A 247708-nucleotide genomic window follows, 5' to 3' on the forward strand; every position below is an offset into this window, starting at 1 on the left:
AGTCTTCGCCAACAATTTACGAGTAGTTCCACAAAGTTATGTGAATATTTTTTCTTCTTCAAGCTAAAAAGGAATCAATAGCACCACGTATTTCACGTGATCCCTCTGTGGTAATTCAATTGATAAATTCGTCCGAAAAACCTGAGACATCACCTCTTCAGACTGCGGCTGTGCTTCGGCTTTTAGTTTCACTATTGCATCAGACAAAAACGGAGAAATTAATTTTGTCAAAAATAACTGAATCGTATTTTGATAAAATATTGGCTCCATTGCTGGCGATAAAACCGGAAATGCCAGACAATTCCCTGAGTAAGGAGGAAATTGAAAAGTCCATTTTCTGTCTGCTGCTGTTGATAAATTTCACCGATATTGCCAAGAAGGCCTATTTTGAGAAGTGTTGCACTTTATTGCAATTGCCACAAATACAGCATGCCTTGGCCAGAGCCATGATTAGTGGCGGCGAAAGAGTTTGTTCTGCAGTTTTTCAAATATCTCAATTTGAGCATTTTCCCCAGACAGAAGTGGCCAAGGTGAGATGTATAGAAACAATTGAAAATGGTAATAGATTGTTATAATCTTGATATTCCGGTTTTTAGCATATTTCAAAACTGAATTCTTCCATCAATCAAATGTCCACTTGCTCAGCTCCATCTGGAGACCAATGGCGTAATTTAAATGCTATTCTTAAAAGCCATAAAACTTTCGTTAGCAAAGAGTTGGAAGAACGATTGCATGCCTTAATCGATGTCATATCTAATGCTGAACGTAACAATCAACTCAACAATGTTGCAACCTCACAGATTATGGAGTTATTCAATTATAAAATTAAAAATTTAAATGCTGCAGAGAAAAGCATGCAGAAGCGGCTGGAGGATGCCAGTAATGAGGTAAATTGAACTTGCTACTTTGGTTTGCTTTCATTGTGTATATGTTTTCCTTTTTCCCCTTTTTCAGATTACTCAATTGACTCAACGCATCAATTTTCAAAATGCCGAGCTGGAAAAGTACCATACTATGAATTTTGAGCTACACATTAATCAGGAATCTCTTCAAACGCAATGCAAGGATTTGAAACATCAGAAAGATAACTTGAAACGAAACATGACGGAGCTTATGAAAAAACTATCAGAACAATCGGAGACACTACAAATCAGTGAAAAGCGTTTGGCTGTCAAGGTTTCAGAAATGATTGGTTAGTTTGTCTTATGGCCGTTATTTATGTTGTTATGTATGAAAATGTGTCTTCTTTTTTAGTGCTGCAAAAAAGCTACAACGATCTCAAGGATCAACTTCAACAAAAAACAGAGGAATTGGAGAAATTGCACACAGCTAGCAAAGAGAGTGTAAGTTTTATTTTAGTTCTCTGTCACTAGGGTGTCCTATTTTAAAATCATGTATGAGCTGTTTACACAAGAATTGTGTTATATGTAACACCAGTTAGACCGGTAGGATTTGCTATGCCCAAAAATGTCCCTTTGGAAAAAGATTGTTCTTAAAGCATTTTTAAGCCGATAATCCAGACGATCTGAGCTAAGCGTCATTCTCAGATTCACATAAATATGTTCAGTGTATTTGTAATCTGCTTTCAAAACCATGCTTTTATATCACATAGCTGACCCGGGCCCGCTCCGATGCGCCTTCTTTTACTTTATATGGAACAAAAGTTTCCTTGGAATATTTATTTTCGACAATTAAAGAGCTTTTAGTGAAATACCATGCTACGATATAGTATATCGCTTGAATAACAGTTTAACAATATAAGTGCCTTTACCTGAATCCCATATGATCTTTATTGGTCTACGAATTTAAGTTTGTCTGATTTAGGGGTGTTTTCGGGGGTGAGGTGGTCCCCCAGACACTTGGTCCTGAAAAATGCCAGCATCGTGCTCCTCTCTTAAATACTATTTATTTAAACCCCATATTGCCATTTGCTTAAGAGGAGTTAACAGGATGAGGTGTCTCCCAAACACATGGCCCCAAAATAATTTATCAAATTCGTTTTCTAATCTCAAATACCTTTCATTTGAGCCACATATAGGCATGGTCAAAATATTTTTTCCCTTTGGGGGTGTTTTGGGAAAGGGGTGATGCCCTAAATACATGGTCCTACATTTGGATATCAAATTCGTATTCTACTCCCAAATACCTTTATTTGAGCCCCATATTGCGATGGTAACTAAAAAATTGCTGTTTGTGGGGTATTTTGGGAAAGGGTTAGACGCCCAGAATATTGGTCCCGAAAATGGGTATCAATACTTGCTCTATCCCCCAATACCTTTCATTTAAGCTCCACATTGACATGGTCGATAAATATGACCGATTAAGGGGTGTTTTGGGGATTGAGGTGGTCCCCCAAACACTAAGCCCGGAAAATATATCAGCAACGTGCTCTATTCTCATTTATTTGAAAAACATATTGCCTTTGGCCTCAAAATTGAATATCAAATTCGTTTTCTAATCTCATTTAAACTCCTTATTGCAAAAGTCAGCAAATATGTACGGTTTGGGGTATTGGCCCTAAAAACTTTGAATATTAGGTTCCACTCCCCTAATGTTGATATCAGATACATGGGCACTCCCACATACCTTTAATTTGAGCCCCATATTTCCATAGTCGGCAAACATGACCGGCTTGGGGGGTGTTTTGGGGATGGGCGTCTACTCAGTGAGTTAGCCTTGAAAATATATATCGGATTCGTGTTCTACTTTAAAAACCCTCTTATTTGAGCCTGATATTGGAATAGTCGGAAAATACCTACTATTTGAGTGGTGTTGTGGGGGTGGGGTGGCCCCATAGACACCTTTTCCGAATATTGATATCAAATTCGTGCTTTACTTCCAAAGACCTTTTTATTTGAGCCCCATATTGCTATGGTCGTAAATTTGTGCCCTTTGGGGGATGTTTTTGGTGAAAAGCGGCACCCCAAACACTTGGTTCCATATTTGGATATCAGATTCGTATTCTACATTCAAATACCTTTTATTTAAGCCCCATATTCCTATGGTCAGTAAATATGTCCAGTTTGGGGGTGTTTTGGGAAAGGGGTGGACCCCCAGAAACGTGGTCCCACATTTGGATATCAGATTCGTATTCTACTCGCAAAAACCTTTCATTTGAGTCCCATATTGTCATGGTCGGTAAATATGTCCGATTTAGGGGTGTTTTGGTGCTTGGGGTGGTCCCCCTAACACTTGGTCCGACATTTGGATATCAGATTTCTTATCCTAAATACCTTTTATTTGAGTCCTATATTGTCTTCATTGGTGTAAATATATGTTTGGTAGATTTTAGGGTGTGGCGGCCCCCTAGGTACCTATCCGAAATTTGGATATAAAATTACTATATGATACTATATGAGAGCACACAAAAATTCGCTTAAATCGCAGCACCCATCTCCGAGATCTGGCGTTTCTGAAAATTAGGGTAAGGGGGAGGGTACTGCGCTACGGTGGCCTGCACATTTATACTCACCTTCCAAATCCCTTTCATTTCATATCCATATTACCTCAAAAGGCAAAATGTCCTAAATGTTTTTTTTTGGGTTGGGGCGATGTCCCAGACAATTTTGACTCCACTTGTATATTATATTCTCACTCTTATGTTTAGGTTGAATGGGTAGAGAGGAAAGGGAGAAGTGTAAAATATGTGAAAGAATAATAAGAAGAAATCTAATCAAAGGGTATAAACAAAAATGGATTTAGCAGTAAATGGGGATAAACAATGTGGATGATATCAGCTTACACAAAAGCCTTGTAAACCCTAGCAGATAAAGAAATTGCAGAAAGTTGGGAACTACAACTTTGAGATAGTCAGCAGCTTTATCTACCTCGACACCGCCGTAACCGAAATAAATGACACCAGTTTTGAAATAAGACGAAGGATAATATTGGCTAACTGATGTTACTTTCATTGAGCAAACTGCTACACTCGATAGACGACAATTACACTATATTATTCAATCCCATGGCAGCCGGTTATACGCACCGGATTGACCCGCACCGAATCCTTCATCGGCAAGGGCTGTCGGTTCAGTGTACGTGTTCTACCATTTTTCGTCAGGGGAGAGGCACATCCCGCGGTTGGAAAGAACCCTGGACCCTGGTTCTGTTCAGTTTGCCAGAACCGCCTCATCATCGGTCGGTGTCGGTGAGGTGTAACCGGTGCATGGAGTGGGTACATTTTCGATCTTGCTCTGGCCTCACATCGCTACGGGAGCATAGTCATACTGAATATGTTGCAAGGTGCTGTGTGAACAAAGCCTGCAGTGGGTCACAAGCGTTGTCGTCGTCTCCTTCTGCGTCCTCGTCGTCGGACAATGTAACCCCCCAACCTCTCCCGTGCGGCAATATACGCAACAGCAGCATTCCAGGTCAGGCAATGGTCTGAGAGGCAAGATCGAAGAGATAGTGGATTTTATGAATCGTAAGAACATATTAGTTGCAGCGACACAAAGCTGACCAACATCTACAGCCTGCACAGTTGTCACGGATGCAATGTGCTACCTAAGGATCGCTTAAGGAATGGATGTGGTGGGTTGGCCTTCCTATCTATATTGACCTATCTCGCCTGCGCCTGGCGCTAGTGACCCCAACATGGAGAATAAAAGTACCTTTTATGGTCTTTAGGTTAGCTCGGTCTGAGCCATTTTAGGAACAGATGTTGGGAGTCTTTATACAACTTACTGTTCCAAATTTCAGCGAAGTCGGGTAATAAATGCGGCTGTTATAGGCCTAAGACCCAAAATCGACATATCGGTCTATATTGTAGCTATATTCAAATGTGTTCCGATCTGACCCTTTTTGGTTCTGATATCGACGGGCCTAATAAAACTCACTGTTCTAAATTTCAGCGAACTCCGGTAATAAATGCGCCTGTTACAGGCTTAAGACCCTAAATCGGCATATCGGTCAATATGGCAGCTATATATAAATATAGTCCGATCTGAACCATATTTGAGACGAATGTCAGGAGAACTAAGACTACCCACTGTTTCAGTGAAATCGGGTAATAAATAGAGCTTTTAGGGGATTCAGACCCTTTGTCGCCAGATCGGTCTATGTGGTAGCTATATCTAAATATAGTCCGACCTAAACCACATTTGGGTCCTATGTTAGGAGGCGTAAAATTACTCAATGTTTCAAATTTCAGCTAAATTGGTTAAAAAATAAAGCTTTTATGGGCTTTAGACCCTTTATCTGGAGATCGGTCTATATGGCAACTATACCTAAATATAGTCCGATTTGATCCAAATTTAGGTCAAATATCAGGAGGCTTAAGATAACCCTCTGTTTCAAATTTCAGCGAACTCGGTTAAAAAATAAAGCTTTTTTGGGCTTCAGACCCTTTAACGGCAGATCGGTCTATATGACGGCTTGGATCCTATGTTAAGAGGCGTAAAACTACTTACTGTTTCAAATTTCAGCGAAATCGGTTAAAAAATAAAGCTTTTATGGGCTTCAGACACTTAATCGGGAGATCGGTCTTTATGGCAGCTATATGTAGATATAGTCCGATCTGGACCATGTTTGGGTCCTATGTTAACTTTCAGCAAAGTTAAAAAATAAAGGTTTTATGGGCTTTAGATCCTTTATCTGGAGATCGGTCTATATGGCAGCTATACCTAAATATAGTCCGATTTGATCCATATTTAGGTCAGATATCAGGAGGCTTAAGATAACCCTCTGTTTCAAATTTCAGCGAACTCGGTTAAAAAATAAAGGTTTTATGGGCTTCAGACCCTTTATCGGCAGATCGGTATAAATGGCAGCCTTATATAAATATAGTCAGATATGGACCATATTTGGGTCAGATGTCGGGAAGCCTTAAGCTACTCACTGTTTTGCAAGCTTCAGCGAAATCGAATGAAAAATAAAGCATTTATAGGCATTAGACCCTTTATCGGAAAATCGGTCTATATAGCAGCTATATTCAAATATGGTTCGATTTGGCCCGTTCAAGAACTTAACTAGCGTGCATCAAAAAGACGTACATGTGCCAAATTTCAGCTCAATATCTCAATTTTTTAAGGCTCTAGAGAGATTACAACAGACGGACGGATAGACAGACAAACACACGGACATCGTTAAATCGACTTAGAATTTTACGACCATCCGAAATCTATATACTTTGTAGGTTCGGAAATTGATATTTCGATGTGTTTCAAACGGAGTGAGTAAATCCTTCGTTGGTGGGTATAAGAATTAAAATTTCGGTTACATTTTATACACAGTTTTTTTTTTTAGATTCAATAAAAAAAATTATTGAATCAATTTACTTTTTAATTAAAAATTTTAAAAAATTTCAGTCACGATTGTAATTGAAATAAAGTTCAGATTCATTTAAAAAATGATTGAATCAATTAATTTTTTAATTGAAAATGACAAAACTATCAATCAGAAAAAGTTCAGATTCAATTAAAAAAATGATTGAATCTCGAACACCTCGACATATGCGTCTAAGACCCCATAAGGTATATATATTCGTGATCGTTATGACATTTTTAGTCGATCAAGCTATGTCCGTCCATCCGTCGTAAAGTAAGCCGCTTGAAATTTTGCACAAACACTTTTTATTAGTGTAGGTCGGTTGGGATTGTAAACGGGCCAAATCGATCCATGTTTTGATATAGCTCTGCCATATAAACCGATCTTGGGTTTTGACTTCTTGAGCCTCTAGAGGGCGCAAATCTCGTCCGATTTGACTGACATTTTGCACATGGTGTTTTGATATCACTTCAAACAACTATGCTAAGTATCGGTTTATAACCTGATATAGCTGCCGTATAAACCGATCTTGGGTCTTGACTTCTAGAGCTTTTAGAGGGCGTAATTATTATCCGATTTGCCTGAATTTTGCACGTGGTGTCTTCCAACAACTGTGCTTTATATGGTTCAAATCGGTTCTTAACCTGATATAGCTGTCATATAAAGCGATCTTTTGTTTTGACTTCATGAGCCTCTAGAGGGCGCAATTATCGTCCGATTTGGCTGAGATTTTGCACGTGGTGTTTTGGTATTTCTTCCAACAACTGTTCTAAGTATTGTTTAAATCGGATGGTTAAAATCGATTCATTACCTGATATAGCTGCCATATAAACCGATCTGAGATCTTGACTTCTTGAGCCTCTAAAGGACGCAATTCTTATCCTATTAGGCTGAAATGTTGTATAAAGTATTTTGTTATGACTTGCAACAACCATGCGAAGTATGATCAAAATGGGTTCATAACCTGGTATAGCTGTCATATAAACTGATCTTGAATCTCGACTTCTTGAGCGGTTAGAGGGCGCAATTCTCATCCGATTTGGTTGAAATATAAAGCGATCTTTTGTTTTGACTTCTTGAGCCTCTAGAGGGCGCAATTATCGTCCGATTTGTCTGAAAATTTGCACGTACTGTTTTGGTATCACTTTCAATAAGTATGGTTTAAATCGGTTCATTACCTGATATAGCTTCCATATAAACCGGTCTGGGATCTTGACTTCTTAAGCCTCTAGAGGGCGCAATTCTTATCCTATTAGGCAGAAATTTTGCAAAAAGTATTTTGTTGTGACTTGCAACAACCATGCGATGTATGGTCCAAATTGGGTCATAACCTGGTATAGCTGGCATATAAACTGATCTTGGATCTCGATTTCTTGAGCCGCTAGAGGGCGCAATTCTTATCCGATTTGGCTGAAATTTTGCATGAGACTTGTTATGACTTCCAATAACTGTGCTAAGTATGGCGCAAATCGGTACATAACCTGATATAGCTGCCATATAAACCGATCTGGGATCTTGACTTCTTGAGCCTCTAGAGAGCGCACTTCTCATCCGATTTGGCAGAAATTTTGAACTACGATACGATTTTGATCCCGATATTGCTTCTTGAGCCGCTTTGGCAGAAATTTTGAACAACGCCTTCTCCGATGACCTTTAACATACGAGTCCAATATGGTCTAAATCGATTTATAGCTCAATACAGCTACTATATAAACCGATCTCCCGATATTTCTTGAGCCGCAAGGCGCAATTCTTATCCGAATGAACTGAAATGTTACACAATGACTTATACAATGTTTAGCATTAAGTTCATTTATGGTCCGTATCGGACTATAACTCGATATAGCTCCAATAGCATAACAGTTTTTATTCATAATTCTATGTTTACCTGAAAAGAGATACCGCATAAAGAACTCGACAAATGCGATCCATCTTAGTCTTACTTTTCAAATACGAACTGAGTGAATAAGGGTAAATTTTTATCAGAATCCAAGGTGGTGGGCACCCAAATTTCGGCCCGGCCGCACTAAGCACGCTTTTACTTCTTACTTGTAATACGTAACTCTTGAACGTCTTGAACGAATAATAATACTAAGATTTCAACTTTTGGGAAGATATATTTAATATATTAAAGCCTTTATTGGTAATTTAAATAAAAAAATGGCAAATTAAAAATTTCCACTTAACATATGCTCATCTTGAATATTTGCATACTTAATTCCCGACGCCGGTTTACGATACTCCAACGCCATTGAGGAGGATAAATTTTTGGCTGTAACCGAGGTCTGTTGCATACGACGACGATGTAAAAAGAAGAAGGCGGCCAAAATTAAAAGAACCAGAATAAATATCAAGGGTATGATGTACGACAGCGGTGATGCTCGTTGAACCTTGTCCATGGGTGCTGTAGGTTTTGTGTGCATGTTACTGCTACTGCGTGGTGTAGGTTTTGGCTGCATAGTTGCCTCAGGATGTGAAATCATTGTATTAGGAGCTACAAATGATGTGGGATTAACTGCCATCGTTGGCAAAGCAACAATAGTTGCAGGAATAGTATTGGTAAAAGCAAATGGTGTGCTCTCCATTGTGGAGGAAGGTAAACTTACCACCGTGCTAGTGGTTAATGATATGAATGTGGGTAAGCCTGTCGACATAAATGTTGATGTTGTGGCAGTTATAAATGCCGAGTCGCTATTAACCATGGCCCTTGGGGTAGTGGTTGGCATAGCAATGAGTGAAGCCTTTAGAAAACCCGTTTGGGAGCAAGAGCAACGCAAAAACTTTCCTAATTCTGCTGATTTACAAGCTTCCGAAGACCATTGCGAGTTATAGGAGGACTTCATGAAACACTTATTTACTCTCTGCTCCGAGGGGTATATGTCCAATTGCACATTGCCTGGATTGTTGTTCATGTCCTGTAGTTTCAGTTCCTGCAAATGATTGTCATCTATGATTTCATAGATATTATATTGTATGAGGGAAGACTCCTCCTCTTGTATGTTCTCATGGAAGTTGAATGATTTTATAACCAAACAATATCTGGCTTCACTTTGAAGTATTTTGGAATCCAGAGCCTTGAACTGGACTATGAGTTTGTCGAAAAGGTCTTCGGTGATTTGAGTGGTTGAGGGCTGTTGCAAATTCTCTCCCTTGATCTGTTTCAAAGTCAACGATACTGTGGAGGTCTTCAAAGATTCTTTCTTTAGACTTTTCTTTAGGCACATTTTTTGAGCCAACTTGGAGATTTTCTCTATAAAATGGTCTACGGCCTCGGGGGAGTATTCCTCGGTTTTCAGTAGATCCTCTAGCAGAATCATTTGTGTTCTTTGATATAAGTCCTGGTTTTGATTGACAATTCTCTTAAAACGTCGTGGCATGGCGTCTTGTCGGCGAAAACGTTTCTCCTCTACTTTGGGTGCTTCAATGAGGTTTTCCAAAATTTCCAAAAGCTTCTCAATGGTGGTCTTATCCATTTGTTTGGTATAATCCAAAACTTGCTTTGACCTTTCCACAAACTCGTGTATGTTATCAGGGCTTATGTAGACACTGTGGCCAGGCTGCTCTAAAAGCTTTTCAATTTGTTTGGTAATCAAAACTTTGGCATAACTTTCAAACCTTTCGCGGTATTGCGATTTGCCATTTCGAAATGTTATCAAAGCCATAGTGACCTGATTGAAGGCATCCTGAAAATCGGTCAACATAAAGAGGGAATTTACCTTTTGCAAATATTCCTCATATTCGGTGTCACTTAGCTCCTCAAAGTGCAGGCTAATCTCTGTGTCATTGACAATCTTACTGCAGGCCTGTCTGATGTCACACATTTCTACCGCAAACTGCAAAGGCTTCTCAGCAAAAGGCAGCGTTGTCTCCCAGGTTTTGTATGCGAAATATTTGCCAAACGACAAATCAAAAGAGTCCATGCGTACTTTCAGCTCATAGCGCACTGGAGAATCTAAGAGCAAATCCTTGGCCTCTTGGGAATTTATAACGAAGGTGGTTTTCAGGGCTATTCCCCCCAAGGGTTGAACAAACACTTTTAAAGCCTGGGGCGGGGAATTTGTGTGTAGGTCTATGGTGAAATAGCCGGTTATAACCTTTTTCCAAGGCTCTTCTTCAAAGGCCTCACCATTGCTCGTCTGGCCCATGGCTTGCAGTTGTTCGCTTTGTACAAAGGGTTTGGGACAGGTAACATCCAAGCGAAACTTGTACATTGCATCTCCCTCAAATCCAGGCCAGGTCAGTTCGCTTTTCAACTCCTTCTTGGGAATATGCAGTGTTATCTCTCTGTTAACGGTGGAATTAGAAAAGTCTGCTATTTCCTCTAGGAAATATTTTTCAAGATTCGATACCTTGGTGTAGCCATAGTACTCCTTGTCCAGTACATCACGTGCTATAAACTGGAAACCATCTTCCTGGGCACTTAGCCAACTTGCCTCGCAATTGGCCACTAGATTCATGACAATGACCGAAAATTTAAATTCTTCATTAGTCGAAGGATTCAAATTGGGCACATCCTGAAAATCATAGCTGATAAAAAGTGAGGACACCACCTCGACCTCTGATTTGACTCTGGAAGAAATATCGTTTATGGTCACATTGGCCAAGACATGATACAAACCTGGCCTTTCAAACCTCACTTTGAATTCATTTTCATTGTCTTCCCGATTGAAAACCACAGCTTTGGTGTTGGCATCCCTGAGTTGCCATTTTATGCTGGTTTCCAGCACCTGGTCAAAGTTTCGAAGAAAAATGCGAAATGTCAAATTCGAGCCTTGTCCAATTCGAGCCGCAGTCGGTATGATCATGGCCTGAAAGCCCTTATTCAAGACCTCAACCATAAGAACTTCGCGTGCTAGAAGGCGATTAGTCTTCCACTCCCTGACTTGGGCTTCCACAGAGGTCTTTCTGTTGGGCATCAACATATTGGCCGGTATTGCCAAAACACTGGATATGGTGTTTTCCAACTCCTTGTCTTTATTATCGATTTCCTCCAGTCGCCATTGCATGAAATAATCATATTTGGGCTTGCAGAAGGCAACCCTGGCCACCACATTATACTCCATATTGGCCACAATCTCTTCGGAGCCTATCAACAGGAAATTGATGCCCTCCGGTACATTGCTATTTTGCAAAATACCCTCAGCATAATCCAGAGTAAACACCTGTTCCCTTGTCGTCTCCCCAGCATCGGTTATACCAATAACATGGAAAATGTAACTAACTCCAGGCACCACTTGCGGCTTGTTTATTACAGCCATATTGTCTTTGGAAATTTGAAGGCGCTCCTTGGTATTAAGCTGCTGCTCCAAAGCCCTCACTGCTTTCCATACCAGCAATGTCTCGCGTTGGGTTAGAGGTTCTGGTCCCAGTATTTTAAAGAATATTTTAAATTTATACGATAGTTTAATGCCATCTTTGGGCTGAAATGCTATTGTAACTCCATCCGATTGTTTCGATGCTGTTTCATTTTGTTCCTGCTTACAGAGGGTCTGTGGAGCCACTATGCGAAATGAAGGCACCTCCTGACATAGTGTGTTTGGAATTTGGAAAATTATTAACAAAGCACAATTGATTTCAAAAAAATACTTCATTTTGTTTGGGCGTGGTGAACTGCATCGCCTAACCGTATCAAAAATATGCGAATTGTAAAAATTTTTGACGGAAATGTTGTCATGGCAATCTTCCTTTAGCTGACCAAATGACCAATGACATTTGACATGCGAGGGGGACCTGTAATGGTGACCATGGTAACATGAATGTCCGTCAAATGGAACATGTGTTTGACCGCAGCAGTGTCAGCGAGTGTTTGTTACAAAAGTCAATTCCATGAGGATATCAAAGAGTACAGATGTACAGGTCTACCACCATGTGCCATATAAGCCCTCTGTTCATTCCTTGGTCAAAAACACCACCACTAAGGTGTTTAAGCCTGGCAGGAGGTATGGGTGGTATTTATAACCAAGACCGGCAAGGCAAGTTATGCGACACCAAAGGCCTATAGACCTATAAGCCTTAAATACTCAAACGCATGGAACGCATCGTGGATACCATGATAGACAAAGGACATCCAGCGAACTGATGAAATATAAACATCATGTCTGTGTCAGGGAAAGTCGGTGGAGATTGCCCTGCATAAGGTTGTGCATAAAATAGAAGAATCCTTCTATGCCACAATGTACACACTGGCAGTGTGCATTGACATCGAGGGGCTTTTAATACTGTGCGGACCGACACACCGATCCAATCCTTAGACCATTCCTGTGGGGAACGGATGGATACACCATATGGGTCCCATGACATATATATGTATACTAGCCAAACCGGGCCCGCTCCGCTGCGCCTTCTTTAACTCTCTAATATCTTTTTAGGGTGGGGAACCCTCACCCTGAATGCGGATATCAAATTCGTGCCATTGTAGCCTATAATGCTGAACGCTTTCGAATCCTGGCGAGAACATCGAACAAAACGGTGTTTATCCCCTCTTAATGTTGGCGACATTTGCGAGGAACAATGCCATACATGGTCATTAAAAGAATTTTCCGCAAAAAGGTGTCGCATTGCTGGACGCCATTCGGACTCGGCTGTAAAAAGAGGTCCTTTATCATTGAGTTTAAACTTGAATCGGAAAGCGGATTGATGTGTGAGAATTTGCTCCTTCTTGGTTCCTGGTGGTAATGTTCTTCCTTTGGGTAATGTTCTCATTAGGGGAGGGATGGCACCTCAGACATTTCGACTCAAATATTGATATCAAATTCGTGCTGCACTTCCAAATCCCTTTTATTTGAGCCTCATATTGCCATCGCCGGTAAATATGAACCGTTTGGAGGGTGTTTTGGGTTTGGGGCGGCCACCTTTGCACTGGAATTAGATATCAAATTCGTTCTTTATTCCAAACGGAAATGAAGTTCAGTTTAGGGGGTGCTTTAGGGCGTACTCCAAAACACCTAATACCTTTTATTCGAGTCCCATATAGCCATGGTCGGCTAATATGCCCATTTGGGGGTATTTGGTGGCGGACGACCTCCCATTACTTGGACCTAATGTACCATATTTGTAATCTACTGCCTAATACTTTTCTTTTGAGTCCCATATTGACATGAACTTCGAATATATCTGTTTAGAGGAGTTTTGGGGTTGGGTAGGGGCCCGCTGGGTACTTGGACCCAAATTTTAATACCATATTCGTTTTCTGGTCTTCAGTACCTTTCATTTGATATCCTTATTATGCCCATCGGACCACTTTCGGATATGGGTGGCGTTTTTGGGGTAAGGGGGAGGATCAGCCTCCACCTGATATCTAAAAATTATATAGCCTATGTTTCCTTCCAGGCAAACGTACACAATCTATGAAAATTCTAAGAAAATCGGTTCAGCCAAGTATCATAGTCATAATGGGGCTAATGGCGTTTTTGAGGGGTGGCAAGACCCCCTATACTTCGATCTGATTTTGTATGCCAGAACGTCCAATATGTCTGTTTTGGGGTTGGAGAGGTCCGATGGGTACTTGGACCCAAATTTTAATACCATATTCGTATTATACTCTCCAATAACTTTCATTTAATAGCTAAACTGTCCCGATCGGTCCACTTTTAATTTTGGGTTGTGTTTTTTTGGTATAAGGCGAGGGTCCGTCCACCTTCCGATGCCGAAATATAATATAATTCCAGACCAACTTCCACAATATGCGAAAAATTCGAGAAAATGGGTTCTGCCGTTTTTCAGTCTATACGGAACAAACAAACCGAGTCCCATATATCCGTTATATCCCATATATCCTTATTGTGCCCATCGGACCACTTTCGGATATGGGTGGCGTTTTTGGGGTAAGGGGGAGGGTCAGTCTCCGCCTGATATCTAAAAATTATATAGCCTATGTTTCCTTCCAGACAAACGTACACAATCTATGAAAATTTTAAGAAAATCGGCTCAGCCAAGTATCATATATTCACAATGGGGCTAATGGCGTTTTTGAGGGGTGGCAAGACCCCCTTTACTTCCATCTGATTTTGTATGCCACATTCAAAATCTACTCCCGAATGCCTTTCATTTGAGGCCCATATTGAAATGAACGTCCAATATGTCTGTTTTGGGGGAGTTTTGGGGTTGGAGCGGCCCGATGGGTAGATTAGGCATTTTATCGCCACTCCTATTACCAATACTGACTGAGGAGAGATTCAAAGGGGTAAGGATCCGATCAGCTATGCAGAAGGGCCAAAAGGGTCTAAGAAAGTCTCAGTGAGAGGCCGGGCTATAGCAGCTCTTGCATAAATACTGGCTGACTATAGTGCTCGATATGATAAGGCGAGTTATTGGCGCCTTTACAGGAGCTTGACCAGGAGGACCAATACAAACACATACAAATGTGGCTAAAACCACAACAACAACGAAGAATTAAATCTACCTATTCACGAGGAGGACGAAGGTGGGCCAATTTGACGCCACACATTTCCTCAATAGAACGATTTCGATGTCTGACAAGGTCAATGTCACACATTCAGGAGCATACCGAGAAGACTCACAGGCGTTGGGCACTACATAGACGGGCTCGAAATGGAGTTGAATCGGAGGATAGTCCACTGGCTCTACTAGGGTGTGATTAGACCAATATTGACTTATGTGCAAATGATGAGGACCACGCCCACCAGGGGACTGGAGAATACAAAAAAATAGATGAGAATCCAGGACCTGAGATCTGTTTTCGAGTGCCTGACCATAATACGGTCCTGCAGGAGGAGATTCGGGCGATTTTTTTTTTAATTTTTATTTTATATCATATCTTTCAAAATGGGGCCGAATCGGCCAATATTTCCTTACGCCTCAGTAGTTTGGTACTCTGCGATGGACAAAAAGTGTAAAAGGCGGAGTGATGAGGACCACGTCCACTAGGGTACTGGGGACTACTCTAAATATCTGACCCACAGATGAGAACCCAGGGGAGGATCAGAACAACTCACTGTTTCAAATTTCAACGAAATCGGGTAATAAATAAAGCTTTTATTGGCTTCAGACCCCTTGTCGGCAGATCGGTTTATATGACAGCTATATCTAAATATAGTACGATCAGAACCATATTTGGGTCCTATGTCGGGAGGCCTAAATCTACTCACTGTTTCAAATTTCAGCGAAATCGGACGAAAAATAAAGCTTTTAAGGGCTTAAAAAACTCACTGTTTCAAATTTCATCGAAATCGGTTAAAAAATTAAGCTTTTATGGGCTTCAGACCCTTTATCGGCAGAAAGGTCGATATGATAGCTATATCTAAATATGGTCCGATGTGAACCATATTTAGGTCTTATGTTGGGAGGCGTAATACTACTCACTTTTTCAAATTTCAGACAAATCGGGTAATAAATAAAGATTTTATGGGCTTCAGACCCTTTATCGGCAGATTGGTACATATGGCAGCTATATATAAATATAGTCCCTTCCGAACCATATTTAATTCGGATGTCGGGAGGCTTAAAATAACCTACTGTTTCAAATTTCAGAGAAATAGGTTAAAAAATAAAGCTTTTATGGTCTTCAGACCCTTTATCGGGAGATCCGTCTATATGGCAGCTATATCCAAATATGGTCCGATTTGGCCCGTTCAAGAACTTAACCAGCGTGCATCAAAAAGACGGATCTGTGCCAAATTGCTGCTTAATATCTCAATTGTTGAAGGCTGTAGAGTAATTACAACAGACAGGCGGACAGACGCACGGACATCGTTAAATCGTCTTAGAATTGTACGACGATCCGAAATATATATACTTGGTCGGGTCGGACATTGATATTTCGATGTGTTGCAAACGGAATGACTAAATGAATATACCACCTATCCACAATGGTGGGTATAAAAATAATTTTGAAATTAGAAGGAAGGCTTAAAACAACTCACTGTTTCAAATCTGGTTATAAACGCTGTTTTTTTGGGCTCAAGACCTTTAATCGGCAAATCGCTCTATATGGCAGCTATATCTGAATATAGACCGATCTGAACCATATATGAGTCGAATATAGGGAGGCTTTAATCAACTCACTATTTGAAATTTCAGCGAAATCGGATAATAATTGCGGTTGTTATGGGCTTCAGATCCTAAATCGCAGATCGGTTTATAGGGCAGCTATATCTAAATGTTGTCCGATCTGGACCATATTTGGGAGTGATGACGAAAGACTCACTGTTTCAAGTTTCAGCGAAATTGGGTTATAAATGCAGCCTTTATAGGCTCAAGACCCTTAATCGAAAGATCGTTCTATATGGCAGCTATATCTGAATATAGATCGATCTGAACCATATTTGAGTCGGATATCGGGAGGCTTTAATCAACTTTCTATTTAAAATTTCAGCGAAATCAGATATTTGCGGCTTTTATGGGCCCAAGACCCTAAATAGGCGTATCGGTCTATATGGCAGCTATACCTAAATATTGTCCGATATGAACCTTATTAGGGTGTAATGACGGTAGGCTCAAAACAACGCACTGTTTCAAGTTTCAGCGGAATCGGGTTATAAATGGAGCTTTTATGGGCTCAAGACCCTTAATCGGCAGATCGCTCTATATGGCAGCTATATCTAAAGGGTGATTTTTTAAGAGCTATAGAAAAAAACATAAAATTCAGAAAATGCATGAAATTTTTATTTGAATCGATAGTACGGTCCATATAATTTAATGTTTGAAGATTATTTCATGTAAATATTGACAGTGACTGCGCCTCAAATGATCCATCCGCTTAGTCCAATTTTGACATACTCTTTTCAACATTTCGGCTGGTATCTCACGAATAAATGCTTCAGTATAGTCTTCCAATGCGTCAATTTAAGCGGGTTTGTTTGTATAGACATGAGAGTTTACAGAGCCCCACAAAAACTGGTCTAAAAGTCTTAAATCGCACGATCTAGTCGGATAATTGAACGCTCCCGAACGTGAAATAACGTCAAACTCTTGCATTTTGGGCAAAAAAAAGTTGAATATCATCTCATGATAGTTCTTACCATTCACAGTTACGTTACGATTCCCATCATCTTTGAAGAAGTACGGTCCAATGATACCACCAGCCCATAAACAGCACCAAAGTGTGACTTTTTCTGGATGAATTGGTAGCTCTTGCAATGCTTCTGGCTGATCTTCACTCCAAAATCGACAATTCCGCTTAGTTACGTACTCATTGAGCCAAAAATGAGCTTCGTCCTAAAATGGAAGAAGCGCGCGATGAACTTTCTTAACAGAGCACGCATTTTGATAATAAAATTCAATACTTTGCAAGCGTTGTTCGTTTGAAAGACGATTCATGGTTAAATTATAGACCAAACTGAAGATGTTTGACTGTGTAAAAGAACACGAATCATGCGTGAGCTGTTTAAACCACGTGTTGCCCAAAATGAAATGTCGGGAAGCTTAAAACAACTTACTATTTGAAATGTTAGCGAAATCGGATAATAATTGCGGTTTTTATGGGCTTAAGATCCTCAATCGGCAGATCGGCCTGTGTGATGGGTAAATACCCAACGCTTGGGTATTTATTGGGTAAATACGCAATAAATACCTTTTTGGGTTTTTATAATTTTGCAGATATCTTGGGTATAAAAACATTTTCCAATTTATTTTTGATGATTTCGTATTCTTTGTATATAAACCTGACCTTCTTATCTCATAAAATCGGAATTTAGTTATATAAAGCCGCTATATAGACCGATCTCCAAACTTGAAGAGGCAATAAATTGGTAATTTTTCATGATTTCGTCGATTTCGATAAAATTTGGCACTGTGAATTCTGGTAGACCCCTAACCATTTCTGTGAAGTGTGGTACAGATAGGACTATATTTGGATATAGCTGCCCTATAGACCGACAGCCCAATCTCCCGATATATTGTAGGGTATTGAGGCCATAAAAGATCCATTCATTACCCGAATTCGATGTAATTTGGCACAGTGAGTTCTGGTAGACCCCTACCCATTCCTGTCAAATGTGGTTCAGATCGAACCATATTGGGATATAGCTGCCATATAGGCCTATCTCCCGATATAGTGTATTGAGCCTATAAAAGGAGCAATTTTCATCCGATTTCGATCAAATTTGGCAGAGCGCGTTCTGCCTATTTGTTGAATACGGTCCAGATCGGACCATATTTGGATATAGCTGTCATAATTAGAATTAAAAGACATCTGGTGCAAAAAGATGAGGGTGAAAAGAAACAATGGAAAAGTAGTACTGGTAATGGCAGAAAACGTACGTTTAGTAACGCAATCGGTACTATTTGGTTCTTTCATTACAGATGGAGCTACAGGTCTGAAATTTGGAACATAGGTACAACTAAGAAATAAATGATGTACGGAAATTTCGTACATTTCGGTACCAAAATTGGTACCATTTGGTGCTTTTTGTGCAGATGGAGCTTGAGGTCTGAAATTTGGAATGAAGGTACAACTAAGAAATATATGATGGGTGGTTAAATGATGATACGACATGTGGAAAAAAACGTACTAATGTGGTGCAATTGGTACCTTAAAATAATATAATATATTGTGTGCGATAAAAATATTAGAATCGGACTGCGTCGACCCGAAAGGCTTCGGGTTAACCAAGTTTATCAACGGCATTCCTCTGGCCTTCACTGCCAAATCGTCGGCCCTTTCGTTCCCCCTTACTGCTTTAGGGCAGGGACCCAAACTATGCGGATTGTGCCATCCTCAAAGAAGGCTTTAATTCTTACACCCTTATTTTCTTGCAATCCTTTGTGACTGTAAAAATGCAAAAAAATTTCGAACGAATCGCATTACAAATCTCCGAGATCTAGTGTTTTTAAAAATTAGGGTATTAAGAAGTGCTTTTTAGGGGAGCGATGGCAGCTCAGACATTTCGACTCAAATATGGATATCAAATTCGTGCAATACTCCCAATTTGAGCCCCATATTGCCTTTAATTTGAGTCCCATATTGCCATGATCGGTATATATGCACCGTTTGGAGGGAGTTTTGGGGTTGGGGGCGGCCACCAGTACTTTGCCCTGAAAATAGTTATCAAATACTTTCTCTACCCCCAAATACCGTTAATTCGAGCTTTAATTTGCCATAGTCGGACATGAAGTTCAGTTTAGGGGGTGACGCCCAAAAGCACCCCCTAAACTGAACTTCATATCCCCCCAAACACTTGGCTCCAAAATTGGATATCAAATTCGTTTTCTACTCTTAAATACCTTTCATTTGAGTCCCATATTTTCATAATGAGTCAATAAACCTATTTGACGTATTTTTAGGAGGAAAAGCGCCACCTGGACATGAACGCGAATTTTAATGTCATATTCGTAATCTACTCCCAAAACCTTTCGTTTGAGTCTCATATAGCCATGGTTGGCTAATATGCCCATTTGGGGGTATTTGGGGAAGGGGCGACCTCCCATTACTTGGACCTAATCTTTTATGCCGTATTTGTAATCTAATGTCGAATATTTTCATTTGAGTCCCATATTGATAGGAACGTCGAATATATCTGTTTAGAGGAGTTTTGGGGTTGGGTAGGGGCCCGCTGGGTACTTGGACCAATATTTTAAGACGATATTATAAGAGATCATGCACCGTAGAATGGTAGAAAAGATATGCTGATATTGATTCTTAACGACACATTTTTTCCCTTCTCACTTCCAGTCCCTACGCATTGATAAACTCAAGAAGACAATTACCGCATATGAGGTTGATATGAAAGAGAAAACACGCCACATTGAGGAAAAAGAACGAGAGTTGGCTAAAACCCAAAAATCCCTCGAAGAGCAACGAGATGCCAAAAAGAAATGCGATGGTGTTATCACCGTTCTCGAATCACAGCTTCAAGAAAAGAATGAGCAAATACGTAACTATGAGTTGGAGTTGAGCGAGACAGAAGAACTGCGTAAGACAATTATGAGTTTGATGGAAAGTAAAAAGCCTAAACGTAAATAATAAAAAAAAAAAAACACAATCATTAATAACACTATGCTCCGATTTTTAAGCAGCATATGCGTTATTAATTATTCTAAGAGTGGAAAAACCTATGAAAATATTTTATGCATGTGGTTGGAACAAGCCGAGGAACCGAAATCTTGAATTTTTATGCATTTTAATAATTAAGTTGCCACATATGGCATAAATGTATATTAACGGCCGCATTCACAAAACTTAATGAAGGCTTAAAATAGGTTTTTTTGACTGTTCTATAATGGAAATCTGTCAAATCCAGAGCAATTTCAAATCTACATTGAGTTTTGTGAATGGCGGTAAAAATATATGTGTACACTTATGTAAGTATATGAAGGAAGAGGTCCCATTTCGTCATCGTTTGTATTAGTTTTCTGTCAGTAATTGTAAAATATGTTAAAAAAAGAGTATTTTATATTTATTTATTAAATTCATCATAATCATTATCATAAATGCATGATTAGGGACTCAACTCAAGTTGTTGTTATAAATTCATATTTTTTTTACAAAAATTATATATATTTTATAAAACAAATAATATTTACATATATCAAATCAATTCCATTAAGGTAAAACAATTTTATAATAAATCTGATATGATATATTTACAAAGAGTAAAAATTTAATTTTACATCAACTACAGCAATGTCAACTTGGATAAAGTTTCAATAATTCATATTTACAAAGGTAAGAAAATTAATATTTGGTCGTCTTCGAGTTTAAGCGGTCAAAGTATCTGACGGATCTTAAAGACTAGACGATTGCCGTTCTCAAAGACTATCCGCCTTTGAAAGAACTATAAGAAGTAAATATCCGGCAAATGCAATTATTTGCTTTGAAGATGACCCTGGGTGAGTTGCCTGCTTGAAATAAGCGCTTACACGTCTAATTTCTCCAGTCAATCCTATTCGACGTGTATTTCTAAATGTCGTGGAACTCTAAAATGACTATCGATTTCTCCAATCGCCTCGGTCGTTTCTTTCAAGGACCAAAAGGGTCTTGCAGATGGCACACTACTGGGCTAGACCGCCTGTTCACGCGGAAGACGAAGGTGGGCCAATTTGACGCACCACGTTTTCTCAATGGCACAATTTTAATATCTGACAGGGTCACCACACCACATTAGATATGCAGACTAAGTCATCGAATTTAAAATTTGCTTAAATTTGATAATGCAGAATTTCGATCAAAGTCTGTGCATATAGTAGAAGCCATAGAGTACATCGTTGTGCAAATTTTTAGAAGATCAATTGATAAATAGGTTGGCAAAGTGTAAATCGGGAGATGCATATATATGGGAGTGTCGAGATGCTACAGAAGCCAAGAATGCGGCATATAGAGCAACCCTGCAATCAGGGCGCTAAATGGAGGAAAGGTATCGGGAGAAAAGGAGAGAAGAGAAACATCTATTCCGCAGAAAGAACAAGTAAAAAGGCGTTAAGTTCGGCCGGGCCGAACTTTGGATACCCACCACCTCGGGTATATATGTAAACCGCCTTTCATCAAAATTCGGTGAAAAATTCATAACTTATGTCAAAATATGTTCCGATTTGGGCCAAATGCTAATAAGTACAGTAGATATATCTAAAAATAAACCGATCTGAACCATATACGACACGGATGTCGAAAAGCCTAACATAGGACTTTGTCAAATTTCAATGATATCGGATTATAAATGCGAATTTTATGGGGCCAAGACTTTAAATCGAGATATGGGTCTACATGGCAGCTATATCCAAATCTGTACCGATTTGGTACATTGCATAAAAATGTCGAAGAGCCTAACTTAATGCACTATCCCAAATTTCGGCGAAATCGGTCAATAAATGTCTGTTTTATGGGCCCAAAACTTTAAATCGAGAGATCGGGCTATATGGCAGCTATATTCAAATCTAGACCGATCTGGGTAAAATTGAAGAAGGACGTCGAAGAGCCTAACTAAACTCACAGTCTCAAATTTCAGCGACATCATACAATAAATGCGTCTTTTATGGCCCCAAAACCTAAAACCTAGATATTGGTCTATATGGCAGCTATATCCAAATCTGGACCGATCTGTGCGATATTGCAAAAGTATGTCTAGGGGCTTAATTTAACTCACTGTCCCGAAATTCGGCGACATCGGACAATAAATGAGCATTTTATGGGCCCAAAACCTTAAATCAGGAAATCGGTCTATATGGCAGCTATATCCAAATCTGAACCGATCTGGGCCAAATTGAAGACAGATGTCGAAGGGCCTAAGACAATTCACTGTCCCAAACTTCAGCAAAATCGAATAATATATGTGGCTTTTATGGGCTTAAGACCCTAAATCGGAGGATCGGTCTATATGGCAGCTATATCCAAATCTGGACCGATCTGGGCCAAATTGACGAAAGATGTCGATGGGCCTAACACAATTCACTGTCTTGAATTTCATCAAAATCGGATAATAAATATGGCTTTTGTGGGCCTAAGACCCGAAATCGGAGGATCGGTCTATATGGCAGCTATATCCAAATCTGAACCGATCTAGGCAAAATTAACGAAGGAAGTCGAAGGGCCTAACACAACTCCCTGTCCCAAATTTCAGCAAAATCGGATAAAAAATGTGGCTTTTATGGGCTTAAGACCTTAAATCGGAGGATCGGTCTATATGGCAGCTATATCCAAATCTGAACTGATCTAAGCAAAATTAACGAAGGAAGTCAAAGGGCCTAACGCAACTCCCTGTCCCAAATTTCAGCAAAATCGGATAATATATGTGGCTTTTATGGTCTTAAGACCCTAAATCGGCGGATCGGTTTATATGGGGGCTATATCAAGATATAGTCCGATATAGCCCATCTTCGAACTTAACCTGCTTGTGGACAAAAAAAGAATCTGTGCAAAATTTCAGCTTAATATCTCTATTTTTAAAGACTGTAGCGTTATTTCAACAGACAGACGGACATGTCTATATCGTCTTAGATTTTTACGCTGATCAAGAATATATATATATCGGAAATAGATATTTCGATGTGTTGCAAACGGAATGACAAAATGAATATACCCCCATCCTTCGGTGGTGGGTATAAAAAGGAAATGGAAAGACGTGAGTGTGAACGAATTGAAATGTACAGGAGTCGGAATGAAGTCCAAACCAAAGAATTAAACATCAAACCGATGGCTTTGGTGCAGGCACATCCTCCTGTAGAGACATAGAAGGAAATCTGGTAACTGACACAGATAACATGCTGAGGATATGGAAAGAACATTTTAACCAACTGCTAGTGCCCGACGTTGGCGGCGAAGAGGATACCGCAGAATCAATCAATGATGATGGCATATAATGTTTAACTCCTACTCAGAATGAGGTCCAGTGACAAGAAAAACAAGGCAGCAGGAGCCGAAGTGTTACCCGCTGAGCTATTTAAGACCGGAGGCGGCACGCTGATAAGGCGAATGCGTCAGCTTATCTGCGCAATCTGGCTAGAAGAACCCATACCCGATGATTGGAAACTCAGCATGCTATGTCCCGTACACAAGAGACAAGACGCAATGTGCCAACTACAGAGGAATAACTCTCCTCCCCATCGCATACAAGATACTCTCAAGCGTACTGTGTCAAAGACTAAAACCTAAAGTCATTGAGATAATTGGGCCCTATCAATGCGGCTTTAGACCTGGTTAATCCACCCTGGACCAGATATTAACATTGCGCCAAATCCTGGAAAAGACCCGGGAAGGAGAAATCACCACCTACCAGCTCTCATGACATAATTACCAGGTAGTGTACAGTAAACAGCTGAGTACCATTTTTTCTCGCGAAGTACACTATCTGTCAACGAGTTTTTGTTGTGTGTGTATTATAGTTAAGAACCATAACACACACAGATAACGAAATATCTGTCAAAAAATACCCACTGATGTTGACAGATAGTGCACTCAATATTTTTTTGTTGGGCAACTGGCCCTACCTGTAAATGAAAATATCTTGCCATCTCTTTGTTGACTACTAAGCCGCTTTCGATACTCCTTTACGTTCAAAGGTATTTCAAGTCATGTCTGAGTTTGGTATCCTTGCAAAGGATGACACTGCAGGATGACACTTGCTAATACGCGTTCCTCAGTAAGAATAGGAAATAATCTCTCCGAACCATTTAATACCAAACGAGGTTTCAGACAAGGAGACAGCCTATCGTGTGATCACTACAATATCCTGCTGGAGAAGATTATACGAGATGCAAATGTGAATAGATGTGGCACACTAATCACAAGAGAACACATGCTACTCACCTATGCCGACGGCATCGATATCATAGGTCGGTCACCGGAAGTAGTAACTGCTGCCTGCTGAGCTATGCAGAAGGCCCGAAAGGGTCTTGCGTATGACATATGACTGGGCTAGACCCAGAGGTCTTAACCCAGAGAAGACTGAAATATGTCTGTTCACAAGGAAGACGAAAGTCGGCCAATTTAACGCACCACGTTTCCTCAATAAGACGATATCTGACAAGGTCAAACACTTAGGTGTGATCTTGGACAGGAAACTGTATTGGAAGTGACATATTAAGGAGCGTACTGTGAAGGCTCACAGATGTTGGGCGCTATGTAGACGGGCCATAGGCTCGAAATGGGAACTGAATCCGAGGATAGTCCACTGGATCTAAAGGAGCGTGATTAGACCAATACTTACTTACGCCTCAGTAGTTTGGTGGACTGCTATGGAGAAAAAGTGCAACATAAGGACCATACACAGGTTCAGATAACATGTTGTCTTGGCATAGGCGGAGCGATGAGGACCGCGGCCACTAGGGCACTGGAGACTATTCTAGATATACGACCCATGGACCTACAGATAAAGTGTGAGGCAGCCAATGCGGCTATGAGACTTAAGGTGATGGGAAAATGGATTGAGGATGGGAGCAGCTCATACCATCGCGGTATAATCGAGGCGACGATAGGAAACCTGGAATGAAGGGGGGAGGTATCCGATCGGATACCTGAGATGAACCTTGAAATCGAGTGCGAGGCATTGCTGTCATCGCGACATTCTTGGATTGATTGAACCTTAGTACTGACATCAGGAAGATCATGTTATACGGATGGATCAAAGCTAGAGGGCAGAGTGCGCCTGATGGTCTACATTGAGAACCCAGGGATTGAGATCTGAGACTGCCTGAACATAATACGGTCCTGCAGGCGGAGATCCGGGCGATCACGGACTTATAGCTTATAGGTCTGTATGCCTTTGGTGTTGCATAACTTGCCCTGCCGGAATTGGGTATAAATACCAAATACCAGTGGGCCTCCTTCTGTGGTAACGCCGAAAATATCTCATCAGGTTCGAGTAACTTAAATGGTTGGAAGCTCTTCAAGAGTTCCTTTACTATAAATTCCGTAATGATAAGCCTTCGATCAACCGCATTATACTAAAATTCGAGTGTCTCCGTGAGTCCTGTCTTATCCTGTGGAAAATTCGTTTTCATCAAAAGCCTCAACATGTTCTCCGTTGTCTCTGCTCTCGCTCCCATGTTGTCTAATAACGTTTCAGTTTGGACATGGGTTTTTCACAGAAAAGTTTTCATCTTGGCGTAGTCATTAACACCATCGGAACAGCTTCCAGGAGAAGGCATGTTTTGACGCTCCGATAAAGTTTTTGTTTTCTTGCGCCGTGTGTAATACACATTCCAATATACCGCCGCTTTTTCCACGGCGTGGTCTATTTTAAAGTCTGCGGACCTCTTTCCCTGATTTCCTTTCTCGACGAGGACAACTATCTTCGAAAAACCCCACTATTGCATAGTCTTCAATGTCTTTTGTGCTTGGGCAATCTTAATTATCTTGCCCAAGTCTTCTTCTGATTAGTCTTTCGAATTTTGTCCAGTTGGTTTACAGCTTCTTGCGGAAGCTTATCGGATTCGGCGCTGGCCGTGGTTTTTCTAAACCTTATGTAGCAATGGTCAGAGAAAGAGTGCTCCATGGAGACCTAGCAATCCTGAACTTCATCGATCAGTTTTTCCGAACATATCGTCACATCTGGACCACCGTAGCGTAGAGGTTAGCATGTCTGCCTATGACGCTGAACGCCTGGGTTTGAATCCTGGCAGGAGCATCAGAAAATTTTTCAGCGGTGGTTATCCCCTCTTAATGCTGGTGACATTTGTGAGGTATTTTGCCATGTAAAAACTTCTCCCCAAAGAGGTGTCGCTCTGCGGCACGCCGTCCGGACTCGGCTATAAGAAGGAGGCCCCTTATCATTGAGCTTAATATTGAATCGGACAGCACTCATAGATTTGTAAGAAGTTTGACCCAGTTCCTTAATGGAATGTTCATGGGCAATTTTTCATATGCATCGTCACATCTATAACCTCCTCCCTAATCCTATTAACAAAGGTAGCGGTGTTACAAGTATTAAGTGTTATTAGGTCGGGATTGGACTTATCTAAGATAGTATTATCCCATGAAATGTGGTCAAAGTTCGCATCGCACCCAATTAGTGCCCCATTTTATGGCTGTTTTGGGTTCCCCACCAGCCGTTGCAGCTCCGACGTGGGTGCTGGTGTCGGAGAGCCAATCAAAAGCCAGATAAAGTGGTATCAGGTATGCTCCACGGTCACCCTCTCTCATCACTGTTGCATCCGACGTTGACAACTCTGGGGAAAAATATAATTTATATTTTTATGGCAAATAACGCTGTTCCTCGCCCGAGTACCAGTGTTAGCATAGAATGATTGGTAGTTGATATGGTTCAGTCCAGAAACGTTGTTCCGGATCATCCATGGCACCAGAATTAAGGCAATATGAATCTTGCCCTTGGTGATTTTCTTCATCAGAGCGTGTGTAGCCGTCTCGCTCCGGTGGAGGTTAATCCGAATGACCTCAAGCATTGGTCTTTCAGTAAATGGGCTTCTTGGAAGTGGGTGATGGTCACATCATCAGGCGGCTTTGAGTTTCACTCTTTCTTCTTTCTTTCGTGCCGAACCTATTGCAATTTTTACAATTTTTGGATAGGGAAACGCAGTGTTTTTAGGAGGTTATTTGATTTTTATTTAAAAAAATCATATATATTAATTTAAATTAAACTTAATGCTTAATTTTAGTTGTAATTATTATAATTTAATATTTTTAAATTAGTCTTTACAATTTTAAGTTATTTTTCGTTTTCTCAAATTATAAATTCACAATAATTCGCATTTACATTTTTTTGTGGATTTTATAATTTAGCATACAGATTTGTCAATTATTTATTATAAAATTAAACATTTTGTAATAATACATTAATTATATTAAATATTTTGTATAAAAATGTTAAAGCTTTTTCTTCTTCATTCATTATTTATGAGTGAGAGGGTGAGTGTGTGAGTGCATACATTTAGATATCTACAAATGAACAAAAACTGGGTTGAGTCTAGAACAAAAGTTGCCTTAAACTCAGATAGGTAATGGCCATAATTGCTATAATGCCACAATATGTAGGCGCAGAATCGGCAGCTGCACTATTGATGCGGGCCTCTAGGAGATCATTGCTGTCTAGTCTACGAGATTCACGTTTCTCGGCCTTCTCACATAGTGCACCACAATTGGCATATTCACAAACATCACATATCTGTGATTTGGGTGCTCTGTAGAACTGGCGGGCTCTTCTCACTGAAATTTGATGTAAAAGGTGAAGAAACAAAAAATTCACTTACGAAATTTTTTTCCCGATTCTAACTTACCATTATCATAGTAGTCATACATGATTACAGGCACTGGCTTATGGTTGGTCACTTTAACAACTTTGTAGGCATGTAAGGTGGGACAAACTTCCCTTCGATCCAAATAATCGAAATAGATTATGACAACAGAATTACGTTTTTGCGTCTCAACTCTCTGAAATAAAATAAACAAGTTAACATTTAAGATTAGTTAAAGTGGTTGTAGAAATCATTATCTTAGACGACTTAAAAAAAAAAAACATGTAAAAGCGTGCTAAGTTCGGCCGGGCCGAATCTTATATACCCTCCACCATGGATTGCATTTGTCGAGCTCTTGCCACGATATCTGTTTTTAGGCAAACAAAGTATAAAAGAAAAGAATTGCTATGTTATTGGAACAATATCAAGTTATGGATCAGTTCAGACCACAATTGAACTGAATATTGGAGACCATAGTAGAAGTCATTGTGTAAAATTTCAGCCAAATCTAGTAAGAATTGCGCACTTCAGGGGCTAAAGAAGTGAAATAGGGAGATCGATTTATAGGGGAGTTGTATTAGGCCATATTCGAAACGTATGTTAAAGGTCATGGGAGAAGCCGTCGTACAAAAGTTCAGCCAAATCGGATAATACTTGCGCCTTTTAGAGGCTCAAGAAGTCAAGATCCATTCTTAATTCAGTTGTTGGAAGTCGTAACAAAACACCTCATGGAAAACTTTAGCTAAATCGGATAATACTTGCGCCCTCTATGGGCTCAAGAAGTCAAGACCCCAGATCGATTTATATGGCAGCTATATCAGGTTATGGACCGATTTGAACCATTCTTAATACAGTTGTTCGAAGTCGTAACCAAAACACGTCGTGCAATATTTCAGCCAAATCGGATAGGAATTTCTCCCTGTAGAGGCCCAAGTCCCCAGATCGGTTTATATGGCAGCTATATCAGGTTATGGGCCGATTTGAACAATTCTTAGCACGGTTGTTTGAAGTCATAACAAAAAATGAAATGAAAATGAAAAATTTCAGCTAAATCAGATAGGAATTGCGCACTCTAGTGGCTCAAGAAGTCAAGACCCCAGATCTGTTTTTATAGCAGCTATATCAGGTTATGAACCGATTTGAACTATTCTTAGCACAGTTGTTGGAAGTCATAACAAAACACGTAGTGCCTAATTTCGGCAAAATCGGATAGGAATTGCGCACTCTAGCGGCTCAAGAAGTCAAAACCCAAGATAGGTTTATATGACAGCTATATCAGGTTATGGACCAATTTCAGCCGTACTCAGCACAGTTATTGAAAGTCATAGCGAAACACGTCGTGCAAAATTTCATTCCAATCGGATAAGAATTGAGCCCTCTATCGGCTGAAGAAGTCAAGACCCAAGATCGGTTTATATGGCAGCTATATCAAAACATGGACCTATATGGCCCATTTACAATCCCAACCGACCTACACTGATAAGAAGTATTTGTGCAAAATTTGAAGCGGCTAGCTTTACTCCTTTGAAAGTTAGAGTGCTTTCGACAGACAGACGGACAGACGGACGGGCATGGCTAGTTCGACTTAAAATGTCATGACGATCAAGAATATATATACTTTATGGGGTCTTAGACGAATATTTCGTCAATTTTCATCCGATTTGGCTGAAATATGGAATAAAGACTTGAGATACGAATTACAACATTCATGTTCAGTATGATCCGAATCGGTCTATAAACAGATATAGCCCCCATATTAACCGATCACCGGATTTCACTTCTTGAGCCCTTAGAAGCCTCAATTTTCATCCGATTCGGCTGCAATTTAAATCAAAGACTTGGGTTATAATTTCCAACATCCGTGCCGAGTATGATCCGAATCCGTTTGTAAACAGATATAACCTCTTCAGCCCTTGGAAGCCTAAATTTTCATCCGATTTGGCTGGAATTTGGATGAAAGTCTTGAGTTATGATTTCCAACATTCATGCCAAGTATGGTCTGAATCGTTCTGTTAGCGAATATGGTCCCCATATAAACCAATCCGCGAAATTGACTTCTTCAGCCCTTGGAAGCCTAAGTTTTCACCTGTTTTGGCTTAAATTTGACCCAAAGTCATATCATTTGACTTACATCATCAGTGTCAAGTTTTATCCGAATCGGCCAATATGGTGATATTGTATGGCGCAAATAGGTACATAACCTGATATAGCTGCCATATAAACCGATCTGAGATCTTAACTTCTTGAGCCGCTAGAGGGCGCAATTCTCATTCGATTTGGCAGAAATCGGCTTCTCTTATGACCTTTAACATACGTGTTTAATATGGTCTTAATCGATCTATAGCCTAATACAGCTCCCACATAAACCGATCTCCCGATTATGCTTCTTGAGCCGCTACAAGACGAAATTCTTATCCGAATGGACTGAAATATTACCCAATGACTTCTACTATGGTCTTCAACATGCAATCATTTTTGGTCCGAATCAGTCTATAGCTTGATATGTCTCCAATAGCATAACAAATCTTATCCATTATTCTTTGTTTGCCTAAAAAGACATACCGCGCAAAGAACTCTACAAATGCAATCCATAGTGGAGGGTATATAAGATTCGGGCCGGCCAAACTTAGCACGCTCTTAATTGTTTCCTCCCATTTTCTTTTAAAATATAGGTGATGGGAAATTTACGATAGTATCGATACTATCGATATTTCTTATTTCAAATATCAAATGTTGCAATTATCGATAGTTTGCCAGATCTAATGCCGAATCTCTAGACCGGCCTGGATGTCAGATAACCCTATGCTTTTCATGTCTAAAACTTGATTTTGGGCAAAAGTTTTCTTTTCCTTCTGTGTTCAATGTCACATCTTACCTTTATTCTATCGCTAGATTCTAGTGTTGGCAATGTATCAGTGTCAACAACAAAACCACTTGGCAAGTAAATTTCCATAACAGCCAAATTTGAACGATTTGTATCGCCTTCAGCCGGTATAAAGCTATGGAACGAAAAATTGATTATTTCTCTTCAATTGAATTTGATAAATTTTAGATAACCTCTTACCTGGCACATGCAGATAAATGCAGATAATCCGAATGGGAATTTCTGTTCACTGTGGGATCCAAAACAAAGCGTGGCCAGGCACTGGTCACATTTGTATTGTAACGATAAGTGACTTGGGCCAAAGCCAGGCCATTACCGGTGGCCGATACCGTGATGTTCTTCAGATTGTTTGGTAGCTGCAATAAATGCCGCAAGATATATAAAAACCATTATTGATGTTGTAGCTCGAAGCCAACCTACCTCAATGGATTGCAGAGCCAGCGAATTCTGCGCATTGACATTTATAATAGTTTCAGCATTTGAACCATAACTGAAAGCCAATTGCAAATTGTTGGCTTGACTTGAGAAACGCTCGGCAAAGGCTATCAAAGCCTGCAGGCCCACAACAGAATCCTGGGAACTAACGAAACCTCCCAGATCATTTCGTTGATTCATCAGCCAGCGCAATACGGGTAAGGCATCGCCAATTAAATTATTTTCCAATAATGAGAGAACAGCATAGGAGGATATTTCCACATTGACACTGCGGGTGTGATTGTACCAGGGCGACATAGCTTCGGTGGGTGGAGCAGTTTTGTTCCACCATTTCAGACCATCTGAAAAGGCAGTTGGCGTTAAGTAAAACAATTTTGGATATATTAATTAAGTGATTACCTTCATTCACCGCCATGGCATCTAATCTTTGCAAGAAAGCTACCTTGGCATTATGATTTGCCTTGGAAAGAACATAGGTTCCTATGGCCATGGCATGTAAATTACTGGAACCATCCAGGCCACGTGTAATGTAATCTAAAGCCTTGTTCAAGTTGTTGTTGTACTCCGGATAAGTATTCTAAAGTCAAACCAAGGATAAGGACTTTTGCTCTTTATTAACAAAACTTCTAAATGCTTACCATATTCTCCATTAAAGCCAATGTGGCAAAAGCACTTAAACTTAGACCCTCATCTTCAAATTGTTCAAAGACATCACCACGTTCCGCAAATCCTCCATCACCGTTTTGTTGCGACACCACATATTCCAAGGCCGTCTTTATGACATTTTCATCAATTTGTATAAATTCAGAGGCTAGGCGGAAAGCCTTTGCCACATAAGCAGTCAGCCATGTGGAACTCTTCTCTTCGGATAGACCAAAAGCACTAAAGCCTCCGTTTTTATGTCGATAATAAAGTAAAGTTTGGTAGCCAAGTTGCAGGTTTTTCTTGGCTTGCGTTTCCACGGAGGTGGTCAATTGTCGGGTGCGCTGGAAAAAAAGAACATATGGGAAATTATTAGAAAAACATGCCTACATTAAATTTTTATGACAAACTCAAGTAGAAAAGGGCTTTAAATGTGGAATGGAATAAACCTTTGAATACCCACCACAGCCGATTATCATTTAAGCTGGCTTAAGCTGGAGTTGCAAATCCAATCTTCTTATATATAACAAGTAAGAGCGTGCTAAGTTCGGCCGGGCCGAATCTTATATACCCTCCACCATGGATCACATTTGTCGAGTTCTATGCGCGGTATCCCTTTTTTGGCAAACAAAGAATATTGAATAAGAACTGTTATGCTAGTGGAGCTTTATCAAGTTATAGTCCGATTCGGACCATAAATGAATGCTGAACATTGTAGAAGTCATTGTGTAATATTTCAGTTCATTCGGATAGGAATTGCGCCTTGTAGGGACTCAAGAAGCAAAATTGGGAGATCGGTATATATGGGAGCTGTATCAAGCTATTGATCGATTCAGACCATATTAGACACGTATGTTGAAGGTCATCAGAGAAGCCGTTGTACAAAATTTCTTCCGAATCGGATGAGAATTGCGCGCTCTAGAGGCTCACGAAATCAAGATCCCAGATCGGTTTATATGGCAGCTATATCAGGTTATGTACCGATGCGCCATACCTAGCACAGTTATTGGAAGTCACAACAAAACACCTCATGCAAAATTTCATCCAAATCGGATGAGAATTGCGCCCTCCAGCGGTTCACGAAGTCAAGATCCAAGATCGGTTTATATGACAGCTATACCAGAATATGAACAGATTTGAATCATACTTAACACAGTTGTTGGAAGTGATAAAAAATACTACGTGTAAAATTTCAGTCAACTCGGACGAGAATTTCACCCTTTAGCGGCTCAAGAAGTCAAGACCCAAGATCGGTTTATATGGCAGCTATATCAAAACATGGACCAATTTGGCCCATTTACAATCCCAACCGACCTACACTAATAAAAAAGTATTTGTGCAAAATTTCAAGCGGCTAGCTTTACTCCTTCGAAAGTTAGCGTGCTTTCGACAGACAGTCGGACGGGCGGACGTGGCTAGATCGACTTAGAATGACATGACGATCAAGAATATATATACTTTATGGGGTCTCAGATGCTTAATTCGAGGTGTTAAAAACAGAATGACGAAATTAGTATACCCCCATCCAATGGTGGAGGGTATAAAAATCAATTTGTGTTTGTTTCTGGGTTTGTTTGTTTGTTTGTGTGTTCCTTATAGACTCAAAAACTGATCCCATGGTGGGGGGCCACCCCCTTCAGATATTAGAAGAGGGCCGCCCCCCTCCCCCTTACGTCATTTTTAATAAACACCACGTCTAGGAGATTTTTGGTGCGAAATTTTGTGTGCTTTCTTATAGTAACCTACAAACAAAAATTTGGTATTCAAATTTCGGATGGGGTACCTAGGGGGGTGCCCCACCCCAAAACCTACCATACCTATATACACCAATCACGACAATATGGGACTCAAATTAAAGGTATTTGCGATTAGAAAACGTATCGGATATCCAATTGTCGGACCAAGTGTTTGGATGACCACCCCAACCCCCAAAACACCCTTAAATCGGACATATTGGGTTGCCCAAAAAGTAATTGCGGATTTTTTAAAAGAAAGTAAATGAATTTTTAATAAAACTTAGAATGAACTTTAATCAAATATACTTTTTTTACACTTTTTTTCTAAAGCAAGCTAAAAGTAACAGCTGATAATTGACCGAAGAAAGAATGCAATTACAGAGTCACAAGCCGTTGAAAAAATTTGTCAACGCCGACTATATGAAAAATCCGCAATTACTTTTTGGGCAACCCAATATTTAGCGATCATGGCAATATGGGACTCAAATGAAAGTTATTTGCGAGCTAAATACGAATCTGATATCTAAATGTGGGCTCAAGTTTCTGGGGGTCCACCCCTTCCCCAAAACATCCCCCAAACAGGACTTATTTCCTGATCAGGGAATATGGGGCTTAAATAAAAGGTGTTTGAGTGTAGAATACGAATTTGATATCCAGATGTGTGGCCAGTGTTTGGGGGGCCGCCCATCCCCGAGAACATACCCCACAGAAGACAAATTTACGACCATAGCAATATGGGACTCAAATGAAATAAAGCACGCATCTGATATCAATGTTCGGGAAAAGTGTCTATGGGCCACCCCACCCCCATAACATCACCCAAATAGGAAGTATTTGCTGACCATTGCAATATGAGGCTCAAATAAGAGGTGTTTTAGAGTAGAACAGGAATCTGATATATATTTTCAAAGCCAAATCACTTAGTGGCTGCCCCATTCCCCAAACCGGTCATGTTCGCCGACTAAGTAAAAATGGAGCTCAAATGAAGGGTATTTGGGAGTAGACCATGAGTCTGACATCAACATTCGGGACCAACTGTCTTGAAGACCCACCACCATAACACCCCCCCAAGTAGGACGTATTTGCTCACTAAGACAATTTGGGTCTTCAAGACAGCGAAGCTCGATATTCATAGTTTTTAGGGCCCATACCCCAAACCGGACATATTTGCTGGCTTTTTCAATGAGGGGTTTATTTGGTATTTGAGATTAGAAAACAAGTTTGTTGTCCAATTATGAGGCCAATGGCAATATGGGGTTCAAATATATGAGAATAGAGCATGTTGCTGATATATTTTCAGGGCTTAGTGTTTGGGGGACCACCCTACTCCCCAAAATTCACTAAAAGCTTTTTAATTGTCGAAAATAAATATTCCAAGGAAAATTTTGTTCCATATAAAGTAAAAGAAGGCGCAGCGGAGCGGGCCCGTTCCAGCTAGTAACAAAATAAAATTTGATTAAAACTATAGCCGGACTACGCTGCTATGAAAGTAGTATCCCCTGTTCTTTAATGGAATGTTCCATTCAATTTAACTAAATTTTCACCAATATCGGATAAAAATTTACGTTCTGCACGAACATTCCATTAGGGACCAGGGGCAAACTTCTCACATATCACAGAGTGCTTTCCGATTCAAGTTTAAGCTTAATGATAAGGGCCTCCCTTTTACAGCCGAGTTCGAACGGTATGCCGCAGAGCGACACCTCTTTGGGGAGAAATTTTTTACATGGCAAAGTACCTCACAAATGTCGCCGACATTAAGAGGGGATAACCACCGCTGAAAACATTTTTTTTATGTTCTCACCAGAACTCGAACCCACGCGTTCAACGTCATAGGCAGACATGCTAACCTTAGTGCTACGGCGGCCTTTACACGTAGACAGGTCAAAAATTTTATTGGTCGATACTGGTCTTTCATAAGATGGTGCTATTCTTAGTCTGGTGTTCTAGTGATTTTGGTCTGTCCGTCTTTCAAAAAGAACATATCTTCCCATAAAGCCACTCCAAATCTCTTGCAAAAAGAGAATGTGTGAGAGCTGCCAAATGTGATGCCAAGTATTTTGGGACACTTGATGCTCGGAATCATTTCTCCATCGACCATCACAGTCAGCTCGGTATTCATATTATGCGTATTTGTGGTGAACAAAGAGGCTGAAGATTTGTTGGCAGATATCTTCAGATTTCTTGCAGCGAAATATGAGGCATGTTCGTTGAGATAGACGCTCGACGAATGGAAATTATGACTAAGGTCCTGTCATCCCGTTTACCGCGGTTCGAGAGTGACTTAACAGTAGACCATAGCTTGCCTAAACCGTGTTCCTTTGCTTCAAGTGTTCCTGCCACAAATTCCGCTTATGCTCGTTGACTACCCTGTTTATTTCCAGATTCAGCTCGTTGATTCTGGGTTTAGTGAGGTCCGTACAACGAATCCCATCACGTACGTTTGCGAGAACCACTGCTTACACCTAGAAATTGAGCCGCACTTGGGGTATTCGACCGGTTGGTATAAAGCGAGTAACTATACTCCCGTATATAAGGCCAGAGCAAGATCGGATATGTACCCAATCCATGCACCGGTTACACCTCACCGACACCGACCGATTCTGGCAAACCGAACAGAACCAGGGTCCGGGGTTCTTTTGAATCCCGGCTCGGAACAGAAGCGTGCGGAGAAGGCACTCCGGGGTTGTGCCTCTCCCATGACGAAAAAGGGACGAACACGTACACTGAGGCGGCAGCACTTGCCGATGAAGGTGCGATCCGGTGCGTACAACCGGCTGCCATGGTATTGAATTACTGTTAGTCTATGTCGGTCTAATTGGATTAAATAATTTCGTTATTGAAAACGATTTTTATTTTTTTCTGTGTAGCATCTCAAATCTATTTTTCGAGCTGTCCTATACTGTGCTGGCAATAAAAAAAGTTTAAGGGCCACCCGGTACTTATTCTACTTTTAGTTGCTGTACCTGTAAATATTTCAGCACCATTAAATTTGGCATAAATTGTATCATAGTCTGTTCACCACAACCCGATGGCACTCTAAGTAGATTTTCCACATTTCCCATAATGCTGCCAACCACATCACCAACTGCTGAAACTTCAATTTTGGCCGAATCAGGTATGGCATTGCGAGGTATGCGTATGCTGACATTGGCTTTGCGCTGAGTGCTGGAACCCATCTCGAACAGGAAACCCTTGTTGACAATTTCTGTAGCACCAGGATGCTCAACCAAGAGACTTGATTCAATGGAATCACCAGCAAACTGATTGGAGGCCACCGCCTTAACCACAAGAGATCCTACACGTTTTGGCGTGACTATAAATGCCACCGATTTGGAAGATTTGGCCAAAACTCTTACAGTGCGACGGCTATAAAGCTCCACTTCTGTAAAATTAAGAAATTGAAATGAAACAGCGCGATAACAATCTAAAGTAGCTTACTGGGCTTGGGTTGGGATTTGGCATCGACTTGAGGAAAATCAAATTCTTGATTGGTATTGTAGAGAGTAACGTCAACATCCAGATCTGAATCTTTGTTATTGAAGACCACAAATGGCAATGCAATGGTCTCGCCTACAATAAAAGTAGAGTTGATTAGGAAATTTGTTTTTGATTAGGAAATTTCTTATTGGTATTCCAGCGCTATGGAGCTCCTAGACTTTAAACTTTTCTGGAATTACTTACGTGTGTAACTGTTACTATATCTTACCTAATTTTATGGAATACGGCAATTCATTGGTTATATAGAATTCCTTATATGTTTGCATTTTCTTCGATGGATTGGTTAAGCCAATACCTTGCACCGGATCTAAGGCAAACGCTGATACTACCCAAGATGTCATGGAGGCCGGCAATCGACGGTTAACTTTAGTTCGTCCCTCACTGCTTGCTGTAACGTTCATAAAAAGCCAAGTATCCGCCGGTGCATGCATGACATGTATACGCGGATTATGCCAGAATGGCTTTGGAGTGTACGAGAAGGCATATCTGCCTTTGCCGGGAGCCAAAGTGTTAACTTCGATGGCATGCGCTGGTCCTATATCGGTTTTACGTATAGTTGTTAGCTTGTGTTCTTCTTCGTTATATGCTGCACGTCCCAGGGCTGGTGTAGTCTCTGGCTCTTTCTCAATAATATAGTCCGTATTGGACATAGTCACCACTCCCGATTCTTTTCCAGGTGATGCTATAGGTGTGTTAATGTCATTCAATTCATATTCATTGAGAGCCCTCATTAGACTGGATGTTGAGAGGTCGCTGCCTAAAATGGGAGAAATGAAATAGAGGAGCTTAATAGATATGGTGTTTTATGTTATTTAAAATTTTTGATAATAATAAACCAGTAAGAGCTTAGCACGAAGTTCGGCCAGACCGAATCTTATATACCCTCCACCATGGATCGCATTTGTCGAGTTCTTTGCGCGGTATCTCAGTTTATAGGCAAACAAAGAATAATGAATAAGAACTGTTATGCTATGAGAGCTATATCAAGTTATAGTCTGGTTCGGACCATAAATGAATGAAGGCTGAACATTGTAGAAGTCATTGTGTAATATTTCAGTTCATTCGGATAAGAATTGCGCCTTGTAGGGGCTTAAGAACCAAAATCGCGAGATCGGTTTATATGGGAGCTGTATCAAGCTATAGATCGATTCAGACCATATTGGACACGTATGTTGAAGGTCATGGGAGAAGCCGTTGAACAAAATTTCTGTCAAATCGGATAAGAATTATGAAGTTAATACTCTTGCACCTCTTGGTAACTCCAATCATGCATTGTTTCAGCATCTTTTTCGTATTCTGCTCTTCGTACTGCTTCCTCCCCAGTCCCGAAGCGGTCAATATTTTTATACGAAAAAGCACTTTGGGCTGAGCTCAAGGATTCTTTCACAATATTAATTGGAAACTATGTTTTCTAGAAGACGATATAAATGCTACTGCTGAAATGATGGAGAAGATAATTTTAAATGGAATGAGGAGATTTATTCCTGTTAAGACTATAACGGCTAAATCAGACGACAAAAGTTGGTTAAACCAGACACGCAGAGATGCTGTCAGATCGAAAGAGGTGGCATTTAGGAACTGGCGCTTGGATAAAAATCCCAATACTGAACTGCTGCACAAGCAGCAAATGTGCTTAGGCGCGAGGAATTTCTTAACGAACAGTGTCTGCGTACAAAGGTTCTTGCTTCTACACCAGCAAGTAAGAGCTTTTGGTCGTTCGTGAAATGAGTAAAGGATAGTTCTTCATCTATTCCAACTCTTGTTGAGGATGATCAAACGTTCACTGACCCGGTTGATAAGGCTAACCTGTTGGCTGATATATTTGCAGGGAACTCTTCCCTGCCGGATAGCAATCAATCACTTCCCTCAATCGAAAATATATCTGGCGTCATGCCCCAAATATTTTTTCGAACTCGTGGAGTTAAAAGGGTTCTTAAGAATCTAGACGTAAATAAATCCCCGGGCCTGGATGGCATATCATCAGTTGTCTTACGCAAGTGTTCTTCGACGCTCGCTCGTCCATTACGCAACCTTTCAACCTTGCCTACCGAGCGGGAGTCTTCCCGGCGCGTTGGAAGATTGCGAACGTTCAGCCAATACCCAAGAAGGGTGATTATGATATGTTCCGCTTTCTCCAAGATCATTGAGAGCATGGTTAATCGCCATATTGTGAGGTATTTAAAGTCTAATGACCTTCTTAGCGACCAACAGTATGGGTTCCGCAGAAAACGCGCTACGGGCGACATCATTGCACTTCTGTCGGAACGTTGGAGTCGCTCAATCCACCAGGTTGGTGAGAGTAAGGTTGTGGCTTTGGATATTTCCAAGGCATTTGATAAGGTCTGGCACGGTGCGCTACCATCAGAGCTTGTCGCATTTGGTGTCGGTAATGGCGTTCGTTCGATTTATTTCGAGCTTTCTCAGAGATCGCACTATTCGAGTCGTTATAGATGGGTTCTCATCCAATGAGCATAAATTGACCGCAGGTCTACCCCATGGCTCTGTTCTTTCTCCTTCTCTTTTTCTTATTTTCATCAACGATCTGTTGGGTCAGACATCGAATCCGATCTACTCATTTGCGGATGACAGTAATCTCTGTCATTCGTACTCATTTGACCATAGGCCGAGTCTTCGAAACATTGAGGACAAGAGACGGGTTATGGACGATACACTCTGCCAAGAATTGCTTGCCATTTCTGAGTGGGGTCGAATGAATCGAGTAGATTTTAATGCATGGAAGACTCAGTGCTGCTTGTTGTCACACTAACGATTCGCTGACCAATTACGACCCATCTTTGTCTATCAATGGTGTAGATGTTGAACAATCAGAAGCTCTTGATGTTCTGGGCATGAAAATACAAAGTGATGTCCTTTGGGCTAAACATGTATTTGAAGTGTTGAAAGAAGCATTCAAGTGTTTAGACTTCCTTAAACGGTGAAAGAATTACTTCACTCCGTCTGATCTTTTTAACATCTGCACCACTTTCATAAGACCGAAAATGGAGTTCAACTCACATGTATGGGCTGGAGCTTCAAAATCATCCCTGGAGCTACTGGACCGTGTACAGAGGTGAGCGATGGCGTTGATTAAGGACAGTGGGGCATTCAACTCTATTGCCCCCCTTCATCATCGTCGCAATGGGGGTTGTTTGGCGCTGTTCTATCGGTACTTTCATGGTTTGTATTCGTCTGATATTCGTCTTTTTATTCCTGATGTAAGGATATATGTCAGGGATACTAGACATTCCAGGAACTCACACCCGATTGTAATTGATTGCTCTGTGGACCGCACAATGCCATATAGAAAGAATTCTTATTTCGCCCGAACCGTTCGTATGTGGAATCGACTTCCGGCTAATGTTTTCCCACCCACTTTGACATCCAAAGATTTAAGACAAATGTCAATAAGCACTTAACCCTTTTCACCCACTCCAATTCCTAATTTCCTCTCGCCAAAGCAATGCACTGCATTCATAGGGGACATACCCTGCGTGTTGGCTGACAGAAAAACAAAAAAAAAAAAATTGCGCCGTATAGAGGCTTAAGAAGTCAAGATCCCGGATCGGTTTATATTGCAGCTATATCAGGTTATGTACCGATTTGCGCCATACTTATTTATTTTTTTTTTTTTTTTTTTTATTTATTTATTTTTTGTTTATTAGTCAATGGAACAAATATCCTTACAGACTAAGATGACTTCCGTAACAAATGTTTAAATAGTAATGTATGATAATAAAGAGGTGCATACTACAAAAATATATAATATAAAATGGATCTAAAAATTTCTTTTGATGTGCTAAAATCAATACATGGTTTTGACTCCCTTTGAAGCCTGTTGTTGACAAAATTTAAATTCAAAAAAGTTCGTGTTAAAGGCCCATTTCTCGCATAGTTGGTGCGGTGGAACGGTATGTCAAACAAATTTACAACTCGTAAGCTTCTTGGAGGAACAAATGTTGGAACTAAAGACAACAAATCCGGTGAATCAATATTATTATTAAGCAAGTCAAATATGAAGCAAGCCGATTGATATTTTCTACGAGATTCTAAGGATTGCAAGCCAAGTAACAAAAATCTAGATCTATATGGAGGCATCTGAGCAGGAAATAAGTTTTTAAGGGCAAACTTTGTAAAGTTTTTTTGAATTCTCTCAATGCGAACAATGTGAGCACTACATTGAGGATCCCAAACAATTGAAGCGTATTCTAGTTTAGACCTAACAAATGCCGTATAAATTAATTTTGCGGTATTAGGATCAGAAAATTCCGCACAATTTCTTTTGATAAATGCAAAAACCTTGTAGGCCTCAGGAATAATGTGGTCTATATGTGGAATAAATGATAGTGATGTATCAAATATAATGCCTAGATCACGAATGGAAGTTAGCTTAGTAAGATTGTGGCTGCCAATTTTGAAGGTTGGTTGAATGGGATTAAGTGATCTAAAATAAGAAACGTGAAAACATTTTGAAAGGTTCAAAAAAAGCTTATTGATGTTGCACCACATGACTAAGTTATCTAAATCAACTTGCAAATTATTTATATCTTGTAGAGACTCAATTTTAGTAAAAAATTTCAAGTCATCAGCATACAAAAGAAAATTGGAATGCGAAAAACATGAAGAGATGTCATTGATAAATAAGTTAAAAAGAAGTGGGCCAAGGATGCTACCCTTAGCACAGTTATTGGAAATCATAACAAAACACCTCATGCAAAATTTCAGCAAAATCAGATGAAAAGTCAAGTCAAGATCCAAGATCGGTTTATATGGCAGCTATACCTGGTTATAAACCGATTTGAATCATACTTAGCACAGTTGTTGGAAGTGATACCAAAACACCACGTTCAAAATTTCTGTCAAATCGGACGAGAATTGCTCTTGAGGCTGAAGAAGTCAAGACCCAAGATCGGTTTATATGGCAGCTATATCAAGACATGGAACGATTTGGCCCATTAAAATCCCAACTGATCTACGCTAATAAAAAGTATTTGTGCAAAATTTTAAGCGGCTAGCTTTACTCCTTCGAAAGTTAGCGTGCTTTCGTAGACAGACGGACGGATATGGCTAAATCGGCTTAAAATGACGTGACGATCAAAAATATTTATACTTTATGGGGTCTTAGACGCATATTTTGAGGTTTTATGACAAAATGAATATATCCCCATCCTTCGGTGGTGGGTATAAAAAAGCATCCTTCTTGCAACACCAAAAATTCAAATACTATATGCAAAATACAATGCTTAAAACCCCACTCTTTTGTTTCAGATGACCGCCTGTGTTTCTCACTTACCTTTGCGTATATTTATGGCATTCTGGTCCACAATCATGAGTCCAATGTAATTATAAGGCTTTGAGGTGATTGTTATATCAATATCCTGACCAGGAGGAACTTTCAGTGGAGCCTCTATTTGTACCTAAAGAAGAGCGAATATTAAACACGAAATATTGACGTTTGAAGACTTAACTTACATTGTTCAAAAGGTTCTCCTCGAATTCTATAACCTGTTCGTCGTAAACAAATTCTCCATTGATAACCAAATAAACTAATAGTTTGGCACGAGGCATCATGGCAAATGTGGACAAAAACTTGAAGGTATGGAAGTTATTATCGCTAACCTACAAAAAAAAAATCCAAAGAATATGAAGGAAAAGTTAGGGATTTTGTACATTGTGTTACTCACATCCACGGAACGAGATAAAAGTATATCACCCCGACCCACAATTTGATAGACAAAATATCTCATGGGCTCACTGCAACGTACGTTTATTGACACTTCTTGGTTAACCATGGGCCTGAAATCAAAGTAAAATTTCGGCAATTTTATATTGGCATTCAAATAATGATTTAATACTTAATAGGGTCTTAGGTTAGTTTAAAAAGAGGGTGCGGATATTAATCCGCACCATTCCATTATGGACATACAGCTAAGCCAGTAATCGGCTTGTTGTACGCTCTAAAAACTATAAAGTAACCTCTAAAAAGAAAATTTTTAGTTAGGAATTCCGTGTTACTCACAAAATCCTTTATTGTTTTCAATATCACTCCCCTAAGTTGGTTTATGTCTGGTATTGTGTCAACACCTAGGTGCCGGTATCTGTTAGAAGCGAAAGCCGGGCAATTGCAAAGGAAATGCTCCAACGTCTCATCATCTTCCCTGCATGCCCTACATATGCCATCACTTGCCGCACCGATTTTACATAAGTGAGCTCGTAGTCCTCGGTGTCCCGTTATGATACCAATAGCTATACTGACCTCCATTTTACTTCCTTTCAGTAATTGCCTCCACCTCTCATGATCCGGGTTACCCCATAGGATTTTCGCAGTCCTACCGACTGTTTCGCTGTTCACCAGTGTACATGCAACATTGTGGAACAGCGAAACAGTAGGTAGGACGGCGAAGATCCTATGAAGGGATCCAGATCGTGAGAAGACAATGCTATTACTGAAAGGAAGTAAGAAGGAGGTCATTATAGCTATTGGTATCATAACGGGACACATAGAACTACGGGCTCACTTATGCAAAATCGGTGCGGCAAGTGATTGCATGTGTAGGGAGATGATGAGACCCACTCCCTTAACTCGGTCTGCGTCGACTCGAAAGGCTTCGGGTTAACCAAGTCTATTGACGGCAGTCCTCTGGCCTTCACCGCCAAATCGTCTGCCCTTTCATTTCCCCTAACTCCGTTATGGCCCGGTACCCAAATGATGCGGATTTTACCATCCTTAGAGAAGACGTTAATCTCCCTCTTACACTGCAAGACAGTTCGTGACCTTACCGTCCTGCTTGTTATTGTCCTTATGGCAATTTTACTGTCGGTAAAGATGTTCACACTCGACGTTCTCGCGTTAGCACCACACTACTTCACGCATTTCGTGATCGCCCGGATCTCCGCCTGCAGGACCGTATTATGGTCAGGCAGTCTAAAACAGATCTGAGTCCCTGGGTTCTCAATGTATACACCCAGGCCCACTCTGTCCTCTAGCTTTGATCCATCTGTGTAACATGATCTTCCTGATGCCAATACTACGGTTCCATCAATCCAAGACTGTGCCGATGGCAGCAGTGCCTTGCACTCGACTTCAATGTTCATCTCAGATATCCGATCGGAAACCTCTTCCCTTCCTTCCAGGTTTCCTATCTTCGCCTAGATTATATCGCAAAGGTACGAGCTGCTCCCATCCTCAATCCATTCTCCCATCGCCTTTAGTCTCATAGCCGCACACTTAATCTGTATGTCAATGGGTAGGATATCTAGAATGCCCTAGTGGGCGTGGTCTTCATCGCTCCGCCTATACCAAGCCAACATGTTCTCTGAACCCGTTGTGTGGTCCTTATGTTGCACTTTTTCTCCATAACAGTCCCCCAAATTACTGAGGCGTTAGTAAGTGGTCTAATCACGCTCCTGTAGAGCCAGTGGATTATCCCGGATTCAGGCCTCATTTCGAACCTAAGGCCCATCTACTTTGTGCCCAACATCTGTGAGCCTTCTCAGTAAGCTCCTGAATGTGACACTTCCAATTAAGTTTCCTATCCAAGATCACTTCTAAGTATTTGACCTTTTCAGATATCGAAATCGTCTTATTAAGGAAACGTGGTGCGTTAAATTGGCCCACCTTCGTCTTCCTCGTGAACAGGCATATTTCAATGTTCTCTGGGTTAACATTGAGACCCCTGAGTCCAGACCAGTCATGCCATATGCAAGATCCTTTCGGCCCTTCTGTATAGGTGGTTCGGATCCTTACCCTTATGAAGTATTATAACATCGCCTGCATAACAGGCGGGTTCAAATTCCTCCTTAATCAGCATCCGTAATAGGTTATTTATGGTGGTCACCCTTAGGAGTGGCGATAAAATGCCCCCTTGTGGCGTGCCCACTTTCTCCCTTATATTTATGCCATGGGACCCGCAATTTATCCACCTGTTCCATAGCATATGGTTTATCCAGTCTCTAAGGACTCGATCTACCCGGTATTGGTCTAAGGATTGGATCAATATGTCGGTCCGCACATTGTTAATCGCCCCCTCGATGTCAATGCAAACCGCCAATGTGTACGTCTTGGCATCGAAGGATTATTCTATTTTACGCACAACCTCGTGCAGGGCAGTCTCCACCTACCTTCCCTTGATATAGGCATGCAGTTTGTATTTGAGCATTTCGCAGGATGTCTTACTCTTTATCATGGTATCCACAATAGGTTCCATGGTTTTGAGTAGAAACGTCGTAAGGCTAATAGGCCTTTGGCGTCGCATAACTGGCCTTGCCGGGCTTAGGTATAAATACCACCCTTGCCTCCTGCCAGGCTTTCGGATTATATGCAAGTCTCAGGCACGCAGGGAAAATAGTGGTCAGATGTGGCTCCAGATAGTCGTCCTCCTTTTGTAGTAACGCCGGAAATATTAATAATAATAGGGTCTTACGAAACTTACTTTTCATTCAAAACCTTGGCCGTTATAAAATTCTTGCTGTGTAAATGTTTGCGTGGTACTTTGCCAATGTCTGTAATAATTCCTTGATAATCAACCTGAAAATTAAATCATGTATTTTATTTGGAACATTAAAACATTTTTTAAGCTTACTTACTATAACTGAATGATATTCATCTTTGTCTCCCACAGGCACGGTGAATTTCATTTTCACTTCACCTCGACCATCCAAGGTATAAGTGGTTCGGTTATACATCTCACTGCTGCCATATACATTGGTTAAGAAGGCTGTCAAATCGGGCTTAAAGTCTTTCATCATAGCACCATCATTGCGTTGCACTTTGGCCTAAAATGAGTATTAAAGGTAGAAAGGCCATAAAGTAATCTTTGATATCCAGTTGGTAAAAACGTTCGGCCGTGCTGTATCTTTTACAAGAGATTGGTTTATACAGCTGATAGACCGATTCGGGTCAAATTTGGCATGACTGTATGATGTCTTAACAGTAGTTTTTTTTGCCAAACTTCAGCCAAATCTGATAAAAAATTACACCCTAAATAGGCTCAAATGGTGAACTCGGAAGATCGGTTTATAAATATTTTTTCGCAACCTACTTTTACTTTACTTTAAATGGCTATGACAGAATATTTGTTCCGCTGGCCGAACGTAGAATAGCGTTCCAAGCGCCTCGATCTTCTGCGCTCATTCTAAAATTTCTGACACCAAGTTTCGAGGTGTCTCCCACAACTTGATCTTTCCATCGGGCTTTTGGTCTTCCCGGTTTGCGTGTACCACCGTGTTTGCCTTGAAAAGACTTCTTTGCTGGAGCTTTTTCATCCATTCTGACAACATGACCTAGCCAACGCAGCCGTTGTATATTGATGCGTGTAACTATGCTATCGTCGTCATACAGCCCATACAGCTCGTGGTTCATTCGTCGCCTATATTCTCCGTTAACGCATACTGGTCCATATATTTTACGAAGAATCTTTCTCTCAAATACTCCAAGCACTGCCTCATCTGCTTTCACAAGTACCCATGCTTCAGAACCATATAACAGCACGGGTAGTATCAGTGTCTTGTATAGTTTAATCTTCGTCTGTCGAGAGGTGGCCTTGTTTCTAAACTGCTTACTTAGTCCAAAGTAGCATCTGTTTGCCAGTATTATTCTTCGCTTTATCTCAAAACTGGTGTCATTCGTTTCGGTCACGGCGGTGCCGAGATAGAAAAGTTACTGACTGTCTCAAAGTTGTGGTTCCCAACTTTCTCCATTTTCTTTATCTGCTCGGTCGTGCAAGGCTTTTTGGGAGTTGAAACCATTCATTTCGTCTTATCTCCATTTACTGCCAGACATTTTCACTGACTCTCTTTCGATTCTTTCAAAGGCTGCAGTTACTACCTCCGATGACCGACCTATGATATCGATATCGTCGGCATAGGCGAGTATCATGTGCTCTCTTGTGATTAGTGTGCCATATCTATTCACTTCTGCATCTCGTATAATCTTCTCCAGCAGGATGTTAAAGACATCACACGAGAGGCTGTCTCCTTGTCTGAAACCTCGTTTGGTATTAAATGGTTCGGAGAGATTATTTCCTATTCTTACTGAGGAACGCGTATCACGAAGTGTCATCCTGCAGAGTCTAATTAATTTTGCAGGGATACTAAACTCAGACATAGCTTGAAATACCTTTGAACATAAAGGAGTATCGAAAGCGGCTTTGTAGTCAACAAAGAGATGGTAGGTGTTAATTTGTCCTTTTCGGGTCTTTTCTTGGTTTTGGCGCAGTGTGAATATCTGGTCTAGGGTGGATTATCCAGGTCTAAAGCCGCATTGATAGGGCCCAATTATCTCATTGACTTTAGGTTTTAATCTTTCACAAAGTACGCTCGAGAGTATCAGCGTGTCGCGTCCGGTCTTAAATAGTTCAGCGGGTAACCCGTCGGCTTCTGCTGCCTCGTTCTTCTTTAGTCGGGTCACTGCTACTTGGACCTCATTCTGACTAGGAAGTAAACATTCAATACCATCATCAGGGATTGGCTCTGTGGTATCCTCTTCGCCGCCAGTTGGGTAAAGTGTTCTTTCCATATCCTCAGCATGTTATCTGTGTCAGTTACCTGATTTCCTTCTTTGTCTCTGCAGGAGAATGTGCCTGCACCAAAGCCATGATGTTTAATTCTTTGGTAGAATTTCCGGACTTCATTCTGATTCCTGTACATCTCAATTCGCTCACACTCACGTCTTTCCATTTCATTTTTCTTTCTGCGGTATAGACGTTTCTCCTTTCTTCTTTTCTCCCGATACCTCTCCTTCATCTGGCGCGTTGCTACTGATTGCAGGGTTGCTCTATATGCCGCATTCTTGGCTTCAATAACATCTCGACACTCTTGGTAGTACCATAGGTTTCTTGGAGGTGGCTTCCGGTACGAGAGTCCGGATTTCGCGGCATTTTCCATGGAGTGGGCAATAGATTGCCACTGAGCTATTGTATCATCGGAACAAGGAGTGCTTTCATCAAGCAGTTGGGTCAGTCGAGTGGAGTATGCCACTGCCATTTGTTGTGTTTGCAAGCCGCAAGCTCAATGTCCAGCTTCCGTGCAGTGTCAGATCGTACTTTCCTCGCCATGTTCAAACGGGTGCGAACCTTTGCTGCAAGAAGGTAATGATCCGAATCTATATTCGCTCCACGGATCGATCGTACATCTAACACGCTGGATGAATGCCTTCCATCTATCACAACGCCATGGAAGTATCGATAAAACAGCAACAGTGATCAATTTGGTTTCTCGTGTTTTGATCGGGTAACAGCCATGTGGCGGCTCGCCACTTGCTCCAAGATCCGACGCTCGCCGCCAGCCGCCCCTAACCTGGGAACAGACTCTGATGTTGGTCATTGGTTATTTGACGGCGCCAATAACTCGCCTTGTCATCTCGAGTATCATTGGCACTCAGTATTTAATTAAGAGCCAGTGCCACCTGACTCCTCACTGAGACTCTCCTCGCGAGAATTCGCAATCTACACGCAGGGGATTTCCCCTATGTATGCAATGCATTACGTTGACGAATCGAAAGTCGGAGGGGGAAAGAAGTAGTGATACAGCTTCAATTGCAAAGCAGTTCTTATCCATTATCCTTTGTTTGCCTATTTACCAGCGATGACCAGCCCTTTACGGTAGCGTTGATGGCAAGTCACACGTATTCTTATTCCCTTGGTTCAGTCGTTGATGAGATAGCAACGAATAAACATGCACAGGGGTATACTCATCGTTTTTTTTTTGTTTTTATACCCACCACCGAACGAGGGGTATATTCATTTTATCGAAATATCCATTTCCGACCCTATAAAGTATATATATCCTTGATCAGCGTAAAAATCTTAGAAGATCTAGTCATGTCCGTCCGTCTGTCTGTTAAAATCACGGTACAATCTTTAAAAATAGTGATATTGAGCTGAAACTTTGCACAGATTCTTTTTTTTCCATATGCAGGTTAAGTTCGAAGATGGGCTATATGTTGATATAGCCCCGCCGATTTAGGGTCTTAGGACCACAAAAGCCACATTTATTATTGGATTTTGCTGAAGTTTGGAATAGTGAGTCACGTCAGGCCCTTCGACATACTTTTTTAATTTAGCCCAGATCGGTCAAGATTTGGAAATATCTGTCATATAGACCGATCCTCCTATTTAGGATCTTAAACCAATAAAAGCCATATTTATTATCGGAGTTTGCTGAAATTTGGGACAATGAGTTGTGTTAGGCTCTTCGACACACTTCTGCAATATGGCACAGTCCGGTCCAGATTTGGATATAGCTGCCATATAGACCGATCTCTCGAATTAAGGTTTTGAGCCTATAAAAGGCGCATTTATTGTCCGATGCCACCGAAATTTGGGACAGAGAGTTGTGTTAGACCAGTCAACATCATTCTTTAATTTTGCTCAGATCGGGTTAGATTTGGATATAGCTGCCACCGATCTCTCGATATTAGTTTTTGGGCCCATAAAAGACACATTTGTTGTCCGATGTTGAAATTTGGAACAGTGAGTAGCGTTCTTCGACAACATTTTGCAATTTGGCCTAGATCGATCCTGATTTGGATATATTGTAGCTGCTATATACACCGATCTCTCGATTAAAGGTTTTGGCCCCATAAAAGGCACACTTATTTTCCGATTTCGCCGACATTTGGGACAGTGAGTTGTGTTAGGCCCTTAGTCAGCCCTCTTCAATTTGGCCCAGATCGGTTCAGATTTTGATATAGCTGTCATATAAACCGATCTCTCGATTTAAAGTCTTGGCCCGATAAAAGGCACATTTATAATCCGATTTCGCCGAAATTTGACAAAGTGACTTAAGTTAGGCTTTTCGACATCCGTGTCGAAAAGCCCTTTTCGATCGGTCTATATTTGGGTATGGCTACCAAAAGACCAATATTGGGTTCTACAAAATTGAACAATGCCTTGTACTTAATAGATATGGATATTGATCCATGCCAATCTTGGTCCAAATCGGACCATATGTCGATAAAGCAGCTATGGGGGTATAAATTATGCATTTTTCACCGGATTATGATGAAAGGTGGTTTACATATATACGTTCGATATTTATATGTTCGATACAAATTTTTTCAAACTCACCGAAACTTCAAACGGTACTCCTGGAATATAATTGCTTGGCAATCTGGTGGCTTCTACACGATAGGGATCGAGGTGAACAGTTATCACAGTTGAGAAATTTTGTACAGAACTTGTTGAGGTCTCTTCGACTAAGGCGTCCAGTAGATATTCACGTTCATAGTCTTCCTTCAGTTTCAATTCGTCTCTAATGTCAAATTCAAAATATGCACTGCCATCTATGGGCACTACTTTGCGTGTAATCAAGTCATTGACGAATGGTTGCAGTGATCCAAAGAATGTGGGATATATGGAAAGAGTAGCCTCGCCCACAATAGGTTTTCCAAAGTCATAGCTGAAAATCAAGACAAATGAATCTCTGCCTCGTAGTGCTCATTGTAAAAACTTACTAAGCCCTTATGGTGGCCCTTATTTTGCCATCCTTGTAGATGACATGCTTGTCCGTGTCTATATCTACCACAAACTTGGGTAAAATATATTCCACAACTTCGAAAGTACGCTTGTATGTCTCTTCCATGACCTCCACTTCAACCGACCATTCTCCTAATTTAGGATAATCGGAGAGTTCCAAATCATTGGCATAAACACCACTAGTCAGTTTGACATCGCGATAACTTCTTATGACATTGTCACCACTATCCCGTAAGGTGATGTGGACACGGCCATAATTGATGACCGGTTTCAAATTGGCATCCATCAAGAGGACACGATAATGGACAATGTCTTTAGGTTTGTAGATGGCCTTGTCAGTTTGCACCATGACCGTGAATTGATGGGCATCGAAATTCAGCCGTGTCTCATTGGTGAAACGAATCCCCGAGAGACCTTCAGCAGTTAGATTATAGCGATCACTTTTAAGGGCAGGTATCTAGAAAATACAGATATGAATAATGAATGCATAAAGAAAAGGTTTGACAAGTTCATGAAACTTACATCAAAATGCACCATCTCTGTGGAGTATGGTCGAACCTCGGCTGTCTTGAAGTCACTGTAGGTACTGCCAATGATGCCTACCTTTACTCGCACTGGCTCTGGTGATTTGTGTATACTTACGGCTACATGGTATTGTGAATTGGGCCTTAATGTATTCGGTGCAATGATGGAATATAATCTGAAGGAACATAAATAAATAAACATGATAATTGATTTTATAACATAATATATAAACATAAATTATTTATTAAATAAAAATTGTAGTGCATTTGTTTGTCTGGAGGGGGCGGACTCTCCCCTTTAAACCAAAAAATACCACCCAAACTAAAAAGTGAACCGATTGGCACAAGATAGGACTCAAATGAAAGGAGTTTGTAAATTGAATTCGAAACTTATATCAATATTTGTGGCAAAGTCTCATGGAAACCAACCCAAACCACGAAAAGTAAACCGATAGGAAATCATTAGACCAGTGCCTGGTGGACTAGGCTCCCAGAGACTATATAGGGTATATACATCATAATAGATGGATAAGATGTGGATCATAATCTGCAGAGGACCTCGCCTGATCCAAGTGGACGATGTTATTATACTACTGTGGGGAAGTGATCTAAATGTTCTACGTAGATAGGCCGAGAGAGCCTTGGGAATGACATAAAACTGAGCCAACGTCAACTCCTTGCAAAAACTATTTGGAAGGAATATCGAATACAGTAAAATGACTGAATCGTGGAAAGGAAGCTGAACTGAAGGAACCGCTTTCAGAAACGTGGCTTATATATGTCTATGAAGAGGAAGCATGACATCATTACACCAGGTCAAACGGATATATTGTCTTTGCATAAGTTGGCATATGAGCTCATGTCGACTTGGATTCATGGTAGTGGGTATATAAGATTCGGCCCGGATGAACTTAGACGCTTTTACTTGTTGTGTATGATTTGGATTCGTGACAAAATATACAAAGTGCCAAAAGCCACATTTATTATCCGATTTTACTGAAATTTTGAACAGTGAGTTGTGTTAGGCCAGTCGTTATCCAGATTTGGATATAGCTGTCATATAGACCGATCTTCCGATTTAAGGTCTTGGGTCCATAAAAGGCGCATTTATTGTCTGATTTAGCCAAAATTTGGGACATTGAGTTGTGTTAGTCTCATCGACAATTTTTTTTAATTTGGCCAAGATCGGTCCAGATATGGATATAGTTGCCATATAGACCGATCCCTCGATTTAAGGTCTTGGGCCCATAAAAGGCGCATTTATTGTCTGATTTAGCCAAAATTTGGGACATTGAGTTGTGTTAGGCCCATCGTCTTTCTTCTTTAATTTGGCCTACATCGGTCCAGATTTGGATATAGCTGTCATATAGACCGATCTGTCGAATTAGGGTCTTCGGCCCATAAAAGGGGCATTTATTGTCCCATGTCGCCAAAATTTGGGACAGTGAGTTGTGTTAGGCCACTCGACATCTTTTTGCAATTTACCCGATATCGGTCCAGATATGGATATAGCTGCCATTTAGACCGATCTGTCGATTTAAGGTCTTGGGCCCATAAAAGGCGCATTTATTGTCCGATTTAGCCAAAATTTGGGACAGTGAGTTGTGTTAGGCCCATCGGCATTCTTCTTTAATTTGGCCTACATCGGTCCAGATTTGGATATATCTGTAATATAAACCGATCTCTCGATTTAAGGTCTTGGGCCCATAAAAGGCGCTTTTATTGTCCGATGTAGCCAAAATTTGGGACAGTGAGTTGTATTAGGCTCATCGGCATTCTTCTTTAATTTGGCCTACATCGGTCCAGATTTGGATATAGCTGTCATATAGACCGATCTCCCGAATGAGGATCTTGGGCCCGTAAAAGTAGAATTTTTTTGTCCGATTTTGCCAAAATTTGATGCAGTAAGTTGTGTCGAGTGGCCGACATCTTTTTGCAATTTGGCCGAGATCGGTCCAGATATGGATATAGCTGCCATATAGACCGTTCTCTCGATTGAAAGTCTTGGCCCATAAAAAGCGCATTTATATTCAGATTGCGATGAAATTTAACACAGTTACTTATGTTAGGCTTTTCGACATCCGTGTCATATATGGTTCAGATAGGTCTAGATTTAGATATAGCTAACAAAAAGACCAATATTTTGTTCCACAAAATTAAACAATGCATACATTTTGCATTTTTTACCGGACTATGACGAAAGGTGGTTTACATATATACCCGAGGTGGTGGGTATCCACAGTTCGGCCCGGCCGAACTTAACACCTTTTTACTTGTTTTGCTTGTAAAGAGGACATATTGTAGTTGGTTTAAAAGTGAATTTTGAACAAGAAATGTCAACTTAAACGGGTGCTCTATGTTCTTCCAAATAGGCGAGCGAAACCGCCCCCCTCGAGTTCTCAAATTCCAAAGCCCATATCCCTCATTTTGTCTTATGTTTTTTTTTTGCTTCTTTTATCCCCTGAAACCATGCAAACTTTTTTTTGTAGCCTCCCACAGCAAAGTTACTAAAAAATGCTGATTTTGAAAACATCTTTGCCGAAAGGGGTCCCTGGGATTTTTGTAAAAAAATTCGGGCAGAATTTACTTTTTGTTTGTTTAAGTATACTATTTGTCTGCAAAACTCAGAAAAATTATCGAGATATGTGTATTTGAGTTTTCGTTTTAAGAAAAATGCAATTTTCCCCTATTTTTGGAATGAATGTCAGAGGCACGAATGTAGAAAATAAATTATGTGTAAAATAGATTGATATCAATATGAGTTAAATCAGTATTTCAAACTTTTCTCAATACCTCCGCTTTATGAAAATTGAATGAAATGATATCGCTTTGATGGCCACAGTTTACGAAAATTTAAAGAAAATAGTGGTATCTTTTTGGAAAATTTTGACAAGAACATATTTTTCGTATTTAAATCGATGACCTTTTTTATACGCTGAAGATATTGACATGATTTCTTAACACCTTAACTTTGACAACCTATATTAAAGATATACCCTAACAACGCCATTTTCCTGAAGACCTATGTCCTCCTATACAAATTTCTAGAATATTTTTTACCGCTTAGGTCAACAAGATTGATTTCCACTTTTTTCGCCGTTTGGCCCACTGTTCTTTGGTGCACATAGACTCACTTCTAAATATAACATCCCAGTATGAAATTGAGAGCGCAAAGGTCTTATTTTCCTTTCTGGTATTTTCTATAAATTGACATGTTCCACTTCTTTTCAGAGTAAACTTCAAATCTCCATCGAACATCGAGTCCATATTTGCCTGCACTGAAACCCGCCTTTTTCATCAGTACTTGGGAATTATTGACACCAAACAAAGGTAATCTTTCAAAGCTTGCCATGTGAAGTGTAAAATATATGCCAAGAGCCGAAGATTAAAATATTTGTTTCTATGAACATAGGAATTTGATGGTGTTCACAAAAAATTTACTTTCTAATATTCGCCTTCAATGAGATATAACCATCGACATCTCATCTTCAAAACTTCACAGTGATGCTTGTCGGCAGTATAGCGCAGATGGTTACAGCATCACATCCGCCGTCGTCACTGCCATAGCTATAATCATCATTACGTTAATGGCCATTGTATTTCAGCATATATGAATGGAGAAGTACAATAACCCCTCAAACAATAAGCATTCGTACAATACGGAAAATACAACTGAGCACTATGATATGAATAGACTGCAACTATCAGACGCTCGTGAGAAATTGAAGGCTTCGCAATTCACATACCTTATACCCTATTATGGGCAATAAAGAAAATTTTGTCCTTAGTGAAATTTTGTCTCTAGAGAAAATTTAATTAAAATTTAGTTTTTTAGCTGAACAGGCCCCGCTCTGCCATGCCTTCTTTTACTTTATACGGAACAAAATTATTCTTGAAATAATTATTTTCGACAATTAAAGAGCTTTTAGTGAAATACCATGCTAAGAAAAAAGTATATATATCGCTTGACTAACTCTCTCTCTGGTTTTAGGATCATCTAAGTTTGAACGTTAGATATTTGAGCCTGATAATCTCATGGGGATTTTGGCAGTAGGAGCCCCATATTGCCATGATAAATACGTCTGTCCTATTTCGGGGTGTTTTTGGGGGTGAAGTGGTCCCCCAGACACTTGGCCCTGAGAAAAACATTAGCATCGTGCTCTTATGTCAAATACCATTCATTTAAACCCCATATTGCCATTGATTTCAGGGCCAAATATTTGGCCCCAAAATTGGTTCTCAAATTCGTTTTCTAATCTCAAATACCTTTTATTTGAGCCACATTGGCATGGTCGGTAAATTTTTAAACACGTTATCCTGCACTGGATATCAGATACGTATCCTACTCCCAAATTCCTTTATTTGAGTCCGATATTGCGATGGTCTGTAAATAATACCTGTTTATGGGGTGTTTTGGAAAAGGGGTAGAGCTCTACTCCCCAATACCTTCCATTTGAGCCCCACATTGACATCGTTGGTAAATATGCCCGATTTAGTGGTGTTTTGCGGAGTTTGGTGGTCCCCCAAACACCCTAAAAATATATCAGCATCATGCTATATTCTCATATATCTATATGTCATTTATTTCAACATCTTATTGGCCATTGGCCTCGAAATTGGATATCAAATTCATTTTCTAATCTCAAATACCTTTCATCTAAATCCCTTAGTGCAAAATTCAGCAAATATGCACGGTTTTGGGGTATGGCCCCTAAAAACCATCAATATCGAGCTCCACTGTCTTGAAGACCCAAATTGTCTTGGTGAGCAAGTGCGTCCTATTTGGGGGCTGTTATGGTGGTGGGACGTCCCCTAGACAGTTGGTCGCGAATGTTTATATCAGATTCGTGGTCAACTCCCAAATACCTTTCATTTGAGCTCCATATTTCCATAGTCGGCAAACATGACCGGTGGGGGGGGGGGTTGTTTTAGGGGATGGGGCGGCCACTCAGTAACTTGGCCTTGAGAATATATATCAGATTCGTGTTCAACTCTAAAACACCTCTCATTTAAGCCCGCTATTGCAATGGTCAGCAAATATTTCCTATTTGGATGGTGTTATGGGGGTGGGGTGGCCCTATAGACTCCTTTGCCCCGATTATTAATAACAGATTCGTGCTTTACTCCCAAAGACCTTTTATTTGAGCCTCATATTGTTATGGCCATAAATTTTTCCTCTTTAGGGGACGTTTTGGTCCCACATTTGGATATAAGATTCGTATTCTACACTTAAATACCTTTTATTTAAGCCCTATATTACCATGGTCAGTAAATAAGTCCTGTTTGGGGGTGTTTTTGGGGAAGGGGTGGATCCCCAGAAACTTAGTCCCACATTTGGATATCAGATTTGTATTCTACTCGCAAATACCTTCCATTTGAGTTCCATATTGCCATGATCGGTAAATACATCCGATTTAGGGGTGGTTTGGGGTGATCTCCCAAACACTTGGACCCACATTCGGGTATAAGATTCTACTCGCAAATACCTTTATTTTAGGTCCCATATTGTCGTGATTGGTATATAAATATATTTGGTGGTTTTTGCGGGTGGGGCGGCCCCCCCTGGTTCCCCAACCGAAATTTGGATACGAAATTTTTGTCTTAGGTAACTAAAAGAGAGCACACAAAAGTTCGCTTAAATCGCACCACCCATCTCCGAGATATGGCGTTTCTGAAAATTGTGATAAGGAAGAGGGCCCCCACCTTCAAATATCAAAATATGTAGTACCCTATTTTCACCATGGGATCGTTATGCACCATCTGTGAAAGTTTCAAGAAAATCGGTTCAGCAGTTTTTGAGTCTATATGGAACACACAAACAAACAAATAAATATAAAATTTCAATCTTAAAGTAAATATAAGACCGATCTGAACCTTATTGAACACGAAAGTCGAGGAGCCTTATACAACCCACTGTGTCAAATCGAGTAATAAACGGGCTATTATTGTTCTAAGAACTTAAATTGGGAGGTCGGCATATACAGCAGCTATATCCAAATATAGCCCGATCTTGACCATATTTGGTATGAATATCGAAGTGCCTAACAAAACTCATTGACAAAAACTTTAAATTGGGAGATCGGTGTATATGGCAGCTACATCTAAATCTGGACCGATCTGGGCCGTATTGAACTGGGAACTCGAAAAACATAACGCTATACCAAATTTAAACGAAATCGGACAATAAATGCGCCTGTTATGGACCCGAACCTAAATTGAGAGATCGGTATATATGGCAGTTATATCGAAAAAAGACATTTAAACGAATGTCGAGGAGCCTAGCGAAAATCATTCTGCCTAGTTTCAGTGAAATCTATGAATAAATTCACCTTTTATGGGCCTAAAACCTTCAATCGGGAGATCGGTCTATATGGCCGCTATTTGCAAAACCGAACCAATCCGGGCCGTATTGAACAGGAATGTCGAGGAGCCTAACACAACTCGCTGTTCAAAATTTCTGAGAAATCGGGCAATAAATGTGCCAATTATGCGTCCAAGATCTTAATTCAAGAGATTGGTCTATATGGAAGCTTTATCCAAATTTGGACCGATCCAGGCCAAATTAAACAAGGATGTAGAGGGCCTATCATAACTGACTGTTCCAAAATTTCAGCGAGATCGGACTATAAATTTGCCTTTTATGGGCCCAAGACCTTAAATCGAGAGATTGGTCTATATGGCAGCAATATATAAATCTGGATCGATCTAGGTAAAATAAAACAGGAATGTCGAGTAGCCTAACACAGCCCATTTAACCAAATTTCAGATAAAACGGCCATAAATTCGCCTTTTATGGGCCCAAGACCTTAAATCGCGAGATCAGTCTATATGGCAGCTATATGTAAATCTGGACCGATCTAGGTAAAAAAACAAGGGATGTCGAAGGGCCTTACACAACTTACTTAACCAAATTTCACCGAAATCAGACCCAAAATTCGCCTTTTATGGGCCCAAGACCTTAAATCGAGAGATTGGTCTATATGGCAGCTATATGTAAATATGGATCGATCTAGATAAACTATAACAGGGATGTCGAGGGGCCTTACACAACTTACTTAACCAAATTTCGGCAAAATCAGACTATAAATGCGCCTTTCATGGGCTCAAGACCTTAAATAAAGAGATCGGTCTATATAGTGGCTATATCTAAATCTTGACCGATCCGGGCCATGCTAAACAAGGATGTTGAGAGGTCTAACACAACTCTCTGTCCCAAATTTCAACGAAATGGGATAAAACAAGTAAGAGCGTGCTAAGTTCGGCCGGACCGAATCTTATATACCCTCCACCATTGATCGCATTTGTCGAGTTCTATGCGCGGTATCTCTTTTTAGACAAACATAGAATATTGAATAAGAACTGTTATCCTATTGGAGCTATATCAAGTTATAGTCCGATGCGGACCATTTCAGTTCATTCGGATAAGAATTGCGCCTTGTAAGGGCTCAAGAAGCAAAATCGGGAGATAGGTTTATATGGGAGCTGTATCAAGCTATTGATCGATTCGGACCATACTAGACACGTATGTTGAAGGTCATGAGAGAAGGCCTTGTACAAAATTTCAGCTAAATCGGATGAGAATTGCGCCCTCTAGAGGTTCGAAAAGTCAAGATCCCAGATATGGCAGCTATATCAGGTTCTATATCGATTTACGCCATACTAAGCACAGTTATTGGAAATCATAACAAAACACCTCATGCAAAATTTCAGCCAAATCGGATGAGAATTGCGCCATCACTTGGCTCAAGAAGTCAAGATCCAAGATCGGTTTATATGACAGCTATACCAGATTATGAACCGATTTGAATCATACTTAGCACAGTTGTTGAAAGTAATACCAAAACACTACGTGCAAAATTTTAGTTAAATCGGACGACAATTGCGCCCTCTAGAGGCTCAAGAATTCAAGACCCAAGATCGGTTTATATGGCAGCTATATCAGGTTATGGACCGATTTAAACAATACTTGGCGCAATTGTTGGATATCATACCAAAACACATCGGCCAAAATTTCATTCAAATCGGATAAGAATTGCGCCCTCTAGAGGCTCAAGAAGTCAAGACCCAAGATCGGTTTATATGGCAGCTATATCAGGTTATGAACCGATTTGAACCATACTTTCAACCATACCATCCACCATCCTATGGTGGAGGGTATAAAATGTGGTTTTAATGCGCCTAAGACCTTAACTCGCAGATCGGCAGATCGGTGTATATGAAGGCTATATCAAGATATAGTCCGATATAGTCTATCTTCGGACTTAACCTCCCTGTGGACAAAAAAAAAGAATCTGAGCAAGGTTCCAACTCAATACCTCTATTTTTATACCCAGCACCATTGGATATTCTAATCTAGTCATTCCGTTTGTAACGCCTCGAAATATTGATCTAGGACCCCATAAAGTATATATATTTTTGATCGTCTCGAAATTCTGATTAAATTATAAAATTGACTTCTTGAGCCCATGGAAGCCAATAGTCCAATTTTTTTTTTTTTTTAGTCCACCTGATATTCTGTTATAACTTTAACCAACTGTGCCAAGTTTGGTCCGAATCGGTCCATAACCTAATATAGCTCCCATATAAACCGATCTTCCGATTTGATTCCTTGAGCCCCTGGAAGCCACAATTTTTGTTCGATTTGGCTGAAATTTTGCACATATTATTCTGTTATGACTCCCAATAATAGAGCCAATGTAAATCGGTCTATAACATAATATAGCTCCCATATAAACCGATCTGCCGATTTGACTTCCTGAGCCCCTGGAAACCGCAATTTTTGATGTTATGTTATGACTTCCAACAAGTGTGCCAAGTACGGTTCAAGTCTGCGTATAACCTGATATAAATCCCATATAAACCGATCTGCCGATTTAACTTATTGAGCCTCTGGAAGTTTCGATTTGGTTGAAATTTTGCACATAGTGTTTCGTTATGATTTCCAACAACTAAGTAAGTACAGTCCGAATCGGTCTATAACCTAACATAGCTCCCATATAAACCGATCTCCCGATTTGACTTCTTGAGTCTCTGGAAGCCGCAATTTTCATCCGATTTGGCTGAAATATTGCACATGGTATTCTGTTATGACTACCAACAACTGTGCTAAGTACGGTTCAATCGGTCAAGAACATGATATAGTTCCCATATAAACCGATCTCCCGATTTGACTTCTTGAGCCCATACAAGTCGCGATTTTTACCCAATTTGGCTGAAATTTTCCATATAGTGTTTTGTTATGACTCTCAACAAGTACGGTCCAATTCAGTCTATAACTATATATAGCTCCCATATTTTAGTTGAATCCATGGTGGTGGGTTCCCAAGATTCGGCTCGGCCGAAGTAAGCACGCTTTCACTTGCTAAAGATTGTAGCGTGATTTCAACAGACAGACGGACGGACGCGGCTAGATCGTCTTAGATTTTTATACCCACCACCATATGATGGGGTTGTACTGATCTTGTCATTCCGTTTGTAACACCTCGAAATATTCCTCTAAGGCTCCATAAATTTTTGATCGTCTCCACGTTCTGAGTCGATCTAGCCACGTCCGTCCGTCCATCTGCCGAAATCACGATAGCGGTCGCACGCGTAAAGCTAGCTGCTTGGAATTTTGCACAGATACCTAATATTGATGTAGGTCGGAGAGATTGGAGATTCCAAATGGATCATATCGGTTCAGATTTAGATATAGCTCCCATATAAACCGATCTCCCGAATTGACTTTTGAGTCCTTACAAACCGCAATTTTTATCCAATTTGGTTGAAATTTTGCATGTGGTGTTCCGTTATGACTTCCAACAACTGTGCCAAATACGATCCAAAGCAAGCTATAACCTGATATAGCTCCCATGTAAACCGATATCTCGATCATCCTTGTTCGGTCCCTAGAATATCTATACTTTATAGGGTTACAAATGAATATTTTGATGAATTGCAAATTTTCCCAGCTTTAACTCGTTTAGGTATTGCCGCATATTTGCTGCAAAAGTTAAGTTAGCCCACATAAATTCGAGCAGGGTATCCAAAATAAACACATCTGATATCAACAACCTTTTATTCACCTACGCATTTTATTATTGTTTTTTCGTTTCATCTCTTGAACTATTGTCAGTCTTTTCTTCATAGGTTTTAAGTGATCTCCACAGATAAGAGAAGATGGAGAAGACGCAAAGACACAACATCAAATTCCAAAGATACACATTCCAATGATAGCGCACCGAATGTTTACATTCATCCAAGATAAATGGCATTGTTCCGGCTTAATGTGATTTTGGCCAAATTGTCCAATAATGGCTTTGTGTTGAAATCGACTGTTGTAGTTTTTGGCTTCTTGATTTTATGGTGGTGGTTGGTACACAATGATGACTTCAATGTTGGACTTAGTTTAATAACAGCATAGCTGATTTGGCATGTTTAAATTTTTTGTTCGGTTTTTAGTGGGCGCGAGATTTAACGGTACCCGAAATCCCAGATGTGATTACGTGACCCATATAGGTGTTTCTATTCATAAGGGAAGGGAAGCCTTGTGAATGGCACACACTTTAAAAATTAGTCAAACTAAATGTGATGATGGCAATTTTTCCAACTTTTGAAAGAAAAATTTCCTTTATAAATTGATAATACATTTTTTTTCCTACAGTTGCACAGGTATGTCTACATATCTTTCCATAAAAAGCTGTTACGTAAGCTGACAGTAAATTTTTTTAAATTCAATTAAAAAAGTTATTGAGTCAAAAATTTTAATCGCGATCGTAATCGAAAAAAACTTTAAATTCATTTAAAAAAATGTTTGAATCAATTAATATTTTAATTGAAAATGTCAAAAATTTCAATCACGATCGTAATTGAAACAAAAAAAAAGCCGTTAAATTCGGCCGTGCCGAACTTTGGATATCCACCACCTTGGCTATATATGTAAACCATCTTTCATCATAATCCGGTGAAAAATGTATAATTTATGCCCCCATAGCGGCTATACTGAAAAATGGTCCGATTTGGACCAATTTTGACACGGACATTGAGTGGTTTAATAAATAGAAGCCATTGTTCAATTTTGTAGAACAAAATATTGGTCAAATATAGAACGATCTGAACCACATACGACACAGATGTGTCAAATTTCATCGAAATCGGATTAAAAATGTGCCTTTTTTGGGCCAAAACGTTAAATTGAAAGATCGGTCTATATGGTAGATTTATCCAAATCTGGACCAATCTGGGCCAAATTGCAGAAAGTTTTTGAATAGCTTAACACAACTCACTGTCCCAAAATGTCAGTGAAATCGGATTATAAATGCGCCTTTTATGGCCTCAAAACCTTAAATCGAGAGATAGGTCTATATGGCAGCTATATCCAAATCTGTACCGATCTGGGCCAAATTGACGAAGGATGTCGATGGGCCTAACACAATTCACTGTCCCGAATTTCATCAAAATCGGATAATAAATTTGGCTTTTGTGGGCCTAAGACCCTAAATCGGAGGATCGGTCTATATGGCAGCTATATCCAAATCGGAACCGATCTACGCCAAATTAACGAAGGAAGTCGAAGGGCCTAACACAACTCACTGCCCCAAATTTCAGCAAAATCGGATAATTAATGTGGCTTTTATGGGCCTCAGACCCTAAATCGGAGGATCGGTCTATATGGCAGCTATATCCAAATCTGGACCAATCTGGACCAAATGGACGGAGGATGTCGAAGGGCCTAACACAACTCACTGTCCCAAATTTCAGCGAAATCGGATAATAAATGTGGCTTTTATGGGCCAAAGACCCTTAATCGGCGGATCGGTCTATATGGGGGCTATATCAAGATATAGTCCGATATAGCCCATCTTCGAACTTAACCTGCTTATGGACAAAAAAGAATCTGTGCAAAATTTCAGCTCAATATCTCTATTTTTAAAGACTGTAGCGTGATTTCAACAGACAGACGGACGGACATGGCTAGATCGTCTTAGATTTTTACGCTGATCAAGAATATATATACTTTATAGGGTCGGAAATGGATATTTCGATGTGTTGCAAACGGAATGACAAAATGAATATACCCCCATCCTTCGGTGGTGGGTATAACAAGTGAAAGCCTGCTAAGTTCGGAAGGGCCGAATCTTATATACCCTCCACCATGGATCGCATTTGTCGAGTTCTTTTCCCGGCATCTCTTCTTAGGCACAAAAAGGATAAAAGAAAAGATTCGCTCTGCTATTGGAGCGACGTCAAGATATGGTCCGGTTTGGACCACAATTAAATTATATGTTGGAGACCTGTGTAAAATGTCAGTCAATTCGAATAAGAATTGCACCCTTTGGGGGTTCAATAAGTAAAATAGAGAGATCGATTTTTATGGGAGGTGTATCGGGCTGTAGACCGATTCAGACAATAATAAACACGTATGTTGATGGTCATGAGAAAATCCGTCGTACAAAATTTCAGGCAAATCGGATAATACAATAATTGCGACCTCTAGAGACTCAGGAAGTCAAGATTCCAGATCGGTTTATACGGCAGCTATATCAGGTTATAAACCGATTTGAATCTTATTTGACACAGTTGTTGAAAGTAAGAATAAAATACGTCATGCAAAAATTTCAGCCAAATCGGATAGGAATTGCGCCCTCTGGAAGCCCAAGAAGTCAAGTCCCCAGATCGGTTTATATGACAGCTATATCAGCTTATGAACCGATTTGAATCATACTTTGTACAGTTGTTGCCCGGTTTATACGGGCAATATTTCAAAAGGCTAGCTTTACACGTTCGACCGATATCGTAATTTCGACAGACGGACGGACGGAAGGAGGGACCGATGGAAAGACGGACAGAAGGACGAACGGATAGACGGACATGGCTTGATCGAATCAGAATGACGAGGCGATCCAGAATATATATATTGGGTTGCCCAAAAAGTAATTGCGGATTTTTTAAAAGAAAGTAAATGCATTTTTAATAAAACTAAGAATGAACTTTAATCAAATATACTTTTTTAAACTTTTTTTCTAAAGCAAGCTAAAAGTAACAGCTGATAATTGACAGAAGAAAGAATGCAATTACAGAGTCACAAGCTGTGAAAAAATTTGTCAACGCCGACTATATGAAAAATCCGCAATTACTTTTTGGGCAACCCAATACTTTATGGGGTCCCACATCAATATCGAGGTGTTAGTATTTGTCTCAGTGGATGTTTATAATCACCACTGAATGTATACTTTCCGTAGCCTTTTTTCTTTAAATTTAGATACAAAAGGCCATGCCAGTCATGTGCACACTATTAGAGCATTAAGAAAAAATGCGTGCAAGCTCAGCCACATTTCGAAATGTAATGTATGGATCAGGTAGCTTCTTTACAGTGACATTCCACAAATAAAAATCATAACTTCTAAAAAAAGGTCTAAAAAAATCTAAAAAATACCTAAAGTAACCAAAACAATTAAAAGGCAACCATAAAACGTAGCATACAAATTTTTTTTCAGCAGACTTGTGTACTCAATACGGCATATTTTGTTAGTTGAAATAGCAGTAAGAAATGTTTGCCAATACAGCAGCCTTATGTTTACTCAAACAGCAGTAATATCTGCTTTCCCATTATCAGTAGACAAAAATTGCTGTTTTAGCAAACATTTTTGCTGTTTTGAATAAAAAATGTGGTTGAGTGTGGTCCTTGATGGAGCTACATATCCAAACATTGAGTTAAGTTCATCGATGCACTGTTGTTGACGTCGAAAGTTGTAAAAAATAATCGCACGAAAATGTTCACGATTTAACTCCATTTTTTGGGCAAGACGAATCATTTAAGATACCGTAAACAACACAAATAGCGCCTGTATGTCATAACGTTCTGAGTACGTATAACCTCAAAAAAGTAGAGCTTTACGATAGAGCTGTCAGTTGGCAGATTGCAATACAAGGGTTGTCCATTACCGAAATATAGAAGGCAACCCTCGTACAGTCCATACCGCTTGAACTTTGCCTATCCTTACTTGTTATAGCTGAAACTGAGATATACAGGCCCGTCCCGGTTTTCGAAAATGCAAAACGAAAGATTTTCTCTGACTACATTTTTGCAAACCTTGCTACATAAAAGTTTGAACGCATACTTTAATCAAATTTCTATGCAGTGAGAGGAACTTCGAGTGATTACAATGATGAAGCTCGATTCCATTTCACGTTTGTTCTTTCTCATTGCATTTAACTAAGTTTAGCTTATCTAAAATATATCTGGTAAGCACCTAAAATTATTTCCTGCTATTGCGAATACATTTATACCCATACCCTAAATGAAATTTTAAACAATGTTTATAATTAAATTCCATTTAAAGTATTTTATTTTTATTATTATCTCTATATTTCTTCCCTTGTTATGTAATTAAAATAATTCCGTGAGATCAATTATAAGAAAAAATTTTTAAATAATAGCAAAATTACTCTTTCGAAAGATGCCTGAGCACACAACGACACTGCAGCGGCATGAAATGCTGCAAGGCAAAATTCAAATTCCAAGACGAATAAAAATAACACTAATTAAGTATGGTGATTTATGATGGTCACATTAAAATTGTAGTTAAACCTAGTTTTATTTTCTGGCTTAGCCACACACTAATGAAAGTAGTCTTGAATCACCACCACCACCGCTGAGAACGGCCCTGCAACCCAGTAACACCAAAACATAAAACAACTTTCATTTAGGCATCCATCAGCGAATTGCTGTCGTCGCCTTTGTAATTGTTTTCCATCTTCCACCCATTTCTTGGGGCTATTGTCAACCATATTTGTAACGTAAAAAAAAGACAATCGCTTGTTCACATTACATAGCACTAAACAAGAAAATTTCCCACAGAAATTAAAAGTGTTTTATTCGAACCGTATGTGCTATATAACGAATAGGCAAAACTCGCACAAATAGCTTTTTTTGGCATTTAAAACTAAATCTTTTTATACCCTCCATCATAGGATGGGGGGTATACTAATTTCGTCATTCTGTTTGTAACATCTCGAAACATTCCTCTGAGACCCCATAAAGTATATATATTCTTGATCGTCGCGACATTTTATGTCGATCTAGCCATGTCCGCCCGTCTGTCTGTCGAAAGCACGCTAACTTTCGAAGGAGTAAAGCTAGCCGCTTGAAATTTTGCACAAATACTTCTTATTAGTGTGGGTCGGATGGTATTGTAAATGCGCCATATCGGTCCATGTTTTGATATAGCTGCCATATAAACCGATCTTGGGTCTTGACTTCTTGAGCCTCTGGAGTGCGCAATTCTTATGCGATTGGGATGAAATTTTGCACCACGTGTTTTGTTATGATATCCAACAACAGTGCCAAGTATGGTTCAAATCGGTCCATAACCTGATATAGCTGTCATATAAACCGATCTTGGGTCTTGACTTCTTGAACCTCTAGGGACCGCAATTCTTATCCGATTGGAATGATTGACGATTGCACGACGTGTTTTGTTATGATATCCAATAATTGTGCCAAGTATAGTTCAAATCGGTCCATAACAAAATATAGCTGTCATATAAACAGATCTGGGGACTTGACTTCTTGAGCCTTCTTCTTCTAAAGGGCGCAATTCCTATCCGATTTGGCTGAAATTTTGCAAGACGTATTTTATTCTTACTTTCAACAACTGTGTCAAATAAGATTCAAATCGGTTCATAACCTGATATAGCTGCCATATAAACCGATCTGGGATCTTGACTTCTTGAGCCTCTAGAGGTCGCAATTATTGTATTATCCGATTTGCCTGAAATTTTGTACGACGGATTATCTCATGACCATCAACATACGTGTTTATTATGGTCTGAATCGGTCTATAGCCCGATACAACTCCCATATAAATCGATCTCTCCATTTTACTTATTGAGCCCCCAAAGGGCGCAATTCTTATTCGAATTGGCTGACATTTTACACAGGTCTCCAACATATAATTTAATTGTGGTCCAAACCGGACCATATCTTGATGTCGCTCTAATAGCAGAGCAAATCTTTTCTTATATCCTTTTTTTGCCTAAGAATAGATGCCGGGAAATGAACTCGACAAATGCGATCCATGGTGAAGGGTATATAAGATTCGGCCCGGCCGAACATAGCACGCTTTTACTTGTTATACCCTACACCACCACCACATTGATAAGTATACCGATCGACTCAGAATAACTTTCTGATTCAATTTAGCTATGTCCGTCTGTGAGTCCATGTATTCTTGTAATCAAAGAATACATTTGATTACAAGAATACATGGACACACATATTAGGATATACATTATTTGATATCCTAATATATATATATATATATATATATATATATATATATATATATATATATATATATATATATATATATATATATATATATAATGAATTTTTTAGTACATCATATGACCATCCAAAACTAACAATGACAAATTTCGTGCATACGCCATATGGCTTTTGACATAGTATCTTGACATAATGGTTTATCGTTTGTATAGACTTATTATAGACTATTTTTATACCCACCACCATAGGATGGGGGTATACTAATCTAGTCACTCCGTTTGAAACATCTCGAAATATTCGTCTAAGACCCCATAAAGTATGTACATTTTCTTGATCGTCCCGACTTTCTGAGTCGATCTAGCCATGTCCGTCCGTCCGTTTGTCGAAATCACGATAGCGATCGAACGCGGAAAGCTGACCGCTTGAAATTTTGCACAGATACCTAATACTGATGTAGGTCGTTGGGGGTTGAAAATGGGTTATATCGGTTCAGATTTAGATATAGCTTCCATATAAACCGAACTTCCGTTTTGACTTCTTGAGCCCCTGGAAGCCGCAATTTATATCTGATTTGGCTGAAATTGTGTACGTGGTGTTCTGTTATTACTTCAAACAACTGTGCCAAGTACGTCCAAAATCGGTGTACAACCTGATATAGCTCCCATATAAACCGATCTGCCGATTTGACTTCTTAACCCCTTACAAGCCGCAATTTTTGTCCAATTTGGTTAAAATTTTGCATGTGTTGTTATGTTACTACTTTTAACAACTGTGCTAAGAACGTCCTTAATCGGTCTATAACCTGATATAGCTCCTATATAAACCGATCTCCTGATTTGACTTCTTAACCCCTTACAAGCAGCAATTTTTGTCCGATTTGGCTGAAATTTTGCATGTGGTGTTCTGTTATTACTTCAAACAACTGTGCTAATTACGCCCTAAATCGGTCTATAACCTGATATAGCTCCCATATAATCCGATCTCCCGATTTGATTTCTGGAGGCCTTACAAGCCCCAATTTTTGTCCGATTTGGCTGAAAATATACATGTGGTGTTCTGTTATGACTTCTAACAACTGTGCCAAGCACGGTCTGGATCGGTCTGTAACCTGATATAGCTACCATATAACCCGATCTCCCGATTTGATTTCTGGAGGCCTTACAAGTCCCAATTTTTGTCCAATTTTGCATGTAGTGTTCTGTTAAGACTTCCAACAACTGCACCAAGTACGGTCCGAATCGGTCTATAACTTGATATAGCTCCCATATAAACCGATCTCCAGATTCCACTTCTTGAGTCGTTACAAGCCACAATTTTTCTCCGATTTGGTTGAAATGTACGATTTTTGTATGACCTTTAACATACGGGTTAAATATGGCCTGTATCGGTCACTAACCTGATATAGATCCCATATGAACAGATCTCCCAATTTTATTTCTTGAGCTACTATAGGGCTCAATTCTTTTCCGATTTGGCTGAAGTTTTGCAAAAGGAGTTCCACTTTGGTCTCCAACAGTCAAAACAAGTATGGCCCCAATTGGTTCATAACTTGGTATAGCTGAAATAGCATAGCAATTCTTATCCATTATCCTTGGTTTGTCTATAAAGATATATAAGCTAAAGAACTTGACAAATGCGATCCATGGTGGAGGGTATATAAGATTCAGTCCGGCCGAATTTAGCACGCTTGTATTTGTTTTATGATAGATAAGCATCGCTTTATCAGATAAGTAGTCTAGTAAGAATTGTAAAAGTAGAATAATGAATATAGGGAAGAGGAGATACTTCTCTCATATCAATGAGTGCAGTCCGATTCAAGTTTAAGCTCAATGATATGAGGCCTTCTATTTTACGCCGAGTCCGAAAGGAGTGCCGCTTACCAACACAACTTGTTAAAGAAGTTTTAACATGGCGTAATACCTCACAAATGTCACCAGCATTAGTATCTATATCTTTCGCCTGCTTGGTTCTGTTGAATATCCAGATCCAGGAACTCTGCGACTAGTGTGAGGTGCTTTCTTTCGTGTTCTATCTTTCGTCTGCTTGATTCTGTTAAATATCCAGATCTAGGAACACTGCGACTGAGGTAGGGTGCCTCCAAAAGGATCTGGGTCTGAGTCGACTGGGCCTGGCCGGGCAGTTAGATTTTTGACATGTGTCGTGCGGTCCCAGGTCACAATCGAGGCACACATCCTGCACGTTGGCATCATTGAGCCAGAACTAATCTGGTTTGCCGGGGGAGATAAATTTCTTCAGATGCAACTGGAGGCGTTACTCCACCAAGAACTACATTCACCCGGTAGCTTTTTATCGCATCTGCTGTCGTGTTTTCAAAAATGTTGTCTAGGCCCACTTCATTTAGAGGTTCTCTCTTGTAGCGCAGAACATCTCACTCGAGATCATATAGATCTACCTAAAGAATTCTGCGCGGTGGATACCTATCCACAAGATGATGATTTCGATGGTGCCTTTGAGAACATCCCAGAAGGTATTGCTTGAACAGCATATAGTCGCTGTTCGCAGAGCTGCGTGTCACATAGCTGACGAGACCCTCCATAACTTACCACACTGGCCAATTGCTTTGTACTTGGTTTCTTTTTCAGTATCTCAAGTCCTGCCGTCAAATAGCTTGTGCCTTGTTTCTTCTTTTTACCTTATCGCAAATTACTGTGGCATGTGGGGAGAATGTGTAAGAGCTGTCACATGTGACACCAAGTATTTTGGGAGATTTGATGGTCGGAATCGTTTCTCCATCGGCTTTCACATTCAGCTAGTTATTCACCTCAAGCGTATTCGTAGTGAACAATTGGGCTGAAGATATATCAAATATTTGGCAAATATTTTCAAATCTCTTGCAGCGAAATAAGCGGCGAGTTTAACCTATTGCAGATATCGACAACGGGTGGGCTGCCTCATGCCATGATAGATCTATATTCCATCTGGAGGGGTGGGAATGGCGGATAGGCGGTTAAACAGTGCCGGAGATAAGGAAATCCCTGTTTCATCGACGTATTGGCGATTTCCTCAAATAGTTTGACATGGCTGACCGTGTGGAATGCTTTCAATAGGTCCAGTGCCACGAGGACCGTCCAGTGCCACGAGGAATTGTAGTGCTATGCAGTCTTCGAAATCCATGATGATGCTCGGCGAATGGAAGTTCTCCATCGAGGCTCGGGAGGAATCGTCCCTCAAGCGTCTTGGCTACTGGTGAGAGAAGGGAGATCGGTCTGTGCGGCTCCCCTTTACTCAGGTCCTTTCTAGGCTAGCGGAATCACTCTGCCCATTTTCCAGACATCGGGTACTATAAGTGTGTACAAAGACAGATTTAGGATAGTTTTAAGGAACTCAACTCCAGGTAGATTCAGATTCTTCAGTATTAGTTTACAGATTCCATCGCCTCGGATGACATTCGTACCTTCGTCCACGGTAAATTGTGATGACAGCCCATCTGCTCGGAGACTACGAATACGACGAATGGCTATCCTCCTAGCCTTGTCACTCTCAGGATGCTCAATAAACTAACGTTTGAACAACCTGACGCATCTCTTTGGGTCAGTCACAGTTACGTTGCCAAATGTAACCGAGGCGTACGGCGTCATAAGCGAACGTGCTAAGCGCTGGGCCATCACTTGAGTTATTCTTATAAAGCCCTTGGTGCAACAAGTTTGCACGAATTTGCCCAAAATTTGTAACGATTGTTTAACCCATCTGAACAAAGGCCATAAAAATCGATTCACCCTTAGATTTATTGAACGCATAATGATAACTAACGAACACTTAAAAATTAGATATAGGGTATAACATAGTCGACATTTTCCGATTTTTTACTTTTCCTTAGTTAAAGGGTGTTTTTTGAAAACTCCAAAATATATTAATTCAATTTGCCATGATTGGCATCTCCGATAGTGATAGTTTTTTTCTCTTTAGTTAATATTGCTTTTTATTGCCAATCTAGAGTTGCGTATGCAGATTGAAACAAAAAGGCTGATATATTAGCTCTGTTCCCGTACTTTTCATGTAAAAATTTTCAGAAGATTAAGAACAGCCTTTAGTCTATATTGCTACTTATTTGAATTAAACAGCTGGTTTTCATCGAACAGCTGTTCGATGCTGCAAATTTCTGCTGGGAAAAAACCTTTAGTAGAAAAATTTTGCTTACGCTCACGCACTCTCCCGCTCTCTTCTCCTGGCAAACAAAGTTCGCAAACGACTCAGGGATGGAAAAGTCAGTACTTTGGTACTTTTTTCAGCACTTTTTCCATCCGTGGAGTACCGTTGTGCACCCGCGACCAATTTAGTACCTTTTGAAGCAAAACTAATTTTTCTAACAAACCGACTGTTGTCGAGCCTTTTTATACCCTCCACGATAGGGTGGGGGGTATACTAATTTCGTCATTCTGTTTGTAACTACTCGAAATATGCGTCTGAGACCCCATAAAGTATATATATTTTTGATCGTCATGTCATTTTAAGTCGATCTAGCCATGTCCGTCCGTCTGTCTGTCGAAAGCACGCTAACTTTCGAAGGAGTAAAGCTAGCCGCTTGAAATTTTGCACAAATACTTTTTATAAGTGTAGGTCGGTTGGAATTGTAAATGGGCCCAACCGGTCCATGCTTTGATATAGCTGCCATATAAACCGATCATGGGTCTTGACTTCTTGAGCCTCTAGAGGGCGCAATTCTCGTACGCTAAGTATGGTTCAAATCGGTCCATGTTTTGTTATAGCTGCTATATAAACCGATCTTGGGTCTTGACTTCTAGGGCCTCTAGAGGGCGCAATTCTCATCCGATTTGACTGCAATTTTGCATGTAGTGTTTTGGTGGTATCACTTCCAACAACTGTGTTAAGAACGATTCAAATCGGTTCATAATCTGGTATAGCTGTCATATAAACCGATTGTGGATCTTGACTTCTTGAGCCAATAGAGCGCGCAATTCTCATCCGATATGGCTGAAATTTTGCATGAGGTGGTTTGTTATGACTTTAAATTCATGTGCCAAGTATGGCGCAAATCGTTACATAACCTGAAATAGCTGCCATATAAACCTATCTGGGATCTCGACTTCTTGAGCCTCTAGAGGGCGCAATTCTCATCCGATTTGGAAGAAATTTTGTACAACGGCTTTTCTCATGACCTTCAACATACGTGTCTAATATGGTTCGAATCGATCAATAGCTTGATACAGCTCCCATATAAACCGATCTCCCGATTTTGCTTCTTGAGCCTCTACAAGGCGCAATTCTTATCCGAATGAACTGAAATATTACACAATGACTTCTACAATGTTCAGCATTCATTTATGTTCCGAATCGGACTATAACTTGATATAGCTCCAATAACATAACAGTTCTTATTCAATATTTTTTGTTTGCATTAAAAGAGATGCCGCGCAAAGAACTCGACAAATGCGATCCATGGTGGAGGGTATATAAGATTTGACCCAGCCGAACTTAGCTTGCTCTTGCTTGCTTATCCTAAAAGACAAGAAGTTCTCACTTTATAAAACAAGCCACGATAAAATAGGAATATTTACTTGTTAGTCGCTCGAATCATATCTGTCCAACTGTTGGATTTTCGTTGCGGATCGTTTGGGGACTGTAAGGGGCAATATGGGTTTATATTTAGTTGCCTTTTGTGACTAATTACGCCTCTAGAAAGCTTCGAGAGAGTAGCGGGGACCCTAACACTTGTCTCCCAATTTCTATATGAGATTCAAAATAGAGGTACAATAATACCGATCGGTCTAAATGTTTGTTTGGAGGTTTTGGGGTGGGGCGTTCCCCCTATGTTACTATCAATGCAATGCAAATTTGCCAATGAAAATTCCTTTTGGGAAAAGCGGGGATATTTCTCTCATATCAATATGTGCTGCCCGATTCAAGTTTAAGCTCAATAATAAAGCACCTCCTTTTTAAGTCGAGCTACACCTCTTTGGGGAGAAATTCTTACTATCAAAGTACAATAAAAAATTTGATCGCTGAATTAAACTCGGATCGTAACGGTTAGGGTTATAAAGAGCCCAAAAAGGATTGTCCTGAGAACTGTTTTGAGAGTTTGCTTCTCCATTTTCATCAACATAACTGGGAATATCCCACACCTTTGATCGGCTGTTGTACTAAGTAATCTGCAAGGCAGAAGTTTTCCAGACATTTTTGATTTCTGTAATGGCTTTCATTTTCCATTCCATTGAGTAATCAGTAAGGCAGAAGTTTTCCAGAGATTTTTGATTTCTGTAATGGCTTTAATTTTTCATTCCATTGAAATTTTCGATCATTAAGCTTGTCGCGGAAGAGAAATGAACACACCATGAAAAAATTATTCGCGCCATATCAGACAAACAAAAATTGCAATTGAAAAAGTACTCTTTTGGTGCAAAAAGTACTTTTTTAGTTCTATTTCAAAATTTCTATTTTTCCATCACTGAAACGACTTTCAGAACAAAAAATTGTTTTAGTACACGAACACACTTATTATTCGTATTTGGACGGACAAGCTGTCATTTTGTGTGTTTCTTTGTTTATGATACTTAATAAGTTCCCAATTAGGAGCTTGTTAGCATTGATGGCTTGTGGGTCGCTTGTCTTACCTAATGTTGGCGTTGTTGGTGTTCACCTCATATGGACATGTGAGTATTGCTTGAAAATCTTAAGCACTTTTTGGCACCAACATAATCTAAGATTGCAAATATATTAATTTGCGATTTTTTTCTGAAGACAACTAAATTTGCAGAATCCTGGTTTAATTTAATTCACAACAAAAAATAAAACTAAACACCACAAAAAGTCTTATTATGCGGCGATGAGGAAATGTCCCTTTTAAATGCAATATAAAAATTTTGACATAAAAAGGGGGATTTTTTAAGAGCTATTGGAAAGTTTTTCAAAGAAAAACACATACACATTCAGAAAATGCATGAAATCTTTATTTGAAACGATAGTACGGTCCAAATAATTTAATGTTTGAAGATTATTTCATGCAAATGTTGACCGTGACTGCACCTCAAATGGTCCATCTGCTTAGTCCAATTTTGGCATACTCTTTCCAACATTTCGGCCGATATCTTACGAATAAATGCTTCAATGTTGTCTTCCAATGCGTTAATTCAATCGGGCTTGTCTGTATAGTCTAAGGCGTTACATCGCACGATCTAGGCGGGCAATGTGTCAATTGAAGCGGGATTGTCTCTCAACGAGATGGCTGAACAGTTCAAAATTTACCTCTTCTGAGATATCACGGGGAATTGTAGAGTGGACGAGCTTGGGAGACTAGGAACTACTTTACACATTCCAGGTGAACTAAAATCTGTGGGTATGCTTCTAGCGACATGTAAGTTAAGTTTTCAGTATCAACCCGAAGGTGAACGGATGATAAATGGTCACAAAGGGGGTTAAGGGGCATTCCAAAATTATGTGGCCTAAATTTGACTTGAAGAGGTCTACCGCTTTGCTATAACAGGCTAGAAAAGGCATCTCAGTCATAGTGTCTCAATGTCCGTCATGAGAGGTCACTGATAGGCTATCAGAATGAAGGTTTCCAGTAACACCTGCTGTGTTTGAGTCTCCACACTGATAGTCAGAAAGAGCTCCACTTTAGGTTATCATTTCTTTGAGAACTCGTCTGATTTAGTGGATGTGAACATTTATAATTTGTTGGTCTTTTTAAGCGATCTGGATGGTTCAACGGTAAGAACTAGAAGGCATGACAAAACGTTCTAAGTGAGTTTGGTGACAGACTGCCACTTAACCCTAAGCTAACCAATCTCTACCCGTCCTCCAATGCCACATTTTTATACCCTCCACCATAAGATGGGGGGTATACTAATTTCGTCATTCTGTTTGTAACTACTCGAAATATTCGTCTGAGACCCCATAAAGTATATATTTTCTTGATCGTCGTGACATTTTATGTCGATCTAGCCATGTCCGTCCGTCCGTCCGTCTGTCTGTCGAAAGCACGCTAACTTCCGAAGGAGTAAAGCTAGCCGCTTGAAATTTTGCACAAATACTTCTTATTAGTGTAGGTCGGTTGGTATTGTAAATGGGCCATATCGGTCCATGTTTTGATATAGCTGCCATATAAACCGATCTTGGGTCTTGACTTCTTGAGCCTCTAGAGGGCGCAATTCTTATCCGAATGGAATGGAATTTCGCACGACGTGTTTTGTTATGATACCCAAAAACTGTGCCAAGTATGGTTTAAATCGGCCCATAACCTGATATAGCTGCCATATAAACCGATCTTGGGTCTTGACTTCTTGAGCCTCTAGAGGGCGCAATTCTTATCCGAATGGAATGGAATTTCGCACGACGTGTTTTGTTATGATATCCAACAACTGTGCCAAGTATGGTTGAAATCGGTCCATAACCTGATATAGCTGTCATATAAACAGATCTGGGGATTTGACTTCTTGAGCTTTTAGAGGGCGCAATTCCTATCCGATTTGGCTGAAATTTTGCATGACGTATTTTATTTTTACTTTCAACAGCCGTGTCAAATAAGGTTCAAATCGGTTCATAACCTGATATAGCTGCCATATAAACCGATCTGGGATCTTGACTTCTTGACCCCTAGAGGTCCCAATTATTATCCGATATGCCTGAAATTTTGTACGACGGATCCTCTCATGACCATCAACAAACGTGTTTATTATGGGCTGAATCGGTCTATAGCCCGATACAGATCCCATATAAATCGTTCTCTCTATTTTACTTCGTGATCCCCAATGGGCGCAATTCTTATACGAATTGGCTGAAATTTTACACAGGTCTCCAACATATAATTTAATTGTGGACCATATCTTGATATCGTTTTAATAGCAGAGCAACTCTTTTCTTATATCCTTTTTTGCCTAAGAAGAGATGCCGGGAAAAGAACACGACAAATGCGATCCATGGTGGAGGGTATATAAGATTCGGCCCGGCCGAACTTAGCACGATTTTACTTGTTTAACCTTTTTTTATCCCATCCCACTGTGCTGCATGTCAAAATTAAAAGGGAACCATAATTCCATTCGATTTTATCTAGGGGGTCCAAAGGTCCAGAATTTTTCCATTTTTTATACCCTCCAACATTGGATGGAGGCCACCGTAGCGCAGAGGTTAGCATGACGCTGCACGCCTGGGTTCGAATCCTGACGAGACCATCAGAAAAATTTTTCAGCGGTGGTTTTCCTCTCCTAATGCTGGCAACATTTGTGAGGTACTATGCCATGTAAAACTTTTCTTCAAAGAGGTGTCGCGCTGCGGCACGCCGTTTGGACTCGGCCATAAAAAGGAGGCCCCTTATCATCGAACTTGAACTTGAATCGGACTGCACTCATTGATATGTGAGAAGTTTGCCCCTGTTCCTTAGTGGAATGTTCATGGGCACAATTTGCAATTTGCACCATTGGATGGGGGTATACTAACTTCGTCTGAGACCCCATAAAGTATATATACTCTTGATCGTCGCGACATTTTAAGTCGATCTAGCCATGTCCGTCCGTCCGTTCGTCTGTCTGTCGAAAGCACGCTAACTTTCGAAGGAGTAAAGCTATCCGCTTGAAATTTTGCACAAATACTTCTTTTAAGTGTAGGTCGGTTGGGATTGTAAATGGGCCATATCGGTCCATGTTTTGATATAGCTGCCATATAAACCGATCTTGGGTCTTGACTTCTTGAGTCTCTAGAGGGCGCAATTCTTATCCGATTGGAATGAAATTTTGCACGACATCTTTTGTTATGATATCCAACAACTGTGCTAAGTTGGGTTAAAATCGGTCAATAACCTGATATAGCTGCCATATAAACCGATCTTGGGTCTTGACTTCTTGAGCCTCTAGAGGGCGCAATTCTTATCCGATTTGAATGAAATTTTCCACAAAGTATTTTATTATGATGTCCAACAACTATGCCTAGTATGGTTGAAATCGGTTCATAACCTGATATAGCTGTCATATAATCCGATCTGGGGACTTGACTTCTTGAGCTTCTAGAGGACGCAATTCCTATCCGATTTGGCTGAAATTTTGCATGACGTATTTTATTATGACTTCCAACAACTGTGCCAAAAAGGGTTTAAAAACGGTTCAAAACCTGATGTAGCTGCCATTTAACCGATCTGGGATCTTGACTTCTTGTTTTTTTGTAGTCAGTACTAAACTTTGAAAACGACCTCTTTAATATGTTTGAGGTCGGACTATATTTAGATATAGCTGCAGATCTACCGATAAAAGGTCTGAAGCCCATAAAAGCTTTATTTTTATCCGATTTCGCTGAAATTTGAAACAGTGGGTAGTTTTAGGTCTCCCGACATCCATCCCAAATATGGATGAAGTCCGACTATATTTAGATGTATTGTAGCTGCCATACATACCGATCTCCTGATAAAGGGTATGAAGTCCATAAAAGCTTTATTTTTTATCCGATTTTGCTGAATTTGGGTGAATAAATTATCCATTTTTTACCGGATTGTGAGAAAAGGGGGTTTACATATATACCCGAGGTGGTGGATATCCAAAGTTCGGCCCGGCCGATCTTATTGCCTTTTTACTTGTTTTTAATTAAATCCTTGAGTCGTGAGTGTCTAGTGAGTCGCGACTTTCTCGTCTGTCGTAATCTTTTTTCGTAATTCGTGAGTTTCTCGTGAGTCGTGATTTTCTCGTGAGTCGCAATCTTTTTTCGTGATCCTTGAGTTTCTCGTGAGGCGTAAGTTTCTTGTGAGTCATGAGTTTCTCGTGAGTCGTGATAAGGACCGTCAGCAGCATTTCCCTCGCTCACGCACGTAGAATTCAATCAAGGTCACGCACGATCACGTGATTGGATTTGGATCTTATTCACGAATCACGTGACTCACGCATGACACGACAACTCGCGGCTCACGTACACACGTGGGGACTTTACATGGCACATCATGGTCCGTGGTCATTGTAATAAATGGTGATTTGTTAGATATTATCTTTTTGGCAACACTGGTTTAAACAACTCACTCACGTTTCGTGTTTTGTTTTACTATCAAACATCTTCAGGTTGGTCTATAATTAAACCATGAATCGTCTTGCAAACGAACAACACTTGCAAATTAATGAATTTTATTATCAAAATGGGTGCTCTGTTAAGAAAGTTCATCGCACGCGTCTTCCATTTTATGGTCAGTTTAACCGAACCACTGAAACGGCTATTCAGGCTATTGTGACAAAATTTAGCACCAAATTTACGTTGTTGGACATTAAACCAACAACACGTAGAGTGCGAACTGAAGAAAATAATGCAGCTATATCGGCCAGTATAAATTATGACCAGCAATTATCGATTCGTCGCCGTTCCCAGCAATTGAACCTCTGTTACTCAATAACATGGAGCTGGAAGGATTTAGGTGTGAAGCCTTTCAAAATACAAGAATTGAAGACGAAGGACCTATTACGACGCAGAATTTTTGGTGAATGAGCTCTTGGAATGAATGAATGAGTTGGCACATTTTTATCGAAAAAAATGTGTTCAGCAACGAAGATCATTTTTGGTTCAATGGGTACGTAAAAAAGCAGAAATATCGATTTTGGAGTGAAAATCAGTCAGAAGCATTGCAAGACTTGCTAGCCATGCTTCCGGAAAAAAGTCACAGTTTTGTGCGGTTTATGGGCTGGTGGCATCATTGGACCGTATTTCTACAAAGATGATGTGAATCGTAACGTAACTGTGAATGATGAGCGCTATCGTGAGATGATATCCAAATTTTTTTTTTTGCCCAAAATGCAAGAGCTTGACTTGCATGACATGTGGTTTCAACAAGACGGTGCCACATGCCACACAGCACGCGTAACAATGGACTTATTGGGAGGCGAGTTTGGTGAACATTTTATTTCACGTTCGGGACCGGTCAATTGGCCGCCTAGATTGTGCGATTTAATGCCTTTAGACTAAGTTAAAGCTTGTGTCTATACGGACAATGTTGGAAGACAACATTGTAGCATTTATTGATGAGATACCGGCCGAAATTTTGGAAAGAGCCAAAGCAAAAATTGGACTAAGCGGATGGACTATTTGAGGTGCAGTCACTATAGACATTTGCTTAAATAATCTTCAAACATTAAATAATATGAAGCGTACTATCGATTCAAATAAGGATTTCATGAATTTTTCCGGATTTTTATGTGTTTTTCTATTGAAAAACTTTCCTATAGTTCTTAAAAAATCACCCTTTACTTAGGCCATTAAACAACATTTTTATTCATAAAGTATTAGATATCTAATAAATATTCAAGTGCTTGCAATTAAGAGAATATTCAGAAATGAAACACCCAAAAACTTTTTTAGTATTATAATGATCATCAAACACATAACAAATATTTGCCCCTAATCTCTTGAGATGTGTCATGATCATCAAATGTTTTGAAATGAATTGTAATTTCCATGTAGCTCATAGTACCTCCCCCGCCAGTTTTTTTAGCTGCCAACTTACCGACAATATACAGGAGAATATGCCAGGCAATGAGTCAACAGCATTTGATACCATTTCCGTAAAAAGCTTAAAAACAAACTGAGAAAATGCCTAATGCAGTCAAAGTGAAGAATAAATATTTGAATTGTCTATATGTATGTATGTATGTGTATAAGATGTACTTGTTAAATACTGAGTACAATAGTCTAGATACGTATTCTAGAAACACACACCGGTACGAAAAGAATAATGAGTAAACATAACAACAAGGCAAGGTAGCTTTAAGGAAATAACTATGAATGATACAAAAGCGTACAGGCATATGTGTATGTATGTATGTATGATACGTTACACACTTACAACAATAAAGCACATCTCAATTTTGAATAGGTAACACATTGATGTTCCCCGGCCGATACGGGATAACTATGAGCACCACACAGGCTGGAACTTTGAGTTCCGACTTGTGTGGTGTCCATCGTTATCACGGGAAGCTTAGCTGATAACCACCGGGCGCGTCCACAGGTTGCGAATGGTGGAAAGTTCCGTTTTTATGCGGAGTAGCTGCAAATGCGGCCGCGGGCAGTCAGCGATTTTTGAGAGGAGAGTCTCAGTGAGGAGTCAGGTGGCACTGACTCTTAATTAAAAACTGAGTGCCAATGATACTCGAGATGACAAGGCGAGTTATTGGCGCCTTAAATAACCAATGACCAACATCAGCGTCTGTTCCCAGGTTAAGGGCGGCGCTGGCCGAGCGTCGGATCTTGGATACGTGTACAATCCCACAAAACCCATGCGGTTGGGGCGCCGGGCCAGTAACCCCGCGCCCGGAAAACTGAGAACTACTATGAGAAACAAAGGTATAGTAAAAGCGGACCCCCCCCCCAACGTTGACGACCCAAGCAAACGAAAAAAGGACTATGATTTGGGGATCTGCACCTGGAATATCCGCACCCTTTTTAGAGAAGGTGCAGTATACGCGCTGGCGGATGTATTGGATAAGTACAAGGCAGATATTATCGCCCTACAGGAAGTGCGAAGGACTGGGAGTGGCGTCACTACAACACCAAACAGTGACGAATTGTACTATAGTTGCCATAACCCGAGGCATGAATTTGGCTGTGGATTTGTGGTTAGTCGAAGACTAAAACACCTAGTCTCCAGCTTTACTCCGGTGAATGAGAGGCTAGCCACAATCCGCATAAAGGCCAAATTCTTCAACATCAGCCTTATTTGTGTCCATGCCCCGACGGAAGACAAAGACGAGCAGACCAAGGATATTTTCTACGAGCGCCTAGTGAGAGAATATGACCGCTGCCCCGCCCATGATATTAAAATCGTTCTGGGAGATTTTAATGCGAAAATAGGGAAGGAAGACATTTTTGCTCCAACAGTCGGAAAGTTTTACCCCCACGAGATAACGTTCAGTAATGGGTTGAGGCTGATCGTTTTCGCCGCGACAAAAAACATGGTAGTTAGTAACACCAGATTTCAACATAAAAATATTCACAAAGCCACATGGCTGTCACGCGATCAAAACACGAGAAACCAAATTGATCACGTTGTGATAGATGGAAGGCATTCATCCAGCGTGTGAGATGTACGATCGATCCGTGGAGCGAATATAGATTCGGATCATTGCCTTGTTTGAACATGGCGAGGAAAGTACGATCTGATACTGCACGGAAGCTGGACATTGAAAAGCTGCAAACACAATAAATGGCAGCGGCATACTCCATTCGACTGACCCAACTGCTTCATGAAAGCACTCCTTGTTCCGATGATATAATGGCGCAGTGGCAAACTATTGCCCACTCCATGGAAAATGCCGCGAAGTCCGTACTTGGGTACCGGAAGCCTCCTCCAAAAAACCCCTGGTACGACCGAGAGTGTCGAGATGCTACTGAAGCCAAGAATGCGGCATATAGAGCAACCCTGGAATCAGTAGCAACGCGCCAGATGAAGAAGAGGTATCGGGAGAAAAGGAGAGAGGATAAAAGTGAATTGAGATGTACAGGAATAAGAATGAAGTCCGGAAATTCTACCAAAGAATTAACATCAAACCGATGGCTTTTGTTCAGGCACATCCTCCTGCAGAGACAAAGAAGGAAATCTGGAAACTGACACAGATAACATGCTGAGGATATGGAAAGAACATTTTACCCAACTGCTAGTGTCCGACGTTGGCGGCGAAGAGGATACCGCAGAGCCAATCCCTGATGATGGTATAGAATGTTTACTTCCTAGTCAGAATGAGGTCCAAGTAGCAGTGACCCGACTAAAGAACAACAAGGCAGCAGGAGCCGACGGGTTACCCGCTGAACTATTTAAGACCGGAGGCGACACGCTGATACTCTGATACGCTGATACTCTCGAGCGTACTTTGTGAAAGACTAAAACCTAAAGTCAATGAGATAATTGGGCCCTAACAACGCGGCTTTATACCTGGTAAATCCACCCTAGACCAGCTATTCACACTGTTCCAAATCCTGGAAAGGACCCGAGAGGGACAAATCAACACCAACCATCTCTTTGTTGATCTAAGGTATTTTAAGCAATGTCTGAGTTTGACACCAGTTTTGAGATTAAGCGACGAATAATAATGGCAAACAGATGTTAATTTGGACTAAGTAAGCAGTTTAGAAACAAGGCCACCTCTCGACAGACGAAGACTACACTTTACAAGACACTGATACTACCCGTGCTGTTATATGGTTCTGAAGCATGGGTACTTGTGAAAGCAGATGAGGCAGTGCTTGGAGTATTTGAGAGAAAGATTCTTCGTAAAATATATGGACCAGTTTGCGTTAATGGAGAATATAGGCGACGTATGAACCACGAGCTGTATGACAACGATAGCATAGTTACACGCACCAAAATACAACGGTTGCGTTGGCTAGGTCATGTTGTCAGAATGGATGAAGAAGCTCCAGCAAAGAAGTCTTTTGAAGGCAAACACGGTGGTACATGCAAACCGGGAAGACCAAAAACCCGATGGAAAGATCAAGTTGTGGGAGACACCTCGAGACTTGGTGTCAGAGATTTTAAAATGAGCGCAGAAGATCGAGGCGTTTGAAACACTATTCTACGTTCGGCTAGTAGAAGAAATACTCTGTCATAGCCAATGAAAAAAAAAAATCTTGGATCTTGACTTCTTGAGCCGTTACAGGGCACAATTCTTATCCGATTCATCTGAAGTTTTGCACGTGGTGTTTTATTATGACATCCATTAACTGTGCTGAGTATGTGTCTATAACCAGATATAGCTGTCATATAAACCTATCTTGGATCTTGACATCTTGAGCCGCTTATCCGATTCAGCTGAAATTTTGCACGTGGTGTTTTATTATGACTTCCAACAACTGTGCTGACTATGGTTGAAATCGGTCTATAATCAGATAGCTGTCATATAAACCGATCTGGGGTCTTGACTTCTTGAGCGTCTAGAGTGCGTAATTCCTATCCGTTTTGGCTGAAATTTTGCACGACGTGTTTTGTTTTGACTTTCAACAGATGTGCTATGTATAGCTCAAATCGGTTCACATCTTGGTATATCTGCCATATAAACCGATCTGGGGTATTGACTTCTTAAGCCACTTGAGTGTGCAATTCCTATCCGATTTGGCTGATATTTTGCACGACGTGTTTTGTTATGACTTCCAACAACTGTGCTGAGTATGGTGAAACCCGTCTATAACCTGATATAGCTGTCATATAAACCTATCTGGTGTCTTGACTTCTTGAGCGTCTAGAGTGCGTAATTCCTATCCGATTTGGCTGAAATTTAGCACGAGGTGTTTTGTTATGATTTCCAACAACTGTGCTCAGTATGGTTCAAATCGGTTCATAACCTGATATACCTGCCATATAAACCGATCTGGGATCTTGACTTCTTGAGCCACTTGAGTGTGCAATTATTATCCGATTTGGCTGAAATATTGCATGAGGTGTTTTGTTATGACTTCCAACAACTGAGTATGGTTCAAATCGGTCTATAAGCTGATATAGCTGCCATATAAACCGATCTGGGGTCTTCAACAACTGTGCTAAGATTAGTTCAAATCGGTTCATAACTTGATATAGCTGCCATATAAACCGATATGGGATCTTGACTTCCTGAGCCTCTAAAGGGCGCAAGTATTACCCGATTTGATTGAAATTTTGTACAACGGCTTCTCTCATGACCTTTAACATACGTGTCGAATATGGTATGAATCGGTTTATAGCCTAATACAGCTCCCCTATAAACCGATCTCCCTATTTTATTTCTTCAGCCCCTAAAGTGAACAATTCTTAATAGATTTGGCTGACATTTTACACAATGACTTCTACTATGGTCTCCAATATTCAGTTCAATTATGGTCCGAACTGATCCATAACTTGATATTGTTCCAATAACATAGCAATTCTTTTCTTTTATCTTTTGTTTGCCTAAAAGAGATACCGTGGAAAGAGCTCGACAAATGCGATCCATGCTGGAGGGTATATATGATTCGGCCCGTCTGAACTTATCACGCTTTTACTTGTTTTTTTTTTTCTTTAAGTGTACTCAATTATATGTAAGTCTGCTTGGGTATTAATGTAACGATGGTTGGATGCGTAGGTTCAACATGTTACCTTTAAATCTTGATACAACTCATTTCCCCTGTCATTGATCAGAAATCCCAACAATGGCATTGGTAGAGAAAAATCGCAAACCAGAAGCTGTCAAGACAAGTATTCATTTTTCAAAAAAAAAAAAAAAAGCCAATCAAGAAACACAAAGCAAGTCAAAAACCCACCAAAACATTCAACACTCTAGAAATAATTGCTTATGGAACGAGAAACAATTCTTTACAATAGCATGCAAACGTTGAATTCTTGTTTTGTTTTTGTGTTTTGGTTTTTGTTTTTTTTTTTTTTTTTTCAAGCAACACAACATATAATCCATCTGTGTATGGTGGTGGTACAAACATCAGTTCTTGCCATCATTGCCTTCTTTCGTTTGATGCCAGAGGGCCGGCGGCCATTCATTTTGGTTTTGCCATAGCACACGCATCTAATTGTTATGGCGTTTGTGTCTTAAGTCTTTCGTTTTTTTTTTTTTTTTTGACTGTTGTCATAGGGGAAAAGGCGAATATAGAGTCGCAACTGACTGTGCATGTTATTGTTTTTTGCTGTTTGTTATTGCTTTTGCCATTGTTGTTGTTGTTGCAGTTTTGTTTTTTTCGGGCATCGTAAATTAAACAAACTGGATTTTGATTTTACTGAATCGCATATGAGATCATTTCAGACCAAAACATACACTCACTCACTCGCTCGCACACTCACTCACTCACTTACTCAGCCATATGAATATGAATGCTAAGGTAAATATAAACACGATGCAAAATATTCCAACCTCTTTTTTGGGTAAGTTGATTGTATTTTCGGTAAAAAGTCATTATTATAATTTTTCTTATATACAATGGCTAGTGCATGTGTAGAAAAAAAAAACAAAAAAATACAAACCCTTGACCAGCATTTAAATGCACCAAAAGTGACAGTATCACAAAGCACTGTTGTCGTTGTTTCACAAACATGTCGCTGCTGCTTTACTGTTGCTGAGGAGAATTAGTAGCTCTGAGTTGTAGTTGACGACGTTTTGCGTCTTTTGTGTCGTAATTCCAATTGGTTACGCTCTCGTTAGCATTTAGTTTAGATTTGGCTTTAGATTGCTATAAAGAATGCTCATATGTTTTAAGTGAATAGGCTATAAAATAATATTTTTTATTTATTTTTTTTTTTCTTAATAAATAACTGCACGAAAACACATTTAACACATAATTTTAGCACTTTTTATTTGCCATTATTATGGAAGAATTCTAAAAAGAACACTTAATCATCACTATGGATGTCAATTTTTTTTTCACTCATTTAGTTTTCTTATATCATAGACTGATGAATAATTGTAGAGTGTGGGCTGCTGGAAATGGCTGTGTCACCACCATCATACACATTTGCATGTGTGTGTGTCGAGTACCAACAAGCAACTTGGTTTCCCTAAATATTTATTTCTGCTCGATATATATGGATTAGATTTGAATTGTCGGCCTTTCTTTGTTATGGCCTTTTAATGGCTGACAGATGTACTTATTTCTACACTTTTTATAGCTTTTTCTCTTTCACGAAAGGAATCTTTGATGTTTTACGCGCTTTCAGGTCTTTATTTGCGGTTTTACCTCGATTTACTTCCGCCACACTATTCGATGGTGTGCATCGTCGCGTCTCTTAGTCTCTACTAACTCTAAATATTTACTTCGCTTTGTTTTGTTATCTTTTGTTGTTGGTCAATGTAGGTGGTAGCAATACTCTCAAGCGTTTTGAGTTTACTTTTGTTAAAGCTTTGCTTTAGGCCAAGACATGGAGAGTGAGTGTCTCGTGTTCATTCTCCAAAGTACGATAGTAAGCTTAAATCTAACTTGAAAGTGTACAATGGTTGTTGTCTTCGCTTTGTAAGCCAACATTCAAAGACATAAAATATGTAAAGATAGTGTATATCATTTTCGCCTGTTTAGATGCCAGATGGCGTTAGTAAAAACGGTCCCTTAAGGACTCGGCAAAAATTCACTTTATAGGCTCACCTTTGATTTCGCTGAAATTTGGTATGTAGATGTCGGTTGACCACGAATCTGAAATCCTTTTTTGGGGCAAAGGCCTCTGGACCACCCTAGGGGCCAAAAACCCTCCTTTGGGGGAAGTTTTCCGACCTAGACAATATGGGTATCATATGAGAAATGGGAAATATGGGCAATGGGCTATCATATAAAATGTTTTACCGAGTTGATTATGAATATGCAAAAATATCTCTAAAAATTGGACCCGGAAAGGACATACGGGGTCTTGAGAATTTTGAACGCTGTTAACATAGGCAAAATGGGTATCAAATGAAAGGTACTAACGAGTAGATTAGTTAATTAAGCTCTAAAAGATCTCTAAAGAAAAAAAAAAACGAATTTTTTTTTCGAAAAAATCGCTTGATTTTTTAAAAAAAAATTTTTTTCGTCTGCGTATAGAAGTCTATGTAACTTCTATTACCAGGGATATCGTAGTTCCAATCGGTTCTATCAGGAATAATGGTACCGTAATTTTTATTAAAAACGACTAAGGTAGAGTGTAATCCACACTGCCTGAAACATCGGACATTGTATCAATGATAACACAGTGTTCGCAGCCACCACATGATCAAAGAGAAAGCTCCCTTAGCTTCACGGCAACAATGGTAGCAGCAATTTGGCTAGCCACAATGTCCAGAGGCATTTGATGCAGCATTAAATTTTGTGCATCAGATGGTGTCGACCTCGGTGCGGCCATCCCTTGGATCCGGGTTATTATTGAGCAGTAGGTGGACTTTTGAAGCGCCGTCCACCAGACAATAACGGCATATAGCATTATAGGTCTGACAACTGCAGAATATCCCCAATGCATGACATGCAGTCTAAGCCGCCAACTTTTGCCAATGGCTCTCTTGCAGGTGTAAAGGGCAAGAGTTCAAATTCCTGTCCAGCAAAACACCCATGTATTTTGCGCATTCTGTAAATGGAACATTCTCTCCACCCAAGGAGACAGGTTCAACTGTAGGCAACTTGTATCTCCTGCTGAAAAGAACTACTTCTGTCTAGCACGGATTTATACCTAGACCATTTTCGGTAGCCCACTTTGCTGTTGCACGTAGAGCTTCCTGAAGTATATATCTTAGAGTGCTGGGAACCGTAACCACAATTGCCATTCCAAAGTAGAGGAGACAGTACACCTCCTTGAGAAGTGCTCTGCTGACCCATCTTTTTAGATCCACAGATCCCAAAACCGCCGTAATGCATCTTTTAGTAAGTATATTGTTAACAAACTTTCTTACGGTAGAGTTGATGCCTAGAAATTCCAATTCGTTCATGATTGACGTCGGTTTTACATTATTTAGGGCATCTTCAATGTCAAGATATTCTACCTTTGTATATTCCTTGACAGCGAGAGAAGCCTCTATGTAGCTGACTAGGTCAGTGGATTTGCCTTTACTATATGCATACTGTTGCCGCGACAGGCGATCTCCAGGGACCTTTGCCCTAAGATATGTTTCTATTAACCTCTCAAGAGTCTTCATCGTAACGGATGACAGACTATTAGGTCAAAAATCTTTTGCCTTCGTATGGTAAGATTTTCCTGCTTTCGGAAAGAAAATAACCTTCGTGTTCCTCCATCCCACAGGTGAATATGATATTCTGATACAAGCAAAGTATCTCCCTAAGCCAGTGAACCAGTCTATCAGACACAGCTTGTAATTCAAGCGGTGATACATCATCAGGGCCTGGCGACTCAAAGGAGTTGAAACTTCCTATCGCCCAAAGGGATTTTCGGCTCAGACACAATTTCCCTAATAACCTCCGACGAATGCATACCAGTTATTGTAGCTACTTGCCCAATTTCAGACCTCTAGCTCTCTCTGAACAGAAAGCTGAAAATGGTACCCATTCTGGTACGGAATTTGAATAGATCATTTATTTATCCATCATTTAGTTCTTAGTTGTACCTACGTATCAAATTTCAGACCTCTAGCTCCACCTTTAAAGAATTTAGCAAATTGTACCAATTTTGGTACCAAAATGTTCGAATTGTGAAAAAATCATTTAGTTGTACATCATACATTTCTAAGTTTTACCTACATGCCAAATTTCAGACCTCTACCTCAATCTGCACAGAATGTTCCCAATCGTACCAAAAATTCGTAACTAAATGTACGAATTGTAAAAAGATTACAGTCTCCCATTACATTTTTCCTAGTTGTACCTGCATGCCAAATTTCAGAGTTCTAGCTCCATTTGTAAAGAAAGTACCAAATGGTACCAAATTTGGTAGCAAAATGTATGAATTTTTAATAGACCATTTTGCCACCCATCACATGATTCCTGTTTGTACCTACATGCTAAATTTCGAATCTCTAGCTCTATCGGTAAAAAAGTACCAAATGGTACCAATTGCGGTACTAAACGTACGTTTTCCAGTACTATTTTTGCTTTTTTGTCTTTTTACCATCATCCTCTTCGCCAGATGTCTTTTAAGTCAATTTTCAAAATTTTATCTCTATTTTTTGGTACTTTTTATAGACACCACCAACGGATCCTCTTCATTCATTTTGTCACTCCGTTTGCAACACATCGAAATATCCATTTCCGATCCTATAAAGTATATATATTCTTGATCGTCGTAAAAATCTAAGACATCTAGGCATGTTCATCCGTCTGTCTTTTGAAATTACGCTACAGTCTTTAAAAATAGAGATATTGAGCTGAAACTTTGCACAGATCCTTTGTTTGTCCATAAGCAGGTAAAGTTCGAAGATTGCTATATCGGTCTATATCTTGATTTAGACCCCATATAGACAGATCTGCCGATTTAGGGTCTTAGGGCCCATAAGAGCTACATTTATTATCCGATTTGGCTGAAATTTGGGACAGTGAGTTGTGTTAGGCCCTTCGATATCCTTCTTCAATTTGGCTCAGATCAGTTCAGATTTGGGTACAGGTGTCATATAGACCGATCTCTCGATTTAAGGTTTTGGGCCCATAAAAGGCTCATTTATTGTCCGAAATTTGGGACAGTGAGTTGTGTTAGGCCCTTCGACACCCCTCTTCAATTTGACTCAGATCGGTCCAGATTTGTATATAGCTGCCATATAGACCGATCACTCGATTTAAGGTTTTGAGCCCATAAAAGGCGCATTTATTGTCCGATTTTGCCAAAATTTGGGACAGTGAGTTGTATTAGGCCTTTCGACATCCCTCTTCAATATGGCCTAGATCGGTCCAGATTTGGATATAGCTGCCATATAGACCGATCTCTCGATTTATGGTTTTGGGCCCATAAAGGAGCATTTATTGTCCAATGGCGCCGAAATTTGGGACAGTAAATTGTGTTAAGCCCCTCGACGTCTTTCTGCAAATAGGCCTAGATCGGTCCAGATTTGGATATATCTGTCATATAGACCGATCTCTCCATTTAAAGTCTTGGCCCCCTAAAAGGCGCATTTTTAATTCGATTTCGCTGAAATTTGACACAGTGATTTATGTTAGGCTTTTCGATATCCCTTTCGTTAATTATTCACATCGGTCTATATTTGGATATATTTACCACAAAGACCAATATGTTGTTCTACAAAATTGAACAATTTCTTGTACTTATTAGACCACTCAATGTCCGTGCCGAATCATGCCGGACCATATATCGATAAAGCTTCTATGTGGGCATAAATTATGTATTTTTCATCGGATTACGACGAAAGGTGGTTTACATATATACCCGAGGTGGTGGATATCCAAAGTTCGGCCCGGCCGAACTTAACGCCTTTTTAATTGTTTAGTACCAAAATGTACAAATTTCCGAACACTTTTATAGTTAACCAATTAAGGTTGCCATAGTGTACCAAAGTTCCAAAATTCAGAGCTCTAGTTCAATTTACAAATAAAGTATCAAATAGTACCAATTGCGGTACTAAACGTACTATTTCTTTCTATTTCACTTCCGGTATGATTTTCCAAAAATTAGTTTTTACCAAGCCGTATTTTTTTGGCACGCTCCTTAATTTGCACCCAAGAACATAATTCTAGCAGTTCGCGCTGGACAAATATGTACCATTTCTCACTTTTTGGTACTTTTTAGTACCTAAACGTACGAATATCACCAAATCTTGCCTTTTCCGGTGCCTATGACCCAAGACTAACTAAACAGTTTTGTGTTTTTTTGGGTTACCATAAGGGTAAAACAAAATTCCTTTGGCACGGGATAGCTGTGAGCACTACACAGCCTGGTACATTGAGATCCGATCTGTGTGGTGTTCATTGCTGTCACGAGAAGCTTAGCTGCGAGCTACTGGGCGCGTCACAGGTTGCGGATAGTGTAATGCTCTATGCAAAGTAGCTGCAACGGCAGTCGCGGACAATCAGCGGTATCGAGCGAATAGTCTCAGTGAAAGGTTGGGCGTACTGACTCTTACACAAATACTGAGTGTCTATGATACAAATACTATGGCGCCTTTAAATAACCAATGGGCACCCTGTTACCGCGGCGGTCTGTCCTTTTGACCGGAACTAGCTTGCTCACCTATAGGAGCTTGACGAGGATCGCTACCTCTACATGTAATATGGCTACAACAACAACAAAATTACGCATAAATCGGTGCAACAATTTCTGAAATATAGTGTTTTTAAAAATTCGGATAGGGGGACAGTTATATCGTGGGGCTAAATTGTAGCATGGATTTATTTATTCTTAACCTGTCGCTTTACATTAAAATCACATTTAAAATTTAACATTTTTAACATTAACATTTTTATTTAATTTGCTTTGTTTTCAATTTTATTGTGCAAAAATACTGAAAAAACTTTAAAACGTATACGTTTAACATCAACATTATTATTTAACATGCAGGGCATCAATACTTAAAAATAAAATTCACAATTTATGCCTGTCAAATAAAACCGTGACTTATAACACATCGCTGCAGAGATAATTCGCTGTGACATGTTACTGGGAGACCTCATAGTATATGGTAGCTCTCTGCTCAGCATTGTAATAATCATAAATGGTGATAGCAGCAGGTTTCAATGCATCCACCTCGTGAGACTTATCGGCCGAAACATCGAAACAAGTTGGTTCACCAGCCACCAGACTATCGAAATACACAACTACGACAGTGTCATCATTTTTCGTCTCAACTCTTTGTACGCGTTTAGCCTCACGTATCGGCTTCAAACTGTCATTATCGATGGTATAGCCAGAGGGCAAATTGATTTCCATCACAGCCATATTGGATTCCTTTACTTCATCGGATTCAGGACTATATTCCGCGCATATGTTCATAAATAATTGACCTGGGTAGGAGTCTTTAGGTGTATGCTGGACGGTAAAGCTAGGCGGGGCTTTTTGGCTAGCCACATTGTAGCGGTAAGATAATTGAATCAACGAAGAGCCTTCACCTTCGGCTTTAAGGGTTATTTGACGTGTTGCCTTGGGTAGCTGAAAGAAACAAATACTTAATAACCTAAAATGCTACTTATTTAACTGGCTACATACCACATGGCTTTGCAGTAGCAATGCGTTTTCCTTGTCCACACTGAATTCGCCTGTTGTAGTTTCGATGCCTTCTTCAGTTTGGGCTTCGAATTGAATTGTCATCTTGCCATCTCCCGAAGCAGCATATTTCTCGGCAAACGCAATTAAGGCCTTGAGACCGACCACTGTGTCTTGCGTTGAATCGAAACCACCCAAACTGTTCCTTTGTCCAACTAACCATTTAATGATGGGCAACAATTTGCCTGCTTCCTCTGTTTCAACCAGCGATTGGAAAATGTAGGCAGTAACCTCGATATCGTTATTGCAATATTTCAAAGAATTTGACCACCATTTCAAATTATTTTCATATTTGGACTTTAGCTGTACTCGTTCTAAAATTTTTTCGGCCAGAGGATGTTTTGCTTTTTGGAATACCGCCAGAATAAGAGCCAGAGAATATAAGTTGTCTTCACTGTCCACATTGTCGCTAAGGTATTGCAATGATTTTTCAATTTGCGAGCCATATTTTGAGGCATATTCCTAAAAAAAACATAACAAATGAGATATAGATTTATTTAAGGACTATATTTGTGGGAAAGAAGGTATCTGATAATTTTTTATGCTCTTAAACGAATATCGAAAGCCTAAAGGCCAAAACAGAATGAGGGCGTTGAGCTTTTATTTTGGGCGTCGCGTCGCGTTGCAAAAATGCAACTCTGCACACAAATTCCACTAATGAAACGGGGACATGTTATAAATGTTCAACTTTGACGCTTGAAATCGAGCGGCATTCGATGTTGCAACACTTGAAATAGTGTTTTTGGTAGTCAAAGATAAAAATTGTTAAACTTTTGCCAGTTGCTTTTTTAACATTTGCTTGCAGAGTTGCATTTTTCAAACCGACGCTCCTCAACCCGCTCATTCTGTTTAGACCTTAACGATGATTGCTGCATTTTGATTAGAAGCGCATCACTGTCGAAAATTTATTCCCTTTGTATGGATAAGGGTACGTGTTTAATACTCCTATGCTAACCGACTTACTAAAATCTTTACCCCAAATTCGTAATATACTCTCAAGTACCTACACTCTTGACACCCATATTATCCTAATCGTGCTAAATGTCAATAACCTTGTCCCCAAGGTTATTCGACCCCAAAGTTAGGTACCAGTCTGGTTGTTGTTCTAGGAGTGTGTCGCACTCCTGCCATGGGATTGACTTTATCGGTTAAATCCAGTACGTGCAACCGGCTGTTATGGGTTTGACCAGTCTCGTGTTTTTGGATCACTGCATGGGGAAATCTCTGGTATAACTTTACGAATGAGTAAAGCTAGCCGCTTGAGATTTTGCGCAAACTCTTCTTGTTAGTGTAGGTCGGTTGGGATTGTAAATGGGCCAAATCGGTTCATGTTTTGATATAGCTGCCATATAACCAATCTTCGATCTTGATTTCTTGAGCCTCTAGAGGGCGCAATTCTGATTCGATTTGGCTGAAATTTGGCATGTCGTGTTTAGTTATGACTTTCAACAACTGTGCTAAGTATGTTGAAAATCGGTCCAAAACCTGATATAGCTGTCATATAGACTGATCTAGGGTCTTGACTTCTTGAGCCTCTAGAGGGCGCAATTCCTATCCGATATGGCTGAAATTCTGCATGACGTGTTTTGTTATGCATTCCAACAACTGCGGCAAGTGTGATGCAAATCGGTTTGTAACCTGATATAGCTGTCATATAAACCGATCTGGGATCTTGACTTCTTGAGGGCATAATTATTATCCGATTTGGCTTTCTTCATGAACTTCAACATAAGTGTCAAATATGGTCTTAATCGGTCTGTAGCCTGAAACAGTTCCCATATAAACCGATCTCCCCATTTTACTTCTTGAGCCCCTAAAGGACCTAATGCTTATTCGAATTGGCTGGAATTTTACACAATGACTTCTACTATGGTCTTCAATTCGACCATAATTTGATATTTGCCTAAAAAGAGATATCGGGAAAAGAACTCGACAAATGCGATCCATGGTGGAGGGTATATAAGACTCAGTCAGGCCGACCTTACATACTTTTACTTGTTTCCTCTTCTAACTTTGGGCGTTCGACAAAATGGCGTTAGTATCGTTTCGGATTTGATACGTATCTGTATCGTGTCTGTCCATTGAAGGCTATCGCGACTTGACTTGTATTTCTGATATATGATGATAGAAGACGATTACAGATGCAACTCCTCGTAGAGCTTATGGTATACCTGAGATGTAAATCGAAAAGATAACCACATCATTGTTTGCCTAACCATTATAAGGCTGGGATTGTAGTCTTAGGGATCCTACACAACCCTGCTACTAAACTAAATTAGCCGCCTGGCCACTCACTGAGACTCTCCACTCGATACCGCTGATAGTCCGCGACTGCAGTTGCAGCTACTTCATATGAAGCATTTGCAACCAGTGGACTCCTCCAGCAGCTCGCAGCTAAGCTTCTCGTGGAAGCTATGGGCACCATATAGATTGGAGCTCCAAGCTCCAGCCTGTGTGGTTCTCACAGCTATTCCGTGCCGGGATTGGCTTAGATGTATATCCATAGTGGCATGGGGTGGATTAATATACTCACCCTCTTTTTAAAACTAACCTAACCTATGGTTACCCAAAAATACGAAATTGGTATAAAACCTTGAGGTAAATAACTTGGGAGAACGCACCACCCCAGAATCCAATCAAGCGGTAATGTGGGTGTCAAATGGAAGGTATTTAAGAGTAGAGGCTACAAGTGCCAAGTCCGGATTTGAGGGTTGGTAGGTCCTGTAGCACCTAACGCTAATTTTCTAGCAGATTCCTACGCCACCGTGGGGCAGTGCTTAACGTGTCCGCTTTGGTTCCAATCCTGGAGGGAACATCAGAAAACAATTTCTGCTGTGGTTATCCCCCCCATTTGTGAGTTGTTGTGCTTCAGTTTTTTCAGACTCGGCTATAAAACGGAGGTCCCTTATCATGGAGCTTAAACTTGAATCGGACAGCATTCTTTAATATGTGAGAAGTATACCGGTGTACCTTAATGGAATGTTCATGGGAAAATTTAAATATCGGCCACGGTAGCGCAGATGTTAGAATGTTTGCCTATAACGCTGAACGCCTGGGTTCGAGTCCTGGCGTGAACATGATAAATGGCATGCTAAAATGATATGGCAGCAATGTAAAAACTTAACCCCAAAGAGGTGTCGCACTGCGGCACGCCGTTCGGACTCCGCTATAAAAAGGAGGTCCTTTTATCATTGAGTTTAAATTTGAATTGGACATCATTCAATGATATGTGAGAAGTTTGCCTCTATTCCTTAATGGAATGTTTGTGGGAAATTTTCTATTCCTACTCTACGCCACATTACCTTTAAGTCACATACTGTACGGATAGGTCTATTTGCCCGTTTGGGTGATTTTTGGGGTGGGACTTTTCCCCTAGTTACAGAACCTAAATACCTCCAAATAAAGCCTGTTAAACTGGCTTTCCACCTGTTTAATTGTCCACCCAGCCCTAATCGACTCAGACCCAGATCCGTCTGGGCACAACCCACCTTAGTCTCAGAGTTCCTGGATCTGGATATTCAACAGAACCCAGCAGACGAAAGAAAGAACACAACACAATCAAGAACAACAAAAATTCTTCTCCCATATCTAATATATTTAGAATATAATGAAACTTTGGGGCACCGTCGTTTCGGCCAGGAATATATATAAAACGACCCATTTAAAGTTTGGCTTGAGAACTCCAAGCTCTTTTGGGGTTTGAGTCTACTGGCCCCCTAGACAATAACCCCGAAATTGTTCCACATTTTAGAAGGTATTAGAACCGCCACCCAAATAATGGTTACGAGGGGAGGCAACATCGAGAGTCAAGCTACGCGACTGCCCCTTTATTAAATATTCTCTAGCAAAGAAGATTTGTACTGCTGATGCCCCAAGCCGTACTGATATTCCAGTACTGATATTCGGTACAGGAATTTGTCGTAGCATCTTAAGCCCCAAGGTCCGTATTCTGTACTTAAACTGAATATAACTTTAATTTACCACAACCACTTTTTGTGACACACTTACCTTATCTTCCAATAGAGTCATTAATATAAAGGCCGACACGCCAAGCTCATTTTGATTTGAAGAGTGGAAAAGTTTACCAGTTTGAGGAAATTGTCCATTCTCCTTTTGTGTCTTTATCAAATATTCCAAGGCATCACTGATGATTTTCTCATCAATGGTAATGTATTTGCGAGCCTGCATAAATGAACGGGCCACATAGGCTGTCAGCCAACTATTCGAATCGCTGTGCCCATCACCAAAGGCACTGTAAGAACCATCACTGTGTTTATATGTCAACTCCCTTTGGTAGCCAGTCTCCATATAGTTTTTGGCCTTTTGCACTGTCGATGGCATATCCATTTTAATGGCTTCCAAATATTGCAACACCATTATGTTGGGCACAAAATTAATCATATTCTGTTCGCCACAACCAAAGGGCATTCGAACTAACTTATCGATATTCTTAATGGTGGGTCCCAAAAGGTCTCCCACAGCAGTGAATTCCAAATATTCCGAATCCAAAACAACATCGTCAGGAATTTGTGCCTTAAGGGTATGATTGATAGGTTCACCATCGGGAATGGTAATGAAAAATGCTTCGTTTTCATACTGTGTCACACCTTCCGGTTCCACCTTGAGTTTTTGATGCATTGCATCACCAGCCAAAGGTGTAATGGCTTTAATTTTTAGCATTATTTCACCAACTATTTTGGGTTTGATGGTGAACGATACAGTTTCGCCCGTGTTCGAAGGTATGGACAACTTTTTGGTCATTTCTTTGTCATCTGTCTCTCCACCATCGGAGTCTACAAAATCATATTCGCCTTCATCATTTTCCATGGTAATTTGTGCATCTAAATCCATTTCCATGTAATTGAAAACTACGATGGGTATTTTGATCACTTCGCCACGTTTAATGGAATACGGCAGGTTAGTGCTCAAGAAGAAAGGTTGGAATACACGAATTTTTGTGGCATCTTGTGTCATGCCAAAACCTTTAGTGTCGTTCAGGGAGAAACCAGTTATAACCCATGAAGTGATAGTGTCTGGAATCTTTTTGGAAAATGTTGTCAAGCCCTGCTCATCAGTGCTGTTGAAAGAGAGAGAGAAAGTTAAGTATTAGCTAAATCATGTCGACGATTCTCAAGGCAAACAAGTCTCCCGAAATTTATAACTTAGTACCTGAAATGCTTAAAGTAGTAAGGGAAACACTCATCACCGAGCCGATAATATTGGGTTGCCCAAAAAGTAATTGCGGATTTTTTAAAAGAAAGTAAATGCATTTTTAATAAAACTTAGAATGAACTTTAATAAAATATACTTTTTTTACACTTTTTTTCTAAAGCAAGGTAAAAGTAACAGCTGATAACTGACAGAACAAAGAATGCAATTACAGAGTCACAAGCCGTTGAAGAAATTTGTCAACGCCGACTATATGAAAAATCCGGAATTACTTTTTGGGCAACCCAATAGTTGTTCAGGTCATAAGGGCAGCCAAACCTTGAAAGGCCATTGATACTGATTAAAGTTCAAGCTTATAAGTAGGGTAGGAATAAAATAACTGATGGATAACCTCAATTTGGCCTCTCCACCCTTGTAAACCCTTATAGTTTGCTAATAAAATTTGTCCCCCAAGTGGCGCCGGCCAAAGAACCGAGGATCTTGGTTTTGTTTCTTGCCTTATCGCAAATTACATAAGCATTAGCTGACATCAAGAAAAAATATCGAAAATAATTCCAGAATCTTTGGGAATTTTAGTTGTTATTGTCGAGCCACATTTTCATGTGGAGGTGGCGATCCTAGTCAAGCTCCGGTAGGTGAGCAAGCTGGTTCCGGTCCACAAGACCGATCGCCGCTGGAACAGTGTGGCCGTTGGTTATTTAAAGGTTCAAGGCGAGCATCATAGGCACTCAGTATTTGTGCAAGAGCCGGTGCCGCCCGGCCTCTCACTGAGACTCTCCGCTCGATACTGCGGATTGTCCGCATTCCACTATCCGCAACCTGTGGACGCGCCCGGTAGCTCTAAGATTCTCATGACAGCAATGAACACTACAATGATCGAACCTCAATATTCCAGCCTATGTGGTAGTCATAGCTATCCAGTGCCGAGGGCATTTTAGTGTGGAATTTCTGTGTCCATCGGCCACATTTTTTAACTTACTCCTCCAGATGGTGAACAACTTGCAAATATGCTCGGGAATACTTCTCTTTTATTAATACGTGCTAGCCGATACTAGTTGTTGTTGTTGTAGCAGTTTATTGTATTCGATCTTTCGTCTGCTTGATTCTGTTGAGTGTCAAGACCCAGGAACTTTGCGACTAAGATGGGGTGCGTCCACATGGATCTGAGCCTGAGTCAAGTGGGTCTGGCTGGGCAGTTAAACATGTCACGTGTATCGTGCGGTCCCTGGTTACAATTGGGACATACATCTTACACGTTGTTATCAATCCTTGCTCTGTTGGAGTTGAGGCGGCTCCATCTGCCGGAACGTAATTGAGCCAGAACTACTCTGATTTGCCGGGGGAGGTCAATTTCTTCAGGTGCAATGGGAGGCGGTCGTTCTCCAAGGACTACATTACCGCATCTTCTACCGCGTCAGCACGAATGTTGTCTAGACCTGCTTGGTATGCCGCTTGATCTAGAGGTTCTCTCTTGTAGCGCTGAACCTCACGCTCTAGATCGTGCAGATCTACCTTAAGGCTTCTGGGCGGTGGGTATCTATCCACAAGATGATGATTTGGATGATCTCTGCGATAGCAGCCCAAAAGGTATTGCTTAGACAGCATGTAATTATGTCTTCACACTGATAGGATCTTTGTCTCCTGATGGAGGTGGTCCACTTGAGAACTGAGGAGACAGCCCGTCGCAGTTGGGAGGGCGGCATTCTGACAGATCTGAATATTATTCCACGGCGTGTCATAAAGTTGACGAGACCACACTGGCGCTGCATAACTTACACCAGACCGGCCAATTGCTTTCTACTTGGTCAACAAGGTTTCTTTTTCTGCACCCCAAGTGCTTAAGGACCTTGTTTCTACTTTGGACTTTATCGCAAATTGCTGTGGCATATGGGGAGAATGTGTAAGAGCCGATACTAGTTTAAGCTCAATGATAAGGAAACTCCTTTTTATTGTCGAGTCCGAACGGCGTGCCGCAGAGCGACACCACTTTAGTAGAGAAGATTATACGGCCAACAATATTCCACTAAGGAACAGAAGCAAACTCCTCCCATATAAATGAGTGCAGTCCGATTCAGTTTAAGCTCAATGATAAGGGTCCTACTTTTTATATGCCGTAGTGTGACACCTCTTTGGAGAGAAGTTTTTGAGAAGAGAAGAATATGGCAGAACACCTCACACCCCTCCTTAGGAGGGGAAAACCACTGGTGAATTTTTTTTCTGAAGGTTTTTCCAGGATTCGAATCCCGGCGTTCAGCGTCTTAGGCGGACATGCTAACCTCTACGCTACGGGGGCCCCAAATAGTGAACAGTGTTGTTAATAATTTCCTGGCGGACATTTTCAGTGAGGTGCTCTTAATCACTTTGCTTGACATGAGAAAAAGTTATTTTCAGGGTTGAAAAAATCCAATACTGTTACATATACAATTAAAGCCAATTTGGAGAGTACCTATTAATCTTGTATAGGTAGCATAAATATTTCTTACCTTTCGATATCCTCAAAGATCCATGTTTCAGCAAAGTCCTTTCGAATTTTCGGTTTTATGAGGGGGGTGCTATCGGCCAAAAAGTCGGTATCACAGTATGCTACCATATTTTCTGGAGCAGGAGCACCTCCAAAGGCGGCCATTGCCATTGGGGCAGATGCTTTCATCGCCATACTACGGTAACACATCATGGGTGCTGATAGAAAGAAATGTGGACACAAAATATTTCAAATATTATAAAAAATTTTGGAGAAAATTGGTATTCATTTTTTCATTTGAAGAAAACTTATCGGATGTTAGTAGAAGCTTGCGGTCAGCATGAACTCAATTCAAAAAACTTGTGAACGATAGTTTGCGCAGTTCAAAAATGAGTGATTTCGAAACACAAGACAAAGAAAGGCCTGGAGAAGAGTAATGAATAATTTGAATGGAAGATTTAACTGTTAAACGTGTACATTCAAGTATGTGTTAACCCAGTTATATCCAAATATGGGTCGATCTAGATAATATTGGGTTGCCCAAAAAGTAATTGCGGATTTTTCATATAGTCGGCGTTGACAAATTTTTTCACAGCTTGTGACTCTGTAATTGCATTCTTTCTTCTGTCAGAAAAAAAAAGTATATTTGATTAAAGTTCATTCTAAGTTTTATTAAAAATGCATTTACTTTCTTTTAAAAAATCCGCAATTACTTTTTGGGCAACCCAATATTTGGTTCGGGTGCCGAAAAGCCTAATACAAGTTGCAGATATCAAAAAATGTAGTAACCTATTATCACCATAGGGTCATTATGCACCACTTTTCACCACCGTTTCTGAGTCTATAAGGAACACACAAACATACAAACAAACAAACAAACAAACATACAAACAAACAAACAAACACAAATTCATTTTTATATATATAGATATGTCTAAATATGGTCGGCTCTGGACCTCTTAACAAGGGTTTCAATACAACTCATCGAATTCGGGTCAAAAATACTCCTCCTGCGAAATGCCTAAATTTAAGCAAAGGCAGGTAATAAATGCAGCTTTGTGGGCTTAAAACCCTAAATCGACAGATCGGTGTATATGACAGCTATATCGAAATATGATCCGATCTGTATCATATTCGACTCCGATCTCAGAAGGCTTGATTTAACTCACATTTCTAAATTTCAGCGAAATTTTGCAATAAAAAATACGGTTTTTTTAGGCTAAAGACATTATATTGGTATCTATATCTAAACTAGCCAACCGGTCCCGCTCCGCTGCGCCTTCTTTAACTCTCTAATGTTTTTTAAGGGTGGGGACACTTCGTGCCATTGTAGAATTCTGGCGAGAACATCGAAAAAACTTTTAAGCGGTGGATATGCCCACTTACTGCTGACGACATTTGCGAGGTACCATGGCTTGCATTGCCATGTACAAAATTCTCCCCAAGAGGTTTCACCCTGCGGCACGACCTTCGGACTCGGTTATAAAAAAAGTCCCTTAAACCTAAATCGGATAACACTCATTGATGTGTGAGAAGTTTTCCCCTGCTCGGTTCATGGGCAAAATTTTTCTCTACTCACAAATGCCTTTCTTTTGAGTCCTATATAAACATACTTCGCCTTTAAAATATAAGCTTCGTGCTCCACTTTCAAACACATTGTATATGAGCCCCATATTGGCATGATCGGTAAATAAGTTCTGTTTGAGGGTGGAATGGTCTTTGTCCCAAAAATGAGTATCAATTTCGTACACAACTCCCAAATAGCGTTTATAGAAGTCACATATTGCAATTGTCGGTAAATACGTCTGATTAGGAAGGTATTTTGGGGTGGGGCGACCCCCAAACGCATGGCTTTTTAATTGGATATTAAATTCGTTTTTTTTCTCTCAAGCACCTTTCCTTTGATATTGTCGTGATTGGTCCATATATCCATTTGAGAGGTTTGGGTGCCCCCCGACCACAACAATAGAATCCATATTTTGTCTTAGGTGACTGTAAGAGTACAAAGAAATTTTGAATGAATCGAATTACTAATCTCCGAGATCTGGTGTTTTTGAAAAATAGGGTAATGAGAAGTGATTTTTAGCAGAGATATGGCACCTCAGACATTTTGACTCAAATATCGATATTAAATTTGTGCTTTACTCCCGAATCCCTTTTATTTGAGCCCCATATTGCTTTGGGGCGCCCACGGGCACTTTGCCCTGAAAATAGATATCAAATTGGTTCTTTACTCCCAAATACCGTTGATTTGAGCTTCATATTGCCATAGTTAGAAATGAAGTTCAGTTTAGGGGGTGCTTTAGGGCGTATTCCTAAACACTTGGTTCATAATTGGATGTCAGATTCGTTTTATTAAGAGTATAAAACGAATCTGACATCCAATTTTGAACCAAGTGTTTAGGAATATACCTTTCATTTGAGTCCCATATTGTCTTAATGGGTCAATGAACCTATTTGACGTATTTTTAGGAGAAAAGCGCCAACTAGACTTGAACGCAAATTTTAATGTTATATTTGTAATCTACTCGCAAATAGCTTTCATTTGAGTCCCATATAGCCATGGTCGACTAATGTGCCCATTTGAGGGTATTTGGGGGTGGGGCGACCTCTCATTATTTGGGAGGTATTTGCCAAATACTTTTTATTTTAGACCCATATTGACATGAACGTCGAATATGACTGTAAAGATAAGTTTTTGGGTTGGGGCGCCCCTCTAGGTAATCGACGCCACGCAGCAACTTCAGTTCAATTTTTCTAAGTCTCATACAGCAAACATCTTTCGCTTTGTAAGTCTCACAGCGCTGACTTCGCGCATCTCTGATTCTTTGTCTTTAAGCTAAATATCTCCTTAATTTTGACATATCACACATCAATAAAGACAATCCTTGTTTAATAGAAAAACCCACAATCACCCGTGTTTTACTGGTTTTGAATCTCTATTTACACACACCAATCTCTCACCTCGACACGCTGTCACCCGAAACCCAACTATTGACGTCTTAAAAAAGTCAAACCGCCAAAGGATATTGGCTTTGACAGAATATCTGCATTGATGCCAAGAAAGAAGAACGATCGCCACTGAAGTCGGGTTTACATATTTGGTCCATCCAGGATCATTCCTGACCAGGGGCGGATTTCAAAAAATGCACACCACAACAACGAATCCCATGGCAGCCAGTTGTACGCACCGGATTGGCCCGATGTAGTCCTTCATCGGCAAGGGCAGCCGCCTCAGCGTACAACCTCCACCATAGTATGGAGGTATACTAATTTCGTCATTCTGTTGATAACTCCTCGAAATATTCCTCTGAGACCCTATAAAGTATATATATTCTTGATCGTCATGTCATTTTAGGTCGATCTAGCTATGCCCGTCCGTCTGTCTGTCGAAAGCACGCTAACTTTCATAGGAGTAAAGCTAGCCGCTTAAAATTTGGCACGAATACTTTTTATTGGTATAGGTCGGTTGGGATTGTAAATGGGCCATATCGGTCCATGTTTTGATATAGCTGTCATATAAACCGCTCTTGGATCTTGACTTCTGACTCACTAGAGGGCGCAATTCTTATCCGATTTGGCTGAAATTTAACAACTGTGTTAAGTTTGGTTCAAATCGGCCCATAACCTGATATATCTGTCATATAAATCGATCTGGGGTCTTGACTTCTTCAGCCTCTAGATGGCGCAATTCGCATCCGAATTAACTGAAATTTTGCATGAGGTGTTTTGTTATGGTCCATAGCCTGATATAGCTGCCATATAAACCGATCTTGAATCGTGACTTCTTGAGCCACTAGAGAGCGCAATTCTTATCAGATTTGTCTGAAATGTTTTTTTCTGGCTTCCAAACTGTACCAAATATGGTTTTAATTGGTCCATAACCTGATATAGCTGCCATATAAACCGATCTGGGATCTTGACTTTTTGAGCCCCTAAAGTTCACAATTATTATCCGATTTGGCTGAACGAATCGGATAATTGTACAACGACTTCTCTCATGACCTTCAATTAACGTGTCAAACATGGTCTAAATCGGTCTATAGCCTGATACAGCTCCCATGTAAACCCATCTCGCTATTTTACTTCTTGAGCCCCAAAAGGGCGCTATTGTTATAGCCACAATTGCATATGGAGTGGCGATGCTCGTCAAGCTCTCTTAGAGGTGAACAAGCAAGGGAACATGATGGTCATTGGCTATTTTAAGGCGCCAATATCTCGGCTTGTCGTATCCAGAAGTTTCTCTTAAGTAAACGTTTTGATTTAATTGAATATTTTATACTACCAGCTGCTTATTTATTTGATATGCAAAAGTGACCCTGTACCTAATGAAGGTATTCGATATCACTCTGATAACCCGTCGACTCTGATATTCCAAATTCGACGAAAAGGTGAATTGTGAACTACATGTGCTATCGAAAGCAGTGTTTAATAGGAAAGTTGTTCTAAACCCGATCCTGTTTAACCCCCCGATTCTCTTTCCCCTGCTGGTGTAGATGATTGTCAATCTTGGCGACGGCTTTACCAATGATGGACTGTGTGGACGGATAAATATTTATCTTTATTATCTTGGCTAAGATTTTCAAAGTTGTAAACTGACCCTAGACTATTCTCACCACGGTGGAGGCCACCGTAGCGCCGAGATTAGTATGTCCGCCGATGACGCTGAACGCCTGGGTTCGAATCCTGGCGAGACCATCAGAAAAATTTTTCAGCGGTGGTTTTCCTCTCCTAATGCTGGCAACATTTGTGAGGTACTATGCCATGTTAAACTTCTCTCTAAACAGGTGTCGGACTGCAGCACGCCGTTCGGACTCGGCTATAAAAAGGAGGCCCCTTATCATAGAGCTTAAAACTTAAATCGGACTGCACTCATTGATATGTGAGAAGTTTGCTCTTGTTCCTTAGAGGATGTTCATGGGCAAAATTTGCAATTTACAACAATTTGCGATCCCACGGCAGCCAGTCGCACGTACGGGATTGACTCGATGGACTTTTTCATCGGCAAGGGCTGCCGCCTCAGTGTACAACACATTGCTACAATAACAACAACAACAACAATCTGCGATAGAGAAGTAAACAAATTACAGTGGGAAAGCGTTGTTACAATACATTCTTAAGGATCACCGAAGAATGCCTCCATATGCGACATTACGGGGATAGATTAATTGGTTGAAGCAAAGTTTTGGTTGTAACTAAAACTCATGATTCCTTCCATCACTGTCTGCAATAAATGGACCTTAAAGGAGTTCAAGACCGTAAATCGGGAGAAAGGTCTATAAGCCACCATATTAAAATATGGTTCGATTCCCACCATATTCGGGAAGGATGTTTAGGGGCCTAATACGACTCACAGCAAAATCTGGCAAGAATAAGCCATTTATGGCTCAAAGACTTACTATATCTAAATATGGCCCAATCTAAACCATTCGACAAGGACGTCAAAGGACTTAACATAGCATACTGTGCTAAAATTCAGTGAAATCGGCTGATATATGCTCCTTTTATGGGCCTAAGACCTTAAATCGGGTGATCAGTATATATGGCAGCTATATCCGAATATAGTCTAATATAGACCATACACCTAATACAACTTACTGTGTGTAGCCTTTAAACGAGAGGTCTAATTAAAAAATATCCGCTATTTTAAATATTTTGAAAAAGTTTTTATTTTTTCATCAATGACTATCTTGTCCCGTTCAAAGTTATTTTTAAATCATCTCTCCGTTTGTAACTCATCGAAGTAATGATCAGAGACCCAACAAAGTATACAAGGGATTCAAAATAAGGGTTATTTTTTGATCGGACCTCATATTTTCAAAATCGGGTAATACATGTGTATGTTATTGGTCCAAGACTTTAAATCGGGAGATCGGCACATATATATCAGCTATATCTAAATATGGTCCGTTCTAAACCATACCCGGTAGGATGTCGCTAAATTTTAGCAAAATCGGGTATTAAATGAGGCTTTTATTGGACTAAGACCTTACATTAGTAGATCACCATATATTGGGGCTATGTCAAGATAAAGTCCGATATAGCCGATCATCGACCTGCCTGTAAACAAACAAGTAAAAGCGTGCTAAGTTCGGCCGGGCCGAATCTTATATACCCTCCACCATGGATCGCATTTGTCGAGTTCTTTTCCCGGCATCTCTTCTTAGGCAAAAAATTATATAAGAAAAGATTTGCTCTGCTATTAGAGCGATATCAAGATATGGCCCGTTTTGGACCACAATTAAATTATATGTTGGAGACCTGTGTAAAATGTCAGCCAATTCGAATAAGAATTGCGCTCTTTGTGAGCTCAAAAAGTAAAATAGAGAGATCGGAGCTGTATAGGGCTATGTACCGATTCAGACCATAATAAACACGTATGTTTATGGTCATGAAAGAATCCGTCGTACAAAATTTCAGGCAAATCGGATAATAATTGCGACCTCTAGAGGCTCAAGAAGTCAAGACCCAAGATCGGTTTATATGACAGCTATATAAGGTTATGGACCGATTTGAACCATACTTGGCACAGTTGTTGGATATAATAACGAAACACGTCGTGCAAAATTTCATTCCAATCGGATAAGAATTGCGCCTTCTAGAGGCTCAAGAAGTCAAGACCCAAGTTCGGTTTATATGGCAGCTATCCAAGGTTATAAACCGATTTGAACCATACTTCGCACAGTTGTTGGATATCATAAGAAAACACGTCGTGCAAAATTTCGTCCCAATCGGATAAGAAATGCGCACTCTAGAGGCTCAAGAAGTCAAGACCCAAGATCGGTTTATATGGCAGCTATATCAAAACATGGACCGATATGGCCCATTTACAATACCAACCGACCTACACTAATAAGAAGTATTTATGCAAAATTTGAAGCGGCTAGCTTTACTCCTTCGGAAGTTAGCGTGCTTTCGACAGACAGACGGACGGACGGACAGACGGACGGACATGGCTAGATCGACATAAAATTTCACGAAGATCAAGAATATATATACTTTATGGGGTCTCAGACGAATATTTCGAGTAGTTACAATCAGAATGACGAAATTAGTATACCTCCATCTTATGGTGGAGGGTATAAAAACTACAATAAAAGGTTCAAAGTTTCAGCTCAATATCTTCATTTTTAAAGACTGTTGCGTGATTTCAACAGACAAACTTACGGACATGGCTAGATGGTCCTAGACTTTTACCAAGCGTCTATTTTAGATTTTGCAAATATTGAACGGCTTCAAGAAATGAAGTCAGGAGAACCGTTTTATAAGGTAATGGACCGTCTCGGACCATACCTGACATATATACCAGAAGTTAGGGGCTCGAGAAGTCAAATCGATAGATTGGTTTGTTGGGCGCTATATCTAATCATAGACTGATTTTGACCATATTCGACATGGATATTGGTAGTCATTACAGAACTCATCAGGCAGAATCCCAGCCAAATCGAAGAAGAATTGCGCTTTCTAGAGGTTTAATAAGTTAAATCGGTAGATAGATTTATATCTAAATATGGACCGATTTAGCATACAATCCAAACTGACCTACACCTATAAGAGGTATTTTTGCGAAATTTTAAGCGGCTAGCTTCACCACTTCGAAAGACGGACAATGGTAGACCCACTTATATAACAAACTTAAAGGCAGCGCATAAGCAAATGGTGTAAATACCTGATTTTGTCGTCTTTTTCCGCCGTAAACCTACAAAACATAAAATTAAATGAGTACCCAACTTTTGGTATGTACAGGGTAGCTAACACGAAGTGTTACCAAGTTCACAACGACATATCTGTCAAACTATAAATGATGATTATATGATATTTGTTTTATTGACGGTCAAATCGGTAGATTGGTTTTTTGGGAACTATATCAAATTAAAGACTGATTTTGACCATATTCGACATGGATATTGGTAGTAATTACAGAACTCATCAGGCAGAATCTAAGCCAAATCGAATAAGAATTGCACCTTCTAGGGGTTTAAGAATTAAAATCGGTAGATCGATGTATATCTAAATAAAGGTACAATCCAAATTGACCTACACCTTTAAGAAGTATTTTTGCGAAATTTTAAGCGGCTCGCGTCACCGCTCCGAAATACGGACAATGGTAGACCCGGTTTTTATAACAAACTTAAAGGGAGCGCTTAAGTAAATGGTGTAAATACCTGATCTTGTCTTCTTTTTCCGCCGTAAACCTACAAAACATAAAATTAAATGAGTACCTAATTTTTGTTATGTACAGGGTAGCTGACACGAAGTGTTAACAAGTTTACAGCGGCATATGTGTCTAACTAGAAATGACAGCTACATATTTGTTTTATTGTCAGCTGAAAAATCGCAAACGGCAATTTTGGCGAACTCAAACACCTCAACGTAAACAAAATGTTTATGTATCGCACCATAAATCGTTATAATGGTGTTGTTGTAGCCACACTTTTCCACAAGTGGAGGGGGCGATCCTCATCAAGCTCTTATAGGCGAGCAAGTTCTTTCCTCTCCAATATCCGTGGGAACGATTATGGCCATTGGTTATGTAAAGGCGCCAATATCTCGCCTTCGAGCGTCAAAGGCATTCAGTATTTAAGTAAGAGCCAAAGCCACCTGGCCTCTCACTACGACTCTCCACTCGATACCGTTGGTTGTCCGCGACTGCAGTGACAGCTACTGGACGCATCCAGCAGCTTCTCGAGATAACGAGAATTGCTCATAGCTACCCTTTCCGGGTCGTTATAATGATACTGGAAGTGATGCCAAATGCCATGGTGTTAGTGCAAGCAAAACTGCAACAACGGCGAGTAAAGGCTCGAATTCAATGAAAACAAATGGATAAAGATTGGAAAATATCCCCTGAAAGAATGCAACAAATATTGAAAAACGAGGTCAAGGCTAAGGCTTTTACAAGTTCCAAAAGGCCACGATTTCATACCAAAACAAAAGTAGTTAAACTCGAAACAAAATGACCGTGTTAACTTAACCGATCGCATGTACGAAAATTTAAGCCAACGAACGACCACCTGAAGTGATTTTCCTTCTCAAGTGATAGTAAAGTCAACTGTGACTACCGATGGTGGTTCTCCAATCTCGTTTTCATAGCGCCTGGCATCAAAGCTTATGCGACTTTTTATCGAGAAAACATTTTGTAAGCTGCTTTGGATGGAACCATCACCGACTGTTTTAAGATTCGAAAGCTTAGGATAGGCAAAGATCCTTATATTGAAACATCAGGAAGTACAGGGACAGGAAACTCAATGCAGCCTAACAAACAGCGAGCCAACGATGAGACCATCACACACTCCCAAGAAGCCCACTTTCTCAAGGTTTGGAAGACTAGGATAGGCAAAGATCCTAATATTGGAACATCAGGCACTACAGAACGGTAGACTCAATACAGCCTAACGAACAAGGATCCCGAGGATGGAACCATTACCGACTTTATAAAGATTCGGAAGACTAGGATAGGCAAGAAACCTAAAACTGAAACATTAGGCAAAGCAGTGACAGGAAGCCCAATGCAACCTAAAGAACAGAGAGCGGACAATGGGACTATTACCCACTCCCAAGAAGCCCATTTTCTGGAGGACCAATGATTGAGGTTATGCAAAGAAACCTCCATCGGAGCGAGACAGCTACACATGCTCTGATGGAGAAAATCAGCAAGGGCAAGATTTATATTGCCTTAATTCAGGAGTCATGGACGACTCGAACAAAGATTCAGGACTGGACCATATCATCTAGCAATTATTCTTTACTTACACTGGTACTCGACCGAAAACCTGCGCTATTTGTGTGTGTGTGTGTGGGTGTGATGCGAACTCTCACCATATTTCGTGGGGTAGTTTCAAGCCCCGCTTATCAATGCTATTAACACCGCTACCTTTGTTAATAGCATTAGGGAGGAGGTTTTGGATGTGCACTCCTTCTCAGACCATCGCTACATTATGTTTAGAAAAGCACGGCCAGCACCGAATTCGATAATCTTCCGCAATAAGTTGGAAACCAACTGGATAAAATTCGGAAGACTTCGAGAAAGGAAATCATCCCAAGAAAACCCCTGAATGACCGGGGAGATTCGTAACATTGGGAAAGAGGTCCGCAAACTTTACAACGAGTATGTCGCAAAAAAAGGCGGAAGTTTACTGGGAAGTGTACTGCATACGGCTCAAGGAATACAATAAGATTACCAGAGCAGCAAAACGTACCTCCTGGAGGCTTTTCTGCGAACAGAGGAGGACGAAGGACATGTTGAGGCTTTTGATAAAAATGAATGAATGAATGACAAGTAAAAGCGTGCTATGTTCGGCCGGGCCGAATCTTATATACCCTCCACCATGGATCGCATTTGTCGAGTTCTTTTCCCGGCATCTCTTCTTAGGCAAAAAAAGGATATAAGAAAAGATTTTCTCTGCTATTAGAGCGATATCAAGATATGGTCCAGTTTGGACCACAATTAAATTATATGTTGGAGACCTGTGTAAAATGTCAGCCAATTCGAATAAGAATTGCGCCCTTTGTGGGCTCAAGAAGTAAAATAGAGAGATCGATTTATATGGGAGCTGTATCGGGCTATAGACCGATTCAGACCATAATAAACACGTATGTTAATGGTCATAAGAGAATCCGTCGTACAAAATTTCAGGCAAATCGGATAATAATTGCGACCTCCAAAGGCTCAAGAAATCAAGACCCAAGATCGGTTTATATGACAGCTATATAAGGTTATGGACCGATTTGAACCATACTTGGCACAGTTGTTGGATATCGTAACAAAACACGTCGTGCAAAATTTCATTCCAATCGGATAAGAATTGCGCACTCTAGAGGCTCAAGAAGTCAAGACCCAAGATCGGTTTATATGGCAGCTATATCAGGTTATGAACCGATTTGAACCATACTTGGCACAGTTGTTGGATATAATATCAAAATACGTCGTGCTAAATTTCATCCCAATCGGATAAGAATTGCGCACTCTAGAGGCTCAAGAAGTCAAGACCCCAGATCGGTTTATATGTCAGCTATATCAAAACATGGACCGATATGGCCCATTTACAATACCAACCGACCTACACGAATAAGAAGTATTTGTGCAAAATTTCAAAAGGCTAGCTTTACTCCTTCGGAAATTAGCGTGCTTTCGACAGTCAGACGGACGGACGGATGGACGGACGGACAGACGGACGGACATGGCTAGATCGACATAAAATTTCACGACGATCAAAAATATATGGGGTCTCAGACGAATATTTCGAGTTGTTACAATCAGAATGACGAAATTAGTATACCCCCCATCTTATGGTGGAGGGTATAAAAATGAATACTCGTATTCAGGAGAGTACCGGGAAGGCTCACAGATGTTGGACACTATGTAGATGGGCCGTAGGCTCGAAATGGGGCCTGAATCCGAGGATAGCTCACTGGCTCTACAGGAGGGTGATTAGACCAATACTTACTTACGCCTCAATAGTTGGTGGACTACGATGGAGAAAAGTTAAACGTTAGGGAAGTACAACAGGTTCAGAGACCACGCCTACTAGGGCACTGAAGACTATTCTAGATATCTGACCCATTGACATACAAAATGAGTGTAAGGCAGCCACTTCGGTTATGAGACTTAAGGCGATGGGAGAATGGATTGAGGATGGGAGGAGTTCATACCATTGCGGTATAATCGAGGCGACGATAGGAAACCTGAAAGGAAGGAAGAGATTTCCGATCGGATATCTCAGAAGACACTTGAGGTCGAGTGCGAGGCACTGCTGCCAGTGGCACAGTCTTGGATTGACGGAACCCTAGTATTGCCATCTGGAAGATCATGTTACACGGATGAATCAAAGCTAGAGGACAGAGTGGGCCTGGGGTCTACATTGAGAACCCAAGGACTAAGATCTGTTTTAGACTGTCTGACCATAATACGGTCCTACAGGCGTAGATCTGGACCATCACGGGATGCGTGAGACGGTGTGGTGCTAACGCGAGGACGTCGAGTGTGAACATCTTTACGGACAGTCAAATTGGCATAAGGGCTATAACAACCAAGACGGTATGGTCACGAACAGTCTTGTAGTTTAAGAAGGAGATGTACGCTTTCCCTGAGAATGTCACAATCCGCATCGGTTGGATGCCGGGTCATAGCGGAGTAAGGGGTAACGAAGGAGCACGGGAGAATTGTGTGCACCACACAGGCTGGAAATTTGAGATCCAATCTGTTTGATGTTCATTGCTGTCACGAGAAGCTTAGCTGCGAGCTACCGGGCGGATATGCTCCACACGGATTAGCTGCAACGGCAGTCGCGGACAATCAGCGGTATCGAGCGGAGAGTTTCAGTGGGAGGCCAGGCGGCACCGGCTCTTGCACAAATACTGAGTGCCTATGATGCACGTTGTAATAAGGCGAGTTATTGGCGCCTTTAAATAACCAATTACCACCCAGTTCCAGCGGCGATCGGTCCTTTGGACCGGAGCTTGACGAGAGTCGCCACCTTCATATGAAAATCTGGAGAACAACAACAAGGAGCAGACGATTTGGCAGTGAAGGCCAGAGCACTGTCGTCAACATAACACTGTGGAACAGTGAAACGGTTGGTAGGATGGCGAAAATTCCATGGGGAGATCTGGATCGTGAGAAGGCGAGTCAATTACTGAAAGGAATTAAGAAGGAGGTCAGTATAGCTTTCGATATCATAACGGTGATATGTTTAACGGCTAAAAGACACCTGCACATAAGTGAGCACACAATACCAGACATAAACCAACTAAAGGGCGTGGTATGGAAATCAATTAGAAATTTTGTAAGCAGCGCGGAATTCCTGACTTTGATTTTCTATTTCGAGATTACTTTTTAGTATTTAGAGCGCATAACTAGCCGATTACTACCATTGTCCATAGTCCATAGTGGAAGTCCATAGTCCATAGTGTACATAGTGGAAGGCGGACACTCTTTTCAACATAACCCTACCTAACCTATGCAAATCGGTGCGGAAAGTAATAGCATGTGTAGGGCATGTGGGAAAGATGAGATGAGACGTTGGAGGATTTCGTATGTCATTGTACTGCTTTCGCGGCTAACAGACATTGGCCCTTAGATGGGGACACAATACCAGACATCAATCAAGCAATTGGGGTAAGTAGCACAGTATTCGCGACTTCTAGTATTTAGAGCACACAACAAGCCGATTACTGGCGTAGGAATACGTTCATAGTGCCATGGGATTGGATGCTTTGGAGCCATGGAAACGAAAACATTTCGTTTGTAGACCATAGAGGTACCAACAAGACCTGGAGCCGTCAAAAATGTGGTTGTTTGAAATGGTAACACTTCGTGTCAGCGACCCTATACACTAAGTATTAAATATATAACAATATCTGTTATGCCTACATTAATGTAGACATGGTAAAGTAAGTTATCCGGGCCAAAACTTTTGTTCCGCGAATATAAGATTGATATCATGGTTATATGAAAAGGTAAACACAAGTCAAAAAGCATGCTCATTTGGGACAAATATGATGCTTTCGTGAGATAAAGACTTCAAATTGACGACATGGTGTTATAGAAGGCTACATCAAAAGGAAGTCCTGCGTGGATCATACTCGACTTTTAGATTAAACCGAAGTAGGATGTAAAATAAGCGTTTTGACCTAACAAGTAGTCAAAGTGGATAATCGATTAATTTCACAACGTCAACAAGTACACCAATATGCGACATTTTCATTATCAATTAAATTTTGAATAAAATTCGTCAATAACAAATGCAACTGCAATAATTAATGTTCAATGTGAACTTACGTGGCTGTGGAACTTTGGCATTTGTTTGCGTAACAAAGCCTGAGGAGACTCCTGGAGAACTGTAGTGTATTCTACCTCCCAAAAATGTATCAGAACTGTAAGAGTGCAGATCGCTATAAATCGTTTCTTTGTCCAAATCATTGCCAGATTGAAGCAATAGAACACTTTGATCGACACCCAAAAGACCCACATACGAATCGGGTTCAGTTTTAATGCTCAGGGTAACATCATCACTAGCCTTTGCCTCTTCGGGGGCTGTTATCTCCAACTGAAATGGGAAGAGTTAGGCAAAGAATGTCTCTTGTAAGGACTCTCCAAAAGGACTTACCTGATTTTCAAATTTATTTGGTATTTTTATAGTGGTTTCATCTGACCGCAATTCACCGTCTTCCACAAAGTAAGCAATAATGTTTGCGGTAGGTGCCATTTCAAATGTAGCCCTTAGTTTAAGAGTGTGGCACTTAGATTCGGGTTCAACTTTAACATATTCATGTTTTATGATTTTGCCGCGTGCCATTATGGTATAGATAAAATATGTCAAATTTTTACAAGATTTGATATCTACAGTAAACTCTTCGCCAATTTCAGGCCTGGAAATATGTTAATATTAATATTTAGATATTTTTAAAACATTGCTGGCTTTATATTCTTACTCTCTGGATTTGGGGAATATATTGATGGGTCCTACAACTTCCATGGGTGCACCAAATAGATTGTCTGCAGGCTTAGCCTCTGTCTCTTTGCCACTTTTTACTTTGAAGCCTTGTGCCTGATGCATTTCTTCCTCATACATAACCTTTATGCTGGAATAGTCTCCTGCCTTGGACAATTTGAAATTGAATAGAGCGATGCCATTCTGATCTACATCACTTTCAAACATCAAATCATTTGCTCCACTTGGAATGCCACAGCGAAAACCTCCACGAAATTGGCCATAAGTCCCAACCATTAGCTTGGCCGTTGATCTGGCATTGGTAACGGGCTTTCCATTGAGCCTTTTAATTATGGCTTTGATCTCAATGGGTTTGTTCACTTCATACTCATTGCACATATTCGGCAGAGTTATGGTGAAACGGGATCGCCGCACATCTATGGTAGTTGTGGTGGTTTGTTCAAGACCAGTAAAGGCCTCTGTCATAACAGCAACCACATCGATTTGTGGCATATAGCTGTCCAGCTGATGCTCCATTTTGAGATCCTCCATTAAATCGAATTCCACTTCACCTTTGCCATCGATGTCAAGGACTTTCTCAGCAGCTGGAGTATTTCCTTCAAATGATTTAAATTTAGCAGTTATGGCAGCCTTGCCTTTTACCGGCTTGCCATAGGTGTATTTGGAGCGAACTGTAATCTTAAACTTCTTATCCAGAACAGCAACTTGCTTGTCACCTTCGAGTTCCACACTAAATTTAGGCAATACATATTTGGCTACCTCAAAGCCTTTTTCTGTCTTTTCTTTGTTTTCTTCGCCAGCAGTTATGTCAATAATCCAATTGCCCAAAACTGGTTCCTCGGACAATTGAAATTTTCCCGCGTGAACACCTTTATTAAACTGTATATCCTTGATTTGCTTGATGTGATTTTGGGCGCCGTCACGAATACCCAAATTCAGGGGTTCTTTAAGTTTAGCTGGTTTCGTATCTTCATCCAGGGCTATAACGCGATACTGTACCAAATCACCTGGCTTGTACATTGCCTTATCAGTCTGTATATACACTTTGGGCTTTACACATTTGTGGTGCAACTTGGATGATTCCTTGAAAATTATTCCACTTGTACCCTCCGTTTTCAATTCATAATCTCCCTCTTGCAGTATAGCTGGCAAGCAGAAAAGAACCATTTGCGATGCAAATGGTGTTACCTCAATGGTTTTGCTTTCATTGTATGAAGGGCCAGATATGCTGACATTTATAGTGGCTGGTTCAGATATATCGAGTACAGTTACGGTTACGACATAGTCAAAATCCGCCTGTATTGTACCAGGAGCAACAATGGTATAATATCTGTAACAATAAGGACATTTAATCGATTATTTTAGTTGAAAACTATTTTATAAATAAATTTTTAAAATATACATTAGACCGTCCCAAAGGACAAACAAAAAAGCTTTCTCCGTAAAGGAGAAAGCTTTTAACGGCTGCCTGTCTGTTGTAATCACTGTACAGCCTTCAAAAATTGAGATATTGAGCTGAAATTTGATGCACGCTGGTTAAGTACTTGAACGGGCCAAATCGGACCATATTTGGATATAGCTGGTATATAGACCGATTTTCCGATAAAGGGTCTAATGCCCATAAATGCTTTATTTTACACCCGATTTCGCTGAAATTTGGTACAGTGAGTTGTTTTAGGCCTTCCGACATTTGACTCGAATATGGTCCACATCGGACTATATTTATATATAGCTGCCATATATACCGATCTGCCAATAAAGGGTCTGATGCCTATAAAAGCTTTATTTATTACCCGATTTCGCTGAAATTTTAAATGGAGGGTTATCTTATCCTGATATCCGACCTAAATATGGATCAAATCGGACAATATTTAGGTATAGCTGCCATATAGACCGATCTCCAGATAATGGGTCTAAAGCCCATAAAAGCTTTATTTTTTAACCGATTTTGTTGAAATTTGAAATATTGAGTAGTTTTACTCCTCCTAACATAGGACCCAAATATGGTTCAGATCGGACTGTATTTAGATATAGCTGCCATATAAACCGATCTCACGATTAAGGGTCTAAAGCCCATAAAAGCTTTATTTTTTAACCGATTTCGCTGGAATTTGAAACAGTGAGTAGTTTTACGACTCCTAAAATAGGACCCTAATATGTTTAAATCGGACCAAATTTAGATATAGCTGTCATATAGACCGATCTGCCGATAAAGGGTCTGAAGCCCATAAAAGCTTTATTTATTACCCGATTTCGCTGAAAGTTGAAACAGTGGGTAGCCTTATTTCTTCCGACATTCGTCCCAAATATGGTTCGGAACGGACTATATTTAGATATAGCTGCCATACAGACCGATATCCCGATAAAGGGTTTGAAGCGAATAAAAGCTTTATTTTTTATGCGATTTCGCTGAAACTTGAAACGTCCTCGCATGTGTGCTTAATTTCATTAAAGTCGATTCAGACTTAGATATATCTTTCGTCCAATATGGCCATTAAAGTATGTAGTAGCGGCCATTTAAATCCTATCTGACTAGATTTCAACATAGGTTTTATATATTGAAAGTAGTATGTATGTTGACTGTGTGGTGTGGGGCATTATATAGCGGGCTCTGCCCGACTTTTGCCTTCCCTTACTGGTTTTATAGATATGATACAAATAATTTCATATAGCTACCCTTAACCAGTAAGGAAAGGTAAAAGTCGGGCGGTGACGACTTTATAATACCCTACACCTACCCTATAAATACAAAGTGGGAGCTATATATAATTCTGAACCAATTATGATGGACCTCAGCGGATGTTTTCAGATGGGTTATTAAAATCCCCATATATAGGGGAGTTCTAAATCTAAATCTGACCCGATTTCTAACAAACTTTATAGATATTGTGGTAGTCATCGAGGAAAGCGTTGTGCACAATTTTGGCAAGATTGGTCAATAAATACGCTTGTAATGGTTCTTGGAATGAAAATCGGTCGATATACATATATGGCAACAATATCTAAATCTGAACCGACTTCTATAAAATTCACCAGTAATATTAGGAGTCAGAAGAAAATTCTTTGTGCCAAATTTTGAGACAATCGGTTAACATATGAGCACTTTATTGGAATATTTCTCAAAATTGGGCGAATATATACATGGGAGCTGTATTTAAATCTGAAACGATTTTGACCAAACTTTATGAGTGTTGTGGAAGTCGTCGAGAAAAGCATAGTACAAAATTTTTGGGAAGATTGGTCAATAAATGCACTTGCAGTGGCCTTAGGAGTGAAAATCGGGCGATATATATATATGAGAGCTATATCTAAATCTGAACTGATTTCTATGAAATTCACCAGTAATGTCGAGAGTCAAAATAAAATCCTTTCTGCCAAATTTCAAGAGAATCAGTTAACAAATGACCATTTTATTGTATTATTACTGCAAATCAGATTAACACATATATGGGAGCTATATCCAAATCTGAACCGATTTTTCCCAACTTCAATAGCCTTTGTCTCTAGGTCGAAAAACATGCACGTACCTACTTTGAAGACGATTGGATGAAAATTGCGACCTGTAGTTTGTACGCAAATTAACATGGACAGACAGACAGATAGACGGACGGACATAGCTAAATCGTATCAGAAAGTGAATCTGAGTCGATCGGTATACTTATCAATGGGTCTATCTCTCTTCCTTTTGGGTGTTACAAACAAATGCACTAAGTTATAATAACCTGTACCATAGTAGTGGTGTAGTGTATAAAAAAACGACAAATAATTTTGGGTGCAAATTTAATGTGAAAATTACATTAAATTGATTAACTTGCCTATCCTGTTCGGAGGTATGGAAAAATCCATAAAAACTAAAAGGCCTACAAATTGGTAGAATTTACAAGTTATGGTTCATTTCGGACCATTGTGTAAAATTTCAGCCAAATCTATTGGGTTGCCCAAAAATTAATAATAGTAAGAATTGCGCAATTTAGGGGCTGAAAAACTAAAATAGGGAGATCGGTTTATAGAAGAGCTGTATTAGGCTATAAACCAATTCATGTCATTTTCGGCACGTATGTTAAAGCTCATGAGAGAAGCCGTTGTACAAAATTTCAGCTGATTAGGATAATAATTGCGCCCTCTAGTGGCTCAACAAGTCAAGATCCCATATCGGTTTATATGGCAGCTATATCAGGTTTTGGACTGTTTTGAGCTATTCTTAGCACAGTTGTTGAAAGTTATAACAAAACACCTCATGCAAAATTTCAGCTAAATCGGATAATAACTGCGCCCTCTAGTGGCTCAAGAATTCAAGACCCCAGATAGGTTTATATGACAGCTATATCACTTTATTGCAATATTTCTCAAAATCAGGCGAATATATACATGGGAGCTGTATTTAAATCTGAAACGATTTTGACCAAACTTTATGAATATTGTGGAAGTCGTCGAGAAAAGCGTAGTACAAAATTTTTGGGAATATTGGTCAATAAATGAAACTTGCAGTAGCCTTAGGAGTGAAAATGGGGCGATATATATATATATAAGAGCTATATCTTAATCTAAACCGATTTCGATCGAACTTTATAGTTTTTGTGGAAGTTGCCGTTGTACAAAATTTCAGCTGATTATGATAATAATTGCGCCCTCTAGTGGCTCAAGAAGTCAAGATCACATATCGGTTTATGTGGCAGCTATATCAGGTTATGAACCGATTTGAGCTATTCTTAGCAGAGTTGTTGAAAGTCATAACAAAACACCTCATGTAAAATTTCAGCCTAATCGGATAATAACTGCGCCCTCTAGTGGCTCAAGAAGTCAAGACCCCAGATAGGTTTATATGATAGCTATATTAGTATGCCACCATCCTATGGTGGAGGGTATAAAAAGAAATTAGTTAATATGCAAACAACTTTCTCGAACGGCAACCAAACAAACAACGAAATAGATGCGCATATAGTTAATATATTGTTAATATGCGCATCTTTTTGTCCGTTGTGGGGTTGCCGTTCGGGAAAGTTGTTTGCATAGCATTCAATCGCTTTCTTACACCCTCCACTATAGGATGGGGCTATACTAATTTCGTCATTCTGTTTGTAATACCTCGAATATGCGTCTAAGACCCCATAAAGTATATATTGGGTTGCCCAAAAATTAATTGCGGATTTTTTAAAAGAAAGTAAATGCATTTTTAATAAAACTTAGAATGAACTTTAATCAAATATACTTTTTTACACTTTTTTTCTAAAGCAAGCTAAAAGTAACAGCTGATAACTGACAGAAGAAAGAATGCAATTACAGAGTCACAAGCTGTGAAAAAATTTGTCAACGCCGACTATATGAAAAATCCGCAATTACTTTTTGGGAAACCCAATATATTCTTGAACGTCATGTCATTTTAAGCCGATCTAGCCATGTCCGTCCGTCTGTCTGTCGAAAGCTCGCTAACTTTCGAAGGAGTAAAGCTAGCCGCTTGGAATTTTGCACAAATACTTTTAATTAGTGTAGGTCGGTTGGTATTGTAAATGGGCCAAATCGGTCCATGTTTTGATATAAACCGATCTTGGGTCTTGACTTCTTGAGCCTCTATAGGGCGCAATACACGTCCGATTTGACTGAAATTTTGCACGTTGTGTTTTGGTATCACTTCTAATAACAGCGCTACGTATGGTACAAATCGGTCCATATTTTGATATAGCTGCCATATAAACCGATCTTGGGTCTTCTTGAGCCTCTAGAGGGCGCAATTCTCGTCCGATTTGACTTAAATTTTGCACGTAGTATTTTGGTATCACTTCTAATAACTGTGCTGAGTATGATTCAAATCGGTTCATATCTGGTGTAGCTTTCATATAAACCGATCTTGGGCCTTGACTTCTTGAGCCAATAGAGCGCGCAATTCTCATCCGATTTGACTGAAATTTAGCATAAGGTGTTTTGTTATGACCTACAACAACTATGCTTAGGATGGTTTAAATCGGTACATAACCTGATATAGCTGCCATATAAACCGATATGGGATCTTGACTTTTTGAGCCTCTAGAGGGCGCAATTGTCATTCGATTTGGCAGAAATTTTGTACAAAGGCTTCTCTCCCGACCTTCAACATGCGTGTCTAATGTGGTCTGAATCGATCTATAGTTTGATACAGCTCCCATATAAACCTATCTCCTGATTTTGCTTCTTGAGCCCATACAAGGCGGAATTCTTATCCGAATGGACTGAATTATAACACAATGACTTCTACTATGTTCAGCATTCAGTTCATTTATGGTCCGAATCGGACTATAACTTGATACAGCTCTAATAGCATAACAGTTCTTATTCAATGTTCTTTTTTATTCAATATTTTAAAAAAAGAGATACCGCACATAGAACTCGACAAATGCGATCCATGGTGAAGGGTATATAAGATTCGGCCCGACCGAACTTAGTACGCTCGTGTTCCGTCCGGCCGAATTTAGCGCGCTCTTACTTGTTATTATACAAACTTGTAGTTCTTTTAGAGAGAAGTTTATAAAGACCTACTCATCTTCCCATACCGCACAGGCCATATAATCAATTAAATGTAATTTTTACATTGAACTTTTTTTTTAAGGTTTAGGCATATGAATTTCGGAAACTTCTCCGCCCCTATTTTTATAATGTTCCTTCTTATCACATCTTTAAACATATTTAATTGTTTTTTTGAATTTGATATTTGTTTGAACAAGCAATTTGGAATTTTTTTAACTAGACGTTATGACTTAGTACTCAAAAGCAACACATATAATCTATACTACACTTTGCATTTAGAATTCGTCTGAAGTGGACGCTTCGGGATTCGGTGCATAGTCATCGTTATACTCAGTACAGTTATAACTGTACATTGTTTTTAATTCTGTAATTTTATTACACGTGTTTTTATATACAGTTGGTGGGGACACCAACTTCGGAAGTACAACCTGGCATATAGAGTCGTACTCTGCCATTTCAATTAAAGTCCAAAAAAAAAAAAAATAATCTATACTAGTATGTCCATACATATCGATGCGAAAAAAAAGTACCAATATGATGAAATAGAATGGTGTCATCGCTCGAAACAACATTAAATTCATGGAACAAACTCTTCATTTCACAATTCAAGAAACCACACACAATTTCAAAGCAAAGCGACCGTTAAAGGAAACCAAGTTATCCAAAACCAAAGGTTTTTAGTCCTTTACTTACCCCTTTTTATCCTCTTTCACAATATTTTCCGACATTTTATTTGATTTAATTTTTATTTTGGAACAGTGCACAGCGTACGTCTGCTTGTCAAGAATAACTTTATGGAAATGACTCACTGATGCTAACTAAAAAACGAAACAAACTCGACCGGCGAATAAAATCGGCTATTTTTCATCAACAACACAACGAACAACCTACGTAAATAAAAAAAAGAAAACAACGAAAGAGAAAACGCAAAACAAAAACAAATACTTGTAGAGACCGCAATCATAACAAAAACAGCTGCTTGAAGCAATGGCTAAAGTGGATTGCCATGTATTTTTAATTCATACTAAAATGAAATCAGTGGATTTTCGTAAGGTAACGTAATTTGCTTTGTTCATGATTAAAGGCTGGTACAATGATAGTTTTTTTGCGACATGTTTTCGTGATTGCTTTTTATACCCTCCACTATAAGATGGGGTATACTATTTTCGTCATTCTGTTTGTAACTACTCGAAATATTCGTCTGAGACCCCATAAAGTATATATATTCTTGATCGTCGCGACATTTTATGTCGATCTAGCCATGTCCGTCCGTCCGTCTGTCTGTCGAAAGCACGCTAACTTCCGGAGGAGTAAAGCTAGCCGCTTGAAATTTTCCACAAATACTTCTTATTAGTGTAGGTCGGTTGGTATTGTAAATGGGCCATATCGGTCCACGTTTTGATATAGCTGTCATATAAACCGATCTTCGGTCTTGACTTCTTGAGCCTCTAGAGTGCGCAATTCTTATCCGATTTGAATAAATTTTGGCACGACGTGTTTTGTTATGATATCCAACAACTGTGCCAAGTATGGTTCAAATCGGTCCATAACCTGATATAAAGGGTGATTTTTTTTGAGGTTAGGATTTTCATGCATTAGTATTTGACAGATCACGTGGGATTTCAGACATGGTGTCAAAGAGAAAGATGCTCAGTATGCTTTGACATTTCATCATGAATAGACTTACTAACGAGCAACGCTTGCAAATCATTGAATTTTATTACCAAAATCAGTGTTCGGTTCGAAATGTGTTCATTCACCGTTCAGCGATGAGGCTCATTTCTGGTTGAATGGCTACGTAAATAAGCAAAATTGCCGCATTTGGAGTGAAGAGCAACCAGAAGCCGTTCAAGAACTGCCCATGCATCCCGAAAAATGCACTGTTTGGTATGGTTTGTACGCTGGTGGAATCATTGGACCGTATTTTTTCAAAGATGCTGTTGGACGCAACGTTACGGTGAATGAACACATTTCGAACCGAACACTGATTTTGGTAATAAAATTCAATGATTTGCAAGCGTTGCTCGTTAGTAAGTCTATTCATGATGAAATGTCAAAGCATACTGAGCATCTTTCTCTTTGACACCATGTCTGAAATCCCACGTGATCTGTCAAATACTAATGCATGAAAATCCTAACCTCAAAAAAATCACCCTTTAGCTGCCATATAAACCGAACTTGGCTCTTGACTTCTTGAGCCTCTAGAGTGTGCAATTCTTGTCCGATTGGAATGAAATTTTGCACGACGTGTTTTGTTATATAATCCAACCACTGTGCCAAGTATGGTTCAAATCGGTCCATAACCTGATATAGCAGCCATATAAACCGATCTTGGGTCTTGACTTCTTGAGCCTCTAGAGTGCTCAATTCTTTTCCGATTGGAATGAAATTTCGCACGAAGTGTTTTGTCATGATACCCAACATCTGTGCCACGAATGGTTCAAAACGGTCTATATCCTAATATAGCTGTCATATAAACCGATCTTGGGTCTTGACTTCTTGAGCCTCTAGAGGACGCAATTCTTATCCGATTTGAATAAATTTTGGCACGACGTGTTTTGTTATGATATCCAACAACTGTGCCAAGTATGGTTCAAATCGGTTCATAACCTGATATAGCTGCCATATAAGCCGATTTGGGATCTTGACTTCTTGAGCCTCTAGAGGTCGCAATTGTTATCCGATTTGCCTGAAATTTTGTACGACGGATTCTCTCATGACCATCAACATATGTGTTTATTATGGTCTGAATCGGTCTATAGCCCTGAGACTGCTCCCATATAAATCGAACTCTCTATTTTACATCTTGAGCCCCCAAAGGGCGCAATTCTTATTCGAATTGGCTGACATTTTAGACAGGTCTCCACCATATAATTTAATTGTGGTCCAAACCGGACCATATCTTGATATCACTCTAATAGCAGAGCAAATCTTTTCTTATAGCCTTTTTTGCCTAAGAAGAGATGCCGGAAAAAGAACTCGACAAATGCGATCCATGGTGGAGGGTATATAAGATACGGCCCGGCTGAACTTATCACGCTTTTACTTGTTTTTTATAACAGAATTTGAAGGAAAAAAAAACTTGCTGATATCATGCAGTAGAACTATCTCTCATTACTTACGAAAAATCTTCATAAAAGTATTATGTTTTCAAAGAGATTTTTGTAGTGTTTCGAGAATGTAACCGCGAAAATTTGTGTTTTTAACTGTGGAAAACGAATAAAGTACCAGCCTTAAGGTCGTTTCGCTTTAACTTGTTTTTTCATCTAGTGGAAATATACATGTAACGATGCCCAAAAAGAGCACAACTACTGTCACTGCGCAACCAAGGCGGATTTAAAAAGGTGGTCTCCACGAACAGCTGGCCAGGTTTGACGGTATTAAGATGCAAGATTTTTGCTTGCATTCTCTTTGTTGTTATCTTCTTTCTCGCATATTCTCTGCTCATGTACGCACACGCACACAAATTTCTTTGCGTGTGTTGGCAAAACGTCGATCAGCAGTGCAACAAAACGTTTGCTTAGGTAAAATAAACGTTGTCGCCAAACTTCTAATTGTGACTAAGTGTTTGTTAGCGTTAGTGATCTTGTTCACATGTACTTAATCGGGGTGGAAAATAATTTGTTATATGTGAATGCATAAATAAGAAAGTATTTGTATATAAATATAAATAAATATGCTTCCAAAATAAGTAAAAAATGTTTCTTTCAAAGCAAGCTATTGCAATAAATCTATACGAAGTAATAACGATTGTGAAACGATTTATTTTGAAACAAGTGGAAGATGCTGGCAAAGGCTTTTGGAAAGTTGTGGTTATTTAACATATACCAATGAAAATACTACAAAATTTAATTATATTTGGGTTTTGGTTGAAGTTACAACAACATATATGATTTTGAGAATGGTCCAAACACTCACATATTAGTGTGCAAATGCACGTAAGTAGCTGATAAATTGATTGGTGCCCTATTAATTTGTATTTGTAAATGGCAACATTTTGGCCAAAGAAATCCAAAAAACAATTTTCTTGACAATTTCTCCATAATTTGTCTGACTCTCTTAATTATCGTTTTAAACAATTAAGGTATTGGTTAAAAATTAAATTCCAAAAAAATCCTTTAAAACCTCGTTTTCACTGCTCTTTAAATCCTCATTTAATGGTTAAATCATCTGTTGTCCCTTTATGAAATCAGCTGACGAGAGCCTTAAATCCGGATTTAGTGTAAACGTGGTTTAACATTTTATAGCTCTTATAAAGTTGTGGTCTGGCCAGACCATGTTCGCTCAACAACGTAGAAAAAAAAGTTTGCCCATCCTAGGGTTAAAGGTTGTCCCATTTGTTCAACAACATAAAAACCATATGGTGAAATCGCCATCAAGCTGATCGACATTTTGGCAACACGACAAAGAAATGTGTGTACGTGTGTGCAGAGAATACGTGAGAAAGAAGATAACAACAATGAGAATGCAAACAAAAATCTGACATCTTAATACCGTTAAATCTGGCCGGCAGTTAACAGCTGTTCGCGTGAGACCAATTTATACAAAAACAAGTAAAAGCGTGCTAAATTCGGACGGGCCGAATCTTATTGGGTTGCCCAAAAAGTAATTGCGGATTTTTCATATAGTCGGCGTTGAGAATTTTTTTCACAGCTTGTGACTCTGTAATTGCATTCTTTCTTCTGTCAGTTATCACCTGTTACTCTTAGCTTACTTTAGAAAAAAAGTGTAAAAAAGTATATTTCATTAAAGTTCATTCTAAGGTTTATTAAAAATGCATTTACTTTCTTTTAAAAAATCCGCAATTACTTTTTGGGCAACCCAATATATACCCTCCACCATGGATCGCATTAGTCGAGTTCTTTTCCCGGCATGTCTTCTTAGGCAAAAAAGGATATAAGAAAAGATTTGCTCTGCTATTAGAGCGATATCAAGATATGGTCCGGTTTGGACCACAATTAAATTATATGTTGGAGACCTGTGTAAAATGTCAGCCAATTCGAAGCCCCCCCAAAGGGGGCTCAAGAAGTAACATAGAGAGATCGATTTATATGGGAGCTGTATCAGGCTATAGACCGTTTCAGACCATAATAAACACGTATGATGATGGTCATGAGAGGATTCGTCGTACAAAACTTCAGGCAAATCGAATAATAATTACGACCTCTAGAGGCTCAAAAAGTCAAGATTCCAGATCGGTTTATATGGCAGCTATATCAGGTTATTAACCGATTTGAACCTAATTTAGCACAGTTGTTGGAAGTCATAGCAAAACACGTCGTGCAAAATTTCATTCAAATCGGATAAGAATTGCGCCCTCTAGAGGCTCAAGAAGTCAAGACCTAAGATCGGTTTATATAACAGCTTTATCAGGTTTTGGCCCGATTTAAACCACACATGGCACAGTTGTTGGATATCATAACGAAACACGACGTGCAAAATTTCATTCAAATCAGATAAGAATTGTGCCCTCTAGAGGCTCAAGAAGTCAAGACCCAAGATCGGTTTATATGACAGCTATATCAGGTTATGAAACGATTTAAATCATACTAGGCACAATTGTTGGATATCATAACAAAACACGTCGTGCAAAATTTCATCCGAATCGGATAAGAATTGCGCACTCTAGAGGCTCAAGAAGTCAAGTCCCAAGATCGGTTTATATGGCAGCTATATCAAAACATGGACCGATATCGCCCATTTACAATACCAACCGACCTACACTAAAAAGAAGTATTTGTGCAAAATTTCAAGCGGCTAGCTTTTTTCCTTCGGAAGTTAGAGTGCTTTCGACAGACAGACGGACGGACATGGCTAGATCGACATAAAATGTCACGACGATCAAGAATATATATACTTTATGGGGTCTCAGACGAATATTTCGAGTAGTTACAAACAGAATGACGAAATTAGTACACCCCCCATCCTATGAAGGAGGGTATAATAACTGTGCCAAATGCGGTCCAAAAACCCATAAAGTTATGGGTTTTTGAACTTATCAACTTATTTTTTTCAAAATTTTAGTAGTATCCGTGGTGGTGGGTTCCCATGATTCGGCCCGGCCTAACGTAAGACCGTTAAGACGTAAGGTAGTTAGATCGAGTATGACATTTAGCAACTCGTTTGGTCGTTCCTCCTTGTTCCGAGTTTAGCACCGTCGTGGTGTATTGTATCGTTACGATCATCTACGCTCAAACTTGTACCTATCGATTACGTAACAGGGAGTAAAGAGCCCGGTAGCCAATTACCGCGTCTGCTACCGTGTCTGCATGAATGTTGTTCAGACCCGCTTGATATGCTGCTTGATCTAGAGGTTCTCTCTTGTAGCGCTGAATCTCACGCTCTAGATCGTGTAGATATACCTTACGGTTTCTGGGCGGTGGGTATCTATCCACAAGATGATGATTTGGATGATTTCTGCGATAACAGCCCAAAAGGTATTGCTTAGACAGCATGTAGTTATGTCTTCGCACTGGTAGGATCTTTGTCTCCTGATGGAGGTGGTCCACATGAGAACTGAGGAGACAGCCCGTCGCAGTTCGGAGGGCGGCATTCTGACAGATCTGAATATTATTCCACTGCGTGTCACAAAGTTGACGAGACCACACTGGCGCTGCATAACTTACCACAGACCGGCCAATTGCTTTGTACGTGGTCAACAAGGTTTCTTTTTCTGCACCCCAAGTGCTGCCGGCGAGTGACTTGAGGACCTTGTTTCTACTTTTGACTTTATTGCAGATTGCTGTGGCATGTGAGGAGAATGTGTAAGAGCTGTCAAATGTGACGCCAAGTATTTTGGGACACTTGATGGTCGGAATCATTTCTCCATCGACCATCACAGTCAGCTCAGTATTCACCTCACGCGTATTTGTAGTGAACAGTTTGGCTGAAGATTTGGTGGCGGATATCATCAGAATTCATGCAGCGAAATATGAGGCAAGCTCGTTGAGGTAGACGTTCAACCTATCGCAGATGTCATCAATGGGTGGGGGGCCTGATGACGATTGTACGATCAAATCGTCCGCATATGATACGATCTCTATGCCGTCTGGAGGGGGTGGAATGGAGGATAGGTAGAGGTTAAACAGTGCCGGAGATATCACCCCACCTTGGGGAACTCCCTGTTTCACTCTACGGTGTTTCGACTTCATATCCCTAAATTCCACAAATGACTGGCGACCACACAGATAATTCGCGACCCATCGTTTCAAGCCTGGCTGGAGGGACGTGTTGGCGATGTCCTCAAATAATTTGGCATGGTTGACCGTGTCGAATGCCTTCGATAGGTCCAGTGCCACGAGGACCGTCCTATCACATGGCCTGGGTTGATTTAAGCCACGGCAAATGTGTATGGTGATGTCATGCAAAGCTGTTGTTGTGGTGTGCAGTCTCCGAAATCCATGTTGATGCTCGGCGAATGGAAATTCTCTTACGAGGCTCGGGAGGAGTAATGCCTCAAGCGTCTTTGCCACTGGTGAGAGAAGGGAGATCGGTCTGTACGACTTCCCCAAACTCGGGTCTTTTCCAGGCTTCAGTAGCGGGATCACTCTGCCCATTTTCCAGACATCGGGAACTATAAGAGTGTTCAATGACAGGTTGAGGGCAGTGGTAAGGTACTCAACACCTGGTGAATCCAGATTCTTTAGCATCAATGTAGAGATTCCGTCGGGGTCCAACGCCTTGGAGGATTTGGCGCCACGGATGACATTCGTAACTTCGCCCACGGTAAATTGTGATGGCTGTTCATCGGCTCGGAGACCACGAATACGGCGAATGGCTCTCCTCCTTGCCCTGTCTCTCTCGGGATGCAAAATAAATTGACGGTTCAACAACCTGGCGCATCTCTTCGGATCAGTCACGGTTATCTCGCCAAAAGTGACTGAGGTCCTGTCGTCCCATCTACCGGGGTTCGAGAGTGACTTAACAGTGGCCCACAGTTTGCCTACACCGGTGCCTAAGTTACATTACTCTAAGTGTTCCAGCCACAAATTCCGCTTATGTTCGTTGACTACCCTGTTTATTTCCAGATTCAGCTCGCTGATTCTGGGATTAGCGGGGTCCATAGCACGAATCTCATCACGCTCGTCTACGAGTACCACTGCTTGCGACGGGAAATTGGGTCGCACTTGGGGTATTCGACCAGCTGGTATAAAGCGAGCGGCTGCTGCGTTAATGATGTCTCGGAATTTCCTCTCGGCCACAAGCACATCAGAGGGGGGTGGCAGTTCACTGAAGCGGCGATTGGTATACTCTCTGAAGCCAGTCCAATCGGCCTTCTTATAATTGATAAACGTCCGGCGTTCAGAGGTTATGAAGTCGGTCGATGGTGAGAATTACGGGGAGGTGGTCTGACACCAAAGAGATGACGGCTTGCCAGGATACGACACTCAGGAGATCAGGGGATGCAATTGAGATGTCTGGCGAGCTGCTGCACCTCCTCGTAATCCTAGTGGGGGCATCCTCATTCACCGTGCAAAACGTGGAGCTATCTATCTGTTCTGCCAAAGCTATGCCACGCTGGTCGTTACCTAGGGGAGAATGGCATGACGTGTGATGCGCATTAAAATCCCCCAGAACCAGACGATTATGGCCAGATAGCAACCCACTTATGTCGGGATGTAAGCCTGGCCATTAATCGGGACACAGCTACCAACCGGCGGTATATACTCTATCTCGGCAGTACCAGAACTGACTGTTACCCCCATACATTCCACGTCACTAGCGTCAAGCGCAGGCGAGATAGGTCTATACTGCACGGAATGGTGTATAACGAAGGCCAATCCCCCACCTCCATTCCTTGAGCGATCCTTACGTAGCACATTGTAGCCGTGACAACTGTGCAAGCTGCAGGTGTTCGTCAGCTTTGTCTCCTGGATCGCTGCGACCGATATGCTCTTCCGACTCATAAAGTCTACGATCTCATCGATCTTGCCACGCAGTCCGTTGCGGTTTAACTGTAAGAACGATACTTTCCGGCATTGGCCTGACAATAGCAGAGCTAGGGTGTTGTCGTTGCATAAATTGCCGTACGGGAGAGGTCGGGGGGGTCACATAGTCCGACGACAAGGACGCCGAAGGCGACGCTTGTGACCCACTGCTGGCTATGTTCGCACAGCACCTTGCGACATAGCCAGTATGACTATGTATACTCCCGTAGTGAAATTAGGCCAGAGCAAGAACGGAAATGTACCCACTCCATGCACCGGTTACACCTCACCGACCGATGATGAGGGCGGTTCGGGCGTCCGGGGTTCTTTTCAATCCCGGCACGGACCAGAAGCGTGCGGAGAAGGCACTCCGGGATGTGCCTCTCCCATGACGAAAAAAGACGAACACGTACACTGAGGCAGCAGTTCTTGCCGATGAGGATTCCATCGGGTCAATCCGGTGCGTACAACCGGCTGCCATGGGTTTGTCATTACATCAGTCAATGGGAGAAGCTTTCACATGTTACTACGCCATATGAACATGGATAGCTACTGATGTTGCTGATATTCTCGCCAGAAATCGAACCTTGGCTAACCTCTAAGCTGCGGTGGCTCCATTACCTTATACACAATTAATAAAATTTCATTTTTGTAATCGGTGTTTTTTTATTTTTGCATATTTCTTTACGACATGGTGGCCGTTTTTGGGGGTTACAATTTAAGTTTATGAACAGAAAAACAAACAATTGGAAGCGGATTACTAAATTTTACATTTAGGAAATTTTCTGTAGTGCGATTAACTTGCTTTCGCATTAAGAAGCTTGCATTTTTTTAATGGATATCTCTCTAGCACTCTGTAGCGATCCTGTAAGAAGTGAAACTCATGGGCCTAGAAGCTATGCTCTAATTTTCAAATACTGCATTGCCTTAGATCTCTTTCCATATCACTGGAGGATCTGATAATAAATGGTGGCACGACGTTGAGTATTGTAATAGTCGTAAATGGTAATGGCGGAAGGTTTTAACATTTCCACTTCGTGCAACTTTTCAGCAGCAACATCGAAACATATGGGTTTGCCCACCACAAGACTCTCAAAGTAGACAACTATGACTGCCGTCTTATTTTTCATTTCTACTTGCTGAACTCGCTTGGTTTCGCGAATGGATTTCAGCGTATCATCGTCTGTTGTATAGCCTGATGGCAGATTGATCTCCATGACAGCCATGTTGGACTCCTGGAACTGTTTCGCTTCGTGTTTGTATTCGACACTTATAGTCATAAGCAAATGACCCGGAAACAGTGGCTTCTGAGCGTTGTACTTAACAACGAAACTAGGCATGGCATCAGGAGTGGCCAAATTGTATTGATAGGATAATTGCAACAAAGTGGATCCTTTTCCTTCTGTTGTCAAGGCAATCTGACGTGTTGACTTGGGAAGCTTGAAAAAAGAAAATTTATAAGATTGGGAAGCAAAGGACCTAGGCATATACATATACGTACCACATGAGTTTGCAATTCCAAAGATTTGTTATTATCCAAATTAATGGTGCCTTTGGTGGTTTCAATGCCTTCCTTGTTTTGAGCCTCAAAGTGAATTGTCATTCTGCCTTCAATAGCAGTTGCATATCTTTCTGCGAAAGTAAATAGGGCTTTCAGGCCAACTACTGTATCCTGTGTTGAGGAAAAGCCGCCCATTCTATTCCGCTTTGTAATCAGCCATTTTATAATTGCCAAGACATCACTCGATACTTCAACTTCCATCATCGATTGGGCAATATAGGCAGTGATTTCAATATCATTATTGTTATTATTCGAGAAGTTGGACCACCATTTTTGATTATTTTCAAAATTTGCTTTAAGCTGCACTCTTTCCATAACAGTTTGGGCTTTAGGGTGTTTGGTCTTGCAAAATACCCTTAGGCAAATGGCCAAGGAGTATAGATTTTCTTCACTGTCCACATTGTTGCTAAGGAACTGTAGGGATTTTTCAATTTGGCTTTTATATTTCAACGCATAATCCTGAAAAAGAAACATGAAAAAAACAGATTAAAGCATTACTTATGCAGTTTGGTCCAGGCAAGTTAAAAGTGGTGGTCCGTTATAGACTCTCTTAGACATTTTTAAAAGTCCATTGTGATACTAAAGACACAGGAGAAGGAAGATAGCTGCGATCTAACTACCGTTGAACTAGTTTAATCGCTTTATAAATACTAAAATTTTTTCAATGGTAACACCCAATCGTTCCTACAAGTTTTCAAAGATATAATAACCAAAATGTAACTCCTTCTGCTTCATAGCGGAATACGTGTTCAAATTTTGTTGCAAATGCTAATTTACACATGACTTTTCCATTCAGGAACAGGGGCAAACAAATTAATTGGGCTACATATTCTGGGACGTTCACAGTCCTTAATTTGCAACCATCTACGGCCGTTGGTCGTGGATCTTACTTCGGAGAATTATATGAAAGACTGCAGTTATCCTCGAATATGTACAATAATTCCTAGTCGTCCATAGCTGTGTCTTATTTTAGTGCAGTGTAATGAAATTTTGTATGAAACTGACATCTATCCAGGACAACAAAGTTCTGGATAAATTACCAGTGCAGGCTTATGTTGAACATCTGTCGTCAAGATAGCCATGATATGTTTTTCACAAATAAGTGTGGCCATCCGCAGAAATCTTCTATTGTGAAACTAATATTCTTATATATAACAAGTAAAAAGGTGTTAAGTTCGGCCGGGCCAACTTTGGATACCCACCACCTCTGGTATATTTGTAAACCATCTTTCATCAAAATTCAGTGAAAATTTCATAATTCATTCCTTATGTCCCATAGCAGTTATATCGAAATATGTTCCAATTTGGACCAAATACTAATATATACAGTAGCTATATCTAACCAGTAAGGAAGGGTAAAAGTTGGGTGGTGCCCTACAATACCTACACCGACCCTATAAGTACAATGTGGGACCTATATCCAATTCTGAACCAATTTTGATGGACCTCGGCGAGCAAATATGTTCAAACTCTAAAAACTACGGTTGACAAATGACAACATTATGGCAAATAACCCAAAATTAGACGAAGGTATATAGGAGAGCTATTTTTAAATCTGAACCGATTTCGAGCAAACTCCTCAGATACTGTGACAGTCGTCGAGGAAATCGTTTTGCAAAATTTTGGCAAGATGAATCAATAAATGGGCTTCCTGTGACTCTAGAAGATAAAATAGGGCGATATGTATATATATGAAAGCTATATCTAAATCTGAACCGATTTCCATGAAATTCACCAGTAATATTGAGAGTCAAGAGAAAATCCCTCCTGCCAAATTTCGAGAAAATCGGTTAACAAAAGACCATTTTATTGCAATATTCCTGGAAATCGGACGAACATATATATGGGAGCTATATCTAAATTTGAACCGATTTTGACCAAACTCTATGTATATTGTGGTAGTCATCGAGGAAAGCGTTGTGCAATATTTTGGCAAGATTGGTCGATAAATGTGCTTGCAGTAGCTCTAGGAGTGAAAATCGGGTGATATATACATATGAGAGCTATATCTAAATCTGAACCGATTTCCAAGAAATTCACCAGTAATGTCAACAGTCGTCAAAAAATCCTTCATGCCAAATTTCGAGAGAATCGGTTAACAAATAACCATTTTATTGCCTTATTACAGAAAAACGGACGAACATATATATGGGACCTATGTCCAGATCTGAACCGATTTTTTCCAATTTCAATAGGCTTTGTCTCTAGGCCAAAAAACATGCCTGTACCAAATTTAAAGACGATCGGATGAAAACTGCGACCTGTACTTTATACACAAATTAACATGGACAGATGGACAGACAGACGGACATAGCTAAATCGAATCAGAAAGTGATTCTGAGTCGATCGCTATACTTATCAATGGGTCTATCTCTCTTCCTTTGGGTGTTACAAACTAATTCACTTAGTTATAATACCCTGTACCACAGTAGTGGTGTAGGGTATAAAAATAAACCGATCTGAATCATATACGACACGGATGTTGAAAAGCCTAGCATAAGTCACTGTGTCAAATTTCAGCGAAATCGGATTATAAATGCGTTTCTTACGGGGCCAAGACTTTAAAACAGGATATCGGTCAACATGGCAGCTATATCCAAATCTGGACTGATTTGGGCCAAGTTGCAGAAAAATATCGAAGAGCCTAACACAACTCACTGTCCCAAATTTGGGCGAAATCGGACAATGAATGCGCCTTTTATGGGCTAAAAACTTTAAATCGAGAGATCGGTCTATATGACAGCTATATTCAAATTTGCACCGATAAGGACCAAATTGAAGACGGACGTCGAAGAGCCTAACTAAACTCACTGTCACAAATTTCAGCGACATCGGACAATAAATGCGCCTTTTATGGCCCCAAAACCTAAAACCGAGATATCGGTCTATATGGCAGCTATATCCAAATCTGAACCGATCTAGGCCAAATTGCAGAAAGATGTCGAAGGGCCTAAGACAACTCTCTGTCCCAAATTTCATCAAAATCGGATAATAAATGTGGCTTTTGTGGGTCTAAGACCCTAAATCGGAGGATCGGTCTATATGACAGCTATATTCAAATCTGAACCGATCTAGGCCAAATTGAAGAAGGATTTCGAAGGGCCTAACACAACTCACTGTCCTAAATTTCAGCAAAATCGGATAATAAATGTGGTTTTTATGGGCCTAAGACCCTAAATCGGCCAATGGGTCTATATGGGGGCTACATAAAGATATAGTCCAATATAGCCCATCTTCGAACTTAACCTGCTTATGGACAAAAAAAGAATATGTGCAAAGTTTCAGCTCAATATCTCTATTTTTAAAGACTGTAGCGCGATTTCAACAGACAGACGGACGGACATGTCTAGATCGTCTTAGATTTTTACGCTGATCAAGAATATATATACTTTATAGGGTCGGAAATGAATCTTTCGATGTGTTGCAAACGGAATGACAAAATGAATATTCCCACATCCTTCGGTGGTGGGTATAAAAATCATTTTGTGTTTGTTTTTAGGTTTATTTGTTTCTTTGTTTGTGTGTTCCTTATAGATTCAGTAACGGCCAAACCGACTTTCTTGAATTGCCCCATCCCAAATCCTTCCAAATATATATATACACCAATCACGACAATATGGGACTGAAATGAAAGATATTTAAAATTAGAAAACGTATCCGATATCCAATTGTCGGAACAAGTTGGGGGACCACCCCAATCCCCAAAACACCCCAAAATCTGACATATTTACCGACCATGGCCATATGGGACTCAAATGAAAGGTCTTTGGAAGTAAAGAACGAATCTGATATCAAAATTCAGGAAAAGTGTCTATAGGGCCACCCCACTCTCATAACACCACCCAAATAGGAAGTATTTGCTGACCATTGCAATATGAGGCTCAAATAAGAGGTTTTTAGAATAGAACACGAATCTGATATATATTTTCAAAACCAAGTCACTTAGTGGCCGCCCATCCCCCAAACCGATATGGTTGCCGACTATGGAAAAATGGGGCTCAAATGAAAGGTATTTGGGAGTAGACCATGAATCTGATATCAACATTCGGGACCAACTGTCTAGGCGACGTCCACCACCATAACAACCCCCAAATGGGATGTATTTGCTCACCAAGACAATTTGGGTCTTCAAGACAGTGGAGCTCGATATTCATAGTTTTTAGGGCCCATACCCCAAACCGGACATATTTGCTGGCTTTTACCGACATGAACATTGGATGTCATAACCAAATACGTCATGCGAAATTTCAGCTAAATCGAATAAGAATTTCGCTCTGTAGTGGCTCAAGACGTTAAAACTGAAGATTGGTTTATTTGACAGCTATATCAGGTTATGAACCGTTGTTCTCATGTGGACCACCTCCATCAGGAGACAAAAATCCTACCATTGCGAAGACATAACTACATGCTGTCTAAGCAATACCTTTTGGGCTGTTATCGCAGAGACCATCCAAATCACCATCTTGTGGATAGATATCCACCGCCCAGAAGCCTGAAGGTAGATCCACATGATCTAGAGCGTGAGGTTCAGCGCTACAAGAGAGAACCTCTTGATCAAGCGGCATATCAAGCAGGTCTAGACAACATTCATGCAGACACGGCAGCAGATGCGGTAAATGTCTACCGGGTGAATATAGTGCTTGGAGAACGACCGCATCCCATTGCACCTGAAGAAATTGACCTCCTCCGGCAAACCAGAGTAGTTCTGGCTCAATTACGTTCCGGCAGATGGAGCCGCCTCAACTCCTACAGAGCAAGGATTGATGCCGACGTGCAAGATTTTTGTCCCGATTGTAACCAGGGACCGCACGATACACATCACCTGTTGAACTGCCCGGCCAGACCCACTCGACTCAGTCCCAGATCCCTGTGGACGCACCCCATCTTAGTCGCAGAGTTCTTGGGTCTTAAAACTCAACAGAATCAAGCCGACGAAAGATAGCACACAATAAACTGCTACAACAACAACATGAATCGATTTGAACCATACTGGGCACAGTTGTTCGAGGTTATAAAGAAAAACCTCATGCAAAATTTCAGCCAAATTGGATAAGAATGGCGCCCTTTAGTGGCTTAAAAAGTTAAGAACCCAGATCGGTTTGTATGACAGCTTCATCAGGTTATATAACGATTTCAACCATACACCTCATGCAAAATTTCAGCCAAATCGGATAAGATTACGCCCCCTGGTGGCCAAGAAGTTAAGATAGGTTTATATGGCTGCTATATCTGGCTATGAACCGATTTGAACCATATTTTGCACAGTTGGAAGTCAAAACATAATAAGTCGTGCAAAATTTCAGTCAAATCGGATAAAAATTGCGCCCCCTAGAGGCTCAAGAAGTCACCACACAAATGTAGGCACCATTAGTAAGGGGATTACCGCCGCTGAACATTTTTTGATGTTCACGCCGGGATTTGAACCCAGATGTTTGGCGTCATAGGCGGACATGCTATCCTCTGCGCCACGGTCGCCTCCGCTATGCGATTCCGCACTATTTGACAGTCGCTCAAAGAAAGGCTCGTGTCGATTGCTGAAAAGAATTTTGAAAAAAAAAAAACACGATCACGGAGCATCAAAAGACGTTTATAGGATCGTCACAGGGGATGAATCATGGATCTATGTGTAGGAGCCCGAAACAAAACAACGATCGACCGTGTGGGCAAAAGTTGTTCGTGAAAGAAGCACTCCGTTTGTTTCTTCGGCAAAAATGGGCATGTGGGCATGTTCTGGTACATTACAATTTCTTTGCCTGAAGTCTTCGGAGAAATACGAAGAGAAAAGAAGAGAAGACGAACCATTGTTCATCATGACAATGCGAGCTCTCACACATAGGCTCAAAGCAGCGCCTTTTTTACTGACATAATCGTCGAATTTATGGGTCATCCGCCATACAGCCCTGACTTCACACCCAATAGGTCCTTTTTATTCGCGCGCATTAAGAAAAAATGTGTGGTCAACGATTTTCATTGCGAAAAGATGCTGTTGAAGCGTTCAATAACCATGTTTTGGAGGAGTCTCTATCGGAGTGGAAAATCTTACTAATACTTTCATTAAAAATTGTATGGAATAATACGTATCGGTTACTTACCTCATCTTCCAAGAATGCCAGCAGTATAAAGCCCGAAACACCCAATGTATTTTGGTTTGAAGGAAAGAAAAGGCTACCCGTTTGAGGGAATTCTCCATTTTTCTTTTGTGTCTTAAGCAGATACTGAAAACCTTCATCTATTATTCTTTCATCGATGGTGGTGTATTTTCGTGCCTGTAGAAAAGAGCGTACCACATAGGCTGTCAACCAACTGTTCGATTCGCTGTGACCTTCGCCAAATGCACTATAGGAGCCATCTTTGTGCTTGTATTTCAATTCTTGTTGATAGCCTATCTCAATGTAGCTCTTGGCCTTCTGTACTATAGATGGCGAATCATTTTTAATGGCTTCCAAATATTGCAGCACTAAAATGTTGGGTACGAAATTGATCATGTTCTGTTCTCCACAACCACAGGGCATGCAAACTAATTGATCGAGATTTTTCACCGTAGGTCCTACAATATCTCCAACTGCCGAAAATTCCAAATACTCTGAATCTAAAACCACATCGTCAGGTATTTCAGCTTTCAAGATGTGTGGCATAGAAGAATCATCATCGTTGGATCTTGAAATGAAAAAGGCTTCGTTTTTATAGTGTGCCACACCTTCTGGTTCCACCTTGAGTTTCTGATGCATCAAATCACCTGCCAATGGTGTGATGGCTTTGATTTTTAAAACAACCTCACCAACAATTTTCGGTTTGATGACAAACGATACAGCTTCGCCAGTGTTTGAGGGAATAGTTACTTGTTTGGTTATTTGTTTATTATTTGAGTTTTCCTCATCTGATTCCATAAAATCGTATTCATCCTCATCATTTTCCATCGTAACTTGGGCTTCTAACTTCGTGTCGAGGTAATTGAAAACCAGTACGGGCACTTTAATAACTTCGCCACGTTTTATGGAGTACGGAAGGTTTGTACTCAAGAAGAAGGGTTGGAATACCCGAACTTGCGATGGTTTTTGTGTTATACCAAATCCACTATTTTCATTCATAGAAAATCCTGTGATAATCCAGGAAGTTATGGTGTCCGGAATTTTTTTCGTAAAACTTGCGAGGCCATTCGAATCGGCGCTAAAATTTTACAGAGAATAGTGGGAACTCATTAAATTTATATAAATAGAAGTAACAAGTAAAAGAGTGCTAAGTTCGGTCGGGCTGAATCTTCGAATCCCACCACCATGGGTACTGCTAAAATATGGGAGCTATATCTGGATAGTCATAACAGAACACTATGAGCAAAATTTCAGCCAAATCGGATGAAAATTGAGGCTCTAGGGGCTTAAGAAGTCAAATCGGAAGATCGATTTATATGGGAGCTATATCAGGTTATAGACCGATTTAGATCGTACTTGACACAGTTGTTGGGAGTCATAACGGAACACTACGTGCTCAATTCGGATGAAATTTGCGATTTCTAGGGGCTCAAGAAGTCAAATCGGGAGATCGGTTTATATGGGAGCTATATCAGATTCTTAACCGATTCGAACCATAGGTTAGGGTTAGGTTAGGTGAGTGGCAGTCCTTTTCAGACTCACTTAGACAATTTTAAATCCATTGTGATACCACAGTAGCAACAGACCAAGGCTTCTGGCGGTAATCGAACCCACGACCCCTGCACTGGTAATCCAAGCACGCTTCACTCGGCTACCGAGGCGACCTAAGATTTGAATCTTGCTTGACACAGTTATTGGAAATCATAACAGAACACTATGTGCAAAATTTCAGTCAAATCGGTTGCAAGTTGAGGCTAGCAAGGGCTCAAAATGTCAAATCGGGAGATCGGTTTATATGGGAGCTATATCAGGCTATAGACCGATTTAAAACGTACTTGACACAGTTATTGGAAATCATAGCGGAACACTTCATGCCAAATCAGACATAGATTGTGGCTTCCAGGGCTCAAGAAGTCAAATCGGGAGATCGTTTTATATGGGAGCTATATCAGGTTCTTGACCGATTCGGACCATACGCGGCCACGTTGCTGGAAATCATAACAGATCACTATTAGAAAAATTTTCAGGCAAATCGGATGAAAATTGAGCCACCAGGGGCTCAAGAAATCAAATGGGGAGATCGGTTTATATGGGAGCTATATCAGGTTCTTCATCGATTTGAACCATACTATTCTGGAAGTCATAACGAAACACTATGAGCAAAATTTCAGCTAAATCGAATGAAAACTGAGGCTTCAGGGTCTCAAGAAGTCAAATCGAGAGATCGGTTTATATGGGAGCTATATCAGGTTCTTGACCGATTTGAACCGTACTTGACACAGTTGTTGGTAGTCATAACAGAACACTACGTGGCGAATTTCAGCCAAATCAGACATAAATTGCGGCTTCCAGGGGCTCAAGCAGTCAAATCGGGAGATCGGTTTATATGGGAGCTATATCCAATCCTTAACCGATATGGCTATCTTGATTTCAACGGATGGACAGAGAGATATGGCTTGATCGACTCAGGATGTCGAGACGATCAAGAATATATATAAACTTTATGGGGTCCTAGATCAATATTTAGAGGTGTTATAAACGGAATGGCTAGATTAGTTTACCCCCATCCTATGGTGGTGGGTATAAAAACGTGCTAAGTTTAGCCGGGCCAAATATTGGCTACCTAACGTCAAAGACTCTGCAAAAAATGTATACGTATTAACTCAGATTATATCTGGATTGCAAATTTGACCAAGAACATACCATTAAGGAAAGGTAGGAATTCCCACTGGGGATACTTCTTTCATATCAAACGTCTTCGTAAAGAAGGGGAGTCTGATAGGCCTGCCGTCCTTTGGAATAGTGGCTCGGTTTCCCCGACTTTTCATACTCCATTTAAAAGACCCAGGATACACTAATTGACATATGTAAAGGGTGATTTTTAAGCTATTATGTTTTTGGCAACACTAGTTTAAACGCGCACGTTTTGTGTTTTATTTCACTATTAAACATCTTCAGTTTGTTCTATAATTGAATAATGAATCGTCTTACAAACGAACAACACATTCAAATTACTGAATGGATCGCATTTTGATCCATTTTTTTTTTATCCAATAATTGTGTTCGGCGACGAAGCTCATTTTTGGCTCAATGGGTATGCTAATAAGCAGAATTGTCGATTTTGGAGAGAAGATGAGCCAGAAGCATTGCAAGAGCTATCAATGCATCCAGAAAAAGTCACAGTTTGGTGCGGTTTATGGGCTGGTTGCATCATTGGACCGTACTTCTTTGAAGATGATGCGAATAGTAAAGTAGCTGTGAATGGAATGAGAATCTTCACGTTGGTTACCTTCTTGAATTTGAGGAGCTTTCGATTACGTGAAAGATGGAGTCTGTGGGGAACATGAGGCTTCCCATAAAGGCCTAAATATCAACGCATCACTACTAGGGGAGGGCTGGATTAGGAAGATTATGGCCAGAGAAAATCTCCAAGAAGGGGTTTTATCCCATGTTATACGGCTTTTGGGATTTTGAGGTCATTCGAAAGGAAATGGGTGAAGGTTGTTGTCTACGCGGATGACGTTGACATCATAGCGGATAATCAACGCGTCACTACTGAAGAAGGTCTCCATTAGGAAGATTGCAATCATAGCAACTAAACAGTGAGATTTGCATGCAACGGTTATATTTGCGATGAACTTAATCGTTACCATTTGAGTATACATTTGTCAATTTATCGCTTCTTTAATGGCTTATTATACGAGAGGCAAAGGTTAAAGGTCGTAGCAACGTCGCGGGTAACGTTGTCATCATAGAGGGTAGCCGGACCACCTTCAGGTTCAAAAAGCTGAAAGGTCAAAGAATTATTCTGGATAAGGTAGAGCTGCCCCTCTTTTCGGAAGCCAAGTACTTGAGTGTGGTTCATGACCAGAAACTAAACTTTAGGAGGAACGTTGAGGAAAGAGTCAAAATAGGACTGAATGCATTCTACTCATGTCGCAACTAATGCCATTCTCGATTTAAGGTCATTGCACCTGTGTGTTGGATGTATGGCATCAACTATGGGAAGAGGTATGCGGTGTTCCTCAAACTTTGGGCAAACTCAATTTTAGGGACGCGCTGTGGCAGCATTATATATTTTACTTGTTCCTTGTTGACAGTTAGGACATTTTTTTCCTGAAAAGGGATCTCCTAGCTGGCAATGCCAATTCAACAGAACGATTTTCATATCCGACAAGGTAAAGTATTTAGAAGTGATCTTGGACAGGAAGCTGAACTGGAAATGTCGCATTCAGGAGCTTATTAAGAAGTCTCATGCTGGTCACTATGTAGACGGGCCATAGGATAGAAAAGGGGACAGAGTCCTAGGATAGTCCGCTGTCTCTAAAGGAGCGTGATAAGACCAATACTAACTCGTGACTCAGTAGTTTGGTAGTCTGCGAAGAAGAAAAAATGCAACATAAGACAATACAACAGGTTTAGAGATCATAAGGTCTTGGCATTGGTGGGTATATAAGAACCACGGCCACTAGGGCACTGGAGATTTTTCAAGCTATCTGAATTATAGACATACAGATGAAGTTAGAGGCAGCCAATGCGGCTATGAGACTTAAGGCGATGGTAGAATGGATTAGGGTAGGAAAAGGTCATAACATCGCTGTATAATTGAGGTGGCGATAGGAAACCTGTATGTAATGGAAGAGATTTCGGATTGGCTACCTCAGACGACACTCGAAGCCGAATGCAAGACACTGTTTCACCGGCACAGTCTTAGATTGAAGGAACTCTGCTATTGTCATCTGGAAATATATACTAAACGGATGGAGTAAAGCTAGGGAACAGAGTTTCCCGTTTCTGTTTCCGGCTGACTGACCATAATAGGAGATTCGGGTGATCACGGAATGCGTGAGGTGGTATGGGGTAAATACGAGTTCGTCGAATCTAAGCATCTTTACGGATAGTAAACTGACCATGTGGGCTATAACAACTTGGACTGTAGGTCTTGAAAGAGATTATCGTCTTCTCTGAAGTTGGCACGATCTGCATCGTCATCATAGAGGGTAGCCGGACCACCTTCAGGTTCAAAAAGCTGAAAGGTCAAAGAATTATTCTGGATAAGGTAGAGCTGCCCCTCTTTTCGGAAGCCAAGTACTTGAGTGTGGTTCATGACCAGAAACTAAACTTTAGGAGGAACGTTGAGGAAAGAGTCAAAATAGGACTGAATGCATTCTACTCATGTCGCAACTAATGCCATTCTCGATTTAAGGTCATTGCACCTGTGTGTTGGATGTATGGCATCAACTATGGGAAGAGGTATGCGGTGTTCCTCAAACTTTGGGCAAACTCAATTTTAGGGACGCGCTGTGGCAGCATTATATATTTTACTTGTTCCTTGTTGACAGTTAGGACATTTTTTTCCTGAAAAGGGATCTCCTAGCTGGCAATGCCAATTCAACAGAACGATTTTCATATCCGACAAGGTAAAGTATTTAGAAGTGATCTTGGACAGGAAGCTGAACTGGAAATGTCGCATTCAGGAGCTTATTAAGAAGTCTCATGCTGGTCACTATGTAGACGGGCCATAGGATAGAAAAGGGGACAGAGTCCTAGGATAGTCCGCTGTCTCTAAAGGAGCGTGATAAGACCAATACTAACTCGTGACTCAGTAGTTTGGTAGTCTGCGAAGAAGAAAAAATGCAACATAAGACAATACAACAGGTTTAGAGATCATAAGGTCTTGGCATTGGTGGGTATATAAGAACCACGGCCACTAGGGCACTGGAGATTTTTCAAGCTATCTGAATTATAGACATACAGATGAAGTTAGAGGCAGCCAATGCGGCTATGAGACTTAAGGCGATGGTAGAATGGATTAGGGTAGGAAAAGGTCATAACATCGCTGTATAATTGAGGTGGCGATAGGAAACCTGTATGTAATGGAAGAGATTTCGGATTGGCTACCTCAGACGACACTCGAAGCCGAATGCAAGACACTGTTTCACCGGCACAGTCTTAGATTGAAGGAACTCTGCTATTGTCATCTGGAAATATATACTAAACGGATGGAGTAAAGCTAGGGAACAGAGTTTCCCGTTTCTGTTTCCGGCTGACTGACCATAATAGGAGATTCGGGTGATCACGGAATGCGTGAGGTGGTATGGGGTAAATACGAGTTCGTCGAATCTAAGCATCTTTACGGATAGTAAACTGACCATGTGGGCTATAACAACTTGGACTGTAGGTCTTGAAAGAGATTATCGTCTTCTCTGAAGTTGGCACGATCTGCATCGTTTGGGTGCCGGGCAATAGCGGGTAAAGGAGGAATGAAAGAGCAGACGATTCAGAAGTGAAGGCCAGAGGATTGCCGTCAATAAACTTAGTTAAGCCGAAACCTTTCTTGTCGACGCAGTTCGAGTAAAGGGCGTGGGCGACACACATCAGCGAAAAGGACGGTAGGACGACGAAAATCCTATGGGGAGATCCTGATCATGAGAAGACAAGCTATTACTGAAAGGAAGTAAGAAGGAGGTCAATATAGTTTTCGGCATCATAACGGTACACATAGGACTAGGAGCTTATTTATGCAAAATCGCAAGAGATAACATATGTAGGGCATGGGGAAAGATGATGTGAGGTTATACCATTTCCTATGTCATTGCCCGGTTTTCGCGGACAAACGAATCCATCAATTTTGTGGGGACACAATACCAGAACAACTTAGGGGCGTGTAATTGCGTGCTTGTCAGATTTTTTATCTACACAATTATACTATTCCATCTTTTGGAAGTTGTATTGATGGTTTCTATCGCCAGACAATGGCAATGGCTCTTGCTGTTGCTCCGTGTGTTTAGGTTCGAATCCCGGTCGGGCTCTGCCGAATGCTATTTTTTTTTTGCCTCTTAGGGCAAGAGCTCAGTGACCGGAGATTTTTAGCAATAGAAAAAGGAAAGCCTGAGATCACCACACACTCCAACCACTATGCGTTTCGTCATTTGGATAGAATAACTCATCGGTAATGTTGTACTTATATCGTATTTATTGCGAAAACGTCTCTATGACTTACTTTTTCGTATTTAGAGCGCAGCCAGTGATTAGCTGGTTCACTGGCTTAGGTGTATGTCCATAGTGGCGTAGGGAGGATTAAAAGTCGGTGATCATCCCCTCCTAATGTTGGCAACATATGTAAGGAACTATCCCATTTGGAAAAATGGTAAGACAGCCATGTAAAAACTTCCCCCCAAAGAGGTGTCGCACTTCAGCACACCATTCGGACTCGGCTATTGAAAGGAGGCCCGATATCATTGAGCTTAAAATTAGAATCGGACAGCATTCATTGATATGTGAGAAGTTTGCCCCTGTTCCTTAATGGAAATTTCATGAGCAAATTAACCATTTTGTACGTGATTACAACTCACGGGCACTCGGATGGACAGACAGGTTAAATCGTCTTAGAATATTACGACGATCAGTTATATATAGACTTTGTAAGGTCGGAAATGGATATTTCGATGTGTTGCAAACGGAATGTCTATATGAATATATAGACATTCCTATGGTGGTGGGTATAAAAATACTACGTCAATAGAAATGATCTAAATAATGAATACATAAAATTTCATCAAAACTGGACAAGGGAATTTAGGGTCAGACGTTAATGGGTGAATGCAGTCCCTATAAAAACTGATTTTCTAATGTGGCTAAAATATGGGCACAATGTATGGTGGTGGGTATCTCAGATTTTGCCAGGCTGAATATTACGGATATTTAATTTAATTCACCAATTATGGCAAAAAATTCTATCAATTTCTTTAAATAAAATCCATCTTACCTCTCAATATCATGAAAGATCCAATTTTCCGAAAAGTCTTTGCGAATTTTACGAATTTTACTAGTAGCAATTAGATTACATTCATCATCACTGTCTTTATCCGGGATTTCAGTCATATCTGGTAAATCCAATGACATAATTTCGACCGGTCTAGCATAATAGCAACAACCAGAAGCTGGAAAAAGTAAATATATACATTACAAATCATCTTATTAATCATTACAAATGGTAGGTGAAAATAAAGATGAACATGGTAGAGACCCTCTACCCCAAAAACGCCATCCAAAATCAAAAACCAGTAAGGAAAAGCAAAAGTCGGGCTGAGCCGACTATATAATACCCTACACCACCGAATCTGCGTACTATCGGTATATTTATCAATGGGTCTAGCTCTTCTCCTTCTGAGCGTTGCAAACAAATGCACAAAGTTATTGTATAATACCCTGTACCACAGTGTTGGGGTAGGATATAAATACCACCTCCAAAATTTCAGGCAAATCGAGTAAAAATTGCGCCTTTCAGTGGCCCAGATCGTCAAATTGGGGGATCGGTTTATATGACAGCTTAATTAGGTTATCAACCGATTTAGACCATACTTAACACAGTTGTTGAAAGTCATTCTAAAACGACATATGCAAAATTTCAACCAAATTGGGTAAGAATTGTGCTCTCTACAAGCTCAGGACATCTAATCGGAAGATCGGTTTATATGGCGGCTATATCAGGTTTTAGCCTAATTTAGAACCTACTTGACACAATTGTTGAAAGTCATTCCGAATGTAAAAAAAAATTCTGTCAAATCGGATAAGAATTGCGTCCTCTAGAACTCAAGAAGTCTAAGTCTTTAATCGAATTAGTTTTTATTTACAACTAGCAGAACCCGGCGCGCTCCGCTGCGCCTCTTTTACTTTATATGTAACAAAATTATCTTTTGAATATTCATTTTCGGCAATTAAAGAGCTTTTAGTGAATTGCTATGCTACGAAAATGGTATATCGCTTGACTAACAGTGTTAATCTCGTTAGTTTACGGATTATTAAAGAAAACAACCTCTACTCCAATTCAATATAACTTTATTACGTAACAAAGGCCTCTTGCTGCCACTACAGCAAAGCTACTGTTTTAAATGACGACTGCCGAACGACTCCAACAGAGACACATTTTATAGTCTCTCTCTATTCTAATCATTCTGTTCTTGCAGTCAGGGCTTCTATGTAAAATTTAAAAATTCAGTACCAAATGATACAACTCTATATATTCAATTACAAAATTATCGTTTTCTTTAAATTCAATCTTAGACAATCCATAACATATCGCCGCCCTTGATGGATCTAGGGAGACATCAACCACTTGACCTCGGAATAGGGGCCAAGTTGTGAATAGCTCTTCGAATTTGGCCATTTTTTGTCTTCACCTCGGCTACCCGGACCACACCTTTTGCATCTTTGTGAACGCTTGCCACCCTACCCAAAAGCCACTGCTTAGGGGGCAAGTTATCTTCTGCAACCAGCACCAGTTCGCCGACCTCTAAATTCTTTTGCTTTTTCGTCCATTTTACCCTTTGTTGAAGCTCGTGTAGGTACTCCATTGACCAACGCTTCCAGAAGTGTTGCTGAATGGCGGACACCCGCAGCCATCTGTCTTTATACGACCATTCTTTGGCATCCAATATTGGCTCTGCAATGCCGGCGATCGGTCCACCTGTTAAAAAATGACCTGGTGTTAACACACTTTCATCATTTGGGTCATTCGACATCGTTGTCAACGGGCGCGAATTCAATATAGCCTCTATTTCGGCTACCACCGTTGATAATTCTTCAAATGTTAAATGAGATTCTCCAAACACACGGTTTAAATGATATTTTGCCGATTTAACAGCCGCCTCCCACAGGCCTCCAAAATGGGGCGACCTAGGAGGTATATGGTGGAACTCAATGTTTTTCGCTATACAGTACGCTGATATTTTATTCTGCACCTGCTGGTCGAAGAATATTTGTCGCATTTCTTTCAGCTCACGCCGTGCACCTACAAAATTGGTCGCATTGTCGCAAAATAGTTGTGCGCACAGACCACGGCGAGCGACAAACCTCTTCAGCGCTGCAATGAATGCTTTAGCTGTTAAGTCAGAGACCACCTCCATGTGTACAGCTTTCGTGCAAAAGCAAATAAAAACAGCCACGTAACTTTTCGTTGTACGGGCACCTCTTAGATTAACTGTTGTTATAAATGGTCCGCAGAAATCCACACCGCTTACAGTGAATGGCCTGGCCACCGAGACTCTGGAGACAGGCAAGTCACCCATCAGCTGGTTACACACTTTAGGCCTGTATCTGAAACAGTGTAGGCAACTTCCAACAACAGATCGTACTAGTTTCCGCGCATGTGGAATCCAAAATCTTTGCCTAAGTAATGCCATAAGAGCCTGTGTACTTGCATGATAATGCGTTCGATGAATGTGACGTACATATGTCTTTACTAGCTTGCTGTCTGTTGGCAATAGTATTTGGTGTTTTGAATCATAAGGGAGATTCGCGTTCGCCAACCGACCACCCACCCTGATCAAAGGCACAGCGTTCTCATTCTCTATAAACAAGCTCAAACTCTTATATTTACTACTTGCTGGCAAGTCTCTCTGCTTGGAGAGTATGGCAAATTCCTCCCGAAAGTAGTGTTGTTGTAAAGCATACACAATGCGCATAAGGCTTTCATCCAACGATTCGCTCTCTGGCTTGAGTTTTCGGAAAGCAAATCTCAAGAGCGTAACAAGTCTAAGTAATTTTTGTACATCGCTGTGTCTTTCCATCCATGAGACAAAAACTGGTTTTTCAGCTTGCACTAGTAAGCTTACCGGGGAGCGCACCCTCTCTTCTTCCACTTCTGATCTTTTTTGTCTTGTCTTATTTACTGGCCAATCACAATAATACTTCAGCAAGAATTGTGGCCCTGTAAACCAAATAGAGTCATGTAGTTCAAATGCATACGCACCTCTTGATATTATGTCGGCTGGATTTAATTTAGATGGAACATGCCTCCAAATTGCCGTTTTACATTGTTCTTGTATAGACGAGACACGGTTGGCAATAAACGTGTTCCAATGAGACGGATGTTCGCTCAGCCAATCGAGGACAATCTCCGAATCAGTCCATAAATAAGTGCCATTAATATCCAAGGGAAAATTAGCTTTTGTTTTGCACACCAATTCGGACAATAACTCAGCCGCTAGCAACTCTAAACGAGGCAAAGATTGGGTCTTCAGCGGCGCCACTCTCGATTTTGCACTCCACAAGCGGACAGTTATTCTACCATCTTCGGCCACGGTGCGAATGTAAATGCAGCAACCATAGGCGCGTTTAGACGCATCCGCAAATCCATGCATTTCCACTCTGCAGAAATTATCTGACAAAACATACCTCGGCACTGCAATATCTTCGACGCCTTTCAGCTTTCCACGATACTCTACCCAATTATTATACATATCTAGCGGCAAAGACTCATCCCAGTTTAACTTCAATATCCACATATCCTGCATGAATATTTTACCCTTTACGATTACGGGGTTAATAAGTCCAAGTGGATCAAACAACTTAGCCAATTCCGACAGGACGATCCTTTTTGTTACTGCCCTTGTGACATCAAACATCGGCCATACGTATCGGAATGTATCTTCAACTGGGGCCCAGACTATTCCAAGGGTCTTTATAATATCGGCTTCATTCACTCGAAGAGTTTTTTCCTTTTCCAAAGATCCCAAACTTTCTAAAAAACTTGTGCTGTTCGAGTACCATTTTCTCAAGCTTAGCTGGGCAGTACCCACTGCTGATGTTAATTGGTGATACAATTCGAATATTTCTTTTTCCTTGTTAGTGCCGCTAATCAAGTCATCCATATAAAAGTCGGACATTATTGCTCTAGCCGCCATAGGATATTCTGCGACACAGCTTTCTCCCAGCATGTTTAAGCACCTTGTGGCTAAATATGGGGCTGATGTGGTGCCATAAGTAATTGTCTTTAAGCGATATACCTGTATGGCTTCACTCTCTGGCGGCTGCCACAACACTGCCTGGTAATTCGCATCCTCCTCTGTTACCCACATCTGCCTATACATTTTACAAACATCAGCAGTAATACCATACTTGTAACATCTGAAACGTAGCACTATGGACAGCAAGTCATCTTGTACAACAGGCCCTTTCATCATCACATCGTTCAACGACATTCCACTGCTTGTCTTGGCGCTGCAGTCAAACACCACACGTAATTTTGTACTTGATGATTCTGGTCGCAGCACACACTGGTGGGGCGAGTAATATTTTATGTGCTCGAGCTCGTCTTTCTCCACCACAGTCATGTGGCCTAGGCGTAAGTATTCTTTCATAAAGTCATCATACAACTCCCTAGTTGTTAAATCATTGTTCAATCTACGCCTTAAAGACAAAAAACGACGTTCAGCATTATGAAACGATTCGCCTAATTGGCTAACTTCGTTCTTAAAGGGAATCTTAACCACAAACCGTCCCGTATCATCTCTCTGAGTAGTTTCCAAAAATATTTTTTCACACTCTGCCTCTTCCTCTGTCCAGAACTTTTTCTTATTATTTACTTGTTCCACTTCCCAGAATTTCTCCAATTGCTGGTCGAGCTTAATATCAGCTGACTCACAACTGTTTATCATCAAACTGTGAGAGCGGAACGGAACAGAACATTCTGCTGCCTTTCCAGAAACAATCCATCCTAGTCTTGTCTTTTGAAGCCTTGGTAAATCTGGCTGAAGCATTATACGGCCGACGCACAATAAATCTAAAAAAATTTCAGCGCCTAGCAGCAAGTCAATGCGTCCCGGTGTATTAAAGTCTGGATCAGCAAGTATTATATTCTTTGGAATACTCCAAGACGAAACATCAAAATGCCTGTCTGGTTTTGGGGTCGTTATACGAGGCAACAAAAAGAATCCCAAATTGTATTCAGTCTCGTTTACAGATGATTTCAGTTTTGCTACGGCATACTTTTTGAGTGTTGTGGAAACCTCACCAACCCCAATAGCAGCTAGCTCACAAGGTGACCTCTTCAACAACAATTTTTGAGCTAATTTCTCGCACATCAGATTTATTTGAGAGGCAGAATCTAGAATCGCTCTAGCACGATGGAATCTTCCAAAGCTGTCACTCACCAACACCACTGCAGTAGCTAAAAACACCTCCGGCTCAGCGACAGTGCTCAAAACAGCTGAGCGAGAAGTCGAAGCAGCCACCAAATCATTTAGTTTATCGCTTTGTTGCTGGTGTTGCGCGGCAACAACATTCGCAGGCGGTGAAGAAATCTTGTGTAGAAGTTTGTGGTGGGCAGCACCACATTCGCTACATTTCTGCGCTGTGCATACTTTCTGCCAATGGCCTTTCCGTAAGCAAGTAAAACAAACCTTTGACTTTCGCGCTGCTATGTACCGGTTTCGTAATGTCATTCGAAGAAATTCGTTGCATTCAGCTAGGTCATGACTTCCTCCATTGCATATACCACATGACGACTTGGTAATCGCCAGCGACGATTGTTTATTTTTGCTGTTTTTCTGTGTGTAAGTTGATTTTGATTCTAATGACAAGCCTTTTGACTCACGTGCTTCTAAATTTTGGCAACGCCTACTCAGCACTGCAGAGCATTCTTCCCATGTAGAAATCTTTCGGTAGTCTACGGACTCCTCCCACTTCACTTGTGACTCTTCGTCCAACCTTTCCATTACCAGGTGAATGATCATAGAGTTGGCAATGTTTTTATAGTCACCCAGTGACAACATTGCACTGATGTGTGCGTTGACGGAATCTATGACGTGCCGTAGATGATTTGCTGATGGTTTACTAACCCTTTGTATTGAGAATAGAGCTGAAACGTGCTCTTCGAACATCAAAGACTTCTTGTCGAAGCATTCAGTCAACCGCTTAACAGCCTTCAGGTAATTTTCCTCGGTGACGTCAAAGTCTGCAACCGCTGCCAATGGTCTTGCACCCAAATGCTCTTTCAAAATCAAAAAACGCTCGCAGTCATCAAGGGATTTGTCCTGATCAATTAATTTATTAAAAAGTGAAATAAATTTTGGAAATTCAGAATACTTCCCTTCAAATGTCGGTAATTTGACCTCCCGACGTATTCGAGGGACAGACACCGACGTGGTTGTGTTGAGGAAACTAGTATCAGGAGCTGACGGTCGACGCTTTGACAAGAACGTCATAATCTTGGTCTTCGTCGTAACATAAGTCTCTTCCACTTCGGCAACAACAGCAGCATTTGCAGCAACATCAGCGGTTGGACAAATCTTATCTATACTCGCCTGCACGCTTATACATTGCTTAAAATAAGATTCGAGAATGCCCAGTCTGCATTCAAGCTCTTCTATTGACAACGCCGAACCTTTTTTCACAATGAAATTTTTAATACGGCCAATGTTTCCCTTCGTGCTGGACCTCAACTGCTTCAACTCTGTCATTTTTTGGATGGGATTCTGTGCTAAGTCATCCTCACGCTCGATTTCTGGATCACCAGCCATTATTAATTAAAAAATTTAAAAAATCTTTTAATTTTCAGTCAAATGCCGTTAGAAAACAAGGGATAATGACGGAATAAAAATTTGCTCTCAGTATCTCTTTGTTTTTCGATCTCCTTATAAAGCGCTTGACAGATATACTGCTGTCGCTCTTTGTTGTGGTCTTACGTTTTCAATCGTTGTACGTAAAGTTTGAAAACAATTGCTACGGCTTGTCACTGTTGGTTAATGTTAACAAAAGCTCGCAGTTCAGCAGTTTGTATGTCGACAATCACTGTTAAGCGTCAGCTCTGTTAAAAACAACAAATTACCCAACAACAGTATTCAACTCAGCCAGCCAATGTTACACCAGTTAGCCATCCAAAGACACAAGCAAGCTCACTGTCGATTTGTTTTCCTTATATAACTCTGTTTTTTGGGACCACTGTCCCGGGTTTCGGCACCAAATGTTAATCTCGTTAGTTTACGGATTATTAAAGAAAACAACCTCTACTCCAATTCAATATAACTTTATTACGTAACAAAGGCCTCTTGCTGCCACTACAGCAAAGCTACTGTTTTAAATGACGACTGCCGAACGACTCCAACAGAGACACATTTTATAGTCTCTCTCTATTCTAATCATTCTGTTCTTGCAGTCAGGGCTTCTATGTAAAATTTAAAAATTCAGTACCAAATGATACAACTCTATATATTCAATTACAAAATTATCGTTTTCTTTAAATTCAATCTTAGACAATCCATAACAAACAGTATAACAATACAACTGCCTTTATCTGAATCCATATGATCTTAATTGGTCTATGAATTCGCTCGGAGGGTTTAGGGCCTTTCTTAAAAGACTTTATTTGAGCCCGATATTCTCATGCTCTACTCTACTCTACTACAAATACCATTTTTTGAGCCCTATATTGCAATGGTCGGTAAATATAGGTTGTCCAAAAAGTAATTGCGGATTTTTTAAAAGAAAGTAAATGCATTTTTAATAAAACTTAGAATGAACTTTAATCAAATATACTTGATTGTCAGCTGATAACTGACAGAAGAAAGAATGCAATTACAGAGGCACAAGCTGTGAAAAAATTTGTCAACGCCGACTATATGGAAAATCCGCAATTACTTTTTGGGCAACCCAATATATGTCAGATTTAAGGGTGTTTTGGGGGAGGGGGTAATTCCCCAGACACTCAACCCTGAAAAATCAGTATCGGGCTCTACTCTGAAATACCATTTATTTAAACCTCATATTGCCATTGGTTTAAAGGGAGTCTATGGGATGAAGCGTCCCCAAACACTTGGCCCCAACAATTGGTTATGAAATTAGTTTTTCAATCTCAAATACCACTCATTTAAGTCATATATTACTATGGTCGGTAAATTTGTACTCTTTGAGGAAGGAGCGGTGCCCCAAATACATGGTCCCACATTGGGATATCAGATTCGTATTCTACTCCCAAATATATTTATTTGAGCCCCATATGGGAAAGGGGTAGACCTCCAGAAAATTGGTCCCGAAAATGGGTAAAAATTTTCAGCTCTACTCCCCAATACCCGTTTATTTGACACCCAGAAGCTCTTAGCCCTAAAAATTATAAGCATTGTGAAATACTCTCAAATATCATTTATTAGAATCCCACATTGCCATTGGTCTAAAAATTGGATTGGATTGGATTCGTTTTCTAATCTCAAATAACTTTCATTTAAGAGGCATGGGCCCTAAAAACTATCAATAGCGATCCCCACTCCACCGAAATTTTCATTGGGAGAAAATACGTCCTATTTGGGGGTTGTTATAGTGACTAAAAGTTGATATCAAATTCATGGTCTACTCCCAAATACCTTTAATTTGAGCCCCATTTTTCCATTGGGGGCGGCCACTCAGTGACTTGGTTTTGGAAATATATATCAGACTCTTGTTCTACTCTATAATATCTCTTATTTGAGCCTATTTGGGTGGTGTCATAGGGGTGGGGTGGCTCCATAGACACTTTTCACGAATATTGATATCAGATTCTTACTTTACTTCCAAAGACTTTCATTTGAGCCCCATATTGCTATGGTCGTAAATTTGTCCTCTTTGGGGGATATTCTCGGATATGGGCGGCCCCAAACCCTTGGTCCCACATCTGGGTAACAGATTCGTATTCTACACTGAAATACCATTTATTTAAGCCCCATATTGCGATGGTCAATAAATAAGTCCTGTTTGGGGGTGTTTTGGGAAAGGGGTGGACCCCCAGAATTTTGGTCCCACATTTAGATATCAGATTCGTATTTTACTCGCAAATACCTTTCATTTGTGTCCCATATTCCCATGGTCGGTAAATATGTCCGATTTAGGGGTGTTTTGGGGGTTGGGGTGGTCCCCCAAACACTTGGTCCGACAATTGGATATCAGATACGCTTTCTAATCTGAAATACCTTTCATTTGAGTCCCATATTATTGTGATTTGGTAGGTTTTGGGGGTGGGGTGCCGCCCTAGGTACCCCATCCGAAATTTGGATACCAAAGTTTTGTTTGTAGGTTACTATAACAGAGCACACAAAATTTCGCCTTAATCGCACCACCTATCTACGAAATCTGGCGTTTCTGAAAATTGGGATAGTGGGAGGGTCCGCCCCCTTCAGATATCAAAAAAAGTTGTACCCTACTTTCATTATGCACCATCTGTGAAAATTTCAAGAAAATCGGTTCAACCGTTTCTGAGTCTATAAGGAACACACAAACAAACCAACACAAATTGATTTTTATATATAAGAAGAGACTTTAATTTTGGCTGAAATTTTGTACGCGGTCTTTAAAATCGGCCTGATATAGCTCCCATATTATATCTCCTGATATAGCTCCCATATTAACCGATCGCCCGATTTGACTTCTTGAGCCGCTACAAGCAGCAATTTTTGTCAGATGATTTGGCTGAAATTTTGCACGTAGTGTTCTGTTTGGCTTCCAACAACTGTGTGAAGTAAGGTTGAAATCGGTCAATAACCTTATATAGCTCCCATATAAACCGATCTCCCAATTTGACTTCTTGAGTCCTTAGGTTAGGTTAGGTTTAAGTGGCAGTCTGTCATCAGACTTACTTAGACTTTAGCGTTCATTGTAATACCACGGGAACAGAAGAAGGAAGATGCCATCTAGTTCCTACCGTTGAACCATTCAGATCACTTTAAAAAGCCCAAGAACTTGCGAATGTTCACATCCGCTAAATCAGACAGGTTCTCAAAGAAATTAAAATCTAAAGTGGAACTCCTTCTGACTGCTAATGCGGGACACACACACAGAAGGTGTTCTATAGTCTCTTCTTCTTCGATGTCCTTACAGCTTCGGCAAAAGTCGTTGCTGGCAACCTTTAGTCTGTCAACATGTTTTTCGATTAAACAGTGACCTGTCATGACGAACACAAAGCCTGAGACGTCTGTTCTAGCCAATGACAGTAAAGCAGTAGACCTCTTCAAGTCTAGATTAGGTCACATTGTATAGGAATGCTCACAGGCCCCTCTTTGTGATCATCTATCATTCGTTGTCTTTCGGGCTTGGTTCTGAAAACATAGCTTACATGTCGCTAGAGGCATACCCAAAGATTTCAGTATCCCTGGAATGTGTAGGGTAGTTCCTAGTCTCGTAAGCTCGTCCGCTTTACATTTACCTAGGATATCTCTGTGGCCCGGCACACAGAACAGGTGAATTTTGAACTGTTCAGCCATCTCGTTGAGAGATCTGCAACCGTCGAGGGTGATTTTTGTGTTCAGAAATACGTTCTCCAGGTATTTAATGGCTGCCTGACTGTTTGAGAAGATGATAATGACATTATATCTTAGCCATTCCACCACTTTCTTAATTGCAAGGATTTCCGCTTGATACATCCTGCAGTGGTGGGGTAACCTTTTCAATATGACCAGTTCTAGATATTTAGAATACACTCCAATGCCCATCTGGTCGTTTAGTTTGGAATCATCCGTATAGAAGTCTACGTAATTTCTGTTACCAGGGATATTGTAGTTCCTATCGGTTCGATCAGGAGTAGTGGTACAGTACTTTTTTTATCAAAAAGCGGCTCAGATAGGGTGTAATCTACACTGCCTGGAACATCAGATATTGTATCAAGGACAACACAGTGTAAGTAGCCGCCATTTGACCAATGAGAAAGCTCCCTTAATCTCTCTGCAGTGGTCACTGCAATTTGGGTAGCCACAATGTCCGGAGGCATAAGATGTAGCATTAAATTCAGTGTATCAGATGGTGTTGTCCTCAGTGCGGCTGTGATGCACAAAGAAGCCATCCTTTGGATTCGGTTAAGTATTGAGCAGTAGGTGGACTTTTGAAGCGCCGTCCACCAGACTACAACACCATATACATTATAGGTGGGACAATTGTATTGTATATATTGTCAATTGTATTGTATATTGTATTGTATATTGTATATATTGTATAGTATATACCCAATGCATGACACGCGGTCTAAACCCTCAATTTTTGCCAATGGCTCTCTTGCAAGAGTGGCCTTGCTTGCCCTTTCCAAAATGTTGGATATGAAGTTCAGTTGCCTGTCCAGCAAAACACCCAGTTATTTTGCGCTTTCTGTAAATGGAACATTCTCTCCTCCCAAGGAGACAGGTTTCACTCTAACTTGCAACTCCTGTTGAAAAGAACTACTCCTGTCTTGTATTGGATTTATATTTAGTTCACGTATTTATACCTTGACTTCTTACAAGCCGCATTTTTGTCCGATTTGGTATTCTGTTACGACTTCCAACAACTGTGTCACAACATATGGTCCAAATCAGTACAGAACCTAATATAGCTCCCATTTAACCCGGTCTCTCGAACATCCTTGTTCGGTTCCTTGAAGGTTTTATTTTTGCTGGTTTAACAGAAGTTTGGTTGTAGAATAAATTAATGCCCCTGAACTAACTTTTTTGTATTGATTTTTAGCAGAATCCATGGTGGTGGATTCCCAAGATTCGGCCCGGCCGAACTTAGCACGTTTTTACTTGTTTTGGCTCAATTCCATTAAAAGTATGTACTTACAACGAGTTCGAATATGAGCATTTGTTTGTGCAACAAAGCCAGAAAATCTTTCGGGTGAATCATAATCTCTGGTACATCTTGATCTTCTAAAACTGTACTCTGGATCATAATATGACCTTCTGCGGCGAGGTGTTTTCGATTCGTAGTCATGTAAATCCTTTAAAATTTTCTTTCCTTTGAAATCATTGCCTGACTTCAACAACAAAACACTCTGATCCACACCTAAAATTCCCACAAAGGAGTTGGGGTCGGTTTTTATATTCAAGGTGACTTCATCACCGGTTTTTGCCTCAGCTGGAGCTGTAATTTGCAACTAAAAAGATGAAGAGTGACAGTAATTGGAAACTGACCTATTATGTATATGACAAACTTACCTTATTCTCAAATTTATTTGCTAAATTTATGATTTTTTCACACACCACTACTTGACCATGTTCAATATAATAGGCAATCATTTTTGCAGTAGGCATCATATCGAATGTGGCCTTAATCTTTATGCTACAAGTCTTAGCTTGAGGTTCTAGTTTGACATATTCATGCTGTAGAATTTTACCACGTCCCAAAATGGTGTAGACAAAGTAGGATAAAGGCTGATACGACACTACATCAGCGATGAAATCTTCACCAATTGTTGGTCTGAAATGATAAAACAAGTTGGTTTGAATTATATATATAGAATCAATAGTTGAGAATATCCCCCTCCCATTGTTAATTTAATGTAAATATTTGTGTTACATAGTGCTCATAACATACTCATCTGGTTTGAGAAGTATTTGCAGAACAATCCACTCTTCAAAATATGGTTTTGGAGAAACTTTTCCTTTTAGAGCCGCATCGACTGCTTTAAATCCATTGGTGTGGTAAGTTTCTTCCTCATATGCAACTTTTACACTGGGATAGTAGCCTTCCTTGGACAATGTGAAATTAAATGTTGCCACCCCATTCAGATCCACAGCACTTTCAAAAACCAAATCATCGTCTTCATGAGAGTCTCCCAAAATCCTTAGTTTGGCTTTAGATTTGTCGCTTGTAAAAGGTTTATCATCAAATCTTTTGATTATGGCTTTGATCTCAATGGGCTTGTTGATTTCATAAGAGCCGCACATATCTGGCACAGATATAATATAACGCGAGCCTCGAACATTAATGCGAGTTGAAGAATTCTTTTGAATGCCGGTCAAATCTTCGGTCATAACAACTTCAACCATAATTTCGGACATATAATCGTATTGCGGATCCATTTGCAGGTCTTTTATTAAATCGAATTGCACATCTCCTCTGCCTGACATGCTAATGGTTTTTTGAGCCACTGTAGTTTCTCGACTATACGACAGATAGTTGGCGCTTACAGTTGCCTTACCCTTTACTGGCTTGCCATATGTATATTTTGAACGAATTGTTATGTTTAATGTGTTATCGGCTAAAGCCACCTCTTTGTCCGCTTCAATTTCTACACTAAATTTGGGCAATACATATTTGGCAACTTTGAAACTTTTGTTTGTTCTTGTCCACCTCTCTTCGCCATAGGTTATGCAAATGCACCAATCTCCCAAGACCGGTTGTTCGGACAACTGCATCTTGCCCGAATGAACACCTTTGACGAATGGTATATTCTCAATGTATTTTATTTGATTATATGCACCATCGAGCACAGTAAAATGTAGGGGCTTTTGAAGTTTGGCCGGCTTGGTATATTCATCGAGAGCTAAAATTCTATACTGAACCAAATCACCGGGCTTGTACATTGCCTTGTCGGTTTGTATATAAATCTTTGGCTTAACATTTTTGTAGTTCAACTCGGAGGTTTGTGTAAAAATCAAACCACTAATGCCCTCCGTTTGCAATTCGTAGGTACCATCTTCCAACAGCGGCGGCATTTTAAAGACAACTATTTTCGATTCGGTCGGCTGGATCTCAATGGTTTTGGTTTCATTATAAGAGGGTCCAGATATGCCCACCTTCATTGTTACACACTCTGACATATAGTGGAGTGCAACTGTAACACCATATTCAAAATCCGCTTGTAGTGTTCCTGGAGCAAATATGGTGTAATAGCTGGAAAATCAAATAACAAACAAGAATAAGTTTATTATCGACAAGTATTTAGCCACTATTTGTTACCCAACATTTTGGAGCTGTATCGGGCTATAGACCGAATCAGACCATAATAAATACGTATGTTGATGGTCATGAGAGGATATGTCGTAAAAAATTTCAGGCAAATCGGATAATAATTGCGACCTCTACAGGCTCAAGAAGTCAAGATCCCAGATCGGTTTATATTACAACTATATCAGGTTATGAACCGATTTGAACTATACTTGGCACAGTTGTTGGATATCATAACAAAACACGTCGTGCCAAAATTCATTCAAATCGGATGAGAATTGCGCCCTCTAGAGGCTCAAGAAGTCAAGACCCAAGATCGGTTTATATAACAGCTATATCAGGTTATGGACCGATTTGAACCATACTTGGCACAGTTGTTGGATATCATGACAAAACACTGAAACATTTATAGAGATGGCTTTCTATCGGGTAAATACCCAACGCTTGGGTATTTATTGGGTAAATGCGCAATAAATACCTTTTTTATACCCTCCACCATAGGATGGGTATATACTAATTTCGAAGTGTATATATTCTTGATCGTCATAACAGTTTAAGTCGATCTAGCCATGTCCGTCCGTCTGTCTGTCGAAAGCACGCTAACTTTTAGGGAGTAAAGCCAACCGCTTGAAATTTTGCACAAATACTTCTTATTAGTGTAGGTTAGTTGGGATTGTAAATGGGCTATATCGGTCAACGTTTTAATATAGCGGCCATATAAACCGATCTGGGATCTTGACTTCTTGAGCCGCTAGAGGACACAATTCTTATCCGATTTGGCTGAAATTTTGCATGAGGTGTTTTATTATAACTTCCAACAACTGTGTTGAGTATGGTTCAAATAGGTCCATAACCTGATAGAGCTGTCATATAAACCTATCTGGGGTCTTGACTTCTTGAGCTTCTGCAGGGAGCAATTCCTATCCGATTTGGCTGTCATTTTTCACGTGGTGTTTTGTTATGAATTCCAACAACTGTGTTAAGAATAGTTCAAATCGGTCCATAACTTGATATAGCTGCCATATAAACCTATATGGGATCTTGACATTTTGAGCCTCTTATGGGCGCAAGTATTATCCGATTTGGCTGAAATTTTGTACAATGTCTTCTCTCATGACCTTAAACATACGTATCGAATATGGTATGAATCGGTTTAAAGCCTAATACAGCTCCCCCATAAACCGATCTCCCTATTTTATTATTTCACCTAAAGTGAGCAATTCTTCTTAGATTTAGCTGACATTTTACACAATGACTTGTGCTATGGTCTCCAATATTCAATTCAGTTATGGTTCGAAATAAACCATAACTTGATATTGTTCCAATAGCATAGCAAATCTGTTCTTTTATCCTTTGTTTGCCTAAAAGAGATTCCGTGGAAAAAGCTCGACAAATGCGATCCATGGTGGAGGGTATAACACTTTTTTAATTGTTGGGTATTTATAATTTTGCAGATATCTTGGGTATAAAAACATTTTGCGAACAATTTTTGATGATTTCCTATTCTTAGAATATAAACCTGATCTTCTGATCTCATAAATTCGGATTCTGGTAGACTCCTGTGAAATTTGGCACAGTGAGTTCTGGTAGACTCCTTATCATTTCAGTGAAGTGTGGTTCAGATCAGACTATATTTGGATATAGGTGCCCTATAGACCTACCGCACGATCTCCCGATATAGGATATAGAGCCCATAAAAGATCCAAATAATTACCCGAATTCGATGAAATTTAGCACAGTGTGTTTTGATAGACCCCGTCTTCTCCCTATCAAATGTGGGCCAAATCGGACTATATTTAAACCGATCTGAAATTTCAGTGAAATCGGATTATAAATGCGCCTTTTATTGTGCCAAGACTTTAAATCGAGATATCGGTCTGTATGGCAGCTATATCCAAATCTGGACCGATTTGGGCTAAGAAAAATTTCGAAGAGCCTAATATAACTCACTGCTCCATATTTCGGCGAAATTGGACAATATAAGTGCCTTTTATGACCGCAAAACTTTAAATAGAGTGATCCGTCTATATGGCAGCTATATTTAGATCTCGACCGATCGGAGCCAAATTGAAGAAGAATGTCGAAGGCCGAAGGTAGCTCACTGTCCCAAATTTCGGCGACATCAGACAATAAATGTGACTTTTATGGGCCCCAAAGCTTAAATCGAGTGATCGGTCTATATGGCAGCTATATCCAAATCTGGACCGATCTGTGCAATATTGCTGAAGTATATCGAGGGGATTAACCTAACTTACTGTCTCAAATTTTGGCGATATCCGACAATAAATGTCGGGCCCACAACCTTAAATCGAGATATCGGTTTTTATGGCAGCTATATCCAAATCTGGACCGATCTGGGCCAAATTGCAGAAGGGTATCGAAGGGCCTATACACAACTCTCTATCCCAAATTTTGGTAAAATCGGACAATAAATACGCCTTTTATGTGTCCAATACCTTAAATCGAGAGATCGGTCTATTTGACAGCTATATCCAAATCTGGACCGATCTGGGCCAAATTGAAGAAAAATATCGAAGGGCCTAGCACAACTCACTGTCTCAAGTTTCAGCAAAATCAGATAATAATGTGGCTTTTATGGGCCTAAGACCCTAAATCGGCGGATCGGTCTATATGGCAGCTATATCCAAATCTGGACCGATCTGTGCCATATTGCAGAAGTATATGGAGGGGCTTGAAATAACTCAATGTCCCAAATTTCGATGATATCCGGCAATAAATCCGCCTTTTATGGACCCAAAACCTTATATCGAGAGATTGGTCTATTTGACAGCTATATCCAAACCTGGACCGATCTGGGCCAAATTGAAGAAAAATGTCGAAGGGCCTAGCACAACTCACTGTCCCAAGTTTCAGCAAAATCAGATAATAAATGTGGCTTTTATGGCCCTAAGACCCTAAATCGGCGGATCGATCTATATGGGGGCTATATCAAGATAAGATGGGCTACTTCGAACTTAACCAGATTATGGACAAAAAAGAATCTGTGCAAAGTTTCAGCTCAATGTCTCTATTTTTAAAGACTGTAGAGTGATTTCAACCGACAGACGGATGGACAGGGCTAGATCGTCTTAGAATTTTAATGCTGACCAAGAATAAATATACCTTATAGGGTCGGATATGGATATTTCGTTGTGTTGCAAACGGAATGACAAAATTAATATACCCCCATCCTTAAGTGGTGGGTATAAAAATCAATTCTGAATTGATAGGCTATAGTATCAAATTGTATGAATCAATTTTATAATACTATGTACATACATCACTTGCACTGGGAAACGTCTTTGATTTTATTCGAAAAAAATGGCAATTTCACAACTTTATGCAATGCACGCATATTGAATCAATTGCTCGTTTTTGTAAAAGAATTTGTTTACGTTAAATTTTTTAAATGTTTTGTGCACGCTGTAGCATATAACCGAAAGTCTGAAGGAAGTTTGTGGTTCTAGAAGCTAGCGCACGTATATGGGACCGGCCTACTAGCTCGTCGGAGGGATAGGTTCGATGCTTCTCTAGCCATTTGTTCGCTACAATTAAATTACTTTATTTATACGTGCAAAAAGGAAAGAGGATAAAGGGGGAAAATGTAGGCAGTGATTTCGTTGGTCCATTTCTTTGGACAGACGTAAAGGTGGTGATTCGTCCATATTGCCCTCCCAGCCTGGTCATAGGAATGCCAACCGAAATACAAATTTGTTCCTAAGACCCCTAACATCACAGTGGCCTAACTATCTAGCCCATCGGCAAATCAAACAGGATGCTTAAACGAGTTAGTTCAAATCCATTTTAGGTTTATTAAATCCATAAGTAATTTTCATGGTATTTTAGTTATTACTAGTAAGTTAAGTTGGGCTTTAATCATATTCTTAAATTTTATAACAGGGAAAAAATTACTTAGTGTGCCAGTATATAAAAAAACAAATTAACTTATTAGCATCTAAAAGTCTTAAAATTTATATGCAAAAATATTCAACCAAATGTTTCATAACCGAAAATTATTACCCACTCTAATGTGTTTAAACGCTCATCAAGAAACAGATATTGTCACCCAAGTTGCAATATACAATATAAAGAGAATAAATAAACATTACTCACATTCAGCATGCCATACAAAAAAAATGTTGCTCCAACGTCGAAAGGCCTTTCGATGAGCGCTGGTGGCTGTGTATGGGGGAGCAATTTACAGAATATGACAATATCGATCTATTGGCTTGTGTTTCGGCTACAATGTTGATAGACATTGACCTGCAAAGCGACAATTATTATTGACTGTATGTTTCAATTGTTGTCAAAGTCTAGCTACAAGCAGAACAGAGTGTATGTACATATGTATGATACAAAAAAAAATATGTATGTGCATTCGTGCGTTTACCTGTTTTGCTTGTAACCAGATGTAATGTATGTTATTAATATGTTATGGATATAAGGCAAGGGGAAATAAAAAGTTATTTAATTAAGCACTTAAAACTTTAGATATAAGAGGCAAAACGTTGTTTAACATGTAATAAAAAAAAAAACAGCTTAAGACCAAAATTATTAATTAAACTATAAAAAAAAGAAAATAGGAAAACCTCCTCATTTCTAAAAAATCCACAAAAATCAGCATATTTACGCCAGTCTGCAGAATTTCTTGGGTACTTCTCGTATTACAAATTTCGCCTTCAAACCATCAAATTGCTGCACTACTTGATGGTTCAAGATTAAATCACAATTTTCCCAGTTCTCGTAATCTTTAGCGGCCAATTACACAAGCTCCCACAAATTTCAAACGAGTTTAATAAACCACGGGGAGTTCTAGGCACGGCTTTCATAAAAATTTAATTCTTGTTGCTTCTTATCTTATTGCACTGTATGACATGTACTCTCCAATGTGGTCGATCTGATACTTAAAGCTCAATTAATGTGACTGAATGGTGGGGAGCCGTTACCAGTGATGGGCATTCCTGTATTTCTGCACTCAATGCGTGATCCAAATACATAAACCAGTGCCTTCTTGACACCTTTCTATAAATGAGTTTTATTCAGAGTTTGGTGCCAATCCTAATAAGAGAGAATAAAAGACACAAATCAAATTATTCCCTTTCTCTGCCAGGCTGAATTAAACAGACTCACCGCTTCTGCGAGATGGCACCGATACCAATTATATAAAAAAACTTTTAATGGAAAATTGCCCAATCAGATCCGGTATGATTATAGAAATCAAAAGAAATTTTTTCCCACCACCGAATAGGACTAATTTGGCTGGCAAATTCACCGAATCAGTCATAAAAAAAAATATTAAGACACAAAGGAAAAAAAATTACTGTGACTTCCTCCAAATATAATTAAATTTTAAGAAAACTTCACTGGTGTGGATCTAATGACAAAATGGCCGAGTAAAGTTAATTCCGAGGTAATGAAACCTTCTCGACGCGGAAGCCGATCTACGAACTTCCAGGCTAGTGGTAAGCAAAGCAAGAAAAAAAACCTCAACAGCCCAATGGCATAAAAATCTAATCGATTTATCGCTAGCAACTTCAAATGTAGATGGCGCCGTGTATGATGGCAAATAGCACAATCATAGAAACAATTCAAGCCAGTTTGATTGGGCCTTTTCAAAGAAAAATCAAGCAGGCAAGTGAACCCCTTACAATCCCCCCAGCCAAAATCAGACTTCGGGGTGTTCAACCAGAAGCTGATACCACTTGCCGAACAAATACATTCAAAAGCGACCTATTGACGGATGTCCTTGGCATGGTAGGTTCCTACTGAATTACCCCTGAGATCTTCTAGCTCATAGTAAGAATTACCGATCTTCTTCCTTACACGCGCCTTAAGAAACGTAGGAGCGAGCTTCGCATTGTAACCCTGCTCGAAGTTACTTTGCCTAAAGTTCCTACGGTACACCTCCTGTCCTACATTGTAAGATATTTCCCTTGAACGCAGATTGTAGACCTTCTCATTCCTCAAGAATTGCCTCTGAGCAGATTCAGCAGCCCTTTTAGCCATGATGTCCCTTGAATCGTTCCGATCAAACCTAACAGAACGGTCTTCTAACAGTTCCAGCTGGCGAAGTAAAGGGTACACTGCACCATTGGTGATCATGTTCTGTCCAAATGCCAAATAATAGGGGGAGGTACCAATAGCCGAATGTTTCGATGAACGCAATGAGCAACATATGCTACTTAACAACTCGTCCCAGTTCCTTTGGTTGGGTTCAATGTAGGATTTTATACCAGCTAATACAGAGCGATTGACCCTCTCCGAAGCGTTGGCCTGAGGGGAGTGGATGGCCGTATAAACATGACTAACGCCATATCTTTTCAATAGCTGATTAAAACCAACCGATTTAAATTGGGAACCATTGTCGGATACGATGGTTTCTGGTACCCCAAAGGTGTGAAAAAGGTCACCCTCAAGGTACTTCACGACAATGTCTGAGGTAAACTTCTTGATTGGTTTAAGGAATGGAAATTTAGAGAAGTGGTCCAGAGCTATAAAGATGCCTATATGACCTGTTCTTGTTCGGGGATACGGACCTAAAAAATCAACATAGAGTTTCTGGAAAAACCTACAGGTTTCAGGGGTCTTACCCATTGGAGGTCGAAGAACTATATTCGGATGCTTTACAGATTTACACACCTCGCAACTATTAACGTACTCTTTAACGTCAACGGCCAAGTTGGGCCAAAAGAAAAATTGACGGATTCTGGCTAGAGTTTTATTTATTCCACAATGTGACGACAACGGATTATCGTGTGCTCTCCTTAGCACATCAGGTACTAATTCTCGCGGTACCCAAAGCTTCCATACAAGATCATCGTGAATCTGTTCACCAGTCGCATGTTCAGTCCGTCGATATAAATATCCGTCCACAATTCTAATGTCGGGAAATTGTTCTTTATTCCTTCCCATTTGGTCCAGCAGTTGTCGGTACTCATCCGACTTAAAATGCGTAGAGTTTAAGTCTACGAAGAACCCAGAGTCAACATCAATGGCAGACAGACTTTGCAGACCTAGAGCGGACATGTCCTCCGTATTGGCCCTAGAAAGTGTGTCAGGGACTATGTTCAAACTACCGCGCCTATGCTGAATGTTAAATTTGTATCCCTGAAGTTTTAAAGCCCACCGAGCCAACCTTGTACTTAGATCAGTCTGGGACATGAGCCACTTCAATGACGCATGGTCAGTGATGATAGTGAACTCATGTCCTTCGACATAAGGTCTAAATTTTTTAACACTTAGCATTGCTGCTAAGCATTCCTGTTCGGTAACCGAATAGTTGCGTTGGGCTTTGTTGAGTTTCTTCGACATAAAGGCGATAGGAACTTCTTCACCCTCCGCATTCTTCTGTACCAGTACGCTTCCTATACCTGTTTTGCTGGCATCGCAGTGTATATAAAAAGGCTGCGAGAAATTGGGGCTATGTAAAACAGGTGCTGAGCACAAGTGAGACTTTAAAACCTCAAAAGCTTTTTGGGCTTCCTCGGTCCATACAAATTTCTTTTTACCTTTTAACAAATCAGTTATAGGCGTAGTAATAGATGCATAGTCCCTGATAAACTTTCTATACCATCCTGTCATGCCTAAAAACCTGCGAACTTGTTTTACCGATCTCGGTGCAGGAAACTCAGTGATGGCGGACACTTTTTCCGGATCGGTTCGAATAACCCCATTACCCACCACATGGCCTAAATACTTTACTTCTGGGACACAAAAATGGCTTTTCTCAATGTTAATGGTAAGACCAGATTCACGAATCTTGTTAGCTACAGAGCCTAGTACCTGTAGATGCCTCTCGAAAGATTCCGATATGACCAGAAGATCATCAAGGTAGACAAACACTTCCGCCCTTAAATCCGGAGGTATGACCTTATCCATCAAACGGGACATGGTCTGGGGAGCGTTACACAACCCGAAGGGCATAACCTTAAAGTGGTACAACGGCCTCCCCGGGACGGTAAATGCTGTCTTTTCTCGTGACTTCTGGTCTAAAGGAATCTGCCAAAAGGCATCCTTTAGATCAAGGCTAGTTATAAATTGAGCTTTGGGTAACCTGCTCAGAATGCCGTCAATTTGGGGCAAGGGGTAAGCATCGCCTATGGTGACCGAGTTTAATTTCCTGCTATCAAGACATAACCTGTTTTTACCTGGCTTCCTGTGTAGAACCACAGGAGAAGACCAGGGACTATTTGATTCCTCTATCACATCTAACGCTATCATGCGGTCTATCTCCTCGTATATCAGTTTTTCGATGGCAGGGGACACGGGAAAATGGCGTTGTTTTATCGGCTTGGCGTCTCCGGTGTCAATGCTGTGGCACAGCACGTCAGTCCTTCCTAACCCCTCCTTTGAATACGAAGGAAAAAGGGACACCAAACGATCGAGCCGATGTTTTTGAGAATTTGTCAAGGGTATTTGAGTGGAAATTTCGCATAAACTGGACGAAGAGGATATTCTATCGTTTCGAAATTCAGCGGGCAACAAATTAAACATCTCCCAGAAATCTATTCCAAGAAAGAGGTCCTTATCCAAACCTGGCACTATAAAAACGGTTATGGGCATCTCACTATCTCTAAATGTAACAAAAGCCTTCGTATACCCAACAACATTCTGTCCCTTTCCATCAGCCGTCTGGACAGTAGATTTAAGCTTCTTGAAAGGCGCACCTGACTCCAAAAAATTTCGTGCAGCGTCCGAACCAATGCATGTAATAGAAGCGCCTGTGTCCAAGAGGCCAAGCATCCTTTTCCCAAAAAGGGTGACTTCGGCATAGGGACGAACATCGGATGGGCGGTTCAAAATAGAGGAAACTAACTTCCTATTAAAAATCTTTACTCTACCCCAGAAAGTTTTCATGCGTAGAGCTGATTTTCTTTTCTTGCCACAATCGTTGAATATCCTATCTCGAGCCTGGTTGTATTCCCTAATGCGGACGTGCAGGGGTTTAAAAGGAAATAGTTCCTTATTTGTGGAATTACTTTCGGACATTCTCCTGGGAAAACTCCTGTCACTGGGGTCTGAGCTGGTTATATATGGGGTATTAGTAGTAGAAAGGTTAGCGGGTCGTTTCAATATCTCTATTCTATCTCTGCGGTCTGCGCTCTGCTCGACGTATGTGCACTCGTTTGTGCACAAAATCGACCGTTTTTTGAAGCACATTTCGCGCAGTTTGGTCTATATGTATTGGGAGCTCCACAACCATAACAAAAGATTGTTCTCTCCTCAAGGCAATCTTGATATCGATGACCACCCTGCCCGCAGTTCCAGCATACAAAATTAATCGCCGAAATCTCATCAGGTGGATCTGTCAATACAACATTCTCGTCAGCATCTAGTTCAGATAATCTCTTGGGTATTGGAACAGGTTTCGAAATAGCCAACCCGTGCCTACGGCGCATATCCTGCATAAAAAACTCACGTCTCCTGCATGTGTCGCGCAAGTGCTGCAACGATCTTATCTCTATATTCAAGATCTCATGTTGGATTTCGGGCAGTAAATTTCTCCTAAGGATTTCCACCAACAACCCATCAGATAATGGGGTCCTAAGCCTATCGGTCAGAGATACTATAGAATCATAGAAACTATCGAAGGATTCGTTGGGCTTTTGCTTGCGCTCCCGTATCAACTCTCGTAAATCAACATCCGTCCTAGAGTCCTGATACTGCTCACGAAGAGCTCTGCACAAATCTTGCCACCGGATACAATTTACTGAGCGATGATACCGCCAAAACCAATCATTCACTTTGCCATCGAACAACGAACTAGCATTCCCACAGAGCAAATCATAGTTACCTTGCAGTGTCTGAGCGGTCAATGCCTCAACCCGATAAATAAAATTGTCAACCGAGATACCATTCTGACCACCATTAAACTTTAGCTTCCAGTTGGATATTATCTGTAAGACCTTATCTGGACGAGAAGTCAAGTCAGAAGACGAAGAGCTGCCATAGGAGGACGTATTTAGAACAGCTTGAGCATTAGACGGGGGATGCCTATTCTGAGAGCCCCCAGGTTGATCTATATGCGGTGTTATACCAAAAAGTTCCCTAAATGTACGGTTCTCAACAACAGGGAGTGTCTGCATTTGCTGTGGGGAGGTCTGACGTTGCCGAGATGGGCCATTGGGTGAATTTGAAACTCCTAATGCCGCGAAACTTGATGCAATTTGCCTTTCTATAATTTGACTCATTTGAGCACTAAAGTCAGCCATGAACTGTGCCTGTTGGGCCGAAACGAGGTCTGTTACCAACTGTGTGATTCCTTGTGTCTGTGCTACGTTAGCAGCATTGCCAGTCATATCTGCACTGCCTACATTCTGAGCCGGACCTGTGGCCAACGAAACCGGATTATTGGCCTGCTTTGCCTGAGACCTTGTCTTAACGGGGGCTGCACTCGAGGAACCTGATTCCGTGACAATCCTTGTGTCACATATAGGACAGAAAGGCCTTGTCTTGATTGCCCTATCCAAACAAGCCTTATGGAAAATATGGCCACATGCGATCTTCCGTACCGACGAGGCGGAAGCTATCGATTCGCCACAAGCATTGCATGTAATAACATCATCTACCCTAACCTCATTCGCACCCTTATCAACCGTATTAGTAGCCATAACTAATGAAGATCAAAACAAACAGAAATTAAACCAAAAATCGAGTTAACTGCCAAAAAAAAAAAAAAAATTTAAAACCAAAAAATAAAAAAATAGATACCAATGAACGTAAAAAAACTCTCAAAACTAATTATCTTGGCATATAAAAAATCAGTGTAAATAATTCAAAAATGTTCTTTCTGAATACTCAGAAAATGTATATATATGTAATCTTTCCCTTTCTTTAATCCTTTCCAATTTATCCAATAGATGTATTCCTCAGAATTTCTCTCTATGAGCATCCAAAGGGACAAGTTATCCCTCAAGGGCTTCGATATTATAATTCTCTTTAATCAGTTTATCCACAAAAAATTTCAAATTATATCTAACATTTGAATAGAATGAAAAACTAAGCCAAAAATAAGATAATTTCAAATTAAAATTATGCATGTAGTTGTCATCCTGTTTGATCTTACCGAAATTTAGAATAGGTTTGCCACTTAAAATGATAAAAAAAATGTCCACAAAACCTACGCCAATAAAAAGAAAATAAAGTTTATAGAGAGAGACAGACAATAAAAGTAGCACCAGACCGGATGGAATCTATTTGGTTCCAAAATCCAGGTGATGGTAAGGATAGTATAGTGTCGTAAATTCGATACAAGCTGTGGTCAGATCCAGCACAACTGTCCAGAAACTGCATTCCATCCAGTTTATAACAAATATAACAACACCTTCGTAGATAGTTCAAGGGAGATTATTGTCAAAAATAGGTAGAAAAGGAATGGATATTCAATTCTTGATCCTTTATAAAATCCTTATTGTGAAATAATCACGAAATAGAAAAGAGGAAAATTTTAACAGAAATAGTACAGAGAAGTGAAAAAAAAATATTTTGTAGAGAGCCGAACGTTTATTTCAAATCCTGAGGATCCAAATGGTGGTAATAAAAGAAGGAAATCTCATTCGGGCCCCACGTTGGGCGCCAAAAATAATTTAATATGTAGCATATAACCGAAAGTCTGAAGGAAGTTTGTGGTTCTAGAAGCTAGCGCACGTATATGGGACCGGCCTACTAGCTCGTCGGAGGGATAGGTTCGATGCTTCTCTAGCCATTTGTTCGCTACAATTAAATTACTTTATTTATACGTGCAAAAAGGAAAGAGGATAAAGGGGGAAAATGTAGGCAGTGATTTCGTTGGTCCATTTCTTTGGACAGACGTAAAGGTGGTGATTCGTCCATATTGCCCTCCCAGCCTGGTCATAGGAATGCCAACCGAAATACAAATTTGTTCCTAAGACCCCTAACATCACAGTGGCCTAACTATCTAGCCCATCGGCAAATCAAACAGGATGCTTAAACGAGTTAGTTCAAATCCATTTTAGGTTTATTAAATCCATAAGTAATTTTCATGGTATTTTAGTTATTACTAGTAAGTTAAGTTGGGCTTTAATCATATTCTTAAATTTTATAACAGGGAAAAAATTACTTAGTGTGCCAGTATATAAAAAAACAAATTAACTTATTAGCATCTAAAAGTCTTAAAATTTATATGCAAAAATATTCAACCAAATGTTTCATAACCGAAAATTATTACCCACTCTAATGTGTTTAAACGCTCATCAAGAAACAGATATTGTCACCCAAGTTGCAATATACAATATAAAGAGAATAAATAAACATTACTCACATTCAGCATGCCATACAAAAAAAATGTTGCTCCAACGTCGAAAGGCCTTTCGATGAGCGCTGGTGGCTGTGTATGGGGGAGCAATTTACAGAATATGACAATATCGATCTATTGGCTTGTGTTTCGGCTACAATGTTGATAGACATTGACCTGCAAAGCGACAATTATTATTGACTGTATGTTTCAATTGTTGTCAAAGTCTAGCTACAAGCAGAACAGAGTGTATGTACATATGTATGATACAAAAAAAAATATGTATGTGCATTCGTGGGTTTACCTGTTTTGCTTGTAACCAGATGTAATGTATGTTATTAATATGTTATGGATATAAGGCAAGGGGAAATAAAAAGTTATTTAATTAAGCACTTAAAACTTTAGATATAAGAGGCAAAACGTTGTTTAACATGTAATAAAAAAAAAAACAGCTTAAGACCAAAATTATTAATTAAACTATAAAAAAAAGAAAATAGGAAAACCTCCTCATTTCTAAAAAATCCACAAAAATCAGCATATTTACGCCAGTCTGCAGAATTTCTTGGGTACTTCTCGTATTACAAATTTCGCCTTCAAACCATCAAATTGCTGCACTACTTGATGGTTCAAGATTAAATCACAATTTTCCCAGTTCTCGTAATCTTTAGCGGCCAATTACACAAGCTCCCACAAATTTCAAACGAGTTTAATAAACCACGGGGAGTTCTAGGCACGGCTTTCATAAAAATTTAATTCTTGTTGCTTCTTATCTTATAGCACTGTATGACATGTACTCTCCAATGTGGTCGATCTGATACTTAAAGCTCAATTAATGTGACTGAATGGTGGGGAGCCGTTACCAGTGATGGGCATTCCTGTATTTCTGCACTCAATGCGTGATCCAAATACATAAACCAGTGCCTTCTTGACACCTTTCTATAAATGAGTTTTATTCAGAGTTTGGTGCCAATCCTAATAAGAGAGAATAAAAGACACAAATCAAATTATTCCCTTTCTCTGCCAGGCTGAATTAAACAGACTCACCGCTTCTGCGAGATGGCACCGATACCAATTATATAAAAAAACTTTTAATGGAAAATTGCCCAATCAGATCCGGTATGATTATAGAAATCAAAAGAAATTTTTTCCCACCACCGAATAGGACTAATTTGGCTGGCAAATTCACCGAATCAGTCATAAAAAAAAATATTAAGACACAAAGGAAAAAAAATTACTGTGACTTCCTCCAAATATAATTAAATTTTAAGAAAACTTCACTGGTGTGGATCTAATGACAAAATGGCCGAGTAAAGTTAATTCCGAGGTAATGAAACCTTCTCGACGCGGAAGCCGATCTACGAACTTCCAGGCTAGTGGTAAGCAAAGCAAGAAAAAAAACCTCAACAGCCCAATGGCATAAAAATCTAATCGATTTATCGCTAGCAACTTCAAATGTAGATGGCGCCGTGTATGATGGCAAATAGCACAATCATAGAAACAATTCAAGCCAGTTTGATTGGGCCTTTTCAAAGAAAAATCAAGCAGGCAAGTGAACCCCTTACAACGCAAATCAATTTGTTTTGCTTATAATAAGTAAACATTTTTTTATAACTGCATATAAGCTCTCATAGCTAGTAATTGTTTGTTAAATTGGAATTCTCAGAATACTACGTACTCATATACTATATACCCAATGATTATGCGGACGAAGGGTTTTAACAAGATTGTGAAATATTAAAAAAAAAAAAAAACATTATTACATGTAAGAATTACATATTTAATTATATTACAAATATAATAAACAAATCATAAAACACTAAAATTTTGTTGTTTACCCTTTTTTATCTCTTTTATTAATATTTTGTGACATCTTTTCAGTTTTTTCTAGTTTAGAACAGATAACAGCACTTCTGTATATCTCGAAGAACTTAATGCAACTGAGTCATTGGTGCTTAGCAAAACTATTGTATTTATAATCGACATACCGGCAACTGCAACTGCGGCCAACAGATGTTTTTTTGTTTTTGCATTTTTCACCATAAACTAAACTAGAGGTCGGGAATTGCGCGACAAAAAAATAATAGTGTTGCCGTTGCTGTGTTGGAAGAATGTATCGTGACAAGTAAAAGCGTGTTAAGTTCGGTGTTAAGTACATTTCAATATGAATCGCATTTGAAAAGTTCAAAGAGGAGCTATATATATTGGGTTGCCCAAAAAGTAATTGAGGATTTTTTAAAACAAAGTAAATGCATTTTTAATAAAACTTAGAATGAACTTTAATCAAATATACTTTTTTTCACTTTTTTCTAAAGCAAGCTAAAAGTAACAGCTGATAACTGACAGAAGAAAGAATGCAATTACAGAGTCACAAGCTGTGAAAAAATTTGTCAACGCCGACTATATGAAAAATCCGCAATTACTTTTTGGGCAAGCCAATATGTAGTTGTAGAACTATTTGGACCATGCAAAGCTTGGAAATCGGAACAAAGACCATGTGTAAAACTTCAACCCAATCGGATAATAATTATGCCCTCTAAAGGCTCAAGAAGTCACAATGGCAGCTCTGTTTATGTGGGACCCCCATCAGGTTATAGACGGATTTGGACCATATTTGGCCTGGTCGATAGAAGTCACGAAAAAACAGCACGTTCGAAATTTCAACCAAGTATTATGATTATTGCCACCGTAGAGCAGAGGTTAGCATGTTCGCCTATGACGCTGAACGCCAGGGTTCGAATCCTGGCGAGACCATCAGAAAAAAATTTTCAGCGATGGTTTTCCCCTCTTAATACTGGCGACATTTGTCAGGTACTATGCCATGTAAAACTTATCTCCAAAAAGGTTATCTCCACTGCGACTCGCTGTTCGGTCTCGGCTAAAATAAGGAGGCCCCTTATCATTGAGCTTAAACTTGAATCGGACTGCACTCATTGATATGTGAAAAGTTTGACCCTGTTCCTTAGTGGAATGTTGATGGACAAAATTTGCATTTGCATTATGATTATTGCGCCCTTTACACCCAAGAATTCAATTAGGGAGAAGAGTTTATATGGGAGCTACATACAAATATACAAAATTACAAGTGGCTATATTTTCTTGTTCGTAGACTAGTTGCATGCATGAATTAGCAAATGCAATTATTTTCGTTAGAGGAAAACCCTATTCAAAAATCAAGAGAGAGTAGATATGCGCGTGTGTTAGACGGTGCATCTCACCACATTCAAGCTTTTAAAATGATTGAGAGATATTTAGATTACAAATTCTTATTGCCTAGTAGATGTCGCTTTAAACTATTCAAGCTTTTTAGAATTTCTTTTTATTTTATTTAATAAGCTTAAGCTTTTAGCGCATTAAAAAAAATAAAGTTTTGTAATGGAAAATTTCCCTAAATACACGATTGAACAAAATAATTTTTTTATTTTTCACGGTTTTCTTAATAGAGAGAAACTGAAGAAATTTAAAGAGATTTTTTAGATATTGCGATAAGAATATCTTCTTGTGGGTGCTCAAGATGTCCAATCGAGAGATCGGCTTTATATGGGAGCTATGGTATGCTTTTATACCCTCCACCATAGGATGGGAGTATACTAATTTCGTCATTCTGTTTCTAACACCTCGAAATATGCGTCTGAGACCCCATAAAGTATATATATTCTTGATCGTCATGTCATTTTAAATCGATCTAGCCATGTCCGTCCGTCCGTCTGTCTGTCGAAAGCACGCTAACATTCGAAGGAGTAAAGCTAGCCGCTTGAAATTTTTCACAAATACTTTTTATTAGTGTAGGTCGGTTGGGATTGTAAATGGGCCAAATCGGTCCATGTTTTGATATAGCTGCCATATAAACCGATCTTGGGTCTTGACTTCTTGAGCCCCTAAAGGGCGCAATTCTTATCCGATTGGAATGAAATTTTGCACGACGTGTTTTGTTATGATATCTAACAACTGTGCCAAGTATGGTTCAAATCGGTTCATAACCTGATATAGCTGTCCTATAAACAGATCTTAGGTCTTGACTTCTTGAGCCTCTAGAGGGCGCAATTCCTATCCGATTTTGCTGAAATTTTGCATGACGTATTTTATTCTTACTTTCAACAACAATAAGGTTCAAATCGGTTCATAACCTGATATAGCTGCCATATAAACCGATCCGAGATCTTGACTTCTTGAGCCTCTAGAGTGCGCAATTATTATCCGATTTGCCTGAAATGATTTGCCTGATTTGCCCCTCATGACCATCATCATACGTGTTTATTATGGTCTGAATCGGTCTATAGCCTGATACAGCTCCCATATAAACCGATTTCCCGATTTTGCTTCTTGAGACCCTACAAGGCGCAGTTCTTATCCGAATGAACTGAAATATTACACAATAGCATATTCTTATTCAATATTCTTTGTGTGCCTAAAAAAAGATACTGCGCATAGATCTCGACAAATGCGATCCATGGTGGAGGGTATATAAGATTCGGCCCGGCCGAACTTAGCACGCTCTTACTTGTTTTAACTGATTCGAATTATGGCTGACATAAATCGTGGAGGTCATGAGATCGTGAGATGAGGTCATGTTATGACTTTCAACAACCGTGCCAAGTACCGTCCAAATCTATCTATAATCTGAAATAGCTCCCATGTAAACCGATCTCCCAATTTGACTTCTTGAATCCTTACAAGCCGCAATTTTTGTTATTTATACCCTACACCACCACTGTGGTACAGGGTATTATATTTTGTGCATTTGTTTGCAACGCTAAGAAAGATAAGAGCTAGTCCCATCGATCGGCGTGTGAGTGAAGATAAATTCCGAATTTTACTAGTGGACACACCAGCCACTGACCTAAAAGCCCTCTGTTACTGACACTGTTAAATAATTTTAAGCACAATTAATTAATGACTACGAAAAAATATATTAATTCATAAAAGTTTTTGTGGTGTTTAAACCTCAAAAAAGCGTAAATAACATCTATAGAATAATAAGATGAATCTACAATAAAATTTGGTACCCTCCATATCCATAATAAGCACTAACAACATAAAGAAGATTTTGAAACTGTTTGGTCCACTATGCAAAGATGGAAATACTTGATTCGATGAGATCGGCCTCAAACAACAGCTGAGTCCGATTTGGCTGTAATTTTTCACGTGTTGTTTTGGTATCACTTCCAACAACTGTATTAAGTATGATTCAAATCGGTCCATAACCTGATATAGCTGTCATATAAACCGATCTGGGGTCTTGACTTCTTGAGGCTCTAGAGGGCGCAATTCCTATTCGATTTGGCTGAAATTTTGAAAGTAGTGTTCTTTTATAATTTCCAACAATTGTAATGTCATGTACGGTCCAAATCGGTAAATAACCTCATATAGCCCCAATAAAAACCCATCTCTCGACTTGACTTCCTGAGTTCTTACAAACCGCAATTATAGTCCGATGTGGCTGAAATTTTCCAAGTACCAAGTACGGTCTAAACCGATCTGTTACCTGATACAGCTCCCATTTGAACCGATATACCGATTTGACTTTTTGAGCTCCTGGAGGCCTCAATTTTTGCCCGATTTGGTTAACTTTTGTACATAATATTCTGTTATGACTTCCAACAAATGTGCAAAATACGGTCCAAATCAGTCTATAACCAGATATAGCTCCCATGTAAACCGGTCTCTCGATCATCCTTGTTCGGTTCCTAGAAGCTTTAATTAATGCTGGTTTTGCCCTTCAACTAAATTTATTTTGTACACATTTTTAGCAGAATGCATGGTGGTGGGTTCCCATGATTCGAACATAGCACGCTTTTACTTGTTTTTTATAGCCGAGTCCGAACGGTGTGCCACAGTGCGACACCTCCCTGGAAATAAGTTTTTCGTGACCAGCTGTAGGATGGGATAACCAACGGTGAACATTGGTGAATCGTGGAAGCAGCTCAAAATATACCACACCCTTCCAATCTAACCAAACAGACAGCATAACCTTCTTTTGGTGGATATCAGTCTTTGAAGTGGTTTGAGCTGGTTCACCATGCTTGGACCATGATCGTTTTCGACTAACGTTGTTGTAAACAATCCATTTTTCATCTCCAGTTATGATTCGTTTTAAAAACGGATCGAATTCATTGCGTTTAAGGTGCATATCACAAGCGTTGATTCGGTTTGTTAAATGATTTTCTTTCAATACATGTGGTACCCAAATATCAAGTTTTTTCACCAGTCCAAGACTTTTTATGTGATAATGAACGGTTGATTTTGGTATATTTAACTTCTCTCCTATCTCACGCTCAGTTACATGACGATCCAATTCGATTAATTCTTTGATTTGGTCATCATCAACTTCATTTGGCCGACCTGAACGTGGCTCATCTTTAAGTGAAAAATCTCCAGAACGGAATTTGGGAAACCAATTTTGACACTGTCTTCCTTTTAAGGCTTTGTTACCATACACATTTCGTAACTTTTTAGCAACCTGCTCCGCGTTTTTTCCTTTACGGAAATAATAAAGTAAAATATGACGAAAATGCTCCTTTGTGGGCTCCATATTAAAATTGACGCCAAACAAACAAATGTAAACAAAATTTCGCGCACTTTTTTTCTAAAGTAAGCTAAAAGTAACAGCTGATAACTGACAGAAGAAAGAATGCAATTACAGAGTCACAAGCCGTTGAAAAAATTTGTCAACGCCGACTATTTGAAAAATCCGCAATTACTTTTTGGGCAACTCAATATTATATAATCCGAAGTCCTCATTTAAGACCTTAGGCCCATTAAATGTCGATTTATTATCGGATAAAGGGTATCAAAAGTTCGCCCTTGTCTTTCTTAAGCCAAACAAGATATGAATTTAAACAGTTTGATTTTATTAAAAAATGGGACATCAACTTCACAATTATTTCAAAATTTTTACTTCACTTCATAGAAAACGGTGGCACGTTTTTTGCTATTATAATAGTCGTACACTGTAATGGCAGCTGGCTTCAGTTTGTCAACCTTGTGGTAATTTTCAGCAAAGATATCAAAACAAATGGGCTCACCAGCAAATAACATGTCGAAATAAACAATAATGACGGTTTCATCATTTTTAGTATCAACTCTTTGAACCAGTGCAGTTGAACGGATAAACTGTAAACTATCATGATCGGTTTTGTAACCTGAAGGAAGGTAGATTTCCATAACAGCCATATTTGATTCTTTAATTTCATCGTCGGCCTCTGCTTCGTATTCCGCACAAACATTCATCGAGATATGATCGCTGGTGGATTCCTTATTTAGCGAATATCTGATAAGAAATCCGGCATTGTCATCTTTAGTTACTAAATTGTAACGATAGGAGAACTGTAGTAGTGCTGAGCCTTGACCTTCGGCGCTGACAGTCAGTTGACGAGTAGATCTGTTGAACTATAAATGTACATGTTGGAGTTAATAATTTGGATTAATGTCGTTAAACAAATACATATTGGGTTGCCCAAAAAGTAATTGCGGATTTTTCATATAGTCGGAGTTGACAAATTTTTTCACAGCTTGTGACTCGGTAATTGCATTCTTTCTTCTGTCAGTTATCAGCTGTAACTTTTAGCTTGCTTTAGAAAAAAGTGTAAAAAAAGTATATTTGATTAAAGTTCATTCTAAGTTTTATTAAAAATGCATTTACTTTCTTTTAAAAAATCCGCAATTACTTTTTGGGCAACCGAAGTAAAAATGTGTTAATTTAGGCCGGGCCGAATCTTGGGAGCCCCCCTCTATGGATTCTACAACCAAATTTCTGCCAAATCAGGCAAAACTTGAAGCCTCTAGGGGCCTTGGAGGGTAATCGGGGAATGTGTTTATATGGGAGCTATAACAGGTTAAAGATCGATTTCCACCATACTTAGAACGATTGTTGAAAGTCCGGATAACAATTGCGGATTCTAGGGGCTTAAGATGTCAAATCGAGAGATCGGCATATATGAGAGCTATATCAGGTTATATATATATTCAGACCCTACTCCGCCAATAAATCGTCATGGAATACTACATGCAAAATTTCAGCTTAATCGGATAAAATTTGAGGTTTTTGGGGATCAAGATGTCAAATCGGGATTTCGGTATATATGGGAGCTATATCAGGTTAAATAATGATTCGGACCATACTTGGTATACTCGTTACAAAACACTACCTGCAAAATTTCAGCTAAATCGGATAATAATTGAGGTTTCTAGGGGATCAAGAGGATGACTTGGGGATGTTGGAAACCAAGCAAGGTTCTGATTGGTTTTGACAATGCAAAATGGAGGCTTTTCACATCTCAAATGTGAAAACAAACCTCCCCGCGGTGTCAACTGGGTTGCTACCTTTAACATTCGTTCAAGTTAGTGAGCTAAAATGTGTCACGAGTTCACCTGTAGAACGTTAAAAATATGGGCTGGGGCGTCGTGTTAGTAGCCCTTCACCCAGAAAATTTGAGGAAATTACTATGAAACAAGTAAATCTTACATACCCTCCAACATGGATCGCATTTGCCGAGTTCTTCCCCCGGCATCTCTTCTTAGGCAAAAAAGGATACAGGAAAAGATTTGCTCTGCTATTATTATATTCTTACATGTTGGAGACCTGTGTAAAATGTCAGCCAATTCGAATAAGAATTGAGCCCTTTGGGGGCTCAAGAAGTAAAATAGAGAGATCAATTTATATGGGAGCTGAATCGGGCTATATACCGATTCAGATCATAATAAACACGTATGTTGATGGTTATGAGAGGATCCGTAGTACATAATTTCAGACAAATCGGATAATAATTGCGACCTCTAGAGGCTCAAGAAGTCAAGATCCCAGACCGGTTTATATGTCATATATATCAGATTATGGACCGATTCGAACCATACTTGGCACATTTATTGGATATCATAACAAAACACGTCATGCAAAATTTCATTCCAATCGGATAAGAATTGCGCACTCTAGAAGCTCAAGAAGTCAAGACCCCAGATCGGTTTATATGGCAGCTATATCAGGTAATGGACCGATTTGAACAATACTTGGCACAGTTGTTGGATATCATAACAAAACACATCGTGCAAAATTTCATTCCAATCGGATAAGAATTGCGCACTCTAGAGGTTCAAGAAGTCAAGACCCAAGATCGGTTTATATGGCAGCTATATCAGGTTATAAACCGATTTGAACCATACTTGGCACAGTTGTTGGATATCATAACAAAACACGTCGTGCAAAATTTCATTCCAATCGGATAAGAATTGCGCACTCTAGAGGCTCAAGAAGTCAAGACCCCAGATCGGTTTATATGGCAGCTATACCAGGTAATGGACCGATTTGAACAATACTTGGCACAGTTGTTGGATATCATAACAAAACACATCGTGCAAAATTTCATTCCAATCGGATAAGAATTGCGCACTCTAGAGGCTCAAGAAGTCAAGACCCAAGATCGGTTTATATGGCAGCTATATCAAAACATGGACCGATATGGCCCATTTACAATACCAACCTACCTACACTAATAGCAAGTATTTGTGCAAAATTTCAAGCGGCTAGCTTTACTCCTTCGGAAGTTAGCGTGCTTTCGACAGACAGACGGACGGATGGACAGACGGACGGACAGACGGACGGACATGGCTAGATCGACATAAAATGTCGCGACGATCAAGAATATATATACTTTATGGGCTCTCAGACGAATATTTTGAGTAGTTACAAACAGAATGACGAAATTAGTCTTATGGTGGAGGGTATAAAAACGAAGAAGATTCCAAACAAGGGTGATTTTTTTGAGGTTAGGATTTTCATGCATTAGTATTTGACAGATCACGTGGGATTTCAGACATGGTGTCAAAGAGAAAGATGCTCAGTATGCTTTGACATTTCATCATGAATAGACTTACTAACGAGCAACGCTTACAAATCATTGAATTTTATTACCAAAATCAGTGTTCGGTTCGAAATGTGTTCAAATTTTGACAAATTTTGTTCAGCGATGAGGCTCATTTCTGGTTGAATGGCTACGTAAATAAGCAAAATTGCCGCATTTGGAGTGAAGAGCAACCAGAAGCCGTTCAAGAACTGCCCATGCATCCCGAAAAATGCACTGTTTGGTGTGGTTTGTACGCTGGTGGAATCATTGGACCGTATTTTTTCAAAGATGCTGTTGGACGCAACGTTACGGTGAATGAACACATTTCGAACCGAACACTGAACCGAACAACACCGCGAGGTGAAGCCCTGTATTATAGATGCCATGAAACGAGACATGAATTTGGCTGTGGATTTTTGGTTAGTCTGAGACCGAAACACTTTGTCTTCAGGTTTATTTCGGTGGATGAGAGGCTAGTAACAATCTGCATAAAGGATATGGAATGTCCGCACTCTTTATAGAGAGGGTGCGGTACACGCACTGGCGGATGTATTGGAGATATAAAGGGTATATATTACCTGCCATACAAGAAGTGCGATGGCTCGGGAAGGGCTCCACAATAACACCGAGAGGTGGAGCCTTGTATTATAACTGCCATGAAACGGGGCATGAATTTGACTGTGGATTTTTGGTTAGTATGAGACTGAAACACTTTGTCTCTTGGTAGATGAGAGGCTAGCCACAATCCCCATAAAGGACATGGAGTGTCTGCACTCTTTATAAAGAGGGTTTGGCGGATGTATTGGAGAAATACAGGGTAGACAATATTGTCATACAAGAAGTGCGATGGTTCGGTGTTGTTGTGGAGCTCTACATTATAGCTGCCACGAAACGAGGCATGAATTTAGCTGTAGATTTGTGGTCAGTCTGAGACTGAAACACTTTGTCTCCAGGTTTATTTCGGGCAAATTCTTCAACATCAACTTTATTCGTGCCCATACCCCAACAGAAGACTAGGACGAACAGACCAAAGATCCCACCACCACCCACCCTGTCCCCCCATGATATTAAAATCGTTGTGGGAGATTTTAATGCAAAAACAGGGAAGAAAAATATCTTTGACTCAACATTTGGAGAATTTAGCCTACACGAAGAAATTTCCGATAATGGATTGACCGCGGCAAAGAACCTGGTTAGGTTAGGTTGAAAAGAGGGTGCAGATATTAACCTGCGGTAATCGGCTTGTTGTGCGCTCTACAAACTAAAAAGTAACCTCGACAAAAGAATATTTTAAGTTAGGAATTCCGTACTACTTAGAAAATCCTTAATCGTTTTCCAAACCACTCCTCTGGTACCATATCCCCACCTAAGTACCGGTGTCTGTTAGCCGCGAAAGCCGGGCAATGGCATAGGAAATGCTCCAACGTCTCATCATCTTCCCCACATGCCCTACACATGCAATCACTTGTCGCACCGATTTTGCATAAGTGAGCTCGTAGTCCTATGTGTCCTGTTATGACACCAAAAGCTATACTGACCTCCTTCTTACATCCTTTCACTAATAGTCTTCTCCTCTCACGATACGGACCACCCCATAGGTTTTTCGTGTCCTACCGATTGTTTTGCTGTTCCACAGTGTTACATGCCCACGCCCTTAAATCGGACTATGTCGACCCGAAAAACTTCGGGTTAACCAAGTTAACCGATGACAGTTCTCTGGCCTTTACTGCCAAATCTCCTGCCCTTTCATTCCCCCCTACTCCATTATGGCCTGGCGCCCAAACAATACGGATTGTGCCATCCTCAGAGAAGGCGTTAATCTCCTGTTAGTTAGCAGCACCAGATTCCAACATCGTGACAACGGCATACTCCACTCGGCGGACCCAATTGGTTGATTAAAGCACTCCCTGTCTCAAAAGTATAGTAGCGCAATGGCAAACCATTTCCCACTCTGCACTTGTGTACCAAAAACCTTTCCCAAGGAATCCTTGGGACGAACAGGAGTGCCAAAAAGCTACTGAAGCCAAGATTGCGGCGTACAAGACAACATTATAGTCATTAAACCGAGGGCATTGATACAGGCACATTCTTTAGCAGAGACAAAGAAGGAAATATGGTAACCGATACAGATAGTGTGCTGCCTATGTGGAAATAACACTTTTCCCAGCTGCTGTTATCCGATGAGGGTACCGCAGAACCAATTCCTGATGATGGAATAGAATGTGTACCAACTAGTCAAAATGAGGTCCACGAAGTAATAACCCGGCTGAGAAACAATTAGGAAGCAGGAGCCGATGGGTTGCCCGTTGAACTGTTTAAGACCGGAGGCGACACGCTGAAAGCGTATGCATCAGATCGTCAGCGCAATCTGGCTATAGAAACGCATACCCAGTGAATGGAACCGTACTCAAGAAGAAAAAATCTTCTCCCCATCGCATACAAAGTACTATCGAGCGTACCGTGTGAAAGATTAAAATCCAAAGTCATTGAGATAATTGGGCCCTATAAATGCGGCTTTAGACCTAGTAAATCCACTCTAGACCAGATATTCATACTGCGCTAAATCTTGGAAAAGAGCCGAGAAGGACAAATCAACACCTACCATTATTTCGTTGACTACAAAGCCGCCTTCTACAGCCCTATACGTTTAAAAGTATTTCAAGCCATGTCTGAGTTCGGTATTCCTGCAAAACTGAAACGACTTTGCAGGATGGCAATTGCTGATACAGGTTCGTCAGCTAAATAGGAAAGACCCTTTCCGAACCGTTCAATACCAATCGAGGTTTCAGACAAGGAAGACATCCTATTGTGGGTTCTCTTTAATATCCTGCTGGAGAAGATTTTACGAGATGCAGACATGAAAAGACACTACTCACACGACAAAATATGACACCCGCCTTTGCCGACGACATTGTCGGTCACCGGAAGAAGCAATTGCAGCCTTTAAAATCGAAAGAGAATCAATAAAAATGGGTTCAGCAGTAAATGGAGATAGACAAAGTGGATGATATCAACTCCCATAAAGCCCTGTAACTCAGAGCAGATAAATATATGGTTCAGTTTACGTAAATGGAGAGTATAGGCGTTGTATGAACCACGAGCTATGTGACGACGATGGCATAGTTAAATACATCAAAATGCAACGGTTGTGTTGGCTAGATCATGTTGTCAGAATGGATGAAGAAGCCCCACCAAAGAAGTCTTTTGAAGGCGATCACCGTTGTACACGCGAACCGGGACGACCAAGATTCTAAAGGAAAGATCAGGTCGTGGGAGACACGTCGAAACTTGTTGTTGGAGATTTTAGAAGGAGCGCAGAAGATCGAGGCTTTGGAACGCTATTCTTCGTCCGGCTAATGGGAAAAATATTATGTTATAGCTAATTTAAGTAAGTTAGTAAGGGGGAAGTACGGTTAGGGGCCTGGGATAGAGGCCTGGCGAGAACATCAGAAAAAATATCCCCCATTGGTAAGGAACTATGTCATGTATAGAAGCCATGCAAAAATGTGTCCCCAAAGAGGTGTCGTACTGCGACACACCGTACAGACTCGGCTATTAAAAGTAGGCCTCTTATCATTGAGCTTAAACTTGTATCGGACAACACTCATTGATATATGAGAAGTTTGGATGTTGTTTTTATTATACCATAGGGGGTATACTGATTTCGTCATTCTGTTTGTAACTCCTCGAAATATTACTCTAAGACCCCATAAAGCACATATGTTCGTGATCGTTATGACATTTTAAGTGGATCTAGCCATGTCCGTCTGTCTGTCCGTCCGTCCATCTGTCTGTCGAAAACAAGCTAACTCTCGAAGGAGTAAAGCTAGCCGCTTGAAATTTTGCACAAATACTTTTTACTAGCGTGGGTGAGCTGGGATTGTGAATAGGCCAAATCGGTCCATGTTTTGGTATAGCTGCCATATAAACCGATCTTGGATCTTGACTCCTTGATCCACTAGAGGACGCAATTCTTGTCCGATTTGGCTGGAATTTTGCATGAAGTGTTTTTTTATGATTTCCAACAACAGTTCTGAGTATAGTTGACATTGGTGCAAAACCTGATTTAGCTGTCATATTAACCAATATGGGGTCTTGACTTCATGAGCCTCTAGAGGTCGCAATTCTTATCCGCTTGGCTGAAAATTTGAACGAGGTGTTCTGGTATGACTTCCAATAACTGTGCCAAGTATGGTCTAAATCAGTCCATAACGTGATATAGCCGCCATATAAACCGATCTCCCGATTAGATTTATAGAGCTTCTAGAGGGCGTAATTCTTATCTGATTTGGCTGAAATTTTGCATGACATTGTTATGACTTTCAACAACTGTGCCAAATATGGTTAAAGTTGGTCCATAACCTTATATTGCAAATTTTGCCCATGAACATTCCACTAAGGAACAGGGGCAAAATTCTCACGATGAGTACAGTTCGATTCAAGTTTTAAGCAATGATAAGGGGCCTCCTTTTTATACCTACCACCGAAGGATGGGGGTATATTCATTTTGTCATTCCGTTTGCAACACATCGAAATATCCATTTCCGACCCTATAAAGTATATATATTCTTGATCAGCGTAAAAATCTAAGACGATCTAGACATGTCCATCCGTCTGTCTGTTGAAATCACGCTACAGTCTTTAAAAATAGAGATATTGAGCTGAAACTTTGCACAGATTCTTTTTTCGTCCATTAGCAGGTTAAGTTTGAAGATGGGCTATATCGGACTATATCTTGATATAGTCCCCATATAGACCGATCCGCTGATTTAGGGTCTTAGGTCCATAAAAGCCACATTTATTATCCGTTCTTGCTGAAATTTGGGACAGGCAGTTGTGTTAGGCCCTTCGATATCCCTCGTCAATTTGGCTCAGATCGGTCCAGATTTGGGTATAGCTGCCATATAGACCGATATTTCGGTTTTAGGTTTGGGGCAATAAAAGACGCATTTATTGTCCGATGTCGCTGAAATTTGAGACAGTGAGTTAAGTAAGGCTCTTCGATGTCCTTCTTCAATTTGGCCCAGATCGGCCCAGATTTGAATATAGATGCCATATAGACCGATCTCTCGATTTTAGGTTTGGGGCCATAAAATGCGCATTTATTGTCCGATATGGCCGAAATTTGGGACAGAGCTTTGTGTTAGGCTCTTCGACATTTTTCTGCACCTTGGCCCAAATCGCTTCAGATTTGGATACAGCTGCTATATATATAGACCGATATCTCGATTCAAGTCTTGGCCCCATAAAAGGCGTATTTATAATCCGATTTCACTGAAATTTGCCACAATGACTCATGTTGGCCTTTTCGACATCCGTGTCGTATATGGTTCAGATCGGTTTATTTTTAGCTATAGCTACTATACTTATTAGTATTTGGTCCAAATCGGAACATATTTTGATATGACTTATGGGACATAAGGTATGAAATTTTCACCGAATTTTGATAAAAGGTGGTTTACATATGGTGGTGGGTATCCAAAGTTCGGCCCGGCCGAACTTAACGCCTTTTTATTCGTTATAGCTGAGTCCAATCGGCGTACTGCAGTGCTAGACCTCTTTGGAGAGAAGTTTTACATGGCATAGTACCTCACAAATGTTGCCAGCATTAGGAGGGGAAAACTACCGATAAAAATATTTTCTGATGGTCTCACCAGGATTCGAACTCCCGCGTTCAGCATCATAGGCGGACATGCTAACCTCTGCGCTACGGTGGCCTCCCCTAACCTGATATAGCTGTCATATAAACCGATCTTGGGTCTTGACTTCTGGAGCTTCTAGAGGGCGCAATTCTTATCCGATTTGGCCGAAATTTTGGATAAGGTTTTCTATTTTCACTTTCACAACTGTGTCGAGTATGCTCAAAATTAGTCAATATCCTGATACAGCTGCTATATAAACCGACCTTCCGATAAGACTTCTTGGACTTCTAGAGGGCGCAATTCTTATCCAATATGGTTAACATTTTGCACACGTCGTTTTGGTATGACTTTCAACAACTGTTTCAAGTGTGGTCTAAATCGGTATATAACCTGATATAGCTGGCATGTAAACCGAGCTTCCAGTTAGGCTTTTCGAGCCTCTGGATTGCGCCATAATTACTCGATTTGCTGTAATTTTGGAGGTGGTGTTTTTCTATTTGAAAAAATCATTTGAAGAACTTGACAATAGCCATCCATGGTGGAGGGTATATAAGATTTGGCCCGACCGAACTTAGTACGCTTTTACTTATTTTAATTAATTCAGTATAAACCTACCTCATGGCTGATGAGGCCTAAGCCCGTCGTTTCATCAATTGTAAACTCATTGCTTGAGATCTCTTCACCGGCTTCATTCTGGGTATGGAATTTAATGTTGATACTACCTCTTCCGGCAGCAGCGAATTTCTCAGCAAATTTAATCAAGGCCTCTAGTCCAACAACAGTGTCTTGGGTTGAGGCAAATCCACCCAAACTGTTGCGCTTGCCTACCAACCATTTGAGTGTGGGCAACACGGTGGTGGCGTCAACATCTTTGCTTTCCAAAAGGGTTTGTAAAATATAAGCTGTGATTTCTATATCATTACTGCGGTATTTTTCAGAAGTCTTCCACCATTTAAGATTATTCTCATTGTGTGACCTATGCTCCAATTTCACCAGCAGCTTAGGCAGGCTGTCATGTTTGGCTCTTTGGAAGACCAACGATATGAGGGCCAGTGTGTGGAGATCATCCTCATTAGCAAAATGGCTCTGAAGATAATTCAAACCTTTTCGAATTTGCGTTTTGAATTTAAGTGCGTATTCCTGAAGGGTAAACGATTTCTGGTTAGATAAAATTTTGTCAAAGTAGTAGATTTCAGCTCACCTGATTCTCCAAGAAGGCCAGTAGGATGTAGGCAGTTTTGCCAACACCATCGGACTGTTTAGTGCTATAGAAATTATATCTCATGCTTACAAATTCTCCACTTTCTTCCTGAGTCGATGCTAAATATTCCAAGGCATTCTCTATCAGCATTTCATCAATGGTTATGTATTTTCGTGCCCGTATAAAGGAGCGAGCCACATAGGCGGTCAACCAATTATCGGGGTTACTGTGACCCTCACCAAAAGAACTGTAAGCACCGTTCTGATGCTTGTATGTCAATTGACGCTGGTAACCATTCAACATGAAGGCCTTGGCTTTTTCCGTCAAGGTGGGATTGTCAATTTGCATGGTCTCCAAATAGTCAAGCACCAAGATGTTGGGTACAAAGTTGATCATGTTCTGTTCACCACAGCCATAGGGCATGCGTACCAATCTATCGATGTTCTCGATGGTCGGGCCCAACAGATCACTTACGGCTGTGAATTCTATAAACTCTGAATCGACAACAGCATCGGCTGGAATTTCCGCCTTGAAGGTGTGCTTAAGCGGTTCTCCATTTGCTGGTATATTGACAAAGAGAGCTTCGTTTTTGTACTGAGTTACACCTTCAGGTTCAACTTTTAGCTTTTGATGGACTATATCTCCGGCCAGAGGGGTAACGGCCTTAACTTTCAATGTGATATAGCCAACACGTTTGGGGAAGATTGTAAACGAGACTACATTTCCGATATTGGTAGGAACCGTCACTTGTTGACTCATTACCTTATCCGTAAGCACATTACCATCGGTTCCAACAAAATCATACTCATCATCAACATTTTCCATGGTGATTTCTGCTTCTACTTGAGTGGCCATATAATTGAAGACCACTACGGGTATGTTAACGATCTCACCTCGTTTTACCGCATACGGAAGGTTGAGGCTTACAAAGAAGGGCTGAGATACGAGTATATTAGTGGCATTTTCTGTCATACCAAAGCCTGTATTTTCATTTAGGGAAAATCCAGTAATAACCCAAGAGGTCATTGTGTCGGGAATGTTTCTGGTAAAGTTGGCAATACCCTCGGAATCAGTGCTGTTTGGGAGAAAGAGAGTGACAATCATATAAGCATATATAAGTATATTGATAGGATAACTTATAAATTGTTTTCAATAATTATTTTTAAACCCATCACCTATGGTCGGTGGTAAATTCATTTTGTCAGTACGTTTGCAACGCATCGAAATATACATTTCCGAACCTGAAAAGTGTATGTATTCTTGAACCTCGAAAATTCTAACACCTTCTAGCCATGTCCATCCGTATGCCTGTTGAGATAACAAGCTGAAACTCTCTTCCGCTCCAATCTTCCTATTTAAATTTTCGGTCCCATAAATCGCCTATATATTATCCAATTTCGCTGAAATATTGTATAGTGAATTGTGTTGAACCACTAGAAATCTGTGCCGATATAGAAATCTTCTTCTAACATCTCTTACTCCACGCTTCGGGTGTCTCCCACCACTTGATCTTTCTATCGGGCTCTTGGTCGTCCCGGTTTGAGAGTACCACCGTGATCGCCTTCAAAAGACTTCTTTACTGGGGCTTCTTTATCTATTCTGACAACATGACCTAGTCAACACAAACGTAGTGTTTTTACGAAGTATTTTTCTCTCAAGCACTCCAAGTACTGCCTCATCTGCTTACGCAAGTTCCCATGCTTCGGAGCCATATAACCGCACGGGCAGTATCAGTGTCTTGTATAGTGAAATTTTCGTCTGTCGGGAGCTGGCTTTGCTCCTCAGCTGCTTGCTCAATCCAAAGTAGCATCTGTTCGCCAAAATTATCCTTCGTTTTATTTCAAAACTAGTGCCATTGGTTTCGGCTACGGTAGTGCCGAGGTAGATAAAGTTAAAGACTATCTTAAAGTTTTAGTTCCCAACTTTCTCCAGTTTCTTTAATTGCTCAGGCTTACAGGGATTTACGATCCCAAGAGACCTATACTAATAGGAAGTAATTGTGCAAAACTAGAAGCTCCTAGCCATATTCCTTCGAAAGTTATGGTGTTTTCGACAGACAGACGGACGAACCTGGCCAAATCGACTAAGAATGTCAAGACGGTCAAGAAAATGTATACTTTGTTGGGTCTCAGATTAACATTTCGTTGTGTTTCACAGTAGTACTAATAATCACGTCCGCCTATGACGATGAACGCCTCGGTTCGAATCCTGGTGGTAACATCAGAAAAAATTTTCAGCGGTCGTTATCCCCTCCTAATCCTGAAAACATTTGTGAAGAACTATGCCATTTGAAAGCAGTAAGAAAAGGCAAAAGTTGGGCGGAGCCGACTATATAATTCCCTACACCACCGAGTTTCGATAGAACTTAATGGTCTGTCTTAAAAGGCCATATTTGCGGAAAGTTATATATGGGAGCTACATCTAAATCTGATCCGAATTTAATGAAATTTTTTGCACAGGTATTGAGATATAAAATAAAACATCTCGTGTGAAATTTTGTAAGGATCGGACCAAACTTGTAGTCACTAAACCCTTTAAACACCATATCGGATGAAAGATATACATGTGAGCTATATGTAAATCTGGACCGATTCCTATGACATTTGAAACACGTATTGCGACGTCAAATAAAACATCTCGTGCGAAATTTTGTAAAGATCGGACCAAAATTATGGCTGCTACAGACTTTAAAGGCCATATCAGCTGAAAGATATATACGAAAGCTATATGTTAATCTGATCCGATTTTAATTTTAACGAAATGTTGCACGCGTATATAGACTTCACACCAAACATCTCATACTAAATTTTGTAAGGATCGGACCAAAAAGCCTTAAAAGGCCACATCGGATGAAAGGTATATATGGGAGTTATATCTAAATCTGAACCGACTTTGTTGAAATTTTGAACACATATTGTGACGTCGCAAAAACCCCTACGTGACAAATTTGGTAAGGATCTGATCAAAATTGTGGCTTCTACAGCTTTAAAAGGGCATATTGGATAAAAGATATATATGAGAGCCAGGGACGTAGCCAGGATTTTATTTTTTTTTTGCGCGGGGGGGTATATTCAGGAAGGGTATATTCATTTTGTCAGTCCGTTTGCAACACATCGAAATATCCATTTCCGACCCTATAAAGTATATATATACTAGCTGACCCGGGCCCGCTCCGCTGCGACTTCTTTTAGTTTATATGGAACAAAAGTTTCCTTGGAATATTTATTTTCGACAATTAAAATTCTTTTAGTGAAATACCATGCTAACTTGACTAAGAGTTTAACAATATAAGTGCCTTTATCTGAATCCCATATGATCTTTATTGGTCTACGAATTTAAGTTTGGATGTAAGGTGTACTCCATTCTTAAAATACTTCATTTCAGCCCGATATTCTCATGATGTCTGATTTAGTTGCGTTTTCGGGGCAGAGGTGTTCCCCCAGATTCTTGGCCCTGAAAAAATATCAGCATCGTGCTCTTCTCTCAAATACCATTTATATAAACCCCATATTGCCATTGGCTGAAGAAGAGTTTACAGGATGAGGCGTCCCCAAACACATGGCCACAAAATTGGTTATCAAATTCGTTTTCAAATCTCAAATACCTTTCATTTGAGCCACATATTGGCATGGTCGAAAAATGTTTTCCCTTTGTGGGTGTTTTGAGAAACGGGTGATGCCCTAAATACATGGTCATACATTTGGATATCAAATTCGAATTCTACTCCCAAATACCTTTATTTGAGTCCCATATTGCGATGGTCAGTAAAAAATTGCTCTTTGTGGGGTATTTTGGGAAAGGGGTAGACTCCCAGAAAATTGGTCCCGATTCAATTCTTGCTCTACCCCCCAATACCTTTCACTTAAGCTCCACATTGACATGGTCGGTAAATATGCCCGATTAAGGGGTGTTTTGGGGATTGGGGTGGTCTCCCAAACACTAAGCCCGGAAAATATATCAGCAACGTGCTCTATTCTCATATATCTTTATATCATTTATTTGAACCCTATATTGCCATTGCCCTCGAAATTGGATATCAAGTTCGTTTTCTAATCTCATTTAAACTAATTATTGCAAAAGTCATCAAATATGTCCGCTTTGAGGTATTGGCCCTAAAACTATGAATATTTAGTTCCACTCTCTTTAAGACCCAAATTGTCTTGGTGAGTAAATACGTCTTATTTGGGGGTTGTTATGGTGGTGGGACGTCCGCTAGACAGTTGGCCCCTAATGTTGATATCAGATACGTGGTCTACTCCCACATACCTTTAATTTGAGCCCCATATTTCCATAGTCGGCTAACATGACCGGCTGACCACTCAGTGAGTTGGCCTTAAAAATTTATATCGGATTCGTGTTCCACTTCAAAAGCCCTCATATTTGAGCCTCATATTGCAATAGTCAGAAAATACTTACTATTTGGGTGGTGTTGTGGGGATGGCGTGGCCCCATAGACATTTTTCTCGAATATTGATATCAAATTCGTGCTTTACTCCCAAAGACCTTTGATTTGAGCCCCATATTGCTATGGTCGTAAATTTGTCCCTTGGGGGGATGTTTTTAGTGAGAGGCGACCCCCCAAACACTTGGTCCCATATTTGGATATCAGATTCGTATTCTACATTCAAATACCTTTTATATAAGCCCCATATTCCCATGGCCAGTAAATAAGACTAGTTTGGGGGGATGTTTTGGGGAAGGGGTGGACCCCCAGAAACGTGGTCCCACATTTGGATATCAGATTCGTATTCTCCTCGCAAATACCTTTCATTTGAGTCCCATATTGGCATGGTCGGTAAATATGTCCGGGTGTTTTGGAGCTTGGGCTGGTCCCCCTAGCACTTGGTCCGACAATTGGATATCAGATACGTTTTCTTATCCAAAATACCTATCATTTGAGTTCCATATTGTCGTGATTGATCTAAATATATATTTGGTAGGTTTTAGGGTAGGGCGGCCCCCATCCGAAATTTGGATACCAAATTTTTAGTTTTAGGGTACTATATGAGAGCACACAAAATTTCGCTTAAATCGGACCATCCATCTCCGGGATCTGGGGTTTCTGAAAATTAGGGTAAGGGGGAGGGTTCGACCCCTCCCCCCCCCCTTCAGATATCAAAAAATTTAGTACCCTATTTTCACCACGGGGTCATTATGCACCATCTGTGAAAATTTCAAGAAAATCGGTTCAGCCGTTTCTGAGTCTATAAGGAACACACAAACATACAAACAAACAAACCTACAAACAAACACAAATTGATTTTTATATATAAGGTTAATTTACTACCTCGCCTAAGTACTTACCTCTCAATATCATCGAATATCCATGTTTCAACAAAATTTTTCCGAATTACCGGGGGGTCATTTGAAGGGGAAGCAAAACTCATTGCTGCTGGAGAAGCAAAACCCATACCTGGCATTGCGTAGCTAGCACCGGTTGGTCTATAGCTTGTATCATAGCGCAAGGCTTGTTCCTCATATTGATGGTAAGCTAAATTAAGAAAAAACCTTTTTTTTAAAGTACGGGTTGACTTTACAGATCTAATAGAAGTTTAAATGTTTGCTGTTCTGAAATAAAAACAAGTAAAAAGGCATTAAATTCGGCCGGACCGAACTTTGGATACCCACCACTTCGGTTTTATATGTAAATCTCATTTCGTCACAATTCGGTGAAAATTTGATAACTTAAGCACTCAAATTCGGCACGACATTGAGTGGTCTTATAAATATAAGTCACTGTTGAATTTTGTAATTCCAATTTCAACCAAATCGGCTAATAAATAAAGCTTTTATAGGCTTCAGATCCTTAACCGGCATTTGGGTGTATATGACAGCTATATCTAAATATAGTCCGATCTGAACCATATTTGGGTCAGATGTTGGCAGACTTAAAAATACTCACTCTTTCAAATTTCAGCGAAATCGGGTAATAAATAAAGTTTTTATGGGCTTCAGACCCCTTATCAGCGGACCGGTCTATATGGCAGCAATATCTAAATATAGTCCGATCTGAACCATGTTTAGGTCGGATATTGGGAGGTCTTAAACTACTCACTGCTTCAAATTTCAGGGAAATCGTTTAATAAATAAAGTTTTTATTAGCTTCAAACCCTTTAACGGGAGATCAGTCTGTAGGGCAGCTATATATCTAAATATAGTCCGATCTGAACCATATTTAAGTCGGGTATCAGGAGGCTCAAAATAACTCACTGTTTCAAATTTTTGGCGAAATTGGTTAAAAAATTAAGATTTATGGGCTTCAGACCCTTTATCGGCAGATCGGCTGTATCTAAATATAGTCCTATCTGTACCATATTTGGGTCGGATGTTTTGAGGCTTAAAACTGCGCACTATTCCAAATTTCAGCGAAATCGGACAAAAAATAAAGCTTTTATGGTCTTCAGAACTTTTATCGGGAGATCGGTCTATATGGCAGCTATGTCTAAATATAGTCCGATTTGAACCATTTTAAGATCAGATGTCGGAAGGCCTAAAACTACTCACTGTATTAAATTTCAGCGTAATCGGATAATAAATAAAGTTTTTATGGAAATCCACGAAATGCAGATGTGAATAGATATGGCACACCACTCACAAGAAAACACATCCTATCCGCCTTTGCTGACGACATTGACATCATACCCGAAGTGCAACTGCATCCTTTGAAAGAGAAGGCAGTAAATGGAGATAAGAAAAAATGGAAGTAGAGAAAGTTGGATACCTCAACTTTATCTACTTCGGCACTGCCGTATAGAGATACATCTCGGGACTTTATATCAGAGATTGGAGAAGGGGCGCAGAAAGTGTCCGTATGTCGTACTTTTTATTAGTATAAGTCGGTTGGTATTGTAAATGGGTTAAATCGGTCCATGTTTTGATATAGCTGCCATATAAATCGATTTTGGACCTTGAATCCTTGAGCCTCAAGAGGACAGCCTCTTATCCGATCTGGCTGAAATTTTGCAAGTGCTATTCTGTTGCAATTGTGCCAGGTGTGACCGAAATTGGTCTATAGCCCGATATACCTCCCATATAAACCGATCTACCTATTTGACTTCTTGATGCTCTAAAGGGCGCAAGTCTTATTCGATTTGCCTGAAATTTTGAATTTGGTACGAAATTTAGAACGAAATGGTACATATTTAAAAAATTATGGTCTTGGGCTCAAATTGAAGAGCATCTCGAAAAAATAAGGTTTGGTACGAAATGGTATGTATTTAGTACGAATTGGTACATATTTACCTAGCGCGAACCAACGCGCAACCTTAATTGAATAACTTTAAGAGTTTTTTTTTTGGAAATTTGTACATTTCGGTACTAAAAAAAGTACCAAAAGGTACAAAATGGGTGAACTTTGTAGAGGGCGGATGGATAGAAGCAGAATTTCGAAATTGTACTTAAAAGATATCTGGTGCAAAAGGGTGAGGGTGAAAAGAAAAAAATTAAAAAAAAAAATACTGGTAAAACGTACGTTTAGTACCGCAATTGGTGCCATTTGGTAATTTCTTTAGAGATCTGAAATTTGGCATAAAGATACAACTAGGAAATATATGATGGATCACAAAATGATCTATGCAAAATTCGTAAATGTTGGTGCCAAAATTGGTACCATTTGGTACTTTCTTTTCAGATGGAGATAGATGTCTGAAATTTGGCATGCAGGCATAACTAGGAATTATTTGATGGGTGACTATTATCTTTTCACAATTCGTACATTTTGGTACCATTCTTCCCTTCAGATGGAGATAAAGGTCTGAAATGTGGGTAAATGGTCTATTCATAATAATTGCATAAAAAACAATTAAATAAAATAAAATAAATTCTAACGTTTTGGTGCCAAAATTGGTACCATTTGGGACTTTCTTTAAAGATGTAGCTAGTGGTCTGGAATTTGGCATGTAGGTACACGGAGAAAATATATAATGGTTGATTAAATGATCTATTAAAAATTCGTAAAATTTGGTACCAAAATTGGTACCATTTTATAATTTCTGTTCAGATGGAGCTAGAGGTCTTAAATTTGCAGTGTAGGTACAACTAAGAAATATATGATGGGTGGCTAAATGATCCATTCACCATTCACATATTTTGGTATCAAAATTGGTACCATTTGGTACTTTCCTCATAGATGGAGCTAAAGGTCTGAAAATTGGCATGTGGGTACAAGAAGGATATGTAATGGGTGATTAAATAATCCATTCAAAATTCGTACATTTTGGTACCAAAAAGTGCAAAATAGTCCGAAATAGGGGACTGCCAAACTTAAGCAAATTTACAAACATATCGCAAACAAACGAATATCGCAGTCTTGACAAAAGTACGACATGTGGAAGAAAACTTACTAATTATGGTGTAATTGGTGCCCTGAAAGAATATTTTAGGAAACTAGAAGAAATCTTTTATTCGCATATGTAGGTACTCAAACAAGGTACACCTTGACTGTAAACTTTGGGTTAACAGAAGATTATCCAAAATCGTATGTTTCAATACTAAAACGTACTAAAGCACTCAAAATTAGGATACGGTTACACCTTGACAGTAAATATTGGGCGATAAGAAGATTTGTTTTTAATTCGAGCATTTAGGTACTAAAACATACAAAATGGTACTTTCTTTACATGGTCTTCTTAAGCTCTCAAAATTGGGATACAGCTACAGCTTAGCTATAAATTTCGGGCGACCAGAAGGTTTTTTTTTCAAAATCGTACATTTAGGTATAAAATGGTACTTTATTTACAAATTGAGACAAAGTGCTCAAAAAAAAAATATATTGGACGACTTAATGATTTTTCCGATGTTTTGTTATTCTTGGTACTATTTACCTGTTCTTGTTACTTGTTCTTTACCTGTTAAGTCTTAAATTTAACTTTTGATACTTACAAGCACGCGGGTAACAGGCATTTGTTATAGTAACAAAGCCAGAATTTTTGCCTGGGTATGTTTCATGGCGGCCATTGGTATCTGGGGCTCGAGGTTTTACATTTCCAATGTTGTCCAAAATTTTTTCTTTATCAAAATCATTGCCAGTTTTCAAGAGCAGAACACTTTGATCAACAGCCAACAAGCCCACAAATGAATCCGGATCTGTTTTTATATTCAGAGATACAAGCTCGCTAGCATTGGCTTTTTCGGGTGCTGTTATTTCCAACTGTAATTTTAAAAGTAAAATAGTAATTCATTTTTTATACCCACCACGTAGCATAGGGGGTATATTCATTTAGTCATTCCGTCTGCAACACATCGAAATATCAATTTCCGACCCCACAAAGTATATATATTTCGGATCGTCGTAAAATTCTAAGACGATTTAACGATGACATACATAGACCCATATAGCCCGTTTACTACCGCAACCGATCAACACTAATAGGAAGTATTCGTGCAAAATTTCAAGTGCTCAGCTTTATTCCCTCGAAAGTTTGCGTGTTTTCGACAGACGGACGAAGAATGCATATGCTTTGAAGAATATATGCTTTGAAGACGACGAATAATGCATATGCTTTGTTGGTTCTCAGATCAATATTTCGATGTGTTACAAAGGGACGCAATTATTATACCCCCATCCTATGATGGAGGGTTAAATGCATACTAGAATAGATCTTGTTGTCAACTCTGGACTAGAAATTTTTTTTCATAAACATTTTTTACAATGTGCAACCTCAAATTGCTTACCTTATTTTGCAACTTAAGTGGAATAAAGATGTCCTCTTCATCAGATTTCATTTCACCATCATCGATAAGATAAACAAAGAGTTTTGCCCTTGGAGCCATTTCGTTTGTAGTTTGAATTTTTAAGCGATGGTATTTTTGGTTACCTTCGACTTTAACATATTCATGCTTGATGATTTTGCCACGGGCCATAATAGTGTAGAAATAATATGGAATGGGATCGTCTGATTTGACTTCGATAATTACGTCGTGGTCAGGATTAAAGCTGAAAGTGATAAAAAATGTTTGGTTGGTTGAATTCAAGTGTAAATGAATATTGTACACGCTTATGCCCAAATTTGGCTGACAACTCTATGAAACAATGTGAATTTCATTGTTCTTTATACCGACCACCGAAGGATGGGGATATATTCATTTTGTCATTCAGTTTGCAACACATCAAAATATCCATTTCCAAACCTATAAAGTATATATACTCTTGATCAGCGTAAAAATCTAAGACAATTTAGCCATGTCCGTCCGTCTGTCTGTTGAAATCACGCTACAGTCTTTAAAAATAGAGAGGGTTTAGGAATAGAGAGTTTTTCTTGGATGACTTCTATATTCGAAATACTGCACTAGTGCGGTCGTAATCCTGTTGCCATTTGCGTCAATGTCTTCTATTCTTGGACAATCTAAATTATCTTGTCCAAGTCTTCTTCTGAATAGTCTTCCAAATTTTGGCGCGTTGGTCAACTTATTTCAACTTATTACGGAAGCTTATAAGATTCGGCGCTGGCCATGCTACTCTTATCCTAATGTAGCGATGTTCTGAGAAGGAATGCTTCTTGGAGACCCTTCAACCCTGAACCTTATCGATTAGATTTTTCGAACATATTGTTAGATCTAAAACCTCCCACCTAGTCCTATTAACAAAGGTAGCGGTGTTACCAATATTAAGTGTTATTAAATCGTTAGTATTCAAGAATTCTGCCAAGGCTTGGCACCTCTTATTATACCCTCCACCATAGGATGGGGGGTATACTAATTTCGTCATTCTGTTTGTAACTACTCGAAATATTCGTCTGAGACCCCATAAAGTATATATATTCTTGATCGTCGCGACATTTTATGTCGATCTAGCCATGTCCTTCCGTCCGTCCGTCTGTCTGTCGAAAGCACGCAAACTTCCGAAGCAGTAAAGCTAGCCGCTTGAAATTTTGCACAAATACTTCTTATTAGTGTAGGTCGGTTGGTATTGTAAATGGGCCATATCGGTCCATGTTTTGATATAGCTGCCATATAAACCGATCTTGGGCCTTGACTTCTTGAGCCTCTAGAAGACGCAATTCTTATCCGATTAGAATGAAATTTTGCACAACGTGTTTTATTATGATATCCAACAACTGTGCCAAGTATGGTTCAAATCGGTCCATAACCTGATATTGCTGTCATATAAACCGACCTTGGATCATGACCTCTTGAGCCTCTATAGTGCGCAGTTCTTATCCGATTGGAATGAAATTTTGCGCGACGTTGTTTGTTATGATATCCAATAACTGTGCCAAGTATGGTTTAAATCGGTCCATAACCTGATATAGCTGTCATATAAACCGTTCTTGGGTCTTGACTTCTTGAGCCACTAGAAGACGAAATTCTTATCCGATTAGAATGAAGTTTTGCACGACGTGTTTTGTTATGATATCTAACAGCTGTGCCAAGTATGGTTCAAATCGGTCCATAACCTGATATAGCTGTCATATAAACCGACCTTGGATCATGACCTCTTGAGCCTCTATAGTGCGCAGTTCTTATCCGATTGGAATGAAATATTGCGCGACGTTGTTTGTTATGATATCCAACAACTGTGCCAAGTATGGTTTAAATCGGTCCATGTTTTGATATAGCTGCCATATAAACCGATCTTGGGTCTTGACTTCTTGAGCCTCTAGAGTGCGCAATTCTTATCCGATTGGAATGAAATTTTGCACGACGTGTTTTGGTATGATATCCAACAACTGTTTGAAGTATGGCTCAAATTGGTCCATAACCTGATATAGCTGCCATATAAACCGTTCTTGGATCTTAACTTCTTGAGCCTCTAGAGGTCGCAATTGTTATCCGATTTACCTGCAATTTTGTACGACGGATGCTCTCATGACCATCAACATGCGTGTTTATTATGGTCTGAATCTTTTCTTTTATCATTTTTTTGCCTAAGAAGAGATGCCGGAAAAAGATCTCGACAAATGCGATCCATGGTGGAGGGTATATAAGATTCGCCCCGGCCGAACTTAGCACGCTTTTACTTGTTAATGTTGGTACTACCCCACGAATTATTGGGTTGCCCAAAAAGTAATTGCGGATTTTTTAAAAGAAAGTAAATGCATTTTTAATAAAACTTAGAATGAACTTTAATCAAATATACTTTTTTTACACTTTTTTTCTAAATCAAGCTAAAAGTAACAGCTGGTAACTGGCAGAAGAAAGAATGCAATTACAGAGTCACAAGCTGTGGAAAAATTTGTCAACGCCGACTATATGAAAAATCCGCAATTACTTCTTGGGCAACCCAATACAACGGCTGCGTTGGCTAGGTCATGTTGTCAGAATAGATGAAGAAGCTCCAGCAAAGCAGTCTTTTGAAGGCAAACACGGTGGTACACGCAAACCGGGAAGACCAAAAGGCCGATGGAAAGATCAAGTTGTGGGAGACACCTCGAAACTTGGTGTCAGAGATTTTAGAATGAGCGCAGAAGATCGAGGCGCTTGGAACGCTATTCTACGTTCGGCTAGTGGAAGAAATATTCTGTCGTAGCCAATTAAAGTAAAGTAAGTATGTTAGATCTAAAACCTCCCACCTAGTCCTATTAACAAAGGTAGCGGTGTTACCAATATTACGTGTTATTACGTCGTTAGTATTCAAGAATTCTGCCAAGGCTTGGCACCTCTTATTAATGTTGGTACTACCCCACGAATTATTATTAAAGTTGGTACTATCCCTCATTTCCTGTCTGTTTTGATTTCCTCAACAATCGTTGGAGCTCCGTAGGTGGCGATGCCGGAGAGTCAAAAGCAGATAAAGTGATGCCTGGTTCCCCCGCCGGCCTGTCATATTTCGAAATTTAGTTTAAATTTTTACGAAAAATACCTTGCATGGATATCGGTTAAGATTTAGATCTCCGGTTTTGAATTTAAGAGCCCCTAGGATTTGATACAAGGACAAGGAGATTTAATACAAGGACTTCCATTTTTTGTCTGACTAGCATACGTGCTATGTATGATCCGAATCGTTCTATATACTGATATTGCCCTCCATTTAAAGCTATCTCCTAAATTGACTTCTTGAGCCCCTGGTAGCCTTTAATTTTATCCGATTTGGCTTAAATTTTTACGCAAAATACACACATACAAAATCTCGCCCAGATAGGTTCATAAATTGATATAGCCACAATATAAATCGATCCATCGATAATACTTCTTGAGCCCCTAATAGCCTCAATTGTCCACCAATTTGGCTGAAATTTGGAACGGTGTGTTTTGTTACGACGAATAGCTGTGCCAAGTATGGTCTCAAAGAAATGAGAACCTAAACCTTCTAACTGCTTGTGCGGGACACACACACACACACACAAAAGGTGTTCTATAGTCTCTTCTTGCTCGATGGGACAGCTTCTGCAAAAATCGTTGCTGGCAACCTGCAATCTGTCAGCATCTTTTCCAATTAGACAGTGACCTGTCATGACGGACACAATGACTGAGACGTCTGTACTAGCCAATGACAGCAACGCAGTAGACCTCCTCACAACTTGATGAGGCCACATAGTTTTGGAATGCTCACAGTACCCTCTTTGTGACCATCTATCATTCGGGCCTGGTCCTGAAAACTTAGCTTACATATCGCTAGAGGCATACCCACAGATTTCACTGTCCCTGGAGTGTGTAAGGTAGTTCCTAGTCTCTCAAGCTCGCCTGCTTTACGATTCCCTGGAATATCTCTGGGGCCCGGCACCCACAACAGGTGAATTTTGAACTGTTCAGCCATCTCGTTGAGAGATCTGCGACAGTCTAGGGCGGTTTTTGTGTTCTAATTACTTGATAGAAATTACTCCGAAATGGCTTTAAAATTTGTTTTATACTTTTCTAAATTTTAAGATACATATCAAGAAATACTTACTCTAGTTTTTGAATGGTAACCTTCAGTGGTCCAACACGTTCTATTGACGGATGTGGATGTACATATACTCCTTGCGATGGATAATATGTTTTAGGAGTAGACACCGCAGATGGTTTAATAACTGTTTCTTTGACTTCTGGTTCCGCAGGTCTTTCAACTCTGAAACCATATGTGGTGTGTTCCTTCTCCTCGTATATAACCTTTATGGAGTTATAGGACATAGGCCAACCAATTTTAATCTTGAAAACCGCCATACCTTTTGTATCTACATCTGCTTCGAAGATTAATCCATTTATGTCATGTGAGTCTCGTTTGAGAATAAGTTTTGCAGTAGATTTTGCATTTGTCACCGGTGATCCATTGAGTTTTTTGATAATAGCCTTTATTTCAAATGGTATATTGGTTACAAATTTCTTGTCTTTCATATCCACATCAATTGTGTAGCGTGCTTGGTGCAAATTTATAATGGTTGAGGTGTTCTGTTGCAAACCAGTATGCCCTTCTGTCACAGTTGCTATGATTTTGATCCGAGGTATAAATTGATCCATAGCTAGATCCTGATTTAAATCAAATTCAACGTCTGCTTTGCCATATATTTCTACTGTCTTTTGGGCTGCCGGCAAACTGTTGTCAAAATGCGTTTGGTGCACAAAGGACGCTGTTATAGTTGTATTGCCCTGAACAGGTTGACCATGGGTGTATTTCGCACGTACTGTAACCTTAAAAGTCTTGTCAAGTATGGCAATTTTTTCATCCGCTTCGATTTCCACACTAAATTTGGGCAACACATACTTGGCTACCTCAAAATTTTTGAAGGCTTTTCTACCAGCATAGGTATGTGTAACCTGTGTGCCCGGCACAAATTGTCTAGGATATGGACCTTGCATGCCTGGAAAAACTTGCATGGGACGCGCATTTTGCATGCCTGGCACATATTGCCCGGGATGTGCATATTGCATGCTTGGCATAAATTGCCCGCCCTGTACAGTTGCTGGCAAGGAGGGTTTGTTTTGCAACTGAAGTTGCCGTTCCTTTACATTGAGTACCTCTATGGTCCAATCGCCCATCACAGGTTGTTCGGACAATTTGAACTTGCCGCTGTATACACCTTTGGTAAATTGCAACTCCTTCAACTCTTGGATTACATTATGGGCACTGTCATAAATGCGCACTGCCAGATCATTATTGGTTTTGAGCGGCTTACCATCTGAGTCCAAGACTACAACTCTATATTTAACCAATTCGCCCGGCTTGTATAGAGCTTTATCCGTTTGTAAGTAAATATGGCGCTCCGGCTTGCTGAACGTTAAATTCGAAAATCGTTTAAAGATAATTCCACTCATACCTTCGGTTTGCAACTCATAGGTGCCCTCTACCAAAGAGGGAACATTAAACTTGAGTGTTTCAGCAGTGTAGGCAGAGAGTTCTATGGTTTTCGATTCATTATAGGACGGTCCTGTTATGCCCACCTTTATTGTGGCTGGTTCGGGATTATTGTGTAAAGATACAGTGACTGCATATTCGGTGTCAGATTGTATGCTGCCGGGCGCCACAATAGTGTAGTACCTTAAATATGAAGAAGGAAAAGAAAAATACATTATTACGGAATGGTAACTTGCTTAAACGTAGACTCTTGAGCTTATGTAGTCATTCCGTTTGTAACACCTGGAAATATTGATCTGTGATCCCATAAAGTATATAAAGGGTGATTTTTAGGAAAGTTTTTCAAAAAAAAAACAGATAAAATTTAGAAAATTTCATGACATCTTTATTTGAATCGATAGTGCGGTCCATATAATTTAATGTTTGAAGATTATTTCATGCAAATGTTGACCGTGACTGCGCCTCAAATGGTCCATCCGCTTAGTCCAATTTTGGTATCGTAAATGTTGTCTTCCAATGCGTCAATTGAAACTGGTTTGTCTGTATAGACATGAGCTTCAACATAGCCCCACAAAAAATAGTCTAAAGGCATTAAATCGCACGATCTAGGCGATCAATTGACCGATCCCGAATGTAAAATAAAATATACTCTCAATAAGTCCATTGTTACCGCGTGCTGTGTGGCATGTGGTACCGTATTGTTGAAACCACAAGTGCTGCAAGTCAAACTCTTGCATTTTGAGTAAAAAAAGTTGGAAATCGCTCACCATTCACATCATCTTTAAAGAAGTACGGTCCAATGATGCCATCAGCCCATAAACCGCACCAACTGAGACATTTTCTGGATGCATTGGTAGCTCTTGCAATGTTTCTGGCCTATCTTGACTCCAAAATCGACAATTCTGCTTATTTCCATAACCATTGAGACAAAAATTAACTTCATCGCTGAAGAAGAGAAGCATGCGATGATGTTTCTTAACAGAGCACGCATTTGGATAATAAAATTCAATAAATTCCAAGGGTTGTTCGTTTGTTAGACGATTCATGGTTAAATTATACCCAAATTGAAGATGTTTGACAGTGAAACAAAACACGAAACGTGTGTGTTTTGACAATGTTGTCAAAACGATAATAGCTTACAAATCACACTTTATATACTTGATCGCTATTAAATTCTGAGTCGATATATTCCTGATCGTCCCATAATGCTGTGGCATAGCTCAGCTGACAATGTGTCAGGTTCTGCTGCCTCATTTTTCTTTTGTAGGATTACTGCTATTATGTTCTTATTTTGTTTAGGCGGTTAAGGTATCGGTAATGGAAGTGAACAATCTTGTATTTTTGTACCCACCACCATAGGATGGGGTATACTAATCTAGTCATTCCGTTTGTAACATCTCGAAATATTCGTCTAAGACCCCATTAAGTATATAAATTCTTGATCCTCTCGACGTTCTGAGTCGATCTAGCCTTGTCCGTCCGTCCGTCTATTGAAGTCACGATAGAAGTCGAATGCGTAAAGCAAGCAGCTTGAAATTTTGCACAGGTATTTAGTATCAACTAGCCTTCTTTCACTCTTTAATATCTATTTAGAGTGGGGACACTTCGCCCAGAATGTGGATATCTTGCTACTGTAGTCTATGTCCGCCTATGACGCTGAACGGCTGCGTTCGAATCCTGGCGGAACTTCGGACAAAATTAAAAGCGGTGGTTATCCCCTCTTAATGCTGGTGACATTTGCGAGGTACCAACCATGCACGGTCATGTAAAAAATTCTCCCCAAAGTGGTGTCGCACTGCAGCAAATCGTACGGACTTGGCTATAAAAAAGGTCCCTTATCGTTGATAGACTCAACTTGAATCGAACAGCACTCATTGATGTATGAAAAGTTTGCCCCTGCTTGGTTCCGGGCAAATTTTTACTCTATTCCCAAATGCTTTTTGAGCCTCATATTACTGTATTGGTAAATATTTCGGGTTTAGGGGTATTTCGAGGGTGGTCACTTGGTCATCAAAGTAAATATAAGATTCGTGCTCTAGTTTCCGAAACATTTCGTATGAGTCCCATAATGGCATGATCAATAAATAAGTTGTGTTTAATGGTGGGATGGACCCCAAGGTCTCTGTCCCGAAAATGAACATAAATTTCCCGAAAATCAATAAATATCCACCCAAATAGCTTTTATATAATAGGGAGGTAATTTGGGGTGGGGCGGCTCCCTAAACACATGGCTCTACAATCTCCGAGATCTGGTATTTTTGAAATTAGGGTAGAAAAAAGTGCTTTTTAGGGGTGACATTTCGATTCAAATATGGATATCAAATTTGTGTCCAATCCCAAATCCCTCTACTTTGAACCCCATTTTGTCATGGTCGGTAAGTATGAAGCGTTTGGAGGGTGTTTTGGGGCTGGGGAGGCCACTGGCCACTTTGCTCTAAAAATAGATTTCAAATTCGTTCTTTACTCCCAAATACCGTTGATTTGAGCTCCATATTGCTATAGTCAGAAATAAAGTTCAGTTTAAGAGGTGATTGGGTGCGTACCCCCAAAATTGGATATCAAATTCGTCCCATATTGCCATAATGGATAAATTAATCTATTCGACGTATTTTTAGGAGGAAAAGAGCCACCTTGACTTGAACGCAAATTTTAATGTCATATTTTTAATCTACTCCCAAATATCTTTCGTTTGAATCCCATATAGCCATGGTCGGCTGATATGCCCATTTGGGTTTATTTAGGGGTGAGACGACCTCTCATTACATGGACCAAATTTTATATGCCATATTTGTAATCTACGGCCGGATACTTTTCATTTGAGTCCCATATTAATAGGAACGTCGAATATTTCCATTAAGAGGAGTTTTTGGGTTGGGACGGCCCGCTTAGTACTTGGACCCAAAATTTAATATGATTTTCATTTTCTAGTCGCCAATACCTTTAATTTGATACCCATATTGTGCCTCATCAGTCCTCTTTTCGATTTGGGTGGCGTTTTTGATGTAAGGGAGTGGGTCAGCCACCATCCGATATCTAAAAATTATATAACCTATGTTTCCTTTTTTTTATTCTACAGAACAAACAAACAAACCGAGTCGCATATAGTCACGATGGGTCATATGCCCACTGGGGAGTTTTTGGGGGGTGGGGTGACCCCCTACACTTCGATCTGATTTTGTATGCCAGATTCGTTATCTATTCACGAATACCTTTCATTTAAGCCCCATTTTGATATGGACACCAATTTTTCTGTTTTTAGACATTTTGGGATTAGTGCGACTTCCTGGGTACTTGAACCCAATTTTTAATACCATATTCGCATTCTACTCTTTAATACCTTTCATTTGATATCCATATTGTCTTTATCGGTCCACTTGTGATTTTGGGTGGTATTTTTGGGGTAGCGGGGAGGTCCGTCCCCTTACGATATTAACAAATTATAAAGCATATTTCTTCTTCTTGACCATATTCGTAATCTACTCTCGAATACCTTTTATTTGAGTCCCATATTGTCATGATCGTCAAATAAACCAATTTTAAGGGTTTTGGGGCTGGGGCGCCCCCTCCCGATATCAAAAAATTACATAGCCTATGTTTCCTTCCAGACCAACCTAAACAATCTGTGAAAATTTCAAGGTAATCGGTTCAGCCGCTTTTAAGTCTATACGGAATAAACAAACAAACCGACAAACATATCGGTTCACATTTAGATATAGCTCCCGTATAAACCGATCACCAGATTTTACTTCTCGAGCCCCTGGAAGCCGCTATTTTTGTCCGATTTGGCTGAAATTTTACATGTATTGTTCTGTTATGACCAACAACTGTGCTAATTGCGGTATTAATTGATTTATATCATGATTTAGCTTCCATATAAACCGATCTCTCGATTTGACTTCCTGAGCCCTTACAAGCCTCAATTTTTGTCCGATTTGGCATGTAATGTTCTGTTACGACTTCTAATAACTGCTCCAAATACGGCCAAAATCAGTCTATAACCTGATATAGCTCCCATATAAACCGATCTCCCGATTTGACTTCTTAGGTCCTTACAAGATGCAGTATTTGTTCGATATGGCTGAAATTTTGCATGTGGTGTTCTGTTACGACTGCCAAAAACTGTGCCAAATACGCTCCAAATCGGCCTATTACCTGATATAGCTCCTATATTAATTTGCTGATTTGACAGAAGTTTGGTATGAATTGTAGAATAAAATAATGCCCTTCAACTAGATTTACAATAGTTGGCAAACATTTTTATCAGAATCCATGGTGTTGGGTTGTCAAGATTCGGCCCGGTCGAATTTAGCAGGCTTTTACTTGTTTGGATCTTTGCCAGTATCTGGCGTAGTATCGTAAGATCATTTAAACTCAATCTTACGCACATAATCGGTGCGGCAAGTGATAGCATGTGTAGGACATGTGTAGGACATGTGAGGAAGATGATGAGACGTTGGAGTATGCCTATAGTGGCATGGGGCGGATAATTATCCGCTCCCTCTTTTCAACCTAACCTAACCTAATATCGATGTTGATCGTTGAGATGGCAAACCCCAACGGTTCAGATTTGGATATAGCTCCAATATAAAGTGGTGCTTCAAGATGACGTCTTGAGCCCCTAGAAGCCTTAATTATTATCCGATTGAGCAAAAATTATTCCTGTAGTGCTCTGTTACGCCTTTCGACGATCGTGCCAAGTATGGTCCGAATCGGTCTATAACCTGATATTGCTCTCATATTTGATGTCTTAAGCCACTAGAAGCTTTATTTGGTATTCGATTAAGCTGAAATTGTATACATAGTGTTCCGTTATGACTATCAACGATAGCTCCCATTCGAACCGATCACCCGATTTGAGTTTGTTATAACCTGATAGAGATCCCATATAAACCTGCCTTGACATCTTGAACCCCTAAAATCCATGTTATCCGATAAGTATTGTCCCAATCGGTCTTCAACCTATACACCGATAAGCCTTCTACGGCCCCTAGAAGCTTCAAGTTTTGCCTGTTTTGGTAGAAATTTGGTTGTAGAGCAGAATCCATGGTTGGCCCGGCCTAACTTAGTACGTTTTTTATTGATAAAGTTTAGAGTTATTTCAGATTGATTTTGCCAGGATATGCATTAATATATTGAAGTAGTAGAATAGGAAATTTAGATCAACATTTAGGGCCAAGAATCATAGTGGCCGACCGCTTCACCGATGTGGACAATATGGGACTCAAATGAAAGCTATTTGGGAGTAGTTTAAAAATCTGATATCAAAGTTTGCCGCCACTTCTCAGGAGGTCCTCCCCTCCTCCTAAAGACTCAAACGGAAATGTAGACTGTTAGGAAAGATACGTGACTTAAAGGAAAGATATTCGGAAATAGAATCAGGAGTAGAGAATGAATCTAATAAAAGTGCAAGTGCACTTTAAACAGATATGAAGTCTGGTACAATATGGAATATACAAACAAGGACAAGAATGAATTTGATTTCCAAATTTGGGGACAAGTATCTGGGGGCAAGCCACAAAACCACTCTAATGGACAAGAAGTGGAACTACAGGGAACTAAAAGGAAGGGACATGTTGGACTTTAAAACTATTGTATCGGATATGGTATTTATGAGTCGAGACGGGTTTTTCAATAATGACTTCATTACCTTTTTTATACCCTCCACCATATGATGAGGGTATACTAATTTCGTCGTTCCGTTTGTAACACATCGAAATATTGATCTGAGACCCAACAAAGTATATATATTCCTGATCGTCTTGAACTTCTAAGTCGATTTAGCCATGTCCGTCCGTCTGTCTTTCGAAATCCCGCTAACTTTAGAAGGAGTAAAGCTAGGCGCATGGACAAAAGCTTGCTCAAAAAGTTCTTACTAGTGTAGTTCAGGTGGTGTTGTAAATGTGCCAAATCGGTTCATGATTTGATATAGCTGCCCTATAAACCGATAATGGGTCTTGACTTCTTAAGCTTCTACAGTGCGCAATTCTTATCCGATTTGGCTGAAATTTTTATCATGACTTCCAACAACAGTGTTAAGTATGGTCTAAATCAGTTCATAACCTGATATAGATGCCAAATAAACCGACTTCTTGAGCCTCTAGAGGGAGCAATAGTTATCCAATTTGGTTGAAATTTTGTATATGTAGTTTTGTTATGACTTCCAACAACTGCGCCAAATATGATCCAAATCTGTCTCTAACCTGGTATAGTCGCCATAAAATCCGATCTCCCGGTTAGATTTCTTGAGCTTCAAGAGGGCGCAATTCTAATTTCAAGCGGCTAGCTTTACTCCTTTGAAAGTTAGCGTACTTTCGGTAGACAGACGGATGGACATGGCAAGATCGACATAAAATGTCAAGAATATATAGTATATACTTTATGGAATACTAGACGAATATTTCGAGGAATTACAAACAGAATGATGAAATTAGTATATCCCCATCCTATGGTGCAGGGTTTTAAAATAGCATAGAATTTGTTTTCAGCAGATTTATGTACTTAAAACAGCAGATTTTGTTTGCTGATTTAGCTGATCGAAATGTTTGTTAATACAACAGCCCAATGTTTTCTGAAACAGCAGCCATTTTCAGCAGACAAATACTGCTGTTTTGAATAACAAACTTGGCTGAGTGTAGGCATATACTAAACGGTCTTAGTACAATATGAGACTCCAGTGAAAGGAACCTAAAAAATATTGACTCTCTAACCATTTTGACCACACAGTGGCTACCCAGTGGCAAGGTAATACCAATCCAGTATGGATGAGCTGAAGATAGCCATTGTACGGGAACATGAAAAAATAGCGGCAGATTACATTCGTGCAGCTGCAACTCGTATTTTATCAACTCATGGGAATAGTCAAGGCAAAAGGTGGCACAAAATCTTGACTCGTCAGCTATATCTTAATATTTTTCGATTTAGACTAAAGTCGGCATGAATATCAAGGAGTCTAACACAACTCACTGGACCTAATTTTTTCCAAATCGGATAATAATCACTGTTTTTATTGGCCTTACACTCGATAGCCCACCTTGAAACATACTCCGTCTACAAACAAAAAAGAAAACAAGTTAAGTTCAGCCGGGCCGAACTTTGGATACCCACCACCTCGGGTATATACGTAAACCACCTTTGGTCATAATCCAATGAAAATGGATAATTTATGTCTCCATAGCAGCTATATCGAAATATGATCCGATTTGGCCCAAATGTAAGTGTCGAATTACATTGAGTGGTCTAATAAGTACGAGTCATTGTTCAATTTTGTAGAACAAAATATTGGCTTTTTTGGTAGCTATATCCAAATATAGACCGTTCTGAACCATAAAGTATACGGATGTCAAAAAGCTTAACATAAGTAACTGTGTCAAATTTCAGCGAAAGCGGATATAAATGCGCCTTTAATGGGGCCAAGACTTTAAATCGAGAGATCGGTCTAAATGGAAACTATATCCAAATCTAAACCGATCTGGGCCAAATTGATGAAGTATGTCGAAGGGCCCAACACAACTAACTGTCCCAAATTTCGACGACATCGGACAATAAATGCGCCTTTTATGGGCCCAAAACTTTAAATCACCTTCTATGGGGCCAAGACTTTAAATGCAGAGATCGGTCTATATGGCAGCTATATCCTATTCTGGGCCGATCGGGGCCAAATTGAAGAAGGATGTCGTGGGGCCTAACACAACTCACTGTTTCGAATTTCAGGAGAAATCGGATAATTAATGCGCCTTTTACGGGTCTAAGACTTTATATCGAGAGATCGGTCTATATGGCAGCTATATCCAAATCTGAACCGATTTGAGCAAAATTGGAGAAGGATGTTGAAGGGCTTAACACTACTCACAGTCCTAAGTTTCGGCGATATCGGACAAAAAATGCGCCCTCTATGGGCCCCAGACATTAAATCGAGAAATCGGTCAATATGGCAGCTTTAGCCAAAACTGGCTCTGTCGGGGCCAAATTGAAGAAGGATGTCAAGTGGCCTAAAAAAACTCACTGTCTCAAATTTAAGCAAGATCGGATAATAAATGTGATTTTTATGGGCCTAAGACCTTAAATCGGGAGACCTGTCTATATGGGGGCTATATTAAGATAAAGTCCGTTAAAGCCCATCTTCAACCATAACCTGCATATGAACATAAAAAGAATCTGTGCAAAGTTACAGCTCAATATCTCAAATTTTAAAGACTGTAGTGTATTTTCAACCTACAGACGGACGGACATGGCTAGATAGTCGTAGATTTTTATGTTGATCAAGAATATATTGGGTTGCCCAAAAAGTAATTGCGGATTTTTCATATAGTCGGCGTTGACAAATTTTTTCACAGCTTGTGACTCTGTAATTGCATTCTTTCTTCTGTCAGTTATCAGCTGTTACTGTTAGCTTGCTTTAGAAAAAAAGTATATTTGATTAAAGTTCATTCTAAGTTTTATTAAAAATGCATTTACTTTCTTTAAAAAACTCCGCAATTCATTTTTGGGCATCCATATATACTTTAAAGGGTCGGAAATGGATATTTCGATGTGTCGCAAACGGATTGACAAAATGTATATACCTTCGGTGGTAGGTAAAAATAAGCAAGAGCGTGCTAAGTTCGACCGGGCCGAATCTTATATACCCTCCACCATTGATCGCATTTGTCGAGTTCTATGCGCGGTATCTCTTTTTAGACAAACATAGAATATTGAATAAGAACTGTTATGCTATTGGAGCTATATCAAGTTATAGCCCGATTCGGACCATAAATGAATGCTGAACATTGTAGAAACCATTGTGTAATATTTCAGTTCATTCGGATAAGAATAGCGTCTTGTAGTGGCTCAAAAAGCAAGATCGGGAGATACGTTTATATGGGAGCTGTATCAAGCTTTGATCGATTCAGACCAGTTGTACAAAAGTCTCTAGGGGTTCAAGAAGTCAAGATCCCAGATCGGTTTGTATGGCAGCTATATCAGGTTATGTACCGATTTACGCCATACTTCGCACAGTTATTGGAAGTCGCAACAAAACACCTCATGCGAAATTTCAGCCAAATTGTATGAGAATTGCGCTCTCTAGGGGTTCAAGAAGTCAATATCCCAGATCGGTTTATATGGCAGCTATATCAGGTTCTATACCTATTTACACCATACTTAGCACAGTTATTGGAAGTCATAACAAAACACCTCACGCAAAATTTCAGCTAAATCGGATAAGAATTGCGCGCTCTATTCGCTCAAGAAATCAAGATCCAAGATCGGTTTATATGACAGCTATACCAGATTATGAACCGATTTGAATTATACTTAGCACAGTTGTTGAAAGTGATACCAAAACACTACGTGGAAATTTCAGGTAAATCGGGAGAGAATTACGCCCTCTAGAGGCTCAAGAAGTCAAGATCCAAGATCGGTTTATATAGCAGCTATATCAAAACATGAACCGATTTAAAAGCATACTTAGCGTAGTTGTTGGAAGTGCTACCAAAACATTACGTGCAAAATTTCAATTAAATCGGATGAGAATTGCGCCCTCTAGACGTTCAAGAAGTCAAGGCCCAAGATCGGTTTATATGACAGCTATACCAGATTATGAACCGATTTCAATCATACTTAGCACAGTTGTTGCAAGTGATACGAAAACACTACGAGCAAAATTTCAGGTAAATTGGGAGAGAATTACGCCCTCTAGAGGCTCAAGAAGTCAAGATCCAAGATCGGTTTATATGGCAGCTATATCAAAGCATGAACCGATTTAAAAGCATACTTAGCGTAGTTGTTTAAAGTGCTACCAAAACACAACGTGCAGATTTTCAATAAAATTGGATAAGAATTGTGCCCTCTAGTGGCTCAAGAAGTCAAGACCCTAGATCGGTTTATATGGCAGCTAAATCAAAATATGGACCGATTTTGCCCATTTACAATACCAACCGACCTACACTAATAAAAAGTATTTGTGCAAAATTTCAAGCGGCTAGCTTTACTCCTTCGAAAGTTTGCGTGCTTTCGACAGACAGACAGACGGACGGACGGCCAGACGGACGGACGGCCAGACGGACAGACATGGCTAGATCGACTTAAAATGACATAACGATCAAGAATATATATACTTAATGGGGTCTTAGATGCATATTTCGAGGTGTTACAAACAGAATGACGAAATATTTATACCCCCATCCTATGGTGGAGGGTATAAAAAGATATATGTGCAAAGTTTAAGCATATATCTTATGCTTTAAACACTGATTTCAATAGCAAACAGACGGACAGTCGGAGGGACATGGCTGGGTTGTTTTTCATTTTTCACGACATAGAATACGTACACTTTATAGAATCGGTAAAGGATATTTTGATGTGTTACAAACGGAATAACAAAATCTTTATATCTCCTTCCTTCAGCAGTGGCGGGGGTTTATTCTCTATTTCGACTTTAGATGCCAGGGGGCTAAAAAATTTGTATATTTAATCCTGTCTACAGATAATATTTTGAGGTAAAAAAGCCAAATGACGAAAACATATTTTTTACGAGCTGACCTTTTTAATATTATAGCGATTTTCCTGATCCTCTGATTTCAAGCTTGGAGCTTATAAACATAAGATAGAAAAAAAAACAATTGGAACTTAGCCAACAATTAAGTCCAAATCTAAACCTTGTATATTGAGTATACTTACCCATTTGCGTTAACCGATATGGAAAAACCCCAAATCACAAAAATGAAACAAATGAATTGTTTCATTTTATCACCTTTCACTTTCACAGCTTTCTCTGACTTGTTCCAACCCTGGCTCGACTTAAACTAAATGCTAGACTGAGAATTTGTTATCACTTAGGCCTATACAACCTCCATTGCATACATATTTAATGGGAATGGAAATGCAATATATAAGTTTGAATATTTAGTAGATTCCTCGTTAGGAGTATCTTCGAATAGGAGATTCTTAGAATAGGTAGATAAGAGATTCGGTTTGTTTTACTTTAACAACATGCGTTTATATAGAATTTAATAATTGTTTAATTCCTTATCGCATGACAAGAATAAGTCACCAAATTATCTGTTGAGACCAAAAGGGCACTTAAAATTACCATAACTAGTCTGTACACATTGACCCACTGCGGTTTGCATACAAATTGTGGAAGATTAATGTTAAATATTTGTTTGCCCACCAACATAGGATGATATTAATCTAGTCGTTCCGTTTTTAAAACGTCGAAATATTGATCTGCGACCCTATTAAATATATTGGGTTGCCCAAAAAGTAATTGCCGGTAATATAGTAGTAATATAGTCGGCGTTGACAAATTTGTTCAACGGCTTGTGACTCTGTAATTGCATTCTTTCTTCTGTCAGTTATCAGCTGTTACTTTTAGCTTGCTTTAGAAAAAAAGTGCGCGAAATTTTGTTTACATTTGTTTGTTTGGCGTCAATTTTAATATGGGTACCACATGTATTGAAAGAAATTCATTTAACAAACCGAATCAACGCTTGTGATATGCACCTTAAACGCAATGAATTCGATCCGTTTTTAAAACGAATCATAACTGGAGTTAAAAAATGGATTGTTTACAACAACGTTAGTCGAAAACGATCATGGTCCAAGCATGGTGAACCAGCTCAAACCACTTCAAAGGCTGATATCCACCAAAAGAAGGTTATGCTGTCTGTTTGGTGGGATTGGAAGGGTGTGGTATATTTTGAGCTGCTTCCAAGGAACCAAACGATTAATTCGGATGTTTACTGTCAACAATTGGACAAATTGAATACAGCCATCAAGGAGAAGCGACCAGAATTGGTCAATCGTAAGGGTGTCATATTCCAACAGGACAACGCTAGAACGCACACATCTTTGGTCACTCGCCAAAAACTGAGTGAGCTTGGTTGGGAACTTTTGATGCATCCACTATATAGCCCTGACCTTGCACCATCAGACTACCATTTATTTCGATCTTTGCAGAACTCCTTAAATGGTAAAACTTTCGGCAATGATGAGGCTATTAAATCGCACTTGGTTCAGTTTTTTTGCAGATAAAGGCCAGAAGTTCTATGAGCGTGGAATACAAAATTTGCCAGGAAGATGGCAAAAGGTTATCGAACAAAATGACAATTATATATTTGATTAAAGTTCATTCCATGTTTTATTAAAAATGCATTTACTTTCTTTTAAAAAATCCGCAATTACTTTTTAGGCAACCCATATATAATCTTGATCGCTGCAATTATTATCCGATTAGTGTTTTTTATACCCTCCACTATAGGATGGGGGTATACTAATTCCGTCATTCTGTTTGTAACTACTCGAAATATTCGTCTGAGACCCCATAAAGTATATTTATTCTCGATCGTCATGACATTTTAAGTCGAACTAGCCATGTTCGTCCGTCTGTCTGTCCGTCCGTCTGTTTGTCGAAAGCACGATAACTTTCGAAGAAGTAAAGCTAGCCGCTTGAATTTGCACAAATACTACTTATTAGTGTAGGTTGGTTGGGATTGTAAATGGGCTATATCGGTCCACGTTTTGAAAGATCTGTTATCTAAACCGATCTGGGATCTTGCCTTCTTGAGCCGCTAGAGGGCACAATTCTTATCCGATTTGGTTGCATGAGGTGTTTTGTTATGACTTTCAACAACTGTGCTAAGAATAGTTCAAATCGGTCCATAACCTGATATAGCTGCCATATAAACCGATCTGGGGACTTGACTTCTTGAGCCACTAGAGGGCGCAATTATTATCTGATTTAGCGGAAATTTTGCATGAGGTGTTTTGTTATAACTTTCAGCAACTGTGCTTAGAATAGTTTAAATCGGTCCATAACCTGATATAGCTGCCATGTAAATCAATATGGGATCTTGACTTCTTGAGCCACTAGAGGGCGAAGTATTATCCGATTTGGCTGAAATTTTGTACAGCGGCTTCTCCCATGACCTTTAACATACGTGTAGAATATGGCGTGAATCGGTTTATAGCCTAATACAGCTCGCCCATAAACCGATCTCCCTATTTTACTTCTTCAGTGCGCAATTCTTACTAGATTTTTTTCTACTATTGTCTCCAATATTCAGTTCAAATATGGTCCGAAATGAACCGTTACTGGAGAGTGTTCCAATAACATAGCAATTCTTTTCTTTTATCCTTTGTTTCGACAAATGCGATCCATGGTTGAGGGTATATATGATTCGGCCCGGCCAAACTTAGCACGCTCTTATTTGTTTTTACCCTACACCACCACTGTGGTACAGGGTATTATAGATTTGTGCATTTGTTTGCAACGCTAAGAAGGAGAAGAGCTAGACCCATACATGGACTCCGTCTGTGAGTCCATGTATTCTTGTAATCAAAGTGCAGGTCGTATTTGTTTTCTAATTGTCACGAAATTTTGCATATGCCACTGTCTTGGCCCAAGAACAAACGATATTGATTTTGAAAAAAATCGGTTCAGATTTAGATAAAGCTGCCATATATATCTTTCATCCGATATGGCTTTTTAAGGCTGTAGGAGCCACAATTTTCGTCCGATCTTCTCAAAATTTGGCATTGTCTATTTTATTTAAGGTCCACATATGTATGCAAAATTTCATGAAAATTGGTTCAGATTTAGACATAGCTCTCATATATATCTTTCATCCAATATGGCTTTTTAAGGCCGTTTTTTTATTAGGTATTGGGTATTTTATTTGAGGTCTACATATGTGTGCAAAAAAATTATAAAAATCGGTTCAGATTTAGATATAGCTCCCATATATATCTTTCATCCGATATGGACTTTTAAAGCTGTAGAAGCCACGGTTTTAGTCCTATCTTTAAAATATTTTACGCGAGGTATTTTATTTGACGTCGTAATATGTGTGGAAAATTTCATGAAAATCGGTCTTTCATCGAATATGACCGTTTAAGGCAGTAGAAGCCACAATTACCGATCTTAACAAAATTTGGCGTGGGGTGTTTTATTTGACTTCTCCATATGTGTGCAAAATTTCATAAAAATCGGTTCAGATTTAAATATAGCTCCCATATATATCTTTCATCCGACTTGGCCTTGTAATGCTGTAGAAGCCGCAATTTTGGTCCGATCTTTCCAAATTTTGCATAAGGTGCTTAATTTGACGTTTCCAAAATGTGTGCAAAATGTCAGGCTGTAGAATCCACAATTTTCGTCCGATTTTGCATGAGACATATAAATTGACGTTCCAATACGTCCGCAAAATTTCATTAAAATCGGTCTTAATTTAAATATAGCTCCAATGTGTATATTTCGTCCGATATGGACTTTTAAGGCAGTTAAATCCACAATTTTGATCACATCTCTACAATATATACAATATAGCGCGTGAGATGTTCTATATCATGTCCCAGTATGTGTCATTAAAATTGGCACAGGTTTCGATATAACTCCCACATAATCTTTTATCCGATATGGCCTTTTGAAGATACGGAAATCCAAATGTTTTGTCCTATGGTAGGAACATCTTACAATGTTCTAAATTGCTATTTCAATTGGTATCCAAATTAAAGTCAAACTAGATTTCGAGATAAGTTCTACATATAACAAGTAATAGCGTGCTAAGTTTGGCCGGGCAGAATCTTACATACCCTCCACCATGGATCGCATTTGTCGACCTCTTGCCGCGGTAAAGATAAAAGAAAAGAATTGCTATGTTATTGGAACAATAGCAAGTTATGGTTAATTTCGGACCATAACTAAACTGAATATTGGAGACAATAGTAGAAGTCATTGTGTAAAATTTCAGCCAAATCTAGTAAGAATTGCGTACTGGACCAATATGAACCACTCTTAATACAGTTGTTGAAAGTCATAACAAAACACATCATGCAATATTTCTCCCAAATCGGATAAGGATTTCTCCCTGTAGAGGCTCAAGAAATCAAGACCCCATATCGGTTTTATGGCAGCTATATCAGGTTATGGACCGATTTGAACTATTCTCAGCACAGTTGCTGAAAGTTATAACAAAACACCTCATGCAAAATTTTCGCTAAATCAGATAATAATTGCGCCCTATAGTGGCTCAAGAAGTCAAGACCCCAGATCGGTTTATATGGCAGCTATATCAGGTTATGGACCAATATGAACCATTCTTAATACAGTTGTTGAAAGTCATAACAAAAGACATCATGCAATATTTCTGACAAATCGAATAAGAATTTCTCCCTGTAGAGGCTCAAGAAGTCAAGACTCCAGATCGGTTTATATGGCAGCTATATCAGGTTATGGACCAATTTGAGTCATTCTTAATACAGTTGTTGAAAGTCATAACAAAACACCTCATGCAAAATTTCAGCCAAATCGGATAATAATTGCGTCTTCTAGTGGCTCAAGAAGTCAAGGCCCCAGATCGATTTATATGGCAGCTGTATCAGGTAATGGACCGATTTCAACTATACTTAGCACAGTTGTTGGAAGTCATAACAAAACACCCCATGCAAAATTTAAGCCAAGTCGGATAAGAATTGTGCCCTCTAGCGGCCAAAGAAGATCCTAGATCGGTTTATATGACAGTTATATCAAAACGTGGACCGATATAGCCCATTTACTATCCCGACCGACCTACACTAATAGGAAGTATTTGTGCAAAATTTCAAGCGGCTAACTTTACTCCTTCGAAAGTTAGCTTGCTTTCGACATACAGACGGACGGACGGACAATACTAGTTCGACTTAGAATGTCATGACGATCAAGAATATATATACTTTATGGGGTCTAAAACGAATATTTCGAGTAGTTACAAACAGTATTGCGAAATTAGTACACCCCCTTCCTATGGTGGATTGTATAAAAAGTACTATATGCACGAGGTGGTGTAGGGTATTATATAGTCGGCACCGCCCGACTTTTGCCTTTCCGTACTGATTCTTTTTTTTTGTCGCGGTGCATTGGTGCAAAATCTTATGATTCCAGCCGAAGCGCAGAGGTTAGCATGTCCACCTATGACGCTTAACGCCTGGGCTCGAATCCTGGCGAGACCATCAGAAAAAAAAATTGGTTTTGCCCTCCTAATGCTGGCAACATTTGTGAGGTACAATGCCACGTAAAACTTCTCTCCAAAGAGGTGACGCACTGCGGCACACCGTTCGGACTCGGCTGTAAAAAGAAGGGCTCCTTATCATTGAGCTCAAACTTAAAACGGACAGCACTCATTGATATGTGAGAAGTTTGTCTCTAAATACAAGGCATGTGTCTGTGGCTTTTGCGGTTAACTGTTTGCTATATTTTGCCTTTTGCAAAAAAGTGTAGGTAAGAAATTTAAGGCATTTGTGGTATTTTCACCTAGCGTTAACATAGGAACAACAAAATCGTTGTTGTTCTGCTTCCATTGTAACCATATACCCTCTGCGAAAGCTATGCTGTAGCTTAACCCATTCAATGCGACAAAAATGATAACAAGTTCAAGATCAAATTGCTTTCACTTTTACATTTGCTAGAAGAATGCGACAATACAAATTATTTAATTTTGAAATTTAATAGTGAAAGCCTAAATATTTATACTTATTTAAGGAAAAAATAAAATATGGAACATTTTGATATGTATTTTTATACCCACCACCATAAGTAACGCCTCGAAATTTTGATCTGAGAACCTATAAATGTATAAATATATATATTGATCGTCGTGACATTCTGAGTGGATCTAGCCATGTTCATCCGTCTGTCAAAATCACGATAGGGTTCGAACGAATGAAGACAGCTGCTTGATTCTTGATGTAGGTCGTTGGGGATTGCAAATCGGTTCAGAAATAGATATAGTCTCCATATAAACCGATTACGGGTTTTGTCTTCTTGAGCCCATAGAAGCCTACATTTTCATGCGATTTGGCTGAAATTTGGGACTAGCAATTCTTTTCGGACTTTCAATATCTGTATGATCCCAATTAGTTCATAACATGATGTAGCCCTATATGATATAGCATATTAACCGATTCCTGGTTTTGACTTCTTGAGCCCCCAGAAGCCTCAGTTTTCATCCGATTGGGCTGAAATGTGGTACATTTTTGTTCCAACACATACCCCAAATCCCATCCAGGTTCATATATACATATGACCCTTAAATGATTCGATCTCCGGATTTGACTTCTTAAAGCAAAAGTTTTTGCCCGATTTGGCACATGAACCAAACTTGTATCCTGCAATACTCACAACAATAGATTTTAAATAGATATAAGGCCCTTAAAAATCAATACCCTTATAGGATCATAGAAGCCTTAATCTATACCAGATGTGATTGTTTCAAAATTATTCGCATAATAATTCGCTAAAAACCGGAAGCTCGATTTTGATTTAAAGTCCATGGTTTGTTGGGCAAATTGTCTTAGATTTCTCCGTACTTTACAATTTTGATACACCGTTTTGTCGACTAAAACAGTGACCCACACTAATGTTTTTATACCCTCCACCAAAGGATGGGGGTATACTAATTTCGTCATTCTGTTTGTAACACCTCGAAATATGCGTCTAAGACCCCATAAAGTATATATATTCTTGATCGTCGTGACATTTTATGTCGATCTAGCCATGTCCCTGCGTCTGTCCGTCCGTCCGTCCGTTTGTCTGTCGAAAGCACGCTAACTTCCGAAAGAGTAAAGCTAGCCGCTTGAAATTTTGCACAAATACTTCTTATTAGTGTAGGTCGATTGGTATTGTAAATGGGTCATATCGGTCCATGTATTGATATAGCTGTCATATAAACCGATCTTGGGTCTTGACTTCTTGAGCCTCTAAAGGGCGCAATTCTTACTCGATTTGAATGAAATTTCGCACGACGTGTTTTGTCATGATATCCAACAACTACGCCAAGAATGGTTCAAATCGGTCCATAACCTGATATAGCTGCCATATAAACCGATCTTGGGTCTTGACTTCTTGAGCCTCTAGAGTGTGCAATTCTTGTCCGATTGGAATGAAATTTTGCACGACGTGTTTTGTTATAATATCCAACAACTGTGCCAAGTATGGTTCAAATCGGTCCATAACCTGATATAGCTGCCATACAAACCGATCTTGGGTCTTGACTTCTAGAGCCTCTAGAGTGCGCAATTCTTATCCGATTGGAATGAAATTTCGCACGACGTGTTTTCTTATGATATCCAACAACTGTGCCAAGTATGGTCCATAACCTGATATAGCTGTCATATAAACCGATCTGGGATCTTGACTTTTTGAGCCTCTAGAGAGCGCAATTATTATCCGATTTGCCTGAAATTTTGTACGACGGATTCTCTCATGACCATCAACATACGTGTTTATGATGGTCTGAATCGGTCTATAGCCCGATACAGCTACCATATAAATCGATCTCTCTATTTTATTTCTTGAGCCCCCAAGGGGCGCATTTGTTATTCGAATTGGCTGACATATAATTTAATTGTGGTCCAAACCGGACCATATATTGATATCGCTCTAATAGCAGAGCAAATCTTTTCTTTTTTTTTGCCTAAGAAGAGATGCCGTGAAAAAAAACTCGACAAATGCGATCCATGGTGGAGGGTATATAAGATTCGGCCCGGCCGAACTTAGCACGCTTTTACTAGTTTTTTTTTTATTTTCATTCATACATCATGGTCGCTTTATAAGCCTATTTGTGTTTTTAGCGATAGGCGTCCCCAAATATTAGTATTAATTTAGATGTCAAATTCGTACTTTACTCCTATAGACACTTGAGTTGAGTTCCATAAAGTCCTGGTAGGCCTACTTGTCCGTTTGATGATATCCTTTTTTCGGTCGGTCTCTCCGCTCAATGCCGCCGATTGTCCGCCACTGCCGTTGAAAATACTCCGTATGGAGCATTCCAATATCCGCAACCTGTGGACGCGACTGGTAGCTCGCAGCTAAGCTTCTCGTGACAGCAATGAACACAACACACATCTGACCTTAATGTTCCAGTTTGTGTTGTGCCTAGCAGCTATCCTGTGCCTCGATGTCAAGTTAAAGGGTATTTTAATCTACCTGGAAGGAATGGAATCCGATCGGAAACCTGTGATGACACTTGAGGTTGAGTGCGAGGCACTGCTGCCAGCGGCACAGTCTTGGATCGACGGAACCCTAGTATTGCCATCTGGAAGATCTCGTTATACGGATGGATCAAAGCTAGAGGACATATTGGGCCTGGGGGTCTACATTGAGAACCCAGGGACTGAGATTTATTTTAGACTGCCTGAACTTAATACCGTCCTGCAGGCAGAGATCTGGGCGATCGCGGAATCCGTAAGGTGGTGTGGTGTTTACGCGAGGACGTCGAGTATGAACATCTTTACGGACAGTAAACAGGCCATAAGGGCAATGACAACCAGAACGGTAAGATCACGAGCAGTCTTGGAATGTAGGAAGGAAATTAACGCTTTCTCTGAGGATGGCATAATCCGCATCGTTTGGGTGCCGGGCCATTGCGGAGTAACTGGAAATGAGAAAGCAGACAATTTGGCGGTGAATGCCAGAAAACTGCGGTCAAAAAACTTGGTTAACTCTGAGCCTTTCGGGTCGACACAACCCGAGTTAAGGGCGTGGGCGACGAATGCGGATGTAACACTGTGAAACAGTCGGTATAACGGCGAAAATCCTACTGGGAGGTCCAGATCTTGAGAAAACGAAGCTATTACTGAAAGGAAGAAGGTGGTCAGTATAGCTTTCGGTATCATAACGGGACACATAGGACTACGAGCTCACTTATGTAAAATCGGGGCGGCAAGTGATACCATGTATAGGGCATGCGGAATAGATGATGAGACGATGGAATATTTCCTATATTATTGCCCAGCTTTCGCAAGTGATTGCATGTGTAGGGCATGAGGAATAGATGATGAGACGTTGGAGCATTTCCTATATCATTGCCTCCGGCACTTAGGTGAGGACACAATACCAGATATAAAACAACAACATGGGGCGCGGCATGGAAAACAATTAAGGATTTTGTAAGTAGCACGGAATTCCTAACTTAGATATTCTTTTACGAGGTTACTTTTTTATTATTTAGAGCGCCCAACAAGCCAATTACTGCCTTAGGTGTATGTCCATAATGACATGGGGCGGATTATTATCCGCACCCTCTTTTCAACCTAATCTAACCTTCACAACTTTCGAAAATCCTTCATTTGAGTGCCATGTGTTGCGGGATACCCCAATATACCCACGATGTGTTTAAGAGAAGGAAAAAAATGGCGTTGAGGTCCCCTATATAAAGGCCTTCACGCCTGCGTGATGGCCAAACGTCCGCGTTACACTCCCTACTCCTTATGCTTTCCTACGACAGGAGGAGTTGGGATTAACTTGTTCACACCGTTCGGCAGATCAGCGACAACAATGTCGGACGTGTGGTCTGCCATGGGCAAGTTTTTTTTTGTATTTCTAATTGATCTTCTTATTGTCCCTTGTTGGAATGGTCAATTACTGGATCCCATTCTTACAGGCGGGGGGAAGCGGTATTTATTTCACGGCGGCTTCCACTGCCGAATGTTGCGCAGCTGACGGCTGCCTCTTTATATGTGGCCGATGGATGACCCCCAGTTCCGTGAGGACCCTGCTGATAGATTGCAAACCTGATACAAGTGATTTCAGGATTTATGTAAAACATCCATACCCAAGACAATGGGTTTAATGCACCCGCAATCACAGCATCAGGCATTTTGGCGTCAGTGAAGAAGGAAAGTGCGAGATATCATACCTAAGATTTGTGTATTTAGAAAAAAACAAGTAACAGCGAGCTAAGTTCGGCCGGGCCGAATCTTATATACCCTCCTCCATGGGTCGCATTTGTCGAGTTCTTTTACCGCCATCTCTTCTTTGGCAAAAACGGATATAAGAAAAGATTTGTTCTGCTATAGAGCGATATCAAGATATGGTCCGGTTTGGACCACAATTAAATTACATGTTGAAGACCTGTGTAAAATATCAGCCAATTCGAATAAGAATTGCGCCCTTTGGGGGCTCAAGAAGTAAAATAGAGAGAACGATTTATATTGGAGCTGTATCAGGCTATGGACCAATTCAGACCATAATAAACACGTATGTTGATGGTCACGAGAGGATCCGCCGTAGAAAATTTCATTCCAATCGGATAAGACTTGCGATCTCTAGAGGCTCAAGAAGTCAAGAACCAAGATCGGTTTATCTGACAGCTAAATCAGGTTAGGGACCGATTTGAGCCATACTTGGCACAGTTGTTGGATATCATAACAAAAAACGTCGTGCAAAATTTCATTCCAATCGGATAAGACTTGCGCTCTCTAGAGGCTCAAGAAGTCAAGACCCAAGATCTGTTTATATGGCAGCTATATCAGGTTATGGACCGATTTGAACCATGCTTAGCGCAGTTGTTAGAAGTAATATCAAAACACCACGTGCAAAATTTCAGTCAAATCGGATAAGAAATGCGCCCTCTAGAGACCCAAGAAGTCAAGACCCAAGATCGGTTTATATGGCAGCTATATCAAAACATAAACCCATATGGTCTATTTACAATCCCAACTGACCTACACTAATGAGAAATATTTGTGCAAAATTTCAAGGGGCTAGCTTTTCCCCTTCGAAAGTTAGCGTCCTTTCGACAGACAGACGGACATGGCTGGATCAACATGAAATATCACGACGATCAAGAATATATATACTTTATGGAGTCTCAAACGAATATTTCGAGTAGTTACAAACTGAATGACGAAATTAATATACCCCCATCCTATGGTGGAGGGTATAACGAATTTTCCAAGTTGTTGAAAAAAAAAAGAAGTTAGTGTTGGTTATTTAGAATATTCCAGTGGATGTTTTGTGAATCAAAATAAGTCGTTTTGCTGTTAAAGCAACACTGTGGGAATTTAGTAAATACACCAAATAAGATAAAGTAAGCTTTTATGTCACTTTTCGATAGCCATCGATTAAACCCTATTATTTACATATACCTCATGGCTTCTAGGTCCATATTTTCCAATTCAGGCCAAAAACAATCACTGAGTATAGTGCGGTAGCTTTGTCCATTCACTGTAAGGTAACGATTGGCTTTGTCCACGAAGAAGTATGGCCCAATGGCGCCGCCGGCTTGCAAACAGCACCTAGCAGTTATTTTTGTGGATCACCTGACCAATAATACATAGTTTGCTTATTGACGAACCCATTAAGCCAAAAATGAGCTTGTCCCTGAAGATGATTAAAGCTCTTGAAGTAGCGGTCACCGACTCCGAATTTCATTAGTAAATTCATATGATTTGCAGATGTTTGTGTACTTTGCCATGATGAAAATGTTGAGTTTGCTGAAAAATTTGACAGTGATAGTTTAATGATTAGTGTAAGACTGCGTTCATAAATTAAATAAATTAAGAAGTTGTCAAGTCCATATTGGAAAACCCTGAACAACTCGTACGTATTTCTATATAACAGTGTCTATACACTTATGGCTGTTTCGGAATCAGCTACAATTCCATCATCAGCATCCATTTGCGAGACTCGTTGCTAAAACCAATAGCATGTTTGCATTCGATTCGAAAACATCGAACGAACCGAGTGCGAACATGTTAGTGGGTTTGGCAGGTTATTTGAAAAGTTGCTACTGAAACACTCAAATCATTGCTTTAAAAGTTAGACCAAGCCAAGATTTGTCTTATGTGGCTAAGGCATGTTTTATGGACACAACCGAAAGTTGGTCACAGTCAATTTTTTGTTTTCTATGCCCAGAAGAATGCGAGGTAGATAACAAGTAATGTCATATTAAGCTCTAACTTTGGATATCCACTACCATGGATATGAATTTTATCCAAAACCCATTTGCATTGGTGAACCAAAGGTGTTTTTATTCCGGGGTGTCGGCCTCTATCAGGTATGGGTGTATAGGGAACAATTGGTGTATAGGAAACAATGGGTGTATAGGGAACGGGTAGTAAAAAAGGCCTATGAGCCCCATGAACTTACAACACGAGATCGGCCTAAGTGATATAGCTATATCAAAATATGAACCGATCTTGGCCATACTCAGCACGAGTGTTTAGGGGGATCAAACACAACCCACTGTACTAAATTTCAACGAAATTGGTTAAAAATGGGCCTTTTATGGGCTTAAAATCCTACAGTGGCAGATTGATCTATAATTTAAAGTGGTCCGATATAGAACTTTTTGCTTCGGATATTAGGGAGCGTGGTACAACTCGCTTTATCAAATTTTTGCAGAAGGACAATAAGTGTGATTTGTATGGTTTAAAGACCCGAAATCGGCAGATCGGTTTATAAGTCAGCTATATCTAAATATTGTCCGATATAGACCATATTAGGTACGCATATCGAAGTGTCTAGTAACTCTCACTGGGTAGAATATCAGCAAAATTGGAAAATTAATGGGGTCAAGATCCTATTTAGCAGCTATATCCAAATATGATCCGATTTGGCTCATTCAATAACTTAAACTGCGTATGAAAAAATATGGATATGTGCAAGTTACAGTCTTAGTTTTTAAAAGCTTTAGCTTTATAACACAGTGGGACGGATTGTCTTAAATCGTCTTAGAATCTTATAATAATCTTTTATAATATATATAGGGTAGGTAGGGTCGGAAGTCTTTGATTCGATGAGCTGCAAATGGAATGACGAAATGATTATACTCTTATCCTTAGGTGATGGGTATAAAAAATATGATTGTGGTGCTTTACAATACGTTTAATAGATCTACAACAATCTATCGTGTGGGTCTACGAAGAACCACTTCGAAGCAAATAGTCGCCTGTTTCTTCGACAAAACTGGTTAAGTGGCGACTATTCTGCTTGGGCAACATAGGAGGTCAAATCTTAGTGGTACATTACAATTTGATTGCCTGAAGTCTTAGAAGTAATTCGAACAAGTAAAAGCGTGTTAAGTTCGGCCGGGCCGAATCTGGGGACCCCACCACCATGGATACTATAAAAAATTTACACAATATAAATTTAGTGGAAGGGCATAATTTTATTCTACATAAGTCACAAATTCCGTGCTGCTTACAAAATTCCTAATTGTTTTCCATACCACGCCCCTAAGTTGATTCGTGTTCGGTATTGTGTCCCCACCTAAGTACAGGTGTCTTTTAGCTGCGAAAGCCGGGCAATGACATAGAAAATGTTCCAACGTCTCGTTTTCTTCCCCACATGCCCTACACATGCCACCACTTGCCGGATATTCCTATGTATCCTGTTATGATACCGAAAGCTATACTGATCTCCCGCTTACTTCCTTTTAGCAATAGCCTCGTCTTCTCAAGACTCTGATCACCCCATAGAATTTTCGTCGTCCTACCGACCGTTTCACTGTTCCACAATGTTAAAAGCGCGTTTGTAGCCCATGTCCTTAGCTCGGACTGCCTCAACCTGAAAGTCTTCGGTTTAACCAACTATATTGATGGTTGGTTCTCCGGCCTTCACTGCCAATTCGTCCGCTTTTCTCTTCCCCTTTACTCCGCTATGGCCCGGCACCCAAATGTCTCGGATCGAGCCATCCTCAGAGAAGGCGTTAATCATCTTCATACACTCCAAGACTGTTCGTGAACTTACTGTCCTGGTTGTTATTGCCCTGATGCCCAGTTTTCTGTCGGTAAAGATATTTACACCCAACTTTCTCGCGTTAACGGCACATCACCTCACGCATTCCGTGATCGCCCGGATCTCCGCCTGCAGGACTGTATTATGGTCAGATCTCGGTACTGAGTTCTCAATGTAGAACCCCAGGTCTATTCTGTCCTGTATCTTTTATCCATCTATGTAGCATGATCTTTCAGATGGCAATACTAGGGTTCCGTCAGTCCAAGACTGTGCCGCTGGCAGCAGTGCCTTACGCTCGCCCTCAAGTGTCGTCTCAGGTATCCCACCGGAAACCTCTTCACTTCCTTCCAGGTTTCTTTATCGTCGCCTCGATTATACCGCGATGGTATGAGCTCCCATCCTCAATTCATTTTCCCATCGCCTTAAATCTCATATCCATTCTCCGATCCTCAATCCATTCTCCCATCCTCAATCCATTCTCCTATCCTCAATCCATTCTCCCATCGCCTTAAGTCTCATAGCCGCAGTGACTGCCTCACATTTAATCTGTACGTCTATGGGTCGGATATCTAGAATAGTCTCCAGTGCCCTAGTGGGCATGGTCCTCATCGCTCCGCCTATGCCAAGACATCATGATCTCTGAACCTGCTGAATGGTATTTATGTTGCACTTTTTCTCCATAGCAGTCCACCAAACTACTGAGGCGTAAGTAAGTATTGGTCTATTCACACTCCTGTAGAGCCAATGGACTATCCTCGAATTCAGGCCACATTTCGAGCTGACGGCCCGTCTACATAGTGCCCAACATCTGCGAGCCTTCTCAGAACGCTCCTGAATGTAATACTTCCAATTCAGTTTCCTGTCCAAGATCGCTCCTAAGTATTTGATCTTGTCAGATATTAACATCGTTTTGTTGAGGAAACGTGGTGCGTTTTCCTCGTCATTAGGCATATTTCAGTCTTCTCTGGGATAATATTGAGACCCTTGTATCTAGTCCAGTCATATGCCACATGCAAGACCCTTACCCCTAAGAAGTATCATATTGGGTTGCCCAAAAAGTAATTGTCGGTAATATAGTAGTAATATAGTCGGCGTTGACAAATTTTTTCAACTGCTTGTGACTCTGTAATTGCATTCTTTCTTCTGTCAGTTATCAGCTGTTACTTTTAGCTTGCTTTAGAAAAAAAGTGCGCGAAAATTTGTTTACATTTGTTTGGCGTCAATTTTAATATGGGTACCAAATGTATTGAAAGAAATTCATTTAACAAACCGAATCAACGCTTGTGATATGCACCTTAAACGCAATGAGTTCGATCCGTTTTTAAAACGAATCATAACTGGAGATGAAAAATGGATTGTTTAAACAACGTTAGTCGAAAACGATCATGGTCCAAGCATGATAAACCAGCTCAAACCACTTCAAAGGCTGATATCCACCAAAAGAAGGTTATGCTGTCTGTTTGGTGGGATTGGAAGGGTGGTATATTTTGAGCTGCTTCCAAGGAACCAAACCATTAATTCGGATGTTTACTGTCAACAATTGGACAAATTGAATACAGCCATCAAGGAGAAGCGACCAGAATTGGTCAATCGTAAAGGTGTCATATTCCACCAGGACAACGCTAGACCGCATACATCTTTGGTCGCTCGCCAAAAACTGAGTGAGCTTAGCTGGGAACTTTTGATGCATCCACCATATAGCCCTGACCTTGCACCATCAGACTACCATTTATTTCGATCTTTGCAGAACTCCGTAATAGGTCATTAATGGTGGTCACCCAAAGGAGTGGCGATAAAATGCCCCCCTGTGGCGTGCCTTGTGCTACTTTCTCCCTTATATTTATGTCATGGGACCCGCAATTTATCCACCTGTTCCTTAGCATATGGTTTATCCAATCTCTAAGGTCCGGGTCCACACGGTACTGGTCTAAGGATTGCATCAATGTTTTGCTTCGCACATTGTTAAACGCTCCCTCGATGTCAATGCAAACTGGCAATGTGTTCGTCTTGGCATCGAAGGACTCTTCTATTTTATGCACAATTTCGTGCAGGGCAGTCTCCACTGACCTTCCCTTGACATAGGCATTCTGTTTGTGTTTAAGCAGTTCGCTGGATGTCCTAGCCATGAATGTCATGGAGGGCATACGTTTCCCTATTTGCGTCTAATGTACATGTTATCTATATCTTAGCTGATTTTTACCTACTAGAAATGGAGTTCGTCCAACGCCGACTTTCTCTATAACCCTATTGAACAAACAAAATCTTGTTCTAATATGTGTTTCGGTGAGCAACAATCCAAACATTCTACAAAGTCATCGCACAGCAGGATGGACAGCCATTTCGGTATCCATTAGTCTTCTAGCGTTTTCTAGGGTCTCCGACATGAGGTATATCAACAAAATTTTAAAATCATCTAAATAAGACCTTACAGATCCAAATCTGTGCTCTAATAATGTGTATTACAGTCTGGAATGTAAGCCCTTACATCAGATGACGTCATAAACATGGCATGGTGAGTTCGAAGCGAACTTAACATTCCATTTTTATGATTCATTTACATTTTAATGCCAAAATTAACAAATTGGAGCATTACTCCCGAACGACTAAAGACAATTTAGATTATACTAGTGGCACACAAACCCTGAGGTTAAATGCGACATACCAGTGAAATCTTAAAGGATACCGAACGACGACTGTCCCTTAAAGATAGTCCCTACAGTTGCATAGTTCCTACATGCATTAACTTTAACTTAAACTATTCTACTATTTCTTAACATTATTCTACTTTCCTAGCTTTTGGTAGTGTGCACTTTACAGGAATTTGGAAGTACAACGCTTTTCGTGGTGACAAAAGAACTCTGATAACTTACCGCCTTCCAGAACATAGTGCATATTAGTTAGGGTTACCAAATGTGATTCCTCCCCAGGTGGCTTTCGAAAATCTAACTCCTCTACTTCACCATTAGCAACAAGGCGATCGTATTCTGTATCATTTTTCTGCACAAAAATAAGAGAAAATTAATGGAGATCATTCAAATAAAAATTAAGTTATAAGCACAAATAAGTCAACAAGTAATAATAAATATGTGAGATTGGCCAGGCAGATTTTTCTGTATCATCTTCCAAAGAATGAGAATTTGTACTCGTAAGTGAAAACTGTGCAGGACATACGAAGGTCAAGCGGATCAGTGATCGCTTAAATCTACATGTTCTAGAACCAAGCCGCAAACATCGTTCGCCCCAGACCTGGTTGGTCTACGGAAGGATTCCAGGATTTTCAATACAGTAAAAACCACAAGGGCACGACTGGAATGTCAACAAGGCTGAGCTAAGAAAATACAAGGACGAGCTGAATAAAGCTCAAAACAAATCCTGAGTAGAATTCTGGAGCTCCGTAGAAGAAACATCCGAGGCCTTTAGGTTAAGAAAGATCCTAGTCTCCAAAGCTATTACGCACAGTGGGATAGAATGAAAACAAATAGTAAACAAGTAAAAGCGTGCCAAGTTCGGCCAAGCCGAGTCTTGCGAAACCGCCACCATGGATTCTTCTAACAAGTAAAAAGGCGTTAAGTTCGGCGGGGCCGAACTTTGGATACCCACCACCTCGGGTATATATGTAAAACACCATTCATCAAAATCCGGTGAAAATTGCATACCTTATGTCCCATAGCAATTATATCGAAATTTGATCTGATTTGGACCAAATACTAATCGATACAAGTCATTGTTTAATTGTGTATAACAATATATTGGTCTTTTTAGTAGCTATATCTAAAAATAAACCGATCTTAACCATATATAGCATGGATGTCGAAAAGTCATACATAAGTCACTGTGTCAAATTTCAGTGAAATCAAATTATAAATGCGCCTTTTATGTGGCCAAGACTTTAAATCGAGATATCGGACTATATGACTGCTATAAGCAAATCTTGATCGATCTAGACCAAATTGCAGAAATATTGGGTTGCCCAAAACGTAATTGCGGATTTTTCATATAGTCGGCATTGACAAATTTTTTCACAGCTTGTGACTCTGTAATTGCATTCTTTCTTCTGTCAGTTATCAGCTGTTACTTTTAGCTTGCTTTAAAAAAAAGTGTAAAAGAAGTATATTTGATTAAAGTTAATTCTAAGCTTTATTAAAAATGCATTTACTTTCTTTTAAAAAATCCGCAATTACTTTTTGGGCAACCCAATATATGGAGGGTCTTAACTTAACTCTCAGTCCCAAATTTCGGCAACATCGGACAATAAATGCGCCTTTTATGGGCCCAAAACATTAAATCGGTCTATATGAGAGCTATACCCAAATCTGAATCGATCTGAGCCAAATTGAAGAAGAATGTCGAAGCACCCAACACAACTCACTATCCCAAATTTCGGCGACATCGGACAATAAATGCGTCTTTTATGGCCCCACAACCTTAAATAGAGAGATCGGTCTATATAGCAGCTATTTCCAAAAGTGGACCGATCTGAGTGAAATTGAAGAAGAATGTCGAAGGGCTTAACACAACTCACTATCCCAAATTGCGGCGACATCGGACAATAAATGCGAATTTTATGGCCCCAAAACCTACAACCGAGAGATCGGTCTATATGGCAGCTATACCCAAATCTGGACTGATCTGTCCCATAATTCAGAAGCATGTGAAGGGGCTTAACTTAACTCACTGTCCCAAATTGCGGCAACATCGGGCAATAAATGCGCCTTTTATGGCCCCAAAACCCACAACCGAGAGATCGGTCGATATGGCAGTTATATCAAAATCTGGATCGATCTGGGCCAAATTGAAGAAGAAAGTCGAAGGGCCTAACACAACTCATTGTGCCAAAAATCGGCGATATCGGATAATATATGCGCCTTTTATAGGCCCAAAGCCTTACATCGAGAGATCGGTCTATATGGCAGCTATATTCAAATCTGGACCGATCTGTCCCATAGTACCGAAGTATGTAAAGTGGCTCATCTTAACTCAGTGTCCGAAATTTCAGTAAAATCGGATAATAAATGTGGCTTTTATGGGCCTAAGACCCTAAATCGGAGGATCGGTCTATATGGTAGCTATATGTACATCTGGGCCAAATTGACGAAGGATGTCGAAGGGCCTAACACAACTCACTGTCCCAAATTTCAGCAAAATCGGATAATAAATGTGACTTTTATCGGCCTAAAACCCTAAATCGGAGGATCGGTCTATATGGCACCTATATCCAAATCTGGACCGATCTGAGCCAAATTGACGAAGAATGTCGCAGATCCTAACAAAACTCACTGTCCCAAATTTCAGTAAAATCGGATAATAAATGTGACTTTTATGGACCTAAGACCCTAAATCGGAGGATCGGTCTACATGGCAGCTATATCCAAATCTGGACCGATCTGGGCCAAATTGACGAAGGATGCCGAAAGACCTAACACAACTCACTGTCCTAAATTTCAGCAAAATCGGATAATGAATGTAGCTTTTATTGGCCTAAGACACGAAATCGGAGTATCGGTCTATATGGGGGCTATATCAAGATATAGTCTGATATAGCCCATCTTCGAACTTAACCTGCTTATGGACATGAAAAGAATCTGTGCAAAGTTTCAGCTCAATATCTCGTTTTTTGAAGACTGTAGCGTGATTTCAACAGACAGACGGACGGACATGTCTAGATCGTCTTAGATTTGTACGCTGATCAAGAATATATATATACTTTATAGGGTCGGGAAGGGAACTTTCGATGTGTTGCAAACGGAATGACAAAATGAATATACCCATCCTTCGGTGGTGGGTATAAAAATTTATACAAAATAAATTTAGTTGATGTACTTAATTTTACCATACTTCTGTCAAACCAGCAAAAAATTAAAGCTTCTGGGAACCGCACAAGGATGATCGAGGGGCCGGTTTACATGGGAGCTATATCACGTTATAGACCGATTTGTACCGTAATAGGCACAGTTGTTGGAAGTCGTAACAGAACACTACATGCTAAATTACAGCCAAATCGGACCAAAGTTGCGGCTGGCACGGGCTCAAGAAGTCAAATTGGGAGATCGGTTTATATGGGAGCTATATCAGGTTATAGACCGATGTGGACCATACTCAGCACAGTTATTGGAAGTCGTAACAGAACACTGCGTTCTGGAAGCAAGGAATGACAGATGGTCACTAAGTGCGGGTTGTGGACTCCTCAAAAATTAGGTTGCAAATATCACAAAAAAAAAAAATATATATTTCTAAGTAAAAACCAACTACCAAATTTGTATGTCAATCAGGTAGTATTGAAGTGAATTGAAGACATTATTTGTTGAAGCAGGTCTGTAGATACATGAGATGTAAAATTATTGAAATTTTGTGGATTTTCTAAAAATTTTTTTGTTGTGTTATTTGTTAGCATTCCCCGGCCAAGGAATTGCTGCTGATGCATAGTGTCATATATATCACTACATTAATGGCAAAACTCTTACAACTATAAACTATACATGGCTATAAAATTATTCAGAATAGTTACCAAACACTTTGACTTTGTTGCAAAGAACAACGATAAATCGTCCCAAAGTAGCGTTCCATTTTCCAAATAATACACATAGATATTTGCCTTCGGTATCATATCAGAGGTCGGAGTTATTGTTATATATTCCATTGTATTCTCTCCAGAGACTTCAAGATATTCATGTTTGATAATATTTCCTTTAACCATCACATCATAGATCAGATATGGAATTGGATTAGTTGAATTCACTTTAATAACAACATCTCGGAAAATGCGATATCTGTAAATACAAATGTTGTGCTTAATACATCGTTCGGAAATTGAACAAACCATAGAAGGAAGATCTTTGTCTTTAACATACTTTTCCCTTTTGAATTTTAAATTTAAAGGACCAAATCTTTTGGCTGTTGTATTTTGGTTTAAAATGGTTCTCATTTCACCATCATTTCTCAAATAATCTGAAATATTTTCTCTCTCCACATATTTCAGTTGCGTTGTGTTGACAAATTCATATCCTTCAATTCCTTGCACCTTCAATGTGTATACACCATTTTCCAAAATAGGAACATTAAATTTTGCCACTGCAGTATTATATTCAGGTATATCAATGGTCTTTGCTGCAGTGAATGATCCTCCAGAAATTTCAACTTTAACAGTAGTTGGTTCGGTATTGCCCGGAAGAGAGATCGAAACTGAATATTCATTATTAGACTGAATGGTGTCTGGTGCCACAACAATGTAGGAGCTGTAACGATAGTATGGATTAACAATATTGTTTTAGTTTTCACATTATGTATTGCATATTCTTAGCCATTATTTTATAAATTTGAAAGAAAGCAATTAAAAACGAATTAACTCTAGAAAGACCAAGATTTATTGTATGCCTAGTTAGACCAAACCGGTCAAAATGATCCTGACGAATCTTAGCTGTAATATTTTAAGATTGAAACAATTTCTTTTTAAAAACAATGCTCCTTTGTCAAAAGTAAATATTTTTCGGTTAAAAAAAAAATATAAAGATGTATGAATTAACAGAAAAACAAGTAGAACGGCATTAAGTTCGGCCGGGCCAAACTTTGGATACCCACCACCTCGGGTATATTTGTAAACCATTTCATTACAATTCAGTGAAAATTTGATAACCAAATTCGGCACGGACATTGAGTGGTCTAATATACATCTCACTATTCAATTTTGTAAAACAAAATATTGGCCTCTTTGGCAGATGTATCCAACCGATCTGAGTCATATTAAGGTCGGATATCGTGAGGCTCAAAAAAACTCACTTTTTCAAATTTCAGTGAAATCGGGTAATAAATAAAGCTTTTATTGCCTTCAGACCCTTTATCAGCAGATCGGTCAATATGGCAACTATATCTTAATATAGTCCGATCTGAACCTTATTTAGGTCTGATATTGGAAGGCTTAAAACTGCGCACTATTCCAAATTTAAGCGAAATCGGATAATAAATAAAGCTTTTATGGCCTTCAGACCCTTTATCGGCAGATCTGTCTATATGACAGCTATATCTCAATATGGACCGAACTAATCCATATTTAGGTCAGATATCGGGAGGCTTAAAATAACCCACTGTTACAAATTTCAGCGAAATCGGGTAAAAAATAAAGCTTTTATGGTCTTCAGACCCTTTATCGGGAGATCGGTCTATATGACAGCTATATCTAAATATATTCCGATCTGAACCATATTTACGTCAGATCTCGGGAGGCTTAAAATAACCCATTTTTAATATAATAATGCTTTTATGGCCTTCAGACCCTTTATTGGGAGGTCGCTCTATATGGTAGATATATCTAAATATAGTCCAATCTGAATCATATTTGGGTCAGTTAAAGGGAAGCTTTAAACTACCCACTGTTTCAAATTTCAGCAAAATCGGATGAAAAATAAAGTTTTTATGGGCATTAGACCCTTTATGGGAAAATAGGTCTATATAGCACCTAAATCCAAATATGGTCCAATTTGGAATTTTGATTATAAAAGACGGACGGATAGACACACGGACATCGTTAAATCGTCTTAGAATTTCACGACGATCCGATATATATATATATACTTTGTATGGTTGGAAATTGATATTTCGATGTGTTGCAAACGGAATAACTAAATGAATATACCCGCTATTCTACTTTGGATCCAAGTACCTAGGAGCCTCCCTGACGACAAAACTCACAAATAGGCATATCGAAGATCATGTTAATATGGAACTCAAATGAAGGGTATTCGGGAGTAGATTAAAAATATGAAATTAACAAGTAAAAAGGCTTTAAGTTCAGCCGAGCCGAACTTTGGATACCCACCACCTCGGGTATGTATGTTAATCACCTTTCATCAAAACCGGGTGAAAATTGCAACCTTATGTCCCATAGCAGTTATAACGAAATATGTTCCGATTTGGACCAAATACAAATAAGTACAAGTCATTGTTCAACCGTGTATAACAAAATATTTGTCTTTTTAGCAGATATATATAAAAATAAACCGATCTGACCCATATACAACACATTTAGATGTCGAAAAGCCTAACATAAGTCACAGTTTCAAATATCAGTGATGTCGGATTATAAATGCGCTTTTTATGGGGCCAATACTTTAAGTCGAGATATCGGTCTATATGGCAGCTATATGCAAATCTTGATCGATCTAAACAAAATTGCAGAAATATGTGGAGGGCAACATCGGACAATAAATGCGCATTTTATGGGCCCAACACATTAAATCGAGGGATCGTCTATATGGCAGCTATATCCAAATCTGGACCGATCTGAGTCAAATTGAAGAAGGATGTCGAAGGGCCTAACACAACCCATTGTCCCAAATTTCGACGAAATCCGACAATAGATGCGCCTTTTATGAATTCAACACCTTAAATCGAGAGATCGGTCTATATGGCAGCGATATCCAAATCTGAACCGATATGGGCCAAATTGCAGAAAGTTTTAGAAGAGCCCAACTTACTTTCCTAACTTTCGGCGACATCGGACAATAAATGCGCCTTTTATGGCCCCGAAACCTAAAACCGAGAGATCGGTCTATATGGCAGCTATATCCAAACCTGGTCCGATTAAGGCCAAATTGAAGAAGGATGTCGAAGAGCCTAACACAACTCACTGTCCCAAATTTTAGCAAAATCGGATAATAAATGTGGCTTTTATGGACGTACGACCTTAAATCGGAGGATCGGTCTATATGGCAGCTGTAACCAAATCTAAACCGATCCGGGCCAAATTAACGAAGGATGTCGAAGGGCTTAACACAACTCACTGTCTCATATTTCAGCAAAATCGGATAATATATGTGGATTTTATGGGCCTAAGACCCTAAATCGGCGGATCGGTCTATATGGCAGCTATATCCAAATTTGGACCGATCCGGGCAAAATTAACGAATGATGTCGAAGGGCCTAACGCAACTCAATGTCCCATATTTCAGCAAAATTTGATAATAAATGTGGATTTTATTGGTCTATGACGGACCCTAAATCTGCCGATTTAGGGCCTTAAGCCCATAAAAGCCACATATATTATCCGATTTTGCAGAAATTTGGAAAAGTAAGTTGTGTTAGGCCACTCGACGTCCTTCTTCAATTTGGCCCAGATCGGCCAGATGTGGAAAAAGCTGTCATATAGCTCGACCTCTTGAATTAAAGTGTAGGGCACACAAAAGGCGCATTTATTGTCCGATGTCGCCGAAAGTTAGGAAAGTTAAGTTGGGCTCTTCTAAAACTTTCTGCAATTTGGCCCATATCGGTCCAGATTTGGATATCGCTGCCATATAGAACGATCTCTCGATTTAAGGTCTTGGACTCATGAAAGGCGCATCTATTATCGGATTTCGTGGAAATTTGGGACAGTGGGTTGTGTTAGGCTCTTCGACATCTTTCTGCGATTTGGCCCAGATCGGTTTAGATTTTGATGTAGCTGCTATATAGACGATCTCTCGATTTAAGTTTTTGGGCACCTAAAAGGCGCATTGTATATATATAGTACAGGTCTTCAATTTTGGTACAGCTATTATCTTTTTGTTCGGAGGCCACCGTAGCGCAGAGTTTAGCATGACTGCCGAAGACGCTGAACGCCTGGGTTCGAATCCCGGCGAGACCATCAGAACAAATTTTCAGCGGTGGTTTTCCCCTCCTAATGCTGGCAACATTTCTGAGGTACTATGCCATGTAAAACTTCTCTCCAAAGAGGTGTCGCACTGCGGCACGCCGTTCGGACTCGGCTATAAATAGGAGGCTCCTTATCGTTGAGCTTAAACTTGAATCGGACAGCACTCATTGATATGTTCCTTAGTGGAATATTCATGGGCAAAATTTGCAATTTGCATTATCTTTTTGGCAACACTGTTTTAAACAGCTGACGCCCGTTTAGTATTTTGTTTCACTATAGAACATCTTCAGTTCGGGCTATAATTTAACCATGCATGGTCTTTACAAACGAAAAGCGCTTGCAAATTATTGAAAATGCGTGCACTGTTAAGAAAGTTCATCGGGCGCTTCTGCCATTTTACGACGAAGCTCATTTTTGGCTCAATGGGTATATAAATAAGCAGAATTGTCGATTTTGGAGTGAAGATCAGCTAAAAGCATTGCAAGAGCTACCACAGTTTGGTGGTAGCAGTTTGCTGCGGTTTATGGGCTGGTGGGATCATTGGACCGTACTTCTTTAATTATGATGCGAATCGTAATGTAGCCCTATCGTGGGATGATATCCAAATTTTTTTTTTTGCCAAAATACAAGATCTTTACTTTCATGACATACGGTTTCAACAAGACGGTGCCAAATGCCACACAATGGACTTATTGAAAGGCGAATTCGGTGAACATTTTATATCACGTTAAGGTCCGGTCAATTGGTCACCTAGATTGTGGGATTTTACGCTTTAAGACTATTTTTGTGGGGCTATGTAAAAGCTCATGTGTATACGGACAAGCCCGCTTCAATTGACACATCGGAAGACAACATTGACGCATTTATTCGTAAGATACCGGCCGAAATGTGGGAAAGAGTATGCCAAATTTGGACTAAGCGGATAGATCATTTGAGGCGCAATCACGGTCAAGAACATATATGCTTTAAAGGGTCGGAAATGGATATTCCCATGTGTTGCAAAGGGAATAACAAAATGAATATACCCTCATCCTTCGATGGTGGGTATAAAAAAGGGTGTTTTAACAAATATATGGTACGAAAACTCGGGAATTTTTTAAGATTTTTGATCTATTACTTTTACCCTAATTTTGAATATTCCATTCCCCCAGACTTTGTTATGGATATCTTCAGAATATTATTTTGGTTTCTCATTTTTCAAGTTTTTTTGATTGTTAGGGCGAGATTATTCAATTTAACAATTTTTTGATTGTTTCTCTTTCGAGACGAGCTCAATGATCGGAGATGCAAATGGAAAAGAATCCAAAGATAGGAAACACACAACAACCACTATGGGACGGGTTTCGACTTTGGTTAGAATGCTTTTCAACCATATTAGGTGTGATGGCTCCAACGGCCGTGCGTTGGTATGTTGTATTTGAATCGTATTAATAGCTCATCTATGATACAATTACCACCTTAACCAAGCTCGACAACCCTGTTTATTAGCTGTACTTTTCCCAATGCATGTATTTTTGTGTAATGTCAGACATTCTTTCTGTGACAAATTACACTTCTTCCGTACTACACATGATTTTGTGAATCTGTTGGAAGTTGTATTGATGGCTTCGAACGCTGAGACAACGGGAATGGCTCTCGCTTTTGCTCCCTGTGCCCAGGTACGAATCCTGGCCGGGCTCTGCCGAATTTTTAATTTTTCAAGTTTTTTGCCTGTTAGGGCGATTAAATTTTACAATTTTTGTTTGTTTTCTCTTTCGAGACGAGCTCAATTTATTTTTTTCTGACCCATTGCTGAAATTTTAACATTTTAACATTTAAGTGTTGTACAACGAAACTGGTTTTACCACAACTGCAGTGTCTTATTTAAGTTTTTCGATCGAGAAATACTGTTCCAGATTATCAAATACATCAATCAAATGTTTTGTTTGTTTACAATTACATTTTGAACTAAAATCAATTAAAAATAAGGGTTTTCAACATGTCAATCATTAAACAATGTTTCAAATAATTCTAAAAATTGTGATAACCTTCGCTGAATTTCAAGCATCGTAAAATCAATATTTGTCAGCCATTTAATTCAATAATTGAGCATATTTTCAAAAGTATTTTTTGCTAAAAAACAATTGAAATGTAAGAAAGTGCTAAGTTCAGCCAGACCGAATTTTGGCAACCAACCGTCATGGTTCGCCTTTGTCTAGTGCTATGAGCAATTTCTCTTTATAGGCAGAATAAAACAAGTAAAAGCGTGATAAGTTCGGCCGGGCCGAATCTTGGGAACCCACCACCATGGATTCTGATAAAAATTTATACAAAATATATTTTTTTTTATATTATTAAACATACCAAACTTCTATCAAACTATGAAAAATTAAAGCTTCTAAGAACCGAATGAGAATGATCCGGATACCGGTTTATATGGGAGCTATGTCAGGTTTAGACCGACTTGGAGCGTATTTGGCACAGTTTTTGGAAGTCTTAACAGAACACTACATGCAAAATTTCATCCAAATCGGACAAATATTGCGGCTTGTGTGGAGCTAAGAAGTCAAATCTGGAGATCGATTTATATGGGAGCTATATCAGGTTATGGACTATTTTGAACCATATTTGACACAGTTTTTGTAAGTCATAACAAAACACTACATGCATAATTCGGATGAAAATTGCGGCTTCCAGGGGCTCAAGCTCTACTACATCAATATTAAGTTTCTCTTCAAAATTTCAAGCAGTTAGCTTTATGGGTTCGACCACTACCGTGATTTCGACAAACGGACAGACGGGGCTAGATCGACACAGAACGGGCCGAATCTTGGGAACCCACCACCATGGATTCTGATAAAAATTTATACAAAATATATTTTTTTTTATATTATTCAACATACCAAACTTCTATCAAACCATGAAAAATTAAAGCTTCTAAGAACCGAATGAGAATGATCCGGATACCGGTTTATATGGGAGCTATGTCAGGTTTAGACCGACTTGGAGCGTATTTGGCACAGTTTCTGGAAGTCTTAACAGAACACTACATGCAAAATTTCATCCAAATCGGACAAATATTGCGGCTTGTGTGGAGCTAAGAAGTCAAATCGGGAGATCGATTTATATGGGAGCTATATCAGGTTATGGACTATTTTGAACCATATTTGACACAGTTTTTGTAAGTCATAACAAAACACTACATGCATAATTCGGATGAAAATTGCGGCTTCCAGGGGCTCAAGCTCTACTACATCAATATTAAGTTTCTCTTCAAAATTTCAAGCAGTTAGCTTTATGGGTTCGACCACTACCGTGATTTCGACAAACGGACAGACGGGGCTAGACTGGGGCTTTCAACTGTTTTAAGTATGGTCGAAATCGGTCTATAATCTGAAATAGCTTCCATATATAACCGATCTCCTCCTGAGACCCTGGAAGCCGCATAGTGTTATGTTTTGACTTTCAACAACTGTGTCTAGTACGGTTCAAATCTGTTTATAACCTGATATAGCTCCCATATAAACCGGTTGCCCGATTTCACTTCTTGAGCCCTTACTGTTGCGAGTTTTATCCAATTTGGCTGAAATTTCGCACAAAGTGTTATGTTTTGACTTTCAACAACTGTGCCTAGTACGGTCCAAATCGGTCTATAACCTGATATAGCTCCCATATAAGCCGATCTCCCGATTTGACTTCTTGTGCCCCTAGAAGTCTCAATTTTATCCGATTTGGCTGAAATTTCGCAAATATTGTCATTTTCGTGACTTTCAATAACTGTGCCTAGTGCGGTACTAATCGGTATATAACCTGATATAGCTCCCATATAAGACGATCTCCCGATTTGACTTCTTTAGTCCTTAAAGTTGCGATTTTTATCCGATTTGGTTAAAATTTTGCGAATAGTGTCCTGTTATGACTCTCAACCACTTTGCCAAGTACGGTCCAAATCGGTCTATAACCAGATATAACTCCCATATTTTAGCAGAATGGTGGGTTCCCAATATTCATCCCGGCTGAACTTAGCACGCTTTTACTTGTTTCTATATAACATCCAAATATACATCTGTGCTAAATTGTAAAGCTCTATATTAACTCTAACTATTTTTGACCAACGAATACACTAAGAGGCAACACTGTGCGACATTAGCATTGTTAAACGCATCAAAATACAACGGCTGTATTGGTTGTATCATGTTGTCAGAATGGATGGAGAAGTTCCAGCAAGGAAATCTTTTGAAGACGACCATAAAAGAAAACCCAAAAGGGGAAGACTAAAACTCCGATGGACTGACCAAGTGGAGAGCGACATCTGGTTGTCAGAGGTTGGAGAAGAAGCGCTTGGGCATCTATTCAAAGTTCGGCTAGAGGAATACATTTTCTGTAATGGCCAATTAAAGAAATATCATAACATGGACCGACATGGCCCATTCATAATCCGAGCAGACCCACACCAATAGGAGGTATATGTGAAAAATTTCGGATAGCTGCCATATATATAGACCGATTTCCCGATAAAAGGTCTTAGGCCCACAAAAGCCGCAGTTATTGCCCGATTTTGTTGAAATTTGGCACAGTTTGTCAGACCCTTCGACATCCGCACCGAATTTAGATCATTCTATATTTGAATATATTTGCCATATATACGGGTCTCCCGAATTAAGTTGTTGGTTTAATAAATGCAAATAGCAAATTTTGCCCATGAACATTTCACTAAGAAACAGGGGCAAACTTCTCATATATCAATGAGAGCAGTCTGATTCAAGTTTTAAGCTCAATGATAAGGGGCCTTCTTTTTTTATCCGAGTCCGAACGGCGTGCCGCAGTGGGTCATCTCTTTGGAGAGAAGTTTTACATGGCATAGTACCTCAAAAATGTTGCCAGCATAGGGAGGGAAAAACCACCGTTGAACATTTTCTCTGATGGTCTTGCCAGGATTCTAACCCAGGCGTTCAACGTCGTAGGCGGACATGTTACCTCTGCGCTACTATGGCTTCTAGAAAACGCACTTTTATTACTCCATTAGGTACAGAGAGTTGTGTTAGGCCCCTCTAAATCCATACCGTATTTTGTCTAGATCAGACTTTATTGGGATATAGCTGCCATATAGACCGATCTCCCGATTTAAGGTATTTCGATTTCGAATTTAATATTCGATTTCGATGAAATGTAGCGCAGTGAATTGTATACGGCCCTTCTTAATCCTTACCGAGTGTAGTCTAGATCGGACTATATTTCGATATAGCTGCCATATAAACCGATCTCCGGTTAAAAGGTATTAGGCCTATAAAGGCTGCAGCTTTTGCCAGATTTTGCTGAAATTCGGTGCAGTAAGTTGTGTTAGGCCTCTATGGTTCAGATCGGTCTATATTTGGATATACTACTGAATACTAAATTTTCCAAGAACATTCCATTAAGAAACAGCGGATACTTCTTTTATATCAATGAGTGCAGACCGACTCAAGTTTAAGCTCAACGATAAGGGGCCCTCTTTTTTATACCGAGTCCGAACGGCGTGCCGCATAGCGACACCACTTGGTAGAGAAGTTTTAAGATGGCAGGATACCTCACAAATGTATCCAGCATTAGTAAGCGGACAACCACCGCTGAAAGTTTTGTTGATGTTCACGCAGGGATATTTAGATATAACTGCCATATATATATATGTCTCCCCATTTAAAGTTGTTGGGCCCTTAAGAGGCGCCTTTATTATCCGATGTTAATGAAATTTGGATGTTTAGTAAGGCCCTTCGGTATCCATGCTGATATTTGTATATAGCTGCTATATAGATCGAACGCACGATTCAGGGTATTAGGCCTCATATATATCGCATATGTACCTTCGTGCGAGTTCGGTACAGATCGGTTCACATTTCTATTAAGCTGCCATGGGCTCATATATAATGCATTTTTCATCGGATTATGACGAAATATGGTTAATCTTTACAACCTAAGTGGTGGATATCCAAAGTACGGCCCGGTCGAACTTCATTCGTTTTTACCCTTTTGAGTAATATATCACTTATGCTCACGATATCTTATAGGGATTGTTAACTTAAGCATAAACATACCCGTCCCCACTCGCAAAAAGATATGCTTTTAGAAGAAGAAAAATAAACAGACTTTTTCTATTCATTATTGGATAAAAGTTGACTGAAATTGTTTGACGCTGCACTTGATGCCGTAGAATTCGAATTTAAACTTTTGTGATTAAGCGTTTGCTCAAGACTGAATGGCTTGATATTTGCCTCTTGAGTTCGATGATTTTTCTACAATAGAAGAGAGGACTGATTGATATACTAGCGCATATATATTTATATGTATATTCATGAGTTGTTCTTCTGTTGACCTGACTGCAGTGGGAGAATGATGTATGAGGTACATATGATAATTTTGAGGAAGTGTTGATTTTGCTTATTCTTATTTAATATATTACAATAAAATATGACAAATACTAAACTATTCAGTGGGAACCTAGGGCATCAACAAGCTCTATCGTTGGCCAAATCCTTGGCCTGATTCCAGGATACTCGTATATGGGTTGATTCCAACTTTATTTTCGTGCTGCGGATCCATGTGTTTTTCAGGCGTCCCCTCCTTCGCCGTCCTTGCGAGTTTTAGTCTAGGACATTTCTCGCAATACCATCACGCAGTCGGCGTAGGTCGATAAGTAGATTGAGCTCCCATATAAACTGACTCACCTATGTGAATTCTTTAGTGATTAAGGTGTGTAGGAACTCAGCATGCTACTTCTATGAGAACTATTAGTCAGTCGTAGGATAACGAAACATCTCAACTCGTCTTACTCTTTATATGGTCTGTAGCTTTCGATTTTTGTTCCATTGGGGTATTGCCAAATTTTTGAATTACTCTTTATGAAGCTTAAGACCTCTGAAAAATTCCATATTTCATTTAAGATGATTTGTTGCTTCAAGACTCCCATGCATTGCAGACAAGTTGAGAAATAATTGTCTCTCTTATTGTGATGGTTGCATGCCTTTTGTCCGCTCCAATTCCGCAAATGCTGAAGCAATCAGTCTCTGTATTTATACATACTATATATATATGTATATACGATCAGAGAGCTAACTATGGTACAGATTGATTGCTTGTGTTCAAAGATAACAGAAGCATTTTTCGACTGTTTTTAAGAATGAATGAAGCGAAACGCTGTGATATAATGAAGTGCATTTATTGAGAGACAATGAAGACATTTTCAGCTGAGGTCTTCAACACCAGCTCATTCATTTGCAGCTGTTTTGTACGGTTCAGGGTTATTGAAATTAGCAACAGCGTATTGGTAGATAGGGCTGTCAGATCGGAGAGATACACTCAAAGAATAATAGCAACAAAGCTGTACCACCAAAAACAAAAAAAGGCTTGTTGAGAAACTACAATAAGTCGAATAGTTTTTATACAACATTTTTATGAAACGTAAATAACCACAAGGGAGAGACCCATTTTTCTTATCTCGCCGGCCCAATTGGCTTTTTAGGCGGTTATATTCACCTTCTATGGAAGACTGGCATATAATCCAAAAGCAAGAAGAAAGGGAGGATAGGTAAATTATGCGGCAATTTATTGAATGTATAGTTTTAACCATATATAGTGGGAAGCAAAATCGAATGGATGTATCATTTTTATACTCACCACCGAAGGATGGGGGTTTATTCATTTTGTCATTCCGTTTGCAACACATCGAAATCACGCTACAGTCTTTAAAAATAGAGATATTGAGCTGAAATTTTGCACAGATTCCTTTTTGTCCATAAGTAGCTTATGGGTCATAGGATGGGCTATATCGGACCATATTTTGATATAGCCCCCATATAGACCGAAACGCCGATTTAGGGTCTCAGGCCCATAAAAGCCACTTTTATTATCCGATGTTGAAATTTGAGACGGTGAGTTGTGTTGGGCCTTTCAACATCCTTCGTCAATTTGGCCCAGATCGGTTCAGATTTGGATTTAGCTGCCATATATACCGATTCTTCGATTTAGAGTCTCAGGCCCACAAAAGCCACATTTATTATTCGATTTTTCTCAAATTTAGGACAGTGAGTTCTTACTGTCCGATGTCGCCGAAATTTGGGACAGTGAGTTAAGTCCCCTGACATTCTTCTGCAATATGGCATAAATCGGTCCAGATTTGGATATAGCTGCCATATAGACCGATCTCTCGATTTAAGGTTTTCTGTCCTTAAAAGGCGCATTTATTGTCCGATTTCGCCGAAATTTGGGACAGTCCTTTGTGTTAGGCTCTTCGACATTTTTATGCAACTTGGCCCAAATCGGTCCAGAGTTGGATATAGCTGCCATGTAGACCGATATCTCGATTTAAAGTCTTGGCCCCATAAAAGGCGCATTTATAATCCGATTTCACTGAAATTTGACATAGAAACTTATGTTAGGCTTTTCGTCATCCGTGTCGTATATGGTTCAGATCGGTTTATATTTAGATATAGCGACTGTACTTATTATTATTTGGTCCAAATCGGAATATATTTCGATATAACTGCTATGGAAGTAAGGTATGCAATTTTCACCGGATTTTGATGAAAGGTGGTTTACATATATACCCGAGGTGGTGGGTATCCAAAGGCCGAACTTAACGCCTTTTTACTTGTTTGCATTTCATTTCTTGTCTTTGCTGTTTATTCGTTAAGAGTGCAGACTAAGACCATAGAAGTTGAGGAGGCAAATACTGTTACGAGGGGTTTTCACTGCTTCAAACTTGAGGAAAACAAAAAAATACGACTTTTATGAATTCGAGATTTCTTATCGTGAGATCGGTATAAATGGTGCTATATCAATATATAGACCATCTTTGAACTTTGATTTAACAAAAAGACGGACGGACATGTTTAGATCGTCTTTGAATATAACGACTCTACTTTGTAGAGTGGAATATGTACAATTTAACCTCTTTTTACAACAAGTAAAAAGGCGTCAATGAAAATTGCATACCTTGTGCCCCATAGCAGCTATATCGAAATATGTTCCGATTTGGAGCAAATACTTATAAGCACAAGTCATTATTCAATTGTGTACAGGGTGGCTGATGAAAGCCGCTACCAAAAAAAAATGTAATAACTTTTTTTCTATTTAATAATAATAATTTAATAATTAATTTAATTAATTAATTAATTAATTTAATTAATAATAATTTAATAATTAATTTAATAATTTAATTTAACATGAATAAAAGAAAAATGTATTCCATACACCGAAAAAAAAATGTAGCAATATTCATCATTGTAGCAATATTCATCAGCCACCCTGTATAACAAAATATTGGTCTTTTTAGTAGCTATATCTAAAAATAAACCGATCTGACCCATATACGACACGGATGTCGAAAAGCCTAACATAAGTCACCTTCCAAATTTCAGTGAAATTCAACAATAAATGCGTCTTTTATGGGGCCAAGACTTTAAATCGAGATATCGGTCTATATGGTAGCTATATCCAAATCTGGACCGATTTGGGCCAAGTTTCAGAAAAATGACGAAGAGCCTAACATAACTCACTGTCCCAAATTTTGGCGAAATCGGACAATAAATGCGCCTTTTATGGCCCAAAATGCTAAAATCGAGAGATCGGTTTATATGGCATCTATATACAAATTTGGCCCGATCTGAGCCAAATTGAAGTAGAATGTCGAAGAGCCTTACACAACTCACTGCCCCAAATTTTGGCAAAATCGGACAGTAAATTTGCTTCTTATGGGCCGAAGACCTTAAATCGAGAGATCGGTCTACATGGCAGCTATATCCAAATCTGGACCACTCGGAGCCAAATGACAAAGAATGTCGAGTGGCCTAACGCAACTCACTGTCCCAAATTTACGCAAAAACCGATAATAAATGTGGCTTTTTTTAAATGGGGGTTATTTGAAGATATCCGATCCGATATAGATCATTTTCTTAACCTGCCTATGGACAAAAAAAAAAAAAAAAATGAATCTGTGCAAAGTTTCAGCATAATATCTCCATTTTTAAAAACTGTAGCGTAATTTCAACAGACAGACGATT

The 247708-nt window shown here is 39.8% G+C and overlaps 6 protein-coding genes across 10 annotated transcripts in view; 1 reads left to right on the forward strand and 5 right to left on the reverse strand.

Moving 5' to 3' along the window:
* LOC106084952 (uncharacterized) overlaps nt 1-20660 on the forward strand; it is a 26552-nt gene extending 5892 nt beyond the window's left edge. The window contains exons 3-7 of the mRNA XM_013248939.2: nt 64-530; nt 597-887; nt 955-1192; nt 1255-1343; nt 19895-20660. Of these exons, the coding sequence (XP_013104393.2) occupies nt 64-530; nt 597-887; nt 955-1192; nt 1255-1343; nt 19895-20185 (1376 nt within the window). The 3' untranslated portion in view covers nt 20186-20660. The remainder of the gene's footprint in view (nt 1-63; nt 531-596; nt 888-954; nt 1193-1254; nt 1344-19894) is intronic.
* A 6687-nt stretch (nt 20661-27347) lies between these two features.
* LOC106084949 (thioester-containing protein 1 allele R1) lies at nt 27348-85985 on the reverse strand. 3 transcript variants are annotated; one of them, XM_013248937.2, is made up of 20 exons: nt 85923-85985; nt 85213-85418; nt 51036-51213; nt 50492-50970; nt 50106-50436; nt 45625-45813; nt 45471-45565; nt 42723-42834; nt 42511-42657; nt 42332-42455; nt 37250-37798; nt 36982-37113; nt 36507-36925; nt 31801-32148; nt 31562-31739; nt 31148-31503; nt 30908-31083; nt 30719-30842; nt 27886-28039; nt 27348-27814 (listed from the first exon to the last, which is right to left on the reverse strand). In XM_013248937.2, the coding sequence occupies exons 2-20, from the start codon at nt 85281-85283 to the stop codon at nt 27576-27578; spliced, it is 4401 nt and encodes a 1466-aa protein (XP_013104391.2). In that variant the 5' UTR covers nt 85284-85418; nt 85923-85985; the 3' UTR covers nt 27348-27575. The 3 variants fall into 3 exon arrangements, with proteins under 3 accessions (XP_013104391.2, XP_013104389.2, XP_013104390.2); XM_013248935.2 differs by having other exon boundaries at nt 85213-85453; XM_013248936.2 differs by lacking the exon at nt 85923-85985 and having other exon boundaries at nt 85213-85509.
* A 5050-nt stretch (nt 85986-91035) lies between these two features.
* LOC106084941 (CD109 antigen) lies at nt 91036-121306 on the reverse strand. Of its 3 annotated transcripts, none has more exons than XM_013248920.2 (9): nt 121135-121306; nt 113924-115273; nt 113599-113860; nt 113271-113538; nt 107160-107189; nt 99513-99708; nt 95869-96937; nt 91804-92322; nt 91036-91746 (listed from the first exon to the last, which is right to left on the reverse strand). In XM_013248920.2, the coding sequence occupies exons 1-9, from the start codon at nt 121167-121169 to the stop codon at nt 91255-91257; spliced, it is 4221 nt and encodes a 1406-aa protein (XP_013104374.2). In that variant the 5' UTR covers nt 121170-121306; the 3' UTR covers nt 91036-91254. The 3 variants fall into 3 exon arrangements, with proteins under 3 accessions (XP_013104374.2, XP_013104375.2, XP_013104376.2); XM_013248921.2 differs by lacking the exon at nt 107160-107189 and adding an exon at nt 107656-107685; XM_013248922.2 differs by lacking the exon at nt 107160-107189 and having other exon boundaries at nt 121135-121305.
* Nucleotides 121307-130020: 8714 nt separating this feature from the next.
* On the reverse strand, nt 130021-172653 carry LOC106084947 (alpha-2-macroglobulin). The gene is made up of 8 exons (XM_013248930.2): nt 172548-172653; nt 157104-158405; nt 156725-156986; nt 156351-156663; nt 144787-144961; nt 137022-138096; nt 130870-131388; nt 130021-130807 (listed from the first exon to the last, which is right to left on the reverse strand). The coding sequence occupies exons 1-8, from the start codon at nt 172580-172582 to the stop codon at nt 130313-130315; spliced, it is 4176 nt and encodes a 1391-aa protein (XP_013104384.2). The 5' UTR covers nt 172583-172653; the 3' UTR covers nt 130021-130312.
* Nucleotides 172654-177539: 4886 nt separating this feature from the next.
* Nucleotides 177540-213392, reverse strand: LOC106084945 (CD109 antigen). The gene is made up of 8 exons (XM_013248928.2): nt 213256-213392; nt 201217-202782; nt 197064-197325; nt 196272-196539; nt 192696-192882; nt 187392-188466; nt 186806-187330; nt 177540-178098 (listed from the first exon to the last, which is right to left on the reverse strand). Exons 1-8 carry the CDS (start codon nt 213318-213320, stop codon nt 177604-177606), a joined length of 4443 nt encoding a protein of 1480 aa, XP_013104382.2. The 5' UTR covers nt 213321-213392; the 3' UTR covers nt 177540-177603.
* Nucleotides 213393-224514: 11122 nt separating this feature from the next.
* LOC106084946 (uncharacterized) lies at nt 224515-243905 on the reverse strand. The gene is made up of 5 exons (XM_013248929.2): nt 243746-243905; nt 233923-234306; nt 233580-233841; nt 229945-230071; nt 224515-224829 (listed from the first exon to the last, which is right to left on the reverse strand). The coding sequence occupies exons 1-5, from the start codon at nt 243808-243810 to the stop codon at nt 224639-224641; spliced, it is 1029 nt and encodes a 342-aa protein (XP_013104383.2). The 5' UTR covers nt 243811-243905; the 3' UTR covers nt 224515-224638.
* Between the last annotated feature and the right edge of the window lie 3803 nt (nt 243906-247708).

The sequence above is a fragment of the Stomoxys calcitrans genome, chromosome 3, assembly GCF_963082655.1.
Source record: "Stomoxys calcitrans chromosome 3, idStoCalc2.1, whole genome shotgun sequence".
NCBI lineage: Eukaryota > Metazoa > Arthropoda > Insecta > Diptera > Muscidae > Stomoxys > Stomoxys calcitrans.

Coding starts and splice junctions, on each gene's coding strand:
- LOC106084946 (XM_013248929.2), bottom strand. CDS start 243,810: ATGAATAGAAAAAGTCTGTTTATTTTTCTTCTTCTAAAAGCATATCTT. Junction 233,842..233,922: donor TTAAAATTCAAAAGGGAAAA/GTATGTTAAAGA, acceptor TTGTATTTACAG/ATATCGCATTTTCCGAGATG. Junction 230,072..233,579: donor CAACAAAGTCAAAGTGTTTG/GTAACTATTCTG, acceptor ATTTTTGTGCAG/AAAAATGATACAGAATACGA.
- LOC106084947 (XM_013248930.2), bottom strand. CDS start 172,582: ATGTCACAAAATATTAATAAAAGAGATAAAAAAGG. Junction 131,389..137,021: donor TGGCATTCTTGGAAGATGAG/GTAAGTAACCGA, acceptor TTTCTTTTTCAG/GATTATGCGTTGAAATATAA. Junction 130,808..130,869: donor TGGAATTGCAAACTCATGTG/GTACGTATATGT, acceptor TCTTTTTTCAAG/CTTCCCAAGTCAACACGTCA.
- LOC106084949 (XM_013248937.2), bottom strand. CDS start 85,283: ATGTTTGTGAAACAACGACAACAGTGCTTTGTGATACTGTCACTTTTG. Junction 30,843..30,907: donor CATTTATCTGCATGTGCCAG/GTAAGAGGTTAT, acceptor TTCGTTCCATAG/CTTTATACCGGCTGAAGGCG. Junction 28,040..30,718: donor AATCTAGCGATAGAATAAAG/GTAAGATGTGAC, acceptor ATTTTATTTCAG/AGAGTTGAGACGCAAAAACG.
- LOC106084941 (XM_013248920.2), bottom strand. CDS start 121,169: ATGTCGGAAAATATTGTGAAAGAGGATAAAAAGGG. Junction 115,274..121,134: donor GTGAAAGAGGATAAAAAGGG/GTAAGTAAAGGA, acceptor TTATTGTTACAG/ATATTATACCATTGTTGCTC. Junction 113,861..113,923: donor ATATTCCCCAAATCCAGAGA/GTAAGAATATAA, acceptor ACATATTTCCAG/GCCTGAAATTGGCGAAGAGT.
- LOC106084945 (XM_013248928.2), bottom strand. CDS start 213,320: ATGAAACAATTCATTTGTTTCATTTTTGTGATTTGGGGTTTTTCCATA. Junction 197,326..201,216: donor GTTACCATTCAAAAACTAGA/GTAAGTATTTCT, acceptor TATCACTTTCAG/CTTTAATCCTGACCACGACG. Junction 178,099..186,805: donor TAGGCCTCATCAGCCATGAG/GTAGGTTTATAC, acceptor GTACATTTATAG/TTCAACAGATCTACTCGTCA.